At 46.0% G+C, this 288,358-nt stretch overlaps 5 protein-coding genes, 2 long non-coding RNA genes and 1 other non-coding gene across 13 annotated transcripts in view; 6 read left to right on the top strand and 2 right to left on the bottom strand.

Moving 5' to 3' along the window:
* The window catches only part of LOC135905938 (uncharacterized), a 108,370-nt gene extending 5,566 nt beyond the window's left edge, over positions 1-102,804 (top strand). Inside the window, exons 1-11 of one of the 4 annotated variants that reach the window (XM_065437104.2) lie at positions 34,507-35,197; positions 35,567-35,604; positions 41,142-41,264; positions 82,110-82,317; positions 84,161-84,270; positions 87,009-87,104; positions 89,534-89,638; positions 91,153-91,215; positions 91,752-91,824; positions 96,159-96,249; positions 99,464-102,804. In XM_065437104.2, the coding sequence (XP_065293176.1) occupies positions 82,227-82,317; positions 84,161-84,270; positions 87,009-87,104; positions 89,534-89,638; positions 91,153-91,215; positions 91,752-91,824; positions 96,159-96,249; positions 99,464-99,881 (1,047 nt within the window). In that variant the 5' untranslated portion in view covers positions 34,507-35,197; positions 35,567-35,604; positions 41,142-41,264; positions 82,110-82,226 and the 3' untranslated portion in view covers positions 99,882-102,804. Of the gene's footprint in view, positions 1-34,502; positions 35,198-35,566; positions 35,605-41,141; positions 41,265-65,773; positions 68,233-82,109; positions 82,318-84,160; positions 84,271-87,008; positions 87,105-89,533; positions 89,639-91,152; positions 91,216-91,751; positions 91,825-96,158; positions 96,250-99,463 lie in introns of those variants that run through there. The other 3 variants (XM_065437084.2, XM_065437092.2, XM_065437099.2) reach the window with 3 other exon arrangements.
* Positions 52,398-52,469, bottom strand: TRNAT-CGU (transfer RNA threonine (anticodon CGU)). The gene has a single exon. It is a non-coding gene; the product is annotated as a tRNA-Thr (tRNA).
* A 24,495-nt stretch (positions 102,805-127,299) lies between the features above and the next one.
* On the top strand, positions 127,300-148,509 carry LOC135905964 (vitellogenin receptor Yl-like). Of its 2 annotated transcripts, none has more exons than XM_070541354.1 (31): positions 127,300-127,456; positions 127,773-127,898; positions 128,367-128,759; positions 129,717-129,833; positions 130,282-130,629; positions 133,825-133,996; positions 134,113-134,510; positions 134,566-134,685; positions 136,181-136,397; positions 136,578-136,760; positions 137,183-137,383; positions 137,779-137,990; positions 138,170-138,295; positions 138,700-138,816; positions 138,873-138,989; positions 139,214-139,447; positions 140,413-140,532; positions 140,725-140,856; positions 143,555-143,707; positions 143,855-143,974; positions 144,282-144,401; positions 144,469-144,594; positions 144,650-144,810; positions 145,542-145,765; positions 145,902-146,114; positions 146,286-146,482; positions 146,606-146,728; positions 146,912-147,017; positions 147,231-147,392; positions 147,751-147,913; positions 148,214-148,509. In XM_070541354.1, the coding sequence occupies exons 1-31, from the start codon at positions 127,408-127,410 to the stop codon at positions 148,355-148,357; spliced, it is 5,394 nt and encodes a 1,797-aa protein (XP_070397455.1). In that variant the 5' UTR covers positions 127,300-127,407; the 3' UTR covers positions 148,358-148,509. The 2 variants fall into 2 exon arrangements, with proteins under 2 accessions (XP_070397455.1, XP_065293188.1); XM_065437116.1 differs by having other exon boundaries at positions 147,231-147,396; positions 147,755-147,913.
* Positions 148,510-165,343: 16,834 nt separating this feature from the next.
* On the bottom strand, positions 165,344-285,059 carry LOC139054894 (uncharacterized). 2 transcript variants are annotated; one of them, XR_011511599.1, is made up of 4 exons: positions 284,995-285,059; positions 272,116-272,166; positions 166,835-167,011; positions 165,344-165,774 (listed from the first exon to the last, which is right to left on the bottom strand). It is a non-coding gene; the product is annotated as an uncharacterized lncRNA (long non-coding RNA). The 2 variants fall into 2 exon arrangements; XR_011511597.1 differs by lacking the exons at positions 272,116-272,166; positions 284,995-285,059 and adding an exon at positions 167,336-167,485.
* Positions 178,591-182,762, top strand: LOC139054896 (uncharacterized). The gene is made up of 3 exons (XR_011511601.1): positions 178,591-178,679; positions 180,468-180,494; positions 182,629-182,762. It is a non-coding gene; the product is annotated as an uncharacterized lncRNA (long non-coding RNA).
* On the top strand, positions 219,605-223,657 carry LOC135905307 (uncharacterized). Its single transcript, XM_065436330.2, has 5 exons — positions 219,605-219,759; positions 221,271-221,332; positions 221,705-221,794; positions 222,556-222,582; positions 223,503-223,657. Exons 1-5 carry the CDS (start codon positions 219,681-219,683, stop codon positions 223,560-223,562), a joined length of 318 nt encoding a protein of 105 aa, XP_065292402.1. The 5' UTR covers positions 219,605-219,680; the 3' UTR covers positions 223,563-223,657.
* Positions 241,091-252,093, top strand: LOC135906720 (uncharacterized). Its single transcript, XM_065438310.2, has 5 exons — positions 241,091-241,232; positions 245,194-245,255; positions 247,948-248,037; positions 250,994-251,020; positions 251,966-252,093. The coding sequence occupies exons 1-5, from the start codon at positions 241,154-241,156 to the stop codon at positions 252,026-252,028; spliced, it is 321 nt and encodes a 106-aa protein (XP_065294382.2). The 5' UTR covers positions 241,091-241,153; the 3' UTR covers positions 252,029-252,093.
* Positions 268,172-277,809, top strand: LOC135905314 (uncharacterized). Its single transcript, XM_065436344.2, has 5 exons — positions 268,172-268,366; positions 272,757-272,818; positions 273,012-273,101; positions 275,582-275,608; positions 277,649-277,809. The coding sequence occupies exons 1-5, from the start codon at positions 268,177-268,179 to the stop codon at positions 277,706-277,708; spliced, it is 429 nt and encodes a 142-aa protein (XP_065292416.1). The 5' UTR covers positions 268,172-268,176; the 3' UTR covers positions 277,709-277,809.
* Positions 285,060-288,358: the final 3,299 nt, after the last annotated feature.

The raw sequence follows: 288,358 nt of genomic DNA, 5'->3' as shown, positions 1-288,358 counted from the left end.
ACAGCTTCGCTGTAAACCGGGACGTACAGATGTACCGCTTGAGCTAGTACATGCATCTCGCGTTATATTAGTGGACCAACAAGGCATGGACGTGTTTCGACAGTTCTGATAACTGAAAACGAAGGGTGGCATGCCTCGGCAACGACCCGGGGGCTCCAGGTTGCTTGAGGAATGCTCACACACATTCTAGCTAACCTTGTAGTAAGAGGACAAGACGGTTACCTTCTTTGCAAGCGCCTGCCTGACGCTCGTCGTATTCTGCTGCGTTCTGTCTTCAATTTTGAAGTTTTTTATCAGATTCGATGGTTTTTGAGATCAGTATTTCTCATGCAAAAGCGAGTACACCTGCTGTTTGCTAACATTCATTCATTCATTCATTCATTCATTCATTCATTCATTCATTCACAAGCAGTTCGACAAAGTCCGTTTAGCAAAGGTCAAGGGGAGCTCATTATGTGGTGTCGCTGAGCAGAAATACGGGCGGGAAGAAACGAAGTGGATAGGACAGGCGCCCATATTTCCGCTCAACGACACCACAGGATGCACCAACTGGCCCAACAGTCCACGCTTGGGAGCTTATTACTTCGTAAGCGGTCGTAAGAGCGCGGTCAGCACAATTACAATTATGAAAGTCGGTAGACAGCGTTGCGTAACCGTCTTCTTTTTATATGCACCATGTTCGCGCTGTTTTCTTGGTGATAGCTGGCTTTCGCTTATGCATAGTATTTCGAACACTCTGTACCCGAGCTTTATGCACCCTCTCCGCTTGTCGCAGTGCCCCATTTGTGCCGTAAGCCGAAGGCGGCGAACGCCGCCGTCTGCTAACATGAGGCTTCGCCAGCTACCACTTGCCGTGGCACCGACGCGGTCGCGAAGATTGCCATTGCGCGCGCAACTCGCACCCTTGGTCATTTGACGCCTGTTGCCTCCGGGATCCCCTCCTCTCCCGATTGCGACCCGCCTCATCTACGAGCTCCGGGCAAGGCAGCGCGCGCGGTCATCCGCATCTGGGGAATGTAGGAGAGACGACCAGTTGCTCTGGTTTTCTCGCTCGTGTACCTCAGAAGCCGTTTCGTTGTTTTCGTTCTTTCTTTTCTCACTGTTTTTGCGCACCTCCTTGCTCTGCAAAATGGGGGCAGCCGCTTCTTTATCAAGGTGATGCCACGCTGTTGAGGCGGAACATACCAAGCACAGCGTAGCATGGACTGGTAGTATAATGCTGGGTTGTTGCCGTGCGCACAGAGTTTCGAGCATGCTGCAAAAAGAAAGAGCTAAAGAGAAGGTGACAACTGTCAGGCTCGGCTCCTTCGCGCTAAAATTAATAATGGGACAGCAAAAAGTGCGCTTATGTCGCTGCATTTGCCTCGATCGGGAGTGAGGGAACGAGAGTCAGCCGCTTTCCGACGCGCTGCCTGGCCGTTCTTCCTTTGCCCGTCCTTTTATGCCTTGGTCTCAACTATTCATTTTTTTTCAGAAGGTGTAAAAGGATACGATGAGGAAAGTACGGAAGGTTTTCTAGTCGGACATAAAAGACAGACTGTCACTTAAAAGACACGCTTCTACATGGTCAAGGAAAATTAACAGGGTTGCTGAAAACATAAAAAAAAATAATGCAAGCAAGTTTGCTTTGTGAACGGCACAATTATCTCAGACACCGAATCGGACCGTGTGTCTCCCGCTTTAGACATACTTCTCGATATCGGGCTGTCTGATTACGCCTAAGGTGCATCACGTGTTTACAGTCAGAACTATCGCCTTTCTCGCTGCGACAGAGTTCTTGATCGTTCTTATTGCATTCTTCACCATAGTCGCGTTTCGTTTGGTTTTCCTTTAAAAGCCAAAGTGTATAGGGTGCCTCACTTTATCTTGTGTGCTGTATAGGGCGTGGCGTCGCTTGGGCATCGAACTTATGGGACCCAGGACGTATTTGTATATAGAAGCAACGTTTCCGGGGAGATCAGCAGGCATGGCTAAATTCGGAACTTCAAGGATCTCGGTCGAGTTGCCCCCTATCGATACATGCGCAGCGCCTGCCCCATTGTCGCGTACAACGCCTTCGGTAAGTCTCAACAAATTGCTAGTGGGGCACGCCGACACTGAAGAAATCAAGGAATGTTTTGGAGAATAGCAAAGTTTATTTACTATATCCCTGTCGTGGGGGCTAGCGCTTGGATCATTTCGTTCTGAACTGGTAGCAGTTACTATCTTTCTTCGGTTCAGGTTCAGTTCGATTGCTTTTATTCAAATGCATCTGCGCCTATAAGCGTGACAGCTGAGATTTCTTTTTCCTTTTTTTTTACATACAAACGTAAGAAGAACAAAAGCTCGAACAGTCTCTTCATATCTATAAGTCTAATATAGCTTCCCGGGTTAGGTGTCTTGTCTAACTGCCACACTAGTTTTATCATTCTATAATGTATAGCCTCTAGCTCATTTAATGTGGTCGTGTAACCTATAGTTGTACCTTCATTAACTTTTTATAAAATCATTGCCTACATGTATCGCTCCCCGCTTGCTGTTGTCATCATTTTTTTTGTTACGCGACTGTTATTCGTTCGGTTATGTTGCAGTGAAGTGCATGCAGAGACTGGGAAAGATTATACGTTTCCGCGCACTGTTGCACTTGTAGAAAACGGTCATTTATAGACCATTCGGGAAAGCGAATTGTTGGCATAGAACTCACCAGGGAAATGTGTTGAAGGTGAAGGGAGAGACTATAGACAAACATGTGCGACAGGACCATCTGTGGAACAGTCTTACCCGCAACATCATGATAAAGACGTTTAGTAATCGGCTACTTAGTTTACTGTTTTCAAGTGGTACAATGCATGGACGAGGGCGAGGATTGACACTACGGTATACTCAAAGATGTTACGAGAACATTGTTCTCGGTCTACAACAACTGCCTACTCAAAAAATAGAATCGGCGGACGTATGCTGCAGTCGACGCGTACACCGTTAATCCACACGCAGCGTATAGAACCTGAGAGGGAGAGAAGAATAATGAAATGGGATTGACCTCTGGCTTATCCTTGTGGGCTGAAGGCTTGAACCACGCGCTTGCGAAGCAATAAATATTTATATCACCTAGGTCGAAACGGAGCATGGGAATAATGGGGAGTGTCTTGTATTGCCGCTGCTAGTTTATAGTTGGCTGTGCCTGTTTTTCGGCAGGTGGACGGGTTTGTTTGCCCAGTAGTTACAGTAGAAAATAAAACAGATCGCACAGACCACGAGAATTTCTGCCAGAACGAAAAACTAGGTTGCGATACTTCTGATAGAAAAAAAAAAAAACACGACACTGTAGCCTGTGCCAGGCTTCACCTTCAATGTACAAACCTGACCTGCCGCGCAGTCACAGTTTAGTATGCCTATGTATGGGAAGGGACCACGAAATGCATGCGGGGTCGATCGTGACGCCCATATCATCGTCTCGCTACCTCGCACCAGGCACGATTTGAAGTGGCGTGGGGGCTTTTCTTCCTACGATTCAACCTGCTTATCACTATAAGACTCCCGACAGTCGCGATGGCAGGACAAAAGGTTTGTCTGCGTATACACGTACGCCGTATGTTCTGAATCCGACAGATAATGACGGGAGCGCCGCCTCTCCACGGGCCGCATATATCTACAGTTCGCATGACCGAAGGGATTCGTCGTAGATTGTTCCTCGAACGCGCGGAATTTTAGGACTGACCCCTGGGAATGCCGCGCGGACGTGAGCGGCAATCGTAACGACTTTTCCTGCTGATAGCGCTCCACGGGATGTCACCGTGATTCGTTGGAGGTCACTGGTGTGCGCGTGTATTGCACCACGCACACACTCGCGCACTTCCTAAATGCCTCCGCTGTTTGCCGCACTTACGTCCGGCATTGCTACAGCTGCGAGCCTGCAGAGGGGCTAAATTTTTGTACGCGTTGGCGCGCGCGCGTTGTTTCGCAATCCCGAACTGCGGCTGGCCGCATTGAACTTGGTCGGGCCTGGTCTCCGTTGTCACTTCCGTCTCTGCAGATCTTGGCGATTCACGCGACGAAAAAAATCGCGATCTCCGCGTTCGCGCACACGCGAGGTGTGCCTTCCGGTTTTGGCGCTTGTCGCCCGTGCGTGTCTCGAGGCCTCCTCTTCCGGGTTCGCATGCAGCTCACGTCCGAGGTGCCCGGGTTTTTCGGCTGCACGCGTGTCTGCAGTTACCCCTGTCCAATCAGTATAGGTTGGCTAAGCGCACGATGCGGTCGTAAATGTGTGTATCTTGAACCTTTGCTGCTTTGCGAAATACTTTATATTTGCCTGCTGGCACAAAAAGCGCTAAAGTTTTGTGGTAGACTCCGAAGGAACCTTCCAGCGCGCGAAAAGAAAGAAGACGAAGAAGAAGGCAAAACTAAGAAGGAGGGCAGAAACCAGTGGCTCCTGGCCCCGATGGAATCACCTCGTCCATGCTGGAAATTTTATACGAAGAATCACAAGATAATTTATTAAGCATCTTCAGTTTTTCTGTCAGAAGGGCATGGCTTCCATTGGAGTGGAAAATTGCCATTGGAGTTATGTATTAGACAACATTAAGCTCATCGCGTTAACTTTAAATTTCGTAATATGATTGAAAGAGTTATAAATAGTCGTTTGACAAACTTTCTTAATGGGTGATCAATCCTGCGCCCCAAACAACTTGGTTTCAAGTCGCCGTGCTCAATATGGCAGGCTCATATTGTCATAGAAAGTTGTATTCAATTATTGTGACGCCAAAGGCAGTACGCGGCATTAGTCGCTCTGTAGACACCTCGAAAGATTACGATGGTGTTGAGCACGTGATATTGCTCGATCAGCTTTGAAAATTTAACTTTCTAAAATACCTTCAAGCATGGATTGCAGAATTTTTAAGGAACAGAGAATTTTATTGCTTTCAAAGCGTCATTTCTTCGGCTAGGTATGTCTGCGCAGACGAGATGCGTTCCACAAGAGGCAATGCGTTCTCCAGTCTTATTCAGTATTCTAATGAGTTCTGTCCCATGTCATGAAGGCGTACATCTGTGTATGCTGATGGCATAGCGTATTTCTCGTCGACAAACGAAATCGAAGAGCATTATCAATATTACAGACATACTTTTCTGTTATAGAAAGATAGCCTCATGTGATGCATCTCCGTGTCAACGCAAACAAATGCTCGGTGCTCGCATTTCCATTAAAGGAACCCATATACATTTATCTTTTTTTATCATTTAGATATCATCCCACATGTAGAGGCTGTCAAGTATCTTGGCGTGATACATGACGATTCTCAGTCTTGGAAGGCGCACATTGACTGTATTGCAGCAAAGGGTGTTCGTGCGACATGGTTTCCTACGTAGGCTGAGCAATAGCAGATCAGGAATGCGAAGAAGAACGCTGTTGTGAATATACCTCACGTATGTTCGCCCGGTATTGGAATTTGGTTGTGTGTTGTACTCTGGAGCTCCTGGATATAAACTTCCACCTTTTGTTCTTCTAGAGAGGAAGGCCTTGCGGCAATGTTTAGGGTGACATAAATATGTAGCAACTGAAGTTTTACACCTGGAAGCTAGGATTTCTTCTCTTGTTGTACAGCTGTACAGTCATTTTAAATGCTACATTGTCGCGTAGTATAGACAGTATAGCGTCCCCCATAATCCCCTATAAGGCGTTCACAAACAGTTTTTAACTCTCCGCGGGATTTTTTGTTTATTTTGGCTTGTACTGACCTCAATTCCACACACCTTAAATTATTTTTATGCAAACTCTCCTAGATCAGGTAAACGTCCAAATTCGTGGATGTTTAACTTTTAAGCGTCCAAACGTCCAAAACGATCAGTTCGATTACATTTTTCCTGAAAATGCAAAGGCACTGTCTTACCGCATGTTAAGCTCTATCTTAAATTATTACGTTTTGCACACACCGATCAAGACAGTTATTGCCACTGACGCTTCCCAAAATGAAGAAAAGTGTGAAATTCCAATATTTTTTCCTATTCTTCATTGCTCGCTTTCTCTTCGCCTCCTGGACTACCCGATCTTTCCAGCAGAATTTTAGCTGTAAATTCTAGCCCTCCGTAAGCAAAATACATCAACACATTCCACAGGGGTCGTGACGGATTTCCTGCCTCTGTGCTCCTCCCTCAGTGCTTCTGGTGACGCCCATGGTTTGCGAGCTTTCAAATCATAAGTGCCCCCTCATTCAGCTTAGATTGGTTTCGGTACCAGGGTATAAGGGCCTTTTCCTTAAGGAAATGGCAGGTTTTTTTGGTGAAAGCGTCCCTTAATGGCCCGGTCATTCAAATCCTACCGGCATAAGCTTGCATCATAGGGGCTATATTTCGGAGACAAATGACGCTGCGTGAATCTCATGCCCCTTAATTAACAAACTCCCCAGATTTTCAGCACTTGTCGCATTACTGCTATAGTAAACTCTTGTCAAAGGCGAGGCACTTCAAGTCCCAATCTCTAGACTACGCGGCCGAATTCCGCTTCTAATTTTTTTCCTGCTAAGAGCCAGTCTGCTTCTCCCAGCGAACTGTCCCTCTTGCGGGGAACACGAAACAATATAAAGTTTTCTCATTTATTGTCAAAAATATTCTGATTTCCGAAAAAGAACTTTAGAAACACCGTTACGCCTCTTTAGATTAGACTTGAATGTTCAAAATTGACTATCCTTGGGGGGTCTCTACCCGTGGGCACAGCGACAGGAACGTTGGCGATGCCGTCCAGGATTTTATTGTAGTGACAGAGAGATTTGGACTCTAAAATCAGAACTTAAGGATCGGGTATCTTTCTGAAAAAATTATTTCGATCATCTGTATATATGCTTTGGTTTATCCCTTCTTTCTATTAAAATCATGAGCTAGAATCTATCTATTCATTCTCATAAAACTATATTGACAAATTGTGTTTACATTATTTTAAATTTCTTTTTTCTTATTGTTGTATTGAACTGCCCGCTTCTTGGCCAATCTCCCGAGTGGGTATACGCGCCGCTAACGTCTAGGCTCTACGTCTGTATCTACTAAAAGGGAAACTAGGTGGGCCGTCCCTTCCCTCCTACTCCCGCTCCCATCTTTGTAGAAATCTGTGCACGTAGGAGACACATGCGCCCTATTCACGCCCTTTCCCAGTGTGTAAGATCCCTTCCTCATAGTCTCACTCTGGTGGTGGAAGTCTCCTTTTTTTTCTAAACGGAAATTTCGGGCTGTGGCCCTTATACACCATCCATAGCCTGAACCTGGGACCCAGCACCTGAAGCCCTGTGAAGTGCTCAAAGTGTTCTGCCCCCACTCGTCTGCAGCGAATGCTTGCCCCTCTGGACTGTGTCCAGGAAAAAAGGCCACAAGAGAGAAAGCGCTTAGAGGGGCAGGGATATGGACAGACCAGCCTACAGACGACGAACAGTTAATATGTTCATTAGCCCAGAAAGCAGTTCGAGCGCTTCTTCACTACCTGAAAGCAACAGACTTGAGTGCCCGACTGTATACATGCTGCGCCTAGCTTAGTACATGTGCAAGTGCGCTATAGACTCATGTTCTCTCTCTCTCTCTCTCTCTCTCTCTCTATATATATATATATATATATATATATATATATATATATATATATATATTCTTTCACTCCCCATTCCCCTCCCCACGTATAGGGTAGCAAACTGGACTCAGTCTGGTTAACTTCCCTGCCTTTTCTTCTTCCCTTCTCTCTCTCTCTATGTGCAATAGGTTCGACAGGCCACATTGCAGCTTTTCCCTTTTTCTTTTTTTTGATATGGAGAAGGCTATACGCATTAAATTATAACATGCCATGCGGTAACCCATGGTAAAAGAAAAAAAAAATAATAATGGAAAACGGAGGAAAACAGGAGTAGGACTGCAGCCCATCACAAATGCGCCAGAGCTGTACCTGTTCGGCTATTTCGCTTCTGCTTATGTTCGCACTATTCGCGATTCACGCACGGACATGAAAGGCAATCAGTTTACGCCTTCTGACAGTTTAGAGCACCGACATTTCTACGCAAAAAAAAATAATAAAAAAATGCGCAAACTCTGCGAAGGTATCTAGGTAACAGCTTATCTGTTTCCAAATTAAGTCTTCAATCTGCAGTTATCATGGACTTAACCTGAAACCTTTTTTCCCTCCCACTTATGCATTTAAATACAGTTTTTTACTTGCACACTATCGATATGGGAAATTGTTTATCTGGCAATATCGGGTTCCTCTCATCAAAGGCATTTCTTTTTCTCGGAGCACTAGCTTGTAATGCAGCCTTATAATACTCCCCCAATTTACTCTGTAATTTCTCTTTGCGTTGCTGCAAACATGTTTCCACTTTTGCACTCAGTGGTAACACAGCCTAGTAAGCATTTCCTCTTTATTCTTGTATAACTTCCAGTTGAGTTGCTATAGAAACGTGTTTACCCTTCTGAAACTTGCACTGTAGACTTTTCCCCGCTCCTGCAGTAGCTCTTCCTTGGCGGCAGTATACTCAAATAAATAAATAAATAAATAAATAAATAAATAAATAAATAAAAGTATAACGATTCGTCGCCTCTGTCTCTCTCTACTACAACCTTGCCAATCGCTTTTTGCGCCGTCACTCTTGGCGTTTAGTGGTGCCCGCATCCACGCACTGAAACGTCGCGCACGCGTTTAAAAGGGGGACGAGAGAAATTGGTGAAGCGAAAGGAAACTTTTGGAGACGGAACTAATACAGCGCGAGAATACAAGACAACAAGGTTAGCGGACACATATGCAGCGCCGGTGCACGTGAGCCGCCTTGCTGTAACACCATTTCGGATGCGAGCTCTGCGCGCGAAATCAAATGCCCTACCAAACAGTCCAAGTCGCGCTCTCCTGTAAAAAAGGCGCGCCGACGGACATTCGTGACTGGACGTTGACACAAAGGCCGCGGCGCTGCGATCGAACCCTCCCATAAGCGACCGGAGACGGGGAGCGAGAACTAGAGCGAGTCCCCCGCCGGACAGCCGGCGCGCGCGCGCGCGGAACGAGAACTCAATATGCAAACAGGTTTCGTCCGCTTGACTTGTCCGCTCGACCCGCCCACCACATTTACGGCCCTCGACCGCGGTCGCTGCGGGTCCGCCGGAGAAGAACGAAAGGGGCAGGACCGCGGAGCCGCGCTAGCGGGCTTTTCGTTGTGCGGGCGGCCAGTGCAAACAACGGCCGCGATGAAATCTGATTGCTTCTATCCAGTTTTGACCACCGCTGCTTACTTATTAGCGCGCACCGGTGCCGACCTCAGCCGCTAACCTGGTCGCCCATTCAGTCGTATCGTCGCGTTCGTCTCGTGTACGTACACCGCGCAACCGACGGGTCCTCCGCCGGTCTCCCTGCTCGTTTCTTCGCGAAGTTCACGCGTGCGTGGAGGCGCGGTCGTTATCCACGCTCGGCGGATGCAGCGCTGCGCGCCGCCGTTGCCCGCTTGTTTCGCGGCGCCGTGTTCGGTCTCTCGCGACTCGAGCCCGCGAAGCCGAGATATCATGTGCCTCCCGCCGCGCTGATTTGCGCACCGCCCGTGCGAGGCGACCCGTCGCGGGGTATGGCGGCGACGTATGATGGGCTACTATATATAAGTTCCGTGTATATGTTCGTATGTGCGTTTGCGCGAGTGCTCTGTATACGCTGTTTCTTCGGCGGCTCGGCCACGCCTCGTGTGATATAGCAGCGTTCTCCGTATACTGCTTGTGCGCCCTGTCGGGCATGCTGCCACTCAGTGCGCATCGCTGAGAAAGCGCAGAGCCGACGTTACAGCTGTGTGCTGCTCCCGCGCGGCTCCTTGGCGCTTGACAACCGGAACACCCCTTACGTAAAAAAACTACGTAGAATCCGCGGACTCTGGTCTGAGCTAACGCCAGCCCGTATTGCTTTAAAATCACCGGAACTGTACGAACGTTCAGAGTGGTTGTCAGGCACCTTCGTCGCGTTTGGCAGGACAGATTATTTTAACATATTTCGTTCTTTTCTCCTAATCTTTTCTAGCCTGTCCACCCCCCCCGCCCCATACCCCTTCAAAATAGCTAACCGGACACTTACTCTAGTTACCCTCTCTGTCTTTCTTCTGTTATTTCTCTCTCTCTCTCCCTTCCTCCCTCTCTCTCTCTCTCTCTTGTACTCCCGGTTGCGCGCAAGTGAAAGCGGGTATTCAACGCAGAGCACTGCACAGGCCGTTTTTTTCTAGCTTGGACCCAGCCCGAAAATGACCGTAATATGCACTGGGCCGCCCGAGCCCGTTCTGTTGGTTTCAAACCTGGCCTGCAACCGGCCTAGGCTCGAAAATTTAGGCCCAGCCTGGCCTGCCGCTGCCCGGTTCCGGGCCCGTTACCATTGAGCTCAAGCAACGCGTGGTCCATCTCTCGGTAATTGTGAAGATACCGGGCCTCACAGAAACTATTTGCTAGAGACAGTCGACCATTTGACTTCAGTGGAGTTGAAATAAAGAATTCGACGGAAACCCGTCTGGTCGAGAACATACAGGACAACAAATAAAACGCACGCCACAAACACGAAAGTTTATAAAAGTAAGACGTTTCGGCTCCCGAATGGGAGCCTTGTTCACAATGAAGCTGAAGGCGAAAATGGTCCGGTTATGTTTCCTTTAAGATGTGACGTAAGCAACATGAGTACACGTGGGGAAGTTGCCGTCATTGCGATTAAGTGTGTGCTCGGTGATCTGGATTATCAGGGATTCAAGGAAAATTCCAGTGGAGTAGTTGCTGCCAAATGAACTGGTAAAAATAGAAAGGTAAAGTTACACCTTCTGTTCATTATCCCAGTAGTACGTGTTGCTGGGGTAGTCGGCTCATACCGAACAATCTCGGACCGTAAGACATATGGCCATTTATTGCAAAATGGAAATAAAGAAAGGGAGAGGGGACAAGGTGAGAGCCAACTTTCACTTGTTTATTCTGCCTACAGTTGCGTCCAACATATAAAAGCATGCACTGCGCAGCATACAAAAAAAAAGAGCTTCAAAGGCACATCATTGCACCCGCATCAGGCTCTCGATAAAACGTCTCTGCGAAGAGACGTTTATCGTTTTATTTGCTAAATAGTTCTACATCAATTTATTGCGAAGGCATAAGCGCCTAATCTTGTGCAAATCTCTAGTCATTTAATCTCACCCTTGAATCTCGACGAATGAAACATACTATGCTAGAGTTTGGCGGAATAAAATTGCCAGGAATGTAAATTTATGTACACTGTTCTCTTTGCATTCAGAATTCCGTATAAACTGCTGCTTGAAGGTCTTATAACTCCATTATCTATAAACAAGTAACACGTAAGGGTAACGCTCATGTGCGATCAAATAAAACAAGAAATCTCTATTGCTTTATTTGGCTTCATTTTAATGTAAATTCATCACGGTATATTCGGTATATCCGTGTTTCGTAATATGAGCGAATTTTGGATCTGTCTACGTTTGTTTTAGCCTGTGGAGCTTTAAGCACAGTGCACGTAAGTACAGCATAGACAATGTAGTTTTTTTTCTTCATCAATTTAACAAGAATAGGTCTTCGTTCACGCTAATTTACAACAAACCCGCGTAGGGCCAGAGAGGACGAACAATGAATACGAGGGCCGCACCATTTAGCGTGCCAAAACTTCGTTCAAAAAAATATATATATTTGCGGAGGATGTGGGTTCGGGTCCCACGGGCGGCAAGTTGCTCTTTCCGTCCACTTTCATTTTCCCTGTGTGCTGACTCTTTAACGCCATCGCAATGCAAATAACTGTCGAGCGCCATTGTCCGTCTCCTTCAGTTTCATGTTCTGTTTGCTGTCCATGACACCGGGACGAATCTAAGACGTCGCCATTTTGTTCCGGACGTCTTGTCGCTCTTGAAATTCGTCCATTGACTCCGCTCCTGAGCCGGCAAGTGCGTTCCCCCTTGTTGTTGTCACTCCCCTCGCTTCGTTCATCCGAACCCCGGGCCATCCTTCCCTCACCTGAGCGCGAAGCTCAACTCCAGGAATCCGATGTCTTAATCACCGGAAAACTATTTTGACCACAGTTTCCGAGTTTGCGAAGATGTAAAACGTGAGGCGTCGCGGGTGGGGGCCACGGGTACCGATTTGTGAGACCGAAGGGCGCCGTTAACTAACGTAAACTAACCTGTGATGAGTGTAACGATACTCTAGCGTGTCCAGACGGACCCTGCTTTTCCATAGGCCACGAGAGTCACTGACTCAGAATTCTGCAAGGGCGGCAGTGTTTAGAGCCGAGGGTTTTGCGAAGTTACAGGTATTCCATAACCGGGTCTGTTCGGGGCCCGACTTATACCCGAGCCTAGCAGGCCCGCCACTCCTAGCTAGGCCCTAGCCTGGCCCGGGCCCAGGTTAAAACTTGCTTACTCGGATCGAGCCCGTTCAGTGCACTGGTCGAACGTGTATAGTTGTCGAGGCTCCGAGAGCGGCATCGCTGTCAGTCTGCGAATGCGCGTTTGCCACCATTCCCCTTGTGGCGGTACTTCGAAATTGACTGAGCTGTTTTGGTAAGTGGTATTTAATGAGGACGTTGCCTCCGAGACAATGTCCGAAGGATGAGCTGGACAATTTGGTGGCAGGTGTCGACATCCGCCGCGGGCTGCGATCGCGCGGATGTGACAGTGGGCCACGCGTGCGCCTTCTGTCCGTCACCTCTGGGTGAATCACGTGGTACCTAAAGCATATCGGATCGTCGTGGTGAAGCAGGCTCCACGGCTCTAGAACGAGTGGTCCATACAGCGGGTCCCACGTAACTTGTGCCAAAAATTTAAAATATGTGTATTCCACGTAGCTGGACAGAACCGGAGGTAATGTTGTTTTATTTTATTTTATTTTATTTTATTTAGTACATACTGCAGACCTTTCGGTCCAAGCACAGGGGCAATAGAATGCATACAAACAAAAGAGCACAAATTTGGAACAAACAAGTGCAAATTTATGCAATTTTTAGTCACACTGTGTCTGTAAACTGTCGTTCCAGTCTAATATTGTTCTGGTAAAAAAAGAAAATTTAAGCGTGTCAGTTCGAGCATAAGAGGGTGTTAGTGAGTCCGGATGATGCTGTCTTGTGTGTCGTGTTGTTGCAGGCGTTACGTAAGTCGATGGTTTCATTTCAAGCCTGTTGTTGAGAAGAACGGAAAGGAATTGAAGCCTTAGCTGCTTTTGACGTGATTCAAGGGTGGGTATGAAATTTTCTGTCATAATTTTAGAGAGAGAGTCGTCTTCCGAATTTATTAAGTATAAACCTAACTAACTGACTGTCTGTATTTTTTCAAGACGCTCGACTGACTTAGTGTAAGGATCCCATGATATACATGCATACTCTAACTTTGGTCTAATAAATGAAAACTAACACAGTAATATTACATTAGGAGGGACATTTTTTAGTTTGTGTCTTAGGAAACAGAGTTTGCAGGAAGTAGAAGAACAAATATCATTAATGTACATGTTCCACGACAACGCGGAAAACAAAGTATCACCAAAGTATTTGTAGTTGTTAGTCTCACGCAGAGCTAAAGAACCTAGCGTATAGGAAAAAGTTAGTGTTTTTTATTACGGGTAATACGAAGAAAGACGGATTTATCAGCGTTAACAAACATACCCCATTCATTAAACCATTTCAATATGATATTTAAATTGCTTTCGAGGACAGTGTGATCATTATGACAAGTTATATCACTGTACAAAATACAATAATCGGTAAACAGTCTAATTTACACCCTGACTATCTTTCGTCAGACTATCTTTCGTATTTTCGCCTATAATTACATAATCAGTTATTATTACTTTTTCTGAAATATTATAATCAGAGTAAGCTTAAATTGTCAATCAGAAAATTGTAGGCCATCATAAAAAATTCCTGATCCATTTTTGTGTTGGTCAATACGTGCTACATAAGTTTTTTTTTTCCATGCCTGAAAGAATCCCGCAAAATCACGCGTCTTGTGGGCTTTGTTTAAAGCTTGGAAAAACTCCATATGTGAAATTCCTGTATTCGTATACATATGCACAAATATAACCGCCGAGATACCGATTGACTCGGCAGCAGACAGCAATAGAAACCACGCGAACTCGGGAAGCTAGAATATAGGAAGAAACGCAGAATGCCGACCAAAACGGGGTTGTCTAAAAATTCTTAAACGTTTCGGCTTCCACACGGAAGCCTTGTTCACTGAAAGAGAAGTCAGTGAACAAGGCTTCCGTGTGGAAGCCTTGTTCACTGACTCACATTAGATTTTTTTTCCTGTTTCATTATCTCTTCTAAACGACCATATGATGTAAGTAGATCCCTTAATAACGCTAAACTATGACACTGTCCTCAAGAAACTTTTTTGAAGCTGTTACACAGCACATTTATTGGCCTCGGTAATCTCTAAACTGAATGACTTCCGATCTAGTGCGATGATTTCAGTCTTCGTCTACGTGTCTCATTACGATGGAATTTTAAAAGAGGACATCTGTCTTCGGCCTCATGTCTGCAGCCGCTATTTACGTTCTCAGCGCGTCCAATTCTGTTCAAGAAGTGGTTGGGGGAGGTGGGGCCAAGACGGTACGTAATCGATGAATTAGTTTCTATATTTCTATTTCATGTAAGTATAATGTTAAAATCAACAAACCAACGATATTACGACCTCAAAGTTCTCCCTTTAGTCCGTACTTGTGGCAGCTGACGTATCGATGGAAGCGGCGTTGACACAGAGATTGGCTTCAAACCGTAATGCACGGCAGCAACCGCGCCAGAAAGGACAAAAAGAGCAAGAAATACCAGACCAGGATAAGCGCTCACTTCGAGCGCAGTTAGTGAGTCCAGTTAGATTAGCAAATGGTAATGAAGGTGTTCACACGACGATAGGGAGAAAAAATTGGGCCCGTTGAGCTACATAGTAATGTAGACAAGCCGGACAGTCAATTGGTGCTGATTTACGGCAATGCTGGAAGATGTTCCCGTCCTTCTTTTCGTGAATCGAAACCAGAAAAGGAGAGACACTCGTTAACGGGCGGTAGAGATGTTTGCCTCGCCATGCGCCCATAGCATGCTTCTCCGTATGACTAAGGGGACGCATGAAATGACCCACTAATACACAGGGCACGCGCATTTAACATGAACAAGTAACAAGCGAAACGAACTAACCCGTCGGCAAACGCTGGCAAAACAAGTCCATACATATTTTTATTTCACGATTTGTCTGTCACTGCGATTCCGGTCGGGAGGAACTTGGCAACAATACAAGTAACACACGCCCGAACCGTCCGGCCAGGGCGGCCGCATTTTGAGGGGGGGGGGGGGGGCGAAATGCGAACACCTGTGTACATAAATTTAGGTGCCCTTTAAAGAACTCCAGGCAGTCCAAATTTGCAGAGTCCGCCAGGACGGCGTGCCTCACAATCAAATCGTGGTTTTGGCACTTATAAAATCCCCGAATTTCATTTTAACACGCTGGAACCATTTTGCCTCTTGAACTGGGGTTTTTAATCGTCATTGTGCATACGCGCACACACACACACACAGACACATTCCCGCACGCAGGCACGCACGCACGCAGACACAAACGTACTCACGCACGCGCACAGCATTGGACACCAAATACGCGTTCCTTTAAAAGCCAGGAAGCGGATAACGCAACCCACATTTCTTTTACCGTCGATACTATCGCGCTGCGCAAAATTCAGGCGCCGGCGCTGCGGGCGTATTGATGCTATCGAGCTCCGACACGGAAGTGATAAAAGCGACAGAAGAAAATAAATACGTTTCTGGAACTGTAACCTCGAACTTGAAACTCGCCCACTAGCGCGCTTCATTTCACCACTGCAACAACCCGAAATGGCCTCGCTTCCGCGACGGGTTGCCGTTGAAAAAAAAAAAAAGAAGAAAAATGCATGCGGAAGACAGGTTTGGAGAGCAGAAATAATGCGACGTCTAACGCTGCCGATAAGCCTCGCGTGTGGCGAAACGTTCTTGCTCCCTTTTTTCTTTCTAATTTCGCAGTTTGGTCATTTCAAATGCCACATGCACGCGCTATCGACGGGTAACATGAGAGAAACATGCGCCTACTGCGATAAGCAACGAGGAATGGAGCACGGGCGAGCACATCGACCGCGTTTTGACATTTCTCGTGTCCGAAATGTTAGATGCGGAACGGGGGCCACCGATGCTTGTTTTATAGCGCGGTGCGCAGGTGTCGAGGGAAGTGCCAGATCAGGATTTTAAAGTGCTCGAATGCGAAACGCGATTGAAAAAGCTTGGTATTTGGTCGGAATCAGGAAGGGCACATCTTTCTCGTGGCTTTTATTTAGGAGGTGTTCAATAAAAGTGCACCTAGGGACTGCTTTTAATGGCGTTTAGTCATTCAGCGAGGTTACCGGCCCGGGCACTTCGCGGCAATCAGATGTGATCAATAACCCAATCACTGCCTTCGAGACCATCCCGGTGCACTGCCTGCACGAGTATACCCCATCGTGGAGTGCGATACGTGGTTGAAAAGTGTAGTGCCGAGTTTATCATGCAAGACGCAAAAACAAATTAGCCCGACTGTCACCGGTATATATATTTATTAACAGAGCCAGTTAAGTTCACCCTGAAAGTTCATTCATTCTGCATTCGTTCGCGAAAATTCATTCGTCCTGTTACGACGGCTCGTGTACGGAGGAAGATAGTACGGTGTATATATCTATTCGGACCAGTCGTCAGTGATACAGTTGAAATGAACGAGATCGTCGACACATTTCAAACGCTGTCGCATGCACTGTCCACGCAGTGTTGTCAGACCTTGGCTAATGCCAATTTTCTTCATTCGTGGGAACAGTGCAAAGAACTTCGTGTCTTTTTTTTACAGCCTTTGATAGCATCCATGTAAATGGCAGCATTTATTTACGGCGATGAAATGTTCCACTTTCGGGATGAATTCCATTTGCTGAGAAACTTTCGTTCGGCTAAACAACCGACGACTGTTCAGTGCGTTTGTGCATATACCGGATCGTGCATACCTTTCTGTCGTTTCTTTTTCAATATTTATTTCCAACTGTAATGTAGGTAAATGGGATTTCATTTTTGTAAAGGTACCCGTGACGAATGGCTGAGTGATTATGATGTTCTGGGGCGGAGCTGGAGCTTTGCATACACGCTAGGAAACCCCATGAGTGGGGCGGTCAAAACTTAATCCGAGAGCCCCCCACTACGGAATCCTGTACAGACCGTTGTGGAGCATTTTCGGGACGCTAAGCACCAATATTTAATAATAAACAAATTTTAGAAATGGTGCTCACTGTTTTCTGCACCATTTCCAGACACTATACCGGGTGTTTCTACGAATATAAGAAGTATTTAAAAATAGTCGTTCAAAAGGTCGGTTCCTTCAGAGAAATGCCACCAGTGGTGGCGACCATGAAGTGACGGTTTGTACACGATAATTAGTCGCTAAGTAATAGATATTAATTAATTATCTTAAATTAATTAGTTTTAGGGCGCTCATCGTAATTGGGAAATTGAAGCGAGCTCTCCGCACGAGCCATATCAACTTTTGGATGTGGAAAAAAAGCGAGTACCCGCGGAATTGTGGAACGACAAATTTCAGCTATGTCAGAGCGTGCGAAATCAATGCTGCGAGGCGACAGGGAGCGCAAAGCTGCGCCCTTTGAAGCGACGTTCTGCTTGCGTCACCCAGGAGCGGGCAGCCAGCGCGTGGCCGCTACGTGCTCCTAGCTGTCGCAGCGCGCATTATTTGGCCCTTGTCATCATGTTTGGATTCCTCATAAACGATATGTGGTTCTATGTAGTAATGCATTTAGCTTCTGCAACGACCACTACATTATTAACACATGCATTTGCTGACGGGCAATTCCTTTGTTCCATATCCGTCATTGTCATAGTATTGCGTTAGATATAGTCAGCGTTCGTTCGTTTCTCATATACAAGCTTTTCAACTGAGCTGAAATACAATTGATAACGGCATTAGATGTATCAAATAACGTAAGTAAGATATTTATTGCCAAACAGACCCCACTCGACCGTTATGAGTCACTTTGTTTAGAAATGAGCAAAAAAAGAAAAAAAGATCGCAGATTTGCCCGAAAGGCGAAGCAACGATTGCGGTAGCAAATTATTAGACAGCTATACGAAGTAACGATAGTAGTTTATCACCCCTATGAACGTGTAAGCATTTGCTTACAGACTAAATTAACATGCATGGTGTCACGCGCGCACAGGCAAACCATAAACAACTCACTCTATTTTTATTTATTTTATTTTTATTTTGTGATACTGAAAATCCCATCAGGGATTTTTACAGGAGTGGGTTAGAAGGGTCTGTAGACATAGTAGTACAGGCATATACATAAGAATACAAAAGGGCACTTGGCAAGAGTAGAGTTTCATGGACCTATGTTAAGAGCAATAATATAGCAAAAACATAACGCACAAAGAGCTTGTTTCAATGTCATATGATATTTTGCAAGAGACAAAAGAAGAAGGATAAGCATATGGTTATACAATTGATAGCATCATACATCATTTCACATCACACATTTCCAAAAACATTTGACAATACAATGATAAAGACAATGATAACATATCATTTAGTAGTGATTGACAATACTGTTGCGCCAACTATTTCAACAAATTTGTCAACAGTAGGCTGAGCGACCAACGTCTGGGCTAAAGCATTCCAATCGCGAACTGCTCGCGGGAAGAATGAGAAGCTGAATGTATTGTTAGTGCAAGAATATTCTTGGAGTGTTAGGTGATGCTTGTGACGGGTTTCTCTGGATGTGTTATAGGAAATATAGGTGTTAGAATCCACATGTACCTTATTATGCAGGATGAGATACAAAAATTTGAGTCGGTACAGCATCGCACGACTGCTTAGTGTGTGAAGGCCGATTTCGTATAGCATCTGAGTAGGCGAGTCGGTGCGCCGAAATCGGTTACAGATAAACCGCGCGGCTTTTCGCTGGACAGCCTCAAGAGTGGCGATTTGATTTTGGGCAAAGGGAAACCACGCCACGTTCGCATATTCTAAGATAGGACGTATGATTGTAACATAGGCCAAGAGCTTAGCCTCCTTCGTAGAGTATCGCAGGGCCCGTTTTAAGAACATAAGCTTTCGCATCGCTTTGCTTGCTACGTACTCTACATGAGCCGACCATCCTAAGTCTGATGATATGATAACACCCAAGTACTTGTACTGAGTGACAGTGTTAAGTATAGTATTATCACAGCCGTATGAAAAAGTAAGCTTGGATTTCTTTTTTGTTACTGACATTGAAACTGTTTTATCGAAGTTGATGGCCATTTGCCAGTCTTCACACCATTGCACTATCAGAGAAAAATCCTTGTTAAGACTAATGTGGTCTTGCCGGTTTAGTACTTCTCTATACAGGACGCAATCGTCTGCAAATAACCTAATTTTGGATTCAATCTGATTAGTTATGTCATTTATGAACAAAAGAAACAGGATAGGGGCCAAAACGGAACCCTGGGGTACACCAGAAAGTACTGGTACAGTTTCAGAAGCGTGGGAGCCTAACTGAACAAACTGGCGGCGGTCAGATAAGTAATTGCTAATCCAACGAAAAATTGGCCCATCTCCTAGTATATGTTTAAGCTTTAGGAGTAGTTTAGCATGGCAGACACGATCAAAGGCCTTTGAGAAGTCTAGGTAAATAACATCTATTTGTGTCTGGTCGTTAATTGCTTTGGCGAAATCGTGTAATATCTCAACGAGTTGGGTAATGGTAGACAGACCAGTCCTGAAGCCATGTTGGCATGGATGGAGGACATTGTTTGCCTCAATGAACTGTTTAACGGATTTTAAGATAATATGTTCCAAGATTTTGCAGCATGTACATGTGAGAGAAATAGGCCTATAGTTTGACTGACAAGAAATATTGCCCGATTTGTAGACGGGCACTATTTTAGCAATTTTCCATTCCGCTGGGATACATTGTTCAGAGATTGATTTATTGTAAATAAGGCATAAGTATTTGCTTACAGGCTCGGCATAACGTTTCAGGAAACTGTTCGGGATTCCGTCAGGACCGTTGCACTTTTTATCATCTAAATTTAATAATAGTGCGAACACGCCTGCTTCAGTTACGACTGGAGCGCTCAGTGTTTCGTTGTGCTTTATATTTTCTGGCCTGTAAGCATGCGTAATGCCGTTGTCGGGGGTAAATACAGAATGGAAGAATGTGTTAAACGCTTCCACTTGTTTCTTTTCTTCTGTCGGCGATAACGGTTTTGTACGGTTATCGTTTTGCCTGACATAACGCCAAAATTTTTGGGGTGAGTCTTTGATAAAGTTGCTAAGTGTTGTACTGCAGAAGCGCTGTTTTCCTACTTTTGTTGCTTCCTTTAGTAGTCTGTTTAACGAGTTTATTTTTTGGCAGAAGTCTGGAACTGGGCATAATTTGTTAGACTTCCGCAACCTTTTTATTCTACGTTTGAAATGAATTACGTCACGTGTAATCCATGGGTTGTGCTTATTGGTGTTCTTTTGTATTTGTGGGACAAATTGCCTTAAGCAGTGCATAACATGTGTTTTGAACAGCAACCAAATTTCATCGATGTTGGCCGAGCCCTTTGAGATTAGCTCGTTAAAGTCGTAGTACTCGTGTGCAAGGTAGGTCATAATGGCGTCATCGTCTGCTTTGTTAAATGCGTACACGCGCTTTCTAGTGTTATGTTGGCGGATTTGGTTTGGAATGGTGAATGTGCAAAAAACCATGTGATGATCCGATAGTCCTTCAAGAATTTCGACTTTGTTATCTTCTTTGGAAAAGAAATCGCTTATGAAAATAAGGTCTAAAATTGAGCTTGAAGTGCCCTGGACACGGGTGGGCTTGGATACTATTTGGGTCAGGTTGAAGGTAAACAGAAAGCTCAGCAAGGTGTTATTTGTTACATTGGATGGGCTCAGCGACTCCCAGTTAATCTCTGGAAGATTAAAATCTCCCATTATTATGGCGTTCCCCAGCATGTGTTGATACATGTACTCTAGAAGCTGCTCGAGATACGAGATTTCGGCTTGGGGTGGTCTGTAGACGGCGCCAGCATAGACGTGGGTCTGGCCCAGCTGAATTCTACACCAGACCGCCTCCACACCAGGGACATCTGGCATCACTGAGTAATTTATGCCTTGGCCTATGAGCAAAGCAACACCACCACCTCTAGTTGTTCGGTCTTTTCGGACAATGGATTAGCCCGGAGGGGCTACTTCATGGTTTGCGATGTCAGCGTGCAGCCATGTCTCAGTCACACAGATAATGTCAGGTTCAAGAGCGATCAGAATCGCCTCTAGCTGTTCGATTTTGTTCAAGAGGCTGTGCGCATTACCATTGAGAACAACTAGGGTCGACGGCGGTTTCGAGTTCGCGTGGCTGGACCGTTGTGCATGCTTTCGTTTTTTGCAACTTCCACTATGTCTTTCGCTTGATCATCCCAGGCGTACAGGCGATTATTTATTTTGACTTTATCGTAGGACAAAAAAAAACTTTCTCTTTCTGGTCTCGATGTACTTTCGTTCTTTCCCATAGCTTCTTTCTAATTTGTCTTACTGCAGGCGAATAATCCTCACTAATTGAATATTCAGTTCCTTTTAGCTTTCTGTAATTGCTAAGTATGGTAGCTTTATCCCGGTAGTCAAATAATTTCAAAATGACAGGTCTGTGCTTGGGATTATCAATCGTTTGTTTTCGCCCAAGACGGTGGATTCTTTCGATGCCAGCCGTTTTTATTCCTATCGTATCTTCAAAGATTGTTTTCTCAACAGCATCGAGCAGATCTTGGGGGCTCTCATTTTCGATTTCCTTAACACCGTATACGACAAGATTAGACCTGCGGCCTCTGTTATCTAATTCGTCGACTTTCTTAGTCAAGGACAGTATCAGGTGATCGAGTTTGTCAACCCTTTCCACGCATTCCAAGATCTGCTTTTCCATTTTGCCTATTTTTTCCAGCTTTTTATCTATCGCTCCAAGTTTTTGATTGGTCACCAGTTTTTCATTCTTTATCTCTTGGATGTCTTTTGCAATCATTTGAAGCTGCTCTTCAATCGTAATGTCCCCGGGCCCAGGATTAGTCTCGACGTCCCCTGCCAGCAACAACAGGAACCGCAAGGAATTCGACAGATCACAGAACCACTCAAGCAAAGCGTGTGGGCACGGCAGCAAAACAAGACAAACATTACTGCTACGAAAGGATTTGCCGAACCGCTTCCTCACCTGGACGGCAAACAAGAATGGATTTGAGCGATGCATCTCGGCACTGCTGCCGCGCCCACTGAAGGATCCCTCGCAGAAGCAGGTCCTTAAATAGCATTCCCGTGACGTCATGGTCCTGTGCTCTGGTAGAGTTGAAGTGGTCGGGGGCAAGTAGCCTCTGGCACCATCTGGTGTCCGATGATAAGGCCAGTCACGTCCGGGGATATCAGGTAGGCGGAACAGTTGCGTCGACGAATTTCCTGGTGAAGGTCCGGATACAGTGAGCAGCAAACCAAGCGTAACCTGGACGGCAAACAAGAATGGATTTGAGCGATGCATCTCGGCACTGCTGCCGCGCCCACTGAAGGATCCCTCGCAGAAGCAGGTCCTTAAATAGCATTCCCGTGACGTCATGGTCCTGTGCTCTGGTAGAGTTGAAGTGGTCGGGGGCAAGTAGCCTCTGGCACCATCTGGTGTCCGATGATAAGGCCAGTCACGTCCGGGGATATCAGGTAGGCGGAACAGTTGCGTCGACGAATTTCCTGGTGAAGGTCCGGATACAGTGAGCAGCAAACCAAGCGTAACCTGGACGGCAAACAAGAATGGATTTGAGCGATGCATCTCGGCACTGCTGCCGCGCCCACTGGCGCGGCAGCAGTGCCGCGCCAGTGGGCACTGCCAGCAGTCCGCGCCAGATTCAGCTATTGGCGCGGACACTAGCCGTCAAAACGCTGGCGTTAGGAAGGGCGGCAGCAGCAGCGCGCGAATTGACCTTCGTGCTGCTTCTCGCTTCAACGCGAACTAAGCGACGAGAACACAGTACACACGAAAATATCAGCACTCGGCAAATCTAGTCTCTGTGCCCATCGCAGATGGCTTTCAAGATAGGGCCTGCGCGGTCGCGCTCAGCCCCGCTAAAGTCCGCTTGATAATTTGAAAGTACCGCCACTGTTTGAACTCTGCCGCCACCGCGCAACCTCCTCGCCTCCTCCTCGCCCCTTGCGCGTCCCCCTCGGGGCAACCAGTTTTGTCCCCGTTTTTCTGCACGACGATTGGTCTCCCTGACGTTGCCCTTGGAAACGCGCGGATCTTGCGTTTTGTTTGTGTTTTTCTTTTTCGTTCACGCCATTTTTCTCCTCAGCTCGGCTGGCTGGGCGCTTTAGGTCGGCGTAGCGAACGGTGTAGTACGCTATGTTTCCTGCTCTGTGTGCTAGCGCTATGCCGTGCTGTTGCGCATATAATTGCATCAAGAAGCCTGAAGATGGTTATACCGCTTTTATGATGCGACAAGGAAAGCGTGACGGCTTGTGCAGGAAGCAGTGGCTGCATAACATTGGCCGAAATAACTTTGTTGCGACAAAGAACAGCTTTGTTTGCGAGCTGAGGCATCTTTGTTATTGCTCGTAGTAAAGCCATCCCGTAATGCTGCATTCTTTAATTCTTCCGGCTTCTCACCAGCGTTTTTGTTGCGGCAATTTGTACGTTGCATAAAAATACGGTTGTCCTCAGTATGCTTAATATTCTGCGGCAGCTCCATCACCTCGCACGTCAACTGTTGTTATTCAGTCGGAAACGCAGCACTATAGATTCTGCTTTCCGTTCTGAACAATTATATGCGAAGATTCAGCCTCTCGATCGAACTTTTCGAGATTGTAAGGATCCGCTGCCTGTTTTACTGAGAATTAAAATAGCGGCTTGTAGTGGAGCTATTATTTCTAGCGTTCCTCGATCTGTGCGTCAGTCAGATACAATGAATGCAAGCCCTGGAAAAATTAGTGGCAAGTATACCCGTGGTATTTCAGGTGATCAGCGCTAGCTAGGCCACATTGCGTTTTTTGCTTTAAGGCGAAAGCCTCTAGATCTCTATGCTTCAAGGTGGCGTTGTGAACAGAAAATATCACGTGACCTAAGGAAGGCTGGAGGCGACCCAAAGCATGTCCACTCCTGTATAAGAGAACGATTAGCCAAATTAACTAATGATTCATTAGTGATTTAATTAAGGTAGATTAGAGCGTATCAAGAAGGATTACAGTGCATGAATACGGACTAAGGCGTATAAACAAGGATGAGAGAGGATTAAGGTCGATTAGGGTAGATTAGATTAAGGTAAACTAGGGTTGATTGAAAACATTATATGGTTTTACGTGCCAATACCACTTTCTGATTATAAGGCAGGCCGTAGTGGAGGCCTCCGGAAATTTTGACCACCTGGGGTTCTTTAACGTGCACCTAAATCTAAGTACACGGGTGTTCTCGCATTTCGGCCCCATCGAAATGCGGTCGCCGTAGCCGGGATTTGGTCCCGCGACCTCGTGCTCAGCAGCCCAACACCATAGCCACTGAGCAACCACGGCGGGTAGGGTTGATAAAGGAGAATTAAGACCGATTAGGATGGATTAGGGTCGATTAAGGTGGATTAGGGTTTAGAGAGGTGTATCAGGGTGTATTAAGGTGGATTAAGGTGTATTAAGCAGGATTAAGGTGCATGAATAAGGATTAAAGTGGATGAAAGAGGATTGAGGTGGATGAAGGAGCATTAAGATGAATTAGGTTGGATTAAGGTGAATTAGGCTTGATGAAGGAGTATTAAGACCGATTAGAGTGGATTATGGTGCATTAAGGAGGATTACGGTGCATGAACAAGGATTGAGGAGGATTAGGGCGTATTATGGTTGGGGAAGGAGCATTAATGTTGTAGAGCCTACTGTAATAAACCTTTATCGAACTAATGCTTCATCCACCTTAATGTACCTTAATCCAACTTTATTCACCATATTCCAGCTTCATCGACCTTAATCCACCGTAATCCTCCTTAATGCACCTTAATCCTCCTTCATTAACCTTAATCCACGATAATTATCTTTAATGCACCCTAATCCACTTTCACCGACTTTAATCCACCATGACCCTCCTTAATGCACTTTAATCCTCCTTAATCCTCCCTTATCCTCCTTCATTCACCTTAATACGCGATTATCCACCCTAATCCTCCTTCATTCACCTAAATCCACGACAATTCTCCTTGATGCACCCTAATCTACCTTCATAGACTTTAATCCACCTTAATTATCCTTAATCCTCCTTAATAACCTTTATTCATGTGAATCCAATCACTAATCAGTCGTTACTTTGTTAATCAGTAATAATTTCTTATACACGGCTGCACATTCCCTGGTCCAATTCCGGCCTTTCTTCGGCCACGTGATATTTTCTGTAGCTCACAACGCGACCTTGAAACAGAGATCAAAGGCTTTCGCTTAATAAGCCACACACAAAGGGATGTGCCGCAAGCAATACTAGATCAGACGCAGAAAGTGAAGCATCTCATCATGTGGCAGAAAAATTGTCTGAAGTATAGAACTCGCCTCAAAGCTCCTTTTACATCAGTATAGCCCGTTCATATGGTTTTAGGAAAATTTCAACCTCCTCATAAACGTGGCCCTCAGCATTATCGATGACGTTATGAGCATTTCTCAAAATTTTCAACACCACTGGGGCACGCAACTGGCCCAAAATAACACGACTCCATAGAATGCTGCGGCCTGTCCGCGGGAGTCCAGGAGAAAAAGTGTGCCGTGTGCAGCCGGCGGGCGAGGGGAATTGAGGAGAAAAGCGCCGCGAGGAGAAGAGTGTCGCTACGTTCAAATTATCAAGGGGTTTTAAGCCCCGCCGCCGCTGAAGTTTAAAGCCCCACAACCCTACCCCCTCCGGGCTTTGCGTCAGCTCGTCAGCTCATCCTTGCACGCTTTCACTCGCACAACCGGACGAAAGGTTTACAGCATGAGGCCTAAACGGCCGGGGCGCGCAGCGCCGCAAGAAAGAGCCGGACTGCTTCTGTAGGGGACCAGACAAAGAATCTGTTTTATTTCTCCGAGGGGAAGCAGGAGACAACTTGCAGCGTTTGGCGCTGAGTGGCGCCCTGACGTAAACGACCCAAAACCGAAACAAGAAGCTAACACAGGATACCACAAGTATGTTGTATGTAGCGGGTTCACTTCTTTTATTGTTTTTTACAATGTCGTGCATCAGGCATAATTTTCAATTGGCTGGATAAGTGCTTTTCAAGCTTTTCAAAACGCGAAATAGTGCATGTTCTCATATTTTGTGTTCCTGTAGTGAGTTTTCGCATGGAGTCGAAATTTTGTAAACTTGACAAAACTCGCTAAACAATTGAAAATTCTTAATATTTGCTGCAGCTGTACACTTTCTACGATTCTAAGGATGCAAGAGATGTGGTGAAAGCAACTTTCAATCAACCGGATAAAGTGGTGTCTGAAAGGGTTAAGACGTATGGAAGCATACTTGTTCCTCGTTCTCACAAGCATCTTCAATAGTTCCCTAAAGTCTAGTACCTTTTCTAGCACTCGGAAGGTAGCATGAACATTGCCCATGCACAAATCGGGTGCTAGATGTGCAGTTACTAACTGCCGACCTATATCTATCCTCTTCAGTGCGTCAGGTGTTTGAATCGATATTTGGTTCCTCGCTTTCTGTTAGTGCTAAGAGCATTTTAATAAATGAACAGCATGACTTTGTGTGCCGACAACTTAAAACTATTTCAGACTGCCAACAGTGTTCACCACTGCATCAACTTCCAAAAAGACATTTTTTCACTCTCAAACTGGTGCAGAAACAATAAGTATTCTTAAATGCTTCCAACACTATGGCATTAAGTTATATGCACAAAACGCACCATGTGAAATTTTGATACACCCTACGTGATGCTCCACTCCTTAGGGTCGATGAAATGAAAGATCTTGGTGTGTACTTCGACAAAATGCTAAGTTTTTCTTCACATAGATAATTACACAAAGTGCCCTTCACGCTCTTGGAATTGCATGATTTCCACTCACCTGTTGTGTTTCTGAAATTCCGCTGTGTGCCTCCAACTACTAGAGTATGCCTCTGTAGGAGGGGGGTGCAATGAGCAAATCTAATTCTGACATAATTGAACGCATCCAGAGTAAATTGATATCTATCTTAAAGCACCACTTTTGCCATTCTGGCGACCACAGTTGAGCCTTCTCAAATATACTTCAACTCGCACCTCTAGATTCAAGTCCTAATTAATCACACTTTTTGTTCCTGTATAAGGTGGTCCATGACATTATACATTCCTTAAAGCTTCTTGATCATATGCATTTGTTTGTGCCGCAATAGTATACCAGGTAGCATTCCACATTCGTTTCCTGGGCTTGTTACAAGATTGTGCTAATAAGACTCGACTCCAAAACATACTTCAGAGTTCATTTCCTGTGCTTTTTGTATCTGTAGATAATCATGTAGGATTAACTCCCTTTTACTTTTCCGCATTTCCTTTTTTTTCCTATTTGTTTCTCTATCTTCCATTTTTTTGTCTACTACATTCATGTTTTCTGTACATTTTGTCTCACATAGTGCTCGTTAAGTGCACCTGTACAAAGGCTCTCTAGCTGTTCCTGGGCACTACAATAAAAATTTGAATGATTGATTATTATCGTAGTATAAAATTGTGCTTTTTAAGTATGTACTAGTATACTATTTCAGTGCAGTAGCTTTTGTGCAATTAAAAAAAGGGCATGAATTAAGAAGAGAGAGAGAAAATGATAAATGAACGGTAGGGAGGTTAACCAGGACTGAACCCGGTTGGCTACCCTACACTGGGGGAAGGGAAAGGGGGACGGAAAGATTAAAAGAAGAGAAAGTCCACTGGGGATATCAGTCGGTCACTCAATTTGGATCACAGACGCTGACTCGATCCGATATCTTTCAGATATCGCAGCACAGCTTTTGTGGCCTTTTGTAGCTGCGAAAAGCGAGGCCATGGTCCCAAGGTCTTGTTCAAGGTGAACGGCTTTCCATCTAGCTGATTGAGAGCTGTGCAGAGGTCTTGCCTTTCATCTTCAAAAGATGGGCAGTAGCACAGTAGGTGTTCTATGGTTTCCTCGGCACCGCAGGCATTGCACTCGGCGCTATCAGCCATTCCAATCAAAAATGCGTATGCATTGGTGAATGCGACGCCCAAACGTAAGCGGCACAGCACTGTTTCCTCATTTCGCTGAAGACCTGGTAACAGCCGCAGTTGCATAGAGGGATCGAGGGAATGCAATCGATTTTGAGTGAATTCAGGTGTGTGCCACTTTTCCAATGTCAAAAGAGTGCGCTAGCTTGCCTAAGTGTTGGGCTGCGTCGGTCCACGATAAAGGTATAGAAACAAGGGTTGCTCCTTCGTGGGCTTTCCTAGCAGCTTCGTCAGCGAGGTCGTTGCTGTGATACCGCAATGACCAGGCAGCCACTGAAACACGACGTCGTGTCCTTTCATGATAATGTGATGGTGCATTTCTCATATCTTCGACACGAGTTGTTCCCATGACCCGCGACGAAGAGATGACAAAAGACATTGTAAGGCCGCCTTTGAATCGCAGAATATTGCCCACCGATTAGCCGGTTGGTTATTAATATAATCAACGGCACCTCGGAGGGCAACAAGCTCCGAACCGGTCGATGTTGTCAAGTGAGAAATCTTGTATTGGATGCTTAGTGATCGTGATGGTATAACCACTGCGCTGGTGGAGCTGGTCTGAGTAGAAGAACCATCCGTATATATGTGAACTCGATCAATGTAGAAAGTGTCCTAACAATCCAGAGCTGCTTGCTTCAGGGCCAATGTAGGCAGGTTGGTCTTCTTTCTTATCCCTGGAACCGTAAGACGCACTTGAGGTTGTTTTAAACACCACAAAGCTGAGGTTGAACGTGCTGAGGGTGTGAAGCCCGATGGTAAGGAGGCACGATGGATGCTCACCTTGTTGGAGAAGGACGCCTGTGGTCGTCGTTCTGGCGTGAATTAGGAAAGTGCAATAATATGCTATGTGCCTGATCATATGCATTGTGCTATTAATTTCTTCTGAGTTTTAATAATGACTGGCTACTGTATGCAGTGTTGTGCAATAAAATAATATGCCACAGCAATTATTGCGTGCCTCGCAGAACAAATTGAATATATCTTTCTCAGTCAAGACATCATAGCAGGCTGAAAACAATAAACTGCAATTTTTGTTTTTGTGGTGACGAAGTGTATAAATTGTGAAAATAACCTGTTTACATATTTCTTATACTATGCAAATGAGCTGCTCCCATACATTCGAATAAGTGCTTCAATAGTACGACTTGGCAAAGGGCAACGAAAGACTCCTATTAAAACCCTCTAATTCTCAAGCTTGTATTATCTGACGGTATGTCATTTCATTAATGTAAAGAAAGGCAAACTTGATATGTGGAAACCAGTTACAATAGAACATGGCCCTTACACTGTGAGAATGTTTTGTAGCAATACACTCAATGTGAAGGCCTCCAGATGCGGTGTTGATGAATCAAAACAACCTAGAATAATGGAGGTGCTCCATGGGCTAGATTTGGCAGAATGAAGAATTGGGGGGAGACAAGATACGAATTACATACATTTTAGCTATTCTAGTTTTTTTTTATGAGTGCTACAGGTGTTTCAATTCTGTTTTGCTGATTTTCTCAGAACCCACTTTTTCACGTTTATCTCATGCACCAACAAGCATAATTATATTGACACGGATGCTTTATCTGTACCCGGTTACTGTATTTCACCGGCTAAAAAATGTTAAAACGTTATCGCTCCGTGCAGGATGAGCCTGAACGTATCGGAAGTTTCGCGAATGTTATCGATGGTTCTGTCTGTTGTCGACGAACCTTGCTAATCTGATTGCATACGAGACACGAATTGTGCTGTAGTTTCTGGAAGGCGCGCGGGCACCAGCGAATAGGCTGTAACTTTCGACGACTGACGTATGCAAACCGACGCGCTTGACCCGCGGATGAGATTTTCTACGATTGCCGACATTGCTCGCCGCTATCGTTGCGATTGAGCCGGCACTATTTATTTACCGTCACTACTACGTGGCAATATTTCCAACACAGATTTTTTTCAGTTATACATTGCACGGCTAATTCTTACATAGTTGGCTGTGCAATAAGCTACCAAAAAATGAAATGGCACAACAGTTTTTGATATATGGCATCGTCGTGCAGGTGTTTGCAAAGCGATCTTGCAGACAGACGACGCGCGAGCGCTGATGTCGATATTTTGTACACTGTTGTTACTTCAAAAATAAAAACAAACTGTTGCGGCAGGTGTATATTCATTATTCAAACGTGTTTTTTATATCTAAAAGCACATACAGATCACTAACTTATTGTTTCAAGCTTAGTTTACAGCAGGCTGTTTTAGGCCGGACTTTGACGGATGAAGACGGAATAGTCCAGCAACCGTGCGCCGCAGCCGAGGAGCGAGCTTCGGCGCGCGTCGGAGCTTGTCTCCAGTGGTTGCGCGCCCTTTCCCTCCAGCCGAAGCGAAGCGACGCGTTCGCTTGCCAGCGCGCGCCGAAGCTTTCGGCGCGTGCCAGTGGTTGAGGCATAAGGCGCGCAGCGACGATGTCTACACGGAACATCATGCCGACGCTGACGATGGCGGAAATGCGCATGGAGTGTCCATAAAATTGCTATTGCAAGAATATTCGATATTTGATTTGATACCCCGGGGTAGTTCTGGAACAGTTTACTCGCAGTGCGGGGGCCGGGAAGCGTTTCCGTTGCACACAAATTCTTGTGCCTCCGGTCTGTCCTGCGCTGTAGACCAAAGAAATGCTCAGCACTCTAACCCACCGACTAGTGTTGCGCGCAAGTACAGGTCCTATTCGAAAGTATAATGTATGAAGCAGAAGGCACATGGTGTGGCGCATCGTCCATTACAACGTGCGACGCGTCTGAAATATGCATGGATACTTCGACATCCGTTATTTTGAGGCAAGTAAAATAACAAGAATAGAAGCCTCGCTGCACAGCATATAAATATAGCAGGCGCCGCTGCTCCGGAACTTGGAACCTGTTGGAATCTGAAGGGACCTGTCGGGAACGCGCCGTTGCAGTTGTTGCCATGAGAGGTCGTGCACCGAACTGGACGTCAAATCCCACCGTGTGTCTTCTGCTTAACACCGACGAGAAAATTGAGACTGTATACAGTTCCAACTGAAAGAAGCCAAGGCCCGTGATTACCGCTATTTGAAGCAGTGTACGAGAAGGCCCGGCAAGGCGCGTGTACATTGACAGGAGACACAAGTAAGTGCTTGTAAAGTTGTGCAAGGTTGCGACCCATAATATGGGCTGCAGGGGAGGAAGCTTTGCGCGAGCATTAGCTGAACAGGACGGCCTTCAGCGTTTCTCGGTAACAGGAATAAAAAGTAAAGAAGAAAAAAAAATGCCGGCTTCACAATCAATTCAAAGGCTACCGACGAACGAATAAAAGGGCTTCACAGTCCGTGTAATGAAACATTTCGCATGAAAGGCGCCGTTCCAACTGGGTCTAAATGCAGGCTTGCGTTTTGGCCTATATTATCCCGCTGCAGAAAAGCGCCCGCGTTCTGAGTCCTTTGCGGTAACACATGTTGTTTCAATTACGTAACGCGCTACTTAGGCATGCAACTCAGTGCAACGATCTCAGTTCACGTGGTTGGCACGTTTGTTTAGCATTAGTGCTCGTTGTGGTGCATTCACGGTGGAGAGCTTTCATGCGGTGTCGTTCGCGGGCAGACTATAAAGGAGTGAATGAAATCAAAATAATAATTAATTAACTTCTGAGGTTTTGCCTGCCAAAACCACGATATGATGATGGGGTGCGCCGTAGTGTCGTACTCCGGATTAATTCTGACCGCCTAGGGTTCTTTAACGTGCAGCTAAATCTATGTACACGAGCGTGTTTGCATTTCGCCCACATAGAAATGCGGCAAGCGCAAGCGGGATCGAATGCACGACCTCGAGCTTAGCAACGCAACGCCATAGCTACTAGGCTACCGCGGCGGATGATGAACGAATGAATAATGAATGCATGAATAATGAATAATACGTGTTGATTCATGAACGATAACTTCTTTCAGCCACTACTAAAATTTCTACGGCAATTTCTTCTCCACTATTTCTTAAATACACATCTATGCCACATAGGGAAAGCTGCTTGGAAAAGACAATACGGAGGAGGGAATTATAAGTCACGTTCGTGATCAGGTTGGCAGGCACAGGATAAATGGGCTTTTTTCGGCAGTTACCTGGTTTAGCTGAGAGCTTTGATTGCTGCAGGCTTGATGCGATTGCGCTCACAGAAATTTAAGCTGCACTCCTTGTTTGTCAAATTTATGTTAACAACTGCGCAATGCGAGAAAACGCGTAGGCGATGGCTGATTGAAGATAACGATGGGAGGGATTAAGTAACGAGGTCAGGCACAAAACAAGTCCGGCCGCTTAAACCAAGAAAAGGAGGAAGCCTGCGAACGGAGAGAACGAGAGAGAAGGAAAAGAGCCAGAGGAAAAGAATAGGAAGAAAAAAAAAACTTTAAGCGTTGGGAGCACGCACGAATGCCTGCACTGTTCCACGAAAAAGCTCTCTGAGCCTGTGGCTGGGTATAACGAGGGGACAAGATTTAAGGCTCTATCAGCACGGAATGAGAGGCAACGGATCATTAGCCGCTTGTTCTTCCTCCTGCCGGGTACCATCGAGACCGTGTTGTAGACCGTTAATTGACCCAGTCTATTTTGTTTCTTTCTTTTTCCTGGTATGTTACCGAGTTCATGGCTTGTGAGTTATCTGTTATTCGAGCGGTTATTAAAGCTGTGATATTTTTGATGACCTTTATGATACGGTATATGTGTTGCGATGGAAAGCAATAACAAAACCGATTCGTCAGAAGGCATAGGGCGAGACAACCACGGATGCTTCAAGCCCTCAATGCACATAATCAAAACGTGACAGTAAACTTCCTCGACTTCGCACGAATGCTCCTTGCGCAGAAGTCACAAAATGGAGGGCAGGCAGCAAGCAAGAAAGCAATTAAAGAAAAATGGAAGCCGTTACATCACGGGAAATGCGCCGTGAACGCAACACACTTCAGCTCGATATATATATGCTTAACGTGTCCCTGACACGCTATGGGACGTGTGATGCAGCCAATAATGTACGTAGGCCTACTGGTGTAGCAGCAACTTAATAACGACCGTGCAGCCAATGAAGCCAGGGAATCGACTATACTATAATTTGCTCAGCTCCAATGGTGCACCAGGAAATCGTATCGCGAGTCAAGTAAAGAAACCCCATTACAGTTAAGAGGCCGCGGGTTCTCTATCGCTGCCTGGCATGGGGACCGTGAAAAATCGAAATATCGCAATATGTCATTCCGTGTAGCTTTTTCTGTCGATTAGGGCCTGTACAGTTGTTTTCTGCAATCAAAAGCCGCACCTAGTACCTTGTCCTGCTTCGACCACAGATTTTCTTCATCTCCTCGTAGTTCCCTGCTGACCTTGCTTTCTTCGGGCATGACGACTGACATTACGTTTCTTATTGACGGTAATGGCTGTGAATGACGACCTCTGCAAACGGCGCCCAAATCGAACCTCAGCGTGTGTGTGCCATAAGCGGACGTCCATCGCTCGCCTTTAATGGTTCGATCCATAGACGTCTGGAGCAAGATAGATGGACTGCGGAGGAATTTGAGCCTTGCGACAGACTGCTCCCAAAACAGACCCGACCCAAGCGTCACGCACGATAACGCCGTTTAAACGGTAATAACAGGACCGGCGTCGGGGGAGTGACGCACACGGGCTGTGCACGCGACGTACGCTGCGCGAAGTGCGGCGTGGCTCATTCACTTTGCTGCCCACTAGTCCATGCGGCTGCTGCGCTTTGGAAGGTGGCAGTGTGGCGATAATGCGGGGAAGCTCGCTTACGGCTCATTTTTCGTTGATCCGCGCGGCTCTTTCACTGGGTCACGGTGGTGCAGTGGCGTAAGCGGCGGCTTTCACGCATCACTGGTTGCTCCTCGCCCCTCCGGTGCCAGCTAATGCTCGCGGCATGCTCTTGAGAAGAAGCCTAGAAGCACAAAGGAAAAACGAACCCCCCCCCCCCCCCCCCCTGTTTTACAGGCACCCTCGCTTAAGCGCCGTCGGACATCGCCTAGAAAAAGAACTAAGAAGAGCTACAGGTGTTGTACCACAAAGCACTCCTGTCTCTCTCTCCCCTAACGCCGCCAAACTGCCAGACAAAAGGTCACGTGAGCCCGGCTCTACACGCGTTCGACGACTCGCGCCTGGTGGCTTCCTCGCCAGGCGGGCTGGCCCAGCTGAGGCCGCGGTGGTGAGGAGGAAAGGCCGTCGTTATCCGGCGTCTTATGCTTCTTCTTCTTCGTCTTCTGCAATCGCGCGCGCCCGCTCGAGTCCGCGTGCTTCTATTTTCCTCTTCTCTTCCCCTCTTCCTCTCTCGGCAAGATGGCCGGCGGCCGAGAGACCGACTTCCGTTAGCGCGCCGCCGCCGCCGAAAAACTAGGTCCCCCCGATTTGCGCCTCGATACGGGCGCGAAGCGTCGCCGTTCTTGCCGCAATTGACCAGATATCGGAGCCCGCGCACGCGAGAGTTGTGGCCGTCGAGAACTGTCTCTGCTGGTCGGGCCTGCATATTCTTCGTGGGGCGCGCGCATGCCGCGGTGTTCGCGCCACGGACCTTCGTTATTTCGGCAGCTCCGCTGAGCTGCACCGTCCAGTGGGCCTGTCCAGTCGCGCGCCGACGCTCCATCGGGCGCACACGTGCCGGCACCGTCGACGTCCAGCCGTTCGGGCCGCCTGCGTGCGCGACCGCTCTGGAGACTCGCGGGCCGGCCCGCTGAGCTGCTCTGCAAAGATGTCGACAGCCGCCTAAGGCGAGCTTAACGGGACGGTTCACGACGCCGAAAAGCGGGTGCCGTAGTTCCATCGGTCACTGCTCCGCGGGTGTTACCGATCATGTGTTTATAGCCGTCTCCTCACCGTCGTCGTTGTGTGTGCACGACTTTACTTGCCGGGATTCACGGACTGGTGGTTCTTTCGCTACGACGTTGTACGTCACCGAGCTATGATGTCGATGACCAGCTGCAGCGGTTTCGCCGATCTCAAGTCCGGCACCATCGTCATCTGCCACTATGCCATGGTGAGATGGCTTGTCGTGTTTGCATTGCCTGTGTTGTGGGTCAAGGGTTGCTTCTGGCAGTCAAGCTGAACTACCTGTCATGTCTGGCAGTGAATTTGCTCATGTGCGCTATTAGCAGATGCCTCTCACATGTGTGTGTGCGAGGCATATGCTACAGCGAACCAATAAGCACTGACACATGTGGAGAATGAAAACGTAATGGTCGCTTGGTTTTAGAGTCTACCAAAGGCACAAGATTGAGAAGAACTTGATCTTGCGGCAGAATGATATTTCGGTTCATCTAGTTATGTGGCGGCATCTGGTAGTATACAAAAAAATCAACTGTTTTCAGTTAGCAGATACAGAGGTGCCTCCCGGTTTCTCTTCTAGGCTTCCATATAGGATTAAGCCATTTGAAGATATGACACGTAAGTAAAATAGTGGCCAAAGATTGTTCCTGAATTAATTGAGAATTTAGCGTAACAAAAACTGAATGTGGCTGACGAGCACATTTGAGACAGCTGGCGATCATGCACCAGTAGGCATGCCTTAAAGGCAATGCGATTTGCTCGCAAAAAAATGAATGAACTCTAACTGCATTGGGTACTGTCGTTAAGTTTGTCTGAGATATACAAGGGCTTACGCAAATAAAATTTGTTTTGCTGGTTCTCTTGAAGAGTTGCCTCATAGACGAAATCATTCGAATTGTCTTCAAAGGTGCTAATAATTAAGGCTAAGACTGGTGTCCAGCTCCGCGGAAGGTGTCTATAGTGACCGCGGCTGACGTGTCAGCAAACTGAATACAATATACTTGTATTTAACCCCATTCGCATGCAGAATACCAAGGAACTTTAAAACTAATAATCCGTAATTTCCCAGCTCCATCGTACCTTCGAGATATGCCTTTGACCTTATCACTTCCCTCTTATCTTGTGTTTGATTGAGGTAACGGTGTTCGCTCATATATCGTACCGTTGGTTTCAGTGGTCGTTCAAAATTCCCGTCTCTGCGTTTCATAGTCCCTACCAAGTATGGTCATAGTCAATATAAGAAGTATAATGAGAGGTGTTCGGAAAGAGATTTATTGCCACGAAATTAATTCGGTGAGGCTAAGTCTTGCGCGCTTCTAAATTGGCAGAGGTGCTGTCAAAAGCATCGGTGACCTATAGTGCATGTCGCTGGATTTCCCTACACCCTATAGCTATCGATAATTTCTTATTGACAGGTGCGTGGAAAGGTGATGCGTCCTCTTTATTGCATTACGACGTCGTAAAGCAAACGCGAGAGGCGGCGAGCGTTTAGGAACGGACATTCGCCGCGGCACCTGTAGTCGCCGTGGCAGCTTCGGTATAAAAAGCAGGCGCCGCTCAATTCTGCGGAGGATCAGACGGTGCGAGAGAGAGAGAGAGGCTGCAAAACAAAGCGTCTCTCTCTCTCGGCGAGCACCTAACGCCCGATGAGTGGTCGAAGCAGGAGAATCTCCTGCACTCAACGTGCACCGTGAGCCTCCACGGAATCTGAATTCGCGTACCTGCTGCAGCGCGCACTATGCGCATCACGTTATAATGAACACGGCGGCTTTGCTTCGAAATCGATGGCGCGATAACAGCTTGTCTGGTGGGTTACAGTAAATTCATGTCGAAAGGAAGAGAAATATCGGCTTACGTGCGGAAGATGAAGCGTCTAATACTTGTTAACCGCACCTTTTTGCGGTCAGCGACCTTCTCTTTCTTTTGACATGACGGTTTTGTTCTGAGTTCTGGCAGCGTTTAGAAGTATACCGGGTGTTTCAGCGAACGTGTTCAGAAATTCATTAAAGATTGCCCGTGGCCGACAGCGCAATTGTAGTCCATGAGCTGGCCTTCTCGAAGAGGCGGACATTACTTGCACAAAAAATGGAAATGCGTAATCGACTAGTTAACAATTATTCACTAATGAATAACTAATTACCTTATGGCACATATTTCAATTTACAAATTCTAGCCGGGGAGTTTCCAAAGCGGATCCACTTGGAACGAATTCTCAGGCTGACACCAGTTTCCAGATATTAATTCCAGAACTTTGCGCAGAAATGCATCGGCGTTCCATTTGCTTTTGTGATTCAATGCATAAAACGACGTTTTGTTAAGAAAGTAAGAGGAACGGCAGTGCATTTTCGCCACAAGTTTGATGGCGCCTATCTCGGAAATGGTGTCATCCACACAATTCTTCAGAAACAATGAAACATAATTCTACGACCGAACAAAGATGCCAGACGAAACAAACACTGCCGGCGCCGATTTCACGGGATGAGAATCGTTAGGTGGACTCGATTCTTATTCTATTATTCCAACTTTCATATTGGGGCAACCGATTCTACACAAAGGCCAGCAAAACAATTTGCAAACCTGGGTTCGTACTCATGAAGCGGTGCGTACTTCAGAGCGGTTGAGAAGTAGCCAGCCAATTGTGGTAGCGGCTATGCTATCTTATATATCAGCGAAGGCGCTTGCCCCATGACAGTCACTGCTTTACGAGCTCTTACAAATTTGTAAGACGGAGAAATGTGAGTTCATTAAAGCTCGTAAGGAATCTTTCTCAGGACTCTGCGAGAGGAATTCCTTTGCCTGCTCACACCACGGGGTAAGCGTTCTGGAACATACCCAGTGTCTCAAACTGTCAGATCTGCAGATTTGGCCCATCGTCGAATTCTTCAGCCTCAACTGTCATCGTATACCTTTCCCGCTGTGATGTAAATTTACCGTACCGCCCCTGACTATAGGGTTGGCTTTCACTAAAGCTTGCAGATTTTTCATCGCAATGGCAGGCACATCCACGTACGACTTGTGTAGCTTTTAAGAGATAATCGAACGCGTATTATGTTTTTGTACTCGTTATACGACGTCGAGCCCGACTTTGTTCGGATTGTGTCAAACCGGCTCTTTTGTAGGCCGTTTTCAGAGGCAAATATTCTAGGACCGCGGCCTCATGCGCCACAGGCGCACAAAGCACGCAAGCAGCGCTGCAATTTCTGAAATATACTGGCATAATCGTATATTTCTAGTCGTGATGGTCATCCCACCGCGCACGCCGTACTATCACTCCATCTCTCCTCTCCTCTGCCTTTTCACCCCTCTAACATTTTCTACCTGCACAGGGTAGCAAGTATAGGACGCGCACCTGGTTGACCTCCATACAATTTTTCCTTTCTCCCTTTGTTTTCATGAGCGAAAAGGTTTGAGAATTCGAATCCTGGGCTAACGTTACAAGCGGCTCCAGAAATTCTTAAATCGTAAAGTTGTGGAGCACGGACCTTTCTGCTTGCATTGTAGATTGAAACGATCGTCCGGTTGCGGACGGGGAAGTTGTATTGGATCCATTGCTGCATGAACGGGGAACATTTAAACAACCACGACTGTCTATCGGCAGGTCGATTGTTCGTAGAGAAGCAAGCATCTACTTCTGGAACTTATAACTTGTAAGCTTAGCCAATGGTTCTGTTTATTTCATTTATCTGTAGCCGATGCAGCTTTGTTCGCAAAATACGCCGCACTACATAGTATACTATACGGGGCGGTCATTCACGGAGCGTTGCATCTTGTGCACAGGTCATCGAAGGACAGCAATTTCTGATGAGGAAACGACGCGATAAGCCGGCACACCTGTATGTACACAAACAGGCAGGGCTGTTATTCTTGACTTATTATTCTCGAAGTTGGCTTATTCACAAGAGCACAATAAATTTGCGAACATCTTTCCAGCAGTCAGCATTGATTACTTAACTATTTTGAAGCTAGACCTAGGTGCTTCTGATGGAGTTCTGTGCGACTTCATTCTTCAGTTTGCAAAGAGCAGCAGCAATGAAAGCAATTTCTGTTAAAACATGGTCTGTTTGACTCGCGCAAAACACTATCATACTCTCGGATTCGAAGCCGGCAATTAAGCAATTATATCGTGGCGTGCCTCCAAACAAGTTTTGTTGTCGGTCGCTGTTTTCACCAAAAGAAATCGCCAAAGAGATTCAAGATCGCGGTTCAGCGGATAGTAGTAGTAGTATAGTATCAGTATTATTATTATTAGTAGTAGTAGTAGTAGTAGTAGTAGTAGTAGTAGTAGTAGTAGTAGTAGTAGTAGTAGTAGTAGTAGTAGTGGTAGTAGTAGTAGTAGTAGTAGTAGTAGAAGAAAACTTTATGTATTATTTGGTAATGAAGTCTCAGAGGGTGGATCCGTCAGTCCAGAGCCCCATTTGCTACTGCTATCCGGTCGGCGCAGTCAATCAGGTATCGCTGGTCGTCCAAGGCTGTGCTGGAAAGAGCGGCTTCCCACTGTGATCGGGAGGCGTTGGGTATTGTAGGAAGGCCGAGTGGTTTGGAGCATTCCCACGTAGAATAGTAGAGGTAAGGGTGTCCTCCACAGAAAGGACATTTCTCGGGATACTGGGTAGGGTAAAAAGTGTGGCGGACAGCAAGGCTGGATAGCATCGCATGTTGATGTCACTGGTAACGAAAGAACAGATGCTTTTGCCAATGAAGCGCTTTCAAGAGAGCGAGACAAAAGGCAAGGAAAGACAGAGAGGTTAGCCAGTGTAAGTACCAGCTGGCTACGCTGTGCTGGGAAAAGGGGTACAGGGAATAAAAGAAGAAAGGAGAATAAAATGAGAAAAATTCACACACTAACGCGAGGCTACGCGCTACATCATTCAAAGACGGTCGCATAATTCACAAGTCCTTAAAAAATTGAGCAGAGCCCTTAAGGCCTTGAATGCCGAAACCCGTCTGGACCAATGTACTAGAAATTTTTCAATGCAACCAACAGTGAGGAAACAGTGAATCACCAGCCCCCTACAGAAACAATGCGCCGGCCGCCTCTTTCGTTGATTTTGGACATCGCCACACCAGCCTTGTGTTGTAAAGGGACTTGGCCGCACAGATGCGACCTTCCTGTACAAAGTGACGACAGGATCGGCTATAAACTCCTGCATAGGCGTCTAAAGTAGGCCGTGCTACTCCATCTTGCAAGTGACCCAAAGTGGCCGATATAGCGCAGTTCACCAGGTCCTGCAAGCGCTTCTGTTCCGAAAGGAAGTGGCTTCTGAACAACATGAGAAGACAGTTCTCTGACGAACTTGTAGAAACGCAATTTTTTTCCAGAAGGACCTTGGTAGTGCGTAAGGGGGTATCACGTATTCTACTCACATTTATGCGAGAAGCTGAACTAATTAACTCATGTTGGCACATACTCATGACCTGGAAAGAGACGCTCAGTCGGGGCAATTGCCGGACACGTCTGCGAATCTAATCCCGTGTAGCAACGCCATCACCACCACCGCCATATATATGTCCAGAGGTATCATCTGGGTTATTTTCGACGTAATGATTTTTAAGATATTTTCGAGAAGCCCAATGTAAGTGTACATTTACACACCTGGATATATTAATAAATTTTGGCTGCTTTGTAGCTATATGCAGACTTTGCAACTTTTTTAGGTTGTTGTGAAAATATGTAGTCTTGCAGGTGGCTTGGGTTCCATTATTATTTTTTCGGCAATGTAGCAAAAGACTACATTAATATAGCTCTCTATCAACTCCATTTCTTGCTCGAACAGCCGGCGATTGGAAAGCACATCTTTGAAATCAAGTCCATAATTGGACATCTCGTCTGGTCGGCAAGTAAGCTCAGATTAGAAACAGAAAAACAAAACGCCGACCAAACGTCAACCTTTGAAAACACCACTTTTGCAAGTGTTTTTTTCTTTCTTCTTTTTCAAATACGAAGTCAAATTTTTACACAGCATTGTAGTGACCTAAGCAGGCATAGATTATAGCGTAAGAGGCAGTTTATCATTTTCGCCGCGGAACTCGATCTTGTACGTATACCCTTCTTTTTGTGTGTTACTTGAATAAGTTTTTTTTTTGTGTGTGTGTGTTGTCAGGGAGAGCCGGAATGTGAGAACGCCCTTGTACTAACATTGTCGCCCTCTTTACAGATCCCTGCATGCAGGTTATCAAAACTAAGCCGGAGAAATCCGCTGCGGTGGACCTGGTAATCCCCAGGCGTACCTTCGAAATTTGAAAACCAGTCATTCGTTTCCTGAAGGAAGTCCGATAAGGTATATATGCATGGCTGCCACGATTGGTCTTCGTCACACGCTGACTCAAGCTTTTGAACCGCTTAGCCGACGTCTGTAATCTTCAGCGCGTCCGTTTACCTCCAGAACAACGTATACGCGAAACGGTTCTCGCAACAGCCGCGTGCCGTAATAAGTCCTTCGTCTTGCTGTCGCCTCGGGACGGCTCGCGCGACTGGGTCGCGCGCCGATTTGAACGCGCGCATGGCCATCAAAGCCCTTAAAGGGCACGCGCAAGACGTTCCCCCCCCTTCCCCCTACACACACACACTTAAGCTTCCTACAAAGACGGAGAAACGGGAGGTTGTCAGTGGCATCCGAGTCCTCGTCGTCGGCGCCATGACCTTTCTCGCGGTTTCCTTCACCGTGACCTGGGCTGGGGCCGACCTCGCCCCCTTCCTCCGGTGCGGTGCACTTAACCTTTATTCTCTCCGGCGCTCCTGTTTCGCAGCGGGGCGACACCGGAGCCGGCGCCTTCTCCGTGAACGAGAACGGCTGGTCCTCGCAGCTAGAGCGCACGTCGCGCACGACGGGTCGTGGCCGCCACGGCTGGATGGCCGGTTGCATAAGTGATCCGCTCGTCTTGCTTGATACTCTGTCGTCCGATGGAGGAACGAATATAGGGAAAGGGGGGGGGGGTTGTTTTGCAGGGGCCTGCGAGCATGTGTGCAGCGCACCGCGATGGCTGCCGCTGTGTGGCCAGCACGGCGAGAGACTTACCGGCCAACTGCTTGTCTTAGGATATGTTCGCGTGTATTTAGTAAAGGCTTGAAAGCTGCACTTCTCAGACCACCAGTGGTACTCCTCAGCTGCGAGTAGGATCACTCTTTTTCGAAAGCTCGCTGCTGCGTTGAATGGCGCCCTCAATGCCGAATGCCCTCAATGCCCTCAATGCCTTCCATGGTCACACTGCATTATTTCAAGGCCATGAGAGATAGAGAGACAGAGGAATAGAGGGAAGGAAAGAGAAAGAAAGTAGGGCTTCTATTTGCTATGGCCAAGCGCAGTCACCCTTTCGCAATAAGACTGCAGGAAAACCTCTTTGCCCTCTACTACCCCGCTCCTTTTTTATTATTTAGAAGGGCAGTGCGAATTCAAGCCACCAGTGCGCCTATATTGCCGATCATGAACTTGCAGTGACGCTCGAAAATACGCACGATAAAAGACACCTCAGCAGATTCCCCTACATTAAGTTTAATTGACTGCCGTATAAATGAGCGAGCCACGTTCTCTTGGACTTTGAGGGTATACAAGTGGTTTCAGATGTTTCGGCAATACGAGTGAACGAATTTTATCTTTCCTCGCAGCCTTAGCATGGGTCGAAAAAGCATACACACTGTAGGCTTGTGTTCCCGTCCTCTACGCAGTGCGCTTCTCAGTTCCTGAGTGTGCGTGCTGGTTGTGAAAAAAAAAAGTGTTCCGGCAGGTTCTTCGATCACGTGTGCACGCGGCTACCTGAAGGTGTTTCTACGTTCTTGTGTCAAAGCTGTAGCAAGCGCTCTGCACTCTTTTGGTGCTGCACCGATATACTCCGACGGCTACGCGGTGATTGCGGGGAGTGGACATCGGTCTGTCGCGCATCGCCGTCTCAAGTCGGTGGCGCTGGTTGCCATGCATGGGAACGGCATGTGCGCGAACCGTGCTCTTGTAGCGGGCGCTCGATAGAGTATAACGGTGTCGTTACGAGAACAAACGGCGACACGCATGTGACCCGAAAAGGCAGGCTGCTGAGGAGCCTGCCTGCCTTTTCGGGTCACATCCGTGTCGCCGGAAATCGGAAATCTGCTGAGGTGTCTTTTATTCGTGTTCCGACAACGTAGAATCTGCATTGCGTTAAACAAGGGTGTGTATACTAGGGTTAAACAAAGCCTAGACAGAAGAAAAAACAAGAAGAAAAAGAAGAAGAAAACCTCTACGTGATAACCGAGCACTACATGTTTGTGAACACCGCTGCGTTGTTATAGCTAGTCTTGTCGTCCTTGATCAATACGCGGTCGTGCACATGTCAGTGCTGTATGACGTCACGTTGTGAGATGTAGCCGTTGTCGAATGCCGACTTTGGGTTATTTAATTATTTGACTGTATCGTAGAGAGATGGGGCGCCGCGTTTAATAGTAATCGTAACGATTTGTCATAGATGTCTGTCGACATGCCTGCTGTGCGGGCGTAGGGGTCTGTAGCACGCAGTTTGCACTTCAGGGGCAGTTATGCAGGGTATCGCAAGTATTCTGCACCAAGATTTAAAAATATGCAAATGCCACGTAGCTGGACAGAACCAAAGGAATATTCTTTGCCGTCGGTCGGAGATACTCAGATTATTTTTTGCTTTCCTCATAATTACATAATTTTCTTAATTAATTAATAAACATCTCAAATATTATAATTAAATGAAAAGTGTCAATGAGAAAATTGTAGAGCGACATGATAAACTCCCGATACAGCTTTTTGTTGCTCAATACGTGCTACATAAAAGTGTCTTTCTGAGCGCGAAAGAGCCCGCGAATGCACGCAAAATTGCCGCACGACTGGCCGCTCGAGGCGTTTTTCTTGTGTTCGCAGGCTGCTTTCACACTCGGAAAAACACTTGTTTGTAGCACGTATTGGGCAACAGAAAGCTGTATCGGGAGTTTTTCTTGTCTAATGCAGTTAGGCGGAATTGAAGAAAAAAATACTCTGAGTATCTCCAAGCGACGGCAAACAACATTACCTTGACTCGGCCCACCTACGTGGCATTTGCATATTTTTAAATCTTGGTGCATGATAGTTGGGGCACCCTGTATAGGAACACCACATAAGTTACATGCAAAATGCCTACAGACGTAGCAATTGGACACAGCTAGACGTCGGTTTTCACGAATATAGTTCAGAAAAGGGGAAGAAAAGAAAGGCTGCTTAGAATTGAATGAGGTTGATTTGTTGAGGTTGAACTGCTGAATACCATGCGGTGTTATATTGGCAAGTCCGCATGCTTCAGAGATACCTATATGCGCGAACTGTATAGTATGCATGCATATATTTTGTCGTGATGTATTGTTTAAGTGGAAGAAACACACGCTGTGGGCCAGAATTTCATTCTGTATACGGCGGCTTGCATTGCATTGCCGCATATACGCATTGCACATACGCCGGTTTGACTTGCACTGTCTGAAGCGCGCCATGTAGTGGAGGTAGCGAAAAAAAAAAGCTTTTATTTTTTACTTGATGATGAAGAGGTGGCTTGACGACGCCATAATAACGTGGATAACGACAACAGTCGTCATCAGTGCAACCGAATTGACAGACGGACACAGCAACCAGAGTTAAGAGCTCTTCTGTCGTTGTACAAAGACAACTTCAAGCTGACAGTATACATGCAGCTTTTATTTCAACGTGACGGCACATATGTGAGGCTTGTGTCATCTTGTATCGTCGGCACCGATACTGTGACGTGGCACAGACGGCAGTATCTGGGGCAGCTCTATCTATGCAGATTGATGGAAGCCGTTCAACGGGAAGAAGGTACGAGGACTTGCAGGTCGGCATTCCACACGTCGGCTGGCAACTTCCTTTTGGATATACGAGTGACATGCGTAGTGCGACCTTTTTAGATTACTCTCAGAATTGCAGGGGTGTGTCCGCACAATCCATCTTGTTCGTCTGACGGGTCGTGATCTTTTGACCGCAAGCACGTCGGCGCCGTCAGTCAAGCCCATTTCTTGTGATTACAAATGGAAATCAAGGTTTTTGTACCTCGCTACTGACGTCGCGTCACGACCTTAAATATTACAAAAGGAATGAAAAGGAAGAAGTGCACGTCCTCTGCAACAGACAGCCAACTTCAAATCAGTGCTTTGAACTGGTTCGGCCGTGCTTGCGCAAAGCGCAAGATCCGCGGGTTTAGTGACAGGCGCATCGAATAGGTGGTACTTCCCCAAATTGCCAGCTACCAAATATATGGAAAGAAAACGCCTAAGCTGCAGTGCTATACGAGAAAATGGCGTTGAAGGCAGTATTTGTGGCATTGAAATTATTGAAAAATTGTCAAGACTCTGATATTCAAAGTCCAATCCGAGGGACGAGTGGGCGAAAGGCGTGAGTATCAAAGACTCTGGTGTGCGATAGATGGGCCGACTGTACGAATCGTGTGCTCCAGGCCATAATACCGCCTGACCACTGGATCTCGTGGCCTTCAGCATGCGCAACAACGTTAGTCTGAAGCATCTATCGCGCACACACTATAGGTGTCAATAAATTTCTGGGACTGCTACTGTTCCTTAGTTATTATGAGCTATAAGCGGATGAGTATGTGTTACTACTTTACATTCTTTTTAGAAGAGATACCGCGATCTCAGAACGCGAGACTCCGTGCAGCGTTGCTTTTCCGCGGTGATCATGCTGATTAAGCTGAGTGTAAGCACTCATTTAGTTGCTAGCTCCATCTTTCGCGTTTTTGGTCCAAACTAATGTGTTAAAATAATTGGTCAACGCAAAGCTTTCCGAAATCAAAAGACATACCGGGGCACGGTACAGAACGTGACACACTGAGCGAATCGTTCACGCTATTATTTATTTGCCAATATAACCACGATATGTTTTTCTGTCGGTTTGTTAAAAGGTTATCTGATATCCTTGCAGTGCAAGAACACTCGTGTATCAAGCATCGGGTGCACGTTAACGAACACCAGTTGGTCAAAATAGATCCAGAGCCTTGTACAACGGCGTATCTCAACCCCTGTGCTCCTTTGGAACCGTTAATACTATCAGTCATGATTACATACAAATAACAGGATATAAACAATAAAGAAGAGCTCGAAAGGTCGCTCGCTCGCTCGCACGCACGCACGCACCCTCACACGCGCACACTCACTCACTCACTCACTCACTCACTCACTCACTCACTCACTCACTCACTCACTCACTCACTCACTCACTCACTCACTCACTCACTCACTCACTCACTCACTCACTCACTCACTCTCTTTCCCGGACTTTTGCTCCAACTGACCTGATTTTGTTTTTCAAACTGAAACTAGCCTTCAAAGAGGGAAATTTAACAGTGTTACTGACGTCATTGAAGACGCGACTGCCAAGCCGAATACTGCTTCCTGAATGGCTTCAAAAGCAGCTTTAATCCCTTGCCGGAGCCAGTACAAGTGCCGAGAAGTGCACAGGTTAGCATATCCATGTCAAAATTTTGCCAAGCCACATCTTCCTTCCTCGTACCAGCCGAAGAACTGGAACTTAGCGGTGAGAATGCGTACAGTCGTAACGTGATGTCCGACGCCTTATTTGACGCCATGTCGCAGACAGAGCACTCGGGAACGGGCTCATTGTCTTCGTAGTATGAAGCTGCGGTAAACTGCGTAAGCCTGATGAACGACTACGCGGACGGGAGAATATCGCGACATTCTGAATATGGGTCAAACATATAAGGGAAGAGGGTAAGGGAGGGCCTCACAGTGCGCAAGTGGAAAGATGGGCGAAGGGAACCGTGGGCTAAGGCATCGTTTTATAGGAGGCGAGTGCTCCGAGTCGCCACAAATCCAGCCGCCGTTCCCTCGGTCCCGCACGTACACACGAAGCGGCACTTACGCGCTTAGCAGTGCGGCTCGCCGCGCGTCGCGATTTATTCCGCGCCCGATCGCAACTAGTTTTCGCTTTTCTTCCGCGTATCTCGAGCTCCGATGTGGCGCTAGCACCGTCAGCAGCGGCCGCTTCTGCTTCTCGTTTTCAAAGGAATCGGCGCAGCTCCAGGACCCACGGCGGCCGAAATCAAATCGCAGCCCCGGGCATCTCGCTGGCATCCTTAGCCGCTTCGCGTATATTGAGAGGACAAGTTTGCCGACGAGGTCGCGGAGTAAAGAATAACGAAACGGGGGGCCAGAAAGCGCCGCGGCCGCTTTCCTCGTGGCCGCTTGCGGTCTGCGATGCGTGGATAACTTGTATGCGCGCGCGCTCGCTGCCGTCACCAAGCGCACGGGACAAAACGAGAAAGAAAGCGCGCCCACGTAAGCGAGGAAGGGGACGGCTTCTCGCGCGGTGTTTGTGCGCGCGTGCTCGTGCGAGCGTCGTGCCGGCGTGCTTCGCGAGCGCCGTCGTTCAGCGGCTGCTCAGGAAACGCGCCGATGGAAAAAAGGGCCGTGTGGCGTGACCAACGGGAAAAGTGGACGAGTGTCCCTCTGGAAGCTGGGCAGCCTCGCGGCGGGGGGAGGGGTGGGCCGGCGGGCGCCGCGGCGTGACATGGCCGAACATGGCTACGGCGGTCGCTCCTCCCGCCACGAGCGTGCAGTGCGGCAGGACGAGGAAAAGCGCGAATCGGGGAGGCAGAAAGAGCGATAAAGATGGCGGCCGGCTCAGAGAAAGGGAGAAAATATACATTTAGAGATACGTTCTCCTCGTGTCTCTCGCGCAATGTGCATCCGCGGAGCAGATGTTTAAGGGAAATTGTCAGAGGTGAAATGGCCTTGGCCTGTTTTGGTCTCGCTGCTGGGCGGTCGGTTTCGCGTGGACATACCTCAGAATGCAGAAATTGAAAAGAAAAAGCCGTTTAGGACGAACACTCTTCAATAACGTATCTATCGGCTGCCTTGGTGTCTCTTGTGCAGGGGAGGAGGCAAACGGAAGTGGAGCGGAATGAAGAATTTCTGTTAAAATTAATTTCCTATCGCACTTCGTCACGTGAAAATCAATCAATCAATCAATCAATCAATCAATCAATCAATCAATCAATCAATCAATCAATCAATCAATCAATCAATCAATCAATCAATGCACATCTGTCTCATTACGGGCAGACCGCCCTCCTATGTTCCGTTTGCATTCACGTGTTTCGTTCATCGTAGCGCTGATGGCGAGAACTTAGTCTCGTACACACCTTTCGTGTACACGCAGAGGGCGTAAAATACCAGTCACTATTAGTGCGTGTCATCAGAAACAAAATGATATTGCGCGATTTCACTGCAGTGAAAATGGAAGAAAATACCTCCGCAGATGTGTCGCAAATCCGGGCAACTCAAGCATCAAAGACAGCGGAGCTGTGCAAAGGAGTTCCAGCACAGTTCAGAAGTACTAGGGACTTTGGTTTACCACTGCCCGAAATCCACCCAAGGTTTTACAAACGCTTCGCCATATCCGGAGCAACTCCTTCGCTATATACTGGAGTCTTTTCAAACGCTTCACTATTTCCGAGCTTAATACTTGTACGCTCTCCCCTCTATCCGATGTTTGTTCCTGTATATTCCGAGGCGTCCGGCTGTGCGTTACGATAGCCTGGTCATACGGCCACTTTAGGGCTGCGATGCTCGCTTAGAGATGGGTCATCACCCGACGCCGGCGTCCGACTGGGCGTTCTCGCAGGGGCCATGGTCACACAGTCGCTTCGGGACTCTGACGCAGGCTGTGTTTCCGCCTGTTCTCGGACTGACATTTCATACCGCGATCACGCCGCCACACGTTACCACCTCCGCCGTCATAGGAAAACCATTGTGGAAATCCCAACATCGGAGTTGAAACGAAGCGAAAGCATGGGACAAAGCAGGAAGACGCCCGACAGAGCGCTCACTTGCAGTTAAGGTTTATAGCGTGTTGCACATAGAATGCACATACGGAGCATGCGTTAGCACGCCTTCAAATGAATCTGTTTGATAGAGAGATTGAGCTCTTTGACGTTTGTTCATTTGGATTTTGGTTAATGCCAGTCGGTATGAAATCACTTCCTCAAGATTTCCTTCCCCTCCCGTTACCCCCATTTTAGTTTATTCCGCGCGCATCAGGCAAGAAACGTTAGTTGCGGGTCAGCGCGTTGCCATCCCTTGTCCCGTGCATGGTTTCGCGCTGTTTCGACAATGTACCCGCGAGCCCGTGCCAACGTTATCGCCTCACATAGAACTTCGTCGTAAAAACTGAATAAAGAGGTCCCTCACCAAACGCATACGTGGCATTGATGAGTTGCGACCTACGCGCTGTCACTTGGCGCATGTATACGTTTAGAGAGGGTGCGTTTAGAGTAAAATTCCTAATCACGTGCAAAGGCGTCCCATTTCCTCGGCCTCACTCAGAGTCCTTCTTTCATTTTCGTTGCTGGCGAAACGAAGCGTTCAACCGAAGTGGGCGCCAGGACAGTGCATGGGAAGTCTTTCGACGACCATCGATGGCTTCTGCGCATGCCGACACCGCCCTCAATCCCCTCTTCTCCATCCCTCTCTTTACCTACATGTCCAAGCAAAACAAAAAGAAAAGCCCTGAAAACTAAAACATGTGTCTTCACAGGCTGTAGCACTTCCCCTGGAGGCAGTCACCCGTACTTACGCGCATATTCAGACGTGCAGTTTTCTGTACTCGCGGAGAACCTGACTGTTCTTCTTTTTCACTATGCTGTGCTTATTTATTTATTTATTTATTTATTTATTTATTTATACTGAAAAGATGCAGCACCTCTAGGGTATTATAGGGGAGGGGGGTTAATAATACAAAGGAAATGTAAAAAAACAAAATAAGAACAAAGCAAACGCGCCTACGAAAGGAAAACATGACGACTAAATGTCCAATCCGAACACGAAGCGCCAGGCAAGAGTAAAAATAAGGTAGACGCGGGACAACATGGTTACAAGGTATTACAGGGTGACGTTTAACTTGGTACAGGGTACCAGATTCACACGATACTATCAATGTAGTATTTAAAGTTAGGCATGCGTACTGTCTGATCAGATAGCTCATTCAATTCGTGAATCAGGCGAGACAGTAATACCCAAATTTTTTGCCCTACCAAATTTTTCTTACTAGTTTGTTGTTTAGGAAGTATGATCCGTCAAGTATTTGCCTCGTGATTGTCAACTGAATGTGATGACATTTCTCAGCGTTTAAATACAATGCCCGAGTGTCACACCAGCTACAAATCTGCTTAGTTACAGCTGTTCACGTAGAATCTAACACACTATGTGATGTAAAGAGCTGCCATGTGCTGTTATCATCACGACATTTGTCCCGGCTGTAGCCTCCGGTGTTTGCGCTCTAAATTACCATCATGCAGCATGAAGCAGTAGCACACTGCCAAGGAAGCAGCCGCTCAGTTCGAATTTTCTAGAAAAGCGCAAGTGAACTCCACAGACTTAGTTGGTGTCTGACGGCTGCCGTTTAATTAATTAATTAATTAATTACACTTATTTATTTGTTCAGTAATGCAAACCGCTATGGTTCCAAGAAGGATAGGGCAGAGATATATATGAACAGCCACTGCTACAAAATGTTAATGAGCTTTGTACACAGAAGACCATTTCAAATGTTAAAAAAACTCGACGCCCTTACACTCTGTGGAGAAAGGTGACCAGCGAAACTGTGTATGTAAGCCCCTAATGGCGAACTGCACCTCCGCCGCGGGTCGGCCCGGCATTGCACCATATTCGCGATCGACCCACGTATGGGGAGTGCTTAACGCCTGCTTCACTTCCACCGCGGGTTGGTCCGATATTGTATATCTTCGGGACCGGCCCACTTTTGGGGAGTGCTTAACACCTGCGTCACATCCGCCGCGGGTCGGCCCGCCATCGCACTATCTTAGGGATTCTTTTTCTACACGCGGACATGATAGTGGGGAAAGTAGCCCTTAACAGCTTCGCTGTAAAAGAGTACAATACAACAGGATCATCAAAAAGAATAAAGGCAACCACTTGAACAAACATATTGAAGCACTCTGCTCTTGTCATAATTTAGTAAAGCTTCAATGTCTAGTGTTTGAGAGATGCCAATATCATCCTTTCTTTTTGATGTACCGCCATAATTCCTTCCGTTTAGACACGACAAGGATACACTCGACATTTATTTTTACCGAAATTGTCAATTACTCTGTTCATCCAAGGGTTATCCGCTCTATTTCTCACAGACATAGTTTTTGAAAGAATAAATTTATTTACCAAGAAAAGTTTTTCCTTAAATACATTCCACAGGCTATGTCAAGGTGAGCACTTTAGTCAGTAAACACTGGCAAGGATAGTTCTAGTTCTCTATCTGTTGCAACAGAAATAACCTTTCTATATAAATATTTTCACCGAAACAGGTTAGGTAATTTGACTTTCTTGCATGTGAAAATAGCTGACACTACCTCGTGGTCACTTATTCCTGGTATTGCTGTCGTGGTACTGCAGTCGCTAGCCCTGTTTCTGGCTGGTTCGTTTCGGTCTCACACACCTCAGCACGCACTGCAATGGTTGACTCACTAGAAATTACTCCTCCTTACGCTCGCAAGTCGCTAGAGACCTAATGTCGCAGTAGGTTCGAACATCGATTCCAAACCAGCTGCGAGGCCAGATTCGTTCAAATATATATGCTTATTTATTTACGCTCGCTACTACTACCTGATAATTACCATTACTGGGTACAACACTGTAGCTATTGCGATGCCGCGAATGTAGCTGGAAATCGCCTGTAATATAGGTATCAATTTAAAACACTACCATCGTAAGAGGAGGCAGTGGAGGCAGTGGAGGCAGGAGTTCATACGTAGCTTAGAGCTATACGCGTAGTGCGCGCAGATGGATGCGCCACTGGTGGCAACCTTGCTAAGTGTACTCGGGAAAGGAGACAGCTGTCCGCTGTAGTTTTCTGCGTCGTTGCTCGTGCTTCTCTCTTTGACTCACATTTGGCCGCGAAATAAGCAACACCCGTCGCATGTGTATGGTGGTCAAATCTTCAAAGCCTGTTGAAAACCAATTGTTCCGTAGTGGCGTGCTCAGATATACTTGCAAAAACCCGCCGGCGACATGGGCCTATTCATTCGCCGCGAGACCGTATGAGCGGCAGCAACGGCAGCAATGAATCGCTGTCATTCGGCGGGATGCTTCAGGTCCTCACGGCTTCTGTTGTCATCTGGGTGTTTGTTACACTCGATCATGTTTACACGGTTGAGCGACGAATTTGATCACCACCTAACCATGTTTTGGTTCAGTTTATCCGTAGTGCTGCATGCCGGGTTACAATGAAGGAGAAGGGGGTTTAACCGAGGAGCCCGAATTTGATTAATCCTATCATAAGAAGCCAACAAACAAAGACGCCAAGGACAACACAGGGGAAATCACTTGTGCTGACTAATTGAAATAATGAAATTATAAATTAATACAATTGAAAGTGGATGAAAAAACAACTTGCCGCAGGTGGGGAACGATCCCACGTCTCCGCATTACGCGTGCGATGCTCTGCCAATTGAGCTACCGCGGCGCCGTCTTCCCATCCACTTTCTGGGGTATTTATGTGTTACTACTAGAACTATCCCTAGGAGTTTTAGCCAGTGCCACCCCACAAACCTTGGCGGCGGATGTGGAACACCCTTACTGCCGCAGGCGTCACGACTACGTGATCTTTTTGGGTGAAGGCAGCTAGTCAATAAACCGACACTAGTCATTAAACCGACACAGCCAAAGTTTTGTCTGGCTAAGGATGAGAAAGGGGCCTGCCGATTACGACGACATCGTAAAGGAAAGAACGCCATGTGAGGGCGCAGCAAACCCAGTTTCGAGTTTTCAACCGCTGTCGCCAGTAAAGTAAGATGACTCACTCCCATTTGGCTAAGCAAGTCGTCGCTTCAGCGTTACGGTGCATTGGAATCAGGGATATAGTCGGTAGTCCGCTCAAGAACTTGGCCCACTAGCTCACTGGCCATTTTTATCTGACAACTCAGCAGCCTCGCTTTCTCCTGACCCTGAGCTCCCCTCCAAGCCCAGAAGTCAATTCTCTGACGAGATATACGTGCATTGTGACCCTGTGTGGCTGCGTCATTCTCCGCAGTGCTTACCGGCGGAACAGAGAGACAAAAATTTATTGTGTCCTTGATGTGGTCCCGCCACAAATTTGTCTTCGGAGGCTTCGGGCTGAGACAGCCGTGACACCTGCTTTAGGTTGCGCCTGGGGATCTGAAACTAACAACCCTGTAACGTGTCTTAAGTTCCCGTCTCCTGTGTCTGTGGCGGGCATTCATCGCCTTCTGTGGCTGCGCCACAGAATGATAAGGATATTAGGCACAAAATACTCAGGAAAGCCAAACTCAAGTCAAATGTTCCATGTACCAGAGGACTATACCTGTTGGATATATCACAACAAATGCTGTTAAATTATTGCTGCAGCACCTTCGTCACACAGGGCTGCATGCGTTTTTTGAGGCTCTTTCTTGGTCATTTCGAGCGCGGTCACGAGCACTTTTCTTGGCACTTTGACCACGCTCGAAAAACTGGACAATCGCCCCTATACAGAGGAAAAAGCTCTAGGACACTGGTCCAGACGGGCTTCGGCACTCAAGGCCTTAAGGGCTTTGCTGAAGTTTAAGGACATGCGAATTGTGCGACCGTCTTTGAGTGTTGTAGCGCGTAGTATCGCGTTACTGCGTGAATTTTCCGATTTCCTTTTTTCCTCTTCTTCTTCTTCTTCTTTCTCCTTTTATTCCCTTTACCCCTTTACCCAGCACAGGGTAGCCAGCCGTTACTTACAGTGGCTAACCTCCCTGTCTTTCCTTCTCTTCGTCTCCACCCCCCCCCCCCCCCAAAACCCCTTCTTGTTCATTTCTTAGCTTCCATACGCTTTGCGGGAAATCTCCTGAAAAGAAAATTACCATTTCGCGATGACGAAGCTGGGTGAGGAGGAAAGCCATATGATAGCCCACCGTTTCACGGAAACATAAGGCCATTAGGTACGCATACGTTTGCTTCGATAACGTATTGCACGGCATAGCTGGTTACGTCACTGCCTGCATAAACCAGGCGCAGTAACCGCAAGGGGAAAAAACGGCCAAACAGCGAACCGCCGTGTAGACGGAAAGCAGCGCTTCTGGTCTGCTCGCGTAGCGCTCCATAACGAACTGAAACAGCGCGTGACGCTCTTCGGTGGGAATGGGATGGGGCAAGCCGCAGTCAGCGGCGCGTTACCAAGTGTGCAACAACCACGCACCCGGGCCGCGTTGCGCCGTATGCGCAGTACTTGGGGAATCATTCGGGCGTACCGGGCCGTCTGGTTTGAGACCACGCCTTTCAAACGCTTGGTCGACTGTGATTACGACTAACAGAACACTGTCAGAGTCAAGTACGGGGTCAGCGTGCCGACCACGGGTGCGCCAGGACGAAAATATCAAGAAGCGAGTTTTGGAGTCGGCTCTTGTGCTGCCAGTCGTAGCCGTATGTAGTCGCTGTTCCTCGTCTTCCTCGTGTCGTCGCTCTTGCGGAGTGTCGTATTCGCTTGGTTATGTGTGTAGCACGCCTGTAGGGGATTTTACCCGCGGCGGCTATAAATAAATAGTGCTGCCTTAATCAGTGCTATACTGGCTCTTCATATTGTGTGATTGTGCAAGCCGCTTGCATAATTAAACCTGAAGAGCTCGTCGGCGACGCCAGTCACATTTCGGCAAAGGCCCCGCAGACACTCGTCGTTTTCGCAAGTCTCTAGCTAAAAGAACGATTCCTTTCCTATCACGATGATCACAGAGAGGTTGAAGGTATCATTTCAGGTTCGAGAGAAAGTGACTCTCGCATTCCATACTTCTTCATGTGCGAGTTCAAATGTGTCAGCGAATGGTTTGCAGGAGTTCCTGTTACTGGAGTAGCGCAGCCCTCAGGAGGATAAGATGCCTTGGCGGCGAAAACGAGGCGGGATATGTGTGAGATGATGAGCAACTTATTGTCGAATTCAGTGCTAACAGGAAAGACACTGCTTAACACTAGATCGTAGGTTTCATTCCGACGACCGAAAAGGCTCTCGCGTACCGAGCTTTAGGTACAGGTTACAGAACCATGCAGCGAGTAAAAGTGAATCCGGGACCTGCCACTATGGCGAATCTTGCAGCCGTAGCGTCGCTTCGTTATAAAGCCCACCAATCGATCATCAAAGTAAAAACTGTGATTATGATGGCCCAATGTAGATGACATGAGCTATTTATGTACAGTCGTGAGCAAAAGTAACGGACCCTTGCGAGTGCATGTTGAAAAGCATGCATGTGCCGCCTTGCGCCACGCCGCTCATGCCAGTTTCCGCGCAGCGCGCAAGTGCGTTCCTATATTATTCGTCGAAACGACATGCGCACATGTGTACTGCACCGGAAAATACGTCACAGGAGCTTGAGCGGCGAGGCGCCAAGTTTCGCTGGCATGCTTTTCGGCACGCCATCACAGGGGTCCGTTACTTTTGCTCATGACTGTACGTATACGGGCCATCCATACTCATTTAATTGTAGGCAGTAGTAATTGGTGGGCACTTAATTTGTTACATTGAAAAAAATTAATTATCGGGTTTTACGTGCCGAAACCACTTTCTGATTATGAGGCAAACCGTAGTGAGGAACTCCGGAAACTTGGACCCCCTGGGGTTCTTTAACGTGCACCGAAATCTAAGTATGCAGGTGTTTTCACCCCCATCGAAATGCGGCCATTGTTGCCGGGATTCAATCCCGCGATCTCGTGCTTAGCAGACCAACACCATAGCCACTAAGCAACCACGGCGGGTCGTTACATTGAATACACATTCTGCAGCAAACAGCGCGAATAACGGGACACAAAAGTATACTCTACTACACACGTACTTGTGTTGTAGAGTATACTTTTCTTTTGTTGTCTTCGAGGTCTTGTTTCGCCAATTTAATTTTATTAAAAAGAAACAAGGGAAAAACAACAATACAAAGCCGGCAGCAACGGTTGTGCAATTCCCCGCATTGAGAAATGCTGCGATGACAGCAACGATATATATATATATATATATATATATATATATATATATATATATATATATATATATATATATATATATATATATATATATATATATATATATATATATATATATATAATGGAACTGAAGGAGACAAAATACGACTCAATATAAAGGTAGTTACGCCATCCTAATGTCAAAGAGAGGCTGCGAGGCACTTCAATAATCAGACAGCTGGTTACGCCTGAGAATTAGCCAAACCAGCTAGGCGTATTCACTCATTGCGCAGTTTTACAGCGAAGCTGTCTAAAGCTACCCTCCGGAAAAATCATGGCGGCGAACAGAAAACGCATTGCGGCAAGGCCAACTTTCTCGCGAATGCTCTGTAGCTTTAGACCTGATGTGGGTATATTGGAAAAAATCATGCCAAAATTGGCCGCTAAGACGACTCTATCATTCCGCCAAATTTCATTTACTTGTCATGATTAGTTAGTTCACTGTGAAGTTGTAAACGTTACAGGATTCCTGTCTGCTGTCAATATATGGGTATCTACGGTGGGAGTATGGTTACAGAAAACGGGTGTAACTCTTGTTCTGTCAAAACCACCCCGATGAAAATTATAAGACAATTAGCCGCTAAGACGAGTCTAACGTTACGCCCAGTCTCATTTACTTTTCCTAATTACGTAGTTCACAGTGAAGTTGCAAATATTGTGAAATTTCCGTGTACAGTCAATACATGGACTTCTGCGGGAGGGAGACGGACAGCCCCATGTGCGTCCGATAGAATAAAACTCTAGTCCTTACAAGTTTCATTCAGCGAATTAACTAGGAAGTATATGCTCAGCCGCAAATTACAAACAAACGTGTTTTGTTTCGTGCATTCCTTTGGACTGCACCCCGGTCAACGCATATCGTCGCTCGCGTCGAGGCTAGGTTTACCGGCCACCTGCGTCTAAACGGCGATCCGTCACACTTGCGTCAACAACACTTGCGTCTTTAGAGCGTCGTCGTAAAAGAGCCATTGGCGGTAGCTCTGCGTATGTATGGCGTAGTGCGTGACTTAGTGCGCGCCTGATATTTTTTTGTATTTCGCATGAATGGCGTATACATAACTGTGTGTATAGTTACATAGCAATAAAACTCTATACTAACACAATTTCTACCACCTTGGCAGCTTCGCTGGTCAACCACTTTCACAGGGTGGAATTCCTCCTCAATTTTCTCTTGAAATCGCATTTCGATTTGCCTCGCACCTGTAAATGCATTGCAGAAATAGACGAGGATATGCACAACTTTTGTCAGATGTTTCGAATCCATTGCTTGAGTGTAAGCCATAGAGTTTCTCACTATATTACCTAGAGGGAAATCTGGCGCTGCTGCACTGTTGTGTGCATGGGAATGTCGGTATATGCTGACTTCGGATTGGCGTCGTTTTCAGAGAGCCAGGATACCTTGAAGACGCGAATGCAGCTTTTTGCGCACAAGACAAGGACGAAGAAGAGGCTGAGACGCACGAGTGCAGTCTTACAACATTGTTTTATTTTCGTGCAAGTGACCACATATATAACAGAATCTGTGACGCATCACGTGTGCGCTGCCTGCAGAAAATACCTATCTCTGCGCAAGAAAGATAGCTCCTTGCTGGTAAGGGCGATGGACGGTTTCGACGTCTAGCTGTCACCACGCCTGTCGATCAATCCCGCTTCGATGATTTCCCGGGTTAACTGATTACAATTTCTGCTGACGATTGAGCGTGCACTATATACCGGCTTACACGTGACCGTATTTATGGCGTCTGCCTGATTACGTGTACAATTTCTACAGTGGGCATCCAAAAACGCCCCTCTCATTTCTATCACATTGTAGCGATGCTCCCGTAGCCTGTCATGCGCCTGGCTAGCACCATTCCGTTTGTCACAGGTGTTCCTTTCCTACTAAAGCGGCTAGTAAAAAGCTGGTTTAACTTTATTATTACACAGAAACATGTTTGGTTTAATTATGAGAAGTTGTGATTGGATGTAAAATTATAGGAAACGTAATATGTATAAGCAGGCCACTAAAGTTGGAAAACAGACGACAAGATTCGCGCTCCCTTTGGAACAGTTTGTTATCTCGTCTTGCTTTCCTTCTTATGATTTGATTTTTGATTATGCACTGCAGGTGAGGAAACCTCACTGAAAGTTGCCATACGGGTGAATTAACACATTTGATGAAGATTTTATGAGAAGAATGCATTATCTGTGCAGCCGTATCCACGTTTTAGACGAAGCCTATAAACCACTAAACTTGGATAATCTTCGCCAGATTTCTTTGACATCATGTCTCGGAAAAACAATGGAACACATCATACCAAGGAGACTTACTACACACATTGAAAATAATGAGCAAGTGCCACATACTATGATATAATTTAGGGCAAAACTCTCGAAGCAAGACATCACGCTACCACTCTACCATCAAGTCATAGATCCGCATCAAGCTCCCAAGCTAGATACAAGAGCCATATTCGGACTGGATCTCAAGAAAGCATTTGACAACGTAAGCCATAATGCAATACTAGAAGAACTTTCTAACTTAAACGTAGGGCATAATACACACCGATATATAGCGGATTTCTTTACCGGTAGAACTGCTATCCTGAATATCGGAGGACTCAAGTCGAACATTGTAGACTTGGGTGACAAAGGCATGCCTCAAGGATCAGTGCTATCACCCATGTTATTCAACATCGCACTCATTTGGCTTCCGAGAAGACTCGAGAACATCCGGCGCCTAGACCACGGTTTATATGCGGATGATATAACGTTATGGGTGACGGGTGGCAGCGATGGCGAAATCCAGGAGACCCTGCAGGAAGCAATAAATACAGTCACAACATACGAAGAACCGAGAGGACTCTCATGTTCCCTGGAGGAATCTGAGCTCCTACTAATCAAACCAAAATACCAAAGAAAATCGCAAACCACTAACGAACGAAGAATTGCCTTGGAAATCAAAGGTATACCCGTACCCAAAGTCTCATGCCTAAGGGTACTGGAATTGTACCTACAAAGTGACAAAAAAACGAACACAACAACAATCTAACGCTTAAAGACATTCACGGCACAAGTGGGCCGGCTAAGTTCGTGTATTGCTACCAGACACACCGGAATGAAAGAGAACAATATCATTCGACTAGTACAAGCCTTCATCATCTCCCGTATAGCGTATAGCGCACCATTCTTAAAGTTCACGCATACCAAGAAGCACACGATTGACATACTGATCAGGAAAGCATTAAAACAAGCATTACACGTTCCTCCAATCACAACAAACGAAAAGTTATTAGCCCTAGGATTACGCAATATACTGAACGAAATTGTAGAAGCACACAGAACATCACACTATGAACGCCTAACACACACGAAGGCTGAACGGACAATACTAAACAAGATGACAATACAGCACCAGACGGGAATTGAAGAGAGATATTCCACCGGATGTCAGGAACACCTTCATAATACCCCCCACCCCAAAGAACATGGACCCAAACCATAATGCAGAGTGACGGAAAGCAAGAGCCCAAGGACTCAACAAAGTGCTCAAAGACGCTGAACATGTGGCTTATGTTGATGCTGCAAACTATCCGTCACAACCAGCCATGACACTTGCAGTTTTTAAGGGTACAAAAATGGATATCGCAACAACTAACTCCATACCTATAGCAAACACCCAGAAGAAGGGGAAGAGGCTGCAATAGCTTTAGCATACGCATCAAGCAATGCATCATGCATCGTCACCGATACCAAAGCAGCCGTAATTAATTACACCAAGGTACTTATATCACCTCAAGCATATCGAATTCTCATTGCAACACATCCTACCCACAGAAGAACTGTTCGACTCATCTGGATGCCAGGCCATGCAGGGGTAATTGGAAACAACGCTGCGAACGACGCTTCCCGAGGAAGTGTCCACCGGGAGAGTCACTTGCGTCGCCCCTCTCTCTCTGGACAACAAATCCCCGATGAGACCCAAACAGAACTACGGTCCCCAAAACCAGAACCAGATCAAGAAATAACAGCTTCCCAACACGAACAAATGACTACTTACGGAGAAATCCTCGAATACTACAGAAATTCTGGCTATAAATATCCTCCTCCTGACAAATTATTAAACAAACACCAAGCAACTACGTGGAGACTTCCACAAACAAGCACTTTCCCTACGCCACTACTCATGCACTGAATACACCCATAAGCATACTCATCACACGGTAAGACATGCAATACACCACATGCGGACCTCCATCACATTATATGGGCATGCCCATCAGCTCCAAACAATATCAGACACAGCATAAACCACAATGCTAAAATAAAAAAACCCTGAGCAGTGAGAGGCTATACTGCTCAGCGAATGCCCAGAAGATCAGCTCTGGACTGTCCGGCTGTCGGAGGACGCCGCTATGGTTCAAGGCTTGGCCTGCGTCTGACGGAAAGTGGAGCTTTATGGGGCTAGCCTCCAAGCCTCTCCGTTCCGCTTTCGAACCCTGCAGGGACTTTTCAATAAAGATGTTTTATCCCTCTCTTTCTCTCGTACAACACCAGCCAACACAAGCCTCGCCCACCCATATACCGTCATTCCCATGACAGCACAGCGCCCGTTAGAAAACTCCCACGTACGATGGCGCCAGATTACCCTCTACGTAAAACAGTGAGAAAAATCTACGGTGCAAGGACTTCCCTGTCATGCAGAGTGCCGGTGCTCCTGTAACACCCCTGGCAGTCGCAAGCTCTTTTGATTCAAGGCCAACGTATAAGGGCCAGACTGAGAACCTTACGTCACTTCAAGTCATACTCACAGTGGCTTCTAAACCTGTCACAAAATCTGAACGCCCACGGTGGTGGGGGGATCAAAAACCTTCTGCTGCTTTCGCATACGTCCTTTTTTTTCTGAAATTACTGTAGTGGTGTGTTACCTTCGAGGCTTCTACACATGGATGTCGTGTGTATTATGATATGCAGTTGACCTTAATGTGCACATAGCATCGAGGTTTGAACTTGCAGCAGCATAGAGCGCTCTGCCATACACGCAGATTTACATACTTCGCACGCTGAAAAGGCCCTGAAACTTCTTCACCCTTATCACAACCTACCGCGATGCTTCGGCACTACTTCTAAGGAAGCTGCATGCATGCATGCACGCATGCGTGTGTGCGCGCGCGCGCGTTTGTGTGTGTGTGTGTGTGTGCGTGCGCGCGCGTGTGTGTGTACGCGTGTGTGTGTACGCGTGTGTGTGCGTGCGCGTACCCTACCCCGCCTTTAACTTCACTTTTCGAGATCCAATAACCGCTGTTTATGAAAGCTTATTACGATTAAGGCCTGAATACTTACACGCGCTAAACAAGTGCGTGCTGACGACTCCTCGCGTGTGCCGGCGAAATATTTTTTATCTTCAAAGCTACGAAGGCGCGCCAAAAGGGGTCAGCACGCAACACAACGGCACAGACTAGGAGAAAAAAAAAGCTCGGAAGTCATCATGCTTCAATCGAGTGACTGTAATGTGATAATATAATGAGATCCTATTATTCCGTGATTATATATCGACATCCGGATGACTTCTCCTGCCTCATGGTCACCTGTGTATTATGACATCAAGATATACTGCTGCTATCTATACCTACTCCTGTCTTCGTTTCTAGATTGTCATCATCCTTTCCACATAAGCATATCATCAGAAAAATTGTTTTTTCTTTCTCCCAGACACGAAACGTGCTATACACCACAGCTATTGCTGTATGACATACCATCCAGTTACTGCTATAGAGATCAATGTATACTGGCAATACTTATCACTTGATAAGCACTGCCATAGATATCGCTTTGTTACAACCACTCCCATACAGCGCGGTGTGGAAGAGAGTTCCACGCAATACTGTGCGCTCGCTGCACACTCACGCAACCACCGCTGTTCATCCGGTCACATGCCTTCATACGTCACATCGCTCCGCTGCTCCTTCTCCTCCACGTCGTTGCTCTTACCCCGCCAGTTGCTCCGCCGAGGACATGCCCCCCTACATCGCCGAAAGCCTGTGGTGATCGTGTTGCTACAGACAGGGTTAGCTTGGTCAGGCTGTTGCTCCACCTGACCGTCTTTTTCCGCGAGTCCACGAAATTTGTCAAAGCAACGCCTAATGTGTTATAAGCGACGACGGCTCAGGCAACGTCGTATTTTGAACATAAAAGTTGATCTCTCTCTCTTTCTAGGAGAAATGTCGGCAGAATGCCTGACACTTCCTTGCGCACTATCCGTGGTCTTTTCGGGAGTATTTAGTCTCTCTTGCACTATCCGAAATTATGAATCTGTACCAAATATCCTTACCGCAGTGCTTGTTAATGTGCTTCTGGGAAGACCACATCCGCATGAGAAAACCATCTTTTCATGCTGTTCAGATGCTTCTTCAACACAGAAGCGCTGGCAGGACTAGGTGAAATGTGCTCCGTACTTCGTTGTACCCAGAGTATCTCAATTCAACGCCGAAGACCACTTTTTGATCTGCATATTATGATATCTTGTAAAAGCTCTGGCCACCTTCTCCCTCACCACGGTAGCCAACTGGAACTACCTCTGGTTAGCATATTTGCCTTATATGCAACCTCTCTCTCTCTGTCTCTGGTGAGGACGCGTATCGTGCATGGCTAATAAGATCGGCCCACCAACATTTTCGACTACTCCGAGATTGACTCGCGCTACAAACACGGACGCAACGGCCCAGTTTTGATCTGCGTAATGCTATCGCATAAACAACAATTCGACTGAACCCATCTGACGATGATGTCAACGTTAATGCGATTGCACACCGTATTGCCACCGCCGAAACGCTCCATGTACGACGCGTGTACTGCAGCCGGATCCTCTCTCGCACATCCCCCTGGACACGCTGCGCCATCTAGCAGCGCCGCCGCGAAGTCGGCGTGTGGCGCGTGTGCCAATATATATTTAGACAAGATTGTCTGAATGTACATGGTGTCCCTGCTAACTTGGACGAAGATCTTAAATGTAGCCAAGAGCTCTAGAGAAATCGTACTGACTGCATATTAGCCGTAGTCGCATGTACTTACGGCCAGTATTTTTTCATCACGAAGTATTACTTAAACAATTAATTTTAATTAGCGAACGTTTTTATTATTGCTTGAATCGCAATCATATCAATTACCAAGCTGAAAGGCACCTTAAATAACCTCCGAATCAAGCATTTATTTCATTCTGAAGTTGTCCTGGTTGTTTTATCCAAGAAAAAACAAAAGCCCGCGAAATATGTGAAATACGAAATAGATGTGCACTCGCACGCCGTTACTCAAGCGCCTACAAGCTACCATTGAAATATATACGGCTGCATTCTCTTATCGCTGCATCGTACAAGGCTCCGCTACGCTTATCAATGCGTCAGCGGCGTGTTCGCTTGATGCCGCGACCGTCACATAGCGTGAAGCCCTGTATCGAGCTGCCGCCGCTAGTAAAGCCGTGTATCCGTGGCTATTCGCTTGGGAGCCCTTGAGTAGGGGCGCGCGAGCGCGAATCTATTTCGTATTTTGGATGTTTCGCACGCTTTTGTTTTTTCTCGGAAAAACCAACGAGACAAAGCTGAGCATTAAACAAATGCTTGATTCTGAGGTTATTTGAGTTGCCCTACAACTTTGTAATTGATATGTTTGCGATTCAAGCAATAATTAAAAACTTCACTAATTAAAATAATTAAGTAATACTTCGTGATGAAAAATATCCTGGCCCTAAGTACATACGACTACGGCTACTATGCAGTCGGTACGATTTCTCTAGTGCTCTTGGGTATCTTTAAAATCTTGGTCCAAGTTAGCTGAATGGGACACCTGTACATATGACGCGGGTTCGATTCCACCCAGCATCGGATAAAATATTAAAGGATTTCTCTTGTCACTGAAAAGTGGCTCAGTGCCCCAAGTTGGCTTAAATGAGGTCCATTGAAGAGCGGCAAGTTGGTCCAACGGCTGATTTCGAGCTCGGTGCCCTCAGAACAGCGGCCCGATGCCCAACCCATTGGATCTTGAACTACTCAGCTACTCAAGTTGGCGGGAAATAGGCGCGGACAGACAGACATACTGCAAAGTTGGTGTAGTTTCCAAAGAATGCTAATCGCACTTAATGAACTCGTGGATTTCCCGAAAGACGGGCACATGGCCTCCATTGACGCCATTAAGTGAACTTAAAAAAAATTTAATCACGGGAGCTGTTTTCTGCTTCAGTTATGGGGTTGAACGTGCAGAGTTTTCAGGTACTGCGCGCGTGACCGGACATGCCGTCAGACAGTACATGTCGTCACTCGGTGTTTGTAAAAAGTATCGAAGCCACGCTGCGAGACCGTGCCGGTGTGATCAGTCGCCGGACCCTGTCGCAACTCTATTGTAGCGCAAGCCTGGCTCCTAGAACGCGCGTGTACCGTGCTTTAGGCGGCCGCGCTTTTGTAGCGATGCCTTCCGCCCGATTGTATGCCACTCTAATCATTCACCATTCACTGCCAGCTCATCGCATTCATAACATGGGCGAAGTGTCGCTCTGACCGCTTAGGAAGTGCGACAAGCGTGAAAAGTCATAGCATCGGAAAAGGCGTCGCTGGAGTATCGCCACCCAGGTGGTCAAAATTCAACCGGAGCCTTCCCCTGCGAGGTGCCTAATAGCCCACAGCGTAGCATCTCAGCGTTAGAGTGCATTAAAAAAAATAGTCCTGAGGATAGCGGCTCTGCCGTCTTTACCTTTATATCCTAAGGGCACGGTTTTCTTATTATGCTTTGCCAGTGCGACTTTGGTGACCTCTAAATGAAATAACGTGAGCCGTTAATGTATCCGCTGCCCGGAACAGAAGTATCTGATGCTGCGCGTAGAACAGCCCTGTTTATCCGTCGTTTGTTCGGAAGGAGCACGCTAACGTGTTTCATGTCGAGCCTTCTTGTCTCCTCCTCACCCCTCGTTCGTGTTACAAGCACATTAAACTTGACCTCGGCGTGCCGGAACATTTAGGTCAGACGTTCAAGACGGCGCAGTTTCGTTGAATCAGCGACGTGTCCGTGCATCCAACTTCCGAACGACGACTTGTGTTTGCCATTCCATGCGGCCCACAACGCCTTCCGAGTTTGCATTCTTCCTCCGCGTTCGTTCTTTTTCTGCCGGAACGATGGGGGGGAGAAGAATGTAAAACATGATCTTGACCTCCTGGCTTTGGCACCCGACACGTCCTCTGCGAGTGTATGCGTTAACCTCACTGCAGATGACTGGCTGGCGCCTTCAGCCCACAAGCCCTGCGTAAATTTGCATTCCTCTGCTCGGGCAGGGTTCAAATTTTCGCAGTTACTGGCAGGGAGAAAAGAGTAAACACCGGCAAGTGTCTCTGCAGAGAACCGCTCAGCAGGTAGGACAATGAAGAGAGAGAAACGAGCCCGACCTCTTCTCTCCTCCTTCCCCTGTTTCCACCGCTGGCTTTCGCGCGAAGGAAATCGCTGCTACTCGAATTCACGTTAGCCCAGGTAGCCCGTCTGCCCTCCTTACCCGATCGTTTTCTTTCTTTCTTCCTTTCTTTTTTTTTCTTTTCGCGAAAAACCTTCTCGCCTCGGCTACGTACGCCGGACGGAACCGCCGAAGTCGCTGCTGCTGCTGCTGCTGCTGCTGCAAAGTTTGCACCGGCTGGGCCAGCCCCTGCCATTCCTTCGTTCCGCACACCTAGCTGCGCACACTGAGCAGAGCGGAAGTTTTCTGCGCGTCTTCGACGGCCTCCTCCTCCCTTCCCCAGAACGCCACCGTGCGCCGGCTGCTGCTGCTTGCTGAGGTCGAACGGCCGGGCAGCCGGTCAGATGTCACGATCGGATTGCGCGCGTCCGTCCGTCTGTTGCGGGCCTCGACGGGTTCCGGGAATGTCCTCATTCCTGTCGCGAAGCGCCGGCGGGTTGGCCGACGCGTGTTCCCCAGTTTGCGCTGCTGCCGCTTAGACGCCTCCGGCGTTTCCTCGGGCCAGGACCGTGGGTCGTGTGCTGCGCGATACCGCGTTGTGCGTGCTACTCTTGCTGTGTGTGGACAAGCCGACACGTGTTTTATGTGGCAGCGAAAGGCAACCGTTGGCTGCGGACGTTTTGCCTTTCCGCAGTGAGTGGCCAGAAGGGAATGGTAGAGCGCGACGCTGTAATCTCAAGCTCCATTGTTCTTCTCGACGAAGTGCGGTGTGTATCTGGAATCCTGGAGTGATTCATCCAGCGGAGGCGGAACAAAGGCCCGGCCATAGCTTGGTATTCATCGCCATCCTGATGTGTGCAGCTCAGATCACTCGCATCAGTCGAGGTGTTCCTATGCTTTAAGTACTCGCTCGTGCAGTCCACTTGCTCAATTCGGCGGCAGGTTCCTGGGGTGGAGCCACGATCGCGGCTTTATATACAGCGCTGCATGTAGCTTTTCATGCGACATTGGCTGCAAGGAATTTGTGTTTCAAGTGCAGGTCTTTATGACGAAAATACGGGCTAGAGCGCTTGCGTATTCTCTGGGCTCTCATTGAATGTATTTATAACGTAAAACGTGCGTCTGAATTTTGTGTATGTGTGGAATAGTCAAACTGAGCCTTAACGTTTTTGATGGCAAGGATAAAGTTCAAATCTTCGCAACAATGACATTCATATCTGTGTAGACCTCATCTGTGTCGTCTCACATTGTGTTTTCTAGCAGAAGAGTTTTTCAGTTATATACGCCTTCAGCCTTCCAAACCGACTGATTCCTGTGCTTGGGACAGCGTTGCTACGTGACATAGCATTGCTCTCACGCTACTTCCAGGCTAGCTTTCTCCGTCTAGGTGCGGCTGATCCACGAAATCACTATTCTACTGTGCATTCTTCGCGCAGGTGTCGTACACTAGACGTTAAAACGTTCTGGAGTTTACTGAACATTCTAGAACGTCAGAACGTACTGTGTTACAACGTCGCAGGCTCGTCGTTGCATGCAACACCTTATAAATTTTGCAATTTTAGTGACGCAGTCTGCGCGACAATCTGACACGTGCGCCCTCTGGCTCGCTCACTGTAGTTTTGTGCATGTTGCATATTTTGTTCTCTCTTGTTCAGCGAAAGAAAGCGTTAAGCACTGTGTGACTTGGGCGTCGCTTAATTGGACCACCGAGATTATTGTTGGAAGTGGACTCCGCGCTTTTGACAATTATTGGGACTTGTAATATTTGCCGACAAGCTATATATCTGTGAGCAACTATTTTATCTTGGCACTCCTGTCCACATAATTTTTCATTTCATTCTTTAGACTCGAGTTGAACTATCGTTTCTGCTGTTAACAGGTAATTCATCTTCCTGTAGCGATGCATTCATCTTGTAATATTGCGAAGTCTGACTGTTATGTAGTATCATAAGTGACGGGTTTCTCTGCCGTTCAATATGGGCTGTTTTATTGTTCATATATCTAACATGCTTTGATGAGCAATTTTCATGAATAGTTTTACTTTCCATTCCAGGCCAATACTCTTCTTCCGTTCCTAGGCATGGGGTTTTAATTGTTGCGACAATTTTGCGGGTATTTATTCACACAGAGCAGATGGAACGAAAACTCCAACTTTGGTCTAGTAGGCGCGTCTTGATACCCTTTACGAATATTCAGTAAACATCTGCCGCGCTGCGCGTGAATTTGTCGAGACCAAATGAATGGATGAGGTGGCAATAGATCGTAACTAATCTTACTGACTTTATTGCATTGAACATTACAGCGACTCGTACTTTTTCACCAATCGTCTCAGCAGCATTCGAGCGGCTGTGGTGTTGCGCATACATGCATTGTCAGTTTTAGTGCGCAAATCTTCCACTTGGACAGAATGCCAGGAGTGTGGAGGCAAATCAGGCTCAAATGCACACGAAGGTACAGAGCTTAAACTGAAGCTGTACTACAGCGTGGATAAGTAACACCTCGAACCTGAGTATGTGGTAATTCCTAATAATATCGCTATGTTCGGTGGGCTTACCTGACTCGCATTTCCTGTCATTGTTCTCTGAGCTCCGTGTTTCACGCGTTAACCTTACTCCGTGGGTAGGGGTCGTGGTGATGCGTTGCCAACTTTGCCCGCGTACCAGCTCGAATACGGTGACCATGTTCTTTAGAAAATTCCGCATCACCGTGAGGACTAGAGACATTGACTGCGAGTGACCTTTGTGTATCCGAGTGCTCCAAAAGTTTCCGAAGAAAAACGGAGATGTACTCCACGGATCGGGAAGATCAGAAACTGCCCTGCCTCTACGTGCCACTGGTGAGACGAATGCAGCAGTGTTTTTCTTAATCTACTCTCTTACTTAGTGCATATGCTCGAAAACGTGCTGTGCTTTCGATGTGATGGCGGTCCCAGAGGTATATTTATCTGTTTTTTTTAATAGTACAGCTGAGAATACTCATATCTCACATTATTTCACTCCACTATGCGCCCCCCTCCCTCATTTCCCTTCTGCGGCACGTGTCATGTTAAAGAACCCCAGGTAGTCAAAATTACTCCGGCGACTTCCACTACAGCGTCCCTCGTGAGTCGTAACCAACTGTGCAGTTTAGGAGGGACGTTAAACCTTACAATTTAATTCTGTGGACTGTGAGAGGTCTGTCTGTCCAATCTTACAAAAGAAGGAGAAAGAAAGACAATTGAACATTTCTTATGAGTTTGGAATGCAAAAGCATTAATGACCAATTGAACGCCCCTGAGTGGTCCTTCGAGTTATGAACTTCTCGCGCACAAGCGGGTGCGTTGAGACGCTTGGCGCGTTTTGATTCGGCCTTACCGAGGCGCAGTTAGAACGCAGGCGAGAGCTTGTGCGGACGAGTAATGCGAGCGAGCGTCCTCTCCCCACAGGCAGCCCCTGGCGCACTATTGCTGCAGCAGGTGCTCCCTTTCGCCCGCTCTGCACCTTCGAGGTGCGCTCGTGACTTGGCGTCGCAGCCAACAGAGAATGAGATGCCGTTTCGCTCCTACAGATGACAAACGCGGGCTTCTCGCTCAGTAAGCCCTTTGACACTTTCGCATCAGAAAAAAACGAAAAAGAAAACCACGAAAGAAAGCAAAACAATGCGAAGAAGAAGGAAAATAAGGGTATACATTTTATCCAGGGCATCCTTTGTGGCCACAGCCTTTCTAATGCTTAAAAGAACGCGCGGTTAACAAGATCCTAGTAGCACGTGAGCGGATTTGTTGCCGCTGTAACGAACGACTATTGTTTATGTCGTAAGCATAGGGTAGCGTGCTTGAATACAAGTGGCGGAATCAGAAACTAGCGAGAAGGCAGCTCACGTTGGTCGGCATGACAACAGATCTTTAATACGCCGAGAGGCGTTTTTTTTCCTTCCACCAGCACTTTCTGAAGCAGTGGGCGTCGTTTAAGACGTCGGCAAATTTTATCTTATCGTGCTCTATGCATTTATGAACTTACATTAACTTACCTCGCTGATATGCGCGAGTTATTCCCGCGAGAATCGCCTTTGTGACGCGCTATAGCGACACTAATGAAGCGAATAAAGGCAGTTGGTGTAGTTTGCGAGATCGTCACGCTTGCTGTCCTGTAGTAAGCGTCGCATGCGACATGAAGATATCACGGAGAGAGAGAGAAAAAAAAGGATGAGTTAGCGGACATAATACAATATAGGCTTTCTGGCTAGATGGTGCTGCATCTTGAAAACGGCAGCGCTTGACACACACCGGACGAATGGAGAAGGCTAGTGTGCCTTTTCTCTTCGTCCTATATGTCTACCAAATGCCGTGGTTTTGAAAGTTAATGAACCATGTTCGTCTGAAAAAAATAAGTTCACAGAGTCATAATCATGGACGTCGGTCGATGCTGACGTAACGCTGGATATCTCGTGCCCTTTGGAGACGCACGAGATGCAGCATAGACGAAATAGCTGCCGATACCCGCCCTGAACAGGTTGACCGTGCCCACCACGGACACTGTTCGCTCACTCGCTGACTTGTCAATCAATCAATCAATCAATCAATCAATCAATCAATCAATCAATCAATCAATCAATCTACAGACAGATCTAGTACTGTGAAACAGCTTTTGTCTGGCCATGTGACTGTTTCACAGGGCTAGTATTGAAGTGCGCATGGGGAGGGGGAAAATGAGTATTTTTTACGATAACGTCAACTTTTTCTTCGTTCTTCTCTCATTTAATTAATTTATTCCCTGATTTTAATCTCACCCGCCGTGGTGGTTCAGTACTGGTCGTGGGTTTGATTAGCGGCCGTCGCATTCCCATGTGGGTGGTATGTATCTAAAGACGCTCATGTACGGTGGTGCTGTACTGTGGGTGAACACCAAAGAGCCGCAGATGGTGGTCGATACATATATATATATACATATACATACATATATATATATATATATATATATATATATATATATATATATATATATATATATATATATATATATATATATATATATCTTGTTACGGTAAGCACGGAGAAAAGGGGTTGATTTAGGCGTGCGAGAGCAGGAACGGCAGGCTACGAACAACAGGAATGGCCGCTGCACAGTCTTCGTTCTCCTCTTTCTTTCTCTTCTTGATCTCTTCTTGATAAGAAAAGCGTTTCTGCGTTTTACAAGTATTTGAATAGGCCGCGTCGGATTGGGCCCGCGCTAAAGCTTCCTCTTAAACAAGTTGTCAAGGGATCAAATCCATGAATAATAACTGCATTGTCATTGCCAAAGATGCTGCAAACGAATTCTTGAACGCTACGCACAGTCAAAACAATAAAATACGTATTTTTTCATAAAAGAATATACTCGTATGTGCCAAAAATTTTGCCCTAAGTAACTGATATCAATGCTTCCATATTTTTTGTCTATCTAAGTAAAGAAAATATCACACGAACTTTAGAACTATATCAGTTCGAAACCAGGAAAGCAGTGCATGCCACTGATATGAAAAATTAAAAGGCAATGAACTGAACAAGTTGAGGACAAATATGTTAATGAAACTTTGTCGTTCAAGAACCGTGCTTACATTCTTGTATATATGCAATGGCCAGTGAAAAATCTCAATGACGCTGTAATTTGTTTTACTGTATTACGCAAAAGCAGCTGTCACCGGTCGTGTATCGTGAGTAATTGCACCGAAATCATAGTCGCAACAGAGGGCACGTATAAAAAGCAGGAATTCTGCATGGTATACGAGGGCAAGTCAAATGAATGTGAGCCAACAATGGGGTACTTTATTTAAAAGTAGTCTGCATGAGAATTTAGACATTTGTCCCATTGTCTAACGAGTCGCGTGATTCCCGTCTTACAAAACTCCTTGGGTTGCTGCTTCAAAACGTCTGTATCTGGTTCCCTTGAGCTGTTTTTTCGGTTGCCCCAAAATGTAGAAGTCGCAAGGTGACAGGTCTGAGCTGTATGGCGGATGCTGCAGCGTTTCCCACTTGAACTTTGCCAGTTTTGTATTAACCACATAAGCGACGTGGGGACAGGAATGGTCGTGGAACAAGATGACCCCATTCGTCAATTTTCCACGTTGTTTGTTCTTGATTGCGACACACTGCCGTTCTGGCGTTTCACAATATCGGAAACTATTGATAGCCTCTCAAGATTTAGCAAATTCTGTCAGTAATGGACCCTGACGGCCGAAAGAAAAGTCAACAACACCTTTCCAGCGGAAATGATGGCCTTTGCGTTCTTTGGGTGTGGTAAATTCGAATGTTTCCACTGTAAGCTTTGCCGTCGTGTTTCAGGCTCGTAGTAGTGGCACCAAGGTTCGTCCCCGATCACAACTGCAAACAAGAAGTCGTCATCCTTATTGTGATACCCGATCAGATGAGTCAAGGCAGCGCGAAACTTCTCCGTCTTCTCGCGATGGATCAAAATCTTGGGGATCCATTGCGCACCAAAGAGCCGATAACCGAGAAGCTCATGAATTATGGCGTGAACCGAACCGTGACTGATGTTCAGACGGTCTGCCAGTTCATCGATGCTTATCCTCCGTTCTTGTTTCATCAGCTCATGAACCTTTGAAATTGTGTGGGGGGTGTTTGCACGATGGTTTTGGCCCGGTCTTGGAATGTCTTTACAACGTCCTTTAAACCGTTTACTCCAACACTTCACAGTGGTCCATTAAATGCCGTGTTCGACGTAAAAGGCAGCCATACGGCGATTAATTTCTGTTTTGGAAACACCTTTAGCTGTCAAAAACTTCGCGACACCGAGCTGTTCAACTTTTGAAGTGTCCATTATGTGACGCAACCATATTCAACCCAGTGTATGAGAGCATTAAAGAATATTTATCTTCACACCTGCGTGTCACTTTTGCAAATGAGACATGCCGTTCTCCTACGCGCATGCCTCGCAGATAATGAACCGAACCATTATTGCGCGGTTAGGGCAGGCGCACTTTCCTTTGACTCGCCCTCGTACAATGGGATATACAAATGGGAAAATACGGCTTGACAAAGGACAAAAAAGTGTCACTGGAAACAAAGTTCACTGCATGTATACACAAAACCTCGCAACAAGATCTTTAAGTATACATTCTAGACATTCTAGACAAAATCCAGAGTGATTTCCGGCTCCGGGAGTCGCTTTGGTCGGCGGTGCATGGACAGCACGAAAAAATTTCGGGGGGGGCTGAAGCCCCATAAGCCCCTCCCCCCCCCCTGGCTACGCCCCTGATGGTGTCCCAACTATCATGCACCAAGGTTTAAAAAATATACAAATCCCACGAAGCTGGACGGAACCAAGGTAAAATTGTTTGCCGTCGCTTGGAGATACTCCGATTATCGTTTGCATTCCCCCTAATTACATAATTGCACATAATCAATGAATGAACTTCCTAAATATTATAATTAGATGAAAAGTGTCGGTGAGAAAATTGTAGAGCAACATGAAAACATCCCGACACTGCTCTCTGTTGTTCCGTACATGCCACATAAAAGCGTTCATCAGAATAAAAGGTGCAGCTGGCTTCCTTCACTATGGTTACCACCAGGCAAGTAACCACAGCAATTCAATAGTGCGTACCGTAACTTGTATTGTTATGGATTACGAACACTTGGAGAACTGAAAATTCCACAAGAGCTGCCGCGTTAAAAAAATAGAAAAACTAAAACAGAAAGAAATGCGGTCCAAGATGCCGGAGTGGTCTTTCATTAAAGAAATACCCTTCACCCCCATATCCTTTGAAATAACTTTGAAAAATCCTCACCTTTATGGTGCCTGCGCAAACCTGGAATACGCCTCACCATCCCAGGAATCACGAGGAAATCTAACATGCCGTCGTTTGCCCTGAAGCCGGCCACATTAGGACTTTTACATGTGGTGCACAGTGGCCGCGTACACGTTTACATCAATAGCTCAATCACACCTGCAAGTTCAGCTGCCGCTGTGGTGATACCAACAAGACCCCTCAAAATACAGCTAAAAACGTCACATGTATCATCAACGACAGCTGCTGAACTGGTAGCCCTGCGTGCGGCTCTTCATCCATTCAGGAGGAAGCACCCCATGCATGGTCAATCTGTGATTCCAAGGCAGCCCTATTGAGTGTACTATCAGCACTGCGCCATGGATCACATGAGCAGCTTGTCGCAGAAATCAGAAAAGTCCACCATCGCATAGTTGACTAAGGACACGATGTATCAGTGGTTGCCTAGTCACTGTGGCATACATGGCAATGACCGAGCAGACGCAGCTGCCCGATCTGCCCACGACGGCGTCAACTGCGTTGCCGTCCCACTTTCGAGAGCCGACGCAGCGAGAAAACTTTCCGCACTTGCGCGTGACCTAACATTAGTTAGTGGAATTCATCCGGGTTCACAAGTGCACGCCTTCATACCCTGGGCCCTAATTTACAGCTCCGTATTCCGCCCGAGCTTCCACGACGTAACTGCAACCTTCTAGTACGCGTCTATGGCTTGGAGTAGCATTTTGAAATGCGTACTCCTTTCTTATCAGAATGGCCAACAGCCCACTTGGTGATTTCTGCGGGTGCAACAGAACAATCGCGCACCTTTTTTGTGAGTGCCCTCGTTTCAACCCGCAAAGAGCAGTTCTCTCAGCCACACTAGACAAACTGGACAAGCGCCCAATAACAGAAAACATCCTTGGAAGCTGGCCTACGCGAATATCAGCGCGATCCGCTATGAAGGCGCTGCGGTGGTACTTAAAAGACACGGGACTTTCTGACAAATTATGACTGTAGACTGTGTGACGTAGGATTGTATGGTGACACTGCGTAACACTAGGAACGCCTTTGCAGACTGCGTCACAGGGTCCACAGAAACAGTTCGTGTGTGTCGTGTTTACGTGTGTGTGCGTGTATGTTTCCCCCCCCCTTTTTTTAAACATCCTTGTCTCTCTCTCACCTACCGCATTCCCTTGACTCTCCCCCAGTGCAGGGTAGCCAACTGGAGATAATCTTTGGTTAACCTCCCTGTCTTTCATTTGCCCCTCTCTCCCTTTCTCTCTCTCTCTCTCTTGAAAAATGCAGAAACTTTGCCATGTCGCGCGTGGTTAGGCGTCGCATTTACAAATTCCAATTCATTGCTAATAGGAATGACCAACAGCGCGGCGTGTAATTTTTGCGGGTGCGAGGAGACTCTAGAGTACCTTCTCTGTCATTGCCCATCCTTCGACGCTCATCCACGTACTCTACAAGCTAAACTCAGGCTACTAGGTAATAGATTTCTCTCGGAGGAAAATATCCTGGAATCATAGCCTATGCATTCTTGCATGCGAAATGCCAGAAAAGCCCTTCTGCACTTCTTGAAGGCTACTGAACTGTACTAGCACTTGTGACAGTGGACATTCCTCTGCCACAGACACTGTGAATGACTGACTCTTTATTATTCTTCTTCTCTCGCTTCCTTATCTATTCTTCCACTCTCCCCTCCCCAAGTGTAGGGTAGCCAACCGGCACGTCCTTGGTTGACATCCGTACCTTTCCCTTTTCGTTTCTCTCATTCTCTCTTGAGAAATGCAGAGAGCGGCAAGCTCTAGTCGAATACACCAGTCGAATACTCTAGTCATTAGAGACGCCAGCAATATTGCTGGAACAAAATGAAAGTTACTGATTTTAAAGGAGGTACTGAATTCCGAAGTAGCACACGTGCATGGAACCAGCACAGAATACATACGGAGTCATTTGAGTTAGCAAAGGATGATCCGCTGGGTGCTGAATTTGTGTCGAGAACACGCACGCTTTGCCACGCCGCTCGCCATGAAACTCGCGATCGGCGTAGTTAACGGCTTCCACATTCTGTGGCGCGCCACGCGTGCGCAAATGCGGGAAGCAGCGTTCCAGTTAACGGCTCGCTGCAGCTATCCAGGTTGTCCGACGCGTGCTCCGATCGAGAAGGCTGCAGCCATACGTTGTTAGATGCTTGTACGACACAGCCCTCCTAACACGTTTTCCATGGAATCTCAGACAGGAAGCTTAGTAGTCTGTAAACGCATCAAATGGAATTGTATAAATCGGGATGAGTGGTAAGTACAGAACCTTCAGCGACGTTATATCCAGGAAAGCGCATAAACAAATGGGTATCGGCGGAGCTTCATATTCTATATGTTTAGCCAACCCTCTTTATTACAGTGTAACGTGTGAACGACAAACAGGAGTGCGGTCATTTTCCGCGCATGTGGTCGTCCAGACGTATAAAAAAAGAAAGAAGACGAAACTGTTACGGTCTACGTTAAATTTCATCGGCAGAAAGTTTAGGTGTTTGCCTTGTTGTACTAGTCTGTGCAACGTTGCAGAGTAGAGCAGAGTAGATCAGGATTCGAGTTCACACAAAAATATTCACACGTTTCACACGTGAGGGGAATTCGTAATTCATCTGCAAAACTGCGCTGGCCAATCACGATAGCTATAAATGTGCTACCGCAGTTCACGAAGGGCCCTTACGTGCGAACATCTTTGATGACTTTGCGCGAGCTCTATGGCCTCCACAAAGCCGCATGATTTCAATGGAGCAACCTGTACCCGTGACCGAAAAAGCTTTCAGAGTTAGGGATCTCCGAAAAAGAAAAACAAAAACAAACAAACAAACAAACAAAGAACATTGCGGATAACGCATCCTCCTCAGAATTGCAAGTCACAGTGAATACTTCGCCGTGCGGCCCCTACACTGAATCCGTCAAAACGAGGCTCCCTAAAGGCGGGAAGAAATGTAACCTCATGACCTCCGAGCTTCTTGCGGTTCAGAGAGCCTGTCACTACAGCGGTTGTGGGCGTAGAATGCTTCCTTCAAAAGATTATTCTTGATATAGAGCCAAAATTAAGCGCAAGGTATGCAAACTATAAAATTTCTTTCGCTTAATTACTTGAAAGTGCTGTGATGGCATGGCTATTTTGTTTACTTCCGAGACCTAGCAGACTATAGGGTTTTGTATGACGACTGCATGGGCTATCACGCTCGTAGGATATAGTTCTTCAGCGAAGTGCTTCAAATAAGGGTACGGCAGTGTCGCAGGGCCATTCCGCTCTTTAAATGGCTGGACGAAGAACGACATGTAATGGCCTGTAGTATATCAGTATACATATAGCGGACCGCTAAACATGTTGAGCCTCCGAACTCGGAGTACGAGTGGGAGTTACGCCAGTCACACTAATATTGGCGAGCGTGGAAGTATGAATACGTGTTCCACGATTTTCTTACGGCGTCTGCGGGAGGATTTGTTTTTAGAGGATCACTTTTGCGCTTCTATGAAATAATGACTCGTGTGTACGCCTCGAGGAGTCGGTCGAGAGACCCACAGCTTGCGTCGGCTCCGCTAGTATTTCGCGGTGTCCTTCCACTGGCTCCGTACGGAGACCTCCTCTTTGAGCGGCGGTTTCGCAGAATGGCCACGGCTGTGTAGGCGGTGTGTGAGCGCCTGTGTTTTCGCCAAGGCTCGGCTAAGACACTTTGGTGGTGTGACTGACCAACGTCTCAGAGGGAGCAGTGGTGGTCGTAAAATGAACTACTGCGCAGAAAAGAAGAGACTGAAGTGTATAGCGTCTTCATCGCGAAAATTGGAAAATGCAATTCACGTCATCCACTTCGAACGCTACCATTGTTTTGTACGTTAGTGAGAAGAAGCCTCGTTATTTTTTTAAAGGCAAAAGCCTTTCAAGGCTCATGGTGAAGTTTGTGTCAGCAGACCTGACCGCCGGAGTGTCCGCCGAGGCGTCATCACGCCATATGAAGACAAATTAAAGAGATATTAATAAAGGAAAAATGATTGATAGTGACAGTTAGTGAATGATAACGTTACAATAGAGATTGGTAGAGGTTAATAATGACTAGTAATGACTAGTAATGACTACTAATGACTTGTAATGACTACTAATGGCTCCGAAATAACCAATATGTCTAACGACGGCTTGTAATCACCACAATTGATTACAGATGACTAAGATGCTTAGTAGTGATCAGTTATGACTAAAAGAAAGAAGAGAAAGAGAAGAGGCAAGAGAGAAAGAGGCGAAACATAAAAAGGAAGAAGAGTAGGCTTCCGCCGTTCACCTCTTAACAGGGATCTTAAAAGACCCTGTAATTCTTTTTTTTTCTTTTTGCCGTGCGTGTTTGATTCCGGTTTGGTATAGTACTTGAAATACCCGCCATGATGGCATCGTGGCTTTGGCGTTGCGCTGCTATAGACCCGAGGGCGCAGGGATCAAATCCCGGCGGCCGCATTTCGATGGGGGCAAAACGCAAAAGCACCCGTGTACTGTGCATTGGGTGCACGTTAAAGAACCTTAGGGGGTCAAAATTAATTCGTAGTGCCCCCACTACGGCGTGCCTCATAATCATATCGTGATTTTGGCATGTAAAAAACCCGGAATTTAATTAAATTTCCTCTACTGTGTAGTACTGGGCGGTGCACTCTTACAGCGCGAACACGATAGTGGGGCTCGCGCTGTGCCCCGCGTGAGTCGCGGTCGCCGGCGGGAGCAGATTCTACGCACTGCGAAAGCGCGAATTAGCGCCGCTTGGCCCACGCCGTCTGTTGACAGAGGCGCGCGCTTAGCGGCTTGCCACGAGGGAGCTTGCTTATTCATAGCAGCGACAGCCCAACATCCCATAGCCCCTGGTCAACAATGAATTCGGCATCACTTGCCGGGCCTTCACAACTTGTCCTTGAAAAGAGCGACTGGATCTCTTCGCTGCATGTCGCGAGGCGAAGGGCTGTGCATAGCAGACGACATGGCGTGTGCTGCGCTATACTTTGCTGAATTTTCGCTTGCGCAGCCTATCGAAGCTGCGGCCGCCGGTATCCGCAGTACCCGCAGCTGGCGTGGCACGGAGCGGGGGTTGTGCTTCCGCGTGATGATGATAGTGGACTGCCGTCACACAGAAAAGGGGCACTCGTACGAAGTCTGCGGAAAGTACGTGGCTCTACGAGCGCCCAAGCTCTGTATGGTACACCTGGAGTTTCTATCGACGTCCCCAAACGCCCGAAAGCTGTTCAAGTCTTCCTTCTGGCACCATGTTAAACAGCGCCAGAGGTCCGTTCGATTTTCGCCTGACTAATGAGCTAGCGACGAGGCTGTTCTTTGCAAAAGTGTTTGTGTCCGGGGGGCATAGAGGAGTGCCTCAGTGGGGCGTTTTTTCATCTAGTTTTTGCAGACTTGCTTTGATTTTTGCTGGAATTATTTTATGTTCATCCCTATCCATTTGGAGTAGAATGTAAGGCGTTTGGATAAACTAATATCTCCAGCTCTCATTAAAGCATTTCTCGCTTTCTCATAAAAAACGTACGGGGTGATCATTTTTAAGTTTTACGGAATTTTTTAAATATCGCTTCTAGCAGATATCATAGTTATTTTTGAGCTGCGTTCTTCGAAGAGGCGGATATTACTAGCTCGAGAAATTGAAACACACATTCAACTAATTACCAGAATTTTACTAATTATCTTCCTAATTAAGTGCTTTACGGCACATATTTCAATTTACGAATAGTGGTCGGTAAACTTGTGACACGTATCGGCTTGAAATGAATTTCCAGCATGAAACCATTTTCAAGATGTTACCAAAGTGTGGGACGAAATACATGGACGTTCTAGTTTATTTGGTGCTTCAATGCATAAAAGAACGTTTTCTTAAAATAAGTGAGTAGAACAATGAATTTTTACGGCGAGTTTGACGGCGTATATCTCTTAACTGGCATCATTCTGGAAATTCATTCCAAGTAGATACGCCTTGCAAACTAACCGGCTACAATTCATAAATTGCAATGTACGTCCCAAAGTATTTAATTAAGAAGTTATTAGATGAATTTGTGTTAATTAGTCGAACATGTGTTTCTATTTCACGAGCAAGTAATGTCCGCCTCTGTTAATAATCAAGCTCAAGGACTAGAATTATGTTATCTGCAGCAAGCCATATTAAAAAAATTCGTAAAAGTTAAAAATGATCGCCCCGTATTCTGGAAGCCTTTTTTGAAGCAGGAAACGCGCATCCTTTTTCAAAAGCAACGAAACCAATATTAGCACGAGTGTTGCTGATTCCTGCATGCGTCGTGTCACGTCCATGCAACTTCTGGGCTTCGAAAGATATGCACGGTGAGGTCGAGGGTTCGCCTCTCTTTCTCGTGCTTTGGAGTAGTGCTGGTGCAACAGAAGATCGAGTAGACATTGCGGAGTCAGCGGCGGCCATGTTCGCAATGGCTTCCCTTTCCGCAAGTGCTGTACAATTCCGTACATTAGGTACGTTAGCTGACTCTGGTTAAAATGTGAGGCAAAAGCAATGTAAACGCTTAAAGACACGCACGCACACACAAACACTTTCGTGCAGACGTTGGGTAGCTTAACGGTTCAATAAGAAAGGAACCGAGTGAAAACAAAATTGCATTTCAGGTATACATGAAATTTATTTAATTTTTTCACCGGGATGCTCGTTAGCACCAAGAAGGGAGGCCGCTACACTAGACGAATTTAGGGTAAAGGGGCCGACGCTGGTGACATATTACAGACATCATGCCGAAATATTTACCAGCGTCGCATATGCTGGCACAGCGTTACTTCGCGAAGTGAAAGATCTAGGTATCCCTAGTTTAAGAAGGAAGAAGGTGGAGAGCCTGGCATCTCGAGAAGAACATACCGGCCACTTCTTTGAATGCTAAAAACACAATAGATCAAGCTTTGCTGAAGAAGCGAGCACAAGAACCCCTACACACAAGGAAAGGAGGGCATGTCACAGATAGATAGATAGATAGATAGATAGATAGATAGATAGATAGATAGATAGATAGATAGATAGATAGATAGATAGATAGATAGATAGATAGATAGATAGATAGATAGATAGATAGATAGATAGATAGATAGATAGATAGATAGATAGATAGATAGATAGATAGATAGATAGATAGATAGATAGATAGATAGATAGATAGATAGATAGATAGATAGATAGATAGATAGATAGATAGATAGATAGATAGATAGATAGATAGATAGATAGATAGATAGATAGATAGATAGATAGATAGATAGATAGATAGATAGATAGATAGATAGATAGATAGATAGATAGATAGATAGATAGATAGATAGATAGATAGATAGATAGATAGATAGATAGATAGATAGATAGATAGATAGATAGATAGATAGATAGATAGATAGATAGATAGATAGATAGATAGATAGATAGATAGATAGATAGATAGATAGATAGATAGATAGATAGATAGACAGACAGACAGACAGACAGACAGACAGACAGACAGACAGACAGACAGACAGACAGACAGACAGACAGACAGACAGACAGACAGACAGACAGACAGACAGACAGACAGACAGACAGACAGACAGACAGACAGACAGACAGACAGACAGACAGACAGACAGACAGACAGACAGACAGACAGACAGACAGACAGACAGACAGACAGACAGACAGACAGACAGACAGACAGACAGACAGACAGACAGACAGACAGACAGACAGACAGACAGACAGACAGACAGACAGACAGACAGACAGACAGACAGACAGACAGACAGACAGACAGACAGACAGACAGACAGACAGACAGACAGACAGACAGACAGACAGACAGACAGACAGACAGACAGACAGACAGACAGACAGACAGACAGACAGACAGACAGACAGACAGACAGACAGACAGACAGACAGACAGACAGACAGACAGACAGACAGACAGACAGACAGACAGACAGACAGACAGACAGACAGACAGACAGACAGACAGACAGACAGACAGACAGACAGACAGACAGACAGACAGACAGACAGACAGACAGACAGACAGACAGACAGACAGACAGACAGACAGACAGACAGACAGACAGACAGACAGACAGACAGACAGACAGACAGACAGACAGACAGACAGACAGACAGACAGACAGACAGACAGACAGACAGACAGACAGACAGACAGACAGATAGATAGATAGATAGATAGATAGATAGATAGATAGATAGGAGAAAGGAAAGGCAGAAACGGTTACACGGACGAACGTCCGGTTTGCTATCCTGCACTACAGGGGAAAGGGCGGACAAAAAGAGGAAAAAGAAGGAGAGGGAAAGAGCACTAGTTTGCGCGCACATGTGAATATGCGCAGCAAGTCTATAAATGGTCGCATAGAACTTTAGGCTGGAGGTACTGCAGTAATGCTGCCATTGCTTACTGCGGCAGCGACGCACACGACCATGGTCCAAGGATGTTCGTCTTCGAAAAAAATGTCGTTTAGGATATGGGCGGGAAGGCAGAGCGAATCTTAATTTTTGTATGGTAATGTGCGGAACTGAGCTCCAGACATGCGCCTAAAGTTGGGAAGTAGTACGGTACGGGCTATCGGCTTTCTTTATTATTATTATTATTATTATTATTATTATTATTATTATTATTATTATTATTACAATAATTGTTACAAACATATTGCGACTGCACACGATGTGCCCATGCATTTGGAAGGGTCGTGCGCACGTGCACGACTCTTCAAACATCTGACTTTAATTGCGAGCTCGTTGTGCACCTCGAAATGCTTTCACTTTGGTATACCCGTATACGCGTAGCGCTTTATAATTAGCCTGTATAATTTCACCATGTGTTTGATTTCACCGTGTGTTTGGTACCTGCGCGGGCGCTCGCTCGCTGACGCATGGCCGACCGGCGCGGTTTGCGTGCTTTGCAGGGGCTGTCCTTCCTGGCACTCATCCTGCTGTCGGGGAGGCTGTACGAGGCGAGCAAGGAGATCGCCTTCCTGCGCGTGGTGCTGGCAGCATGGATACCCTCCGAGTCGGACCTCCTGATGGGAGGCGGCGACGACCACAAGAGCCTCGTGTTGGACCGCACACGACAGACGCTGACGAACCTCAAGGGCGACCTCGAGGCCTTCCTGCGTGAGTACTGGCTGTACACTTATCGTGCTCCAACATCTGCCACGTTCATAGGGAGCTTTTTCGTGGCAGACACTGCTTGCAAACAGGTTTCGCCAGGGTCAACTTAACGACTATAGTCTGCACTGAATCGTTGATGCATATGCTGAGATATATATGGGTGAATGGATAGGCCAAATGGTTTCTTTGAATTTTGCCGCTTCGAAGGCCGCAAAGGACGCGGGTCGCACATGCTTTTGAGGTTCTTAGGTAGCAGAATAGAGAAAGGGAGAGAACGTTCGTGGGAAACAAAAAAATAGGACACGCCGGACTCAGATTTACGTGACACCAAGAAGACGAATGAAGCCATGCAGGCGCTTGCCTAGCGATCCCTCGGCTCCTTCCTGTAGTGTCTGCGTGACATCAAGTGCTTCGTTTTTTTCTTCTCCTAGTTTTCAGAGGATTTTCCTTTGCACGTGTCGTAGCTCATGAATGAGGAAAACTTTCGGGGTCTTTAGAACTACGAACTACGGTCCTGATCTATTTCAGGACTTTTTGTCACAGTGTAGGAATCGTATATATTCAACGTAACGAAGTCACAGTGGACCAGTTTCCTGAAGAAAAACCTCAGAAACTTCGCGGCGCTTTTGTTTTTCAAATTCCTTAAGCATGGATTCCACGCCATAGGTGTTTGTTTCGACATCAGGGAATGTTTACCCTCTCTCTTTGCAGCGAAACATTTGGTCTTGTTCTTTTTATTTCTTTTTCTCCCGTTATGACTGCTTAAGAGAGCTGAAAAATACATAACAAACGAACTGCCAATTTTCAAGTCTTACCATTTCCGCAAACAGCTTTGATGCCATGGTTAGGTTTCTGCAAGTTTCATTTTAACTTTTTTCATCACATACAGTGTCAACCTTATTACAGGTGCTCAGAGACATACCTAGAACAGCACTCTCCCCTCCCCATCGTTTTCCCTCTCCGAATACGTGAAAAAAAATTGATTGCCCCTCTCTCTCGCTCTCTCTCTTTTTGCTGTGCTCGCAAATTTCGGAGATCAGGCGGTAATTTGAAAGTTGCACCGCTGCAGAGACCGCGATCATTTCTCATTCTCATTTCTCATTTCTCAATTCCTCATTCGTGACTCTTTATAGGCTTAAACTAGCTGGCATATCATAATATCATATCATCATATCATAAGAGTAGCACCAGCGGCGAGCGCGAATCCCCTTTCGTGCTGGCTCTCGCCTCAACACAAACCACCAGTTTCACAGATCGGCTAGCCTTCGAACACGCCGCGGAATACCTTCAAGAATAGGACGTGCGCGGCCTCAGCCGAACCATGCGCAGCCGCGACCGGAGTAGCGATTGCGCGCTACTTACCTCTTCCTCCCCACCCCGCTCCTTACGACCGCTCGCACAAAGTCGGAGCGCACCCTCTCCACCGTCCTCCCTTGCCCTCGCGAGTAGACGCCACCACCACAAGCCACCATCCCTCTCGGCTCACTCTCCCAGCCGCGATCTTATCACACTTGCCCTTTATACGGAACAAGACGGCAACGCCGACGCCGACAGAGGAAATTCGCCTGGAGTGTCCATACACCTGCTGCAATAAAAAAAATCGGGTAGGCTGTATCAGAGACGTAGCTGCAGTGGGATACGTGAAACGTGATATGTGCGTGCTGCAGACGGCGTAATGACACTATAGGGTACAGAAATGACGTAACCAAATGCACAAGTATCTTTATCAGACCTAACACACCACGTTATCTTGCCTTCTTTGTTTGTCGTTGCTCTGTATAAAAGCATACTAAAGCGCGCCCGACTTACACGAGGCAAGTTGCAACGTGATCTCATTTCGTTGCAGTGGAACTGACGTCGGCGCGGACGACGCTCGCCCTGAGCGTGGTGTTCGTGATCATCTACATTCTCAGCTGGTGGTGGATGGCGTTCGCCCTCAAGCAGGCCAAGGATGACGTGAGTGTTGCCCTCCAACTGTGCCTATTGTGCCGCAAGTATAGGTTGTTGAAGCTGCAACGGCGCGTGGTTTCTACAAATAGGCTGCGAACCGTGTCCGCTCATTCCCTCCTCTGTACGCAAACGCACACCTGCACAGGGTTTAAAGAATTGTCAGCAGGGGGAATCGTTGGTGCTTCGCTTTAGCGGGCGAAGGAACAACAAGGACAGAGGTATAACATGCGACATGCGCAAATTTAGAATGCACGTAATGGTCATGCTTGGATTGGTAAACATTAGTTAAAATTTAGTAATTCGACAGTGTACCATGTGTACTAGTGGTATTTGACATCACAAATTAGTAAGCACTGCGGCACATTAGATGTGTGTGCATATACCAAGTGTGGTTACTATTTTATATACAAAAAAAGGATTGCATGGAGCATATAGCGCAATCTTGTTTGTCCAGGTGGATTAACTGAAAAAGCAGGCACTGCTTGCACGAGAAATCCTTAATTTCAGATGGTTAAAAAGCTGCACTTATTACCTTTGTATTTAGTCACTTTAGGATACATGTTAAAAATTTGAAATTGAAGCCAAGCAGTCGTGAAGTTATTGCTACTTTCCAAGAATCACTGCTTGGAGAGGAAGTGATTCCATATCCGTCCTTAAAATGTCCGCTCCATATAAATTTGAACCTCAAGTTTTGTCCGCCTCTAAAGTTAATCTACCCGCACAGGTGGAACAACGCTACTTATCACGGGCAATTTTTAAAGAAACCTGTTCGAGACTAGGGACGAACAAGTATGTTCAGCTGACATGGTGAAGCACGCATCAATACATGGCTCGTTTGCAAAGAGGAGTTGTTTCATGAACCTTCCTCCACCTTGCGGCCTTCCGCCGAGCTGATTTGCCATATTCAGTGTCCTGCTAATCTCTTTGTTTGCTTAGATGGTAGAGCGACTGCCACAAAGTGGCTTTGGTCCCGGATTCGATCTCCGGACCAGAACAAATTTTTCTTCAACTGCAAAGTTTTCTTTCTGAAAACCCGTATACATTTTTCTTTGTAGCTTCCTGCTATACAGTCGGGTGGACGACAATTTTCTCTTTCACTACTCTTCCTCCACCTTGCAGGCCTCTGCAGAATTGATTTTTCAGTTCTGTCGCGTGTCATCGTGTTCACAAGGAATGCTTATGCACCACTGGAGCCGCAATAGATAAAGAAAAGAAAATGTAGCCTGGGTATACTTGAAGCACACGTATATAACAGTAGTCGCAGGCTCAAGAACTGAGTATGCGTCCCAGTACCGGGGCTCACCTCTGGTCTACACTGAAAGCAATGGAGTATTGGCAATCCTTTCATGTTAGAGTTCAGGTTTGTCCAATAGTCCTAGTGTTTGTTTTGTCGTGCATACTATCAATACTGCAAGGAAATGCGTTGTACAACGCTACGGTTGACTTAATTCATAGTTATTGTAATACTGTATTGGCGTTGTGTTTTAAATATTTTTTCTAAGCCCACTTGCACTGCATGTATGTATGTGCCCTCCTTGTAAAATAAGTAAGTAAATAAATAAATAAATAAATAAATTTTCGACTGTGGTCGTATTGCCCGATGGTGTATAAGATTTCTGCCCTTTGTGGGGGTTATCTTGCCCAAAAAACTATTGTTACTTATCTTGCGTTATCTTATTTAACGCTGTGCGTCCGGTACATTCATGTCACGAAAAGAATGCGTCTACCAGCGGGAAATTGTTTCCTTTGCAGGAATGTAACTAGCGCAGAAACCTAAAAGAAGAACATGCACGCTCTGTATATGATGATCATTGTTTGGGGACAACATAATTCCCCCAACGATTGCATTTGTTCTTTTTTCTTGCTTTGCATTTTGTTTAGAGAGTACGCGTTAACTGCGCTTGAGTCTCAACCGAGTGAGCGCACTCCACTCAGAGATGTGCGAGCTGCCGAAGATGAGTTGAACAGCTAGTTACTCCTGCAAAATGAGCTAGCAGCGCTCTCTCTATTCTTTGCATGTATGGGGAAACTCAGCTTTCTTTCTTTTTTTAGCTAATCTTTACAGTCTCCACAAGGGGAGACTGCAAGTTTTAAAAGCGTTATCATATTATGATCTCACAAACTTTTGAATAAATCAGTAATATGTGCTTGCGCTCTCAGAAAGTGCATTTGTCTGGCTTGAGTTTGTGACTAGCATTTGTTAGAACTGAGCGTGTGTTTGCAGTTTCAGTTTATTTGACGTAAATACAAAGTTTTGTGAATAGAGCGTAATACACACAAAGAGGTCCCAATGTGGTACTCTCTAGAGGGATTTGTTGTGGATAAAGTATAAACATAAGACGCACAAGAAAATAACAGGAAGAAGCAATAGAAAACTAGAAATGAAACTTAAGCACTAAATTATACGTTATAAAACATCAACAATTGGAAAAAAACATTAGCAAACTAAGCACGAAGCTGATATTAAGAAAGATGAATCAAGTGGGTAGATTCGATATCTTTACAATAATCTAGCACAGGAAGAAGATATCTTTAAAAAAATACGAAAGATATGCTATATACAGCGATACCATATACGCGCAAAGCTTAGATTTGAAAGACGAAATGATGTGGTTTTTTTGAAGTGAAGTGGGTAATATGTTCCGTCCCGATTTCAACGACTTCAACGTACTTGTGAGCACGTAGGTTTGCACTTCGTGTCTGATGGCAGCTTTGCTTTTGCGATTTCTGAATCTCCCTCACAGGGTAGCGTATCCTTGCGGACGGTACTGCTTCTGTCCGTGTTTGCAGCCGTGGATATCGCTGCCAGCACCGGCTTCGTCCTACTACGAATTATTATGGTACGTATCTGTGAACTAGCGTTAATATTTCCTCTTAGACTGTTTATAAATGTTGCGCCTTGTTTGCGTACGCACTGGCCCTCTTCTCCAAAGGCCTTTTCGCACTTCTTTACTGCAGTTAGCACGATAGTGGGTTTTGGCATGAAATACAAGGGGTGTCCACAAAGAAAGCTACGACTAACTGTTAAATCAGCACATGCAGAAATAAAACAGTCTTTATACTCTCACATAGCGTGATGCAAAGGCTGTCTTTTCAGATGTTAACCATCGTTGGTTCTAGAATTAAGCACTAAGCTTCGTTTGCCGGTGTCATGCTAATCTGCCGCCAGTGACCTAAAACCGGATGCCACTTGTGCCCTTCTCTGTCTCAGCTACATTTCAAACGTAAAAAGAAAGGCAAAAGAAAGCATGAGGGACGTATGCTACACGATAAGGAGAACGAGTGTTCCAACTATTTCAACTGGTCGCATGTAGATTCGACGATATAACCGCAGTAGGATACAAAGTTCAGTCCATGAGCAGTCATGGTGAAAAAAAAATTGCGGCGTAAATAATCTCACAATGCCTGTCGATGGTAATACGTTAGCATTGAATCAGTGTAGCGTCACAGCGTATTGCCACCGTTGAAACGAGTTATCAGGCATGCACTGCAACAAGACTCTCATTTCGTGTTTCCCTAAGAACACTCTCATCGAAAGCTGCCGCCGCGAAGCGTGTGCGTAGGCTCCGAAATGCATAACGCGCGGGAGCGTGCGAACACTGAAAAACGCGTCATACTGCAACCGGACTCCTCTCTCGCGCTTCGTTCTGGACGCGTTGCGTCATCTGGCGGCACTGCCCGTAAGTCCGTGCGTGGCCTCCGAGACGAGAAGCGTGGTGCGCCGGTGCCAGCGAACGCTGAGAATTGTTCCCCTCGCTTGGCCGCAGACTCAGTGGCACATACTCAGTCACCCAGATTGGAGAGACGTTCATTGAAGAACGGCACGTACTCGGTGTATTAATGGTGCAGCTCACTCAAGTGTTGGCGTGAAAAGTGTTCATTGAAGAGTGGCACGTACCCAGTGCATTTGTGGCGCAACCTGCTAATGCGTCGGGCTGCTGTTCTTGAGGAAACCTTGCGACGCGGGCTTGTTTCCACTCAGCACCGGGCAAATTTAAGGGATATTTTTCGTCATTGTAGAGCGGCACACTCCCAGTGGCGCATAGCTAGTTACCCAAGTTGGCGTCAAAGAGGCTCATTAGAGACCAGCACAGACAGATTGGAACATGCCCACTACTCTAGGTCGGCGTCAAAGTGTTCCTTTGAACAGAAGTACTTACCAGTCCCGCATTTACAGGGACATATGGCGTGCAAGGGGTTCGTTGAAGAGCGGCACGTATGTTCACATTGCCACATACTGAGTGAGCCACGTTCGTCCGGTAGTTGTTTCGAACGCTGTCACTTTAGCACATCAGCCCGACGCACTACCCATTCGATCACCGAGTACCCAGTGGCCCAGGTGAGCGGGAAAACGGTGTGATACAAGTTACCAACAGTCAAACAACATACATTGATAGCCCCCGAAAAGTGCGTGAAGTATCCAAAGAATGCTAACGCATTAAAAAAAGAACGCTATAGCTGCGTCAATGCCTTGCTTTTTTTCTGTTCTCCCTAGTTTTTTGTCTTTCTTCATGTTGATAAAATAAACACGAATAAATTTAATAAATGTCGAAGTTGTATTACAACCGTAGGTCTCTACGAAAATAAGCTGGACAATAAAATATGCTCGGACAAAGCGGCTAGCTGATGGCATTCGCTTTTATGCGCCAGGTACAACGTTAATACCCGATACATTGTTTAAGTACGCCGTATTGCGCGTGCTTGATTGACCCCCTGCGAATACAAGCACCTAGAATTTCCTCAGAAACACTATTGCCTCGTGCGGGAGCTCACAGTATCTACACAAATTTGTTGGTATTGAAATAAACGGCTTTTCCTCTTCTGAAAAAGAAGTAAGGTCTCTAAAATTTGTCGACAACGCGCTTGCTGGTGCAGAATGTGTGGCGTTCGTACCTGTTTCGCTTCTTTTATGATAACTTTACGTGTCCGAGCTCCTTGCTTGGTGTAGGGCCCTATGGTGTGGCGCGCTCCTCTTGGTTTAAATTGTACATGCAACAATTTCTTTATCCTGACGTGTAACAAGCGCAATGGTGGCAAGATTAATAATCTATACCCCCACCTGTCGCATGTGCCTGTAGATATTCTATGAAGTAAAAAATCACGCCTTGATTCGTTCAACTTCAGTAATTTGTAAAAGCCCATTGTAAAACTTCAGTACTTCAGTAAAAGTACTTCAGTAAAAGCCCATTGTACTAACAAGGCAGTAACACCGATTTGTTCGCGTTACTTAAGAATGATGTGAATCTTCTTTTTGTCTTTCACTCCTCAGTACGTCATGCGAGACCGCCTCTACCCGATGACGATGCGAACGCCATATATCACGGAAGCGGACCAATTCGCTGCCTTCACCGCGCTACGACTGGCGACACTAAAGGTGTGTGGTATCACCGTTTTTTTCTTCCTGCGACCCAACCTTACTTTGTACGGGGGGAGAAAAGTGTAGAATGAGGCGGCGGTTGAGGCCTAATGCTGTTGAACTGATGAACGGCACGTGGGTAAAAGTATGATGAATGATGATTTATTATCGTTACATCTTTATTGTGGCTACCTGTCGTTGATATGTGCGTGTAGCTTTTGTGGCTTCTGTGCACCCCTTGTCATGTACTGCTGTGTGAGCACACTCCACTTCTGTTAACATGCTCGGGAGGTGGCACAAAATATCAACGACGATGGCATCATGCGCTCAGAGCGTTTTAGCCTTACCTAAGGCGCAAATAAGAAGCCAGTATCATGTTCACAAGTGATAGAATGACCTATGCTGCGAAGAAGGAGCCACCAGCATTCATTTCATTTATTTCATTTATTCAATACTGCCGGCCGCCTTTTGGTAGCCAGGGCAGGAGTGGGTACACGACGCTTTTTATATTAATGATCCATCAAGAAAACAACAACAGTAACAGGTACTAACATGTTCACTAATGATAGAATAATGATCTATGGTGCAAGTAAGAAGGCAATGGCATATTCACAAGTGATATAATAATGACCTGTGGCGCCAATAAGGAGCCAGTAGGATGCCAGCAAGTGATAGAATGACCTATGGTGCAAATAAGGAGCCACTAGCATCTTAAGTGAAAGAATAATGACCTGTGATGCAAATAAGGAGCTGGTAGCATGCTAAGAAGTGATAGTATAATGACCTATGGTGCAAATAAGGAGCCACTGCCATGTTCACAAATAATAGAATAATGACCTACGGTGTAGGTAAGGGGCCAGTAGCATGTTCACAAGTGATAGAATGACCTATGATGCAACTAAGGAGCCCGTAGCGTGTTTACAAGTGATAGAATTAGTGCCTGTCCGCAAAAATAAAAGCATTGGTAGAGATAGAGGCAAAAAAGCTGCACAGAAGAGGAAAGAGCCTCCTGCAGGACTTGAAACATTGTCGCGTCCTCTTCTTCACCCTGTCTCTTCGTGTTTCTTGGTAGTTTTATTGGTGTGATCAGGCAATGGAACGACACAGCTGTCGACTCTGTGGAAGCATATAGTGCCGTGCTGACCACTGCACGCATCACGATTTCCACTATATAAGTAGATATAGCACATAGGTGCGCTTGATACTCGACGCCATGTTTCTTTTGCACTTTTGTTTATACTCCAAATATATGTTCATCATGTACACGCGCCAAGGCTACAAGGTGCATGTGTGACAGCAGACGAATTACGAGGCCGTCATCGTTTAATAGAGTGCAGCCTCACACAATACAATTTTTTCGTTCTTGTTTAAACAGTCTGTGCGAAATTGCTAGTCCGTCAGAGAAAATTCCGAGGTACTGAAATGTTGCCCCGTAAAAGTAGAAAAAAAAAGTGATTTCATGTGTTGTCCTTACCCACACCTTTGTTGTCAGCCTTACATATTGCTTTTATTTCCTTTTTCACATTCTTCAGTCAAGCTGCGGGACTACGGACGTGCTCGTGTCTATCGTTGTGGGCTTCCTGACCGGGCTGCGGGTACGTAGGGACAGCCAGTCCTAGTCCTTCGAAGACAGCTTGAACTCTAACATACTGCATTTTTCGGGCCTAATTACCATTGATCTGTCTGTGTGTGTCACACTGTCGCGTCTTGTCGGGTAGTGAAAGCCCTCTTTCAGCGTCTACAGTTCTTTCGCAGCTTTAATAAAGGATTTGCTTACCGCCTGAACCCTGCTGCACCGAACTATGACACCAGTGGAAAAGCAGTTCACATTGTTTCGCAGCATTGCGGTGAGCGAAGGTAATATGCGATCAAGCTGCGATGCTAAATTTATCGTCCCTCGAACGCCCGCCGTAAGGGAAAACGCAGTCCATTTATCCTCAATGATAAACGCCTCTCTTGTGGTACGCAGTGAGGCCTAAATTATGTATAAAGGAAGCAGTTTCGCGATTCAGAGTTTAATAAATATTATTCACGGAAACTCTTCTTGCTGCAGGTCACTCCAACTTTTTCTCCATCTGAACAGGTTTCAAGGTACCGCACACCTATTTATTTCTTTATTTATTTTTTGCAGATATACAGCGTGGCTTGCGTCATCTCATTTTACAAGAAAGCCAAGAACGGTGGCTTGAGCGCCTTTCGTAAAGGTAAGAACGGCAAACCAATTTAACCGACATCATTTCCTTCTTAGTTTCTGCGGAAACAGTCGTGTATAATTTACCAGTTCTACGAACTGTAAAATTATAATATTTCATTATTGTAGCTATGCTTTAAGCCGCTTCTTGTACATGGGGACTAAACTCTACAGGCACTTAGTACGGGTAAAGTCGGGAAAACTTTTAGATGCCATGATGATCGGGAAATAATAATAAAAAAGGGATTTTCTTGCTCGAAAATGTTTCGAAAGTTATGATTACTAGTACGCACACATTTAATCTTATATATCACCGAGTAGAAAAATCAGCTCCAACTGAGACGCTCTATCAACCTGTGCTTAGACAAAAAAGTAAAGTAGAAAGAGCAGCGTTCCCAAAAAACGCGGAACTTTAACTGCAATGACAGAAACATCGACGAAAAAAAAAAAGCTATAGGACATAACCACGAATATGTACAAGTACTAGTGTATTGACAAGGCGTAGACGGCATATATGAAACGCTTAGTTGCTTCATCTCCTTCGCATGGTGTCACATTCCCAACACAAATAGCGCTAAGTGCAGCCACACGTCAGAGTTGGTCTTTCTGTGCACGTGCTTCCATGGGAGCCTGTTATGGCGTCATGTACTGCAGGAACACATAGGTCAGCTTGCTGGAACAGACTTTATAACCTGTATGTATAAGTGAGATGATATCGATATTCTCTCGGAAGCTGCTGGGAACAGTTTACAGGGAACAGCTTCCTGGGGCACTATAACGTAAACGTAATTCCAAACTTTTCTATTCCAATTCTGCAGTCAGCCCTCCGCAATTGGTCAAAAACTGTTGAACCACCCCCACTTCGCCTGTCTGTCACGCGACCTCACGAAAACCACGATAGCTCCCCATCTGATATGACTCGTACACACTGATTATGCATCATTCGGCCAAACAAAAAACAAAAAAAGGTTATTTCTGATTCGACGCCTTTTAGCCATTAACCCTCGGCTATTGGTCACAAGTTTTCGGGCTGCACCCACTTCACCTGCCTGTCACGCGACGTCACAAGATCGCGAAAACTCACCGCGTCAAAGTGACGTGTACGCGTTAAAGATGCATTAATACGCCGAACAAAATTGAATTTTTTTTTTCGAAATAGCCGCAGGCTGCCCCATTCCGAAAGGAATAAAAGATGGCTGCCGCCGATCGCTCAGGCACTGGCTACTCGCACGTGCCGGAGAGCATTGGTTTATTTGCGTACAATAAACCTTTTTGCATGGCCGTGTTACGTTTTCAAGAACTTTAGACACGTTTACGATCTCGCTCTGCCGACTCTTCTTTGCTGAGGATCCGTTTCAGCGTCATTCTTGACCTTCCGTTGCATGCCGCGGCGATTTTCGACCAGTCACCTTAAGCCAAGTAAGGGAAAGCGGACCAATCGTACACGCCGGCACCACCCTCTTCATCTGATTATCAATTTTCAGTGCACTGGCTTGGCCCCATCGAATCCCTCTCCACTTGAGCGTGCTCCTCGCCTCTTGTCAGGCAATTAGATAAGACAAGCCTCTCAGTGTAGGCAATGTTATTCGCTTTTAAAGCAAACAAAAGTGTCCTCCTATAAGCGAGGAGAGCGTTTGATTGGTTTGTTCAGACAACTCTGCGGGTCACCGCCCGATGCTTGCGTTGGCGGTTAGGCAAAATTGACGTGAGCAGGTTGAAATAAAAACATATTGGAAAATTTGTTCGTTATAGGGCCCCTGCATACTTTAGAATGGCACGAGCATAATCGGCAGCCCAGACAAACTGTCGTGCCGGCGATTCGCGATTTTCATTACTTACACGCAGGCCTGTGAGATAGCGATAGAGAAAAGATAGCAGTGGCATAGGTTGGATTTCTGAATTGCACGGATGACTCGCGATGCTTTTTTGAACCTGCATGTTTGGTATAGGTGAAGAATCTAGTTCTATAGGTGGTACGGACAACAGCAAAGAGTAGCGTCCTCCATCTGAAACTTCGGGATGAATGCGACTGCTGATTCTCGGCAAGGCAGCTCACTGCGAAGCATGCGACTGCTCGCCACCCTTTGCCAACACCCTACACTGATCCCCTCAGCCACTGAGCATTTGAGACGCCCTGCATCCATGACAACTGTGTAGCAGCAATAAATTGGCCTTTCGCCGTGCAGCCTTTTACAGTAAAGCTGTCTATGGCTAGGATCTGAAAAAAAAAAAAAAACTGTATCCGAGATGTTGACAAAACAAATCATGTGGGCCGATCCTGGCGATTGATAGTGCGGAAAGGGTCCAGCTCAATGGCACATACCCCTGTGGGCTCGGGGACTTCTAACCCTTCCTAGAACTACCCTTACCACACGTGGGACCTGAAGAGGTCCCAGCAACAGAGGGTAAGAACAGATGTTTAAAAATTTTTTTTTGTACAACTTTTTCAAAAAGGACAGTTAAACAATTTTCGGCGCCGACTGCGCGAACGCATTAGTGTCACTGCTCGCGCGTTCGTCCTCGTATTCTTCCACAGCTGGATCCGTTGCCTCTCATCATTACAGCGTAGAATTTAGCTTCTGTCGTCGTAATGGGGAGGCCGCGTTTACGGGGGTGTGCCCATCATGGACCATTGCTTAAGGGGTATGAGCCATTGATTGTCTTACGTGACGTACACATTTAATAACAGGGGTGATGCACTAATGTGTGTGCGTATCTATATGGCCACGATGACCACAGATTGGGACAACAAATATGTTCGTACCTTTGTTCAGTATTCTGGGCCACATATGTGTCGTGCGCTAAACAGCTTTGCTGGTCATCCACCTTCGCGAAGTGGAATGGCACTGAAAGCAGTGAAACGCGGTTGTTCAGACGCGCTGATTGCATAATAGGAAAATTAGAAAAAATACAATCGCACTTGGCAAGGTGTGGTTGTCTGGATGAAAACCCTGCGAGCACGTGGCCATTAACCACAGGAACGCACACGCACTTTCTTCGCCAAACTTCCACCTTTCCGTCTCGTTGCCATCCGCAAAATTGTGGAAGTGCACTTCAAGGCGCTCCCATCTTGTTGAGGGAACAACGAAGAACAAGACACTCCTTTCAATATTTAATTTTGCCACGACACTCTCGCAAGAACAACGCACGATAATGCGATATCCACTCACGGCCATGGTTTCGGATGCACCGATGGTGTCCGCGCTAGGAGGGAGGGGGCGGGGGGAAGGAGGCAAGTTAGCGCGATTCGCCTCTTCGGCCGAGGACGTGCGTGCCCTACCTTGGAGGTAATCTGCGGTGGGTGCAAAGCTGGGCAACCCGGTATAGCTGATGGCTTCGTGTGCGCTGTGTTCTCGTGCGCCTAGAGGAAGCATGAATTGGGCAATTCGCTCGCCGTTGCTGCCGCTCTTCATTACATCAGCGTTTTGACGCTGAGCGTCCGCAGTCATCGAGTGAGGTGTGTTCATGTTTGCATGTCCGCGCGTGACACCATGCTTGTTAATTTAGTAAGAGAATGTTTACGGCAAGATTACGGGCAAGAAAATTAATAGCCTTACTTTGTGTAGCTCTTTAATTAATCGCTGTCGCATTCAATCTTTTACCTTTTCGGGAGAAATTGCGACTTTCTTTTTTCGAGTCTGATTGTTCGGTTACGTAGCTTGCTCGAGAAAATTTACTCCGCAGTATGTTATTGGTATGATGTGATATTGCGAGCAAATGAGCTAGCTGTGGAGGATTTTAGCATGGACACGCGCCGCAGGTGACGGGACTGAACTTAGTGTGATTGGAATAGAACATAAGTTAATAGAACATAATAGAAATGTATTTTGCGGCGTCGTATTTGTCTTTCGTTAAGGATTTATACCAATATTTATTGTACGTTTATCAATATATAAATTATGAAATTATGAAAATTATGAAATCACATCATGAGGTAAAGCCCAATTTTGGATGAATGTATGAGCAGGGAGCAGACATGCCTACAGCACATCCCTGTCATGTTAGAGCCATTTCTTAACTTCTTTCATTTTTTTCAAAGATTGGGGAGAGGGAGGGGTATGTCGCTTGGATGCGAGGTGCCCTACCGAATTCATTCTTTTCCTTCCGTTTCACAGAAAGCTTTTCTTTTGGCGCTTTCAACAGCTTTTATTATTTGCTTTTATCAGCCAGATATTTTTTTACCCGGTAGCAGCTTGAATCTGCCTGTTTATACATATTTATAGAAAAAAGGAAAATAACCATTAAGCAATGAATGCACCATTGATGAAACCTAAAGGAAAATCAACACCTGTGAGTTTCAACACTTTTCTTTTTCTGCCCATTAACATGACACTTGCATTTTCGCAGAGTTGTCCAACAACGCGGACTACTTTTCCGAGAGGCTGGAGCGGCTGAAGGACGTCGAAGACTACGTGCCTAAGCCTATGATAGCACCTATGTAAGTATTGCTTTGATTTTAGTAATCACATTACCCTAGACGGCATTAGCCTAGAATCACATTAGCCCAGATAATTAATCGCATTACCCAGCTTGGCGTCCACCAACGGTACACGATAGCGGCCGATCTCCTGCATTAACGAAAGCAAAGCTGCAAAAACAGCAACGACAGGGTGAACTAAAGGGCTCTTCGTAGAAGCTGCGACTGAAAAGACGCAGTTGCTAGTTTAGGCCACCCTACACGCGGTGGCGCTGGTGTACGACGTGCGTGCCCATCAATTGCCACTTGACGTGCATGTTGACGAACTTGCACAGCAAGGCACAGATACCACCCGCCTTAGTGAAGCCTTCCTGTTTGCTGCACCACGGTATTGCGATGTCATCTAGCATGCACCCAGCGAACGATGGCTGTTGTCTTTGAGATATAGGTGCAAGGATTTACGTATTTTCTCGCCTCTTATTCCACGGTTAGGCATATGACACGCAAGAGGCTTCAAACAAGATGACGAGAAACAGTATACAAACACAAATTATCACATGTTATTGCAAGTAAAACGCATCTGAGCGCACATCTCGGAAGCGCATATGACACACAAGAGGCTTCATGAACCAGTGAAAATATTAAATATAACTTGCTGTCTCAAGTAAAAGAAAAATGAGTAGATTGTATGCGCAAGCTTCGCACGCAGTGAATGCCCTTCTGATGCAAGGATCTCTCGATTCGTGCTGGAACCTCTATAGTCGTTCAGTGGGTTACTAATGGTCTCGCTATATTCAACGTCTTTGTATAAACATCTGTGTGGTATACAGCACAATATAGCGGGATTTATTTCAGCTAGATTAATAGGAGTCATTTTTGCTTTAAACTGTATTCCGCCGTTAGGCTTCCCGGTGCTTCTCGGAATATACATGTCAACTGTCCCAATGCTTCGGGAGCCATAGAGAAAATGTTGGAGCTCGAGCCTCTCGAGCCATTACTGAACGAGCTGCCGCAGAGCATATTCGGTCCAGAAGGAGCAGAAAGGTAGCCTGAAGATGGTACTCAATTTACAAGCTATGAACGTACAAGTTCAAGCTTTCTATGTCTCACTTTGTCAGGTTGCAGTGTGATGCCATGTGCTATTTGGCTGAACGATGACAGCCTGGTACCGATGTAATGGTCCCTGCTTGACGCTCCCTAAATAGGAAGCATTTGTTTCAGTATAGCACAGTGTAGGTTGTCTGGTTTCTTCAGTACTCCCCTGACGCTCACGCTCACGACGCCTATCAGACGGAAACTTGTCAGCGTCAATATCCCCATTTCGAAGCTACTCGAACTATTTCCGTACGGTCCTCATGGTAGCGCTGCAACAAGGTGCCGGTCCCAAGGACAGCACGTAGGTATATCTCGAGCTGGCGCAGGCGGCCCTTCTTAACCAGTTAAATTGAAATGGAAAAAGAAACATTCGAAATATTATACAATTCATACAGTGTAGAGTGATATACATTTTCACACAACTGAAAATGCGGCTTTACATTCCAGGAGTTGCAAAGAAGTCCGACTTGTAAGCTTGTGCCCTGAATGAAGCCGCCCTACGTCTACTGCATGATTGCTACTGCAATCGAAACCACAGTTATACAGATGGCTCTTCGACTCTAACCAGCTCTACTGGTGCGGTAGTTATTCCGATGACATCATTCTGCAAGAAGTTCAAGATCAGTCACAACATCGACAGGGTCTGAACTTGGCGCCCTGCAGTCACCCTCATCAAGTCTGCGTTGCAACCCACATGAACAATTGGTAGCAGAGATACGATTACGCTACCATCGAGCGGTGAACAAAAGCCACGACATTGTATTTAAGTGGCTGCCTGGCCACGGCAACATCACTGGTAATGAATGTGCCGACAAAGCTGCCCATAAGGCACATGGAGAATGTGAAAGAAACTCGATACCATTGTCGAGAATGGATGCAGCTCGGCCCCTCAGCGGTATTGACCATACCATAAGTCTAAAAAATTGGAATACACCGAAGTTTGCCAACCTGCGCATATATGCCATGGACCCACATATGAAATTACAACTTTTACCGGGTTTTAACCGACGGGAACAAACATTACTGCGCTGCCTGCGAATAAGTGTTTGCGTGTGCGTGGAATGAGTGTGCGAACAAACGCACACTCATTCCTAATTGGTATGGCGGACAGTGCCAACCGCAGCACATGTGGTGTTGAGGAAATCACCAAACACCTCTTATGTTATGTTAATTAGATTACAGGCTCTTTACAGAGGAGAAGATCTTGGGCCCGTGGCCTCGTGTGTCTGCCATGTGCAAGGCTAGAAAGGCGCTGCTGCGTTTTTTTAAATGAACCAGCCTGTATACCCGCCTGTGACTAACTCAGTGATGAACGCTTGTCTGCCTGCGCAAAGTGTGAACTTCTCTCTTCATTCTCCTCGTTCAAATCCTTTCTCCTCTTACCTTTCCGCAGTGCAGGTTAACCTACCGGGCTCAGCCTGCTTAACCTCCCTGCCTTTCCCTTATGACTTATTTCTCTCTCTTTACCGCAAAACTCGATCACTAGCACCACGTTCGCAGCTGGATGGTTGGGGCACACGATGGAAGAGCTGAAAAGAATTGAGCCGTGAAGCACTGAGACGCGCTGCCGCAGCCGAAAATCGACACTTCATTTCAATGCCATAAAAAGGTCAATAAAAAGTTATTAGCTGCATTATGACACGTCTATGTTGACTGCCACTACTGAGAGGAAAGTATAATACAACAATACATCACAAATTTTCGCACCAATCGAATGCTCTCTGTTACGTATATGTTTGTCTGAAAACATTGCCCAGCTTAGGTGACGACAGTTACTTCCTTTCCCTTCGAACACTTAGCGTTTAAGACGCGAAATGGGACACTTGACAATACTAGCTTTCGCCAACGTGGAACGCATTGAGGTAGCTAATCTTGATGACCTGCAGATATTCGTACGTTCTCAGGGACACTCACACGTCAATACTGTAGACCTGTTTAAATGTACATCTCTGGATGAGCTGATATGAGCACAAGACTGACCCCCTTCCCTCTGCATATGGTAGCAAACCGGACTGGTGTCGGGTCGACCTTTCTTTTCGTTCACTTTACTCTCTCTCTCTCTAACACAAACACAAGAAAGGTCGCTCCTCATATGTCATCTTGTAACTGACCACGTGGTCATTCCTTCTTCTTACCGCAGGCAAAACGGACGACACAAGTCCTCGTTCTACGTGAGCAGCCGTCCCGCAGGCGGAGGCGGCTCGGAGCGGGGTGGCATCCTCGGCGCCGGAGTCGGCGGCGCGCGCCTGACATGCGTCACGCCCACCGCGTCCACGGTATGCGGTGGCGAGGAAAACCCCGAGGTGAAGATCCAGGCGGCGGACATGCCGCAGGAGATGCAGCGCGCCGCTGTCGAGTCAGCCACGCAGGCCGTCAAGCTGTACTCGACTGAGAAGCACGTTGCCGAGAGCATCAAGCAGGACTTCGACCAGATGTTCCAGCCGACGTGGCACTGCGTAGTGGGGCGCAACTGGGGAAGCTGCGTCACACACTCCAAGCAGTGCTATGTGCGAATGGCCTACCGGGACATGACTATCCTGCTCTATCGCTCTATCTAAGCGTCCGCGAATCCGGCATGGAGCTGACGAGCTACACAGACGCTTGCAATTATTTCCTGGGACAAACCCTCCGGCTAGCTCTGACGCCTAGTTAGCGCTGGGTTGTTGGGGGCCTGTGCTGGGACCGTTGAATACAATGAGAAAAGGGTATATATTACGCGTTCCTACAGTGGGCCCACATAGCCGGTCGCTCATTTTCGGCGCGTGAGCACTAGAATGCCTCGGCGTATAGCCAGTCGCCTAAATGACCACCGGTGCTCCTTGTTCTCACTAGTGCTGTGAAGTACCTGTTAAGTGAAGTACTATGCAGTTAGACGCTACTCTTATGGCCTAAAGCTACGTCAGCTTTTATGTCGGGGCTAAGTGTTTAGCTACCCAAGACAAATGGTGTCAGAATTGGCTCAAGATTTCTGGTGGGCGAATGCTATGAACAAGGCTCGCGCTCAACAGCGTCGTCGTTGTCTCCATAAACAATGCGGTGCAGAGAGCCCCAACAGCGACGCAGATCAGTGGCCGCAGCGCCACACTGAAGCCCTGTCTAAGCATTCTAGAAATATCAGAGAGGCAACAACGTATGTGCGCGCGAAAATTTTGTATGATATGACGAGCCCATTGGACCTTGCGTGCCTACCGGAACCACTTGTCTCGTAGGTATACTAATGATTCCGAAAACTGTTTACCTTGCACTAAGCGTAAAAGTGATACCCTGTACGATTTCACTTCAGTCACATTTGTGTCCTGATATGACTTTACTGGTTTCCAGGCCCTTTAGTGCCGGAAGTCTCTGAGTGGCATTCAGTGAATCTCAGTTCTTGTGGCTGATTGTATACGCTTTTATGCAGGGAACAGTTAGAGTCACGCGTTCATACCGTTTGGTGTATTTGTAGCGTGGTGAAAACCATACGGATGTTGTTTTTTTCTCTGTGTGCATGAAATACTTATTTACCAGCAAATGTACTGTGGTGTGTGTTGTGGAAGACTCCCTGCACGCACGATCACTGATGAGAACACAAAACAGAATGTAATTCTAAAGTCTCCTGACTCTGGAATGGCTTTGTGTATAGAGGCAAAGCGTTTGTCATTGCAGTGAATGCTTTCGCAGGGCTGTGTGATTTTACTCGCCGAGTGCCTGCTCATTGGTAAATAACGTGATACGACATGGCGCGGCATGCCATGTAGTTAGAGGCAAGTTCATGCATTATTTCCAACACTAATGTGTGTTGAGTTCATGGAAACGATGCAACACTATTCATGTTCTCTTCAACTGAAAGGCCACCACCACGCTCACAAAAGATGACACAACCATTCCAGACGCCTTGTTTGCATGCAAGCTTTACAATCAATGCGAAAAAGTCAATAGATTGTGTAGGCTATGTGTATATACAACTTTGGAAAGTCACTCAGGTTCAACTGAACTGCATCGTAGTAAGTGTTCCCTTCGCATTATATTCCCACATGTTAAAGGAACTGGACAGAAACTTGTGTTTGCACCTTGGTGCGATAGAAGACGCATGTCCGAAAATGATCGCACAGAAGAACTAAACCCATATTACCTCGGTTCTCGTAGGTTATTGGCGTGCTTACACGTATGCTATCGTTCACACTTTTACATGACTGCGTGCGGTTCCGCACTGTTGTGTACACAGCCACCATATTGCACATGACAGTCTTATTTGGTACAATGACCACGGGTTGAGTGTTGTGTCTGTGTGTATGACTGTTGAACTGACTGTTTAGGACCGTTATGCGATGATGATGTGGTGTTTAGTGGTGCAAGGACCATATATGGCGAAAGAGTGCCACGGACTTTTCTGTCAGGAGCTGTTGAAGTTTTTATAAGTATCTGAGTACTTCTTATTTAGCCGGAAATTGTTTGGAGCAGTATAGTTTGGAACGCGGACATGTTGAGCATGTTATGCCATAGTCGAGAATATTTAATTAGCCGCATTAAGTAGCCGAAGACCGTCCTGCATAGGTAGACGCAAGCTGTAGCTAAAAAAAGAAAAAAAAACGAAGGAAAAGAAAGGTAGGTTGTAAGGCACATACAGCAGAAGCAACCTTGACTTTTGTTGGTAACTCACGAATACATATTCACTTTTGAAGCCTGAATTTTCGATGTAATAACCTATTTATTGCTTCGGATGAGTGAGCTCCTGGAACTTCGAAATGTTTTTTCCAGTTAAAGTCTAACAAATCTATTGTTACAACATAGCGCGGACGAAAATTCCGTCATAGAGTTGTTCCCGTTTGTTTAACCACGTTGTATAACACTCATGCCATTACAGGGGCTTACTAATAAAGCGTTCCCTCCAAGCGTCGCGAAGGTGGGAATGACTTCGTAGCGTGGGGTAAATAATAAAGCAGCTTGGCTTTTTATTAACCATATTGCTAGTTTTTCACTGTGTCCGCAACGGTATGTGAAAGCGCTATTAGTTTGGCGATTCGTTGGGAACAGGTCTCACAACGTGAGCCGCGAGCGCGCCTTTCGACCTACGAACTTGCACAGGAAATGTCCTTGGTCAGCCCTGTTTAGAAGCAGCATGTCTTCACTTATTCACTACAAATGCCGCTTCTTTACTTCAAGATTTGTCTCCGGGTTAACGCGAAATTTGAAATGTCCTTGCTCATGCTATCTCTTGGTAGCATTGATTCACTTTGCGCCAAAAAAAGAAATGTGGACGTTTGTACTACGCTGGCTTGAAAATTCCGTGGTGTGTTGCTGCTGTTGCGAATGGTGCGCATGCTTCCAAAATGAAAGAAAGAAGCAGGTTGCTGTGTGCGTGAGTGCGCCAGTCTTTACACACAAAAGATTTGCGTGCATCGCCAGATCTATTTATTTTATATTAACCTTGGCTGTACAAGCGTGACTCTGTGCGTCGTCATTTGTAATTTTCCGGTAATAAACTTCCTTTTCATGCCATTAGTCGGCTGTGATTTATTTTCCTCAGCGCGAACCATCTTTTTTGAACGGCTTCCTTTCTGAGAGCGAACGGAGCCTTTGGTGGTCGAATTACAAGCTGTGTATAAAAAAGAAAAGCTCCTTGTACGAAACTGTGCTGCAATTCTCTGTCCACAAGCTTTCTAAAACATACGTTCCCTTAATAAAGAGTTTTAGAATGGGGACCCTAATAGTTTGGGGCCCCAAAGAGCTTTACGGGTGTTAGCGTTGGGGCACGCAGGAGTAGAGTTCTGGGATAGGGCTTTGCGTTTGCGGATAGCATCTTGCGCTGACAGCGCCACTACGGCGTCAAAAAAAAAAGCTATTAGAAACAATTAAATAAAATATACCATTTTATGATAGGAATAGTAATTTTACCTTGCGTGCATTCGCGTTTAATTACAGTTTAGAGGTTATTCTGTAAGCAGCAAACAATTAGTTGGCTTAGTTTTGAGCAAACTAACTTTACGTGCCTTCACCAGCCAAGCCTAGCCGTCTTAGGCCTACGAGTAATAAAATCCATAATCGAATTCAGAATCAGTGGCGTCTAATGAATCAATCTTCATAACACACGCTAGTTGAGAGAAAGCGATAAGGGCAGTCACTTCTCTTAGCTTGCGAACTTCACGCGTTACCACGAATCGAACTCAGTTTGGTGCTAGGTTAAAGCCGTCGCTTTGATGCATGGAGGAAGAAAACTGAGGAGAGGCCCTACCCCCTCCGCGAGCTAGGAGAAAAGTGTGGAGGAAATGACGTAGTAGGTTCTCCTCTTTTGCGCACATTTTTTTTATTTATTTGCCGTAGCGGCCATGCTTTTCGGGCCACAATGGCGGCTTTGTTTTGGTTCTGTGCGCTCACACGTGTTGCTTCGTAGGTTTCGTAGCGTGGCAAAGGCGCCGTGCGGGCAGGTTTGCGTTGGTCTCCGTGTTTTGTCGCACTGTGTTACCTGCACCATGCTCTCCCAGATGTTGCTGTGGCCAGGTGGGACAGGAGGAACTAAAGTTCGTGAAATGAACGCGCATGCAACGCTGTACGCAATGAACCGTGCCACATGCAGCAATGGCAACGGACGAAAAAATATCCGCGGGAAATATTGCTCTTTTGGCGGAATCATGCTAACGTGCCATCGCAGGCCGAAACCGACGCGTTTCCGAACGTGTACAATGAACGCCTTGCAGGTCAGTGATTCCTGCTTTTGACAGCGCATATGGTGCATTTGCGGCACGTAGACATACGTTATGAATACATAGTTCGTGTTCAGTAGCAACTTGCTTTTGCGCATATTAAAACACACGTTGCTTAACTGTTGCTTGTTCCTCGCAGTACTCGCGACAGCACAAAGTCTTTTAAGCAGAGCGCGTTCGAGGTTCATGCACACCTGCACAGGTGTACCTCAATACACGTGCTGATAGAGCGTTACGCAGAATATGTGCATTTTGCTGCCCTCGGCACTGTGCGCTGGCCAGCCGACGCTTCATCCTGGAATATGGGAAACAAGCGGCTGCTTTGACTTAAGGAACGAATCCTCCCTACCGCCGGCGTATCTTATCTCTGCGCGCGAGAAGAGCAGGGAAATGAAGGTTAGCGGATGCGCTGCAAGGGTCGGCAAGGCTCTACAGAACGTACGCCTGCGAACAAATCAAACGAATGTTCCATATGTCGCGCGTCGGCCGGTTCTACGCGCGTACTGTTCTGCAGCTTGCGCAGGCTATCGCAAAACTTTGGTTACGTGATGCTTCACTTACCGTGGTAAGAAGGCACCTCAGGCCGCAGTCAATGAATTTAAACACGAAGTAAGAAATGACATTTTGCCTCCTCGCCTGCGCGCTGTCTTAGTGATGCGCGGCTACCCGAACTTTGTTCAATAAAGCATGACGATTCCTCAAGCGAGAATGTGTTAGTGCTCATAAACTCCAAATGGATCGCAAAGGGGTCGGTGTGTCGTACGTACGTGTCTCCAGTGCGTTCTTGCAGTACAGTGAGAATGCGTACATTTTTTTCGTATCGCCATACGTCTAGCTCGCAAGATCGTATGAGCGTCCCAGGAAGTCCAAGCAGAGAAAAACAAGTAGAAGCCAACGATAAAATTGACCTTTTTTAAAATCGCGCAAGAACTGGGCACCGGCCGGTAACCGCGGTTGATGAGAATAGCTCATTTGGTTGGCGTGATAAAGCGTGTTTATTTTCACAAAAGCCGGAAAAAGCAGCCGATTCAACCTCATGGCCCAATTTGCGAAGTTCATTATGAACTTCTTTCAACATGACTTCGGCAACGGTAATGCATTGAAACATCGCGATTACATAAATTTGTTTAGTATTGCTGCGGAGCGCGCGTCTGAGCAGCTCGGTTGCGCGCAGCGCGGCGTGATTTGGCGGGAAAGGTAAACAAGAGAGGTAAGCTACCTGAACTAGGAGAGCTGGCCCGAGAGGCGGAGCAACGCCATGAGCAACGCCAACTTTCGGCTTCACTTTAGCTTCACGAAGAGTGACGTCAGGGCCTCTCCTGAGTTTCCTTCCTCCGTGCTTCGATGGATGCCGCCATGTGTGCTGACGCAAAGCTTTTGGGGCTGCTATTTGGGCTTCCAAATCGGTGAAATAGCGTTGCCAACGCAAAACCCGAACGCAGTTTGTGTCTCGCGCATGCGCAGTGGCTTCTACGCTATTTCCTTGGGGCCCCAATAGTTTTGGGGCCCCTATTCTGAATCTCTCTAATGTTACAACGTACAAGGTCCTGAATATTTGGCTGCGCGTGTTCAAAAAACGATATTGCGCTCACCACTGCACTGTTCTTGCTCAAATCTTGCAGAACGACCGCATTTTGTCGTCGACTTCGTTTAGTATAACACTTGGCACGATTAGTCGCCTGTTTTTTAGGACAAATGTGAGAAGCTGTTTTCGCCTATGAGAAAAATGGTGTCTGATGAGCCAGCCCTGGCACAGACTTGTGTCGCCGCCTGCCTGCAGCAGCAGGAAGGAGCTGCTGCCGCGGAAGCGGCCGATTTCAAGATGTCGTTTCATCTGCTAAGCACCGTGGCTAAGCAGCTCCTTCCTGCTGCTGCCGGCAGGCGGCGACATAAGTCTTTGTCAGGGCCGGCGTTTAAGACGCCATTTTTCCCATAGGCGAAAACAGATTCTCATTTTTGTCTTAAAAAACAAGCGACTAATCGTGCCAAGTGATAAACTAAACGAAGTCGACGACAAAATGCGATCGCTCTGCAAGAGTTGACAAAGAACAGTGCAGCGGTGAGCGCAAAATCGTTTTTTCAACACGCGCGGTCAAATATTCAGGACCCAGTACAATGAAAACATCGCGTGGTCAAAGCCGATCACACAGACCAGTATATCTTTAAAAAAATAAATAAGAAACACAATAACATCTCCAGAACCTTCGACGAATGATGAAGTCGGTACTCCAGTATGTCATATGCAGACAATGACCAATCGTCCAATACTGCTAATGTGACGAGGGGCAATTCTCTCTGCATCAGATGAAGGCCGTCACGTAAAATGTAATATATATTATTGTCGCGATTGCAGACACTACACGCAGTGCTATCAGCCATTCAGGTGAACAGGGACTATCATTTCGCGAATGCAACTCCTACAATCACTTGCTACACTCAGGAGGTGAGTTGGTTCGTGTCGATCATGTTTACATGGAGGTCACTGAGGCAGTAGTACTTTGCTGTGAAAGGTGGCACGGAGGCTAACAAACGAATTGCAGACGTGTAGGTTCGTTTAACCGGTCATACCAGATGGAAAAGTTGGAATCGATACGCTTCTGTCTCCTGCATTTCCCGCGAGGGAAAGAGGTGTTGTCGCGTATCTATCGCTGGTGCATCTAAAGAGTACAAAAGGTAACACATAAAAGTATATGAATGAATATATGCATAACATACTGACATGATCTGTGACAAACCATTTCAGCGGGCAATGGAGCCGATAAAACGACACAGGTACCGCGATAGACGGTACCTATGCATATGAAAGACGGCGTTGATGCTTCCTTTTAGCGCCCGGCACAAACCTACTTACTGGGTGTTTTAGCCAACACTTTCAAAAATTTTCAAAAGGTGCCTGTGGCGGATGTCGCAATTCCAGTCGATGAACCGGCTACTCGAAGAGATGCACATTACTTGCACAAAAAATTAACATTTATAATCGACTAATAAACTTCAGACTTCCCATGTGATATGACGTGTGTACACACTGATTATGCATCATTCGGCCAAACAAACAAAAAAAATATTTCTGATTCAGCGCTTTTTCGCCATTAGCCCTCTGCTATCGGTCAAAAGCTTTCGGGTTGCGCCCACTTCGCCTTTCTGTCACGCGACGTCACAAAACTGCAACAACTCACCACGTCAAAATGATGTGTACGCGTTAAGGATGCATTAATATGCCGAACAACACATATTTTTTTTTCTTGAATAGCCCGAGACTGTTCCGTTCCGAAAAGAATAGAAGATGGCTGCCCACCGATCGCTCAGGCACTGGCTATTCGCACCTGCCTGAGGGCACGGATTTATTTGCGTGTAATGAACTATTTTCATGGCAGTATATAGTTATCGAGCCTTTTCGGCACGTATACCACATCACTTATCCAATTCTGCTTTAATGAAGATCCATTTTAACGGCATTCTTGACCTTCCGTTGCACGCCGCCGCGATTTTCGACCAGCCACCGCAAGCTAAGTAAGGGGAAGCGGGCCAATCGCAGACACCGTCACCACCCTCCGCATCCGGTTACCTATTTTGACTGCGCTCCCTCGGCCTCATTGAAACCTTCTCCACTTGAGCGTGCTCCTTGCCGTTTGTCAGGCAATTAGATAAGAAAAACCGCTCAATGTAGGCGATGATATCCGTTATTAAAGCAAACAAAAGCGACCTCCTATTAACGAGGAGAGAGTTTTCTTGGGCTGTTCAGACAATTCTGCGGGTCACCGCCCGACGCTTGCGCTGGCGGTTACGTAAGTTTGACGTCAGGAGATTGGAATAAAGACAAATAAAGACAAAAGAAAACCAACTAGCCCATACCATCACTCTTCTAAATTGGAACAGTTTTACGTTATGCCAGAGTCTTTCAATGCTTTTATGGTCATGAAAGTTCTCCGTAACGCTACGGGAGAGCTTCATATGTTGACCGCGCCTTCCGTGAGGCGGCGCTAGGGGTCCTATGGGGGCAACAACATAGAGTTAGTATTGGCCTCGAGCTCCACCACTGGAAAAGCTGGCGCCACCGTCGGCGTGACGTGCTAGGAGGGATCACGTGGACATTGCGGCCGCGTCGGCTGCTTCGGGCGCGCCGAAGCGAGCTGAAAACGAGTTTAAATTCCCTCGTACGCTGCGGTTTTCATTGAGTGGCGAAATTTTCCCGCTTCGAGTGTCTCCTTTACAACGCTTGAAAGCACTACAATAGGTAGTGGCTGCCTTTGAAGGCGCGCAACATGGTAGGCTACTGCTCGGTGCCGCAGGGCCGGACGCACGTAACGGAGGCCGGTGTCGGCCTTATTCACACGTAGCCGCAGGACAAGAAGCTGTGTGAAGCTTGGCTCGCGAAACATAAAACCGTCAGTCATCGGCTACAACTCGGGTATGCAGCAAGCACAGACGCGAGGAGGATTTCTGCTACGGCGCCCGGTCTGCGATGTTCTGAAAACGCGCACTGAGACGCTGGCCTGAGTCCGCTGCCCGACTAATGTCATGACGGTTTGGTCGATGAACTTCTCGTTACTATAGATACTGCCAAGTTCAGTGGAGTGGAAAGGCAGCGGTAAGAAGCACATTTAAAGAAAGCATGGCATATGGTCATGTTTGTGTTATGAATTAATGCACTGGATTACAAAAAAAAGGAGCAGCGGGAAATTTCACGCTGAGAACGCCGATAAACATACAGTGCGACGCAACTCGAAGGTCGAAGGTCAAAGGTAAAAGAATTTAGAAGAAAAAAAAGATTGCATCGTCGCGACGGCACATCACAGTCCCCGTAGGCGTCGAAGTCTCTACAATGAAATTATTTTTGAACAGCTCTGATAGCGCCCACGCAACAATGGTTGCCTGTATACTGTCAAATGCTTATATTCTGCGGCCTAAAGCTCATGGCACGGTGCGAAAACGCGCGCGCGCAGAAAGCGAAACAGTGCGCGGACAAGCATGCAGACGCGCAGTCGGTCGCTGCGAATCTGCGCGATCGCTGCATTGAGGCTTCATTCTATTACGCTCCATTTAGTTATACAAACACTATAAGAACATATTTCACATAGTTTGCTCTCAGCGTTTACCTACCTTTCACGCAAGTAGCCGGTTCGGCAGACTCCATCGCGGCGACCGCGCGCAGTGGCGTTCACTGTACGTATTCGGTAAAGAGATAGCGACTGTAAACGATTGTGTGCTTTCAGTTGGCCCAAGATTATTATTTAGACAGTAAGAAGCTTCTCTCGTTTCGAAAGTACTTACAGAAATGTCCGGGAAAGCTCGCGCGTGGTGTTTTCAGTGAGCGCTGACAGCAAAACCTATGAGGAGCGCGCCACGTGATTCCTCATACTACGCCAGCGAGGCGCTTCCGATAGAGGGCGACTCCGCAACTCCTCGCCGCCAATACCAACTTTAGAGGAAAAGCTGGCTGGAAAACTGAACACCTAGGGCGCCGCCATGTTGCTACTGGTTACAGTGAACTAGAATATGTTCTAGTGGCACGAACGGCTCCGCGCAGGCGGCCCGTTTTCGCATTGATGCCACGAGATGGCGCCACTGCAACTTTTCATACTGCTTTGGCGCGGCGGCCTACAGTTTCTGGGGCTTTTCCGCACGCAATAATTGCAGATTTCGAAATGATCGGTGCTGTTACCTAAACACACTCATCTTACACGTGCGATTACTTATTATTTGCACATTTCAGGTAGTGAAATGCCGATAAATAATTTATGCCCGAACATCGCGTTCCGCATTTTCAACCGAGTACAAGGCAATCGCCGGCTGCGGGTAGAAAAATTTTCATTCGATCGCCTTTCCACATCAGTGTGAATTGGACACAATTACACTGTGCTGAACTAATACAAGCTGTCCACAGACATGATCGGGCAATGAATGATCGATTTTGCGAAACTTACATCTTCGTCCTTGTAACGACGTCGTAGCGAAAAGCAGCAAACATTCTTGATGGGCAGTTTCTCAACACTCTTGATGGCACGCAAATTCATTCAGTGTTGAGCTGCTCCAAGGGTGGTCCGGAGACCCTAGCTAGGGGGTTGCCCACCCTCGACTCACTTACGCCCACCTTCACCCTCCAGATAAATTCTTGATCGTCCAGTAAATTTTTCGCATGCAGTTCAGTATAAACGCAACGCTCTACACGTGGCAGGCAGCTGCATGCTGAAGAAATCAAAGCGATAAACGCAGGGCTGAAGTATGATTTATTCAAAGAGCACTGAGTAATGTTTAGCACCTGCTCAATTTAAGGTGCTTCGCACCTTCACGCCTTTTCATGCTAGCCTGGTTTAGGCTCTTTGTGAAAAAATGTAGGCGCGCTGTGATATAAAATGCTGTAACCTCAGCTGCAACTTGCTCACAATGATCTTGGCATCCAAGCTGAATCTTCTGCTTTCGCTTGATGTGGTCCAGAACATCAAGTACACTGTCAGAATGTAATTCCAAAAGACTAAAGCATTCAGTAAAGGCATTCTCCAAATTTACAACGAACGTATAAAGCACACTTGACGGGTAGAGGAGGCCGCCATTATCTCTCATTCGTGTGAATGAAGCCAAGTTCAAGCATTCTGCAGCCTCTTTAGTCATCAAGAGACGAGTGAGGCATGCCTCACACCCTGATTTCACGATGCACTTTCGGGCAACATACCCGGCAATGTAGAAAATAAGCCTGTATTAACTGGAAGCAACAACACAGGATGAATGGTCTGAGGCATTGTCCATAAGCAGGTCTTCTGCTACACTCAAGTTTCCCGAGTCAAGCAGTTTGTCAACAAGTTGTTGCTTAGTGCTTGGACTTGCTTGGAGACCAGCGTCTGCAGGCAGAAGAGCGCTGGTCTCCAAGCAGGCAGAAGAACAAATGTCTATCCGTGCCCCACGCAAGCCCAGCCGTCCGCGCCGCAATATGAAAGAGAGCGGCAGCGCCTCTAGCGGCTTTCCGGAGCGTAACGGGCCGCCGGAAAAGCAGGCGCGCCATTCCGGTCGTGTCACAATAATGTATTCTAGTTCACTGTACTACTGGTCAATGTGGTCAGCGCCGTTACTACTGAAAGAGCTGAAAACAAGTACAGCTCACCTTATGCTTTGTAATTTAAAAACGCATACCTGATGGCTTATGAAGGTGATGCGTTAATATTAAGTTTACAGAAAGCGCTTGCGAAGTGCGTGACTTATGTAAATCACGATGTACGCATTCATGCAATAAAGAATGACACGAATTTCGGTTTCAAATCTGTTTTTTTTTTGGATGCGTAGTAGTTTCATACAGTTTAGGTTTGACATGTGATCGCGCATCAACATCGGACGCTATGGCACACTCGTGCCTTTTGTGCCACCCAAGCCCCGAAGTGCTCTGGCATATACCTTCACATGTAAGTAAACGAATGTATCTTCTTGTTCAGAACATCCCACGAGTAGACAGCTCTTGTGATGCATCACAAACGTTTGAGAAGCGTCACAGTAGAGCATTTTTTTTTTTACATGCGGAGCGGTGTTTTTGTTTGCAGGTTTCCCTTCAGTAGGAAATTGCTGGACAGGCGGACCAGCGCACCGGAATTGTACTGGCGAATCCACAAGCAAGTCATAGAATCTGTATAATTGTTGCACGTTGAACAATCATGCTTTTACAAAGGCCACAGCAGAAAAACAGCCGGATGCCGAGTATTTCTGCGCACGAAGCAATCAAGAGGCGCGTGCCTAATACGGACGAAATCGAGTGCATGAACCCACATATTAATAGCGTAGGCGTTTTATTACCTGTGCAATATTTTCAACAATTCCTTGCATGCCATTTCATGTGGCATATCTTTTCTGGTCACAAATTTGTGCAGCGAATCTATTTGCACGATCGACTCCGGGCATGTGGGACCGTTCACTTGCACTTGATGCTGAGTCTTTTACATGTATCCATAAACTGCAGATATGCGCATCAGATCCCCACGAGCATTTTCAAAATTCAATTATTTTTGGCAACACGCACATATGCGATACTGACATAATCTCGAATACCACTAAGCAGCTGGGACACATTTTTGTTGAGTATACTCGCAGGTAAAATAAGTGGATCATGTGGACAGCTACAGCTCATTTTCCCTAAATCAGTGTGTTCAAGGGGTATGCAAAATTTTTTTCTCGCGCACCGATTATTTTGCTGTATAAGCAAAAAAAAGAACCCACCACGTGAGTGTAACATGTGTTGTACATCACATTATTATGTGCTTTAATTTACCAAGTGAGATGAGTTATTTTTATGGCTCATTCAGTCAAATCACACTGCAAGCTGCTTTCATCAATCTTCTATTGGATTTTACGAGTGTTAATGAAACATGTTTCCTTTTTATGCAGATGTGCAATGACAAGCCCTTCCGTGTGTTCCAAAGGTAAAATTTAAGCTCTAAATTAAAGAAAACATTTCTAGTCAGAAACAAGCAAAAATGGTGAATGCAGAGTATCAGAAGCCCAAGGTACAGAAATTATGAGAAGTGTCGAATGATATTAAGGAAAGAGTTGTATTTGAAAATGCAAGACTCTTTAGTGGAGGTCAAGCAAGTCAATTTAGGTAGAATACTCTGCAAAATTATGCGAGTGAGGGGATGTCAAACAATGGGTCAGGAAATGCATTGTTTTTCTGCAAAACAAAAGCTGATTGCGATTACATAAGTCACTTTAGCATAATGAGACTGCTGCTTGACAAATTCAGAAATAAACAAAAAACAAGACAAGCAAAAATAAAAAACAATTTAATGATGCTCTCTCCACACTGGGATAAATATAAACAAACACATCACATCTAATGTGGACATATTAGACGCCTTGTGAAACACTAAAGGAAAAATTCAGTTTCGAGCTATGGCACTTGCCGCATAGATATGGGGAGCCTTGCACTAATAGTGATAGTTACCACTGCATTTAGAAATTGAAAGCATTCACGCAGACAAGGATGATTCTTTGTATTTTTGGCTACCACTTTAAATGCCTCCACCAAGTGTTACAATGCTGCATGTAGCCGTACTAAGGATCTCGCAGCAACACCTGCAGGTAAAAAGCAGAAGCAGTCAAAGCTGGTGTGTACTGGACACTATGTTTCAAAACTTTTAGGCAAGAAGAGTGCAAGAAGCAGACATAAGAACTGCATTTATTTCCATAATTCCCCATTTGAATGGCATTTTCTTTTTGCTTAGACAATGCCTACGCCTAGCCACAGCAGCTCCCTCGTACAGACTCCGCAAGCCAAGAGGAATGTGACAGGCAATGTGAACAGCCACTTCTCCATGTAAACTATACTTTATGCAAAAAAGAGGTGAGGCGTGCAGACAGGACACGAGTAGAGAAGTGGACAACACGAACGCCGTTACGATACTCTTTCTTTCGGATGACTCCTACACCTCGCCACGCCAGCTCATCTGTGCAGACTCCCCCAACAAAGATGCCGCAGAGGCACATGCAGGTTAGAGGCAAGAAGCAGTGGCACTGGTGTTGACATTCATCCAATTTTTTTCTTTTTCTTACACTGAGGCAACCAGCACACATCGAACAGCCACCTTGACTGCGGGTGTGTCAGCAGATTCCTGTTGTACATATGCTCATAATAAACTTCAGTAAACTTGAACTTGATAATAAAGTTGAAGGCAAATGGGACATTGATGCATTGCTTTTTTGAACATTTAGTGTACACGTACAATATATGTTATACTTTGCAGTGCTACAGAGCGTATTTTGAAGCTTCCCTCTATATTTTGCACCTTTATTTACGTATGTGTTGTGTGGCCTTCAATGCAGTTCATGTTGTAGCAGCTGCTTTGTCTGTGTATTGCACATTGGATTAAGCTTGTGACATCCACATGTGCAAAAGGCCTATACTTCTCTCATATATACAAAATAAGGTTCTATGTAGTTCTCAGTGTTACAATAAAAAATAAAAGTAAACAATCCGATCCTGGAATTGTGTTTACTACAGTAATTGTTATGACAGTTATTGACAAGTTGACAACTTGAACTGGTCAATCCATCATGGGAAGGAATAGTATGTATACGTATAGGAAAAAAAAGGGGGGGGGGTTATAGGATTAGGCCGGTACGAAAAAACGTACCTACACCGTCCTCTATACCTATTCCTTTAAGGTACCGTCACAAAGCGTACTATGCATAAAGCTCGTACAACTCACTCTGATATTACTACACACACCAGGCGACGCGAGCCACATTTGCCATGACGCATTCGCGACTGCACCGGATGCCCTCCATATTATTCTCGTTAATCGTGCTCACTGCACCGAGGCAAAAGAAAGATCATGGGCGCAGTCGCCTTTAAAGTATCTCGACCTTGCGAGGCACTGCTGCGCGTGCCAGGGGAGCTGTCCGTGCGAACACTCCCTGGCACACACCTGCCTCAGCGGCACCAACCTATGTAACGTTCTGCTCAGAGCTTTGATCCCCCCACTGTCCCTTGGGTGTCCTGGAGTTCCTGCGCCACCTGCTTTATTATAATCTCAGGTGCTCTCATGAGACTTCCGTTTGTCGGTTACATGTGCCCTACAGCTGGATCAGTACTTGTAATAATAATTTAAAAAAACGATCTATCGTCGCAACGATAGATCGCGACAGCGGCTTCTGCAACATACCGTGCCCGAGCGAAAAGAATTACGGAAAGCCAACGAGGAATCTGACCACAGCTTCGAGCTCTTAACTCGTAACCTCGTCGAGTGACACTCCTGCAACAGGCGTGACCGCTGCAAACCGCATGCCGCCGGAAACTTCAACAGGATCATCCTTCGGTTGCATAACTGCCGGCCAACATGGACGACACCCACACCATTCCGCAACATAGAATAAAGAACCAACTTATAAAGCCCAAACACACGGCTGCACGCACACCACTTCACGACACTACAAGCGAGAGGCCATGCTGCAACGCTGCTACTGTTGCCAGATTAAAACTGACTACTGTCACCAAGTCTATCAAGCGTCTCAGGAACTGGCAACCTCGGCGCGTAGCAACATGGCGGCGCTCTTGCGGTTCCCGATTTCAATGCATGGGCCCTATGGCTAGCTTGTCCTCTTGAGTCAGTATAGTAACTCTATGGGCAACGAAGAAGGCGCGCGAGCGTCCGGCGTGTGTGCAGCCGCAAGACTACAGGCGGAACGCGACGGCGGTGGTGTGGCAGCTGCTCTTTTCTTTCGTGATTTTGCCTTCAATCACGAGCAAGTGCAGAGCATGTGACGCGCTAACCTGAGATACCGAAGACTTGCTGTGTGACTGGTTGCCGCTCTAACTATAGAGGTACGCACGAAAAAGCGTCGCTGTTCTGTCTGTCTAGCGACGCCGAGCAGCGTGAAATATGGAAGCGGGCGATACCACGAGAGGAAACTGATTGTTTTAACTTCGACTCCAAGCATCTCCGCGTCTGCGAGAAGCATTTTGACCCTACGGATATTATTCGGACTGACGAGTTTGTGGGTATTTAATATACTGTCACATATTAAACACACTATGTTTCTCAGTGTAATTTATATTTTATCATACTACCATTACATATTGCAGGATCCTGACCATTTGTGAGTTTCTGTTGCTTTTTAGAAAGGTCTACTCTTCTGTGTCCCAACTGCTTTTTTGTGCACGTTGCTCCAGGCTTCCGATCACTGCACACATTTTGTTCAATGTGTGGTCACTGACAGCTTGTCTTATATTGCTAGTTAGAGAACAGCCAGCATGTGAGCACTGAATAAAAAGTTTTCATATATTTTCTCGTACTCACCAGCGTCTTCGTCGTCACTGCGTGTCAAAGCACAAATAAATGGCCGATGTAGCAAGAGTCTTAAGCAGTACTTTGTCATCTCCACAAGTGTCAGTAAAAAGGGCTTCTCAAACTACCGGTGTTTTCGTCATGTGATCGCTTCTGTAGCGCACACTAGTTCTTCAAAGTTTTTCAAATGCCACGAAAACGTATGATTTTCAGCGTCAGTGAGCTTGCAGTATTTGTTGCCGGGTAAGCGACAGTCATAAGCTTATGTAAATAATCTTTGACAAATGACAAATGCAAATATGTAAATAATCTTTGGCACTTTGACAAACAAGGACTCAGCCGACACGGCCGCAATCAGAACACAATATGCTACTGACTGCCACGCTAGACCTTCCAGTGTGATATGGCAGACAAGTTGCGGTGAAAATAATGGCAAAGTAATGCGCAGGCTGGGCGCATGTACAAAAAAAATCCTGTTTATAACAAGCAGCGAGAGAAAGTAAGCGCGCTGTTGATCAGAAAACAGCCGCCACCAAGGTTTACTAGCGGCCGGTGTCAATCACGCGGGGTTATTAGTGTCTGGATCTTGCAGCCAAGCTTTCCGGTAACAACAAATGGACAGTCAGCGGTGCGCGGCAGCTAACACTGCAAAACGCTTGACCACAAGATTGACTTCAACGAGACTGTTGTGCTGGAAACCGAGCCAAATCCGTGCAGGAGGCTGTTTCGTGAGTCGTGGCACATTCAGAAAAAACACAGCAATGTTAATCGCTCCCGGGGGAACCTTCCTTCGTCTTACTCCCATGGCGTGCGTTCACTGATCCAGCGGTTGTCGCGAGACGTTCATCTGAAGGATCACCAGCCGTTTGTCCGCACGCGCGAGTAAGAGGGGCGAGAGAAAGAAAATCTGGGGGCTTTTGCTCCTTGAATATATAGAGAGGTTTAGTTTAGGGGACGCAAGCGGCTTGCGTGCTTTAAACTAAAGCTCTCTTATGACTCCGCCTAGGGCACTACTGAGGAGGTTTGTTAGCGCGTGTCGTAGGCGTTTGTCCCTATGCCGGCATTGCGGAGTGGGGTCGAGTTTACACTCGGACGCTGGCTGCCGGCGCGGTAAAATTAAAGTAAAATAGGTGAAGCAGCGGGCACTTGACGCCCGATTTGGCGACCGCTGTGTCGGACAGACTGTCTCGCACCTGCGGCGCTCGTGCCAAGTCAGTCGTGGCGGATCATAGCTTTCTCGCGCCTTACGGCGATATACCTTGTAAAGAACATCAGAGATGTTTCTACATGTGGGAGCATGCAGTAGCGATCGTACTAGAGCCTGGGCCGCATATACTGAAAATCTAGAAGGCAGAGCGTCTTAGGAACCGCGGTTGATCACAAGCGGCTGAAAGGCTGCCGGTGACGATGACTAACTCAGCACCAGCGCCGCGGGCGCAACGAAGCCTGTCCGCCGTACCTTCAGAGGCAAAGCTCTGAATGGTGTTGCAGAATTCGCGGGGCGTGGTAGTGCGGGACTTAGCGTCACAAGTTGGCGGCTGGACGTAATCAAATTTACTCAATCAAGCTTTTTACTAATTGTAACAACGTGTCATTTTCCATTATTGGTGGCGCCTCCAGGACACCAAAGCGGCAACGGGGACACCAAAGCCAGAACCCGGACTGCACATTGGCTTATTGCTCTCATGATCGCGACCAATGTGGAACGTTTCGCTAATCACAGGCGGTGTGCATTTTCATGCGCGCCAGCCGCGTCCCCAGCTCCTTAGGGTCAAAATGAGAAGCACAATCAGCCACAACAAACTTTCTGAAATCGAAGCCCAAGCAGGTCGGCACGAAATTTTATGCGTACGAGACGTACCCGATAACCTGCTTTTTCATGTCTTGTGATGACACAACGCCAACTCATCAATGTCGCCGGTGGGCGACGTGATCGCTGCGAGCAGGGATCCTCGAGATATCGCTTTCGAGTACACAATCACTTACGCGCGATCTCGCGTCTTGTCATGCGCCGCGTCGGTGGCCATCTGTTGCGCTGCGCAAGGCGAGGTTGGCCCAGTGCGCGTCCTGCGCCGAGTCGCGCGAAATGCAACTATATATTTTCAAGCTGGCAACGCATAAATGGGCCGACTACGCCGAGCTCGCGCCGGCCTCGCAGGGCGTTGCCACGCTGGTAGCATGTTTACATGCGGCCAGCTGTTCCGGCGTTCGATTTTGCAAACTTCGGGCAGGTTCGGGTTGTCTTGGGATCCAAGCCCACGTGGCTTCCTATCAGAACCGGAACTAGCTGGCTGCCATCTGGCTGTCAGCGGCTGCCAGAACGCCGAAAATCGAAGAGGCCCCAAATCGAAGGAGCAAAAGCCCCCAGATTTTCTCTCTCTTGCTCCCGCTCTTACTCGCGCCTGCGCACAAACGGCTGGCGACCCCTCAAATGAACGTCTCGTGCGGTTGTCCACAGATGGGTTTAAAAAGCCGCGCTGCGCCTCGCCCGCAGTCACACCGTGAAGGAACCGAGCCGGTTTCGAAACGTCGGTGTGTATGTTGCCGGCAAACGGTATGTTGTTGCAGGGCCATAAAAAGCGTCACAAACTTGTCCCACTAAAATTCAGTAGATGCAAAACTAACTCACCACGGCCGGCTTGCTTTTTTGCTAAAAGCTTCACAACCTCAAGCGCGGCAAGCATGCCTCAGAAGTACCCCAAAAAGTTACGAAATGAATTACAATAATTTTTGGGGTCAGAGAGTGCGTCACGAACTTCTCCCAGTAAGATTCACTACACCCGAAACTAACCGCGGCATACAGCCGAACTGCTTTTAGCTAACTGCGCCACTACGCCGAGCGGGGCCACTGTGCTTGAAAAGTACCCCAAAAAGTAACAAAATTAGTTACAATAAGGTCTGGGGTCAGAGGAAGCGCCAAAACTTGTCCCGGTAAGATTCAGTACACGCGAAACTGCGTCACACAGCCGAGGTGCTTTTCGTCACAAAGCCAGGTGCGGCGAGCGTGACCAAAAGCTGCCGAATTCAGTTATAATAATACTTGGGCTTATAGAAAGCGTCGCAAACACCTCCCAGTACGAGTAATGAACTCAAATTAACTAGGCCTGGATGGCGGAGCTGTTTTTCGATAACTGCGTCACTATGTAGGTTCAGTTTTGTGCAGTAAGCCTAAATGTGCCGAAGTGCGTCGCAGACTGACAAACAAAGTTCCTTACCTTGCTGTAGTTTAGTAGTGCAGCGGTGCAGTGTCGAAATGCAGACGGTACGCAAGAAAACGCCGGGAGCCCGACGAACGGGCTACATCCAAAAGAGACGGGTCGCCGAGCAGGCCAGCCTCACATGCGCAGCCGGCCTCGCTCTCTTCGGCGGCGCGTCTGGCGTGCCGCTAGCTTGTTGCTAGGTGACGCAAGAAAAATAAGCCGAGAAGTATAAGTTCATTTATACGCAAAACTTTTTAGTTTTAGCGGGAAAGAATAACAAAAATGTAAAATGTTGTATGTAAGTTCATTTCATATTCTTTTTTTTTTCGATGCTCGCGTCAACTAACGGATGGAGTTGACACTAGGCGTGACGTGTTTCCTGTTGCCAGTTTTTGCCGAGTGCCCCCTCTTGTTCAATTTCTTTCTCTATGACAGAATTGTTTCGGAAGTCGGTGCGCTTAATGGCTGGCGCCGTGTCTGCCGCCTCTGCTTATAGGAGATCGGGAATTGCACAGTCACTGCCACCCCGAAATCACTAGAGCAGCGTCTTGAAGCGGTCACGTCGAAGGCACCAGCGCTGTGCAGGCGTCCAAACGTGAAACTCAAGAGCGCGCGAACTCAGCTGAGCTGTGTTGAACCGAGCGAAGTAGACAAAGCCGATAACGCCAGTGAAGCACGCAACAACATAAATTTGATCACGCCTCGGCGCCGTTCGCATAGACCGAATAGCGATCACGTTTGATCCACGCGGTAATTGCGGGCGAGAAGTCAAGGGAAAGGAAAAAAATATAACCTTTTTTTTCTAGTGCTCCTAAGTAGAAAAATACGCGTGTGAAAAAAAAAATGGCTGTGGCTTAGGTAAGGTTAAGCCCAGGATGCGAAGCATACTAGCCTTTATTTTAGTTGTTGAACCACTGTTTAGCCTGGTGAACTGCTGTTGCTTGGCTATATTTGGTTCGGCTAGACGAAGAAACAACTCATGCGTTAACTCTGCTTCGCCTTCAAGAGTGGAACGCGACAGCGTTCCCGTCGACCCGCTACGGCGCAGCGACTACGCGCCCCGCATTGGACGCGGTGAGCGTCGAGCAACGCAGCGTTCGGCGCGGCAACGAAATGTGCGCCTAAGCAAGCGACGCACGCCTGAGCCTAATTTAGAAACAGCTCGTTCCTAAGGCAACACCGCATTCACTAGAGGCGCTTTTGTACCGCTTTGAAGCATCGTACCCGTGGCTCAGTGGTAGCGTCTCCGTCTCACACTCCGGAAACCCTGGTTCGATTCCCACCCAGCCCATCTTGCAAGAGTTGAGCCAAAGCCACCTCTCCTCTGTCGTGACGTCACGGTGTCACGTTGTATTGAAGGCGACACCGCCGCGCCTGAGGAGCTGGGTTGAGCTCTCGTAATATGCTTCGCATAAAAAGCGGCAGCAATAATATATCTAGACATATTTAGAAAACGTTTTTTCAATGCTTGCTATGCAGCGGGTGGCATGACTCTCGAAAATGAAACTAGCGAGGGATTCCGCGCTGGGTCCTGGTGCCCACAGCTCAGTTGCATATGCGCCATGAACTTGCCGTGAAGGAATAACGTTTCTTGCAGATGGCGGTGACAATGGCGTTCCGCACGCAGGCAAGTAAGCGAGCACTCGCGCTCGCACGCACGCACACATAGCATCAGTAGCTACACGGTCTGCTCTGCACTACTTGAAGATTGCCAGACTAGACGGAGGCTTTAAGGGAACTACTGTGTTAGTGTAGATATGCATCCATTCTTCCACGCACTCCTGAATAATCGTACTTTACTTGATAGCATGCTTTAATTTTGTTTCATTTTAAGAGACAGTCTGGAAATCAAGTATGCCCGCTACAGAGAAACGGGACTTCCTGATGACCGCTTACCGTGTCTGATGACAGAGCCGCATTCTCGACTGATATCGTTAGGTGCGCGTTGATTTGGCCAAGCCAATACCATGATGCCCGTCGCTTCGACGAGGCATCGCTGGACGCATTACGTCGCGCGATAATAATAATATGTGCACCACCGAAAGTGATCGACCGAGCACCCCGCTGTATTAAAGCGGGGTACTCCTCAGGCACGTGGAGCATAATAAATTATTTTGAGGACATGAGATTCGTGGGACGACGTACCGTAATAGTGAGGCCGTTCTATGGTTAGTTGTAAATGTGTTCCAGGGCTCCTTTCAGGGATTGTTTATTGACGGCAGTTCGCGGCTGGTGCACCGCGAATCTTTATGTTGCTTCAATTATCCGCTCCAGCTATTTAGCCAACATTAGTCGTTGACCTTTCGCGCGCTAGCATCAGCTAAAGAAACTTCCATGCGTTGCTGCACATCTTGTTCCGACGTAATGCTCAGTGTTTGGTGTGCTGGGTTTTGGCCGTTGTGCGAGGCGTTCTATAGTTCTGCCCGATTACGCGCGAGAGGCACGCGTCGGCTCAGCGCTTGCTCTGGTTCGCCACGTATGTCACGCTAGCGCTTCGCCGCCGGCGTAGCGTTCATGCTTGCCATCACGGCTGATATGCCGTGAATGGTGACCACTCTTCAGCTGCTGAAAATGGGAACGCCTGCCAACCTGCCACCACGCCGGGAAGACAGCAAAGAAGGATGAAGCAGAGTGAAAGCTACTTGGAAGCCAGGCGCATGAAATAAACACGGCGTTAACTTTAAACGCATTCTGCGACATACCATAGGACATACATTGACATAGACGGCGCTTTGGCCTGTGTTACCCCTCAGCGCTTCATATCACTTCAACTGCTTCCACGCACGAGCTGGAAGCATTTATGTAAAGACTAGGACGAGATGGAACGTTTCCCCTTATTTTGCTGCTCGAAATAAGAACATGAGGAGGGGAGGGTTGCTTTATTTCAGAATCGCAGTGTCGTGTAATCTTATCACCGGCGTCACCGCCGTGAGGGGGACGCTCAAACCTAAACTGAAATTAAATTACGATGTTTTACGTGCCAAAACCCTGATTTTATGATGAGGCACGCCATAGTGGCATACTTGAGACCACCAGGGGTCCTTTACCGTGAACTTAACTACACGAGTGTTTTCGCATTTCACCGCATTCGATCCCGCGACCTCGTGCCTAGCTGCTCCGGGGGGTAGACGCTCCGTTAAGTGGTGCTGAACGAATGTACTCTTCTATGATTACGCGGGAATTGACCAGACTACCGTGGTCGACGCACCGACAGCCATATATCGGTACATATGGCAGCTACCCGATTAGCTGAGAGAGATTTCGTGGACCTACTCCGAACAAACCCCCAACCCCAACGCACATCAACGAAGGGTTGACTCTGGAAGGCATTTCACTTGCTTAGTACTTGTATCCGAGCTGTACAAATACTCGCATGCAATGACAAGAGCTTAATCTCGGGAGCGCTCGTTAATTAGCCGTTTCTATAGGTAAAAAAAAATTAAATTATGGGGTTTTACGTGCCAAAACCACTTTCTGATTATGAGGCACGCCGTAGTAGAGGACTCCGGAAATTTCGACCACCTGGGGTTCTTTAACGTGCACCTAAATCTAAGTACACGGGTGTTTTCGCATTTCGACCCCATCGAAATGCGGCCGACGTGGCCGGGATTCGATCCCGCGACCTCGTGCTCAGCAGCGTTTCTATGGGTAGAGCAAAATTCAAAAAAAAAGAAACACTAGGGACCAACATCACGAGCGCTAAAGATAATCGTGTTTATGTCAAAGGTTATGTAATGTTTATAATTACGCTAATTGGTGAGTCTCTCACGTGCCATTAAGTTCTACACATGTCTGTAGCTATATATCCGCATGAACTAGCCCGATCGCAGCAAACATTTCTATAAGCGACAGACAGACAACGGTGTTTGGCACGTATGAAAAGAACTAGCCCTGTATCGACGTTCGTTATTGGAAGCAAGTGTAAAGAAATATTTCAGGAAAATTATATTGCGGCATTTTCATTAGGTAAATGGCATGAAGAGAGCATTGGGAATCGATAACCTAAATATCAACACTAATCAAACTGCAGTGTTTGGCAAGTGCTTTCATGCGCCATAGCAAAACAGTGTTTCGCTGTGTGACACTCTTGTTTCTTGCGCAGCACTTCTGGTTGATTGCCTGAGACGACCGTGGAGGAAATTCAAAATAAATAAGAAAAATAAAGAAAGAAATAGTACAGTACAAAATTCATGGGTTTCACTATAGATATGGTATCAGATCATGGTTATATTGCGCTTAGTGTTACACAGACGAACGATAGGGACAGCACGCGCACGTCCGCGTGCTGTCCCTATCGTTCGTCTGTGTAACACTAAGCGAAATATAACCATGAACATCCACCAACTAGCAACGTTGATTGCTTTACTAAATGGCATCAGAGCATAAGTTTAGCTACAAGTTGAGTTATTGAAGTATGTGGAATAATTGGAATTAACGAGAAATCACTGATTACCGCACACCAAAGCACAGAATCGTAGACTTTAGGGACCCGCCACGTGAGCACGACTTAGGGGTAATTGCGGGAAACCTGGAAGTAGAAAGTAGGAGTAATGACGTCACTAATGACGTCACACACAAGAAAGTGGCATAAAATTTAACGGGCTAACTAATGGAAAACAGTTGCCTCCGAGTTCGGTTCGTGCGTTGCGTTCGCCTACAGTTAACCTAAGGAACACTACTGTTGTTAACACTACTAAGTAACTAAGTAGTCCAACACTACTGTTGTACTACTTAGTTACCCTAAGGAACACTACGGTTAAAATAAGCCTCGTGGTTTCGAGGATATATCCAGCAAATTGCGCGCAGTTTCGCAAAAACAACAATGACGTGCTATTAAAAAATGCAGCGCTTTGCATCGATTAAGTTTTAGGACTTTTCTTTTTTCTTCTGCTGTCATCAGTGATCAAATTCACGGGTGAGCTGATGTAAAACACGTTGTGGGGTTAGTTGGTGCATAGCTTGCAATAGGTGAAGCGCCAATAGTGACGGCACACAAGAAGAATCTATTTCTTCTTGTGTGCCGTCACTGTTGGCGCTTCACCTATTGAAAGGTGAGCTGATGGTGGTCAATAATAAGAGTTCGGTTTCGGCAAACTAAATTGAAAGAACTCAGTGAATCCAAAATGCGAGCATCACAGTTTAGTTCACAAACCTTTGTTTTGTCAGCACTCTAAAAGAAGAAAAAAAAATTCTGGGGCTTTACATGTCAAATTCACAATCACGAGGCAAGCCGTAGTGGGGCGGCTCCTGGAACTCTGTAACGTGCACCCAACGCGCGGCGTACACGAGCGCGTTTTTGCATTCGGCCCCACCGGAATGCGGCCGCCGCGCACAGGATCGAACCCGCGCAAAGCCGTAGCCACCGGTTCGGCTACCACGGTGGGTCTGTGCGCATTTTACGATGTATTTGAGGCGACTGCAAGCGCATGTGTTATGTATGTTTTAAACTAAAACAAGCTTAGCTCTATGCTCGCGGTGCCCAATATGTGTTGTTATTCTCAGCGGATGTGCTCGTCACGTGACTTATCCGGTAAAGAGAAACACCCATTGCTAATTGTCGATGCGGCGAAAAATCTTCTTAGCTGGATCACTAACTTTTCATAAAAAGCAAGATTTTGCGCCGCAGCAAGCAGATAACTCGCTTCAATCTCAATCGACTCGCAGCAATATGCGCGCAATCGCCTGGAAAAAATGCCGGCATGTATACGGCGTCCACGCATTCGACTGAAAGCGGGAATGACGAAGTGAAAGCCGCGCGCTTCGCCTTCGAATGAGGTGCTCAAGATCATAAAATTTCATAGCGTATCAAAGTCTACAAGGACGCTCACCTCTGTTGGGCGGGATACGTAATAGCTGGATGCACTGCGCTCAGCTATGCAGAATTACTGCGGTGCGGACCACCGCTTATTGAACGCATTTCAACTAAATCGACACGTCATCGTTCACCTCGTTCACTGGTAAAAGAAGTTGTAGCACCCAAGAAACAGTGTAGCAGAAGTATTAAAATAAGCCGTAGTTAACACGAGTGTCGCCAAACTCATACACTATGTCATTTTTTTTTTTGCGACAAGCACCACGCAGGAACTTTGGGAACATAAACGTTGGTGAGCACGCTATTCCTGGATTTTGCAAAAGCATTTGACACAGTTCCCCATAAACGTTTGCTGCTAAAATTGTCTCAGTTAAATTTACACCCCGACGTACTAAAATGGATAGAAGCATTCTTGATTAACCGCTCTCAGTTTGTTTGTGTTAATAACCATTATTCTAGCAGACTCCCCGTAACATCAGGCGTCCCCCAGGGATCCGTCTTGGGACTTCTTTTTTTAATTTACATTAACGATCTACCAACGCATGTATTATGTAACATTCGGATGTTTGCAGATGATTGCGTAATATACCGCAATGTTACTAACACATCTGACCACACACTCATCCAGAACGATCTCAATACTGTACAAGAACGGTGTAATCGCTGGCTGATGAACCTAAATCCTAACAAATATAAACTCGTGTCCTTCACTCGCAGCCGTAACCCCCACACATTTACCTATTGAATTGCTGATGTTCCAATAGAATCAGTCCAATCATTCAAATACCTCGGTGTCATCCTACCTTGTGATCTGTCCTGGCGCTTGCACTAACATCATCTCAGCTGCTAATAGATCACTGGGATTTCTTAGACGACATCTGCGTCATACCCCACAACAAGTAAAAGTGTTGGCCTATAAATCATTTGTAAGATCGAAACTTGAATATGCATCTCCCATCTGGAATCCGCATCAGATTTATATCATAAATGCACTTGAGGCTGTGCAAAATCGCGCTACGATAGGTTCATTCAATCTTCATACGATATCAGCATTTCATCGATGAAAGCGCAATCTGGCTTGGAAACGCTTTCTTTCCGTCGACAGGTTGCCACCCTCTCTCTCTTCCGCTCATTTTTTTTCAGCTCCCTAAATCACCCACCGTACATCACGCCCCCTTCATACATATCTCATCGCACCGGTCATCCGCTTCAAGTTGCACGCGCACGTGCCCGGACCACCACTTTTCAAGCATCATTTTTTATTCGAGCATCAAGGGACTGGAACGGCCTTCCACACGACATCGCAGCCATTACAAGCCCATCTGCCTTTACTGAAGCTGTTGTCACCCATATCTCAAAATGAACGCCTGTTTCTAATGTTTATTTTATTAACCACCCCTTATGTAATACCCCTCTAATGGGGTTTTTAAGGTAATAAAGTGAAGTGAAGTTGCGTCTCTAATGTCTGTACATGACAGCACAAAATAATAAGTTAACGAAACTCTCATGAGTCTCGCTTTCTTTTATTGACATAAGTGTGGAAGCAAGCGTTAGCGACAGAAAATGATGCCGTCTGGTTTTGGTCGCACGAGCAAGACGCGATACAGAATTGGTAAATGAACACCCGCCGCGCTATATAGCTCGTGCAGTGGCTTTGGCGTTGTGCTGACAGACTCAAAGTAGCGGCTTCGATTCCGGTCGCGACGGCTGCATTTCGACGGGAGCCAAATGCAAAAACGGGCATGCACTTAGATTAAGGTGCACGCTAAAGAACCCTCGGAGTTCTATTCTGCGGCGCGCCTCAGAATCAGATTGTGGTTTTGGAACGCAAAACCCCCGAATATAATAATTTTTTGTCGAACTGGTAAATGAACTCACGCTATAGTAAATGAACTGCTATCAACAAAGATAGCAAATCGGCGGTGAAGGTATACTCTCTTCTGCCTTATCGACAACGAAGTTTACACAATTAAGCGTCTCAAATGGCATATTATGACTGGCGGGCACATACGACACCCTGTATATAAGTCTGAACGCCAGTATATGGTCAATTACTCAGGGCTCAAAAAAGCGCATCTAAACGAACCTATCACATCCGTAAGACCCCCAAGAGGCACACAACAAACAGCGCCAAATAAAAGCCCCATAAAATGCCAAGAAGATTTACATGCACGGTTTCCGGTTCATATATGTAGACATTAGCAGCCATTAGCTGCGCGGCATGACGTTAACCCGTATACGGATAGCTGTAGCTTACTCGGCAAGAATCGTGTCTCAGAGATTTTGGTTGGGATCACAGGTCAGAAAACAAGCAAAGAAAAACAGATAGAAAAAAAGGAGGAAGGATGCATACGGTCGCGACGACTGATTCTTCCATAGATAATTGGTTATCTAGGACGAAGCCTGCAGTATTGAATGAAGCATTTTGTTCCGAACGCCACGTGTACTTGAACAATGATGTCACTTAAATATGGTACTGTGATTGGCGAGTGATTACGGTGGAAGTGTTATAAGTATAAAGCTTGAGCGAGCAACCGCTCAGTTGGCCGCCGGCGTCGTGACCGGCGTGCTTCGCCATTGAATTCGTAGTTTGTAGCTCAGCGTTACGGCGCACTTGGTCCGGTAGCAGTATGAAGTCTGTCGCGTGCGTTGTGCTGGCAGCAGTTGCTTTGTATCTGGGTGAGAGCCACTGTTTTATTCTCCAGTATACTGTACTATGTCTAGCATTCCGTTTTGGTTCTTCCGCAGTGTATTTCACCGTTATTTAACGCAGCTTTCGAGCTAAACATGTATTCCTAGAACGTAGAGGGACATATTTTGGCTGGTGATCGTGTAATCGTATGTGTGCGAGTATCGGTGATGTCGAACTTTGCGAAGGAAATGCATATTGGTGTAATTCGGGAATGGTTTCTGCTGCACGTTCCAGCACGACGTCATTACTAGTTCGCGTGCCTCATTCGTTGTGCTCCTCCTAAGTGTCGTACTGTTGCTGCAGTGGGCGACGCAGCCTGCGAGTGCCAGCAAGGCTGGTTTGACTGCGGCAACGACCGGTGTATCACCATGTTCTGGAGGTGTGATGGCCAGAACGACTGCGGTAACCACAAGGACGAGACCGGATGCAGTAAGCTGTGTTGCATTGCATCGTATTTTTCTGGTTGTTTTTTATTTTTATTTTAATATCGCGAAACATATCCCGCAACTTCGGCATGAATTTGTTCGTAAATGCTCATGCCCTCCCGAAGGGAGACTGCTCGTTCCGGCGCCATGCCATCCAGCTAAGGGCTTGCACTTTCCTTCTTTCGTCTGAAAATTTTTCAGCACAATTCTGGATGTCGCGTTTTCTCGCTTGTTGCATGTCTGCGCGGCCGTATTCGGGCCATTGTTTCGGTCTCCATGTGTTACCGCTCGTATCTTAAAAGACTGCCGCGCTTCACTACCACGCTCTGCCTTTACCTTCTCCGCCTTTCTTTCTGCATGCACAGAAACTGGTATTTTCTGCTCTCGGCTGCTACGCAGTAAATTAGTCAAAGCTGATGCCCCTGTGGTTCCACACGCCCAACTTCTTCCTACTCTCTTTCACGTCGTATAGGTGACCACGCCCACCGATGTCCCTCGGACAAATTCGCCTGCCGCGACGGCAGCTACTGCGTCCCAGAAATATGGGTGTGCGACGGGGAAGCAGACTGCCACGACTCTTCCGACGAGGTGGACTGCCACTCGAGCAACTGCACCGGCTACCGCTGTCACAATAATGAGTGTATCCCTAACCATTGGCACTGCGATGAAACGGAAGACTGTGCAGATGCTTCCGATGAATTGAACTGTCATGCTGCTACAAACTCCTCCACCACCACGGCAGCGCCTCGTTGCGACGTCGACCAGGGTCGCTTCCCGTGCCTGGACGGACAGTGCCTTCTTCCTTCTAAGGTGTGCGACGGCCGGAAGGATTGTGGCGACGGCGCTGACGAAGGGGCGTTCTGCAGTGAGTAAAAACAATCGGCACACAAAACTGCTAACGTGTGGCAATACGAAATCTTGATAGCCCCCTCTTGCTGACAATTCTGCCAGTTTGTCCGCGCAAGCTCTCGTCTAAGTCTCAACTGCGCCTCGGTAAGGCCAAATGAACTCGCGCCAAGCGTCTCAACGCGCTCGCTTGCCCTCGAGTTCATAATTGGAAGGATCGCTCAGCGGCGTTCAATTGGTCGTCAAATGGTTATTTTACAGACATGACGTGGCGTTACTCCTAACAATTGCGACGCGAAGTGCGTAATGCAGCGCGCATGAGGCGTACTTAGTCGATCGGAGCCGCCGTGGCGTCGGGAAGCGTGCTCGTCTTGCACCCCGGATGTCTCGGTTCGATTTCCACCCAGATCTAAATTTACCCAATGTTCTATTCAACGGCATTCGTTTCTTCTACAAAAAGTGCGGGGAAATTGCATAGGTGCGCTAGACAGAAATAACACGTACGCTCGTGTTTGCCGCGTTTGTCGTTTCTCCAGCTCGTCATTTTCACGCAGATTTGCTAGGTGGAACCACGCCAAATCGCCGAGCTAATCTGATGCATTAGTTTACTTCGTTTATGGGAACCTGCCGGAGACGCGTCAAATTCTCTCCTTGACCTGTTCTCACCTGCCGTCGGCTATTTTTCGCACCATTATTCGGTTACGTCGCGTTCTACGCCGCATTTTCGTATCATGGGGCCTGTAATGACTTTCGCATTAAACAAGACAAAACCAAACTGGCCAGCACTACGCTTTCGGCCTTCTGCCGTGAAACGCGTCTCGCAAGCCGGTGAATTTCTTTGACATGATACTGTAGCCGTGGGCTTCCTCTGGCTCAAATCAAGCTGCTATCATGTCTTCCTCATGCTTGTAACGGTGTTTGACATTCCTGCTGCAAGTGACACTGACTTCATGGATTTCCTTTCGTACCTTTGCAGAGGTCAACGAGTGCAGCCAGAAAAAATGCAGCCAAGGGTGCTTCGTCGCCACCAACGGTTCTACGTGTTACTGCAACACTGGTTTCCGCCTCATGGCAGACCACATCTCTTGTGCAGGTACTTCAATCATTAGACCTATGTACTTTTGCTAATTCGCTGCGTGGTGAACTCGCAACTTTGCCGTGATGGCACTTCTCGCTATTCACGGTCGCGCGCAATGATCGGTGTGCATGGGCCTTCGTTCCACGCCGCTATGGCGACTGCTTAGAGGTTCGTTCCCTACGAATGCACCATTCCCAACTGTGTACGCGCCACGTTTTGTGGACTACCGTCGCGGCCTATGTTCGCCCCCAGAGTCTTCCAACGGACTACATTGAACTTGCTTTCCTTGATTGTCTTTTAATTCCGCTAAAAGACCATCGCGCACTCATGGACGTCCACTAGTTTCCGCATCTTGTTAATGCTTTTAAAGACGTGTTCTCGCGCGACTCCTACGCTCCCCGTTGCGAGCATCGGTTACTATTCCACCGCCAGCAATTATTGAATCTTTACCCACTGCTTCCAGATGTCGACGAATGCGCTGAAGAACCGTACGTCTGCAGTCACGGTTGCACGAACTCTCCTGGGTCTTACTCCTGTCACTGTCTCGAGGGCTACCAGCTCGCCGACAAAAGCTTCTGCAAGGCACGGGATCCTGAGCCGCTTCTCCTCTACTCAAACACAAAGGAAATTCGTGGCCTCTGGCTTCGATCCAACCGTTATTTCGAAATCCACCCGGCTGAGGCTCAGGCCGTCGGCGTGGAGTTTGACAGCGACCAGCGTCGTGTGTATTGGACCGATGTCTCTACACAGAAGTCGTCCATTTATTCCTGCCGCCTTGATGGTTCGGGCTTAAAAACTCTCTTCAGTGCCGGTAAGTCGATTTACCATCTGTAGCACTCTTGGTCATTAGCGCCCCGTGATACTGTCTCCCTCCTTGCTAGTTCACATACTCTATTTTCAACCGCTTCATAGGCGCACCTAACGTTAAGGGCCCCGTACCCCTTTGTCTCCTTAAGCTTCGCAGTACGCTGCGGGTATGCGTTCTGGGTCTAAAAGCGAAGCTACCACCGTAGCTCGTAAGTAACGTAATCGTCAATCGTAATCGTCGCACTAAGTTTCCGATGTATATAGTGCGTGCATAAATTTTCTCCCCGTTTCCATTGTACTTAAAACTTGCCGCGGGGCATTCGCGCAATACTCTTGTCTACGAATCAAACTGAGCAGCACTTCATCTTCAGTCATGCTTAAAAACCGACGTCATTCCTCCGAATGCTATTATCATAGTTGCCTATTAGAATGACTAAAGGTTAACTCTACGATCGTTCAACCACCCGCCGTGGTTGCTCAGTGCCTATGGTGTTGGGCTGCCGAGCACGAGGTCCCGGGATCGAATCCCGGCCATGGCGGCCGTATTTCGATGGGGGTGAAATGCGAAAACACCCGTGTACTTAGATTTAGGTGCACATTAAAGATCCCCAGGTGGGCGAAATTTCCGGAGTCCCCCACTACGGCGTGCCTCATAATCAAAGTGGTTTGGACAATGACAATGATTATTTGCATCAGTACATGACGCGAGGAGCATGCAGAAAAAGCTGCCACATGGACAGCTTGACGAAGCCGCAGGCCCCCGCATTGGCGTTTGCGCGGCGTTAGCGAGCACAAAGGTAGTACATCATTGTTTAGATATGTCCTTTACACAATAGTGCGCATCGCGAACCATGCGAAGCAAATGAAGAAAAAGATGTGCTCTAACAGGTCATAGTAGAAATCATCTCTAACCAATAAGGATAAAAAAACAATGATAGGCACAACGGTATCGCAACTGTTCAAAAAAAAAAGAAACACGGGGGTGAGAAAGACATAATCATAACACAAGGTGTAACAATAACATTTCTCATCCAAAATAAACAAATGAAAAAACCAAGAATATAGGCCATATTCTTGGTTTGGCACGTAAAACCCCATAACGTTTTTACGATCGTCCAACCATGGGAATAGGAATTGCAGGCTACGGATTGGCATTCTATTGACTGTTAAATTAATCTAAACATATTTTTTGGCAGCTTTGGTTTCATTTTAAGCGCAATAGCTATAACCTGCAGTGCGACGGTGCACCGCGAAGCACTCCGCCTTTGTTCTGTTGCCCAGCGCGCTATCGCCACTTCGAGCAAGCGGCTGGGACGCTGTTCATGTCGCGGTGTGGTGTCGATGCCCTGACGAGAAAGCGACGGAATCGTAAACGTTGAAGCAAGTTTTGACCCTTTGGACCTTGGTTTTAAGTGTTATGTTGGCGCTGTAGCGTTATGTGCTTTATGGAACTTCAGAATAGGAGAAAGAAGGCACTACTTATTCAGCACATAAACAGTTGTACTTCTAGTGGCTTGACAATCAAATTTTTGAGGGCTTCATTGTGCATTGCTTGTTTATGAGGTCATTCAAATGCGTGTTTTAGGGCTTTGAGAACAAACTCGTGGTAGGAAAGGTTGCTGTAGTCTAGTGTCTCAATATGGGCAAGTGCAAAGCCACACCGTAACGCTTCGGTAGCGGTACGTCAACTTCAAATAAATTCGAGCATAATCATAGGCGACCTCCAGCATCCCTGCTAGCAGTGCAGATGTGTTTATACGTACTTGACGACGTTCAGCAATTGTGACAGCCGACGCAGCTCTTTGGAAAGAGCGAGTGTTCGCAAGTGCCTGTCGTCTGCGGGAAGTCGTGCGTTCGCAGCAAGCCGGTGTCGTAGCAGGCATTTGTACCATTCCTCTCAAGGTTGCAACACTTAATGCCCCATACAAAGTTATTTCCACGAAATTAGCTTATTTTTACGAAATTGCATGCACGGTTGTTATTGCTCATATAAAAATCATTATTCTCTGGCGTTAAATTGTGAACAGGATTACACGAGGATGCACACCCTGGTGTACGCCACAGTAAACCGTGCTTCGCTCTCAAAGTCGTACAAAGTTTATGTAACGTGTTGTGCATTCCATAAGATACTGTAGAAATAAGGTTCGATTTTACGCGATCATATTTGAACATAGCTTCGTTTACTGCGCCGCAAGGAAACGCCGCGATTGCAGTAAATCCGAAGCCTGTGCTTCCCGTGTTGGTTGAAGTGACGCTCCGGAGAACCCACGTTGACACTAGCGCCACATTTCCCTCTAGGGTATTTATTTACTCTGTGGCCGTTATTCAATGACGGCCTACATCGGTTTCCTGCTGCGCAACTCGAAAAAGCGTTACTTTCCGAGAGCCGTCGGTTTGTCTGCCGCCGTATGTGTTCTTGCACAGCATTTGTGCCGGTATCCCCACAATGGCGTGGTCTACGCACTCCTAACACTGTTTGCGTTTTACGAATATGTGACGACGCTTTTTTGCCCCAAGACGTTGATTTCAACTTCGGTGGTGAAATTACCACGCCAGCTTCATGTTTCTGTCGCAGCCCCAGACCGCACTCGATACATCGGATGACGCATAGCTCTAGCATATTTCTTACGCGCGCTCATATAGCAGTGCAGAGTCTACACCGAACTCTAATAAATTACACGCTTTGGAGCTTATCTTGGCCCCAAACGTCTTCTGCCTTGTCTGCGTTTCCTCCCTTAAACTTGGTGCTCGATACTTTCCTGTCGAGAATGCTGCGTCACGCTGATAACGCGCAAGCCGTTCGTAACTAGGAACTACCGGGCTCGCAGCCTTAACGAAAGGAAATGCGGGCAAGACGGATAACGATTGTTCGGGGACAAAATCCAACCGAAAGGATGCAAGCTTTTCACAGCGGTACTCGATTCGCCCACCGCGTATGCTAACGTTACCGTCGCCTGCCTGTTTCCCTTCAGTTCGAGTGCGGAACTTCGCTTCGTAAGCTTGCTTCTAACTGCCTTATTTTCACCTTATTCCGATGTCTCGTCAGTGTCCTACCAGCCTACGAATCCAGTTACTAGCTCTTTGCTGCGTTTACCTGCTACTTACGTGAACTATGCTACTTCTTTCTAATCGCACCACCATACTCGTGTAAAATTCGGTTCTCTCGTCTTAATCGGCATTTACCTTTCCATATTTTCAGAAAAAACTCTACTGGAAGATCTTTCTTTGGACTGGGTTACAAATAACCTCTACATCACGGACTCTCTCGTCAAGCGCATCCTTGTATGCACTACAGATGGACTATCTTGCAGCGCCCTCATTACGGATTCCATAGATTCCCCTCGTGCGATCATCGTAAACCCGACGCAAAAGTATGCAATTTGTACCAAATTCTGCCCATCAGTTTCTTTCTGTTAATCACGTGGCTCAACACAACCGCTTCACCTGTTTCCATTCCTCGCCCCCTATTTTTCTGTTAATCATGCAGGACCATGTACTGGACAGACTGGGGCGCGCAGCCGGCAGTCATGCATTCGAATATGGACGGCACCAACGTCGCGCAATTGGTATCGACCGATCTTGGTTGGCCTAACGGCCTTACATTGGATCACACCACCAACCGTCTCTACTGGTGCGACGCCAAGCTCTCCAGGCTGGAATATCTCGAACTAGCCACCCTGAGACGCGCTGTCGTCATGGATGAAGATGTCTTCCACCCTTTTGCCCTTGCCATTTTCGAGGACACCGTTTACTGGAGCGACTGGGCATCCTACTCCCTCGACTCTAGCAACAAGCGCACCGGCAAGCACCACCATCGCGTTCTGCGTGAAAATGGCAACCACATCATGGGTGTTCACGTTTACCATCCAGTCCTACGCCTCCGAGGTATATACTTTATTTTTCTAGTTTCCCGCTTTATCTAACCCTTTCTCTTCCTTAGCCATCCATAATCCTTGCTGGGCCAACCCCTGTGATCACATTTGCGTGCTCTCCGGGGACTCCTACACCTGCCTGTGCCGCCTTGGATACAAGCTGTCGGCAGACAAGCGTTCTTGCACAGGTTTGCTGCTCGCTTCACCGCCGCTATTTCTCGCGCCGACGTTCCCTTTGAAATATCTAGCATTTAGCCTTTCCTGCTCTATTTGCAACTTGCAACCGTTGACGTCATTCTTTATCGGACAACGCGCACACTTGCTGATGCCACTGGTGGACCTAGCGCACTATTTCCAGACATATCTTGACTTCCCTGTGCACGGTTGAACTCCGTTGAATGGCGGCCGCGTACAATTCATGTGGCTAGTTTTTATCGTGCGACACTCCGCCTCGCTTCCCTTTCGTGTGCTGGTGAGCACCCAACTAGCAATGCACGAGAAGCGCGTGCGTTTTATTAAGTGCACTGTATCTGTTTGTTCTTGACTTGTACTTGTCTCGCATATTAACTGTCGTAGTGGCTAGAATACAAATGCACAATGTCTTTGTCTTGTGCTTTCTTACCCCCTTAACGGTCTTTCTTGCGCGATATGCGACCGCCCAGGGTCTATTTTTATCGCATATTCCAATTCTGCTTAAGATTTTATCGAAAAAAGAAACTTGCCATTCTAGGGTGACCGTAAAGGGTGAAAAAATATTTTGCGTTGGTATATGTACTTTTCATTCATGAATAGCAGTAAAACAAGGGAAAGCAAACTTGCAGGAATTGAAATTTTGATGCAGTGTTACGGTTCACGGCTTTGCGAAATATGCTCGTGTGAGCATTTGCAAGACTCAAATGTTCCCGCTCTTAGACTAATATGTACGTCCATACCGTAATCGAACTGCATAGGTGCGCGCACTCAAGAAAACTGGTTTTGTGGCCTTCAAAAAAACAGCAAAACGTGTGACAAACTTCCGTTACTCATCTTCTCGACAACCAGAGGCAATTGGTTTTCGCGAGTGAAAAAAGCAACGCACACGCATGCACGGCGGCATCGTTCCTGTGCGCACCTCCGTGAGCACTCAACGAGCGATAAACAAGCGGTTGCCCTTTGAGCGCTTATTCACTAGACAGCCATCAGTTGCAACCGCAAGAAGCCGAAACCGCCCGCGGAACAAAGCCCAAACAGCCACCCGCGCGCCAATGCGCGAGCGGTACTAGCGGGAGCGAACTAGCGCTACAACTGTCCAACGCAAACAGAGGCAGGCGCGCAAGATTCTCTGGAGTACCACGTAGTGGCAGCACATGACAGAAAAAGTGGGGAAATTGGTGCGCTTTTCAAACGAACAGATGGTGCCGTAAATATACGGCATCGGCTATTTCGGACTTCGTTCGCGGCGCCGTATATTTAAGTCCTTGACCCTCGCAGGGTTACGGCCCTTTTCTATCGGTCTAGATTATGCCTGGCCGCCATAACCGCGGCTTAGGCGTCAATCATTGGCATGCTTGACATCTATTGGGCTTGGTAACCTCACTCGCGCCGCCCTTATATCATTCCCACGACTGATGCCACACTCGCATGACTATCGCACTCCTGTCGCGATTCTTGCTCTCGCGTTAAATTGCACGCATCTCTTTTCAGTTACCAAGGACTTCCGTTTCGTCATCGTAGCTGAAGAGGACTTGCTCTACAAAATTGATCTCGACAGGGTCGGCCCTCCTCTCCCCGTAGCGTTGCCGTTTTCCAACTTGGGAATGATCAGTGCCTTGGCCTTTGACTGGTCCAACCAAACGCTCCACTACAGTGACAATCGCCACGAAATCCTGTCTGCAATCAACGTCAACACTTTCGATCAATGGTAGGCGTTAACGTGTGACGTGCTTATGCTTGTTGCATGGAGGGCACATCGTATCGGTGGACCTCAGAGGCTCGTTGCCTACTGCACGATGTTTCGGCATTAAAATCTTCGCTTCCTTTCATCAGTTCTCGCCATGGACTGCTACAGCATCTAGTTCCGCTTCATTCCTTTCATTTGCAGGACCGTGCATGATCACATTGGCTCAGTCTTCGGCATGGATTTCGACGTGGCTCATCAACTTCTCTACTGGGTGGACGCTGACAAATACACGCTCGAAGTGTGCCGTGCTAATGGTTCCGGTCATGCCATCATCCGGGACGACCTCCGCCGACCAGTTGGTGTTGCTCTTTACCCTTTCGCTGGGTAAGCCTTTGGACTCTTTAGTTTCTCACGTAGACATAACGCAATCCACCTATACAATAGCTTGCTTGTACCCATGCAACCGCCATGGTTGCTTAGTGGCTTTGGTATTGCGCTGCTAAGTGCGAGGTCGCGGGATCACATCCCGGCCACGGCGGCCACATTTAGGTGGTGGCGAAATATCATATCCGTTTACTTCCCTGTAGCTGCCCGTTAAGGAACCCCAGGCGGTCACCATTAATCCCACGTTCCTTGTAATCGGAGGGTGCCATTGGCACATCAAACACCTTAACTTAATTCCTTATACCCATTGCTGTAATAAGCAAAGGGATACACCACCGCAAGCTTGGTGCTGCTGCTACGTCTCGCCAGCACATCGCGCTCCAGGACTACACAATTCTGCATATTCACTTGTTTCTTTACAGCATACTTTTCGTGCTGAGCGCCGGCGATGCACCGACAATTACCTCGTACACGATGGATGGCCAAAGCCCCCGGATTCTTCCCCTAGCCACTCTACTTCTTCCAGTCTCCCTCAGCGTCGATCTTGTAGCTCGGAAGCTCGTCTGGGCTGACGCCACTCGTGGAACCATCGAATCCTTAGAACTTCGCAACTTGTTCTCTGCGTAAGCATTTTCAACCACTTCTTGCAGCACGTTTACGCGATGAAACTCTCGCAGTCTCAAGTGCGGCTGACACGTCAGTTCTATAACCTATTTTCGCCTTCATTCCTTAAGTCCCCCAATTCGTTACTCCTGCACGCCCAGGTGGGCTATTCGAGCTTCAAAAGCTGCAGCTAGTACGTCGCCGCTATCTATGCACTTCCATTACCTAATAGGGGAACCATTCCATTGTTTTAATGCATGCGTTGCAATCGTGAACTTAACACCTAGCTTTTTTTACAGTGCATCACCGCCACTTCCCGCATTTACCCATTTCTCCGTAATTGCCCACTTGGAGCACCTCCCATCACTAACGCATGCCTTTCGGCATTCTTAGTTGCAATTTCTTTTCATTTCAGGACCCCGTTCATCGTTCAACAAGTGAAAGCGCACATCTCTTCTGTGTCTGCCGCGCATAATGAAATCCACTGGATATCCCGTGACCACGCCTCCCTCGAGTACATGGATCTGTCTGTCCAGCCCAACCTTCGTCGTCACGTTCCGCTGCCTTCTAAGCGGAACGGCACCTATTCGAGGCGTGTGATCATCGCATCTCAAGTTCCACCGTTCGGCAAGTATTAAGACTTTGCACCCTCTTCACGCGCCTATTTGTTATCATAGCACACTTCAACTGCTCGTCATGCCCTCGCACTAGCATTCCTTGCCCCCCGCCTTTCCTGCATGCCTTCAGGTTCTCCGGTCCCTTCATGCCCGCTAAAGGTCGTTACCGTACCTTTTCTCGTCTTGCAGCGCCCGGTCCATGTGGCCAAAGCAATGGCGGTTGCTCCCACACCTGCCTACCTGTTCGCACTTCGGACCGTTCTTGCTTCTGTCCACCTGGACTGGCCCTCAACGCTGACACCACCACCTGTCGAGGTTCTTTTGAATTTCTTGCACGACAAACGCACTACACTACAAATTTGCACTGCACTAAAAAATTTCTTGCACTGCTTACTTAAAACACGTTGGCGGGCCAGTTGATTCAGATTCTATGATAGGATCTCGGCGCGATTGCATGAGGACGTAAACAGCAACGCATGAATCTTGTGCTTTCAACTGTAGATTTTATTGTCCCACGCATCCATAAATATATACCGAACGAGGGGAACAAGCCAAACATTCGGGTGTGCATGCCGATCAACCGTACAGTTACCCAAGGAATGAACGTAAACTCAAATAGTTACGACGCTAAACCGAGGACTCGCATCTTTCTCCAATAGCGACACTGATGCCTTGCTCACGTCATACCAGTTCAGTCCCCCTTTTCCCGCCTGTTTCAGTTGAAAACGGCACCTGCCGTCCGCACGAGCTCCCATGCGCTGGCCGTTGCATCGCCGCCACCTACTGGTGCGACGGTCACAAGGACTGCTCCGACAATGCGGACGAAGCATCTTGCGGTACTGCTTCAGATATTTAGGTCCTTCCCATTAGACTACCATACTCCTTCACGCAGGCCCAGCCACGTGTCCCTCCAGTGACTTCACCTGCTCCAACGGCCGCTGCATTGAAAAGGAATGGCACTGTGATGGCTACAACGACTGTGGCGATCTCTCCGACGAAAAGAACTGCAGTGAGAATCGCTTCTTTCTTCCGTGAAGCCTTAGCGCCACTGTTAAATCAAATATTATCGTATACGGAAGTCGTATGCCAGGCTTCCAGCAGCGCCACTGGTCACGCAGAATGTGACCACTGGCACCAGCGAATCAATGGCGCTAATCTTAAATAATGCAGCGCACGTCACATTTCGAACGTCAACGTGCTTGCACATATTGCAAAGCAGGCCTCTTTTCGTAGCCCGGCAGACCTGCGCTACCCACCAGTACACCTGCCGCAGCGGAGTCTGTGTCCCTCTCTACTGGCGCTGTGATGGATCTGAAGACTGCCCCGATGGTGACGACGAGCTGAACTGCAGCGGTGTCCGCTGTCCCAGCGGTCACGACCGCTGCGCCAATGGCCAGTGCATTCCGCATGACTGGACTTGCGATGGCCATGCAGACTGTACCGATTCCTCGGACGAAAAAAACTGCAGTGAGTGAATCTAATTGTGGTTGCATGTTACACCTACGGGCATTTAGCATACTAATAACCCCATGTGCGTACTTAGTCCGGTCTTCCTCGTGCGTGCGCGAGCTCACCGCGTCGTTCCTCCCCTTTAGTCTTTCTATCCCTTGCCTTGATCCATCCCTCGGCGTAAGTTTCTGATCACCATCCCTGCCTTTGGTTTTCCTCCTTCCTTCTGTCGCATCATTTTTAAACGGCGCGGAGCACAGCTCTAACTAGGCATGTTTACCGGAAGCTCAACTTACCAGTCTCAAATCGCGCTGTTCTGGTAACGCATCGACTACCTATTTCATGCACTTCGCAGTGCATATTGCAGTTCCTAAACAGAAGCCGATCCACATTGAGCATTACGACGGTGAAGATGTGCTTCAAGAATCGTACCTCTTTTGAGGTCTGCCCTTAACTCTGCCAAAAGTTTACCTTGTAGCACTGTTAAGTATTGCAAACGTATCTAGTCCTGAACCATATGCAAGTCACCAGCAGCAGGTATTGTAAATTCCATGACTTCAGTACACCATTCCTTCATTTGTGTATGTCCAACGCGTGCCCTGAATTGTCGTTTGCTACTCCGCTCATTCCGATTGAGCGTTTCCACTTGACAAAAATCGCATATACCAGGCCATTCTTTCGAACATCGGCATGTCTGGATTGCAACCGGTTCTACTGAACTCGTCCATGCCCCGCCTTCAAGTTCGTCAATCTTGTCCACCTCGCTTTTTAGATAAAACCAGCATTACCACCACCATTCGAAAGTTTCCTTCAATACCTCTCGGTGGTCGCATGTATTTCCTGGAACAATTTCCATGACAAAGTTCGTTGCGCTCGCACGTTTCTAAAGCTATTCTTCCACACCAGATTCCTACCTCCTCGCCCATGCTTCGCTCACTACTTTCATCACCTTTACCACCATTGCTGCATCACTTTCCCTGCAGCCGAAACCCTCACCTGCTTGGTGGACGATTTCCGCTGCACCAACGGCCAGTGCCTGGACAAGAGGCTTCGCTGCGATCACGACGACGACTGTGAGGACTCCTCCGACGAAGTTGGCTGTGGTGAGCCTGCCCGCTCTTTCGTTGTAATGCTCGGGACCAAATATGCATCCATGAACTTTAATCAAACGACGATGTCTCGTTGCCGTTCAAGGTAGTCCATTAGGCAGGTAATAGCATGGCGACACTGCTTTTTTTCGTGCATCATTTCACCTGCATCCTCAATGCTTCGCCCATTTGTTCTACCCATCTCAGATTACGCAAAGGTCAACCGATCGAAGTGTCCCACGGGCATGGTCGACTGTGGTGATGGCCATTGCATCTACGCCCACGACATGTGTGACGGCTACGTCGACTGCCACAACGGCAGGGACGAGCGCAACTGCTGTAAGCTTTTCCTTATGCCCCAGTTTCTCTTCTACATAACAGCGTCAACTCGAGCACGCAACATTGTCAGCAAGGTTGCGGTTACTGTGAAGTAAACTTGTTAAAAGGGACCCTGAAACGCTTTTGACGATTTTCTACAAACGTACCGAGTCGTTAGAGTAGGTCCTTCTGATCATTAATTGACACATCTAAGTGCTCTGCGTAAAGCGTGTAATTTATTATCAGGTTTTCAAAATGCACATCGCTGCCGGTCGCAGCGCACTACTCGGCGGAATTTTAAGCCGCCCCTACCCATATGACCGAAATAACCCATATGACGTCAGTGGGGCGAGCTATCCGATTGGCTGACCAGGGTGCGTGATCGATAATTTTTCCAACTTTATGGTAAACAAATGATCTTCGTAATAGTTTGAATGTTAGTTAATTTGTTCTTATAAAAAGTAGCATTAAGAGAATGCACAAGCATTTTTCAGTACACTTAAGTACTTCCGGCACTCGAAGTGTCGTCTGCTTGTGTTACAACGTACTCCATTTCGACGAGAGCTCCGCGGTCACGGCACTGATTCGAGAGAGAGACAAAGAGGAGGAAAGACAGGGAGGTTAGCCAGTGTAAGTACTGGCTGGCTACCCTGTGCTGGGGAAAGGGGTAAAGGGAATAAAAGGAGAAAGAAGAGGAGAAAAAAAATTAAGGAAATTCACGCAGTACCGCGATACTACGCGGTACAACACTCAAAGGCGATCGCACAATTCGCAAGTCCTTAGATACTTCAGCAAAGCCTTTAAGGCCTTGAATGCTGAAGCCCGTCTGGACCAGTGTCCTAGAGCCTTCTCCTCTGTAAAGGGGCGATTGTCCAGTTTTTCGAGCGCGGTTACGAGCACTGTTCTTGGCACTTTGTAGCTGGGACAGTCACAAAGGAGGTGCTGAATCGTCTCCTCGCAGTCGCAGGTGCCGCAAGTAGGGCTGTCGGCCATTCCGATGCGGAATGAATAGGAGTTCGTGAAAGCGACGCCGAGCCACAGGCGGCACAGAAGTGTTGCTTCTGCTCGTGGTAACCCTGGTGGTAGCCGGAGTTGCAGGCATGGATCCAATCTGTGGAGACGTTCGTTCGTGAACTCACTGGTGTTCCACAGATTCTGCGTAAGCTCGCGGGCGAGGGAGCGAAGACTTGTGGCTGCGTCTGTTCGTGACAGTGGTAGTGGTACAACGCGGGCACCGTCGTGGGCCGATCGGGCGGCATCATCCGCATGATGATTGCCCGCAATTCCGCAATGACCCGGTATCCACTGGTAGATGACGTTGTACCCTTTGTTGATTGCTTGATGGTGGAGTAGTCCGATGTCTGCCACTAGTTGCTTATTTGGTCCGTGGTTGAAAGGGGACACCAGACACTGGAGAGCTGCCTTCGAGTCACATAAGAGGGACCATGACTGTGACGATTTGTGACAAATAAACTCTAAAGCAGCACGGATAGCTGCGAGTTCTGCAGCCGTCGATGATGTTACGTGAGACGTCTTGAACTTGAGGGTGACAGACTCTGCGGGAATAACCACTGCTCCAGCTGAGCTATTAGCTATTATTATTATATGCACTGATTCGACATTGTTGCCTTATGGACTGCAAACGTAGCGACTGGCAATATGTCAAGCTGCGACATCGTGTCCCTCTGCAAGGCAGCGTACGGGCGAACTGGCTGCTGCGCATCGGACTGCCGCCATACGATCAGCGCCAGGATATGCGCGTTTGTGGCAGTCACTTTACACCGGAAGATTACTAACGCAATAGCGTTTCGAGAGTCCCGTATTAGGGCAAACATAAGCGCAAGGGGACAGGGTCTGGCCGCTTGACTGTGCCGTAACGGGATGAGCCGAGATGAGCACAAGGGCAAATGTGAATGGTCTGCACGGTGCAGCCACCTGGTGGCAGATAACTCAACCATACACAGTAGCAGCAACGAAGCGTATTTTTCGCAGGAGTGTAATCAACACGTTGTTTTTATAAATGTTTAAAATGTTTTACACTTGGTTAGAGCAATATTAGCGCTTTGTTTGGCTGGTTAAGCGCTGCGCCAACAAGTGTCTGGACCGTGCAGACCAATCGGGCCGCTCACGTACGTCTCCGCCAAAGTTCCTTCATCAGCTTGAGTTTATGCCTCCAGCCATTTGCCGAAATGACCAGCTTGCCTGTGGTTAACGGAATACCAGACACGTTCGGCGCTACGACAGAATGCTCGCAACGCACGCTGCTTTGCTAGCTCTCGGTCGACGGCCAAGCGGCTAGCGGCGAGGTTTCGCGCGGGCGGGCGGGGGGCAGGCTTCAAAACAACCGGAAGTGGACGATGTGACGTCGCATCGTGACGCAGGACCAGTGAAGGCGGAGCTTAGCCCCGCTCGCTCGGCGAACGGGTTGAGGAAGAAAATCGTGGCTGGGGAGGAGGGTAACGTCTATTCACTTGTAGCTCCATTAATACGTAACGCTTCACTTAAATTGTGGTGCGAATGTTCTACTTAAGCTGTACCCTACGCGTCTACAAAATTTGTCCGAACCGTTTCAGGGGCCCTTTAAGCTTCATCGGGTGGGCGCACGCGAGCCGCTTCGTCCACTCGAGTCCTAGCGAAACTTCCATTTCCCGCTCCCTCTGCGTGGCCTTGCATGCCTTCATGCACACCTTGCAGACTTCTCGGTATTGTATTTTCACAGCTGCGCCCATATGCCAATCAGCGGAGTTCTTCTGCACTGGAACGAAGCGCTGCATTCTGCAAAGCTGGCTCTGCGACGGTGACGACGACTGCGGCGACGGCATGGATGAACTCCTTCCTCGGTGTCACCCCACCACGCAAGTTGCCGCAACAAGTGAGTGCTATTCTCGCACCTCGTTTGCAATGTGAAATACTCCAAAGGTGTCGTTGTCTCTTGCTTGCCGTATTGCTACCACTCCCTCACATGAGCCTGCTACCATTCCATTCCTATGTAGTCTAACTCGTCTTGCATTTTCTACAGCTGTAGCTGCTTGCTGGGGCAACGAATTCCAGTGCGGTTCCCACGAATGCATCGCCTGGACCCGTGTCTGCGACGGACGCACAGATTGCGCCGATTTCTCGGATGAAGGCAGCCATTGCGGTACAGTTCCATTACTTCTCTCAACAGCTTTCACTTATCTGGAACACTGCTAGCTCCAGGCTCTGATACATGCCCCATTCCGCTGCGCAAGTGACTTCGTCGTTTATGTGCATTAAGCCGGAGGCCGGCGATTCGTAACGGCATGGCGCGCTCATTTCTGTAGCACCTACTGCTTTACGACTCGCTCTTCAGGCTGCAGTCGAATAGACTTGAGCATCTTGGTCAATGTTGGTTTTCTGTGTCCGCTGCTCTTCAAGTCGCCACTGCGTTCACATGCAACGCCTGCGTGCTGTGCTAATACTTGCAGTGAAACATTGCGGCACCGCTAATGGAGGCTGCGCGCACATCTGCCGGGAATCTCCATCTGGTCCGATTTGTTCCTGTCAACCCGGCTACCGCCTGAACTCGGACCAAAAATCCTGCGATGGTAGGTTAGGCGCTGTTTTTGTCCCAACGCGGCACTGACCTAATCCTCTTGGGAAACTCTCTTCCAGACATCGACGAATGTGCAACTCCAGGCCATTGCAGCCACTTCTGTCAGAACTCTAAGGGCAGCTTCAAGTGCACATGCGCGGATGGTTACGCCCTTGGTGTCGACCGCCGGTACTGCAAGGTTCAATGTACGTAACGCCTGTTGCCGCCGATTTTTATTCCTAATCGGCACTGCGCTTTCAGATGGCGAAGCGTTCCTGCTCTACATGCTTCCTAACCAGATCCGGAGCTTTTCAATGCACGGTCATGCCCAGCATTTACTAGCTGAAGATTCTCTTTCCGATATGCATGGCATGGACTACCGCGTCGCTGACAAGTCCATCTTCTGGACGGAAATGGACGAGGTACCCCCACTTCCTGTACTTCGCATGCCTTACCTGTTGGACACGTGCTTCACGTTTGTGACTTTCGATGGCAGCCTTATCACTCGCGCACTTTATCCCGTAACTGACATGACGATTCTCCGGTGCCATATCCCGGATAGCTGCTGCTAATCCAGTAACTAGCAGGGAATCTACATGTATTTGATGTCGCGAAAGCTGAACTTCAGCACTGCATTGGCATTCTTTCATTCCGTTTTCTGGTGCCAAAATTACACTGCCACCTTTCTGCCGTTGCTCCGACGCTTGGAGCACACCTGTAAGTGGCAAGACTCTCTACTATTTATACTTGGGTGACGGCACCTCTTTTCAGTGCCTTAAGTACACTTAGTTATCCAAGTACAAGCCTCCTACTGTGCGGTGACGGTATACAACAGTGCCCAACTGTGATTGTATGTATATGCCCCTTTCTTACATCCCCGCTTTACCCCCTCTGCACCCCCCCCCCAGCCTATGCTAGCAAACTGGATCTTCCCCTCTCGTTAACCTCCCTGCCTTTCCCCTTTCCTGGCTGTCCTTTTGGGTATATACCAGCGGGGCATATAGTTTAAGCATGTTTCATGCGACTCGCCACCTTGCCTTGCATGCTCAGATCTACCCTTCGCCGTATATTGACTTCTCGTTGTCCTCAGTTTGCCTGTCGCATAACTTTCATTCCTTCTGTTCGCCTGAACTGGCGCTTCACTACTTTTCAGGGTGTCATTAACGTGATGACCGTCGGTAACGGCAAGCAGTTTACACTTCTCGAAGACATCCACAAGCCCCACCATATTGCGGTCGACTGGGTCGCCGGCAACATTTACTTCACCGACGGCTGGGTTCACATCCAGGCGTGCGAGCCTACATTCAAACACTGCACCGACGTCGTAGATACGACGTACTCGCACCTTAACACGTTTGCACTTTCTGCTAACGATGGGTTAGTAAGTCTTCCTGGCCACTATTTCCTTGCTTACGCTGTACTATTTCCTACTAGACTTTACCCACATTTCAAAGTGGTGTTGCGTGTCCGATAGCTCGGGGATGGTATACTTCTACCCTCTGAATTATTTCAGGTTGATGTTCTGGGCTGTATGGCACGAAGTTGTCAACAAGGACCACGGCCTCATTGAGCGTTCAAACATGGATGGCACTGCCAGAGTTGTCTTGCTCACGGATAAGATATTGTGGCCTTGCTCCATTACCGTTGACGCCGTTCATAAGCGCATCTATTGGTCTGACGCGAACAAGAATGTCATTGAAAGTGCAACATACGATGGCAAACAGCGGTGAGGCGACAGTTCTGTAACCCTTTCTAAACCCCGTAACTTGCCCTGCTACCGTGTACATTTAAGCAGCAATGGCTATAGTGAACAGCCCACATGAACTTGTTGCCTGCAGCTCGGCCATGTCGCACAATTCTTCGCGTCGTTCCAACGTGGCTTTCCGCTTACTTACAGAAAATTGGTCCGAGGTGCTGGCCTGTCAAGCCCTTTCAGCATCGCTCTATTCGAAGACTGGCTGTACTGGTCTGACTGGGGCTCCGACTCCCTGATGGCCTGCAACAAATACACCGGCACAAACATTGGCCTTGTACATCACGGCACAGCCAAAGCCACGGTTCTCAAAGTTCTTCATGCTGTTCACCAACCAAGTGGTACAAGTTTGCCTTATTCCTATTAGCCACTAGCCTGCAACAAGAATATAACCAGCATGCTCTTATTGCGTTGTACACTTTTACAACCCGACATTTTGGTTTCCTATTGCTATATTTACCCAGGTGTAAACCGCTGCGCACGCAACCAGTGCGCACACGTCTGCCTGCTGAACCCTAGTGCGTACACTTGTGCTTGCTCTCATGGCTACTCTCTGGCACACGACGCTCACACCTGTGTAGAATCCGGTAAGATTTCGCTTGGCTTAGAAATCTTCACTTCCTAGGATTCGTTGCTACGCACTCGCCTCTCCGGCCCGAATTTAATCATCTGCGTCGTTAGCCTGCGCTGCTGCAGTGTATTTACGAATACGTTCACACCTTCTGCCGAACAAACGCGTGTAGTCACAAGTTTTCCCTGTTCTCACCCAGATGAGCACTACAATTTGACCAGCTCCGACGTCCTTGGTCAGTTCTGCAATCCTGTGTGTCTGAACGGTGGCCGCTGCATCTCCGCCAATGGTTCCTACTTCTGCAAGTAAGTTACTGGATCATGCATAACGCGACCTCTTTCGAGTAAACTTTACATGACGACTGAGCCATTCGATTAGACGTGCACCCCACGTTTGCTCCAGCATCCATGCCCGTACTATGTTCCCTTGTGTCTGCAGCTAGTCTGCAGAATTCTGGACTTTTCATCGCCATTTTGCCCCATATTTGCGCAATATACGAATAGCAAACCTTCTCGCAGGTGTATCAATGGTTTCAATGGACCTTCCTGCAAGGATGCCATGGTTATTTCAACGCTGCCTCAGCAGTCCGGCTCCCACTCTACAGCGCTTGCCTCCATCCTAGTCAGCATCCTGTGTGTGGCCTTGCTTGTCCTTGGCTACGTACTCTACCGGAGAAACAGGCAAGTCCGACAGCATGTTTCTCGTGCCAATCATTGCTCTCCTTCCGAATGCGAATTTCCGCTTGGCGCAGTTGTAACCTCGTCTACCGTCGATCTAAATCCTGTTTCAACTTCCTCAAAATTGCTGAATTTAGCGGTATCTAGTGCGTTCTTCACTTGCCAAGTGGCTTCTATCAAGAAGTAAGACATTGTTCTGGTCTTTCGTTATTGGTCTGCCGGCCATACTTTCACATCTCGTTAAGTCTTGCTTTCGTTTCCGAAAAAGTCACTGCCTTCTTCCACATGCTCGATGCTTTCGTACGCGTTAGTGAACCTGAACCCAGATTCCCTAATTCTCTGCTCTTCTGTCCTTTCTTAGGGAGAAGCTTGCGGCCTTGGACTTCTCAATCAGCTTTAAGAAACCTACCTTCAGGAAGCGGCAGGGCTTGCTAGAGGATGAGCACCCTGTTGCCGCCGATGAGGATTACCACGCCATGACCCCTGCCCCTGGCTTCGTCAATCCTGCGTTCTCCAATCGTAAAGTATGCACATGGCAGCTTGTCCATATTACGTGCTTTTAGCCTGCCCTCCTGTATCATCCTTACCTCTCAACTCAAGGTGTCTTAGGCATTGCCAAACTTGATAAACGAACCCTTCACCATTCCTCGGCATACTTGAATGAAGGCGCGCATCCGTCGCTTTTCATCCTTCCAGTGTTTTCTCGAAACGATTACATTGGGGCTACTCCCAGTGAGCCAAATTTCACGGTTTTACTTGGCACCTTGCCTGCTTCAGCACCTCTAAATGTTATGTCCATGCACTAACTTGACCGTTTCTTTCAGTCGCAGCTTCTCACCGATGGCCAGTTCAAGCGGTGGTCTTCCAGCGAATCTCTCCAGTCTTCGTCTTCAAAAGACAAATCCACGTGCTCCCTTGCCACAGCCTCGGCTGCGAAGAACGAAGTTTTCTTCTTCCGGAAGCACTAGCGGTCCCAGGCCGAACGTCACCCGTTTGTATGTTGTGTAATGAGTGCCATTTAATTTATATGTGCTCTGTATAATTACAGATAGCTTTTAAGATGTTGCTGTTCAAAATGGCTTTTATCTAACAAATAAAAAGCAGTATTTTTTACACCCACCTTCCTTTGTCTCCCCTTTTCTCCCATTGGCGGCAATCTTGTACTGCCTGTGGGATATATTCTCAACGGGTGGCTATGCGGCAGTTCAACTACCTGTTTCCGCTGCGCAATTCGGCGCATGCGTGCAGTCGTACGCTGCATCGTAGGCGGAACATGTATTAGGCCATCTTTCGATACGCCAAGCTTCGGATAGCTTTGACGTAGTTCTCATCATATGCGCTATACTGCTACGACGTGCAGTAATCTCGCCAGCTCCATATCCAACAAGCTCGCTCCCTTTCCGTAGATCGAGAGACCCTGTTGCCTTTTTTCAACAAAAGTGCCTGCGGTTCTTCGCATCTTAAGCTAGGTAGCCTACTCTCGCAGCGCGTAGGCTCTCTAACGCAGTGCCAGCAGAATGTTCAGTAAATTTTCTTCTGGAGTCCTTACGCAAATCTATCTCGCTAAAATTCTTGTCATTGGCCACAGGTATGTACCTCATGGGGGTCATATTGTTAGTGTAAATCTTTTTCGAGCGAGTGCTTATATCTATGTTTCAGACTCGAAGTGTGTCTGGAGGCTCTGTCCTGCCGTTGTGTGCCAGGTACAGAAGGAAACGCTATGTTGCAGAGGCAGTTCGCTTTTGCCTTCATTTTCTGTTCGCAGGTTTAGTCTTATCTTCACGTAAATATGTTCCCTTAAATGCACTTTTTTTTTCAACGTCCCTGAAGTTTCTTGTTTCCCAGTGTCACTTGGCAGCAATATAATGTGCGCGATGTTAGTCAGTGACTAGGCGAACCGCCACACAGCGTCACCGTACGAGGAGCGGCAAGCGACAGTCAAATTTAAGTGGTACAGGGGAGCAGGATCGCCTTGAAGGGACGAAGGTTTTGATTTGCAACGAAAGGAATTTGCACCACAATGTGATCCTCGTGAATCACTCTATGGATCCTGTAGGAATCGCGCGGGCGGTATTACTGGACGCCTGCATTTTTATTTTTGACGAGATCGCTATTATACACACTTAGTAGCTGCATTAGTGCAATCGCCATTGCTATGACGCCCCAGTAACATTCGCCATCACGTCAGAATTCAGGTTACACCGAGATTTCGCACAAACCGCCGCTACTACGGCCATGCTCTCGCCAGTCGTCTGTTGACGCCGCATTTTTCGCTAAAGTGGCTTCACGCTTCTTTCCTGCTCCTTTCTTTTTTTGCTTTTCGCGATAGTCCTGGTTTCGAACTCGAGTAGCCTGCGGAAACTCTTTAGGGAATGGCGTACTTTCATTCGCGGTGCGAAAATGGCTGCGAAAGAGAAGTGTCTCCTATATCCTCCTTGCTGCCGCCTGGCCCCGGAACTTTTTCCCGCCTGTTCAGAAGCGTTGGTGACATTAGGTTCCAACTAGGCAGCCCGTGAGCAAGCGCGCCGACAGGCAAATATTTTGATGTGCAGGCCGAGGCGTTCTTACGCATCCGGGTCTGGTTTGCGCTCGCAACGATTCTTGAATTTTATCCAGCCAGCTCATGCAGCGCGCCCCTTGCGACGTGTCCGTGACTGACGCCGACCCAGAACGCTAGCAAAAAAAAAAAAAAAAAAATCGCGGCTCTCTACTCTCCTGGGAAAGGACTGGCGTTAGTCATCGGACTCTGCTCTCACGTAAAACTGGTCATTGGTATCATTGTATGCACTGCTTCATACAACCAGCATACGGATTTGCATCTTCAAAATTATGCGCCACACTTTTGTGCGCCAAGTTTGATGGCAAGCATATATGCACCTCTTTGTTTTGGATGGAAACGCCATTTCTTGTACCACCGCACCACCAGGAAAAAACCATTCTCCGCCCCCCCCCCCCTTTTTTTTTTGAAGACGCGGTCTTCTTTCGCGAATTCAGATCAATTTGGGGTACCTGAGATCTGGGTGTCTGGACACATTGGTCTCGTCAAATTAAACAATTCGAGGCCTTCTGCAGGGTGCACGTAGGACAACAAGAGAGGCGTCAAAATGAAGCTTTGAACGAAAAAGAGACAGGTAGGTCGATCTATGTGCGGAGTGGTAATAATGCATAATTAACGCAAAAAGCCCAAATTAAAGCCCAGATGCGCTCGTTCAAAGTGCGCACACCTAAAACCGGTACCGGTAGTATGGCTTTGTACAACGATAATTCTGGGTCGATTACAGAGATAGTGAAGTCTGAAAATGTCGGCCAGTTCCGAAGGTATTGCAGCCTAAACCACAAACCACATGGTACACTAATGCGCCGAAGAAGACTGTTTCTTCGATCTCAACTACTCTTGTCTGGCCTTTATTATTTTTTTCCCCTTTTTTTGGAGGGCAGCGTCATACAGTAACGTGTTCCGTAACCGCGCACGCGTGGGCACACTTTTGCCTCGCCGTTGATGTATGCCGCGTTATATCCGCGTGCCCGATTGACGGCCTGAAGCTTCCTACCAGATAGCACGCCGACGGCCACCTCATTCGTTCCGATTGTGCCGCCTTTCATCGTTCCTTTGAGCCCCCCCTTCACGTGCGCGTATGCACCTTCAATCTCCACTCTCGCTTGTCGCCACAAACGTTTCGCCAAAGCGTCGCGCTGCCGCACCACCCAGCTTTGCGATCCCTCTCGAGGGGTGTAACTGCAGTCGCCAATGAGGAATCGCAAAACAATGCGCGGCGAATGCAGGACATCCAGGGAATTTCCCTACCTCAAAGCAACGCATGATGTGTTACCAGCAACAACGCCCCACACAAAGGGCCGTTTGTAAAATAATGTTACTCTCTCTGCCTCTCGCGGGGACCCGCCATTTGCTAGGAGCGACGTTGAACCGCCCACCTCGCACTTTGTTCTTTTCCTTGTACTGCTCTGAGCGAAAGCTAGAGCAGTACAAGGAAACCAGTGCACGCACCAGTGCACGCACTACCGGCGTCAAAGGTTTATTGGGCTTTATCGGGCTCGGGTTCCGCGAAAAAATTGAATTTCGCAACAGCATATACCTGCGTGTAGTCTCTAAAGGAGCAGAACGTTAGCCTGCATTAGCTAGTAGTAAGCAATGAGATTACCAAGCAGCGCGTGCAGGCTACGGGGGTGTTCAGCTTTTTCTTTCTTTTTTTTTCGGATCCCATAATCTTTGACGCCGCAGTACCTATTGTTGACAAGGTTCATGAAATATTTTGGACAAGATTACTCTTTGCAGAAATCATGTAAACCTCATGCTTTTGAGCGAATACCCGAAAGACAGTAGCAAGCAATTAGGTTGTGTTAATGTTATACTGTGCTATAATAATAATAATAATAATAATAATAATAATAATAATAATAATAATAATAATAATAATAAATTCATCAGTTATATAACGTGCCACGGAACAACACTAACGTCTGAGTTAGTTAGTCCCTTCACTCCCCCCCCCCCTTAAAGCGTACAATAAACTCTCAAAACGAAACTAAATAAATAGAAAAAGCTACAGGGAAATATAAGTAAACAAACACCATAAAAAGCATTATTAAAAATTCAGTGCCCTTTCACTATGGGAACATGGAAGACCAGTGAAGCTGTATTGCTCAATAGCTATACTAAGTTCTATATGGTGAGTTGAGTTGAATGCTAGTACTGTTGTCTGCATTTTCGCTTTGTTTCGTTGAAAATTCTGGGCGATTCCGCTTCCTCGTTGCGGCAATGAACGACGATACTTCCGAGGACTTTCCTGCCGCGCAGCCGTACGGTCGGCTTAAGTCCAGGACACGTGGGAGCGAGTCAAGCGACACAGACAGCGAGGCCATGGACCAGTCGAACTGCAGAAAGAAAGCTGCTGCGGGCGTCATCGCCGGCAAGTGTTTCAACCGTGAAGGACCACAGCGCTGGCCGCACACTGTTCTCTTCTTGCCCGTGGGCCCTATGACCAATTTGCGGCTACTGAACAGGCAGGTTTTTTTTCTTTGATTTCATTTGGTGCGATGCCCTCGAGTAACAAAGACGTAAAAATAAACTCATGGAAGACTGTCCTGGCTGTAGACGTTTTACATCGCAACGCACTGCAAAGCCTTCGGAATGTCACGAAAATCGAGAAAGTGCGATCAATGATCCCTACAGGCAGTAACGGCACTGTTGGCGACCTTTTTGACGACGACGCTTCCATTCTGGCCGATGACTTGTCAATATTTTTAAAGCCAACAACGGAAAACACTTTCATCACGCATCTCACCAGACTGGGAAACGGGAAACGTAGGAAACGTGGGAAGCGTGAGGCTTGTGTTTTTGGGAGACTGCCTTCCCTCTCATGTCAAAGTTGGCATTGTCCGCCATCCAGTTCGACCTTACATACCGAAGCCCCTGCAATGTCACAAGTGCTTTAAGATTGGCCATGTAAAGAGCGTCTGTGTGAACAATGCTGTGTGCCCTCGGTGTGCTGACTCTCATTCAGAAGACGCCTGCCGCGCGACTGTTCTGAAGCGCCTAATTGCCGTAGTTCCCACAAAGCCTCATCGAAGGACTGCCCGAGGGTCTGGAAGCAATTATAAAGCGCATGGTTAGGGATAATTCGACACACAGCGAGGCTGCCGCACTTAGGCGACGACGGTGTCGCGGCCGAAAAGCGCAACGAAACGCCGCAACAAACAACACGCCGTCTTCCTCCAAGGCGGCTGCTGCATCAACGACGAGCGCCACCACGAAAGATACCACGAAAACGAAGAAAGTGGCAAGACTCGATCATCCTGCAGAGTGGCCCGCAGTTCCAAGCGCACAACCTGCCGTGGAGACGTCTCGAATACCGCCGTAATCGTAACCCTCACAAACCGCTGATGCAACGGCGCCTGATGGTCACCAGGTTATAATAATGTAGCGCTCACTGATAAATGCTATGCGTAATTTACTAAGCAACATGAAAACAACGTCGGCGCAGAGCGCGCTGCAGGTCCTGGACACCCTTGGTCCAGTGCTTGCGGCTTTAGGGTAAAGCAATGGCCCACCAGATACCATCGTTCCGAGAGGATGTACAGAATGCATGTCTTTCAATAGAACGCCAGAGGACTTAAGTCGCGTATGTCCGACTTTCGACAGTTTGTATTCGTGAATCAGTTTCCCACTATTGTCATTTGTAAGCCAAACCTGTCATCTTCCATCAGACTGTCCGGGTGCGAGTGCATTATGTCCTCCACTCAAGGCACTGCAACAAGATGATTGTTTTCATACGCCATGACTTGACATATGTTCGTCACCCAGTGTCACCTGACAATGAAAACCAGTACGTGTGCTTGAATGTGAAGAAGAGCAAGGTCACTTTCACAATTCTGGGAGCCTACTTATCACCATCCAGTCGTCTAAACTGCGAGCGCTTACGGGAAACTTTGACAACGACTACACAGCCATGGATTATCACTGGAGATTTCCATGCCTACCACTATCTCAGGGGAAGCTCCAAGATGAACTCGAGAGTAAGAAGATTGGTGTCCATTGCCTCTGAACGAGAACTTTGTTTGTTAAATGATGGAAGCCCCACCTATCTGCAAGGAACAGCGTATAGTAGCTGTCTCGACCTTAGCTTTGTTTCGCGATCCTTTAGCAAAAGGGTTCGATGGTTCTCGGACTTGGAAACGCGGAGAAGTGACCACATCCAAACTTATCTCACGATTGAGGGGCTGACTAGCTCCAAGTTCTCCGGAGCCGTCCAATGCATCGACTGGAAGAAATTTAAATCGATCCTGGTGACTGCTGTCGAGAGGACATACCATCCAGCCTAGGGGACGCAATGGAACGTATCTTACAGGTTGCCACACATTAGATTTTGAGAGGCTACGCACGCACCAAATTCGACATCGAATAAGAGAAACTTGGGGCAATTCGATGCCGTGCGGAATGAATATATAGGAGCACAAAGTCCATTCTTCATTCGAGATTGGCCAGACGCACGCAGAAGAAAACACAACGCCGTATGAATAACCTGGCTTCTCAACGATGGATGTCTTTCTGCGAGTCTGGATCCCCTAAAGCCTTTGTCTCTTATATGGAGAATTGTTCGTGGCCTCCGTGCAACTCCTGGACAGCGCCACCCATTTAATTCCCCTGACTCTTTACCTACAATGCAAAGATATTGAAGTCGCAGAATATTTCTGTTGGGGGATTGCCGGTGAAGCAAGTTGCCTGTATGGAGTGCCCTTTTTCTCTGGACGAGCTAGAGGCTGCGCTTGCTTTATGCAGGCGTTCCTCAACGCCAGGGCCAGCTGGCGTTATGTACCGCGCTCTGTGTAACCTTGGTGAACAAACTCGAAAGACAGTCCTGCACCAGTACAACGACTCGTGGCAGACTGGTACGGTTCCTCAAGAATGGAAGACAAGTCGCCGGATTCCACTTCTCAAAGCTGGCAAGTCGCCTTAGGACATTGCGTCATACCGTCCAATCGCGCTTGCTAGTTGTGTATGAAAAGTAATGGAACGGATGGTTCTTACGCGTCTGGAGTGGTACCTAGAGCACTATGAAATTTATTCAGACACGGTGACAGGATTCAGGCGCGGCCGTTCATCTATAGACAACATTGTAGACTTGGTAACGTACGTCGAATTCCAGAAGTCCTGTAAACGCTTGTCTACTGACTTGTTTCTAGACGTTAAAAAGGCTTAAGGTAATGTTACCCATGAAGCCATCCTTAAAGCATTAGAAGCAATAGGACTTGGTGTCAAGATATATCTCTGGGCTCGTAGCTACCTAGAGATGCGATCATTCAACGCCTGCAACAGGGATGGCCCGACACATCCAATATTAAATTATAGGGCTCGCAGTCCCTCAGGGCAGAGTACTAAGCCCAAGGATTTTTAATCTATCCCTCATTGGACTACTCGAGGACCTGTCAAGCACATTTCGACTCTCTATCTACGCTGACGACATCTGTATCTGGACCTCGGGGGTGACACGGCTTCAGCTTCGCGTTCGGCTTCAGAAGGCGGCCTCATCGACATAAAGCTACCTTCGTAAACAAGGCCTAGAGGTGAGGTGGGAAAAGTGCGCATTGAGAGCATTTACCCTGTAGCCGATGTCTGCATACGGCATATCAATGAACGGACAAGTGATATCGTCCAGCAGAAATCTCAGGTTCTTAGGGGTTGGGATTGACAGAGACCTGTGCTAGGCTCCTCACGTGAACCACGTGAAAAAGCGACTGATCGCTATTTGTCATCTGTTCAGGTTCCTTGCAGGAAGGAACAGGGGGGTGTTCGTACAATCCACTTTGCAGCTGTACAGGGTGTTGTTTGTTGGTTTCCTCCGGTACAGCCTACATGTTATGTCCAACACATGCAAAACCAATTTGCGAACAATTCAGAGCATTCAAACCCAAGCTCGGAGCAGGGTGAGGATACTGTATCAATAACAAAGTTATTATTATTGTTGCTAAAACTTCCAAGGGTGCAAGTTGACCGCATTTACTGTTACCTCGGCCAAGCTTTCGATGTAGCCAGCGACTCACTGCTTCTGATCAAACTTACGCATTTTGGTATTGGCTTGTCAATTGTCAAAATCTTGCGCAGTTATCTTCTTGATAGATCACGTTATGTTAACGTCAATGGTCAAACGTGTTCTTTTTAAATGGCAGCTAGCGGCGTCTCTCAAGAATCAATATTAGGACCACTCCTCTATTCGGGATTCTTCTTCCCTTCTGTATGCCGAGGACATCAAGATTTTTAAGGAAATTCATACTGTTGATGACTGCCGCATCCTGTAGTCTAACCTGCTTTCTCTTTCATAAGTGGTGCAAGGACAACTTCACCTTCAATACTCCTAAGAACAAAGTCATGACCTTCACACGAAAAACAGCAAGCATTTCTTTTCCTTATTCTGTACATTCTGTACCACTGTTTAAAGTCTGTGCACTCAATGATCTCGGTGCTCTTTCTAATACAACCTTATACTTTTCTACTCACATTGAACGCGTTGTAATGCAGGGTTTGCGCTCCCTTGGTTCTGTTTGCAGACTTTCGAGAGAATTCAATTCTCCTATATACGGTTTCACAAGTTGTACACAACAATCTGGCTTCGTCAACTAGAATGCGCATCGGTTGTCTGGAATAGCATTCCTAGATGCAAAATGGACATTACAGTTCGGGTACAGAAAAAATTTCTAAGCATATATCATCCCCTCTTTGGTAACACGGACATTTGACCATGTTTTAGCACAGTTGTATAATTGTCATTGCCATTGCTTCGTAGCCGAAGTACCCTACGCTGACCTGTTTGTTTTCGAACTCTGTCCCGGTATCCTCACCTGCCCCGAACTCCTCAGTTGTATCACGTTTTGCATCACGTTTTTATCACGCGCAAGATCAGCAGAGAACACAGAACTTTTCATATTCGTGCCCGTAACCACCTATACTCTGCCGTCCAAAGAATACAGAGTCTTTATAACGCTTACTTTCATGATCTCAATATTTTTCGTAAATCGCTGCCACTTTTATTTTCCAAGCGTTGCGTTGTTGTGTCATAGTTTCACACATTGTTCAACTGCCCTTCGCCTCCTTGTTCTTTTATATTCGCCTTGCGTTTTGTTCTATGTACAGTCTTCTTTTCAAACTTGCTATTCTTATTAATTATTGTTTTACGTATATTTGCATGTTTTTACTTGTATTGTTTTTAATGTATACGTGCTCGAGCACTCAGACCTTAGGGTTGTCTCTTGGCACGGCAAGTTTACTATTATTACTATTATTACCATTTTTGTATGTTGTTACGGTTAACGCTCATTCTCATTTTTCATATAAGTTTAATGGGATTGAGTGATTATTCGTACAATCAGTAGCACGTGTTTTACGTGCTTGAAGTCTGCCATGATCATTGGTTTAAAATTGATTTGTATAATTTTATAACTACTTGTCCGATTACTATACTTCGAGCCATCTTGAAATGTCTGCCGTTACGGTAAAATCAATCCTGAGGAAATCGCGTAACTATATAGCTTATCTTTTCTATTTTGAGAAACCTCTAACACATATCCTGAAGTAAAAGAAGCTACAGCTTAGATTTTTTAGTGCTTGTTCAGTTGGCAACGCTGTATTTTACTTCTCTTCTTCGCATTGTGCTGCGCAGCGTCTTGTTTTATACGCATATACGTAGAGTTTAGCAATCTTCCGTTTTTTGTACAATTCTTGGAAACTGCAGAAGCATGCGTATTTGTTTTTTGTCTTTTGGTAGTAACTACTGCGCAGGCACCAGCCCTGTAACGAAGCCGCTACTCCTGCAAGCCTCAAAATGACGTTTCGATTGTGTCCCCAGGAATCACTTACGTTTAGAGACATGTGATTTTGCTTTGTTTCCGCACCGTTTGATTGCGCTTCGCAGCGTCCACCGTTTCCAAATGCCATTATGGCACAGTCCTGCTGGCGCACTTTTTTCATTTCCGCGCGCGAGAAAGGATATGGGCTTAGGCCAACTTTCAGAAAGGCAGCTGCTGCACCGCACGCAATACCGGCGTCACAATACTCGCGCAACAGAGCACAGTCTCAGCTTGTTCGGGCAAGCGCGCATCCTATATTCGCATGCAACACGGAGCCCGTGTGCCTCGTTCACTGGTTCCCGTCGTACACCTTGAGAGAACCATTTCATCCAGAGAAACATCCTACATCACAATGCAACTCATGCAACTTCTTTCGAAGAAAACAGTTTGGAACGCTCGCCGAGGCCCTATCAATTTTTTTCCAGCACCAGAATACGTGATGACTGAAGGAGATTGTGGGGCGATTATCTTGTAACGGACGCGTGTACTAGAACTTCTGCTGACCAGTAAGACGTCACTGATGCTCGGCTTGAATTTCACAACGGCAAATGTAAAGTCAATAAATGATAAGTTAATTAATAAATTCGGTTCACTAGCTACCGGGCCATTATTATTTCTCTTGCAGATAATGATAATATCTCCCACCAATCCATGAGAAAGGGCGTAACCGCTCTATACCTCTCAGGTGATGTTTAAGTGATGTATTGCAATTCTCAAAAACAAGACAAAACACAGGTGGTGTTTCCACTACGCCTAACATTTACTAGCCAACGTTGGTAATGGTGATCAGTAAACGGCAATTCTTTTGTCCAATATCATTCGTAAATGTCAAAGACAAACTTGATATGTTCATTTGTCAACGTCTTCAAACATTCGTAATAATTAATGATGACGAATCCCGCCATTGAGCATAAAATACGCCACGAAGAAGTGCTATTCTCACGTAATACGGTGATAGTTTTAAAATAAATTTGTCATTCCTATAGCTTCTATACATTTCAATGCGGAATAAAGCTGTAAATACACTCATAAAAAACAAAAGAAAGAAAATTATCTAACACACAATGCGAACATATGTGGATGAGCACAATTACTTCTTGAATTAATTAACTAACGAATTATTTCGAGCGTGAATGACGACAACAGCTTTACGTACGCTCTCTTTAAATCTCTTGCTTTTAATCTACATCATCAGATCAGGGAACCCAAAAGGCGAAAAGTCTTGCAATTGAAAATGCACAATTTCTTAAGTGTAAGAAAGTGCAGCTCTTATATTTTTAGTCGTCGTGGCTGCTCTTTCACGTGTGGAGACGTGCTTGACGGTAGCTTCTGTACTCTAATAACGCAAGTCTGTTGGAATTTTCCTTCGTCGGGAAGGGCGTTACCTATCAACAACTGGTCTATGAAGAGAAACCTAGAGTATCGGCGTGCCCAGCAAGAAAAAGTGAGCGAAATCACAGCCGGTTCCTGACATGTGCCAAAACGTCTCCACAGCCTCGGATAGAACAGTTTTTATCACTAATATCAAACTTACAACCTCGTTGCCACCTCTTGAAATCATTTGTCTTGTTCGCTGAACATCTCGGTTCAAGACTATCGATTATTGCGTGGCAACATTGACCCAAATGACAGAATTAAAATAAAGGGGCCGGAGGCACACGAAGGGGTAAAAATTGGCTTGTCTGTGTCTCCGACTCGGGCCTCTTGCACTTTTTCGATGCAACCTCATCTGCAAAACAGAGAATCGCGTTCAGAAAAGAAAACGTTATGCAGCCGGGCGATGAGCGCGCTACGTAATCTTTGGGGCGCCGAATGCGATTTCCATGGGAAAGAAAAGTTTCACTCCGGCTTGCAATCATTTTTCATGGTGCGCTGGGTGCACTTGCGGAAAACGACAGGGATGGCACTTGTGGTGAAAATAATATGAAAGAAAAAAAAGGTGATCTAGTAACGAATAATAGAGGTAGGTTCGTGGTCTGATTACTGTTATGAAGTCATGAAATGTTGCCCTTCATTACCTAATCACTTTGCCAGCGTAATGCAGACGATATGAAACACAGCTTAACTCAGAAGCGTATCAATAAAAAGAAGGCGGAAAGATAACTAAGCATTGCAAAGAGCCGAGTTACAAAACTATGGCCTGTGTCTCTTATAGGCGCTCTAATTTGCTGGCATACTTCTTGAACAAAAAACGCATAGAATTGTGATTCCTTTAGCGTGAAAGGGCTCTACATGCTGAAGTGCAGTAAAGAGATGACTTGATCTTTCTCCGATTTTCTAACTCGCTACAGTGAGTGGTAGAAAAAATACATAAGTGACCGCCCGCCCTTGAGTATACAGGTTCACAATCGCGGCTGAACGACGCGTGTTGTTGCTAACCTTAGGGGCGGCGATGATTCACATCGAGTTTGTCAAGAAATGCTTGAGACACGCTTTAATAAATTTCAAAGTTCCTATCTGCAAGTTGGAAGTACAATATCAAACGGGCAGTGACAACTGTGCAGTTTTTGTTCAAGACAAACTTCTGCGTAGTAACCCGTGCAGCAGTCGTAGCTTTACTTTCAAAGGTATAGGCTCGATTGTTTTGGTTGCATAGCGACAGCTTTAAGAATACCTCTGCCAAATGTTGTGGGTATGTCGAAGGACACCACGATCGCATTTTTCAGCATACTGTTTTCACGGCAGAAGCAGCCACGTGTGAGCTGCAGTCCTTGCAGGCGAGGCGACTTGAAGCGGGCTGATGCATTGCCCAGACGGAATAGTGTAGAACTTCGCGCATTGTCCTTGTGCGGAGGACTTTTCAGACACTTATGCGCTATAAACCAGCCGGGTAGTCACGATGTCCACCTAAGAAAACTTAGGGGGTCCGTTCGACATCTCTTTCAAGGGTTTTGTAAGATGATTATTCAGACGACACACAGTCTGGGAATCGGGGTTATGGAAACCATTTTGCAGGTACCTGGCTATCCAGCATCATGCTGGGTTCAGCAAACTATTACCAGATGGACCATGACGTATGCGTAAGGACAACAGTTGTGTGTGTGACAATAGTGTGTGCGCGGTGACCGCAGCAAGGCGACGGCGGCGGCAACGGCATGACGACCGGTTCCTTAATCTCCGGCGGAGAGAAGTTAGGGTGCTGTGCCGCAGAGTTCCCCCACAACGTTAATATCCAGTTCAGTACTATGCTGTGCCGCAGAGTTCCCTGACAACGTTAATATCCCGTTCAGTACTTACGTTTATGCAGTACGCCGTTTACAAGCTACACCAAAATGCTAATACCAATTTGGACGGATGCCGTGTGAGATGTCCACGTTGAAACGTCACGGGAACGAACGCAGTGTATGATGCGTATCGAGTGAAGAATGCTGGTCAGAGTAGTACGCTCAGAGAAGTACGACACATATGTAAATACATTTAAAGGGACACTAAAGGCAAGCGGTGAAGCCCCAGTGACATATTTATGCGCCAAAGCTACTAAGGCCTCCGTGTTACCGAGGAGAGAGCTCAGTAAGCCAGCAATTGAGATAAGTGTAGAACACGATTTGCAACTCGACAAGGACATTTCAGCACTGGCCCAATGACGCCAAGCTGCCGCGTTATAATTTTGTCACTAGTATAGTCTACCACTATTAATGAACAGGTTATTACATTGCCTTTTAACCTGGCAGAAAATGTTATTTGTCCCGTTTTATTATTTTCTCAACAAGAGAAACTCATTCGCCTTACCTTGGACAACGTTGTGGGCGTTCGAAAAGATTCGTTTTAGCTCTGACGTTTCGGTAACTTCGGTATCGCCTTGTACTGTGGTGGTTCTGCGGGCGCGCCAGGCTCGTGCTGGCCGCAAAACAGCACAAAATGTCGCGCCCGTGTTAGGTCACGAGTTGACATCGCTGGGAAAGGAGTCCGTCATCACGAGCCGTACATCGTTATCGCGGAACTCAATGAGGTGCATATCCACGGGCTTGCTTATCGTAATGACGAGCCTTTGAATATGATCGGCAGATCTTGTTTACGATATAGGATCGTGATTTGTTTTGGATCGCGTTAACACAGTTAACCGCGTGGTGATTACTCTGTTTCTAAGCCGCTGTTTCGAGATTTACAAAATATAATAAAGAAAAATAAAATAAAAAGCAGAGCTTTGGCGGCGCCATTTTACTCGCCAACGGTGCCAAATGGTGATGATGACGTATTCGGCGTGATGCTGTCTCACTCGTCGCGAATTGTTCGAATTGCGGTGGTAATTTTCTCTGCAACTGAGTCGTTTTTGGACAAAAACATACGTTGCGAAGTTTCTAGAAGGCAATTCTAACATTGTACGTTGACTGAATTTTTACCTTTAGCGTTCCGTTAAGTACCCTTTGTGCCACAGGAGGACTGACCAACAATGGCCATATGAACAGAGAAACATGCCCAGTGGCACATACCCGTTGTCACAAGAAGGCGGCAGTCGTAATAGAAGAAATTTATTAAAATAGGAATAATCGTTCAAGATCGTGCACTACTATACGTAAAGGAGGTCTGTGTGCTTTAGATATACCTATAAACTGACATTGTGTTGAAAGGTTTATGTAGCGATTCATTGTATTATTAACCACAACAGATATGTTCTTGCTAGCACCAATTTGTCGGTCGAAATTTCGCCTTACATAAGCATGAGCGCCGGATGACACCGACACTTGCTTCCCGAAGAATAGGAGCCGAATTTTGAGAAACTCAAAAAGGGCTAAATATCATGCACTATAAAATTAAGAAGTATGTGTGCTTTTGAGGTAGCTGTGAGCCGACATTACATGTGCATGTTTCATATCATGTTTTTTTTTTCTTTTTTGATTACGCGGAACCATATTGCGCTCATTGGCTCGACTTCGGTGAATATCAGACCACACTAGCTAGCGGAACCGACGTACACGGAAACGCCGTTGTCCATCCTAATAAACGTTTTGCAGCATGTTGCACTCCTGTAACACGTGAAGGCGATAGCCTGCTGCACACTTGGTAATGCGCCGTCTCGCATAGTCGAGTTGCTGCTTTCGCAGTTCGGCCACGGCTAGGTCAGCTAGTATAATACACTCCAGGTAAACGGGAATTGCTTCACGAGCGCTAATTCCTCCCGTGGTGCTTGGTAGGTTAAACTCCGAAAAGAAAAAAACAAAGAAAAAATGAAGCCTGCTTCCATGGCAACGGTTTTGTTGGTGCGCAAGGGGGAAACGCCATCCCGCTTGTCGTCTGCTGTGCGCTCGACGAGCACACGACTTTCTCTGCAGGCGTCAACGGAAACCCACACCGCTTGCATTAATTTTTTGTCACATTGTTTTCCTCTCTCAAATTTCGTTTTCAGCACCCTTCGGCTTCTAATTCTCTTGTCTTGCTCACAACACATGTGCAACGCACCTGTGTGATAACTTATCTTTTTCTGTTCAATATGCGCGATCCGGTATGTCATGCCACGCGGCTATTCTGCTTCGGCAAAACATAAGGAGGCAACAAAATATGGTTTATTCACTGTTTTTAATAGCAACATATCGACCAGTAAGGCAGTTAATACATAATAGAATAATGTAGAGCTGAGTATCTCATTACTCAGTAAAAATTGGCACATTCTGTACTACGATATTATACATACATAAGACAGCTTCGTACAATTTCTCTTAGAAAAATGCTACGGAGGCCATGTTTGTTTGCTGTGCACAACTCTACCGAAGAAATGTTTCTCGAAACAGTCATTTGTGAATAATAAAAAGATTACCAAAAGCAGCAGATCCACATTTTTCGCATACCACTAACAAAAACTTCTTTGAATTTTATACAGTGGGTGTACTTGCTAGTCCAAACAACATGCCATACCATTATCAATTTCCTTCATAGCTCTTCTTATGATAATGTGCCCATACATATCCAGCAAATTATACTGAAAATGTGTATAGTCTTTTTTCATATGCGGTTTTGTTTCGCAATACAACATATAAGGCCACTAGAGCTTCATTCAGATCCGTAACATTGCGAACAAGGTATCAATACAAATAACTCGCGAGCATATTGCAGATGTTTCTTAAAATTGGTAATGCACTTCGTTTGTTCTATCGTCATCTAGGTATAAATGACACAGTTCTACGACAATAACAACAAATAGTGTTCTCTTTGTTGAGAAACAGTAAATGGAGGAGAAGCATGTGTCAATCGGTGGTTGATCGTCAGTAGAGGTTCGGCAAGGACAGAGTAATGCACAAATGTATTATTGAACGCGTAGCTTTGGCACATGGAGAATTCCTTTTTTTAAAAGCAGCACAAGTCTGACTGCATTCAATCCATCGGGGCAACCTGCTCAGAACAATTGTCGTTCGAATAGTTTTCAAGACCTTCCCCTAATACGCTGAATGTACGTTGCGCACTTTCTTTAAAAGAGCCTATAGGCTCAATTTCGTGCGACTTGTTCGAAGCATAGGACAGGTGTCAGAGCTATTTTACGAGTTTGATCAGTGGCTGAAGAGACTCTCCGAACTGGACCTGGGAAGCCAACTGGCGGCCCTCGACCAGGCCCGGCGAGCCGCGATCGCCAGTGGAGCCCTGTCAGAGGGAACCACCCAGGAATAAGCCGCGCGACGGTTTCTGCAATAATAAAGTTCCTCCTCCTCCACCTCCTCCTCCGTTATGATAATTTCGGCGTCGCCACAATAAGGATGTGAAAGCATTTAAACTTTACTAGAACACTCGTTTCTGGTACAGCATGCTTTGTTTGCTAATTAAGATTATTCGGGAATTTGCGGAAAGCAGCACCTACCCGCCCCCCCCCCCCCGTCCTACTTTTGCCATAGTAGTGAAACCATTGAAGTCAAGAGTGCTGAGCAAGATTAGTACTTGCACAACTTTGCTGAAGTACGGTCAAGAAGATTAAACTGAATTATGCGGTTTTACGTGCCAAATAAATTTCTTATTATGAGGCACGCCGTGGTGGGCTCTCCGGAAATTTCGACCACCTGGGGTTCTTTAACGTGCACCTAAATCTAAGTACATGAGTGTTTTCGCACTTCACCCCCACCGAAATGCCGCTGGCGTGGCCGGGATTCGATCCCACGGTCTGGTGCTTAGGAGCCCAAACCATACCGACTAACAACCACGGCGAGTACTCAAGAAGATTGTAGCATCACAACACCTGATTATGATAGCTATGTAATAATTTTTTAAGAGGAGGGTGCAAGTGTGAAAGCAATCCCTTTATGCACAAAGAATACTTGCACGATGTTTATGCAAATATTGAAATATGCCGAAATATTTTCTATAGATAGGCGAATCAGGAGACCTTCCTAAGAGCTATCTGAATTACAATAAGAATAAAATATCAGTAAGAAAGTTTTTGTTAATTTTCAAGCATTTGGAGCTTTTTCTTGCGGTGGGTTTTCTTACACCCATGGTAGTGTGTATAAGCGCGACTGGACGAGGACGTAGAAAGAAACAGATACACAGACACAGCGCTGTGTCTGTGTATGTTTCTTTCTTCGTCCTGGTCCAGTCGCGCTTATACACACTACCATGGATTCTAACCAACTAGCTCACCAACATGTTTTAACCAAGTTTTCTTACACGCTGTTTTTTGAGATCCAGATTGATGACATTTATGTGCAGCGTAAGCCGCGAATAACAGAACTACTGCAGCAGGTCTATGCTACACTTATTAGAGCAAAATATTTATTATAGTACACTGCTGTTTAGCTTATCTTTTAGTACAGTGGACTCAAGGCACAACTCCGCGAACACACCAACGTGCTCCAGAAAACATTTCTCCATGTCCTTCCCGTCCTGTTGCGGTAATGGAGCGTCACCTGGCACTGCAAGAGTTGGCAGAACTCTCGGCTCACATGATACATCAGCTTCTTCAGTGCTTCCCACGTGGTAATCTTTTGACAGCTCTTTAACTTCGCTGGCTTGCTATACCTTTGTGTATCACCTTTCAGTCGGTTGATGACACCTGCGGTCTCTGGTGAGCATATTTTCCGCTTTTGGCCTCGCTGGGGTGGTGTAGTACCTGTAAAGACAGAAATGTCGTCAGAACATCTTGTCAGGCTAGTTGTCAAATTCGCACCGACGTTGTACGTTGTGTCAAGGAACACTGCACACAGGCACACAGGACAAGTGCAGCGCCCTGGCTATGCTTGAGCATATTGTTCCACTGTAAAGCGAATTCCACTGGCAACACATGCGTGCCATATGACATCGCTTCACGTTTAAGGAAACACGACATGAAAAGCCCCTTCATTATCAAATTTCTAGTGCACGGAACAAAAAAATGGAACTGTGTTCGCAAAACAGTAATTTTAATCCATGAGGGTTAGTTCTGATTATATTTGGTTGCAGGATTTCAAGCAGAAATGCGCCCCCAAAATCTAATACGCAGAATTCCAAGTTTTAGTGCAGCTATAAATTCATGTAACACGTTAAGCATTACTGGTGTCTCCATAGCTAACTGAGAATACTAGGCATCAGTTCTAAGAGCTATTTTTCTTGATCGATGAAAGTTTTGATTCATCTTGTTAAGGATTAGGTAATTGAGCGTTTTATTTACTTTGGTCCGCTTCTTCAGCAAAATATTCACAAGAGAAAACCTTCCAATAGTTTAAAGCTGCTGGGCAACTGATCATTGAATTTCTTTTTGCTCCGGACGAATTTCTGCTATAAAGCGGCAAAACAATCTTAGGGAGAAGACGGCAGCGCGCGGGGCAAGAACTGGCTTCGCCGAGTCGTATGCTGTAGCGCCAAGCCAGGCGTGACATTTTGCGAACGTGAATTCGCTCATTGTGAGCGAAAACTATTCGGCTTTTTAGTTTATCCTATAATCGGGAACACTGTCCACCGCAGACGAACAAGCGACAACGAGAAACTGACAAGCACGCGCTTTCTTGGTGCACGCGGAGCAAATTTTCCTGCGTAACGTCACAGGCCACTCGACGCTGCAGCAAACGACGACGAAAGGACAGCGCTCGCCTGGATCATGGCACTTGCGCCGCGCACTGTCAAGTGGCTTCTGTACGAAAATAATGAACTACAGAAGCACAGATTGACAACCACTAATAACTTGTTTTCCTTGCCTTCATCGATCAAGGACCGCTCTTCCACTCCAACAGTCGGCACAGACGACCACGACTGGATCGGCGTAGTCTCTTCTTCTGAAGTGGTTCGAGCAGAGGCCGTAGCCGTTATACATCTGCTCCCATGTCAGCCTCGCCAGGCCTTCCCATTTAGCGTAAATTCGCCGTATGTCACATCTGAAAAATGGGTAAAATACCGCGTGGTGATGATCAAAGAACACTTAAAAGCGAAACCAAAGTTGAGAGTACCAAGAAGCGACTAAAAAACGCTGCCCTTCTGGGCACAGGTTGAAAACTGAAGCGAACCAATGTCGTCACATAGTTAACTCGAACTTTTTTTAATTCCAAACGCAAATGGTGAACTGCCGCGTAATAGCTTTTTTTGCTTCTGCCGTGTTCATGATCATTCAAAGGTGGTAGTGTAGTAAAAAAAAAACTGGTCACCGGAATGCTCTCCAGCGTAACCGGTCTGTGCAGCAAGCGTTGAAAAACCTTGCTCACACATAAGTGCAACAGTCGGCACAGACGACCACGACTGGATCGGCGTAGTCTCTTCTGCTGAAGTGGTTCGAGCAGAGGCCGTAGCCGTTATACATCTGCTCCCATGTCAGCCTCGCCAGGACTTCCCATTTAACGTAATTTCGCCGTATGTCACATCTGAAAAATCGGCAAAATACCGCGTGGTGATGGTCAAAGAACACTTAAAAGCGAAACCAAAGTTGAGAGTACGAAGAAGCGACTAAAGAACGCTGATCTTCTAGGCACAGGTTGAAAACTGAAGCGAACCAATGTCGTCACATAGTTAACTCGGACTTCTTGTAATTCAATATGCAAACGGTGAACTGCTGCGTAATAGCTTTTTTTTTTGCTTCTGCCGTGTTCATGACCATTCAAAGGGGGTAATGTAATAAAAAAAACTGGTCACCGGAATGCTCTCTAGCGTAACCGGTATGGGCAGCAAGCGTTGAAAAACCTTCGGCACACATAAGTGCAAGTTTTCTACTCGTGCAAAAAAATGAAGAGTACCCGCTAACGTATACCGAAGCGAAATTTCCGTCTGCGCGTCATCTAGCATCAATCGGCCAAGTAACTTCAGTTTCTTACAAGACCGCAGAAAAATACGCCGCGCCAAACCAAACAGGATATTCACTTGAAAACAAGCGCGGAAGACTTTTCGTTTCGTCCTATGCCTGTTTTGATAAGCACAGCGCTTGTTTCTTCATAGCGACTGCAGATAAAGAATGTTTACCTCTCGTCCGCTGCGAAACGGCAAAATTTCGCCCTTGTGTTGCTCCCCGAGTTGCCACATCATACAGCCGCACAGCAAGCCTTGTTTGCTTTGCTCAGTTTTTCTAGCATTGCCGGAACATTCCCAGGCACAAAGAAAGTTTTATATTGCATACTATACGAAAGAACGTGCGCGTGCATAGAAAGCGGCAGGAGCAGACGAAGAGAATGGCAGCCGAAGGATGCATGGATGAATGGATGGATGTTATGAGCGTCCTCCTTGGAACGGGGCGATGGGTTGCGCCACCAAGGACTTGCTATTATACTACCTAATGTCCTACCTAGGTTAAAAAAGGAAAAAAAGAAGGAGAAAATAAACACGATGAATTTCCATAACCAAATTTTCTGACCCCCTATTGTGAACTTTGTTTTTGTACGTCTCCGTTTTTTGCTGTTTCCCTACCTTTCTTCCACCAATCTTGCAATCGCCTCTTACTAATACCTATTGCGGACATGTTTACCTTCCCCGTGCTCTCGCTGAACCCAAGGGATTCAAGGAGACCAGTGGTGCCTAAATCGACCACTGGGCAGATATCTTTACATTCTAATAAAACATGCTTCAACGTTTCCCTAGGTTTACCGCAGCAAGCACATGCGTCTTCATTCTTATATCTGGCTTTATAGGTGCGTGTTCTAAGGCATCCTGATCTCGCTTTGAAAAGTAATGAGCTTCCCTTTGAGTTATCATAAATGATTTCTTTCCTGGTTTCGTTTTTTTTTCGTCTTAAGTAGTTAGTCATGACAGGTTTATTTTCCATTGCCGCCACCCATGAGATTATTTCAGCCTCTCTGACTTTCCGCTTGACGTTCCATGTTTCTGTATTGCTCACCCTACATTCCACGTACTTGCTGGTAAGCTTCCTAGTTCTTTTCCTCCACTGTGAATTAATGTTTTTTCAGTACAGATACCTAAACACTCTCCCAGTCCATTACTTTCTTCCATAATCCGCAGGCGTTCTTCATACTAAATTTTACTGCAAGCTTCCCTCACTTCAAAACTAGTCCAGCCCATATCACCCTGCACAGCTTCATTTGTAGTCTTCCCGTTAGCGCCCAATCCGAGGCGACCCACTGACCTTTGGTTCCCATCGGGTCCATATTGTACCCCTGATTTAGAGCAAACAACCACCTTTCCAAAAGTAAGTCCTGGAACAATTACACCTTTCCACATACCTCGGAGGACCTCGTACCTATTTTAACCCCATAGCGCTGTGTACTTCATTATGGCTACATATCTCTTCCCCTTCAGTTTTATTGTTTTTTCCTGTGCTTCCATATATCTATTGCCTTCGTTTATCCATATACCAAGATATTTATATTCTGTTACCCTAGTTATTTCCTGGCCCTGTATTGCCACTGTCTGTTCACTGTTTTCATTGAATACCAGAACACCTGATTTTCTAACGCTAAATTTCAGACACCCGCCGTGGTTGCTCAGTGGCTATGGTGTTAGGCTGCTGAGCACGAGGTCGCGGGATAAAATCCCGGCCACGGCGGCCGCATTTCGAGGAGGGCGAAATGCGAAAACACCCGTGTACTTAGATTTAAGTTCACGTTAAAGAACCCCAGGTGGTCGAAATTTCCGGAGTCCCTCACTACGGCGTGCCTCATAATCAGATAGTGGTTTTGGCACGTAAAACCCCATAATTTAATTAAATTTTTTTTAATTTCAGACCTAAATTCTTTTCTTCCTGTCCACAGATATTAGCCAGACGTTGCAAGTCACTTTGCTAGTTAGCTAGCAACACAATGTCGGCCGCATAAACTAAACCTGGAAGCTGCTGCTGCTCTACTACTGCACCCGCCCGTTTGTAAGGAATAAGCTCGAAAGCGCTGCCCGCTGGCGCAACAAATGAAGCGACCAAATAAAGAAGTAAGCTGCTGAAAAAGAACATAGGCAAAAGCATATTTTATTTGTACTCATAATTGCATCTATTTATTTATTTCAGGAGTACTGCTGACCTCTCATATGGGGCCTTAGGCAGGAGTGGGTTATAAAACAAAGAGAAACAATCCTAAAAGCGCAGCAGGAAAATTTGCCAAAGCAAGTCCAATGCAGGTACTAGGGAGAACATGATTCATGCACAGGTACAAGAAACTGAAACGCTAGAAACTCGAACACTAGAAATTAAACAAGGACAGAATAACGGCAACAGACATCTCTTGTCAAACATCTCTGCAATGAGTGAACATACCATAATCAGCGCAAGATAAACTTGTAAAACATTACGCCTTGCGAACACCGAAAGATACACATGACGCCAAGCAAATATTTTTAGCACACTGAGAAAGTACTAGAAAATGAAACGTAAATTGAAGCGTAGTGCGCGTGCGTTGAGCGAGGCCAGATAGGGGAAGGGGGGGGGGGGAGGCATGTACGACGAGGTAAGGTCAAGTGGATTGTTGCCGCAGCTTTGCCATGAACGACTCAACAGTACTGCAGTTTATTGTATCGGCAGAAAGAGCATTCCATTAAGTGACGGTGCACACACAAAAAAAAAAAGAATTGTTAAAAGCTCGTGTCTTGCAAGAATACTCCCTCACTTTTTTGGGGCGCTCGGATAGCGCAGATCGCCGATTAACGGATTCTATGTACGTGTCCATTGTTTATGCACGGCTTGCCACGATAAAGTAAAAACATGTATTTCAAACGATCATGCTGTCTTCTTGTCTGCAGTGTATCGAGGTTAGCGTTATTTAGAAGTGTGGCGGGGGATGTAAATGAACTGTAGCGATTGTAAATAAATCTAATTGCTTTCCTTTGAATCATTTCAAGCTTTTTAATGTTTTCTTGGCTATGCGGATCCCAAACCACGGAAGAGTTCTCGAAGATTGGACGGATGTAAGCTTTGTACGCAATTAGTTTTAATTTAGGGGTGGATTTGCGCGGATACCTTCTTAGAAATCCCAATTTCTGCATAGCTTTCGTTTCGATGTAGGCAACATGCTCGTTCCACCTAAATTAAGCGCTAAGTATAACGCCCAAATACTTGTAAGTATCAACAAAAGACAGTTTCTGGCCAATAATAAAATAATCGTATTTTAAGGCAGACCATTTACGCGTTATACGCTCATAGCCACCGTCTTCTTTTCTTTGACTTTCATTTGCCAGACTTCACACCAAGAAGATATTTTGATTAAAGCTGTGTTTAAGAGAGCCTGGTCGCGTGGACTGCGTATTTCCTGATAAAGGATGCAGTCATCTGCAAATACCTTAATAGTAACCGGAATGCCAAGGGTGATGTCATCTATGAATAATAAAAAGAACAGTGTCCCAATCACTGAACCTTGAGAGATTCCTGTCTTCACCGGCCGTGAATCGGAGCACACGTTGTCGATAATGACAGTTTGATTTCGATACGAGAGGTAGGCATCGATTGAAAAGATAGAGCCATATATGCAAGAGTTATTGAATTTTCCTTTGGCTACCAGTGCCATGGCGACCCTTTATTGCCAATACCGAAACTAGCCGCACTGTCCACCCAGTGGTTCGGTTCTGCTCCTTCGGCTCGTTTTCGACGCTCAGCTGTGGCTTCGCGTGCTCATATAGCGGGGTCAGACTCGCGGCGACGACGTTACTCTTCGACTTAATGTTGCCTCCTCTCAGAAGGGGATGGAAACGTATGCTGTTGTGTGTGTTGTATGGGTGATTTCAATGACTGCACTGCTGGCTTCACTTTGCAGAGCGCTTGTAGCCTCAGCATTACGGGGATATGATCCATTTCATTTTTTGCTTGCTTACAGTGGTATGAGCCATTGCTTACGGGGATATGAGCCACTGAAAAGGTCACGTGTTTTTTTTTGTACAACTCAACTAGACGCCGCGTTTTTGTACGTTGTATGCGTAATTCCAATGAATGTATGCACTGTACGCTTCACTTTACCGAGTGACTGTAGCCTCTGTACTACGAGAGAGACGCGCCATTGCATTTTTGCTTGCTTATGGGATATGCGCCATTGCTGATGATGATAGTTCTTGTACCACTGAACCGGACGAAGCGTTTTTTTTTTTTCAAGGTCATCGGGGGTATGAGCCACTTTAGGCTTTCACCTTAATATGTGGCATTAAACTTGTTTAGTGGGATATGAGGGACGCTTGCCAGATGCCTGGCCAGAAAATACGATTTTCAATACCGAATCCCTTTGAAGCTTCAAGAAATAGAATACAATGAACTTCATTGTTGTCTATAGTAGAACTTATCAGCTGCCACATTTGTTCCAAAGCACGTCGAGAACCCCGAGAATCAGCAGCCTATTTCGCGTCGAAGCTTTGGCGGGCATGTTAAGTGTAATCTTGTACGTAATGTTAGGAGGAATAATGCGTTGTAGCAGGTTCGTATAGTAGTATTCCTCGCTGTGATCGTTGAACTATACGAAGCACCTTGTTTTTGTTGTTTTTGGAATTGGAACATGGAAAATAGAACATTGGCTACACATTTATTTTCTATTGGTAAATATGTAGGCAATGTTCTAAGTTTGTGGCTCAGTAAGGGCTTTTGCGGTAAATTATACGTATTCAAGCACTTGGGAGCGTTTTAAGTGAGTTTTACAAGCAGCTACGAATTTATCTTGCGGCTTTTAGAGAATTATAAATGCCACCAAAATTAAAGTTAGTAAGAACTGGGGATTGAATGTGATTGGATGAATCACAGCTGTTGTAAAGAATTCATTCAGCAACTACTTGAAAATGGCTCTCTTACCCGCTATGCTTGCAAGTGTCGAAGAATAACCGTATGTACGTGTCACCAAATTAACAGCAGTGTAAACGAGGATTCTTTTTAGAGGTGATGTGTGGGGAACGTTTAATGTTTGTGGCTTAATTATTAACATTACGAATAATTGCTGAATACTCGTTTCCTGCCTATTACCACATGTTCCACGAGGCACGTAGTAGGCTATAATGATGATATCGGTGACCTACCATAGTACCTTGTATATATTTGGTGTAAGTAAGGAGCAGATTCAAGGTAAGATGCACGTAAAGCTCTAAGTGTGCGAGTCAGTTGTGGCCTTTCAAGTAATTTCATTTGAAATAAATTACATCAAGTAAACGTGAGTGCATAAATTACAGCTTTTGTAAAAATTATTCTTCATCAAATGCTCTAAATCGTTAAATGGCCGTTATTCGCAAGGTTTTCCAATCTCTCAAGAGAACCATGTTCTCCTGAGACATGGGAGACAACCACGTTCATATTTGTTGAAAATTTAGGGTGTGCTAAAGGTAATGTTATGCGCAAAACTTCAAGGCCTTGAAATTAATTGGGAGCTTTGCAAATAATTACTGAACCTTCAATTTCTGCCCCTATTTTACGCCTTATTTTGGGCGCCATGAATCTGGTAGGCAAACTGGGCCGGTCACCTTGTTTTTATTTCGTGGCAATACGGGACATATTATGAGTGATGTGTAGGTAATGTTTGGAGTGTCTACGTTAATTACTGTTTTTGTAAATTACGTATGCAAGCGCTCCGGAACGTTATAAATGATTTTTACAAGCGGTGCAGAATTTAGCCCCTTATCCTGGTAGCACAAAAATTGTGACCCACATCAAGTTTTAGAAGAAAGAGAGAGTGTAAACTTTATTTTCAAATCAATGAGATCCGTCTTTTTAGTGGGTCTGGGCGGGACTGGGATCGCGGAAAGGGGAGCATTATCGCGGATGTGTATACGAGTGGATAAATTACAGGCTATGGAAAAAAATATCAAGTGCTCGAAGGCGTTATACGACCGTACGTCATCCTGAATGTTTCCCAGTGTCCTATGATGACTAGAGTTGTCATTGGGTCGAAATAGGCGTATTGTTAGGGGTGATATGTCGGGAAAAATTGAACGTTTCTGACATGCTTATGATCATTAATTTATTGGTAGTTCATGGGCTATACCAGAGTCCGGCTCCATACGACTAACCCGTGGTGTACTGGGTGAATTAAACGAGCCATCTTGTACATATTTCACAGAAATATGGGGCACGTTCTCAGTGACATCTGGCTAAGTGGTGCAATTCCAGTGCAGAATTTAACTCGCTATCCTAGGAGGACTATTACCGCAACCGAGATCACGTTTGCTGAAACTGGGAAAACCTGATGGCTGACGCGCATGCGAAGTTAAATATATGTGGGTAAAGTATATTCGGTACATATTTGGTAAACAAATTCCCGAAAGCGCTTACATGCTGGCAACGTGTTAAAGTGTGTGGTTTAGTTACAGGCAACTGAAATTCTTAATGCAACTGTCCGAAAGAAATAGGGCCAGTCTATATGAAAAACTTCTTACGCTAGCATTGTTAGTAAACGCAAAGATGATCCAGTCCTGATGTTGGACATATTATTTTCGATGACGGCCGGCCAATGGCAAAGAGCACTTACGAACGAAGGGCTTTGTGAATTCAGGCCTAGCTTCACTGGATATTAAGCCGCTATTGTGCAAGGGCGCACACGTGTGCTGTATTGTTCGCATTGGAGTTCGCAATGTTTCTTTCGCGTTGTCGGTTGGGCTGTCTGATGTCGTTGGAGCGGCGTCTCGGCAATCGGTAGCTGATGGAAACACGCAGGATTGGTCGCCGCTGATATCGCTTGAACTAAATCCATGGTCAGCAACATGAAACACCAACACATTACGCTGATCACACATATGACAGGGCTCATTTTCAGCCTCTCGGAAGAGTTGACATTCTGCTTTTTCGATCGGCAGAAAAGTGTAGTGACTTGCTTTAGAAGGAATATGTGATGATAATTCATTAAAAGGTTCTTGTGCGCGCCACACGGGAGTGCATGGCCAATGTGTTCCCGACTGCAGTGCAGTATCCTGGTTTGAGTCACTTTGCAGTTCTTATCGAATGATAGAGAGCGGCGCAAGATGACCGGGACAACACAAACTGGCGAACGTCCTGTCGGTTTGTCCTGTCCTTGTGGTCTGGCGCCGCTTCTTATTGGTCGATTAGTATGCCTTAAGGATCAGTTCACTGCAGCGCACATTGACGGCACTCACTTCAGAAAGCTTTCAATACGAAACCTAAGCTTACAATACGCTTTCCCAAAACGCATTTACGTAATGATCCCTTTCTTGAATACCATATAAGATCCACCACGCTAATGGCCAATGCCGGCAGACAGGAGCGAGAACACACTAGAAAGAGGTTTGAGGTGTGCGGTGGGGTCGGGCGTTTCAGGTGCGCGCAAGCGACTTCGGAGCGGATATACGTGATCAGACTGAAACATGCATGAAACAGCAAAACAAAGAAGGCAAAGTGCTCTGTCTTATGAAAAAGTGTGATGCGTAACCACGCAGTATGCAACTCTTCCGTGCAAGTTTGTAACAACCCTTTGCTTTAAATTTGGTGGGGAACACTGGTTCCCTCTCGTGATTCCACCCATCAGCGCCTCTTTACATTGTGATCACACATTCGTGAGAAAGACGTGATGGCATGGTTAGAGCACCGATTATGGCGGAAAAAGCTGGAAAGAAAGAAAATATGCAGCAGAGTAATAAAATGTTGCAAGGCCGGCTCGATGTTTCGCCTTTTGGGGAAGGTCACTGGGAGAGAGTGCGTGCATATATAACAGAAACCCACGGTGTCAGTGCAATAGAGCACGCAGTACACCTGTCGTTCGGCTGAATTTTCGGAAGGGAGTATTTCAAGACCATTGACTATGAAGGTGCTGCTGTTCTGCGGACTCATCCTTGCCGGAGCTTTCTTCGCGGAGGCTGCTGGTGGCAGCGAAATATGCTGTAAGATTTTCTGCGCTCAACTTACGCCTACTTCCACTGCTACTATTGTTACTTTTGTACGCCTTGGAAATGCAGTTTATTTCTGCAAGTAGACCTCATCAGGCATGCTTTAGTTTACAGCGCGAAAGGAAAGAGCATGACACGCGGCACCGCGTATCATGGAGTTTCTCCGTGGCCGCCTTTTCGCACCGTATAATCAAGAAGCACCCGGATAACCCACACGCCCTAACGTTCTTTAGATAAATATATGCAGCGGAAAGGATAAAACGTAAACGTGATGACATACAATCTCTGAGCATCGATCTTTCAGCTGGGTTATATATTGTATGTGATCTTGAGGCTGCAGAGGTATCTCTAGTAAAAGTTTGCTTGCTTATATCTCCGGAGCAGGAGACATGGCTCCAGAACAGGAGCCTCTCTTTCTGTGTGAGGTCCACGTACGGGATGTGATAGAGCGCCGAGACCTAGCATAGGAGAAGCCAATCTGCAGAAACATTTTCAAATTACATACTCTCAATCATTAAAGAATGAATTGAAGTATATCCGTAGCAGCTACTACTGGCTTTTGAAACAAACCACCTCTGTCGAATAAGCCAAGTAGAAGACACGTCTGTCACGAATGATCTGTCCGCCCCGACGCTATGGAAGATTGTGTTTGCCGACGCGTTTGAGCAGTCGTACATCTTGGCTTTAGCGCGATGAGCAACAGGCGCCTTTCATTATGGCAGGCTGTGCAGTCTCCGCGAAAACAACGAACGTCCTCCCAAAGGTACGTTCGACTACTTGCTTTCGGACGCTTTACAGCGCTACCGCAGGTCAGTTTTTATTAGACTGGTTGAAATGGAGTTCTCGACATTATTTCACCTGGTTCATCCGATGAAGCGTCCTCGACCTCAAAACGCTCCGAATTCGAAGGTGGCGTAACCTAAATTAAGAATAAAAAAATACAATGAACATATAAACAATAAGTAAAAATTCTGTGCTGTTACAGTAATAAAAGTGTCCTTTAGGTAAGCCATTCTGACTTCATATTCTTTATGATGTACGCAAATTTCATTCAGTATCGTATAACAATGCACGTTGTGGAATTCGAAATACACTACCGACATCAGGACTCTCAGATTCCCCATATCTAAGTAAGCTGCTTTAATTAGTTGAAACGCACAGCTTTATGGAACCTATGTTCGCAGCTGCTGTCACAGTAAATGGGTTCATCAGCCTAGAAAGCCATTGGAGCGCTTCTTCAGTACCTGAAGGCGACAGACTTGAGTGCCCGACTGTAGAAATGCTGCACCTAGCTTAGTGCATGTGAAAGTGCGATCAAGACTCATCTCTTAAGTTCTCTCTCCATTTCTTTCAATCCCCCGTCCCCTTCCTCACATTCATGGTAACAAACTAGAATAACTCTGGTTAACCTCCCTGCCTTTCCTTCCTTCCTTCCTTCCTTCCTTCCTTCCTTCCTTCCTTCCTTCCTTCCTTCCTTCCTTCCTTCTCTCTCTCTCAAAGACGAAGGGATCGCTGAAGTATGCAACATCTTTTTTTACGAGTCGGGCCAACTTTCCCAACAACAATGGGACATTTTGTTTGTGAAACGCTTCTTACTTTTTAAGCTCGATGAGTTGTTTTAGGGGTCCTGACTTGGGATTATTCACCTCTGATTCCAAAGCTTCTTCCACGATGGATGTCATGAGCTTAGTGACGCACTGCCACTACGAGATATCAGCGAAATATTTTACCCAAGTACCTTTTTAGCGGTGCTACATCAGGCATTTTGCGGCCGTGAATCCTGTGAATTAATATTAAAAACAAAAGGAAAAAACAGCCAAACTAGGTGTCGCTGCCCTTACGCTGCCGTGGTTTCTAGCGACGCCATCGAGCCATTCGACGTTGCTTTCCATCCGGACCGCCTGACACTTGCGGCCATCCGCCATTGTGGCTATATGATCATTATTGTCAAGTGTGCCTCCTCTGTGCGTAAACGCTGTGGTCGCGAGCATGACGACAAATGAAATGCATGCCAATGCGCAGCCATCTTGTCAAGAACGACTTCCATGCGACGCATAGATTGTGCTCATACATGCACTGGGGCCGCTTTTAGAGTGCGCGTGGAGCGCGAAATATCGCACTAATTGCTGCTTGGCGCAGTTGTTGAGCGGTGGTTGTGTGTGCGTAAACCTAATGTAAATAGTGTTCGCGCCCTGAATTACTGACATTATTTTTGGCCAATTGAGGAGAAATAAGTGTTGCGTAATAGCGCAGTGGTTAGCGTGCCCGACTCCGAAGTGTACATTACTGCAGTGACATGGCGTCGATTCCTGGCGGTTGCGGACAACGTGTTCTTTTTCGTCGCCTTGTGCCGACGGTGAAGCTAGGGATGACGAGGAGGACCAATGACGACAGAACAACGCGGATGACGACGACGGTAGTCGCCAGTGTAACGGAATAGACGGACGGAGAAGGCAAACCCAGTTTCGATCACTCAACAAAAAGAAAACAAACTTAAAATGCAATCGTACAAATACACCTTTGGAACCCTGCTTTCACAGCGCGAAATGTTATGAACGGTCTATATTTACTTTCGTATTCTTTTGCAGCGCTGAGCAATGACAAAATCAAGGAAGTGCTGAAGTGCATGGCGGGACACGCTCCAGCTCTGGTACAAGTCTATAACTCCTTTCTATTATTGCTATTCTCTAAATTATCAATCGATCAATCACCTTCTTTCGTGTACCATCCACGCAGGTGAAAACAAAGGCGCTGGAGCTCATCGCCGAGAAGGGAGACAGCGCAGCCGAGCTTATTAAACAGAAGTGCGAGTCCAAAGTGGACTTTGTAAGTAACGATCTGAATGTCTCTCGTAAAGCGATCTTTTTTTACTTTTTTCTCACTTGCAAATATTTACCTAATTTTTATAAAGCAATGCTGGTGCTTTTTTACCTCAGCTCGGACAGGGCTGGTGACGCTTGCGCTGAAATGCAGATGGTAGCGGCTTCTTTAAAACATGTGTTGTTTCTATTGTTGAGATTTTCATTCAGATGAAATAATAATAATAATAATAATAATAATAATAATAATAATAATAATAATAATAATAATAATAATAATAATAATAATAATAACAATAATAAAGAAGTGAGAATGCTGATTTCTAACGATTCGCTAGGGACACCAAAGTTAAAATAACGAGCTGTATTTATAAATTGCTTTCCTATGCAGTGCCAAAAAAAGAGAAAGAAAAGCGGTGCCCATATATAGGGCGAAGCATAGCGACAGCAAGGTTTAGCGTTTCGCTTGGACTCTTTCGATTCGGCCCTCTACTCTGGGATTCAGCCTCAGGGATGTTTGCCCCGCAGCTCAGGAATTTCTGATGGAGTCCAACCGAATGTGTATCTTTTCCTCTCTTTAATTTTCTTCGCGAACATCGCCGGGTTTTTGTTACCGTAGGAGCTGCGTGGCCGTTTTATCGCCGAATAGACCAACCAATCCCAGTTCAGGAGGCATGCGTCGCCGCCGCTGGGTTCCTCACATCACCACCGGATGGCTCTGGCCTCCGCGTATCCGCGGCAGCGGAGACGCCGGCCGTGCGGGGGAAAGAATAACAAAGAACCAGAAAGCTCGCCTTCAGGCATCCACGGCTGCACGCTGATGAGGAAGTAAACACTCCTTGCAGATAGGATGAATTAGAATTGCGCTACGTCCGTATGCGCATGCAGCCTTTGAAATCACGATGTGTTCAAGGCATCCGCCGTGCTTGCTAGCAGTTAGCAACATCGCGTAATTCACAAAAGGCTCGGTATAATTTGTGCGTGCCCGCGCTTGTGTGTGTGTGCGGGTGCGCGAGCGTGCGTATTTTTTATTGTGTTCTAAAATGGGCCGGGGACAAGAGCCTAGCACATTTCCGGGAACTTTTATTCATTCACATCGGTCCAAATATGAAAGAGATACTCTGAAATCCGTCACAAAACACTGACGCACCGGCACATCCATGGGTGTGCGGCACGATTTTCAAGAAATGCAAGTTAAATCTGCGTTATTGTTTATCCGAACGCAAGCGACTTTAGGTATCTTTGGTTCGACTTTTTTTTAATGAAAATATCTGGAACCCGTTTTGAGCGACAAACGAAAACACGCTGTTATGATATTGAATGATCGGTAAACGTCCATCAAGCCTGCTTTGTTATCTGCTCTATGACCTCATGTGCGTGACATCTGTAGACTCTGAAATGCACGCCATATAATTGTGGAATGAGACTAGTTAAGGCTCTCCAAAGGGGTGTCTTTATCTCGAAATAGACCATCACCGCCTTTGACATTGAAGACAGCTGAAAATACAGAATGTGCTGTAATTTATTTATGGGTGAGAAAATAAAGAAAGCGTGTTGTACTTAGTTTTGATGTGGTAAGCCTTCCTTGAGACAAACTTACGCAAAGCATAACTAAAAACATAAGCAGAGGGACACCCGCTACCATAGCTCTATTTGTAGAGCCTTGCACATGTCATGCGGATATTGTGGGTTCGTCTTTGTTGCTACTGGCGGCAAATGTATCGCTATTTTGTACGTGTCTTTTGAATCGCTAAAGGAAAGCACAACAACCGCAACTCTTCTTTCTCCCATTTAGGACGTGCTGTTGGCGACTGTGTTCTCGGTGAGTACACACGTTCAACAGCAAAATCAGTTCCAATGCTGTGCTCATTTCTTACGTTATTCTCTCTGATAATACGTTGTCCTCTGAGTGAATAGACAGTACTAGAGCACCGTCTCCACTGATCATCAGCCCAGAAGGCAGTGACGGCACTTTTTGTGCTTTCTCAGAACGTCTGGTTTGCATGAGTCGCTTTGACTTAATGAGTGTGCGCGTCTCTGTACCCTCTTTCTCTCTCCCTTTCCTCTCGCCCCTTCTTCCTTCCCCCAGCATAGGGTAGCCAACCAGACTCTTGACTGGTTAACATCCTTGCCTTCCTTATATCCCTCTCTTCCTCCCTCTTTCTCTCTCTCTCTCTCTCTCTGATAATACGTCCACTACTAAAGAACATTATCGGGTCTATCAGAGAAAACAGAATAGTGTTCACGTTCGGGCAAAGGCGAACAAATTTTGATGAAGGTAGTAATGGCTATGATCACTATCAGGGGCCAAACAGTCAAAGCGCGCAAGCAGTAATTAATCAATAAATCAGTTTCTATTTAAGTACCCAGGAAAAGCCTATCATATCTGATACTATAGTCGGATACAACTTTAGAAAAAAGGGGAGGCCCCGCCCAGATGACCGAAGCGGCGAAGTCACCGGCCGTCCGGCGCATGACGTCGGTCCAGAGTGCGCGCCCATTGGTGGATGCTCGTGTGCACCCGCCTCGCCCCCTTTTTTCTAAAGTTGTATCCGACTATAGTACACTTAACGGAGTGGCTCAAAGTAAATAAGCCGATAACGAAACTATATGCAAGAACTATAAGAAGATAGGACAACGCTAGTGACGTCACGAAAAACTGATACGGCATACTAAATATATACAGAAAAGGGAAGTTGTGATGCAGCGTATACACATATTATGGACTAGCGCAAAACAACAAAAAATAACAAAATTGCAGAAGGAAGCAGCAAATACAGATGCTCGCAAACATACAACGACGCATACGATAAAGACAAGAGAGAATCATTATCAATTTGCAGCGAGACACACAACTTAAGAGGCAACAAAACAAACCTAACGTGAAGTATAAACTACAGTTACGATTATCAGAGAAAACAACAGGCTCAAAAAAGGATTGACTTTAGTAGCCAATAAACATAAGCTTTCCGAAAAATGGCATCAAGCCCAAGCAGCCAATTTCTGTCCTTTATTTAATAAATCATAGATGATCCTGATGCTGATATTTATTTATAGTTATAATGACAATAAGAATATCATAGCATACAACCTGTCCTTTGTCTCACAAAGGCGCCAGAATGCCCTCCCGCTCAGCGACATGACAAAACAAGGCGTAGTGAGCATTATATACGGTTTCTTTTTAACTGCACTGTTTTTGAAAATTGCCTGCGGCAGATAGCACAATTCTAACCCTTAAGTAAACTTACTCTACGAGGCGACCGTTACTTCTATGAAAAATCAGTATACACAAAATTTCTCTAAAGCTGTTTTTTACTAATTCATTTATGCACATATTGCAAAGTACGGATTGTACCCAGTGAGGTTGCAAGGATTATCGACATGGAACGAATTCTGATAATGGCACCACTTTCGAGATATTCGCCGCCAAACTTGCGGTAAAAATGCGCCATTGTTCAACTTACTTTTTTAAAAGAAAACGCTGTTTCATGCAATGAAGCACAAAAATAATTGAAACGCCATTGCCTGTCGTCGGGCACATTGAAAATTTTTATCTCGGAACTTGTGTATTCCTGAAAATTCTTTCCAAGTGGATGCGTTTTGAGAACTTACTGGCTGCAATCCGTAATTATAAATACGCGCAGTAAAGTGTTTAATTATAATGTTAATTAGTGGAATTATGCTAATTATTCAGATAGGCATTTTGAATTCTCTAAGGACTATTGGCCGTCGCATCGAGCAATTAATCTCAAGGGTTAGAATTGTGCTATCTGCTACAGGCAATCTTTCTAAAGTGTGATGCCTTTAAAAAAAAAGACTTGGTACAGAGAAAATAACGATGAATGCGAGGTCTCACTTAACGCAGAATATCGCATGCACAATACATAAAAATATGAAATAATTGCTGCAAGAGCGCTTCAGCATATGGGCATGCTCTGTTCCTTTTCTCTTTCCAGGAAAAAGTTGCGAACGCTGTTAAGGAGGCTTACAACCATTGCAAGCCGGCTTCTGGATAGCCAGTAAATGACGCATCATGCTGATCAGCGCCACTACTTTTTACACTGCGTAATGAATGCTGAAATAAAAGCGCGAGTGATCCGGCTATTTATGCTTTTGTCGTTAACTGCGAATCAGTGCCCGTATTCATGAAACTTATGGGAGAGTAATTTTTTATTCGCCAACGTCCGAGCCCCTGCTACTGATGATAGCGGTCGGTGTGATAACAGCGCGATCACTGTGGCCATGAACAATCTACAAGGCCATGTACTATCGGCGTCAAATGAAAGTTGGGGCTCTATTCTGGACACGCATGGCGGCTGCACGGCCGCCATTATCCGCCATGTTTACTCTCTGATTGGCTGTCGAAAGGTCACGTGTTTTGAAATTTGTGCCGGGAAGCGGAAGTATTGCAAAATGCAATTTTGCGTTTTCATCAAGATGACGAAACGTGACGTGGAGCTGCAAATTTTATGGACTAATACATTTTTTTGGTCCTTGGCAGATATATTGTGATGTTAGTGCTTCAAAAAGAATGTGAGCGGTAGCGTGCAGAAGCCAGTGCAATGCATCTGCAATTGCGCGAATTTGTGGTGGCGATCCAAGATATGCGCCATGGCAGCTTGCTGATTGGCTGAAGGAATATCTCGTGAGGAGCGTCACAGGAAGGGCTGTTTCGTAATCGTCATTTTGACGATGCGTGACGTTGCGCTGGGCCGCCATTGCTGAGATTTTCCGCCATAATTCTTGCTGCGACGAGCCGCGCGAATTATGCTAATGGGCAGCCATATGCAATGGCAGCCGAGAGGAATGCGTATCGCCACATTTTCCCCGCCCTTTGGCGCCACGAAAATCTTTTGTTCAGAACGCGTGCTCATAGTATTTGCATCGCTCTCGGGTGGTGTTGGCATTTGTGTTTGGGGCCATCGTTTTTTAAAAGAACGCGTTTCTACGAAATAATATTGGTTGAATATAGCAAACGTTCGGCAATGTTGTCCACTTTTCACTGCTGCATTTGTATTGTAATCAAGATTAATGCCTTTTCGCACAATCAGACGTTATGACAACGGCCTCTTTCTAATTTATAAAAAGAAATGTACGCAAGGCGGCGCCTTGAAGTTTCCTCCCGTGGTGCGAGAAACCAGCGAAATGAACAAGAGATGGCAGCGCCGGCGCTTGCGTCGCTCTAGTGGATATCTCTGGCGCGCGCAACGCTATCGGTGATATTCGGCCGTTCCTCAGCCAGCCGAGTCGGGCTGGGTCACTTGCGTTTCACGAAATAGCGATAACGTGGCCTAGAACGTGCACGCATCACCACTGGTAGGTCGCGTATGTTGTCTCAAGAAAGAAAACAAGCGCGTTGGCGCCAACATGCGATGACTCATTCCAATTTCCAGGGACACGCATACTAGCTTTTGAAGCAGACGACGGCTTGTACGCAGCAGACGACGGAAGCGAGAAGCGTTTTCGACGGAATAATCATACGCTTTGAGATACCTGCTTTATTTTTACTGCGCAGGAAAACTGTTTTGCTTTACCGATAACGCTACATTCAGTGCCTTCATTTCAGTTTCTTAGGCGAAACGTCAAGTTGGCGTCACGTTACGTAAGCAAAACGGGGTCACCAGCGCCATTTTGTTTGCGTCGCGCCTACGTCACGCATCGAAGAAAATGGCAGAATGTCCAGGGGCCGAATCTTATAACGGTTCGGAATACGAACCGTTCGCTTCGCCGCTTACGTCACTAGATGTGCCACTCCCAAGCCGGCGGTGGAAGAAGGGGAGGACGCGACCAATAGATGAGAGGGTGCCACCTCTGAAGTGTACGTCATTATATGACGAGTTAATCGAGGAATTGCAGAATGTTTCCGCTTGCTAAATAAATGTAAAATATAAATTTAATATTATACGCCAAGTTCTGAAGTATAAACGTGTGGTGCCGGGCGTTTACGCAATGCAGAAGTAATTTATTAATGTCATTCTTTTTTATTCTCAGCCGACAGGCGGTATCGCAAGCGTAAATGAGTTGGCAGAGCGCAGCGCTATGTCGTCTGCTACCAGGAGCTCGCAGGATGCACGCAACAGGAACGCACTGCCGGCACTTCTCAAGTAGCGAGCGCGACAAAACCGCGAACTGGTTCTTAGGGACACCTTTACTAGCCGACTATATCAATTTTCCATCTTTTTTCGCCCTACGTCATCGGCTCGGACATGACTCGCTCGCCGCCGCGCTGCCGCTGTTCCTGCGATAAGCCCCACGGCGCGTCGCGTGATAAAAGCAATGGAACTTGAAATCGAACATTACGATACACGGGCCCTGCATTGCCTGCGCGAAGTCAAATCGAATAGTGTGGTGCTGACGGTGCGCGCTGTGCCGTAAAATTGAGTAACAAAGTGCGGCACTCCCGAACCAGAGAAAAAAAGGCAGGCAAATAAGAGATCTCCACAATATCTTCCCGTCCTGACTGTATAGTTTTATCAGCCGAACGATGGAAGTGCTGAACCAGTCTAGGTTGAACCCTTCTGACTGCTGAACGGCGATCTGCAAGCTATATTCACGCTGGCGATAGCACTGAGAATTCGATCTCACCATGCAAATATCTCCTTAATTGGCATTGGCTTTGAAGCTGAGGTCACGGGAAAGCTGACCCAGCCCTTCAACCGGCCAACACAGTAATTGCGAGAGCAACTTTGTGGACGGTGTCGGCAGCAGAGATCTAGGTCATTCCGATGAATGCTTCACGTCCGACCGACCTCTGGGAGCTGCAGGCCAGTGGCGATGAACCGCAGCGCGCAATATTCCTTCCTCCGCGTGGACTGGCCACTCGTACGTTTGCACCTGAGTCCCCTACATTTGATAGCGTAGCCTGCAAAAGGTTTACTTAGAAAGCCAGCAAGGGCGGTGCAACTCATTATCCGTCACTTCTTCGAACGCGTATCGCGCTTCCAGCCGTGGTCGACACAGAAAGAGGAACGCCAAGCAGACGACGAAGGCAAGTAATAGCCTCCGAAGCAACCAACGCACGCGCGCGCGACGCCCGCGTGTCTCCGGGGTCGCGCGACCGGCGCGCGCGGCCAGGGTCACAAGCCAAAGCCAAGCCACAGCAACGGAACCCAAAGCGGACTACCCCTTAGCCGGTTCCTACCACCAGTTCGCTTTGAAGATGATTGACAGATGCGTGACGTATTCGAAAATTGCGATACCGCCCCGCTGCCTCTGACGACCTGTGACGTAATCAAAATTTTGGCCAATCAGGTGAGGCCAAAGAAACGGTTCCCCAACCGAACCGTTATAAGATTCGGCCCCAGAATAGCGCCCTTGAACAGCGGAGCGCGTGGCCCAAGCATAAGTGAAGATATAGTGCGCGCCGTCCAGTCATCACAATTTTACAGGCGCGCACATCCGATTTGGCCGCACTGCGCGATCCCCTCTAGTGAGATAATTTCGCTTCTGTCCTGGTTCTTACATTTGAAAGGGAGGAAATAAAAAATAAAAACGAAGCTAAAATATTGCAGTTTACGGCGAGTCTTTTCGCACAGATCGCCGAAGCCACAAGTGCTGTCAGCGCAAATAGCGGTGCGCGTGGTGCAGTTTGCACCGTCATCGCCCGCACCGTGCACCGTCATCGCAAGGTAGATTCGCCCGCGCGGTGCGGGCGATGACGGTGCAAACTGCACCACGCGCACCGCTGTTCACGCCGACAGCACTTGTGGCTGCGGCGATCTGTGCGACAAGACTCGCCGTAAACTGCAATATTTTAGCTTCGTTTTTATTTTTTATTTCCTCCCTTTCAAATGTAAGAACCAGGACAGAAGCGAAATGATCTCACTAGAGGGGGATCGCGCAGTGCGGCCAAATCGGATGTGCGCGCTTGTCAATGGTGATGACTGGACGGCGCGCACTATATATATCTTCACTTATGCTTGGGCCACGCGCTCCGCTGTTCAACTTTCATTTGACGCCGATAGTACGTAACAGAAGTCTAGGTGAATACGCGCCCAGAACTTTTTCGAAAGAAGCGTCGGGTGTGTTACGCTCATACGAGGAGGAGGAGGAGGATGTTGCAGGCAATAGGTGGATCTATAGCCTTGCATGACGTGCCGGCAATTTCTACACCCGAGCGCGCCCTTTCAGAAAAGTTCGTCACTGTCCAGAAGCGAAGCACGAGACGGGTTAAAAAGATGACGCGCACAGCGAGGTGGAACCGGGCACAAGTCCGCAGCCCGCGATCCATATGGCGCACGTTGCCGCGCTGGGCCGTCCACCGTCTCGACACAACGCCTTGGAATGGACCTGAAATTGTAACCAATCGTTGGATAAGTCCACATGACTTAAAAACTTCAGGAGGAGTTGAGACACTGCAGCATGAAAGAATAGGGGAGAGGCGGGTCCATTCAACTAAACTTCTTGCACTTGCTCTCTTTCTCGTTGTGTACGTGTGCCTGCGAGCGCATGCGCATGCGGCATGTACTCCGCTTCCTTCACTTCACTTCACCCCTGTCATTGCCTCTAGACAAGTATGATGTCTTCCTATAGTTTGTACTAATAGCACGTTGGTGGCGTCTTGCCTGCAGCCTTATAGATAAAACAAATGGCTAACGATATTAAGAAATTTTACCAAAACTACTTGCGCATATAGGTGACATTAAACAAGGTGTTGAACCGAAAAAAATACCGGTTGGGTTCGGGTTCAGTGCACTCTGGCTTTGTTCCGGTTAAGCTCCGGTTTGAGAAATAAAAAATTCATTGTGGTTCGCCAACCGCCTTACAACAATGAACCGGTTAGCGAACCTGTTGGGCGCAGTAAACTCTGCTCTATTGACGCTTTTCGCTGCGATCCCGTGGGCGCTGCCATGTTTGATTACTAGGTGACGCGTCCATCGGTTGACTCAGCTACCACCGTTGCCTGCGTGTTTACAGTGGATGTGTATGACGCCGGTGCGGCTTAGCAAACCTCTGTTTAGGGAGATGTTGTAGACCGTGACTCGGTGAACTACACTAAGCTGTGGTCACAGTTTCAGAGAACATGTCAAAGCGCTTTGGGAGTTGATTAAGCGGCGGGAGCAGCGTATATGGTGCTTGTTCTAAAAGCGGGGCTAAATATGTGTTCCAAGCTATCCAAACTACCCGATTATAAATTGACTCAGGATCAGCGCGTTTCCTCTTCATTTATTAGTTGGCAAATACTTTGAAGCAGCTGCTCGTCACGTTTTTTACTCAGTGAAGTTCCGCAGTGTGGTGGCCATCTGATTATTTTGTGCCTAATCGCTGGCGGTTGGGCTCAGTTTCGATAGAACCGTTCTTACTGTGCACAAGGCCTGAAACGTAGCTGTTGTGTGCATTGCAATACCTTGTAGCAAAATTGCATTATCGTAAGTAACTCGCTTACTTACGATGTATATTATGCGTATATTCAGAGCAACAGCATGTTCTGTTCCACCGAGAAGTTGATCTAATGGGTAGCAACTAGCTAGAAATGTTAGGACACTCGCGCAACACATTCTTATAGCGTGAAATGACTAAGGACAACAACAACAACAACAACAGAACGCCCAGTCTTCCAGCTCTACTCATTTTGTGCATTTCTTGGACTCTGCCTTGAACTGCTGTTTCCTCCTTAACTGCGACGGAGATGGACTCTCACGCGCGTCCGCCGGACTCGGCAGTGCCCGCGGCGGCTGCCTCCAGGAAGCGCAACGGCACCGAGAGCGACACTGACAGCGACGACACCATGCAGTACTATGTCAGCAGTGAAGATTCTTGTGACGACACCTTCGAGCTGGCGCGGAGTCGTAAAGCGAAGCGACGATTTCTCAGCGCATCATCGAAATCGAGTGAGTCCACCGTGAGATCTTCGCGCAATACCGAGGAGCTCACCATCCTGTTCGCGCCAGTTCTCGCCACTGACAACCTAAGACGCCTCAACAGGCAAGCCGTGTCTTCACATCTAGAGGCGCTAGTTCCGAACGAAATCAAAGACATCAGAGTGAACACCCGCAAGAACATCCTAGCGATTGACGTAGAACACGCAGCTGCGTTGGATTCTTTGCGCAATGTCACGGAACTTGACGGGATAAAAGTCCGCCCTCATATTCCGCTGGGCAAACAAGTCAGTACTGGCGTAATTTACGATGTTGACGAGACCATTGTCGACTCTGATCTGTCGATCTTAATCAAGCCGGCTACCGAAAACACCATCATCACAAACGCGTTTCGCCTCGGCACGTCATGGTGTGTTAAGATCGTATTTAAGGGCGAATCCCTCCCATCGCATGTAAAAGTGGGCCACTTTCGACACGCAGTTCGCCCGTTTATACCAAAACCGCTGCAGTGTTGGAAATGCATGAAGTTTGGACATGTCAGTAGTGTGTGCAAGAACACTACCGTCTGTTCTCGCTGCACTGGGCCACACACCACTAACACGTGCGAGGCCAATGTGCTGAAGTGCACAAACTGTAGCGGCCCTCATGATGCATCCTCGAAGGAATGCCCTTTGATACGAAAGGAAATGGCGATATTGAGAAAAATGGTTAGAGACCACTCGTCTCACCGAGAAGCAGCAGCATCTATTAAGCGACGACGATCACGTCGCCGACGTCGATCAAGAACCTCCAAAGCCTCTGCAGAACGCCAGCCGCGTACATTACCACCCGTTCTTCCGCCCCGGCCAAACACAGTCAGCTCAAAGGACACAGGTGCATCGAACAGCATGGCTGCTGACGCTTGGCCTGCACTCCCGCGGCTACATGCCCCTACTGAGCGAAACCAGAGCTCTACAGCAAAGGATACCTCATCTGTTCCTGATAAATTGTCAGACCAGGATCAACAAGTTGTTGTCATGATAAGCTCTCTGATGAGTGCTATTCGTGTTCTTCTGGACAAGCTACAGACACCAACAGCTCGAAGTGCGTTGCAAGTGCTGGATGCCATCAATCCGGTTCTTGAGAGCCTTCAGAAGTCCAGTGCTTGAGGGCTTCTACAGCAGAACCATGGCTCATCGACAGCAACAGCGATCGTTCCGGGATGATGTCAGAAGTGCCTCCATATTCCAATGGAATGCGAGAGGCCTGAGGTCACGTATTTCGGAGTTGCGGCAGTTCGTGTTTGACAACCACTTTCCTATACTGGTTATCTGCGAACCGAACTTATCAGCCTCCATAAGACTATCAGGATATGAACCTTTTGTTTCAACCACGTGTGTCCGTAGTAGTAAGGTTTTGGTTTACATCCGCAAAGACCTTACGTATTTTTCCCAACCCGTAGCGCCACACGACGGTAACCAATACGTCTGTGTTACTGTGAAAAAGAAGAGGCTGTCTTTTACTCTTATTGGCGTCTACCTATCCCCAACCAGTCAGTTTAATAGCAAACGACTAGAAGATATTATGACTGCTACTCCCGGTCCTTGGATAATAACAGGGGATTTCAACGCCCACCACCATATATGGGGAAGCTCCAGGATAAACTCGAGGGGCAGGTCACTAATATCATTTGCATCAGGCCACAACCTATGTCTTCTAAACGACGGAAGCCCGACATTTCTGCGAGGAACAACGTACAGCAGCTGCCTTGATTTGACTTTTGTGTCACGTTGCCTGACTTCGAGCGTGCAGTGGTTCACCGATATTGAAACCCATGGAAGTGATCACATTCCGACCTATGTGAGAATCGATGGACTAAACGCCGCATTACCGGTTGTATCTCGCCAAATCGACTGGTCAGTCTTTCAAGCTCGTGTAGAAGACACATGCAAGAAACGTATCGCACGCAAATTAGAAGAAATAATTGCTGACGCAATGCAAGATTGCACGCGTTGCTTCACACATTCATCAAAGCGTACAGAGAATGACATTGAGTTGGAAAGGCTTCGTGCACTTCGTCGCCGAGCTGAAAGGAGGTACAGGCGCACGAAGTCAATTCATGACCTCAGAGAAGCTCGGCGTATGCAAAAGAAGATAAAGCGGCGAATGGATAAGCTAGCGGATCAAAGATGGAAATGCTTTTGCGAGTCACTGGACCCCCGCAAGCCATTATCCCGCGTGTGGCGTACCCTACGGGGCCTTAGCTCAAGCCCCCAGCAACGACACCCTTTCAACGCCCTTGCTCTCTATGAAAATCGCCGTGAGGTAGAAATTGCGGAGGAATTTTGTGCGAAAGTCACCGGCGGCACAGTTTTAGCCTTTGACATGACTTCAGGTGACATCCCCGGTCCACGAGATACAAGTATGGACGCTCCATTCTCTATGGAAGAGTTAGAAGCTGCTATGGCGCTCTGTAGGAGTTCATCTTCACCAGGGCCCGATGGGATAACATATAGTGCTTTGCGCCACCTTGGTCAAGAAGCACGAAGACAACTCCTCAGCCTTTTTAACAGCTCATGGCGAGATGGTGTCGTCCCACAGGAATGGAAACGAAGCCGCCTGGTACCACTACTAAAAACAGGAAAGTCACCGCTCGAACTGGCATCGTATCGGCCGATAGCACTTGCCAGCTGCGTCGGGAAACTCATGGAACGTATGATCCTCATGCGTCTCGAATGGTACCTTGAACACAACAAAATTTACCCTGACTCAATGGCGGGATTTCGACGAGGCCGTTCATCGATTGATAGTGTCATCGATCTGGTATCTTCTGTAGAACAACAAAAATCTCGGAAGCGATTATCAGCCGCACTCTTTCTTGACGTGAAAGGCGCTTACGATAACGTTTCCCATCAAACCATTCTCGACGCACTTCTCACAGTTGAACTAGGAGGGCGAGTATATCGATGGATCAGAAACTACTTGACACAAAGGTCCTTGTTCGTGCGTACGGAAGATGGTCCGACTACCGACCACTACACATGCCGAGGCGTTCCCCAAGGCGGTGTTCTAAGCCCTGTTCTTTTCAACCTCGCGCTTCTGGGGCTGGCTGAATCCCTCCCGGAAACAGTGAGTGTTTCAATATACGCCGACGACATCTGCATCTGGACATCAGCGGTCACTCGCCTGCAGGTTCGCGCAAGGCTACAGCAAGCAGCAACACAGGCATCTGACTATCTTCAGACACAAGGCCTTACCATCTCAACAGAAAAATGTGCGTTAGTCGCTTTTACGCGGAAAGCAATGTCTGGTTATCCAGTATATATCAATGGCCAGCCTATCAGCTACAAGAAAAATCATCGGTTTTTGGGTGTCATTGTTGACCGGGACCTCTCTTGGAGCCCTCAGGTTGCCCACTTGAAGAAGAGGCTCACATCTATTGTTCACATCTTCAAGTTCATCGCCGGCAAAACATGGGGATCGTCAATAGGCTCCATGCTACAGTTATATCGAGCACTTTTTATCGGATTTCTACGTTATAGTTCTCCCGTGCTTGCTAAAATATGCAAGTCCAATCTTAGAGAACTTCAGAGCGTGCAAGCACAGGCACTACGTGTTTGCCTAGGCCTTCCGCGGAGCGCCTCAACAGCAGGAACCATTATAATGGCTCAAGACCATCCGATCACGACTTACATCAGCACCGACTCGCTCAGGGCCCATGTTCGTCATATTTCACGGATTCAATCAAGCTTTCTTGCCTGTCTGCCAGAACGACGACCACAGGCATCCTTCTCCAACGAGGTCAGCAAGTATCGTGCCTCCCTACCATCGGGGTTTACACCATCAGCACGTTCAACCTCAGCTTTGTGGTGTTTAAAACAACCTCAAGTGCGTCTTACGGTTCCAGGAATAAGAAAGAAGACCGACCTATCTACCTTGGCCTTGAAGCAAGCAGCTCTGGATTGTTTGCACACTTCCTACTTTGACCGAGTCCACATATATACGGATGGCTCTTCCACCCAGACCAGCTCCACCGGGGCAGTGGTTATACCATCACGATCACTAAGCATCCGATACAAGATTTCTCACATGACAACATCGACCGGTTCGGAGCTTGTTGCCCTCCGAGGTGCCGTTGATTATATTAGCAACCAACCGGCTAATCGGTGGGCAATATTCTGTGATTCAAAGGCGGCCTTACAATGTCTTCTGTCATCTCTTCGTCGCGGGTCCTGTGAACAACTCGTATCGGAGATACGAGAACTTCACCATCACATGATTGCTAAAGGGCACGACGTCGTGTTTCAGTGGCTGCCTGGCCATTGCGGTATCTCCGGCAACGACCTCGCTGACGACGCTGCTAAGAAAGCACACGAAGGAGCAACCCTTGTTTCTATACCTTTATCGCGTACTGACGCAGCCCAACACTTAGGCAAGCTAGCGCACCGTATGACATTGGAGAAGTGGCACACACCTGATTTCACTCAACATCGATTGCATTCCCTCGATCCATCTATGCAAATGCGGCTGTTACCAGGGCTTCCGCGTAATGAGGAAACAATGTTGTGCCGCTTACGCTTGGGCGTCGCATTCACGAATGCATATACGTTTTTGATTGGCATGGCTGATAGCGCCGAGTGCAATGCCTGCGGTGTCGAAGAAACTATCGACCATCTACTGTGCTACTGCCCATCATTTGAAAATGAAAGACAAGATCTCTGCACAGCTCTCAACAAGTTAGATAGCAAACCGTTCACCTTGAACAAGATCTTGGGACCATGGCCTCGTATATCGCAGCTACAAAAGGCCACAAAAGCGCTGCTGCGATATTTGAAAGATACAGGATTGAGTGAGCGTCTGTAATCCGGACTGAGTGACTAGACGATATCCCCGGTGGACTTTCTCTTCTTTCTTTAATCTTTCCGTCCCCATTTCCCTTTCCCCAGTGTAGGGTAGCCAACCGGGCTCAGTCCTGGTTAACCTCCCTACCTTTCATTTATCATTTGCTCTCTCTCTCTCTCTATAGCGTGAAATAGTCGAAGCGCCGCGGCGTCTAAGAATAAAAAATTCCACAATCTGCCTACAGATCCGAGAACACGAAGAAAATAACTTTTAACTTCAGCCTTGATGTGTTTGCGGATGAGTAATTTGGAGCAACGTGACGTCATATTGATTATGGGGCCTAATGTCCCGAAACTGCACACTGGGTTATGGGGGATGCCGTAGTAGAGGGTTATGCTGTTGAGCTTTGGCCACCTGTGGTTCTTTAACATGCACCAAAAGCACGGTCAGTGATCATTATTGCATTACGCTCCCACCGAAAAGACGCCGCCATGACCCACACTGAAACCCACGACATTTGGGCTCAGCAACAAAACGCTCAATCCACTGAACCACTATGGCGCGTCCCTAGCAAGCTTGCAAGACGTCACCGTTCGAATTCATAGAAATTGCGTTTCAGTTTGGCTGCGCTTTCAGATGAGAATACGGGCAAGAAACTATGCTGGGCTAGTCGGTATCTTGGCATAATATAACGTAGGCCATAAAAGTGAGGAAAAAAGCGGGGAGAAATGATAGTGTCCATTGGCCCTCCTTTTCTTCAATGTGTTTGGCGCATTATAGTCTGCACGGCTGCTGCGCCATAAAAATCCCAAATCATCATCCTTTTCTTCATGAGAGTACGTGTTAGCAAAAGGCTGGTCATTTTATAAACGTTGCTGCTTATGAAATGCACACGCGCTTTGGCGGTCAAGTTTTTCAGTGCCTATGTTATGAGAATAAACAACGAATAAACAACATTTAAAATTTAATTGCTCGGCAGTTTGTTCGCTCCCATATATGAACTGTTCACACCTAAGAAACTTCTGCGATTTATAAAAGCTTGCTGCGGACCTTCTGGAACAGCTGCCACTGCCTATATATCTAGAAGTCGCTTGGAAAGTGTCGCACCCGGGGGAGGGGACGGAGGGGGAAGCCCTATAACGATAGCGATCTACGGTGAGACAGAGTGCAAGACGAGTGCTGATAGGTTCGAGTGCGCGTTTGTTTTCGCCGCTTAGCTCAAGTTGAAGCGAGAGGCAGCACAAAGGTCAATGCGCTCGCTGCTGCTGCCACGCTTCCTCACTCCAGCGCTCTGACAGAGAGTTTACCCGGTTATATACAGAGATGTGTTCATGTTTGCTTGTGCACGCATGTCACCATGCTTGTTAATTTAGTTAGTAAACGAATGTTTACAAGTTTATACGGCCGACAAAACTAATATCGTTACTTAGCATAGGCGTCTATTAATTTGCTATCGGCCACCTTCTACTACATGAAAAGGTGGCCCACTAAGAAAAAAATACTTTTCCTCTCTAGTCATGCTTCTCACAGTTTTTGAAACGTGACTCTCAATGCAGGTGAAAACAAAAGAGTTGGAGATCCCCGCCGAGAATGGAGACAACGTTGCGAAGATTATTAAGGCGAAATGCCAGTCTGATGTGGACTTTGTGAGTGCAGATTCTTGAAGCTCTGGTTTACGGTAGATCACGTTTGCCGGTTTGCTGCCTGTTATATGTATACCCTGTTAAATTTGCTTCCATAAAACGTGACTTCTGGCGCTGCTGGATTTGCCTAAAATCTGAAGGAATGCCATGTGTATTCAAATAGGTGACACGGAAGTTTATACGTTATTGCGCATGTAGCTGGCTGAGCTTTTCTTTTTTGTTTTTTTTTCCCACGAAAGTGTGTTCTAATTATGTGATTAACAACTAATTCGCTGTGGGCAATTGTTCCGATGTTAAGTTGGTTCCTTATTTTTCTCTACCGTGAATTCAGAGGTTCTGTTTGAGTTTCGACTAATACAGTTGTAACCTCTATATAAGACCAGTAGTAGAACGGAGTGACAATATCAAGAGGCATGTTATATCGTCTCCTGCTCTCATGTGCATGCCATGTCCCGACCCTTGCAGATGAGTGTAGTTACTTGTGACGTAATCAGCCTAACTTTCATCCAGTGACAACTTTCCTGATGTTCCTTCTGATGTTCGTATGCAGCACGTGATTATAAGAAAGCAGACCGTACTAACTTGTCGTAGTATGGTAGTTATAAGCTGCAAAATGGAAGCTTTCTTCCATATAATCTGTTGCGCAATTCGGAATCAAGTAAATCTTTATATCCGCGCAGAGGTCAACAGTAAATTATGGGGTGTTAGAAACGTACTGGGGTATTTTAACTTAAACTGTACTTTATTTCCCTTGTGTAGGGTGCACTCATTACTACTGTTTTCTCGGTAAGTACACGTCCCTCAGTACTTCACTCCATTCTTCTTTTGTTTTGCTTTTCCTTGTTGCTCTCCGTTGAAGCATTGATTTCGTGTTCACAGACATTATGCCCATTGCCACTGGTCAGTGCGTTTTTTATGAGCGGATTTAGAATACGACTACTCTTCGTATACAGGCACTAATGCTTTAGAACACTTCTTTTGAGAACATTGGCTCAGTCATCATTCTGAAGCGAACAACAGCCTTCTCTGAAATATTATGGCCACGAAAGTTATGATTGTAGGGAGAACAATAAATAGAAACGAATAATAATGGGAATATACGGGGAATGTACTAGTGTCCTGGCGTATGAAAGCCGTTGGAATAAAATAATTGGTTGGCGAAAACTTGAGGATAATAAAGAACAAGCGTTAGGATCAGGTGTAAATCTTGAGCAAGAAAGGCAGAGAGAAAAGAAAGTCAGAAGGCAGAGATGTTAACCAGAAAGCCATCTGACTGGCTACCCTACGCTAGTGGAGGAAAACAGGGGAACGGAATGTTGAGAAGGCTAGAGGAAGTAAAGACGCGGTCAATGTAAGCGCGGAGAGGCTCCGGCAGGCTATAGTCGTTCTGAGAAAGCACAAAAGGGCCTTCACTGCCTTGTGGGTTGATATGCGGTATTCCGGCAGCGCATGCACAGATAGTGGACGAATGAGAGCGTGTTTGCATGATCGGCACAGATGCATAACTGAGACTTAGTGGTATTATCCATCTACAGCGAAGGAATAACTAAGATACGTACAAATGGCTGCTGCAAAATCGTCTCATTTTTGTCCCCCTTTGTCTTTCTTCCTTTTCAGGAGAGAACAGAAAAGGTTTTTTAGTATCTAACACTGTACACGCAAGAAGAACATTCGAGCGATGTCGATGCATTGCAAGAGTGCAGGTGTAGTCGGCCTGCGTCCGAGCTCCGCCATCTGCCTTTAAGTACTTTCAGAAAAGCTTCAGGGCATGTTACCAGACGCTCTTCCCTTGGTCCGCTAACAACAACAACAGCAACAACAACAGCAACAACAACAACAACAACAACAACAACAACAACAACAACAACAACAACAACAACAACGACGACGACGACGATGATGATGACGACGACGACAACAACAACAACAACAATGCCAGTCAGGCAGTAATGAGAGTCAGCGCTTTGCGAGTCTTCGTATATCTCCGCGGCGTTCCTTGAAGTATGCGGAATTTTTTTGCTCATTATGCGTCATCAGGTATATGAGAGCCCTTGCTGCTACACACCTGCAGGAAATTTGTCATATTTTCGAATAGTTGTGCACTTTGAAATTGATATTTAATTATGTGGAGGCGAGTTCAGAACGATTTGGGGTTCGTGGGATGGGGTTATCTAAGCCCTTTTGACTCGTAAATTATACAATTGGAGGCCTGATGTTTTGAGGTCTATATATATTAGGCCTGTATTTAGTACTCCATGTAACTTATATACTCGTTTAGTCAAGAGCATCAGCGGTAATATTATGTAAGGCCGGATCCTTTCTACAAAGAAACCGAAAGCTAGAAGGTAGATGGCATACGAGGAAATGCTTTGCCAATGCTGCGGTTATTCCGATGTACGAACAAAAAAAGAAAAAAAGAAACTATATCTGTAAAAGTTTCAAGGGCATCTTGAACTACTTCGAAGGTGGCAGAAGCTATTTATTGGGAAACTGAGGAAAGATGCCGTAGCGAATAACGAGTGCAGAAGAGATTGTTTATCAACGTATAAGACGCCGGACGGGGCCGTCGCACAGGAACAAGCCACGGCTAGGAGCGGAAACTCATTAGAACAAAGGGACATTTGCCACTTTGACCGTATCTATCTAGCCACCTATATAGGTGGCTAGATAGATGCGGTCAAAGTGGGAAATGTTCGCTAAGAAATGCTTCGCATTGAACAAAAACACATTTTAGTTGCTGTCTATTCTAATATTATATAATCAAGTTAACTCTTATTTTATAGCTGTTGAACATTGCGTTTAACAGCACATTCAAGGCTCCAATACACGTTTCGTCGCATTCACATTTGATATCTACGACGCCGTCACACGTCGGTCTTCACCGCCGCACGAAGAAGTCTTTTGTGGAACCGAACTTAACAGCTTCGCTGTGAAAGCATATCGAGAGGCAAGGCTACCGTACACAAATTAAGGTCGGCATAAAGAAAAATGGAAACAGACGAAATAAGAAAGAAGGAAAGAAAGAAAGAAAGAAAGAAAGAAAGAAAGGAAGAAAGAAAGAAAGGAAGAAAGAAAGAAAGGAAGAAAGACGGCGGAAAACCATCGAACACGTGTAAAAATGGCAGAAAAATAAAAGTCCAAGGAACAGAATACTTCGACATCACAAACAGGCTCACGTCAAAAAAAAAAGAAAAAAAAATTCGGCAGAGACACTTAAGACTGCTTACGTGTAGGAATGCGAAAGTTTTATAGTCGCTTCGGTGAAATGTTTTCGACTGACGTTTTCGACATCCATTAAAGTTCTTTCTAGTGATTCGGTGTGTGTGTGTGTGTGTGTGTGTGTGTGTGTGTGTGTGTGTGTGTGTGTGTGTGTGTGTGTGTGTGTGTGTGTGTGTGTGTGTGTGTGTGTGTGTGTGTGTGTGTGTGTGTGTGTGTGTGTGTGTGTGTGTGTGTGTGTGTGTGTGTGTGTGTTTGCGTATTCGATGGCCACAGATCGGAAACATTTCGACCATTTTGTTGCAGAGCGATGAATTTTATTGGAAGTTATGCGATCCTTTATCAGTAATGGTAGGTTGCGTCGGATTTTCGCGTAGTGGGGCCTATAATGCTTTCGCATTTAAAAGATGCGTCTTTGGACTGTAGCTGTCGCGCAATTTATGTACCTATAATATGTGAATATGAAGGAACTATTGTTTTAATATGCATCAAGTGGATTTCACTATAGGAAAAATAGTTTTGTTTCTATCGATGTTTCTCATGACAAAGTAGATTCGCCGCTCTTCAGTGAGAATAAAACGATTGCGCAGGAACCATCGACGATGATTGCCAATGTAAGCGAACAGTCCAACGCTTCAAGAAAGACATTCGCTTTATTAAATGAATGGCGTGCTTGACGGGCTATATTTGTTGCACTGAGGATATCAGAGATAGCGTTTGTCATTTGATTGCATAATTGCGTACAGAACAGTGCCGTGAACCTGCCCATCTCTCGGGCGTGTTTAAAAGAGCTATGACAGATGGCGTGCGGTACCATGCGCGCCTTACATCGCGAGTGCAGGACCCCTTTGCGTCGGCGCCTTTGTTCTGACCTCTGAACTGCAACCTGCGACCGCCATCCACCGACCACTAAAACTGCCGAGAGAGCCACAGGAAGCTGCAAACTTAAACAGCGCTAAAAGACGACAAGAAAGGACACTTACACACAGCACGAGCGCAGGTCCTCTTTGTGTGTGTTCCCGTCGTCTTTTCGCGCTTTTTAAACTTGCAATATGTCGCGGCCAACTTGGTCAAAGAAAAGTACTCCTGTGCGAAAGAAAGCTATTTGCTTTAAAAAGAAAAGAGAAATGTTACTTGAGGCGAAGAAAGTTCTGAGCGTATGCAGAGAGGCTTTATTAAAGCTTGCCTAAAAATATAACCCATATTAGAAGGCGCTTCCATTTGGTAACCACATTTTCCGACGCAAATTTTTGTGTAACAGGTATCGGTATTTTGGGCTCAAAGTGTATAAAGATAAGGTCGGATTTATCTCGGAAACCATCAGTTTATTATTATCAGCGTAGGCCGGTTGGCGCGGCAAACAGATGTCTAGAAGGGATATAAACGAAAAAGGAATTGCTTCATTATTTGTTCTGTCTCTACATTCTGAGAGATTGAACGAACTTGCTGATTATAAGCAGCAGAAACAAAGGCAAATTAGTATTAAAAATTCCGGGGCGACATAGCGCTAAATTCAAGAGAAATGCGTTAGAATTACGTCGCATCTCTTTGAGGTCCCGGATTGCAGGATTTAAACCGCGTTCAGCCCATTGCAAAGTGTGCGTCAAGATCTCACTCTACGCACATCTTGCCTCTTCAAGGAGGGATGTGCAACCACAGAACACCTACATGTATAATTTGGAGAATGGAAACTGTACCTTTCACAGTGCAACGACAATAAGAGTAGCCGTGGCGTCGTGAACTAGAGTATACGACCGAGAGATGGCGCTGTCAAAATCACAACTAATACCAGCATGGTTACGCTGTGAGAAATATGGCCGCTACGGTAGCGGCTTGTAGGGCGGGTCGCGCCGCCCAGGCACTGGCTTTGGGCGTTTTGTTACCGCTGTTGGAGCAGTATTAGTGTTTATAAGGTATTCTAACATGACTACGGATATCTTTATTATGTCTCCAGGTAACCGAGAAGCCTCCAACGGCAAAATAATAAAGAAATACTTACATTGTTTATAATTGTCAATGGTGACTCAAGCAGTACGTATCCACGCTTTTTGTACAGGTCAGGTGAACTAAATGCTGTCAGTCACTGATTTTGCAATAGACAGAAACATAGATAGCCGTCTATTCAATGAAATTGAAAGTTGCAATCAAGCGAATTTTACTCGTCTTCGACGTGCCGCTAAAGCAGGGAGAATGGAGATACGGACAACGATATTTATGCTGGGCTACCCTCGTACTGTAGTTGTGTGCAGTGTTGGTTGCCATGTTTCACACAATACGTGTATTGTCTGCGTTCGACGGTTACAGCTAGATTTAAAAAATAAACCTAAGTGCTCGACAAAGCTGTAGTGCCTGCAAGATAAGCTCGAGCTGCAATGTCCCACTCTTTTCATAACACATTGGCGAGATAGTGCAGAAAAAAAAAAAAAACGTCATGGTAAATTTTGCAGTGCACATTCTCTGCTGTTAATATTCCTGCTCCCATTTAGTGTTCAGGTGCGGCAGCAAAGAATTTGACACAACTGGAGTATTCATAGGAAAGCAAGCAACGTTATGGAGACAACAGTGCTTACAAGGACTTCTCCAAAGATTGTGCGAATAAACAAGGACACTGAATAAACATATAAGCAAGACCAATTAATGCTCGCAGGTCCTTGGGAAACGCAGTTTACAGTTTCATGTTGCAAAGAAATCTCGGTCTATGTTATAGTGCACTAGAATTCTCATTCACTATAGTTTATGCATTCAAACCAGGCAAAGAGGTTGCAAGGAGACGAACACTTGAATTGAGTATTAAAGGTGAGCAAGGGTAGCCTCAGCCTGGAGCGAACGTTTCAACTAGCAAAAATATTTGTCAGGGTCGTGACGAAGACAAGTTCCCACGCTGATGCTTCGCTTGCTTGTCCACTGTTGATTGGCTAAATATTAATCCGAACTTACTATTCTCCGAGAATGTTTCAGAACCTTTCCGGGAACACAATGTGCTCAAGTTTGTCATGTGCTGCTTGAAGAGAAAGGAAATTAGTTTTTAGGGATATGTCATGTTTGTAAAATGTGGACTAGGACGGTTGTGTGATATTGATTTTTCTAGGTATCTCTTATCTTACCGTGCAGGGCTAGCCTAGTTATTAATTTCATGCTAACTGTTCATGAACAATATAAGAGTGAGTGCCAGAGATTCAGTCACCGTGAGCCGTCATTTCCTCAAAATTGCATTGAGGGCTTTTGTTCGCCTTAAATTTCCTTGCATTTTCATGTAGCAAATCATTGTTCTCAGCGAGCATATGATACTTGGTAGTATTGCCATTGCAAAGAGCAGATGACATAGTTTGTGGATTAGCAAGTAGAAGCATGTTACCCTCTTTCTGTTCTGGTCTTCACCGTTGTAATGACTAGAAAATAAAAATGTTACTTCTCCGGTTGTCATAAAATGCCTTAAGAGCAAGTAAACTTGTATGTCAAATTTTAGCATTCCTACTTGGTATGACACAAAACTGTAGACTACTGCTTTCTGCATAAGGCTCAGACCACTCCATCTAGGAAATTTGCGTTGCCAATTTTTCATGGGGAGTGTCGGAGATCAAGATGGGACCACCCCCACTGGATTGTGGTCCACACGCTACTATTCTTGTTTCTATATCCGCGAAGCGGGTCACTATGGAATTAAGCTGCTGCTGTATTTGTTGCATGATTCTTGCGCCCATTTCCTTTATTTATGCCTCGATTCTATGCTCGACTTCTTCCTGACGTCCCGGAGGTGTACTAACCGGTTCGCTCTTTTATGCGAAGCATATTACGAGAGCTCAACCCAGCTCCTCAGGCGCGGCGGTGTCGCCTTCAATACCACGTGACACCGTGACGTCACGACAGAGGAAAAGTGGCTTTGGCTCAACTCTTGCAAGATGGGCTGGGTGGGAATCGAACCAGGGTCTCCGGAGTGTGAGACGGAGGCGCTACCACTGAGCCACGAGTACGATGCTTCAAAGGGGTACAAAAGCGCCTCTAGTGAATGCGGTGTTGCCTTAGAAACGAGCTGTTTCTAACGCTCAGGCGTGCGTCGCTTGCTCAGGCGCACATTTCGTTGCCGCGCCGAACGCTGTGTTGCTCGACGCTCACCGCGTCCAATGCGGGGCGCGTAGTCGCTGCGCCGTAGCCCATTGTAACGGCGGGTCGACGGGAACGCTGTCGCGTTCCACTCTTGAAGGCGAAGCAGAGTAACGCATGAGTTGTTTCTTCGTCTAGCTGAACCAAATATAGCCAAGCAACAGCAGTTCACCAGGCTAAACAGTGGTTCAACAACTAAAATAAAGGCTAGTATGCTTCGCATCCTGGGCTTAACCTTACCTAAGCCACAGCCATTTTTTTTCACTGTTAACACTGTATCTTCCGTGGCTTTATGTTTAGCCGAAGTAGCTACATCCTCCTCCATGTCTGTTTCCATTTCCTCTGCTACAGCTTGTGTCACTTCTCGGCTTTCTACCGTTACTTTCTCCGTATTGTGAAATTGCAAACATTTCATGGTAAGGTGAGGAGTTTAAGAGAACTTGTTGTCATTAGGGTGACCGTTGATCTTCTTATGGCTTAGCGTGCGCAGCTTGTTGACCCATAATCTCTAATTTTTTCGTTTTCCTGACAACATAAATTATGAAGTGATAACAAACATGCAAGCAAAAATTGATAAAACAAATTTTAGTCCAATAAATGAACAAACCACTCTTCTATAGGTGAAGTGTTCATAAACATGCCTTGCGACAATTCTGGCCCTTGTTACTTCCAGTTGTTACACATTCACTGTTGAATTGTACGTCCAGAGACAACAGAGTTCAAAGGGGCGAACAAATATAAGGAGAGTCTTGGAGAATGGAGTCGAAAAAAAAAAGAGCTTCAATTACTATGGCGGAAGCGCGGCTGAGTTTGTGATTCATCAGTGTGCACAATGCTCCATGACAAAAAAAGAATTTTTTAAAAATTATGTCTTTGTGTGGGCTGTGCTTAGCAAACCTCGATAATATGACAGTTGTTGCTGCCAGATATTAGTAATAAATAGTCATATAATTATGTCTCAAATGCGGTTAATCTAACTGTATCACCGGAAATGCATTTGCCACTAATGTGCAGTGAACTTATCGTGGTCGATCATTTATTCAGAAACAGCCAAAACTATTTACTATTTATGCAGCGCTCCATGTTACGAATTTTAGCAACGAGGCAATATAACAAGATCCCCGTTTGAATTGTCTTTGAAGAGCACTAACTGTACAGGGTGCTTCAGTGAACGCTTTCAAATAAAAAAAAATTGCCTGCGGCAGATAACACAATTCTAGTCCATGAGCCGGTCTACTCGAAGAGGCGGGCATTTAAAAAAAATTGAAATTCATAATCGACTAATTAACAAGCATTGATTAATTATGTTATTACTAATTACCTTATGGCACATATTCCGATTTACAAATTCTAGCGGGTGAGACTGCAAGGCATATCTGCTGGAAAAGAATTTTGTGGATGACACCATTTACAAGATGTGCGCCGTCAAACTTGCGCTAAATATGCACTTTCATTCCACATACTTTCTTAAGAAAACGTCGTTTTATGCATTGAAGCACCAAATTAACTGGAACGCCAATGCATTTCTCCGCAAAGACCAGGAATTAATATCTCGAAACTGGTGTCATCCTGAGAATTCGTTCCAAATGGATCCACCTTGCGAACTCCCAGGCTAGAGTTTCTAAAGTGCAATATGTGCCATAAAGTACTTAGTTAAAAACTTAATTTCTGAATTTTTGTTAATTAGTCGATTATGCATTTATGCACTTATTTATGCAAGTAATGTCTGCCCCTTCAAGTAGACCAGCGCATGCACTATAATTGTGTATTTGCCATAGGCGATCTTTCAAAATTTTTTAACGTGTTCGCTGAAACACCCGGTATAATTATCATTATTTTCAATTTTTAAGAACTTACCACCGGCAAATGTTTTATCCACCTCGCTCACAAAGAAATTCAAAGTTGCAAATGGGAAGCAGTGCTTTTTTACTCACCGGTGCACACGCCCTGAGGCTGCAAGGGTAAATCGCTCTTGTGGGTAGTCTCCAAGCCGACTGTGATCGGTTCCAGCGATAAATTCTCGCGCTAACTAGCACATTTATTTCAAGCACCACGTCATTACGCGGCCAGACGCGGCACACCACTAACGATGGTAGCCGTGCAGCCATCATGCCAGCGAAACGCCGCAGCTGATAAAGTTCACCGTGAATTGACCTTGCAGTTTGCATCGTTAACGCATAGCGTTAATGTAACTAACTCTAGAGGAAAAGCTCCCCATAGCGCCCATGCATCGCAATCGGTAAGTGTGAGGGCGCCGCCATGTTGCTAATCTGTGCACGCGCGCACGGGCACGCGCGCATGCAACGAGATACGATTCAGGCGAGGCACGCCATCAACACGATGCCTGGACTTTCTTATTATGGTGGCGCCATCTAGCTCAGTCGCCTGCAAACGCATCACTCCACGCACCGTAAATATTACAGCAAAATTTTATAACTAGCTACCGAATCTTACTCAAAAGTATATACGGAATAGATTTTACACATTCTCTGTGCGTACGTGCTATGCTTGTTTTTTAACCTAATTTTCAATTTTAGCGTTATAAAAAGAGGTAGCAACGTAGCGGCGGCCTCGCGGTTGCCGCTTTCTTGAGTCCAGCTTTTTCTCTCAAGTTAGTTTACGAACTGTACGGATAAACTTCCCGGACTGCAATCGATACTAATGGACTGCTGCTTGTCGCACGTCAGTGACGTCTCAAAGCCTCAAAGCCTCAAGTAATAAAGCGCAGACTTTAATAATAGACGTCCAATAAAAACAATGGCCTTCTTATTTTGTAAAAAATAAGATATGTGTGCTATGATTGTCGGTTATTACATGTACATTTATTGACCACATATTTAGCCGCGCTAAACGCCTCTAGTAGAAAAAAATGAGAATTAAAGGATACAATCAAATTACAGTACTTCCCTGACGCGGTTCTCGCATGGAACGCGCCGTGGTTGCTCTTTTCGCCCTCTGTGGCGATCGCTGGAACTTGAGAGTATTCGGGACCTGGTGCAATTGAGGTGGTCCGGAGTAGGCCACCGTCAATTGCTCTATATATAGATAGTATACACACACATGCAATACTCTTGTAAGCTCTCTCATCCCCTCTGTACCTCTACCACGAGACTGGCTTCCCACGCTTCACACACATAAACTCTCTTGCACTTTGACCCTCGTATATGAATGCATAAAAAGAAAACCTAGCTTTCAGTTTCGTTGCAATTGCTGCTGTTATTGTACAATCGCAAATCCTTAAGTGCTTTGCACAAGGCACGAATACATTGGGCGGGTAGTGTTTCTGCATCCGTACGACGGACGGAGCCAGCATGGTGGCGCTGAAGCCCCTGGATCTGCTAAAATTAGTGAAATGCTTTGATCTCGCCGCCGTGCTACGCGATTGGACGATAACTTCCGCCCGCCTCGTCGGTCCAAGAGAAACTAGCAGACTAAGACTTAGATGGGCTAGTTGGTTGCTGGCTTGATCGAGCATGGTTATAACGGCGCGTTTTGAGGACAGGACACAGAAAGAATGCACACAGGACAATCTCCGTCGTTGATCATCGTCTGTGACTGTCCGGTATGCATTCTTTCTGTGTTCTCAAAACGCGCCGTTATAACCATGCTAAACCTAACAGATGACGCGCGCTTGGCGCGCACTGTTCGCCATTCGCAGGGTGGGAGAAGTCGAAGTGTTCGAAAAGCAAGGGGGAGGCGGTTTAATTGTGATAGAGATTCAACGATTACATACTCTTGTTGGTTCTTCCGCGAAGTAGTGGTGAGAAGCACAATGAGATCTACACGTGTAAGCAGGCGTGAATTGTCAATCCGTAGTGCCTAGTTTCCCCAGAAAACGGAAACTAAGGAAATGTCCTGTTTGGACATTGGAAGAACGATCAGCAGAAAATTATAGAAAAAGAAGAAGACATCGTAAAAGAAGCATTTTTATCAAGACGCGTTTGGTTCCGAGTAAAAACGGGAAATGAAAACGAAGAGTACGAATAGGCTCGCTGTCGAAAGCTGAGGGAGAGAGAAAATTAATTGGCAGAACAATGAATAAATGAAAATAAAATAATCATAGCATAATAAGTTAATAAAGAACGGCTTTCGATAAAGAATAATAAAATAACAAAACAAGGTGGTGGTGGGATCAGCTTTGGTCAACCCAGGTGTATGACTGCAGAAAGCGCTTTGCGGTCTCGGGAAATGAGAGGCACACATCAGGTTGTCAGAGACACTGCAGTGAAGATCTTGGGCTCTTCACAGGCTTGAAGCCGGATGGTAAATCTTGCTAATTCGTCAATCAAGATTGCTAATGCAATGAAGCTCTCTTGCCTGCCTGCCAGAACGACGACCACAGGCGTCCTTCTCCAACGAGGTCAGCATCCATCGTGCCTGTCTACAATCGGGCTTCACACCCTCAGCACGTTCAACCTCAGCTTTGTGGTGTTTAGAACAACCTCAACTGTGTCTCACGGTTCCAGGGATAAGAAAGAAGACCGACCTGCCTACCTTGCCCCTGAAGCAAGCAGCTCTGGATTGTTTGAACACTTTCCACTTTGACCGAGTCCACTTATATAAGGATGGCTCTTCCACTCAGACCAGCTCCACCGGCGCAGTGGTTATACCATCACGATCAATTAGCGTCCGATACAAGATTTCTCACATGACAACATCGACCGGATCGGAGCTTGTTGCCCTCCGAGGTGCCGTTGATTACATTAACAACCAACCCGCTAATCGGTGGGCAATATTCAACGATTCGAAGGCGGCCTTACGATGTCTTCTGTCATCTCTTCATCGCGGGTCGTGTGAACAACTAGTGTCGGAGATACGAGAAATGCACCATCGTATGATAGCGAAAGGACACGACGTCGTGTTTCAGTGGCTGCCTGGCCATTGCGGTATCTCCGGCAACGACCTCGCTGACGAAGCAGCTAGGAAAGCACACGAAGGAGCAACCCTTGTTTATGTACCTTTATCGCGGACCGACGCAGTCCAACACCTAAGCAAGGTAGCACACCGTATGACATTAGAGAAGTGGCACACACCTGAATTCACCCAAGAACGATTGCATTCCCTCGACCCCTCTATGCAACTACGGCTGTTACCAGGACTTCTGCGAAATGAGGAAACAATGCTGTGCCGCTTACGCTTGGGCGTCGCATTCACCAATGCATATACGTTTTTGATTGGAATGACTGATAGCGCCGACTGTAATGCCTGCGGTGCCGAGGAAACTATAGAACATCTACTGTGCTACTGCCCATCTTTTAAAAACGAAAAACATGACTTCTGCACAGCTCTCAATCAGCTAGATAGAACACCGTTCACCTTGAAGAAGATCTTGGGACCATGGCCTCGCATATCGCAGCTACAAAAGGCCACAAAAGCTCTGCTGAGATTTTTGAAGGCTACTGGACTGAGTCAGCGTCTGTGATCCCGACTGAGTGACTGAACGATATCCCCAGTGGAATTTCTCTTCGTCTTTTAATCTTTCCGTCCCCTTTTCCCTTACCTCAGTGTAGGGTAGCCAACTGGGCTCAGTCCTGGTTAACCTCCCTTATCATTTGCTCTCTCTCTCTTTGCTAATTCGTGAGAACACCACACAATCAAATCTGGGACCATCAGCGCTGGCAGGAAAGTTAACTGGGGCCCCCGCAGCCATGGAAGGCGCCAAATATTCGGTCTGAGCGTCTCAACGGCGATTCATGTGATGACCAAGTTCCCTTGTGCAATGGCAATTGTTCGAGCTGTCAAAGAACATCGCGGCCGGCGAAAACATCCGAGAAGTGCTTGGGCTTATATGATCTCTATTGTGCAGAGGTTAGTGTTGCATGTGTTGCACAAGACAAAATGGCTGTAGCACAGAAATTCGAGAGAAAGGGCTTTTTATAGCTATAACAGAGAGAGAACAGACGGTCTTCATAGGATATCTCACAAGTGAGACCGTAGAGTCATCTGCTAAGCAGACATGTGCTTCCCTACTGCTCAGCTTCAATTTCGCTATTGTAACAGCTGCCCTGGAGTGAATAATTAAGTTAATTAGTGAGCATTTTTATCTTGCTAACTGTCTATTGCAAATAGTCGAGCGAGTAGTGTAACCTATTCAGGTAATCTATCGAGAAGACCTAATTGCACTTTATGCTCCACGTGAATGTTCGACGCGACAGCGTTGAGGTGCCCGGGTCGCAGAAAACCCGGTGTCGGCGGAGTCGTCCGTGAGCGAAAATTTTCGTATGTATTTAGGTATACATGCATATGTCGCGCCTTGCTTTATAGCATGCGGTATACACGGGTTATATTGCCGCAACATTCTGTCACTAAAGTTGCTCATAGCTTGTCTTACATTCTTGACAAAGTTAGTCATAGGAATTTTGAGAATGACAGCCTGCAAACAAGTGTCGCGTAACAAAACATCGACAGCGCATGCCTTTCATGTTGAGTCTTCTCAGTCTGAAATATTAAAAGTGCGAAACAATAAAAGAAACCTGAAAATGAAGTATTTTTTTTTTTTTGGCGCGCAGCTGTGTACTAACTCCGGGTTCGGCCTACGCAAGAGTCTACGCTTCTACCACAAAGCGTGCCTGCATGCATAGCGTTCGCCGCCAACGTTTTCCAGTAAACATTACGATTACATAAGCTGCAGTTGCCGGGAAGCGTGAGAAGCAGTCAGGGATCTTTGATTGCTAGCACGTTCCACTCTTAGAGGCAAAGCTTAAGCGTCCTCCAAATTCTTGATAACCTATTCCAATGAAAAAAAAAACTAAATATTTTAACATAAGGAAGAGGGTATACGTGTATACCTGCGCAAGAATAACGTTAACACAAGACCTTTGTTATCGTTATTTTTGCGCTGCTTTTACCAGGAAGATCAACAAACTCGCCCAGTTTTACACTGTTGCAGTTATAAACCGGAACAATTGGCAGGCCGGGGCAAAAAGAAAGAAAGAAAAAAAGACGACATGCTTACGTGGTCCAATCACAAAAATCTATCAGTATCGGGTACTCTCTAAATTGTATATAGCACTACTAAAGTTATCGGACACATCTAGACACGTACCCTTATTTGTTGGCCGTCAGGCACCCATAAGGCCAGGCAAAAATAGAGTGGAATTGGGTGATAAAAACATGGTGTCAGCTAACCAAATGCCGAGCCCACTCAATTATTTGGTTGTGAAACTACCTCGCGAGCCGCATTTCACTCGGTTATCATGAGTGACCGAAGTCATTGAACAATATAAGGGACGCTTTTATTCCTACTTTTCCCATTCGCACCTGTTCGCACACGCTCGGTGCATCCAGTTCAAAGAACGCAGTACCCGGACGCACGGAACTTAGCCAGCAGACGGGCAATCAGGCACATAACTCAAGTAAAGCACACCGGAGCCATATGAGGGGCTGAATCGTTTATTGTTCGGTACAGCAGGCACCCTCTGATATTTAGAAAATAAACGACGACGCAATCGTTTCTGCCCTGGCCGAAGCGGAGGACAGACAGGGATAACCGGAAAACGTGTGGCCTCACCTGAGCTCCTTCCAACGTCGTCGCTGCCGCTGAAATGACCCTGCCTTGCCTGTGTGCTCGCGTGCGCACCGCCACGCTCATTCAACTCGACCAACCAGCGCGCGATGCTGCATGGTCACGTGATGGTCGCAGACGGTGAAGGTCGAGATCATGCAGTTGGCCCTGCCCCGCATCCTTGATGGGACGAGTTCGGCGGCGCGATAGCCTTTGCATCACGGGGATATACAGGGTGTCCCACGTAACTGTAGCCAAACTGTAAAAATATGCAAATGCCACGTAGCTGGACAGAACAAAGGTAATGTGGTTTGCCGTTGCTTAGAGATACTCAGATTATTATTTTTAATTGCGCCTAATTACATCATTAAACTTTTTTAATTAAACAACGTCTAAAATATTATAATTAGATTAAAAGTGTCAGTGAGAAAATTGTAGAGGAACAGAAAAAATTCTCGATAGAGCTTCCTGTTGCGCAATACGTGCTACATAACAGTGTATTTCCGAGCGTGCAAAAAGCCCGCGAATACGCGCAAAATTGCAGGTTGCTCGAGGCACTTTCCGGGCTTCTTTCACGCTAGGATATACACTTTTATGTAGCACTTATTGTACAACAGGAAGCTCTGTCGAGAGTATTTCATGTTACTCTACAATTTTCTCACTGACGCTGTTAATCTAATTAAATTTGAAAATTGATTAATTGTTCAAGAATAATTACGTAATTAGGCGGCATGAAAAAAATAGTCTGAATCTCCAAGCGACAGCAAACAACATTACCCTTATTCTGTCCAGCTACGTGGCATTTGCTATATTTAAAGTTTGGCTAAAGTTACATGGGACATCCTGTATATACATCGATTTTTTCAACTGCTCATGCGTTAAGAAGCCAGTTTATGTTCCAGGTACTGCCATCCATTGTCTTCCTCCAAATAAGAGGCATGAAGACTTTACTAAACGTCTAGCTTATACTTTCCAATCCCAGTAATGGCCTTTCTAAATGCGGCATAAATGGTTTCCATGCACACAAAACAATTATCTACGTCTTATTGAGATTTAATTAAAACAAAGACAAAGACATGGGAAATGTATAAATACGTAAAAAGAGTAATTCATTCATGCACTTTGATTTTAACATCGGTATTGTATCATGATCGTACTTATCACAGGTTGGGATAACATCAATGTCATGAAATGGGACCTATAAACGCCAGCGCCGATCCTCCAGCTTACTAATGGCATTTTGGACACCTTGGAGATATAACCAGTGGCGTAGCAACAGGGGGGGCCGGGAGGCCGTGGGCCCCGGGTGCAAGGGGCCAGTGGGGGGGGGGGGGAGGGGGGGGTGTCATATACGTCTGAGGACACCCGGAACTTGTTGATATCCTCGCCTTCCTCGACTACAAACGGGGTAAGGGGGGGAGGGGGGGGAGAGAAGACCTATGGGCCCCGGGTGCCAGACGACCTAGCTACGCCACTGGATATACCACATGATTACCAAAGGAGCAATTTCTTTTGCCAGTTCCTATTGCCATATGCATGTATACTTTTGACAATAACATTGAGAAACCAAAGTATTGAACACATCTCCATGAGAAGGCATAGCACACGCGTATAGGCACACATGATTTACGTGAAAAAGAATGCTTCAAAGTGTTTACTTCTTATTTATGACTGAGGAATGAAGTTTGTGGACAACCGCCACAGGAATGTAGCTGCATAAGCGCTTAAACGCAGAAGAAACATGACTCCTTTTTGATGTCCTCGTTCTTGTTCTCAGATATAAGTTGACGCGGTTACTTCTGTCATGGAGATGCCCAACAGTAATGGCAGAAGTTACATCGTTCAAGTCGGTGAATACTGTGGGTGTAGTAGATGCCATCGGCAAGATTTGATTTCTTTGGAGTGAAAATGCGAATTATCACAAATTTAATTCAGACGGCGTGATTGTGCTTCCTTTTCTGCTGCCACGCGTCCTCTGGCTCTGCCCTCTCAAACCTACGAATGCGAAATGAAATTTTGGCTTTGTCAGTATCAGAGGAGCGAGTGGCAAGTTAGAATGTAGTCACAACGCCATCCCTAAAATAATACGTCAATTATCTGGCACGTCGAGGAAATGAAAGATGAGAAAAGATGCAACAAGTATCGTCGCGTGTGTGTACGTTGTTTTATCCTAGTATAAGTGCCCTGATGTCGTCATGAGGGCGGCACACTACGGACACTTATCGGTTAATAGGTGCCTTGCTAAATGTACTGCAGCATCTTCCAGTATACAGGGGTGGTATTCTGGGGCGATTAGTTTGGGCGATAATTTCACTTCCGGGATATTTCACCGGGCCCAGCCCACAAGAACCAATGAGAGCTTCTTTCTCGCGTTTGCTCACCCTGGTGCGCATGCGTCCAGTGCTGATTCTGTCGAAATCTAGTGAAAGTGAAACTATCTGCGGAAGTGATACCCAGAGAATACGCCCTCAGTGTGCGGTGCTAGTTTGGTAGCGTCTTATTGATTGAATCCATGTCTTGGCATTACCAAACGTAAAAGAAAAGTAGAAAAATTACGTAGGCGATTTACCTCAATTCGCAATGACTGACATCTGCTACCACAGAGTATCATCTTAGCCACCGTTTATTTTTGTGCACTTCCGACCGGCGCATCTCCTCGATGAACACCTTCTCTTAATGCTCGTACGTTATCACAGGAAACCACGTATATGCCAGTCGGCTGTTGCCGGCAACTGCCAACCGATGTTTATTATTGTTTATTTATTTATACTTATTTTGTGATAGGCTGTACGTCTAGAATAAAAATAATTTTGATATACACTGAAAGGAGGCCGGAAGATCGAACTAAATGCTCTCCTTGAAACATCATTGCACACTGTGTTGTCGTAAGCACAGTTGATTATGCGTGTTGCGAACAAGGCGGACCATGTTATTCAGTGAATGTCTTCCTTATTTGCAGACAGCAAAGGTTGTGTTGGAGGACGTCGCGTATTATCCATCTGCTCCTCTCAGGCCCATTCTGCTACTGCGGCGTAAATTAATGGGTGCGAATATTCGACTTACGATTGTTAATCATTCAAGTTAATAGTTCATCTTAGTGATTATTTTGTATTATTTTGTTTGTTTATAATTTACATTCGTATTACTTGTGCCTACTGCGTCACCCCCCCCCCCCCCCCTGTACCATCATAATGTAGTACAATCTTAGATGGCCTCAAGGGTGGTTAATGTTCACAAATGAATGAATGAACGAATGAAATTATAAATAATTATTGAACAGACAAACAAACCAACAAGTAAGTAAGCAAGCAAGTAAGTAAGTAAGTAAGTAAGTAAGTAAGTAAGTAAGTAAGTAAGTAAGTAAGTAAGTAAGTAAGTAAGTAAGTAAGTAAGTAAGTAAGTAAGTAAGTAAGTGAGTGAGTGAGCCAGTGAGTGAGTGAGTGAGTCAGTGAGTGAGTGAGTAAGTAAGTGCGCAAGCAAGTAAATAAATAAATAAATAAATAAATAAATAAATATCCCTATAACCTTCATCTAAACCAACTACACACCTGCAATTCCTGCCCAATGCCAGGGACATCATTCCGCGTTCGAAATCGGCAGAAACTTCCTGTCCAATGGTCGTGGCCAACATATCAACCCTACGGAGTTCCGTGTTTTTGGCTCAATTTGCTAGAGACCGTTGTACTTCAGACAATGCATGAGCACGTGTTTATTTTCAGAGCTCAATGGACTCTGTTCACGTCTTGAAAATTAGATGTGTGGCCCAAAATATTCATACAATGCAAAAATTCATACTGCGCAGGACATACTGTCCAGGGCGTGCTTTCCTGGCGCAGAGCACGCACTAGCGCTTACATCGCTAAAACTAAAATCGCTGTAATTCAAGCGACGATAACAGGAAAGCGGCGTATTAGGAGTTAGCTACTGCACATTAAAACGTTGCACAGCTGGAAGTGCCATGCCATGCTTTTAACTGCTACTCGAATTAGGTTCGCAAGTTCTTACCTAGCTTTACAGTGGCATTCATGTTGACACGTGTACTTGTTTATCTTTATTGGGCGACCACGTTTCTCCACCAAACAAATGTTATCGCACAGCGCAGGACACGCTTGCATGTATCGGAAGTTTCTGGAATGTTATCGATGGTTCCATCCGCTGTCTGGTGACCGAACCTTGTGTAGTCTGACTGCATGTGTGCGCGACGCGAATGGCGTGGAACTTTGTGGAAGGCACGCGGGTACCAGCGATTACTCTGGAACATGCGACGACTGATGCATAAAAGTCGACGTGCTTGACCCGTTGATCTCTTCACCCGCCGCGGTGGCTTAGCGGCTCTGGTGTTGCGCCGCTACGCACGAGGTCGCGGGATCGAATACCGGCCGCTGCGGCCACATTTCGATGGGGTAGATGCAGCAAAAGCAGCTGGAGCTCGTACTGACGTAGCTCGACGGTTGGTACGTGCAGTCTTGCAGCCACGAATTTTATATCAAGCACAATTTCAACGGCTGACTTGGGCACAGCTGGCACAGTTGGAGACGATTAATCGCGATGCTATGCGCACAATCACAGCACTGCCCCGCATCACTCCGATACCAACCTTACAGGAACATGCCCAGCTCAACACAATTGCAGAGCTAATTTTGAAACGTGAAAAAGCACGTGAAATAAAAAAAGCAACTTATTCCGGCTGTCGCTGCGTTGCATGCTCATTTTCACCGCGGCTCTCGGATTGACAATGGGCCCTACCCAATGCCTCCCTGGGAATTCACCAGCATCACAACTAATAAGCCAACGCAGTTACGACGCAGCGATACAACAGGTACTATTGACGAACACAACATCGTCGATGCATCATGCGTTAACACCTGCAAAGTCTATACGGATGCTGCCATTCTCCCAGACGGCGGAAGGACATCATTCCTGAGTATTACGCATAATTTCATCAGCGGCCACCAGCGCTATTTATCTACGGAAGCCAGCGCTCTAGTAAACGAACTTCAAGCCATCCACGTGCAAGATGCGACATCTAAGCTGCCTACCGGTAAGAAACTAGATATATTCACGGATTCTTTAGCGGCTATTCAGGAACTCAAGAAGGTTGATATAAGGCGATGGAAATCTGCGAGAGAATACACACTATGAATAGTAAGACAGCTACTTGCGTCAAGGTACACTGGATTCAAGGCCATTCAGCGAACCCTCACAACATTGCTGCTGACCAGCAGGCACACTGCCCTCATATTTCTGATCCTCCAGCTATTCCCCTCCCACCCCAACCCGGTAACTCGCTGCGAGCCCGTAAAAATGTTCTCCGGCCGGACACACGCGCTCTTATCTCACCGTGTGTCTGCTCCCTCCCCCTTCACCTTACTAGGGCGGAGGAAGTTGTGCTTAGGAGGCTTCGGGCCGGGGTGGCCCTTACACCGGCTGTTGTCTCAAGGTGGAACTGGTCGCATTTACCACTGGGTGCTACATGTCCATACTGCTCCGTTCCTGTGGTGGAATCAGATGCATACCACCTAATATGGACATGTACGGGTTTACAATCGGAACGCTCGCGTCTCCTACTGCAAGCCGGCCTCCGCTACAGTGTGACAACCAGCTATGACCGCTGGATACATGACAACAGATTTCACAAAACACTGCTTCAATTCATACACAACACAGGCCTCACAGCACACATATAATACACATATACGCTCCAAGAATTATGCCTTAAGGGCAAGCCTTCATCGCAAAAAAAAAAAGCAAAAACGTCCGTGTTCTCTGCAATGGGGGCGGTAAAGATCCCCTGGTGGTCAGAATTAATAAGGAGTGCCCCTCTAAGACATGCCTTATAATAAAATGGTGGTTTTGGCACGTAAAACCCCAGAACTTCCTTTTCCTGAGAGACATATCGTGATTTAAAGTATTAGGATACTTTTGAATTACCACTGCTCTTCAAAAAGTGACATTTTTCAATGTCAAGCTTTTATGCAGCCACATGCACTTCTCTACATATCATATATGTAATCGTGGCTCTGCCTTGTGCCTTCCAAAAGTTAAAGGCATAATTTGTAGTGTACACTGTAATTGGTTAAACTGAAAGGTACAAATTTCGGTTTTACATTGCTTATATTTTTTAAGAATAATAATATTTAACTTAAGCCTTATTATTTTGCTTGCATCAATTATATGGTGTGAAAATGTATTATTTTGCAATATTTTGTAATATTTTGCTTAAAGCTCACATAAGACATCACTTCAATGGCCCAATTTGGCCTTACCAGTAGGAATCGCCCACGTTCCAGAAGCGCCCGAAATCAAAGTGGGTGGAAGCACTTACTATTCAGCAATCGAGGAAAGCAAGAAACGGTTTAGAGCATTGATGAAAAAAAAAAATGAGGCCGGCGAAGATTGATAGAACCAGAGCCGTTCGAGGCACCATGTATTTTACAGCTTCGTTGTAAAATGTGAGCTGAGAAACGGGTAAAACACGACAAGGAGGGTGCACAAGGAGACCCTTGTTACAATCCGTAGAGTATCGGTCATCTGGCACTTTGATTTTATGTGCATATGGTAACATAAAGTCTTTATTGTTTTTCTCAAAACAAGAATTTGTCGATCTTTCTGGTCATTTATGAACTTTTCTTTAATGAAGATTTTTCTCTTTAAACTTTGCAGACTCTTTCATTACATATCAAAGCGCGTAATGAACTACGATTACTGAATTCCACTTATAATTTTTTTTATATTACGGACAGTTTTCTATAACTATCACCTGGAAAAAAGGCAGTTTTCCGTGTGTTTTAGTTTTTGATGAATAATTCCCCAAATAAGCTTCATATGTTTTTATTTGATTTTATTGCAACAGCTATGATATGGACACGCCAAGGGAATTTGTGCCGTCGGCGTCACGGTGAGGCCTTGTATGTATTTAGATATATGTGTACTATATGACATGCGGTATATGGCGGGTTACATCGACACACCATTTTATAACTAAAGTTGCTTACCATGTCTTAAGTTTTTTACAGAAATGTTCCTCATAATTTTGAGAATGCTGGCCCACAAACAAATGTCATGAAACAAAACACCGAAAGCGCATATCTTTTATCTTAAATCTTTTAGGACTTACATTTCAAAAGTGCGGAGTGATAACTGAACTCAAACCTAAGAAAGATGTAATTTTATTGGCGCGGCTGCACACTTCCTCCCAAGAAAAGGGTTTGAAATGGGCTCAAGAAAAAAACTTGAAACGTACCGGATACGTAAAAGTGGTGGTAAAGTCACTAAAAAGGACGTTGGTTTTAATTAATAAACGTAAATTGTCCGATGGCAGGATTTAAACAGAGGACCCCTAGCACAACGGCTCGTTTTTACTTAGCTTACGTTTACTTCAATTCATACTGCCACTACAACTACGAGTATTATTACGAGTATTAACTACGAGCAACTACACTCCGCGCAGTATTCTAACATGTTGCTGTCGCATTCGATGCTTCGCCCTTATGGTGGAACTGTGATATTTTTTTTTGTTTCTTGCTCAGCGACATCTCCAAAGAATTATGGGATAGAGCAATTGGTTTCAAAGGTATGAATGCTTGCGCGAGGGGCAAATGTGGCATTTTTTAAAAGAAAGACACTGCCAAAAAATGACAAATTTGTTTTTTTTCAATATTTTAATGGATCATTACCGATTAAGGAAGAAGAACGACACTAGAAAGATCCAGGTTTCAGGGCGTACCCAGCACCTACACCAAATGTGGCAAGGTTTATTGGAGCGGAAGCAACGGAAGCAACACAGCGGAAGCAACGATGACTCAGTGGACCTTCTTGTACCATCGACACAATTTTTCCATGTCATCCAGACGCTTCAGAGCGCAGTCCGGTTACTACCGCCGCTAAGCATGCCGACGAATGTCGGCAGCACGCCAGCTCACTCAGTACCGCAGAACAATCGCACCAAAAGCTTCGACGTGACGACGGCCAACTTGCTCACACCTCACCGCCTCTATCCCTCGTATGGCTCTGGGTCCCATTCACGAGTCCTGGCCTCTCCTCTAAATTAGTTTCAAAATTTGATGGTCCTTATCGCGTCCTTGCCTAAACCTTACCCGTCAACTACATCGTCGAGCCACCCCCAAGTGACCACCGTCGCCAGGAACGTGAAATTGTTCGTGTAGGCACACTCATGCCTCATTATGAGCCCATCGCTTCGTCGTCGCCGTAGGTCGCCAGTATGGCTCCTTTTTTAGCCTGAGGGCGATTGTAAGAAAGAAGAGCCGTAGGCTAGAAAGCGCCGTCACGATCGCGTATCGCGCGGCCAGTTCGCCCGCCCATCTGAGCCATCGTTGCGGCCGCTGTGTTTGTGGCTGTAGCTCGACCACTCCAATAAACCTCTCCACAAGCATTAAAGGGGTGTTGCTGACAAAGGACAGCAGCACCGTAATTTTATCTACTAACATAACATTTCTTTTTTGTCAGCAAAGTGTCCCCACACCTAAAACACCAACTCTTACTGTTGCTCGGCCACCACACTAAAAATCTTGCGGACTTTCTACCCCCACTTCCCGTGCGCATGAGCGTGCATTAAAACTTTAAAACATTGCTAGGTTTAACGTCCAACAACTGCATTGTTTGTTATGAGGCGCGCCGCGCTGAAGGGCTCTGGATTAATTTTGACCATCCGGGGTTCTTTGACGTGCACCGAAAGCGTGGTATACACGAGAGTTCTTGCGTTCCACCTCCATTGGAATGAGGTCGCAGCGGTTGCGATTGAAGCCGCTACCTCAACTTGTATTCAGGCAAGCACGTAGCAGGGTTTCTTGATGTACGGAGCCTCCATAACACCAACTGAAAGAGAGACGGCTGAGCACATGCGTAACTTGTTCCCCGATATCGAAAATTTGCACCACACGCATTCGCAGAGACATCGGCAACGTGCGCCAGTGCATCATTTTGGAGCCGATGAAAATGAAGGTTCGACATTCAGCTCGAAGCACTTCACGCGGCGGCCAAAGGAAAATGACTTAAAGGCCCAAGAACACAAGGTGTCAAATATCATAGTCTGCATTGTCATCATGTATCGCCAGTTCTAATGGTATATTGCAGTTGCGTTTTCTCACACGAGGCTAGCGTTGCGCAATATCAGTAACACAAAACAAACAAAAAGATTCCGAGAAGCAGTTTTTAAAGAAAGGGGGGGGAAAAAAAAACACGACTCTGTAGCAAGTCCAGGTATCGCCTACAGTGAGCGAGCTTTATAGAGAAGGGGTCCCGATGAAGTGCCAGAAAGAGGCATTTACGTATACGAGTGCACGTGATACGCAAAGTGTGTCGGCACGAAGCCATTCCTTCCGAGAATCGCGAGTGAGAGGAAGGATGTTTGCGATACGCTCTGTCCAGTCACCAAGTGCGTCTCTTCGAACTGGAGGCCACGGGGCAGATTCGCGTGTTAAAGTCTGATAAAGAGACAGACGCACGCACATGCAAAGAAAAGGAAAGAACAAAAAGTTCCAAAAAGTGTTGATCGAAAGACGCGATGCCTATAACAAACCTCACAGCCCCCCCCCCCCCCCCCCCCCATTAGAGTTTCCTGTTACTCAATCTCCTTTTCGTTTCAAAAGAAAGCGCCTGTACGTTTCGCATAATTTCACCTATCATTGTTTATTTCAGATGGGTAAGAATGGTGCGTCAGCGCGGCGCGGGTAGCAAATTTAGATACGCGACACGAAGAGGGAAACCCTCGGAAGCTTCGCGGTTAGCTTGAATGATAACGCTTCACGCGTTGATCAAGGACACAGGGAAGAGGACGCACGCATATATAACTGCACTTGACCACCGCTTTCTTTATCCAACTCGTTCTACCTAGTTCATTCGAGTTCTCTCAGTGTTCTCGCAGGAAGAACCTTAACTCATCCGAAATGAAGGTGCTGCTCGTCTGCGGTCTCGTCCTCGTCGGTGCTTTCCTAGCTGAGGCGGCCGGGGGCCGGGAATTGTGCGGTAAGACAATCGATATCATTACCATTCTTAGCACTTGATGACTATAGCGCAATGTTACGCGTATAAGACTCTCGGTGTTTCTTATGCTATAAGCTGCTGTTAAATGTGCACGGGTGGTCAAAAATCTGTGCGCATTCCTGCCCGTGTGATACAACTACAGACGCCAAACGGGCCACACCAAGATTGACTTGGTGTGGCCCGGTGACTTGACTTGGCCGATAGTGGACGAACAAGGGATGCCTTAGCCTAGGGTTCTTTGCCTGCAGTCAAGGTCTGCACAAGCGAGGCTCCACAAGGCTCCAAGCCTTGTTTGTGCAAATATAGTTTCGTAGCGTATCGGACCGAACAACATCTTAATGCGCATCTGACGGAACCCGCTGAACGCTCGTTGCAGACCATGGGAACGGCCACAACTTCCAACCTGGTAAAGCTGCTTTGGCAAATGTGCTTTCTTACTTGAAGGGAGTTCGCCATTGGCCGCGTAAGAAGGGTAAAGCTTTTGGGAAGGGACTGATAAACGAGTAGGTTTAGCAACTCGAAGAAAGGAGACCAAGTATAGCCCTATCTTCCTATTGCTGCCATTTTGTCTCGTCAAACCCCATTTTTGTAGTTTTTTTTCCTCATAGGAACTGTGTAAACGCGTATTTAGTATTTGTTTTTCTCCCTATTTAGTTTTTTTTATTTTGCCGCCTCTCCTTTGTCGCTGCAGTCAACAGGCTGCGTTGCGTCTGTCGACTGCAGGACTTGATGGCGTTACGTCGGCTCGCACGCACTGTGAAAATACTTTTGTGCTAGAATGTAGTAACAGAAAAAGCACCTATGGATAGCGGGGATTTTTATGACCTAAGAGCACTTGAATTCATTTGGTCATCTAAATTCGTGTGGCAGGCATAATTGCTTATACCATCTTTTCGGCGAATACTTTTAAGACACTCATAGAAAGAGTGCCGCACAGGTGGATTTTTTTTTTTTTTGATGGGACATTTGGGCAGTTGGCGTCAGCCTATTATGCAATAACTTCCAACAGCTGTTTCAATAAATAAAACTTGCTAAATAGACTTTCGGCTAATAAACATGCCGGTATTCGTGGGAGCATTCAAAGTTATTCACGCTTGTAGCACTCTCAAGCGGAAGTGGCCCGCTTGATGCTGAACCCCAAACATTCGCGTGCATGCAAACATGCACGCTAATCTCTCGTTGAGCACTGATGCAAGGGTGTCAGTTACGCGGCGTATAAGATGGTGCGTGTTCTATGTTGCTCGTACACTGCGTTCACATCCAGAACGTGACCATTTCAGTGACCTTTTGGGAGGAAAGGAAACTCACGAATCGCTTATGAATTGCCTCTTTATTAAAAGCGAAATTGAATGCAATTTTTTAGCATTGCACTCTTGCTTTTCTAGGTCGTGTGCTCCCATCATGACATATTTGGTTGCATGAATACTCATACACAGAGAAATGCAATTCCAAAAACGCGCCCGAAAAGTCTCTCATTTGTTTTTCTTTTGCAGGACTGAGCCATGGCGATATCAAGGGAGTTCTCCGCTGCATGGCAGAGCACGCGCCTCCTGAGGTCCTACTCACTCACTCACTCACTCACTCACTCACTCACTCACTCACTCACTCACTCACTCACTCACTCACTCACTCACTCACTCACTCACTCACTCACTCACTCACTCACTCACTCACTCACTCACTCACTCACTCACTCACTCACTCACTCACTCACTCACACTCACTCACTCACACTCACTCACTCACTCACTCACTCACTCACTCACTCACTCACTCACTCACTCACTCACTCACTCACTCACTCACTCACTCACTCACTCACTCACTGAATCAATAAAATTCTTTTATTACTTAAGGCAGATGCTCCAGCAGTCTTTCGGTTTGCTGCTTGCGCAGTGTTTTTTCTAAACCAGGACTTTTCGCGCAGGTGAAAACCAAGGCACTGGAGGTCCTTGGCGAGAAGGGAGACAACGTGGCCGAGATTATTAAGGCGAAATGCGAAACTGATGTGGACTTTGTAAGTGCACGTTCATAATACTATGGGGTATAGAATTTATTGTTTGTATGACTTATATTCATGTATGAAAACCACTCTGGCTTTCTTAGCAGAGAAATAAATGTTGTTTCAGCTGGATTTACTTTACCTTTGCAAAGGGAGCACGTTATTTCAGCTACAAGGGGGGGGGGAAGCAAGTTAAGGTTGCACTGGCGGCTGTAGTTGTTTGTAATCGCACGCTCGTTATCTGTCCGCGCCCGCACGCCTCTTTTACTCCTGTGATTACAAAATTGGCTTTGCATTTCGTTTATTTTCTGTCTTTCTTCTTTGTTTTCTACGGTTACCGTTACTGGAAACCTGGGGAAATACGATGGGACGACATGAGTGACTTGTAAAAAAGAAGTTCGGCACTGTTATTTGCTGTTTTAACATTTCTAACGTACGCTCTCCTGCCAGGTTGGGCACAAATGGTACTCCTGATACACGAAGTCAGGCTAAATCTAGGCAGAGGGGAACTTTGCTTTAATTGTGTACACAATTCCGAGAGAGCATAGTAGTGAAGAGTTCAGCAGGAATACGAGCTTTAGTTCCTATGGCGTTTGAAAGTTTTTATCCTGCGGGTTTTCGTATCGCCTAAAATTTAGCCACATCACATTTCCTCTAATTACCCAGCATATATTTTTTAACTGCAGTTAAGAAATAACGACTTAGAATGCACCCTAAACGACGTCAAATACCATCATTACAACTTATTAAACTGTCTTTCTTTTTTTTTCATGCAGGCCTCGCTGATTTCGACAGTGTTCTCGGTGAGTAGGGATTCCTTATCATCGATGTTTTTCGTTTCCTTATTTCATTTTTTTTACTGAGATATTCATTTCGGCTTGTTCAAGTGCAGGTGCTGGGCATACGTTTCGGTCACTAAGTTATTGTGTAACATGTTGGTTATGATGCTCACAAATAATAATAATAATAATAATAATAATAATAATAATAATAATAATAATAATAATAATAATAATAATAATAATAATAATAATAATAATAATAATGATAATAATAATAATAATAATAATAATAATAATAATAATAATAATAATAATAATAATAATAATAATAATAATAATAATAATTGTTGTTATTGTTGTTGTTGTTGTGTTAATAAAAGGTATTTCTGAGTGTGCGAGCAGCACTCACTATTTCTCACATTTGCGCGCCTCCTCATGTCAACCGTACATAACAACCTCAATGTCGCTTCGCGCTTCAGTTGTTTGGTATGCAGTGTGCAGATGCAGCGTGTTCTCCTCGCCTTTACATCTACTACATGCGCTTGTACATCTCGGCATACATCAGCACCTCCTTTACTCTTCTTAGCTCTTTTCGTGCTTGATATTCTGGACACGTAAATGTTCTTGTTATATTGCATTAGGGTAATTCATATATTTAAGCATGTCATCTGAAAGGAAGTAACTGACACGATTCTAAGGTGACTAGATGGCCTTCTCTTTTATTTTCATTTAGAAAATAAAAGAAGGAATATCACCGACAACATTTTAGCGCGCGCTGTTCCACATTAAATGCCCGAAAGCCAGTAACTGCTGGCCACTGTAACGGAACACGGAGTAGTAAAGTATGTGAAAAAAAATTCATATACACAAAAATGCCGAAGGAACTGGTGAAAGTGAGTTCAATGTTTCATTGATTGCGTTCTCCCTTTTTTTTTCTCCAGGAGCACGTGGCGGCCGCTATTAAAACAGCCTACAACCACTGCAAGCCTGCCTCTCGTTAGCCTACAATGAGGCCATGCGGAGCACCGTTCAGAAAAAAGAGTCATTGCTTTTTTTTAGATCGGTATACTGTGCGCCAAAATAAAGGCTGAAGCAAATCGAATTTGTGAGAATTCTTCGTCACTCAAGGCCCGATCTCACTAAGCCGACCCAACACGGCTGACTACAACGAGTTGTCGCAATTTGACAGGCTTTCGTGGCGCCAACGCAGAGAAAATCAGCCTGCCGAGTGGGGTTCGGCCAGACTCCGTGAAATCGGCCGCAGCTGGAGCGAAAGCACCACGCACCGACAACGTTATTGCCGCAAGAGCTGAGCTTTTATATATACTCAATTGCGCTCGAAATGGATGGAAACATGCTTGCGAAGTTGAAATGCACGAACGTCTGCCCTCGCCAGCCGAGCTAATGCCGGCGTTGATCTTGTCGAGCGGATAGACTACACCTGCAGCCGAGGTGTCTGTGCACGTGTACCCACTCTGCGCGTCTCAACTAACGGTCACGCTAGGCCGATACGGCGCTGATTTTACACCTGCATATTTCAGTGTACTTTTTTTTTTAATGCGAGGATAAATGCCTCAGGGCATACAAGGGCATGGGATTGGGGTGAAGGGTATGGGATGGGGGAACAGTTCTACTGGGGAGTGATGAGTTGTGGGTTAGCACGCCTCATGCGTGATACGTGCCACGCCCTTTTACCTTGATCCTTCAGTGTACTTCAGTTCTGGTCACAGCGATTTGAAATCGACCGCTCTTGCCTTCGTGCAGTCCGTTCACAATAAGTGGGAAGCGGTGACAAGGCAAGGAAAACGAGAAGAAAGGTGTTTGCGAAGTCTGGCCGCTCATATCAGCTCGTCTGTCTGTGATGCGACGCTGACTGCATTCGCAAATCTGTACGTTTTGAAGAATTTCGTCTATATTTCAGGTCAGCGCTGCATGGTTTCCCTTGTATTCAAGGCACGCGACGAGCGGCCGCACTTGTAAACAAATATGCCCCGTGCGCCGTTGTGAAAACTTGTGGGGGCCCATCTCTCGAGCAAGAAAACAAGCAAGCATTCGTAATGTAAGGCGACTAAGATCTGGCAGCACATCAAATCTTACAGAGAGAGAGACAGAGAGAAACGAAAATGGAAAGGTAGGGAGGTTAACCAAGGACGTTCCCGCCGAAGCTCCACCGACACGGCCGACACGGAACTGTGTCGCCTAAAGCGAAACCGCCACACTGGCGCAACATTATATTTCAGCTGCGTTTATAACAAAGGTTTCGATCCATTTCTGGTGGAAAGCGTCATCCTGGTGTCCGAAGCAATGCCTCAAGGCAGTGACAACAAATCTTAGCACGCACAATTTTTTTAATTGGAACGTTTCAAAGACACTACTTAAGTAACACGTGCAAGAAAACAACGTGAATTTACTGTCGTACAGTCTAGCATTGCAAAAGGAAAGAAAAGAAGGAAAGGCATGGAGACGTACTCTCAGCAGCGCAACAGATGGCGCTGAGCACAAGGTCACGGGATCGTATCCCGGCCACGGTGGCCGCATTTTGGTAGGGGCGAAACACGAATACACCCATGTACATTAATTTAGGTGTACGTTAGAGAATCTCAGGTGGTCCAAATCTCCAGAGTCCCCTCATAATCAGATCGTGGTTTCGGGATGCAAAACACCATAATTTATTTAAGTGGTCCTGTGCTGCCTTTGCTACGTATTAGCTGGAAAAGCAAAAGTACCTGAACATGGATGAGTATATCGCCATATCAGAACACGCTCTTGCAATGAATGAAACAGTTCTTAGTTTGCCCTTTCGTACCTCCATCTCTGTAGTCTCTTTATTTCGTTTTTCTGTGTAAAATGCAGCACAACTCAACCAAGAACTATCCATGAAGATGTAGTATGTACCTATCCTGTGCACCGGGGGTCGAGAGGGCGTGTAAGGGCAGAGATAACTGCAAAAGGGAAAAGAAGGATTAAGGAAATTCAAGCACTACGCACGCACCAGAGCACATAAAAGACACACACACACACACACACACCCACACCCACACACACACACACACACACACACACACACACACACACACACACACACAAACAAACACACCCACCCACCCACACACACACACACACACACACACACACACACACACACACACACACACACACACACACACACACACACACACACACACACACACGCACACACTGTTTGTGCTGCCCTTATCGTCTCTAACATGCCGGTGCGTTTTACGCGTGCCTTTTAATATGAAGTCATCGAAGAAAATGCCTGCTCACGTAATGCCTGCTTGCGCTCAGTTGCAATTTATTCTGCACTAGGTTCCTTTATGTCGATGGCCTTGCAACATGATGCTGCTTTGGAAGCACTCTAAGTTGTATAAGAATTATATAGTGACAAAGAAGGCCAAATGTGGGGAGAGAGAGAGAGAGAGAGAGGCTTTATTGATTCTTCAGGATGGGATAAGGGGTGGCGAAGGTTGACCAGAAGCTCCTGCTCCTTGGCGCCCGCCTCGGCCATCTTGACAGACCGGGACTGAGTATCGGCGTCCGAGCTTAGCAGTAGCGTCTCCCACTACTCCGCTGTAGTTATCATTTTTCTTGCCTTGGAGTAGGGCACAGTGGCTCCTTCCAGCATTGAATGCCTCGACCTTATTTATACTGAAATAACGTCCGCGTAACTGTTCTAAAGGCGACGAATGCCATTTGAGAAGACATGTTTCCTAGAAGTCTACTCTCGGTTCAGGCGTCTATGACATCGGTTACCACCTGTAGTAGGCTGTACTAGTCACGCATCTGTTTTCTTTTTACAGGGGGCTGTTTCAGCGCGATACTGTCGTATAAACTACTCGAAAACACCGCAAGACATTATTGTCACGTGCATTTGAGTTACTCTGTAACTCGTGTGCTTGAAAACGTTGGAAAATGTATCTTGCTTGTGTTTTGTATGCTACAACACACAGAAACAAAGCTTCTCTTGCATATTAAATAAATCTTTAGTGTTTCACCCAGAATTGGAGGCTTTCTGACTTGTAAACACATATGAGTGATGATTTAACATGGTTTCTCTTTTGTGTAAATGACGTAAAAACACTGCAGTCTATTATCACGTGTATTTGAGCTGCTCTATCAATTGTGTGCATTACAACGTTGGGAAACATTTCCTGCTTGCGGTTTTTCGTGCTAGGTAACGTGTACAAAACAACCTTCGCGTGCATATTTCATAAGTATTCAGTGTTTGACTCAGAACTAGAAGTTGAATGAATGTTTGATGTTTAATGACGGAAGGGCCAGGTATGGCCAAAGAAGTAGAAGTTTCCTGACTTGGATACACGATGTTGAAACATGATTGTTAGGGAGACAAACGCATGGCGTAGATCATGAACGAATGTTTGTTCCGTTTCACCAAAAAGAAGTATTTGCAATGTGCTTATAATCTTGAAGGAAGCCGCGCAAATTATATTCTTTGGAAGCGCAGCCATTGTATAATTTCTTGGCATGAGGAGGAACAGTATAGAGACGACTGAGTTTTACCGTTGCTTATCCTTCAAGGGGACATATGTTAAATTCCTGGGTGAAACTCTTCTTTTACTTTTTGTCAAAGCGTACCATCAAAGATATGGTACGCTTTAGTCCTTAGCACATCTTATCGAAATCTTGGTTTCAGTGCGGTTATCAATAGAACGATCACCGCATATTTATTGTAGCAACATTTTTCGATTGTTGTCATTTTGGTCACCCCTCAATAAGGAACCAAGTGGGTTGCGAAACATCGGTATCCCTTCAACATAAGGGGTTGGGTTAAAGTGCCATTACGCCGACAGTCGGTACATAAATGGAGCACCTGCAGCAATGCGAAGCATAAAAATGTTCACTCGGCCTGAGCACGTGACATTAACCATGAAAGGCGCGCCGGCTAAAGCAGGTATTAGCAGCAAGGTGGCGAAGTGTCCGTGAACGCAATGTTCTGGCGTGACAAAAATGTTTCTCAACCAACGGCAAACATGCTGGCGCTTAATCCCAGGTGACAACATGTTTCTGAACAGTTTGTGTTGGTGCGGCGTGACAGGGTCAGCAACTTGGTGTCCCCGCCATGCTGTGGGCGGGGGTGGCGAGCCTTTTGCGCAACGTGACAAGCCATTTATTGACAAAAGCCTCTATAGGATGGCTTCCAGCACAGGTAACTGACGTGATTGTACCTCAGAGCTGGGTGAGTGCCAAGCGAGAGTCGTTATCAAGCCGCCATCACGCTCGATTCATGGTCGCCCGATGATGTGACGCAAGCAGTCACGTCACTCGTGGGCGTCTACTATGGGCGCCACAGTTGCTCTCTTCGACGGTTCAGTTTCGCTTTTGTGTGTGAAATTGGCCGCAATACATTACGCTGTAAAAATTAGCAGTGCCAGCTTTTTGCATTTCTGTAAACGGTTGCGAGCGCCTCGGAACGGACGCTTCAAATCTCCCGTTGGGATTATTCGCATGGCTCTTTTGTTAAAACGTTAATTCGTCTAATTTAGATAATTACTTGTTTACTTATTTACTACATCGAGTGATTTTCAAATACATGACTCTGGTAAAGACAATTTAGAGAAAATCGTTTATTTACCTTATCTTTCTTATTTTTAGGGAATTTCGAGCGCATTTCGTGAAGCACCCGATATAAAAAAAGAATGTTCAGGCTGACTCACCAAGTAGTGCGAGTACGCACACCATTGCTGTACGAATTAAAGAAATAAGCTTTTAGATGAATTCTGAGCAATATCATGCTGGCTCATTTGTATTTTAAAGCACACCGTTTTCTTAGCGAAACAGAGCGTTATATATGATGGATTCTTTGATTTACTGGATTTTCGTTGATTTAGCCATTCGCCATGTGCCACTGGGTGCGCACCCACCTCGTCCCATCCTCGCGAACGGGCATGTGCCCCTCTGACACAAGAGGTACACAATTCTAAAATTCTGCAAGATATGGCCCTATTTCTCTGTGCATACACCTGTCATCACCATTCTTTCCTCGACAAGCATCGCACATCGTCTTCGTCCTCATGACATCCCTGGCTTCTCACACAGGGCTTGACTTTGCGTTTTGATTTCGCCATAGCTTGAGAATGGTGTTGTGCATAAACAAAAAAAAAATATATGTTAGGTTAAGGCAGGCACGTACCCAGGATTTTTTTTCGGGGGGGGCACCACCTCCATCATCATCATCATCATCATCATCATCATCATCATCATCATCATCATTAGCCTGTTTCGTCCACTGCAGGACGAAGGCCTCGCCCTACGATCTCCACTTAACTCTGTCCTGCGCCAACCGATTCCAACGAGCGCCCGCGAATTTCCTAATTTCATCGCTCCACCTAGTGTTTTGTCGCCCTCGATGCGTCTTCCTTATCTTGGTGCCTATTCTGTAACCCTAATGGTCCAACGGTTATCTAACCGGCGCATTACATGACCTGCCCAGCTACATTTTTTCCTCTTGATGTCAATTAGAATATCGTCTATACCCGTTCGCTCTCTGATCCAAACCGCTCTTTCTCTCTCTTAACATGCAGTCTTCGTTCGATCGCTCTTTGCGCGGACCTTAACTTGCTCTCAAGTCTCTGCCCCATATGTCAGCACTGGCAAAATGCACTGATTGCATGCACACCTTACTTTTCAATAATAATGGTAAGCTTCCAGTCAGGAGCTGGCAATGTCTGCCGTATGCGATCCAACTTATTTTTATTCTTTTGTGAATTTCCTCCTCATGATCAGCGTTCCCTGTGATTATTTGACCTAGGTAAACGTACTCCTTCACAGTCTCTAGTGGCCGACTGGCGATCCTGATCTCTTGTTCCTTTGCCCGGCTATTTATCATTATCTTCATTTTCTGCATATTAATATTCAACCCCACTCTTAAACTTTCGCTGTTAAGGTCTCCAATCATTTGTTGTAACTCGTCTGCATTGTTCTGAGATATTTGCCGTCGATCTTTACTCCTAAGCCTTCCCAGTTTAATAGCTTGAATTCTTCTAAGCACGCAGTGAATAGCTTTGGAGAAATTGTGTCTCCCGTTTGACCCCTTTCTCTAAAGGTATCTCCCTGCTTTTCTTGTGTAGAATTAAGGTAGCTGTAGAACCTTTGTAGATATTCTTACGCGAAGGACGAGTCAGTAACACGAGAAACTATTTACATATTATATTTACAACAACGGTAGCAGCGAAGACCGATCAGATTCACAGCGCGAGCCCAGTTCGTTCTTCCTGCTCTTTTCTGGAGTGATGGCGCCTACGCGCCTTGTTCAAACAAACAAATACCTCACGCATGTAGCAATATTTTCCAAGCTTTTTACGTAAGCGTTCTGTACTCCTTGATTACGTAGTGCCTCTACGATTGCTGGTATCTCTACTGAATCAAATGCCTTTTCGTAATCTATATAAGCCACATGGAGAGGCTTACTGTACTCTGCAGATTTCGCGATAACCTGGTTGATGACATGGATGTGATCCATTGTAAAGTATCTCTTCCTGAAGCCAGCCTATTCCCTTGGTTGACAAAATCCAGTGTTAACCTTATTCTATTGGAGATTATTTTGGTATATATATAGGCACGTACCCCAGGCCCCCCCCCCCTGGGTACGTGCCTGGGTTAAGGGTGTGACTTTTTCGTGGATAAATGGAAACATTGCGTGAGGTTTCCCGCTGTATACGATGAAAGTAAACACAATTGTACGCATCGCCGTTAGTTCTATAGGAGTTAATACACACTGCTTGACAGAAGCTTTACTTTATATGGATTCCGTCATACGCGTTGGATCTGGATAATATTTTTCTAGAGTTATAGCGCCCTCCCGACAGCATGTTACAACTTTTAGTACATAACTAAAATTTCGAACGGGGATTATAGTCCTGGGCAGTTTAAGCGAATTAAATGAATACGCACTTGGGGGTGTGGGGGAGGGGGGCTGTCAATGCTTATGCAGTCATAACTAGAGCAGTTGATGCACGGTTGTCGAAGTTAAAGAAACACATGACCTGGACATTATTTCGGCGATATCAGTGCTATTTTAGGCTCTCGAAATTTAGCCTGTCGCTTGAAGCTCTTTGCAATCTTGCTCTTTTTAGACACAGTCTATCATATTTGTGTGAGACGTCATGATATACGGCGTAAAAACATGATCAGAGTGTGGTCACGGGTATTTTATGAATGTAGAGGTAAATAAATGAAGATAGTGGCAGCATGTTCTGCCAGAAATGGTTGCAACTTGTTGGTGGGTAGGCAACGTGCTTGGTAAAGCCATGACATTTCAGAGCCTTTTTCATAACTTTATGAACATTATTCAGATACATATAGTCAAAGGCTCGACGAAAATAGGCGTTGCAAGGTATCTTATTAGAAAAAAAAACGCAAAGGCTTCTGCTCACTAAGTAAAAATGTAATCGACGTTTTGGAACCCATACAGCTTCCTTGGTCACAAAACAATAGAGATAAAGACGGCGTCAGCTTAAGTACGCAGCAGGTGTGGTAGTGATCGGGCGGAAACTTGGGGCAAGGTGCGACAGAAGGCGCCTAACATTATCAATGCACTTGTACTTTTCGTCTGAACATGTCATGTTTCATGTGCCGATGGATCTTGTGAATGCGTGTACCTTATAGTTGTTATATACGCTACTTATCAAGATTTCTTTGCTGTATGTGAATCGTAAGCAGTAAAGTATTTACAATTGAATATCATAAGGTAAAAACAAAGACAGTTTTCCATATTAACGGAGCTATACGCCATTGTCTCGTTTTTTTTTATTCTAGGGAGTGTAACTGCTTTAACTACATTATAACACGAACCCCCATTACAAGTCTGTGCTTAAAGCTTTGGGGGATATGACTGCGTACGACAGCATTCGTGTTTCAAATTTATTATGGCGATACATTTTCTTCATTTTCATATTGTTGTCTTTATTTGCCTCTTAGGATTCGGTTTGGTAACGGGCGACGAGCTTGAGGTATTTATGACTGCTGTTTATTTAAACTTAGGTGCACTCCTGGTTAACATCTCTGCAGAGACATGTTCGTCGCAATTGCACATGCTCTTCAACTACCAATAAAGGTATATAGTTATGTTTACCGGAAACTATGGAAATGTATACCCATAACACGTATACTGAATATAAGAGGCCGAACTAAATCACTCGCCATGGTGGCTATGGCTTTCTCCTGCTGCGCAAGAGGTAACGTGCGCATTGTTCAGACTTTGTTCCACTTGCAAGATACTCCGTCATGCGAAGCCGTTTCCCTTAGCACTCGTTTCGATAAAGATAAAAATAAACTCCAACTTCCTCTACTCTAAGATTTTGCTTGTTATCGAGCGGTTGTTTTGCGACAGTTCACCATGCATGTACGCTTGGGAACTTTTCCGTGCATGGTGGAGAGTACGGAGTGCTGTGACTGAAAGATAGGGAGCCATTTGTGGCTCTCGAAGGCACGCAGAGCGAGGAATGTACACGATTCAGTGGTTTAGTCCTGAATGTGAACATTAAGAGACCCCGACAAATGCGACCTATAGGACTCCTCAAATTGTTCACGGGAAGCCAGTTTACACAAATTAATTATATATAAGTATTTATATGGGGGTCCAACGTCCAAAGTCTGTCTCATTAAGAGCTGGATGCGTTGTCAAAATGCAGTTGCGGTGCCAGATAATCGGATGCTTAGCTGGCTGGTGCCTTGTCACCCTTGTTACCGAAGAAGCTAACGAGAGAAAGTCTTTTTTTGTGGTTGATGTTCGTTGTTGTTGCTGTGCTCGTGCTTGAAATTGAACTAGTGGACGATGATTAAAAGTAGACAATATTTCAGGAGCGGTAGCGATCAATAAAGTCGAGTTCCCTGTTTTTAAGTACACGAAGAATCGGCTAGTTTTAGCCAGAGATAACTGCGGCTATAGCGGCAAAAGTGAGATCTGTCGTATGGGTCAATGAAATGGAAGTAGCAGCGTTCACTGGACATTCTAGGATTCTTACGTACGTTTTGAAATAGTGCGTTATCACGGCATTGCGTAGCCACAAAGGCATTTACTAATATGTGATTTTTTTCTATAGCTGGACGAATTTTCCACACAATTTGCGCTTTGAGTGTGCTTGCGCGTAATAATATTACGGAAGAAACGTTTTATGGAATTCCCATAAGAAATTAAGCCTGCTATGGAGTTAGCGTGTCAAGGAAGCGAAATCACGCAGACACGCGTGTCTGCGTGTCTTTAATGGTTCGCATAAAGTGCAGCCTCTGGCCAGGGAAGCGACACGAAAGCGCTTATCGCTTAGCCTTGGCAAGGAACTTGAAACCTGCGTATGTATCGCAAGCGGTACGTGTGGAAAATCAACCTCTCGAATCGGTTCGTGCATCACCGAACGCAACAAAAGGCGGGCAACGAATAAATATGCAGGCAGCAGCTTGCGTCGGGCTCAACCTTGCGTTACGGCGCCTCAAGACGTCGCGTAACCAACTAGCGAACAAGCGAGGGAAACCCTTCCATAATATGTGAGCAGCTGCCCGTGGGTATAATGCGCGTTATTTAATGTCTGCGGCGCCAATGTAATGGTGATTCAGTAAAGTCGAGAACTGGGCTAGTTGGTGCCTGATAATATTGCAAAGAGTGCCAGCCCAACACAGCACAAGGATTAAAAATATAAATTCTGGGGCCTTATGTGCCGAAACCACGGTGTTATTATGAGGAACGCCGGAGTTCCGGATTGAATTGGACCACCTGGAGTTCTTTAGCGCACACCCAATGCGCAGTGCACGGCAGTTTTGGCATTTCGCCCCATTCGAAATGCGGCCGCCGTGGCCGGGATTCAACCTCGCGAGCTCAGGCTTAGCAGCGCAATGGCGAAGCCATTACGCCACCGTGGCGGCTGCAAGACAAGGATAGTGGGCGACACGAGCACAGCAACCGAGCTGTCCGCTATCTGCTTCCCTTTAAGATAAGGGTGTTTTACTTTCCACTTCTCCGAGCTTGTGCCGTGGCGTCTGAGTGGCTGCAGCACGAGGTTGCGCAATCGACCCTCGGAAAATGCTGCGGCATTCTCACAGGCGAGGAATGAACAAAAGTTTCAGTAGACATTGGCGATTCCTTCCGGTTCTAAACACTTGTGCTGCTGCAGCAGTATCGGCTTTCACAAACGACAGCGTAATCTTCTCAACTTCTCCTTTGCGACGTGCGCATAGTCGTCTTCTTCCGCTAGCTTGTGCACGGCTGTCAATTTTTTCATAACTCACTGCCATCGTTCTTTAAAGAGCTTTGCGTTGTTGTGTCATAGTTTCAAACATTGTTCAACTGCCGTTCTCTTTTTTTTTATTTACCTCACGCTTTGGTGTATATAGGTACACGCTTCTTTTCACAATTTCTCGCCGTGGTTGCTTAGGGGCTTTGGTGCTGGGGTGCTAAGCACGAGCTCACGGGATGGAATCTCGGCCATGGTGGCCGAATTTCCTTGAGGCGAAATGCGAAAACACATGTGTTCTTAGATTTAGGTGCACGTTAAACAACCTCAGGTGGTCCAAATTTCCGGAGTCCCCCACTACGGCGTGCCTCGTAATCTGATCGTGGTTTTGACGCGTAAAACTCAAAAATCTAATTTCAGTTTTCTTTCCAGAATTATTCTTGTTATTCATTGTTCATTTTTTATTTATATTTCCCTTGTTAAAATATGCGTGCTCCAGCGCTCTGATCTTAGGGTTCTTACTCGGCACGGCAAATAAATGATTGATTGGTTATTACTACAAGAGTGGATGCTGAACAGCAGGCTCACCAAATCACGGAGCTTATTCTTAATGGCATGCGGAGATATATCTCCCAGTGCGAACTCAAGTGCTCAAAGTATTCTCATTGGTTGTCATTTGAATTGATAAAAGCAATAAAGTACGAAGATCGAGCGCATTGCAAAAGATAAACACTCACAAGATAATGATTGGGGGCAGCAGTTTCGTACATTATAGCTGTTCACAAACGCCTCTAGAAGCGAGATCACGATTCGCATATAACGTTCCTGGAAAAGAGCGCCTCTAAACGGCCGGCTGACCATGTGAACTATATCCGGAATCGCTCCAATAAGCGCGCAGAATCTTTTGGCCTGCCTGACTCAAATGCATGGTGGAGAAGTCTCAGTGGTTTCTAACTGTTCTGCGGCTCATTTTTCTTCAATATACAATATTTCTGATATCAACGATAATACTTGTCAGCAGCAGGCTTCAGTTACAATGCCTAGTACAGTGTTGTTCGATGAGAAGCTCGTCTATGAATGCATGCGACGTTTGAAACCCTCATTGTCTTGTGGTCCAGATGGAATTCCCTCGGCCATTTTAAAAGGTTACGACAACATATTTGCGCCGGTATGTACCTATATGTTTAAGTGCACGCTGTCTAAATCATTCCACCTTTCCACGCATTTGGGAAACTGCTCGTGTTTTCCCTTTATTTAATTCTGGTTCCAAAACAGATGTCTTGTACTACAGGCCACTTTTATTCGTCAGTGCTAGATCCAAGATCTGTAAGCTTGCCATTCACAACATAGCTTCTAGTGTGAAGAGTTTGTTGACTCTAAACCAACGCGGATTTATCTCTGGTCGCCCAACAGTCACCAATGTTACGAGCTTCATGACACAGATATCTGCGCCAGTATTCCAGAGGGGGGCAAGTGAATGCCGTGTATTGCGACCTCAGCAAAGGTTTTGACGTGGTCGCCCGTCCAAAGCGCCTCGTAAAGCTGACGCCTCATGGTGTTGATGCTTCACTTGTTGTTCCCCTTCGCAGTTATCTTCAGGAGCGGTACAACCATGTTGGTGCCAATGAACAGTCATCTTTTGTGTAGAAGGCCACTAGCGGTGTCCCTCAATGGCTAGGTATTAGTACCACTGCTTTTCTTGGTATTTGTAAACGATGTTTATTACGTTACCGAAAGTCACCCTTATTTCAATATGCCGATGACATCAGTACTTTTAATGATATTCACACTATTGATGAGTGTCTAACTCTTCAGTCTGACCTGTTGTCCTTTGCAGAATGGTGCAAAAATAATGGTCACAGCATCAACGATTGTAATAAGAAAACTATGACCTTTTACTCGCAAAGCCGAACGTATTGCTTAGTTATTCTGTGGACTAGTTTCCGGTTAGTAGGAGTGCTGAGGTCAATGATCTCGATCTCCTCTTTAATGCCTCTTTAAGTTCTTCATCTCATACTGAACGCCATTGCTATGCTACGTCTGCACTCCCTAGATTCTGTTTGCCGCCTCTCGCGAATTAAAATCTCCCGCTCCCTTCCTAACGTTGTATCAGACGAGAAGAAAGGGGTTAAGCGTAGGGCCCGATTTTTTTTAATTAGTCATATCATAAGATGCCAACAAACACTGACACCAAGGACAACATAGGGGGAAATTACTTGTGCTTAATAAATGAGATAAAGAAATGATAAATTAATGGAAATGAAAGTGGATGAAAAAACAACTTGCCGCAGGTGGGGAACGATCCCACCTACCGAATTTGGCCTACCGAATTTTCAATCACTGCTTATGGAAAGAGTTGCCGTCAAACATATTGGGAATTCCGCACTCAAACAAAAAAAGTGCCACCACAAGGGAACTTAGAAAACACGTCTGTTATGTTCCTCGATCAGCCACAAGGTATGGTGCGGCCAGACGGTGTGCCTATGTGCCAGACATCTTTAACAAGTTACCGGATGAAATGTTTAACGCGGCATCGAAAAGCACCCTGAAGGAATTATTAAAGGAGCTATGGTGAAATTAACCTCCAGAATATCTTTGCATCAAAATATTTACTTCTTCAATTTCCTTTGTTTTAAGTAGACTAAGGAAATGTTATCTCGTTCTTTTCCATTTTTTGTCATCCATATTTTTTTCTTTGTTCTACATGTCTCATCAATTTATGTATTGTTTTTCGCCAAGTGTATCATATTCATAGGCACCATCCTACAAGCCAACTGAGTCTTAGACCAGGCTTTTCGTGTTGTATTGACTTTTTAGTGGCAATAATAATAATAATAATAATAATAATAATAATAATAATAATAATAATAATAATAATAATAAGAAGAAGAAGAAGAAGAAGAAGAAGAAGAAGAAGAAGAAGAAGAAGAAGAACTGTCTACAGGACTCGACAACGAGACACTTGTCTAAATTATACAATACAATGGGGAACTCAACGTCCAGGTCGTTGGATCACAGATTCGCGCAAAATTACACCTCAGAAAGTTTGGCCTGCAACCGGGAGTTTAAAAGCGTAGCCTTCAAGAACAATAGAAGGGCTTAGTCATGTCTAGACGCACGGCCAGTGGTAAAAAGAATGTCGTCGCCCCCTACAAGCCGTAGTTTGAGTAAAGTGCGGCCCGCTGCGCACGGAACAAGGGAAAGTTGAAGATCGAGGGCTGAGTGTTTGCAGCGTCGCGCGAAGCACAGCACCCACGTAAAGCACACCGTATCTGTCGCTGCAGCTGTTGCACCACCACGTAGCACGGTCATAAAGCACCGAGGTAGACTGGGCCTAGGAACACGTGTAGAAAATTACCTAGTGCTTGAGACTCGGTGATCAGTGTGCTGTCCAAGAAGATGGCGGCGGATCGGCTGACAAACATAATCAAAATGGCAGGAAACTTCTCGACTGCCGTACCTTCGTCCGGCAAGCCATTCGGTCAGCCTCTTCATCACCATTAATAGCTGCCTGCGACGGTGTGCCCGCTGGCCGATTAAGGGGACGCCGGGAGGTGGTGTGACCGAGGCAGCATTGGCAATGGCGACAGGCTATAGGGCGGTCATACTGTCGGTTTGCAGTATGGCGATCGAAGCCACTCAAGAGAACAACCTTGTAATCTATGAATTTCTCTTGTATGTATTTGACAGTCACGTCAATGGTTTCTAACTGCACCGCGACATGTACTGCAATCAGTAAAATAAAAAAAACAGTAAAGAAAGAAAAAGAAAAGCGGGCTGTGAACAAGTGCACCGAAATTACCTGCTGTCAGGCTCAACCATGAACCTCGTGCATCACGCAGTGTAACCTCGTCAATGAACGAATGAGCATAACGATAAAATAAAATAAAAAATAGAAAACGCAATAAAGTAGCCCTTAAAAAGAAACTTGGCGTGTCGTTCTTGCGTCACCAATACGGGGCGGATCACCAAAGAAAATTAGCCGCCGCCCCCCTTCAGCCATTCGTCGTAGCTTACGTCACATAGTTGATAGAAATGCTTGCCTTGATCGCGATTGTAGATGTTAAGATGTTATGACATAAAAATGAGCTCTATGAGGACAGGAATGAGCGCTCAGAAAGGAAAAAATTGTGACTACGTGCAGGTTAACCCTATTTCAAGAAACATTAGGCATTATCTATTGGTATGATTTGCTGTTGATACAATGTACTGCTTTGGTCGCTATGGCTGTCACGTCCTATAATGCAGGATTGCGTATGTCCAAAAATTAGGACATAAAAACGATTACATGCGCCTTTTATTAAATCAATTTTGCACATAATTACGGATCATTCTGTCTTCGTCCACTTGTCCGTAGGTGTGATAGTATGTCAAAACATTTTATTGAGTTAGCCAAAAGGAAAATCTATTTGATAGTTGCAGAGGAGCGATATATATAGGCACCCCTAAGCATCCCTAATGGGGAAAAACTACTTTGCTTTGAGGGGTCATGAACACAGGGGACCAGACACGTAATTTCTGTCAACAGGCGTACTTTCAAGGTGGGACAGGCGAATAATAGCTTTAGTTATTCGCAATAGTTTATCTTCTTAAGGCAAATCACGACTAACTTATCACGCATACAGAGCGTAACTTGCCAGCCAATCGTGACATTGGACGTATTATAAGCGAAGGTGGTCAGCCAATGAGAAACAGCACTTACGAACGAAAAGCTTTCTGAATTATGGCTCACATTGACAAAAAGTTCATGTGCTAAAGTTGTTCGTAAGAGCAAATTCCAGCCAATCCTATATTGCTGGAGATATCATCATTGGCCAAGGCCGCCGGCCAATGAGACATACCACTCACGAAAGAGAAGCTTTGTGAATTCGACTCTTGCTATTTTTTGGGGGTGGAATCCAGAACACTTTCTGTTCGTAAAGGCAAAACTACACGCACGCTAGCCGGTGCACCAAAGCTCACGCCCACATGCCTCAAGGCATACGCGGATGCTGCAGGACAGATCGTACGCGTCGAAGTGCAGCGCGAGCCCTGATACCCTCTCCAGACAAATAGATACCCCCATCTCACAAGAACCTTGCTTCACTGCCGAAGGTACGGGGGGAACACAGGCAATATCCTTGCGCAGCGATAGATAGATCTGGGCCTAACTGACTGATTATTGGCTCGCTGGAGAGTTTTATTTTTGCTCGCTACATGATACGGTACAGCGATGCGTGACATGTTGTGGCCTTTGCGCAAGCACGTCGTATACTGAGAAATTAGCGTGGCAGTTACCGCCGATAACTGTAATAGCCACCCTAAAACGTGATCGCCTATAGCAACATGGCAGTGCCCATAATTCGCCCATAATTCGCATTTGTTCGCACGACAGCGCCCATAATTCGCACTTGTTACTGGCTCTCCGCCAGTCAGCAAGAACCAAGTAGTAAAATCCGTCATCGCTATGTCTCTTCTCAAGCTGAGGTCAAAGCATTAGGTATGTTGTGCCGTAATTATTGAGATCGGCTGTTTGTTTTCACGCTGCTAGGACTACAGACACGGAGCTGAGCCTTAAAACTTGTTTGGTTTCTAATTAGCAGATGATGCCACAGCATAAGCACTGGTGATGCGTTGACGATGCGGAATGCTTTAAAGGCCTAATTCCTCACTGCATAATTAATTTAGTACACCCCATTTTAGCACAGTAAGTTATGACGGTAGCGAGTAAACGCCAAATATGGACACCGAGCAGATGCTGCGCCGCAGGTTAACATTTGCGAGGGAGTTCGTCCTTGCAGCTTGCTAAGGAGACTGCAAGGTAGATGCAGTGAAAGCGTACAGGTGAAGCGAAGGCCCCGTGTCGCACGCATGCGAACAAACCTTATGGTTATGACGTCAAAACATTTTTTTTGCGTCAATCCACCGACCATGGAGCATGCGCCTACAGCATGGCAAGCAGACGCTGAGCAGAGGCCGCGGCGCGGCTTAACACATCTCGAGGGCCAAGTGGGCGCGCGCTGGCGCGCGTCTTATGTGTTCGAACCGCCATTACTCCCGAGGCGCTGCAAACGCAAGGCGCGCGAGCGCGAGCTTTCACGCGCCGGCGCGCGTACATGTAGTTCGGCCTTAGGTACTCTTTGCCATTGGCCGGCCGCTTTCTTTAATACTATGTGGAGCAACACGAATGGCAGGCTTGGAATTTTATGCTAGAAGTATCTGTGAGAAAAAGCTCCAACCAATTAGCAATGCTAACATATTCGTAGCGAAGGCAGGCAGCCAATGACATGTTCTTACGAAAAGAAACCTTTGTGAGTTCACCCCTCTTTCGTAAGTGTCCGCGACCGACCATCGTCGCGGTGATCGTATCGTTTACATGCGGACCATTATCACAATTGATACCAGCCAAGGAGGATATGCTTTTATACAGGAGACGTTTTCGTAATTTGGGCCATGGGTCCTGCCACTCGTGATAAGATGGACGTGGTAACGACCTGATCACGGGGGCAATGACCGATTGCGGACGGCATGTATATTACATATAAAGATCTGTGAATTCGGGGCTGACAGTTGCTATCTTGAGCGGCAGGGCAGCGTCACGCAGCAAGAATAAACAGGGAAAGTAAATCCATAAAGACATAAACAATAACGCTGTAGCGAGGCTTGGCAGCCTTCAAGCGCGATCTCATACTGAGGTTGTTGTTTTGGCACATAGAGCCCCAGAATTATTTTTCTTTAACGCAAAAGACAACACGCTGCCGTTCCATCGCGGAAAAAGGTCGCATATGCACCGGCGAGTTTGAGTGTAGCTATTCTGACGGCACGAAGATATACCATTTTTTGAGTATGATGAGCAAGGACGGGGGCGTTGAGGAAGTTTGCGATATGCTGTACTCACGTGCTAGGGGCGTCTGTGCTGGCTGGCGACATCGCGGCGATAGTTGGTGACGATACAGAAGGAGATTCACACGCACACACACAAAATGAAACACGGCAGGTCGAAATGGTCGGTCAGAAGGTGGAATACCATCGTAGATTTGAGGTTGCCTGTCATTCAATATCACTTAGCCCTTGAAACAAAACAACCTGCCATCTTTTTGATTTCCCGTGTGGTTGTTTTATTATGTTCGCAGATATGTAAGAAGGAAAGCAATACAGTTACTAATAAAAAAGCAAGCCGCGAGCGCAAAGTTTTGTGACGAGAGAGAAAGAAGGAAAACTTAAGAAGCTGCATGGTTGTCTCGGTGTTTAGTTTCCTGGATCAAGGATAATGGCAAGAAAAAGCGTGCATATATAACCGTAGCCGCAGCTGTTATTCGATCGAGCTCACTGCACCACTGCTTTAGCCGAGTCTAAGTCCCTCGGTGTCCTTGTAGTTCTCTCGCTGAAAGAATTTCGAATCTTCGAAAATGAAAGTGCTGCTTCTTTGCGGACTCGTCCTTGCCGGAGCATTCCTCGCTGAAGCCGCCGGTGGTCAAGAACTGTGTGGTAAGCAAGTTTTCTCCTTCTTTCTGTCATTACTACTACTATAGCCATAACTACTACTATTAGTATTAATATGGTATAATCCGCGCCCAGGCACAGTGGAGTCGCATATGTATTCAGAGTTTTTTTGCCACAAATGAGAACCTTAACGTAAAGTTAAGGCGAGTATCAAACCCTAACACTTGAACGAAGAGAGCACGCATAATCGTTTACCAGTATATCGCAGTTGACGCAATATAGAACAGTAAATACTGCCTAGTGATGTCTTTAAGTAAGGTTGGCTTAACACGCCGCTCTATCTTGAAAGGCTGTAAGCGCTTGCTTCTGGTTACGCGCATTTTGGTAGTGAATAAACAAAAATCTGAGCAGTAGCTTATACGTCGTTTCATTGGCTTCTGAGACGGTTTTGCGCAGTATTATGCTATCAGCTCTTACGTAGGTGGAAGGATCTTTCCACCTATGTAGGACTAAGCATCTAAGTGGGTGTTTAGGTTGTAAACTGTAATCGTGTATAGTTCAGCTGTGCACTTTGCTGCATGACGTATCTGTAGTTCTCTACAGGTGTGAGTAGTACCTTCTCTCATGTCTCCCCCACCTTTATATATATATTTTTTAAATCTTCTTCCTCACGCCAGAACACAGCCCCGCATTATTCTCGTGTTCGGCGCGTTGTCGAATCCTTGAGCAAGCGTTTCCAAAACTGCATAATGACGCTTCGTTGAAAAACCGCAACAAAATTGCCGCGTAAGAAGGGCTTGAGGTGCAGTTTGAAAAAAGAAAGACCATTAATTCTTTCACGAAGCCTACCTAGTCATAATTTAAGCAAGAGAAAGGCGCCGCAGAAAGGTGGAGACTTCAAATGATAAACAATGGGCAAGCAAGGGAAGTCTCAGCACAGACGATGGCACCTGACGAAGACAAGTTGCATTTGCCGAAAGATTGGCTTCACGCTCAGGCTTCTCTTCTTCACCCACTGTTTATGACCTAATTCAAAGTGTGCTTAAGTTGCATTGCAACATAAACAGACGCAGAATGATTAATGGTACTTCTTACAGCGTCTATAGGTTCAGTTGGTGAACTGGTGCTTCGTTTCTTGACTGCATGAAAATGCTATCCGATACCGACAGTGTCGGCCCCTTTTGTTAAATGATTTGTGTGGATACCTTTGGTGCGCGAAGGTACCGGCAATGCAAACAGTAGATGGACACAGCTACAGAAAGTAAAAGAAGCAGCCACATTGAAATGGCTGAAGTTTGCTGGGTAGAGCAACCTTTCCTTCCGCGAAGTTTCCTATATAATCAGGCAACATAGCGCATATAATACCTCCGGTTAATACGGACACTTTGCTTCGCAGACAAAGCTGTCCATAGAGCTACTCGTTCATAATAACGGGATTTAGAGAAAAGCGAATAAAATTCGTTGAAATATACATGTTTGCTATTTTGGATGCGCTACTAAATCAATTAATGGCAGACGTAGTACATTCTGTCCATATGAACGAATGCAAGCGCGCATCGGCTGCTTTTCTTGGCACTGCAAACTACAAAAGCTAAACAAAAAGAAAACGCTTTTACTTGTTTGAGGTTGTTTTGCACTCGACGTATGAGGTGCCCAAAGTTAGCACTTTCGTTCATATACAGAGGATGTCCGTTTTAACGACAGCATTAAAGCGAAGCTATTTACATCTAGCCTCCGCGTGCATCCCCAGCATGTGTTCTCAAAGGGGGGTGGCGGGTGGGGGGGGAACACTGGGTGGCTTACGTCCGTATCGGGGACACGGCGCGTGGACAGAAATGGAGATCGGAAGGGGAGCGGGCGACAGAGTGTGGTTACGGCACTGCAGCAATGGAGCCGGGTAGGGGAAGAGGGGAAAGAGTGCGGCGATGGCGACTGTGCACGTGGTCTGCGCTTCTATGCTTACAGCGTCACGTGCATCGGTGGTGCTGGCGCGGCTGCAGCAGTGCTCGCGGCAGATGCATGGGATGCATGGGCGGCGCTTGTTTCGAGGTAGTGTGGTGCCGTATGAAAAAATTGCGTGATTTCATAATGTACGCAGCGCATGTATGCAGCCCATGTATGAAGCGCAAACAGCTTCGCTGGTAATCCGTCCCCATATGAATGTTGCGGCTCCACGGATTTTATACAAGGGCATCTATATTCTCATTTTGGTGTTAACAGCGCAAACGTAGAAGGGACACGAGACGAGAAGACGACACCACAAGCGCTGACTTTCACAAGCGCTGTTAATACCAGGACAGAAAACCAACAAGCCCAAGCTGATATTCTAGCGAAATATACATTATTATAGTGTCAGCTGCTTTGACGGCCTTTGAATATTTAAAAGGCATAAAGACACTGGAAAATATTTTATCCCTGCAAAATATGTACATAATTTAAACAGCAAATAAACACGTATTGCCCCTCCAAATCTAACCAGGGTCACACTAACAAGGGACGAATTTAGTTGTGGATATTTTTATGCCAAATAAAACTCAGCTGCACTTTCGCTAACCGCAAGTTCAAATTATATAAGCTTCGAGAAACCCTTCAAGGGGGGTTTGTAGCAATTTCAAAGCCGTATACAATTCATTTTTATCTAATATTGTGGGTGAACAGTTATTGTACAGCCCTGCAATTTCTTTCAAATATCACGTGAGTCAGTCAGCGCCGTATAATGCACCGAAGGAAAGAAGGAACGAAGCTGCAATAGACAGAAAGACAGGGAGGTTAGCCAGTTCTCATACTGGCTGCCTGCCCTGTGCTGGGGAAACGGGGGTAAGGGGAATAAAGGATAACAGAAAAGAGATATTACATAAAGGAAAGAAATTAAGAGCAAAAAAATACAGGCAAAAAGGAAAAGAGAATACGGCACTGCTTAAAGTCGGTCTCTAAGACCAGTTCTCCGCAAGAAGCGTAAGAAAGCTTTGAAAGCCTTCTGTGCTAAGGGCGGTCTCGGCCAGTGTCGCAGGACCTTTTCCTCCGACAAAGAGCGTTTGTCAAGACTATCTAGCCCTTTTGAAAGTTCTTTCCTGGGCGTACTGAAGCGGGGCCTCTGTGCCGCTACTTTAAAGGGGTGTGTTCCAATTTTGTTCCGCATTGAAGAAGGCCTTTTGGCAGAGAGCCGGGCTAGTTGCAATTTTGACATTTGATGGACCATCAGCACTTCACCGGAAATAGGAAATACACTGTACTGAGACAACACCTCTCTGTCCTCGTTTACTTGCTGATCTCAATACGTCCTATATCCCCATGAAGCGCCGGAGATTCATCAAATGAAGACGGCCTAATCTGACAGCAAAGAATAGAGTTTCGAGCCTAAGTAGTTGAATGCATTTGGAACGCGCTTCTGCGACTTCACGCTACTTAACTACGACAAAGAAAGCTAAAAAAAATATACCAGCTACATTTTAACGCTTTGCGCGCACGAATCCATGAAACACACATGAATGAAAGCCTGACAGCTTTCATGGCGCGAGCAAACTTTCCGCCGAACTTCCAGACAGGCTGCTCAGCCGCCATCTTGTTCGTACAGCAAAGTAGCGTGCATGTTTCTTGACTTCGATGCTGCTGTCGTGAGGCTGTCTTCCTTGGTGGCTTTGTGAATGCGGGAGTGCGACTGCCACCAACAGGCGGCAGCTCACACTCACAGATGAACATTGCGTAGACAAGCAGGTAGGCGAAGCGATTGCGGACGGCTATTGCTTGTCAAGGGGGAAAGGAAATGTGAAGGTACGGCGCTGCCGTATACGCTAAGGGAACACCAGGGAATCATTCACTGTAAGGACTTCTCGGTAAGGACGCTTTCATAATTCACTTCAGGCAGCTTAACTGCAATCAAAGGTGCCTTGCTGAGGGAAGGAACGTTTCAGAATGTGTGCCTTAACCGCTTGAATGCAGCAGCGGAGAAGTCAATTCCCATGCCGGCACATGTTGTGTACACTGTTTCCTTTTTTTTTTTTTGCAGGCATGAGCCATGATGGAATCAAGGATGTCATGAAGTGCATGGCTGAACATGCGCCACCTCAGGTACCATCTCTCTCACTCAATTAACCCATTAGGGACCGGTTTCTTTTTTTTTCTTGCTATCTTGAAATAAATCTAATATATTAACTTAACTTTATACTAATAATTCACATGCAAAAAATTAATACTCTTGCCTAATTAGTTTTTGAAATATAGCCCGTGACCATATGGTCACGCTGGGCCCTTACGCTGCCGCAAAATGCGCGCAGTGAAAAATATTTATTTCAAGCCATGAAACGCCACAAAAAACATACACAGCGAATAGTCGAGCACTTATTTAGTGTGATATGGTTTAAATCATGGAATACATATGCCGACGTCATACTTTGTGCGTTTTGGGTGCACCGCGTTGTTGCAATTATCTCATGCACACCTCCACCTCTTGCCATTAGGTATTGGCGCAACAAAGTGGGCCACTTGGTCATACCCTGTACCAGTCAGGACATCACCAGTCTTTGGGATTCTGCATTGACCAGGCCCTCTAGGCTTATTGCCCCATCGCGCATCAGGTAGCTTTGTGCAATTTGCCTGCGGAACTCCACGTGCGTGACGGTGAGCCCTGTGCTACGAATTAACGTCCAAGTGTTGCTGATAGATACATCACAAAGTCAAGTGAAAATCGGCCACCACCACTTTTTGCCACGGATTGCAAACCTGTAGGCACCTACATTTGCATCCATCTGGTCCGTACCTCCCATAAATCTTGTACTGAGCAACAGTGTTTGGAAGGGCCTCCTTGATTCGATTCTTTTGAATACGAGAGTACCTGTCTGCATATGACATTGACTCTACGCCTTGAATGGTGCCTACGATCGTTACTACAGAATTGTCCATCTAGCGGTCAACAATTATCCCATTGTCGCTCAGAACGGGCTCTTCGTGCTTGTGAGGTTGGCGCTTGACGAGTTCTGGTCCAGCGATAGGGCATTCTTTGGGAACACGGTTCTGCTTCGCTGTGCCCGTGCCTTCATAGTCCTGTGCCTTGAGATGCCTGAGTAGCTGCATGCTTGTGAATAAATTATCAAAATAGAAAAAAAAAGGAAGGTTGTGCGTCTCTGCTGCGAGCTCACCCCGCATTTGAAGAAGTGGCGCCGCTGCTTTTCCGAAGTTCTTTTCATATTTTTAGATGTTCCGAGATCCCCTGCTTGCCTTGAGAGCCTTTGAGGTTTACAAGGTATCCGTTCTTGGCATGTAGCCGCCATACTATATGCCCGAAGCGGATAGGCTTTCCGCGTATGAACTGTTTCCAGTCATGACGACCATAATATTCAATCATACTTTCGTCATAGCTCAGGTGACGCACAGGTTGAAAGTGCTCCAGAAATCTTGTTTTCAATAGTGCCATCAATGGGCGCAACTTTGCCAAATTGTCACTTAGCGTTAGGTTTGCATTTCGCTCCGTGCAGGAATCACATTATCTGTATGAAGCGATTTCTTCGCATAGCATTTTAGGTCATCGTGTTGCACATATCCGTGCCGCTGTCCCGATAGCACTTTTTCTCTGGCAAGCGGTTATAGCCGAAAAAAAACAAGTACTCCAAGAAAACTTATCTTAATTCTTCTTTGGTAACATTTGGATCAGGCATATTCAATATAACGTTTCTTGTTTGTTCGACTAACAGCTCCACGACGGCTTCGTCAAAAAAGAGTTCGAACAACTCAACAGCTGAAAAGTCCCTTTAAGCAGCAAAGTTTGGGTCGGGAAATATGCCAAGGCTTTTCTGGAGACCACCCTTCGTCCACTTAGAAGCAGTGGATAATTTCGCAGGAATGGCCGCATGAACTGCAGCAGAAGACACCTCTGATGTTCCGTCACTTTGCCCGCCGGGGTCGTTGTGGTCAGACTCGCATCCACCAATGCTGCGTCCGTCAGAGAAAACAGCTTCAGCGCCGGCTCATAGCTGCCGCCCGCTTAGATTCTCAATGAGCCTGTCTGAGTCTTCATCGGCCGTGTGTTCATCCAAATAGGTGCTAGCCTATATCGAGCTGCCAGATCTGGCAGCTCGATATAAATCACTGACACATCGTCATCTTCCTCTTCGAGTATCTTCGCTATTTCTTCCAACGTCTACCTATTCAGACAATAAAATAACAAATAACCACTGTGGGAACGCGCCAGCAGCCGTGCAAGAGATGAGAATGCAGTTTGAAAAAAACCCAAAAATTTCGGTATCCTAAAGGCCTAGCGTGACCATATGGCAACGCACAAGATAACGTACTCGTTCATGGATAAATCAAACATAATTCTTTCCCAAATGCTCATCGGAGGTCACATATTCAAAGAGCAATATGGAGGTAACGATATCCAACAATTGCTTAAGCAAATAGTGAAGAAAAAAAACACTTAACCTTTGGAGCGATGCATCGCGACGCTACTCGCATAGCAACACTTATTCACGCCTCTGCGAGGGGCTCCCACAAAACGACTGACGGCTGCTGACACTTGGTATCCATAAAGGGAACTCTAATCTGTCAATCGGCATGTCAAAGGCGATTTTGGTGCCGTTTTCTTAACCTTAATTAATTGAAATCCACTGTGCAGACTAACGTGACCATATGGTCACGCTGGTCCTTAATGGGTTAAAGAGCCACCAATCAATTATAACAAAATATAAATGTCACGTAAATGCAAGCAATTTACCTAGCATTCCTTTCGTAATTCTTTCTACCACATAATCGTTTACTTTCCACGCAGATGAAAGAAAAGGCTTTCGAGATCATTGGCGAGAAGGGAGACCACATGGCCGAGACGATCAAGAAGGAATGCGAGTCGGGTGTAGACTTCGTAAGTACCGATTATTGAAACTGTGGGGCATAAAGGATTACTATAAATTACTATAAACTATAACCTGATTTCCTTCTGGCAGAAAGACATGGGCGTTCTGAAATTTTAAGGGGCTGACAGTTAGATTATAGCACTGAAATAAATACCAGTGCTGATTAGAAACTTATAGATAGGCCAGAAAAATATAGGCCAGAAAAATACCAGCGGTCCTCTTAAGGCTATACTTCCACGAGAAAACAAAAACAAAAAAAGAACAGTGCCGCAATACACGTTGTATACGCAGTGATTATTTTTAAGTTTCCCGGAATTTTAAAGAAAATCGCCTGTTGCAGGTAACACGATTTTAGACATTGGGCTAGATTATTTTGAGAAGCGGGCATGACTTGCCCGAGAAATCGAAACATATATTCAACTAGTTAAAAACATTTACTAATTAACTTCTTAATTAAGTACTTTAGGGTACACATTACCATTTGTGAATTTTAACCGGTGAATTGGCAAGGCGTACCCACTTGGAATGAATTTCCAGAATGACACCAGCCTGGAGATATGCGCCATTAAACTCGCCGTAAAAACGCATCGTTGTTCCACTAACGTTTCTAACAAAACTCTCTTTTATGCATTGAACACACACTTAACTGGAACGCCCATGTATTCTGTCTCACACTTTGCAGTAAATATCATAAGAAGCCAACAAACACTGACACAGGACAACATAGGGGAATTTCCCCTATGTTGTCCTTGGTGTCAGTGTTTGTTGGCTTCTTATGATATGACTAATAAAAATCAGGCCCCTCGGTTAACCCCCTTCCTTCACTTTACAGTAAAATAATAGCTCGACATTGGTGTCATCCTGGAGATTCATTTCAAGCGGATACGTCTGGCGAACTCACCGGTTACAATTCGTAAATTTCAATATGTACCATAATGTAGTCAATCACGAAGAAAGTTAGTGATTTTTGTTAATTAGTTGAACAAGTACTTTAATATCTGGTACTAGTAATGCCCGCCTCTTTGAATAATCCAGCTCGAGGACAAGAGTTACGCTATCTACCTCATGGCGATTTTTTAAAATTTCGTAGAATTAAAGAATGATAACCCCTATATAGAGCTGAAGCTAGAGTTAGTATAACAATTCAGATTGATGCAAGGTAATTCCTCATATGATTTCTCAGCTTGGAGCCATTACATACATCAGAAAAGGGATCGGTCACTCAGTGCGACTCAATATAAGGAAAACTTGGAAATGAAGTGGAGCGGCACAAAATACGGGTTGCGTGCACCCTTGAAACTGGCGTTGCTTGCTACCTTTATATTTGCGTTACACGGAAGCTTCTAGCTACCGTCCAGCCCAACGGCAATTGAGAGTTTCGGCAGATGTTCTATTGGCAGTCGCAAGGCGTATTTCTAGCTAAGTACCGCTCGCTCTTCGATCATGTGATTACACTTCGAGCGCGTGTTGAGAAAAAAAAAATTATCTTGTTATTTGCTTGCTTCTGCGAACAAATGACGTTCGCGTAGCGTTTTATACATCGAATCTACCTTTTATATACGTGGCTTTATAAGAATGAACTTTCAGCGCCCACCTCACACGATTAATGGAGGCGGCCATATTGACAGGACTTTCCCCGCAGTTGAAGTCAACTGCCGTTCTGATGTCGATGGGAGTTGAAGTTGCCGGAGTCACATGCACATTCTCAAGGAGCCTTCAAACAGAAGACAATAGAAATCTGCGAGGTCAAATGGCTCTCTACTGCGAGCTTGCGCAAAAGCGCCAATCATGATTGCAAAATTTGATCTCGATCGAAAGTGACCCTGTGACTCCAGTATAGCATCTCTCAACTGCGATTGTTCTCGGCACCCAGTTGGTTCGACGGCCACTGAAAGAGTCCGTGCAACCGGGGTATTATTCTTGCCAAGATAGTGAAATATTAAACGCTAAATAAATTGTCAGGAAATTGTCAAACTACTTATTGAAGAGCAGTGTGTATTATGGTAGGCCAGAATGCGTATTTATACGAGAATTGGATAAATAATTTGTAGAACATATAATAGAAGATTTTCATTTCTTTAGATCCGTTATCTTATTTAATTTGGGGAAGTTACGAACGGTATTTTTTTTCCTCAATTACCAATTTAGGCGTAACATTGAGAAATCGACCTCGTACATTAGGCGATGAGGATTGATATATTGCCTCCGTCATAGAACTCTCTTTGCTCGTTACGTTTTGGAACCAAAAAGAATTTAAAGCCACTTTTCGCACAGTGGAAAGACGGTGTGATATCAGCAGGTAAAAATCAAATTCTGGGGTTTTACGTGCCATAAGCATGATCTTATTATGAGGGACGTCGTAGTGGGGTGATCCGTACTAATTCTGATCCCATGAGGTTCTTTCACGACGCACCCAATGCACGGTTCACGAGCGTTTTGCATTCCGTCCCCATCGGTATGCGACAGGCGTGGTCGGTTTCCCACCTGCAAACTCAAGCTCTGCGGCGGAACACCATTGTCCCTGGCCTACGCGAAGGGTGGTGTGATGTTATTAGTTGTTGGCAAGAGTTCTTTTCAGCTTGCGCCTTTTGCTTATTTTTTTGTTTGTGCAGATCTCTTTGGCACAGCTTACTTGGACGACTTGAGTCGCGTTTCATCCGAGTTTTAACAGAGCTAGACAAGATTAAATTTCTTGGGAGGGCATTCTCATTGTGTACGGAATACACGAATCACGAATATAGAGTTGTGGAGCAGAAACTACATGCGATCAGTGTTTCATTACGGCGCCTATCAATAATGTTGACGATGTAATCATATCCGTTAAGCCAGGTGACAACCACCAGTTCTAAACTATCGTTTAACGAAAATTTTTTAAAATTTTGTTTTCTTTGTGCTGAGACTGCACAGCACGGTCAAGGAAACCATTACATGTATAACCTGTGCTCCCTTTTTTTTTTCATGCAGGGCGAGATGGTTTCGGCTGTTTTCTCGGTGAGTAACCTTTCCCTATGTAGGCAGGAGTGCATTCCCCAGTGATCTTTCTATGGGCCACATAGAACTGAAGCGCATATCTTAACACTTGCTTTTCGTGAGCCTTTCCGAAGTTTGAAGCACGCAATGCATGAACTCTTTCAATGTTGCGCCTTGCAGCACCGAGCTCAGAAAGGAGAGAGAGGCCGAGAGAAAAAAATTAAGCGAGGCCCCGAAACCGAAATGTCACCACACATCGCGTTACAAATCAGCATTAATTATTTGTTTCTAACGGCATGGTCGGCCCAGTCCTGAAACAGCGATTCGCGTGATTTCCTGAACGTCAACATCAGTGTCGCAGGAAGTCGACAAAAGAATTATTTTCATACTGCTGTGTCCCCCGCGTTAGTAAATAACCAATTGCAATTGAAAGTCACGGAGAATTGTATACAGGAAGCAAAGAATCGACAACTGGGTGAATTTGTAAGCGATTGAACAAAAAAAAAAAATGAGCGCGGACGGAGCAGGGACACAAAGAAAAGACAACGACATGAGCGCTTACTCGCAGCTAGGTTTTTATTGAGGACAGTAGAAAATATATGAAATCGTAACGGGTAAAGAAAAAAAAAAGATTCCATGGTAGATACAAAGTGATTGTAAATTATTCAGGGAACGCAAGTGTTCATTTACAAGCACTCACTCTGAGAACGAATAAGCAAACACAGTCAACTCCCTGACTCCCTCTAATGAATAACAACACAGCTAAACCATTTGTGTCATATGCTTGGAAGTCACACTCCGCACATCACCGGAGGGGAACACAATAGCAAAAGTTTTATTCAAACTCATGAATAGGATTTATAATAATACCGCGTGATAATTAATAAGTAAAGCTTGTTTAGCAAGAGTACTGCTATAAATGTGTTCATGTTTTCTCACTCTTGTGCTCTTCCTCTTTTTCTCTAGGAGAGAGTTGCGGAAGGTATTAAGGCGGCTTACCGCCAGTGCGTGCCAACCGCCACGTTGTGAACAGCAGGATCCAGAAGGATGCAAGACTGCTCTTGTAGGCTCGTGCAATTCAAGCCCAAATAAATGCGGAAGTGGAACGTATTCACGAGTCCTTGCCTACCTTATTGACTCACGAAAGCAACGCAGTGTTCTTTACGTTGCCATTCAAATAACCTCAGGGACTAGAAAACACTCGTCGCATCGCATTCGAGTAGCTACACAGGGCGTCCCACATAACTTGAGCCAAGAATTAAAAAATGAAACGTGCGTCGGAAGTGGACTGAACCGTTCGCATTATATTCGCAATAGCCTACAGCAACCCACATTTTTTGTTTTCCCCATAATTCACTAATTAATTAAGTTTAATTACCCAATTTTTTAATTATTGGCTGAGAACCTTAAGTATGTGATACGCAAATTTGTAGAGCCCCTTCAGAAACCACCGATCGAGTTGTTTCCTTTACGATGCGTCTAACGTAGCCCTTTCTTCTGTGTTGCGCGCACTCTTTTCTCTAGGTATCAACTCGACTGATATCACTCTGGCTAATGCACATGTGCCAGAGGATGACGAAGCACACTTACAAGAGCAGATGTGGGAATATGAGCCGTTTTATCATTTTTGCTGCGATATGTATTTGGCTGCGTGCAGGCTGCAACAAAATAACTGCCGAGAAATTACTAGGCTTAAGTTTAAACCGGCAAATTATTGAGTTTCACGTGGCAAAATCGCCATCTGGTTATGAAGCACGCCGGAGTATCCTTGAACCCCCGGGGTTCTTTAACGTGACACCTAAATCGAAGTGCCCGAGCGTGTTCGTATTTCGACCCCACCAAACTGCGCCCACCGCGGCCAGTAATGAAACCGCGATCTATACATCTCAGCAGCGCAATGCCATAGCCACTAAGCTACTGCGGCCAGGGGTCTAAGGACCCGTATATCAGACTTTCGCCAATTCATTTTCACACATCGCTTCCCCATACTGGTTATTTGTGAACCAAATACATCAACTCCACTCAGGCTGTCTGGTTATGAATCTTTCGTCTCGTCCACATGCGGTGCGAGCACGAAAGTGATCATCTACATCCGCACGGACTTAACATACGTCGCTAACGCGATAGAGCCTCATGACGACAACCAATATGTCTGCCTAAATGTCCAAAAGAAGAATGTGTCATTTACACTAATTGGAGCCTACATATCCCCAGCGGGTCACTTTGACGGCGAACGACTAAAGAAAATATTAATACTGAACAATGGCCCCTGGGTTGTCACAGGAGACTTCAACGCGCATCACCAGCTATGGGGAAGCACTAAAATTGACTCCAAAGGCAGGAGCCTTGCCTCCTTTGCTGCTGACCATGATTTGTGCTGTGTGAATGACGACAGCCCTACATTTCTGCGAGGCACGACCTACAGTAGCTGCTTGGACTTAACTTTGGTGGCACGGCGCTTTGCCTCGAGCGTCCAATGGTTTACGGACATAGAAACACATGGAAGCGACCATATTCCAACATACATAAAGATTAGAGGAGTTGAGCAACGCTCCTCTACTGTCTTGCGTACAGTTGATTGGTCAAAATTTAAGAAGGATATGGATGACACATGTCGGGAAGGCCTCTCACACACCATCGAAGAAGCAATCGCAGAGTCATTGAAAACATCCATCTGCTCGCTTACAAGGTCAACAAGGCGAACAGACTTGGACATGGAACTTGAGAGGCTGCGTGCGGCACGCCGACAGGCGGAGAGGAGGTATCGGCGCACGAAGTCCGTCTTGGATCTGAGGGCTTCACAACGCATACAAAAGAAAGTTCAGCGTCGCATGGATAAATTAGAAGATAAGCGATGGAAAACATTCTGTCAGTCGCTTGATCCCCGAAAATCGCTCTCGCACATATAGAGAACGGTTAGGGGTCTTCGCTCATCTCCGCATCAAAGGAAGCCCTTCGCTGCTCACGCCCTCTACCAACTCCGCTCGGAACTTCAAGTGGCTGAAGAGTTCTGTGCACGGGTTGCTGGGTCCGTGGCCATCATTACTAACGCAGCATTGAATGACATCCCTGAGGCACGTGTACCAGAAATAAACGTGCTATTTTCACTCGAAGAGCTCGATGCTGCGTTGGCGACCTGCAGGCGTTCTTCGTCACCAGGGCCTGATGGCATCACGTATGCTGCCCTATGCCACCTTGGACATGACGCATGTGATGAGCTGCTCAATTACTACGATGAGTCTTGGCAGAACGGCGCCGTTCCTAAAGAATGGAAATCGAGCCGCTTGATTCCCATTCTGAAACCTGGAAAGTCTCCGCTTGAGATCTCATCATATCGTCCGATTGCGCTTTCGAGCTGCGTCGGCAAAGTGATGGAAAGAATGATTCTTGCTCGATTGGAATGGTACCTAGAACGATTCAACATATATCCGGACGCCATGACAGGCTTTCGTCGAGGTCGCACGTCCATCGACAACGTCATTGACATCGTAACATGGTTCCAAAATCAAAAAAGCCTCAAGCGCCTATCTGCGGCACTTTTTCTGGATATAAAAGGAGCATACGACAACGTCGCCCATGAGGCCATACTAAACTCACTTGAGGCTGTTGGAGTTGGTGGCCGGAAGTATCAATGGATTCGGGACTATTTGACTGAGAGACGTTTTTTCTTACAGACCGAAGACGGCCCAACTTCAGACCATTACATCTGCCGTGGTGTGCCGCAGGGTGGAGTGTTGAGCCCTATTTTGTTCAACCTCGTCCTGGTAGGACTAGCGGATTACCTACCGCAGACAGTACATGTCTCAATATACGCCGACGACATTTGCATCTGGGCCTCTGCGGTGACTCGCCCTCAGCTAAGAGCCAGGCTTCAACGGGCGGCAATCATGACGGCTTCTTATCTCCGAGAACAAGGCCTCAGTGTGTCTACTGAAAAGTTCGCATTACTTGGTTTTACGCGGAAACAAATGTCATCGTATCCTGTAACCATCAATGGTCAAGCTGTATCCTATGTTAAGACGCATCGCTTTCTGGGCGTCATCATTGACCGCAACCTCTCATGGAGCCCTCACTGCGTCTATCTGAAGAAGAAGCTAGTCGCCATTGCGCCATTGCTCAGGTCTTCAAATTTCTATGCGGGAAAAACTGGGGTACACCTATCCATTCTATGTTGCAACTGTACAGGGTTTTGTTTCTCGGACTCCTACGTTACAGCCTACCAGTATTGTCAAGTGCATGCAAGACGAACTTTCGCGCCTTGGAGAGCATACCAGGTCAAGCCCTACGCACGTGTTTAGGGCTGCCTCGGTGCACTTCAACCGCAGCAACAATCGCCATCGCAGGAGACCATACAATCCAGACTCATATAGCTGTCGACTCTCTCAGAGCGCACATTCGCCATCTGTCAAGGATCCCCCACCATCATTTGGCCTCCCTACCAGCAGAGCGATCTCAAGCGACCTTTTCACGAGTGATTAGCGCTCATCAAGAGTACATACCGGCATCTTTTACACCGCCGGCGAAGCTTTCCTCTCCCCTGTGGTGCCTGCGACCGCCTCAAGTGAATTTTGCTATTCCTGGAATTACAAAAAAGTCCAATCTTCCATCGCCGGCTCGGAAGCAACTTACGCTCCTATTACTGCACCAGACGTATCATGACCGCATACATATATATACCGATGGTTCGACCTCACCTACCAGCTCAACTGCCGCATTCGTCGTTCGAGCCAAGAACGTTACAGTTAAATTCAAATCGTCGCACACGACTACATCTACATCGGCAGAACTTGCAGCTCTCCATGCCGCTATGATGTACATCACCGAAGAGCCAACAGAGAAATGGGTCGTATTTTGTGACTCTAAGGCAGCCCTTCACAGCATCAAGTCCGCATTACGTCCCAGAACTTACGAGCAAATGAGATCTGAAATCAGGGAACTGCACCATCATGCTCTGGAAAGAGGACACCACATTATATTTCAGTGGATCCCTGCTCACTGTGGCATCGTCGGCAACAACCTAGCAGACAAGGCTGCCCGGTGTGCCCACGAGGATACCAAGACGCGTCCAACACCTTTGGCGAGGTCGGACGCTGCCAGAGAACTTCGCCAACTTGCGCGCAAGAAGTCCCAAGATCTCTGGATTTCAAGTGGCTTCAATTGCAGATTACGTAAACTGTACCCCACGCTACGGCTACAACTTCCATCTAGCCTTTCCCGCGGCGAAGCAACCTTGTTGTGTCGCTTGTGGCTGGGAGTGGCGTTTACGAACGCATACTCCTACCGTATGGGAATGGCCGAGAGCCCGATGTGCGACTCCTGTGGGTACGAGGAGACCATCGAGCACCTATTGTGTACCTGCCCTCGCTACGATGTCCAATGCCTCTCTCTGCGGGCAACTTTACGCAGACTGGACTCGAGACCGTTCACCGAGTCAAAGATACTCGGACCGTGGCCACACCCGTCACTGGCTCGAAAAGCGATTCGTGCACTAGTGCAGTACTTGAAGTGCATGGGCTTAACAGACCGTTTATAGTGTCCTTGTGTATGGTGTCCCTCCCACACGTACTCAGTGTTTACTCTCTCCCTTTCTTCCGCTTTCTATTCCCCTTTCCCCCACCCCCAGTGTAGGGTAGCAAACCGGATGCTGTTCTGGTTGACCTCCCTGCCTTTCCTACCCTTGTTTTCTCTCCCTCTACTGCGGCGGTTGATTATTAGGCTGCTTCAGCATACGCAGAGGCACTGTCCCTCGTTTAAATTTAGCTATGTTGTTTTGAACACCATTCCCAGCCCAGATATGAAATATGCGCGGTGGGGGTGTTCGCATTGATATTGGCAACCCAGCGATCTTTAACGTGCACCTGTCGTTTGGTACATGAGCGTCGCATTCCATTGGACTGCGGCTGCGGCTCTTGTGGTTCTTAGATCTTGTGCTCAATGCCAGAACGCCGTACCGTGGATAACTCTAATTTCTGGCAAGAAACAGAAGTGCGCGGGGAAGTGTGACCAAATAAAATTGGGCTGACTAGTGGATAGAGCCCTATCAATCAAAACCGCATATAGGTGGTGAGGCTTGTATAAACAAAAGAGTGCAGATAAAGCAGAGTATTACGTTTTAGAACCTTCTAGAAAATTCGGCTTCTTCGAATGCAAAAAAAAAAATGCATGTATTTTTTCTACAGCGTGTTTCTGTGCATACTTCTAAGGGGCTTAATGTATAACAAAGATTCACGATAAAAGTGGAAAAATTTGTTGTCATCGTTCATTGCAACACCGCTCTGCATGAAGCGTGGACGGTGACAGATTTTAGGTAGTGCTCCTTCTCGGTGTCAGTTGCGTGTCATATGAATGTACAATGCGTGAGTAGTTTGGAGACCTTGAAACCCTAGTGTTCCAAATGTTCAAAAAGATGGGAACATACGGCGTCAAATGGCTGTTTTTCTAAATAAAAGAAAACTAACTAAAAAGGGCGAATGCCAGCAAGACGGAAAAAGCGCGACAAGCGTTTGGAAAATTAGACAAGCAGCTCGGCGAGAACAAGACCAAATGCGATCACAGGTCACTACCGTAACGACATATCTGTGATGATATCGCTTAGAGGACGAATAAATTTTACTACTTGGTAGGATGCTATGCACAAAGCTTCAGTGTTGCCTAAAGGTTTTTTTTGCTGAGTCCCACGAAGCGTTTTATTCCCTCCTGCTCACACAAATAAGAATGCGCTGTTTCGGCGGCTATACTTAGAAGGCTGTCACAAAAGGTCAATCATGCACTCTAGTTCAGCAGTCCCTGTATTCGTTCCAGCGGAATCCACAGCGATAAAATTCAAAACATCGCACTTGGAATCAACGAAGGCTGCCGATCTTGTAGCTCTGCTTGAAGCGCTTCAATTCGTCAATCAGGAAACGCCTTACAAACGGTCCATCTTCGGCAATTCCAGGGCAGCATAACACGAATTAAACAAGACCTTTCACTTGAGCAATTAATTAGTCGTCGTGACATTGCTCTCTTATCAATATTCCACACATGCATTCACACCAGTATGACGTCCTGCGTACACCTTAATCTCTCTCATCAAACTTCCCGCAGACTGCACAACAACTTTGACTTAGCGCGCATGTACGGTGATACTGGCGCATTTAACTTATCGGCTCTTCCACGAGCTGTCCGTTCGTGGAATGGCCTTCCGGATAACCTTGCATAAGAGCAAGATCTTAAAAATTATCTATGCTCCAAAATCTGATGTTTTGAATTTGCCACTGTCACCATTGCACTTGCTCATAGAACTCTTGCCAATATGTCCGTCTTTTTTTTTCATTCTTTATTTTTTACGTGAAAACGACCTTTTTCGACGACACTGCTTTCGTTCAGTTAACTTTGCTTTTTTTGTTCATTGTTGCGTTTTTTTTTCTTTGAATGCTATTGTTACGTCCTTGCTTTTATAGCGACTCTTGTTAAGTTCTTTGGTTCAGTGGCATCTTTCTGCGCTAATCGATGTTTTACTTCGTTAAGGTGTTATTGTTTCTATTTATGCCTTTATGTATGCATTTAGTGCACTGCACCCTTTACAGAATGCCCCAGGAAGGCTCTGTAAGGCACCTTTAAATAAACAAATAAATAAATAAATAAATTATCGCGGACACAAGAGGAATTTACTACCATGTAGTGGAGAAATGACTTCACATCGTCTTTCAGTGGTTGCCAAGTCATTGTGGTGTCCTTGGAAACGAGCGAGCAGACGCATCCAGTCGATCTCCCCATGATAGTGAAAATTGCGTCACCATCCTAGTGTCAAAAACAGACACCACGGGGAAGCTGCGCTTGCTTGCTCGCGATCTTAGGGTAAAAAAACTGACTTCGACAGGCATTAAAAATAGCGCCTTTGTTCCCTGGATCCTTATCTCAAGCTCCGCCTTCGGCACGGCTTTCCACGGTGGAAGGTGACTCTCAATTGTCGCCCACGGCTTGCAGGAGCTTTTACTAATGCCTATACTCCTACCTTATCGTAATGACCACAAGTGGAGAATGTCAAGTTTTAGGGTGCAAAGAGGCGACAGCCCATCTTAAGTGCGATTGTCGTCGTTTTAATGCAAAAAGAAGTGTCCTCAGCACCACGCTCGACAAGATTGGCAACCGTCCCCTTACGGAAGACAAAATTCTTGGACCCTGACCCCAGCCGACGTTGGCTTTAACTGCTTTAAAAGCGCTGGTGTACTTCTTAAAAGAAACAGGAGTGATATAAAAATATAGTGTCAAGTCTTTATTTCAGTCTGTACATACAAACTGGGGATGGTAAGAAAAAAGCAGCCAATTATACACCGCTTAACAGGCCTCACCACCCTTTCAAGTCAGCAGTAGGCACAAGGCAAAAAAAAAAGAAAAAAAAACGACAAGTTTATATGCAGTTACAAAGAGCAAGATTGACCGAGAGAAGACGTATGTCTCGTAGTCGGCCACAATAGGCTATGCAAGTAGATGTACAGCTATCCCACAGAGTGGTACAGTGTAAGCTAACATGCAAACGCTTGACATCCCTATAGCATAGATTGCTGAATAAAGCTCTTTCTAATGGCAGACAAAGACATAGTATTTAGTTTGGCATTAGGGAATTTTGGTACAATATATAGCTTAACATAGAAAACCGTTGTTTATTCTACAGCTTAATAATATAGAAGTACTCTATTCTAATGTCATATGATGAGTGGCGACACGTAAGTGGCACAATTTGAGAAATAAATGAATTATTTTTTCTTATTATTGTTTCATAAAGGCATGCAAATCTGCAGTCAAATGACTTGTTGACAGGTACAATGTTATAATGTACAAAAACATGCCTAGTGGGCGAATCATACGACCCATTGAGAATCGTGCGGAGCATCTTCTTTCGCAGTGTTTGCAGTTTTAGAACGTTAGACATCGTTGTGTTGTCCCAGACAAGGAAACGATAGCTTATGTGGGAGTAAAAAAATTCATAATACAAAGTAATCTTAGTTTTGGCACATAAAATATGCCTGTTACACGAATTACGATGATTCTAGAAAGTGTCGACGAAATATTATTAACATGGGTATCCCATGTCATCGTACCTCTGAACGTTACCCCCAGTGATTTGCAGGTGTCCACGTACTCGATCACAGTAGCACTGAGGTATAAAGAGGGGTGGTAAAATATTTGTTTTTTTTTTAGGGAGAAAGAGTATAGCTTTAGTTTATTTCTTTGTTTATTTTGAGGGAACTAACCGATGACCATGTGACAAGTGATTAGAGCGCACAATTTGCCGCATGTGCTAAGCGTTGTAATATTATTATTTGTTTTCAACACACATATGTATTTAACAGGAAAGGGAAAGCGAGGAGCAGGCTGGCAACTGCCACCGGAAGGAGCACAACGCCTGCCTACTCTTCAGAAGGGAGGTGACAGCAACACAGTAGTGGAAGATAGGAAGGAGGGGAAGAAAGAGGAAAGAAAGCGCAACAGGACAAATCTAAAACAATAAAGTAGAATACACAGTACAGATCACACACAGTAGGGCCGGTCACTGAAGGTCACGCTACTACAGAATGTTGAATAGAAGAAATAGTTTCGACGCTACAAACGTAAACCTAAGTTAGCTAACTAGAAAAGTAAATAGAGTGCGATGAGTCTGATTGCGTAGAGACGCACAACCACTGGGGTACAATCATTCGTCGAGTGTCGCACACCGCAGGCCAAGGAGATGATAGTTTCTCACTAGCGACATGAGCTGCGCTCTGAAAGCGGGACACTCAAATATATGGTGCTGAAGTGTCTCGAAGCAGCCGCAAGACGTACGCGATGGACTGGTCACACTTCCTCGTCTGTATAAACGTTCGCGCAGCCAACCCTCAGCTTGAGTGGTTGCGCTCTAGCACGGCGAGGCAAGCCTCGACCGCGAACACGGGTCGGGAACGTTCCGTTTGTGACGCGTTGGTCTGGATGCTGCTTGAGTAGGTGGCGACGAATCAGCAGACGAGCCCCATCAAGATTGCACAAAATTTCAGGATAGTCACAGTTGTTATGAGCGCAGGTTGAAGCCAGTCGATCAACTCCTTCCTTTCCGGCGATTCCTATGTGCGAAGATATCCACTGAGCAACGAGAAATACTCATCGTGAGGAAATTTTGCTTGCGGAGTCAGTAATGCTGTGCGCAACTGGGCAAGCAATCTGACTGCGTTGAAACCTGCTAAGGGCAGCGCGGAAGTCCGTAAAAATTGCAATCTTCGATGTGGTTAACTCCTCTTGCATTTATTTCAGTGCAACATTAATCGCTGCTAGCTCCGCCGTTGTTGACGAAGTTGAATGAGGTATTTGAAAGATACGTCGCACTTGAGTCGAAGGGCAGAAAAAGCTGCAGAGGCGCCTTGACCGTCGCTATGAGCAGATGCATCTGTGAAAACTTGAAGATAATCTGGAAATTTTTCGAACGTGTGAGACTTAGCCAATTGGAATATTGCCGAAACAAGCATATCAGATTTTTGTGTATGTCAGGGATTGTGAGGTAAATGGGCAATACGTGTTCCATGATATCTTTTGGAGGCAGAGGCGTAACTGAAGCAGCATGTTCAGTACGATACCTGAAGCAGCACGATACCACTGCGCAAACGCTCCGTCACGTGACTTTTCTCATATTTCGCGGGTTTTCTTTGCAACCCGGAAAAAAAGGACTACGCGAGACGTATCGTAAAGGAAACAACTCGATCGGTGGTTTTTGAAGGTGCTCTACACATCAGCGTATCATACTTGGGGTCCTCAGCCAATAATTAAAAAGTTGGGTAATAAAATTAATTATTTAGCCAGTTATAGGAAAAACAAAGAAATTCTCTGAGTTACTATAGGCTATTGCGAATAGTATACGTTCGGTTCAATTCGCTTCCGACACGCCTTTCATTTTTATATTCTTGGCCCAAGTTATGTGGGACACCCTGCACTACAAACTTGGATGCCCCTTCGACATGCGAAGTAAAACATGATAGCAAAAGTAAGGCAAGCTGGGCTAGTTGGTGTAGTGGCATTATTGAATACAAATTTGAAGGGAAGAAGAGGCAAGGACGGAGCGATGACTGCCAACTAAAGTAAGAAAAACAACCAGCAATGTATACAACACCCTGCACTCGATCACACTTCTTGGCTATCCGTCCGGTTGTTTCTTCCTTTGGCTTCAGTATTTTTAGATGTTTTAAACATAATAAAACATGCCAGCTCACACGAGGATAGGCAGAAACGGTGGCAGGGACCTTGTGGAGCGACGACGTAAGTCTTGTGGCTCTGGTCGAAAACACCAAAGGACAGGGCGACGTCGCAAAACGATAAAGGCACCAGGTATACAAACATCTCAACTTGGATATTTCGTTTCTATCCCCTGGTGCTGAAGTTCCCACAAATTTAAGTCGAACATTGAGAAGCATGGCTGTTGCACTACTGGATAGTATTTACTCATGGATTTTAAAAAAGACGGTACCTAAATCTTTGACTTGTGTCCACGCTGACTGCTTGCAACGATGCACGATAGACTAAGCCTACATATGGCAAACACGATCGCACAAACTGGATTTATTGCACTCTATTCTTGTAGATATTAGATCGAATCCCTTTAGGCCTACCGTTTTACCCAGTAGGCCACTATTAACATTTTTACTGTTCTATTCTTGCTACTTTTATTTCTTGCGACATCACTTACCGGAGAATCATTGTTCGCCAAAGTATAATTTACTTACTTAAAGAGTGCTTTATGCTTAAGTGTGCTTGATGCTTATTTACACTTAAAGTGTGCAATATATACTTGATGCATAAATTGTGCTACATAAGCAGGGTTATACCCTACCGCACCATTACGCTTTCATTGAAACCACTACAATTTTTTTTTTTTTACGAATCCGAACTTTATATAGCAAATTTGGTTGAGAGCTGGCTCGCCGAATTTCTCCGCTGATTCAGGAATAGAAGATACAAAGATCATTATCTTCAAAATCCTATGTTTACTGTCATTAACTCGCCAGTGGGACTGCCCAGCCTCTTCGCGGTGAGCGCTTGTGGATGTAACAGAAAACTAGCTCCGCTTCAAACGCGTGACTGCTGCAGATTATAGTGGAGTGAAATTATTTAAAAATACACATTTTTCATGCTGTTGAGAACACACAGTATCACCACAACACTAAATGTTCGATTGCTTGATCAGCCTCAACGAAGGAGCTTGTGCACACATTCTGTGCACGGTATAGCATAATATCTTAAATTCTGGTTGCAATCCCTCCTCTCTCTGAGTAATTAGATGGCTCACCTCCGCCTATAGTTGGCACCTCTGCAGACCTCAAGAATATTATGAGAAACAGGGCTGAAGTACTGAGAGTTCGCCTAGCAAATCAGTCGACAACAACGCGCACTCGCTCTTGTACAAGCACGAGAACTGTGGCTTCTAATTATATATTTCGTTAGCTTATTGGGTTTGACGCTTCAAACTTCCCAGTGGGTAATGAAGGATGCCCTATAGGGGAGGACTCAAGATGAAGTTTGTCCACCTGGGGTTCGTAAACGTGAACCCAAAGCACCGTGGGCGCGCGTTTTTGCATTCTGCCCCCCCCCCCCCCCCCCCCGCCGTAATGTGGCCACGACGGCGGGGAATCGAAGCTGCGACCTCGTGTTCAATAAGCAGAACGCCATTGACACTGAGCCGTCGCGGAGGGTATTGTGCGCTTCTGGCAACCCACCTGTGTTCGCGTAATTGTCCAGCCATAATATGTCTTCACTAAAAGATCCTTTTCATTCGCTCCTCGTAACATGCTGTTTCACTGCAAACAGCAGTTATGTGCTAGGAAACAGGCTTATAATGCTTCCGTCCGTTTGCAATAATTTCGAACGATTATTATTAAAACATATAATGCACACTACTGCGAGGAAATGTGCCAACGTTCCCACGTATTCAAGCCGTGCTCTTCATAACCTCTAATCCACGTCTGTGTTTTACTGGGATCAAGCGTTAAGAGCTAGGAAGAGGGCCGAACAGAGTTTCATGCAATGATTACTGGAGGAAACTCTGGCACTTCTGTCTACGGGAGCTGCAATCAGGGTGGTTCAGCCAGTCTGGGAATGATGGTTAGTACGCGGAGTTGCCTAAACTTTCAAACGGCATCGTGGCTTTGGAAATTGATGCTTTCCAAGAAAGTGCTGCGGCATAAATAGTTAAATAAAATTAATAAAATTGTCCGACGGCAGGGTTCCAACAGTGGAGCTCTAAGCACAGGAGCCCGATATTGAAACCACAACGGCAGGGACGCGTGCGTCGACAAGCGGCATAGAACACCCTCAAAAATTTCTAGCGGGCAAGCCAGCGCGTTGAGATGCTTGGCGCTTTTCGTTTTGACCCCCCTGATAGGCGGAGCTGCGGCAGTTAGTAGCGATTATGTGTGTACGCAGAGTCTTGTTGCCTTCTGCATTTATGAAGGTATAGATGGCTTTAAAATTTAGGCCGATAAAGACAGATAAAGCGCAATAAACGAAGCCACAAGAACATCTGAAGCTACAAGCACGAAGACCGGACATATCGATGTACTACCAGTAGTTCCCACGGTGGCTGAAGGACCGCAGCAACAGAGTTCCCTCTAGTAATTATTGTAGGTGACTCTATGGGGCGAACGAGCCCGCACCTGGCTTAGCAGGGGCAATAATCACGACTTGACGCATGGGCGTGGGCGACAGCGTTCATCGCACATTGCCAAGTACCGCACCTTAATTGAGGAATTCGCGCGCCTGTAAAAGCTCAAGTGACAAGAAGCACGCCATCGGACTGCAGGACACAGGATGGAGAGCCGCGGCAGGACCCTTCTCATAGATGTTGTTCGTAGTGACTGAGTTCAGGGAATGAAACTGTCATTGGTGTCTGTTTGTTTCTCCTCCTTTTTCTTTTCTTTTTGATTACGAAGACTCTTTTTTTCAAACGCTCGGCTGACATACGGGTGTGTCATTTTAGTCCACGTGCACGAACGGCGGTCGTCCATCTCTACTTCCCCCATCCCGTGTCAAATGTACCGACACAACTTTCGCAATAAACATTCTCCGTGGCAGTAACAAGGAAGTAGCGTGAGGAAACCAAGCTGTTGCCACACATGTCCTGCCGTGAAGGTCCAGCAAGTTTTGTGATATACCGATACTTCCTTGCCATAAAATGGATGACGCATCCCCATTTCGACGTCGCACTAGGAGGGCTCACATTTGCGCATACTGAGCTTGCTAAATCTCTTGCAAACCTTTCAAGCTTTATACGCATTACTTAATGACATATCCTCCTTCGAATGTCCTTATACCTGTTACTGCATAGTCAAATGATGTATAATCAGCCACAAATAAAATATGAACAAGCACCTCTGCTTTCATATGAACCTTTGGCCTCTTGCATTATATCATGCGTCATTGTTATTGGACGAAGAAAGAAGAAAAGCAGCCATGGCCTAGTGGTGGAGCACTCGCCTCGGTTGCGGCTGTTTGTGAGCTCGATTCCAACCTCAATGTGGCCCCCACTGGTTCGTTTAATACAGGCAGAAGCGTACCCCGGCCTGGAACTCGACTTTCTTCAGAGATTATACGCTTGGGAAAGGTGCCTGCATGATAAAAATCCCCTCCAAACCCTCATGAACACAGAAAAAAAAGGAGGTTAGGGCCACTTCCCATGTGGCGTCCCCATGCAGCTATTAGGTAAGGACACAGTCGGCTTGGGGAAAAACACTACCTTTCCAAGCATTGAGGCACCATAAAAGCCGAACACCTGACCGGGAGCACGCGTGTAACTATTTTATTGTTGGTAGCTGGCGGCAGCTCTAGTCTGTCTCCCACAGCCCTTCAGATGCTGTCTGTGGTTCGCCAGGGGTGCCCAGAGACCAGCACATTATCTTCAGGGTGTACACATTCGCGCGACGCGAAAACATTGACTTAGTAGGAGGGAGTACGAATGAAAAATCCGACGTGGGTTCTAAGCACCAGGTGGCGGTATCGAATCCCGGCCACGGTGGCCGCATTTCGATGGGGACGTAATCCGAGCACACCCGTGCACTTAGATTTAGGTGCACGTTAAAGAACTCCAGGTAAACAAAATTTCCAGTCCCACACTACGGCTTGCATAGTCAGATCGTGGTTTTGGCGCGTAAAACCCCATAATTAAATTTTTTTAGGAATGAACAGAGCGAGCGCTAAGCTCTATTCCTTCCTACTAAGTCTTTTCTTTCCACGTCGCGCTGATGTGTACCCCCTAGACTTCAACCCACTCGCCCAGCAGCAACATATTCCACTCAGCCACATGATCTTTATAGATCCAGTTTTTGAGATGTGAACCTCCACAGGTATCCTAACACTAGGCCGGGAGGCATCTCAACCCATTAGGAAAACCAGTGGGCTTCCAGCCGCACCGGGATTTGAACCCAGTACATCCAGTATACGAGGCAGATTATCCACCACTAAGCCAACGCTAGGGCGTAACACACACACACACACACACGCATATATATATATATATATATATATATATATATATATATATATATATATATATATATATATATATATATATATATATATATATATATATATATATGCTTGGAACCATTGTACGGAAGTGCCACCGAAAGCTGCGGAATTCATACAAGGTGCCCAACTGACACCATCGGATCATTTGATCCGATAATGTAGTGATTGCCTTCCAGCACTCGTGGATGCGAATTCCTTCTTTGCCTATCTTATCATACAGCAGGTTATGCAGCAAAACACCAATAAGGAGAAGTCTTCGTCTTCGAAGTTTTACCCTAATAAGACATCGTCTTCTATCGAACAAAAGAAATCTTACCCCCGAAAGAGTAACACACTCGCATGGTATGTTCTAGCGATTCTTTGCACTGCTCTTTCCAAGTCGGGATTTTGAAGGTTTGCTGATTACTTCATGTGAACGTTTGAAGGGATGGCATCCTACATTTATTTTCTACACAGTTATCTTTGTTTAATACTGGCGGTGTATTAAAACTGCTAACATACTCTCTACACATTTAGTAGTGTTGGTGCACGCCATGCGCTATTTGCATCGCACGTCAAATATGCATAACTGAAAGAAATGTAACATGTGCTTTAGAAACGCAATAAATAAAAAAGCTCGCTTTACATGTTGTAGCTCCTCATTAGCACTGTGCTACTGTTATCGCGCATCGCTTACGAGGTATGCGGCCAAAAAATTTCGCAATGTTGATAAAGATAGAATCAACATGCAGGCCGGAGGGAGAACTGCTGAACTGTAAATTATATACTCGACCATTGTGTTCCGATTTTCACACGGACGAATGTTGACTCTGATTCAGTGTTGATTTCCGGGCAATAGCGTAGTCCATTTCTTTAAGTATCGGTATCAAGTACAAGGATCTCACGATGACGATGTTCAAGGTGTTAACTGTCACTAGTGTCACGATGTGTCCTTTTTTGATTACGATGAATTTTTTGTCGCCGAACAAGAGACACAACTGTTAATCACTACTGGTAATCTAAGAGAGGGAGTTTTCACGAGAAAGCAACCAAGGTGCAGCAAAATTTTCATGTCTTCGGGAAGGGAAAGTTCGCTAGGAGAAGCATGGGCCGGCTGACATTGACAGGAGCATTGCGCCAGCGCAGAGAACAGCGCGACAAGCGCTTGTGACACCACGGAGCCGTCCTCTTCAACAAGCTTCAGCGAAGACGTTAGGGGAAAGGGGGGGGGGGGGCGTGAGTTGCGACACGCAATGCCCCTGCAAACGGAACGTGGCAGTGATATTTGGACAAAGGTACGCGATCGGATTCAGACACGAACAAAAACAGAACATAAGAAGGCTGAGTCATATAGGTAAGCGTTGTGCGGAAGCTTCTAGTTACACGACTCTGCGGCTGATCTTGGCCTATAGACACATGACAGTTTTGCATTCAGCGCATTTTTTTCGGAAGGTGTGTTTATTTTCTATTTATTTGTTCTTTTTTTTTTGCTACGTGCACACGTTGGTATGGCGTGGCGTGCCGTGGCGCAAGCACTGAACTTCAGAGGCGGAAGGTAAGAAATAAAGTAAGCGTGTTCGGAAGTGTCAAGACTGACTGCGTGCTTTTCGTGCTAGCCAAGGACACCCGCGAGAGAGCGCTTGGGTATATAACCAAATTCACCAGGGCAGTCAATGCAGCTCTATTCAGCCGTCTCTCGCCCGAGCCTTTGCGCGTTTCCTAGCTATAGTCTGCCTTTCTTACCGTTTGTTTCTCGTAGAGAACAGCTTAGGTCTCCCAAGAAGATGAAGGTGTTGCTTCTGTGTGGAGTCATCCTAGCCGGAGCTTTCCTTGCTGAGGCTGCTGGTGGAAGCGAGCTGTGCTGTGAGACGCTTGCCTCTTATTATTATTCTTACTATTCTGTTTATCATTACTATTATCTTGATAACCTGTTTTTAACTAGATATTCGTGCGACTGCGCTAGAATTTGCCACGAATACCTGGAAAGGGATTTACTAAGCCTCATTGGCAGACAAACACTTCTCGTTTTGTTTTTGTCAGAGCAGCTTCATATCTTTGTTTCGGTTAATACTACATGATTAAAGATGTTTATCTTGTTTGAGGAAAATGACTGTTAACAGTTTTTTTAAAACAGTACGTCCGCTTGAATCCTGCAAGAGTAAATTTCAGCATGAGCAATAACAATGCGAACTCTTCTGCAGTGAGCTAGTTGTATGTATATATATATATATATGTATATATATATATATATGTATATATATATATATATATATATATATATATATATATATATATATATATATATATATATATATATATATATATATATATATATATATATATATCTTGTGTTCGAACGGAAAGAACAATAGTCCCTGTTCTACAGCGTAGCGTAGCATCATCATCATCGTCAGCCTATTTCTTTATGTGCACTGCAGCATGAAGGACTCTCCCAGCGATCTCCAATTACCCTTGTCCTGCGCTAGCTGTTTCGAGCTTGCCCCTGGAAGTTTTCTAATTTCACCACCCCTCTAAATTTTCTGCCGTTCACGACTGCACTTCCCTCCCCTTCATTCAGTAACTCTAATGTTCCGCCGGTTATCTACTGTACGCATTACATGGGCTGCCCAGCTCCATTTTTTTCTCCTATTGTCAGCTATAGAACGTCGGCTATCCCCATTTGCTCTCTGACATACACCGCCCTCTTCCTGTATTTTAACGTTAGGCCTAGCATTTTCTTGCGATAGAAATTATATGGACACTCCAGGCACATTTCTGCCGTCACCGTGATGATCCGTGTAAAGTTCAAGTGCGATAACAACGTCGCCGCGCGCCGTATTCCGTATGTGCAAGTGAGAGCGTGTGAGGGTGAGCTGACGACGGTGGCTCAATTTCGCGCTCGCAAGGGAGGAAAGCAGGGGGGTAGCGTGCCGTCTTCCAGCAAGGCACCGGGGTGGGTAGAGGCAAGGAGAGCACGTTCTACTACTCCGGCGGCTGCGTTTGGAGCGATCTGCGATGGGGACAGAGTGCCTCAAGTGCTGATAGCTTCGTGTACGCTCCGTACTCGCCGTTTAGTTCGCGTTGAAGCGAGAGGCAGCACAATGGTCAATTCACTCGCTGCTGCTGCTGCCACTCTTCGCATTTTGACAGCGAGGGTACGTGGTCATCGAGTGGGATGTGCTTTTGTTTGTCGGTGTGCGCATGGCACCATGCTTGTTTAGTGAGCGAATTTTTACGAGTTTATACGGCCGATAAAGCTACTATTCTTATTTCGTATAGCTGTCTGCTAATTTGCTATTGCAATCTATCCTTCGTCTTTCCGGCGAAACTGCGACTTTTTTCATTCTATCGCTCTTTGCGCGGGCCCTAGCTTGTTGTCGGGCTTCTTTCTTAACCGCTAAGATTCTCCCCCATATTTTAGCACTGGTAGCATGCAATGAGTGCACACTTTCCTTTTCAACAACAGTCGTAAGCTCCCAGTTATGAACTAGTAATGGCTATCGTATGCAATTCAACTCATTTTTATTCTTCTGTGAATTTTCTTGGCCTTGATAAACGCACTCCTGTACAAATTATAGAGGTTGACCGGCGGTCCTGAATTCTTGTTCCCTTGCCCATCTATTGAACATTATCTTTGTATCTTTGTCTTCTGCATATTAATATTCAACACCACTCTTACACTTTCTCGGTTAAGGTCCTCAATTATTTGTTGTAATTTGTTCCCAGTGTTGCTTAACAGGAAAATGTCATCTGCAAGGCGAGGGTTGCTCAGATACTTGCAGTTGATCCTCATTCCTAATCTTTTCCTGTCTAATAGCTTGAATACTGCTAAACATGCAGTGAATAGCATTGGAGAGATTGTGTCTCCTTGCTTGAGCCTTTTCTTGATAGGTAACTTTCTGATTTTCTTGTGCAGAACCAAGGTAGCTGTGGGATTTTCGCAGATATTTCCCAAAATATTCACGTATGCCTCCTGCAGTGCACTCCTTGATTACGCAATGCCTCTATGAATGCTGGTATTTATACTGAATCAAATACATTTTTATACTCTATGAAAGCCATATAGAGAAGTTGACTGTTGTCCGCAGATTTTTCTGTCACTCCAGTGATGACATGGTTGTGATCCATTGTAGAATATCCCGTCCTGAAGCCAGCCTTTTCACTTGACTGATTGAAGTCAAGGGTTGCCCTGATTCTATTGGAAATTATCCTGATGAATATTTTATACAGTACTGAAAGCAAGCTAATGGGCCTATAATTCTTCAATTCTTTAATGTCTCCCTTCTTATGGCTTAGTATGTTGTTGGCATTCTTCCAGCTCTCTGGTACACTTGGAGTCGTGAGGCATTGCGTATAAACGGCCGCACGCTCTTAAGCATATCATCTATTCCATCTTTGATTAAATTGAGTGTTATTGCATTATTGCATCTTATCCTGCCGTTTTACCCCGTTTCATATCTTGCAAAGCCCTTCTGACTTTATCGCTAGTTATAGAAGGAGCCTCTATAACCTGCTCATTACTATTTCAAATGGAAATATCGTGGCTGCTCAGGGTATTGTACAGGTTAGTATAGAATTATTGCGCCGCTTTTACTATAACTTCGAAATTGCTGATGATATTACGCGGCTTATCTTTCAGTGCATACATCTTGGCATGTCCTATGCCAAGTTTTCTTCTCACTGATTTCATGCTCCGGCCATTTTTACAGATTCCTCATTCTTTCCCACCTTACAATATCGAATATCCCTTACTTTCTTCTCGTTGATCAGTTCTGACAGTTCGGCGAATTCTATCTGATCACTTGCGTACTTGATCACTTTAGGTAGGACCAGTAGGATCACCTAGTACCAGTAGGCAACCAGTAGGATCACCTACTGGTTGCCTTTGTGTCTTACCGCTCACTTTAATTTCGGCTCCTGAAATGAGCGTATAGTTATAGTTTCATTAATTACCTGTATGTTACGTTGCTGTTTCTGTTCTAAATAGGCATATTTGTTTGCGAGCAGCAGCCTGAATTCATCTGCTTTTACCCGTACTGCGTATAGGTCGACTTGTTTCTTCTTGACTAATTTTACCCTTTCTCTCTTCAGTTTAAGAGAATTCTTAGACCTTACTAACCTATAGTAACTTCCCTTTACCCTATCAAACACTTCTACAACTACACTACCCGCCATGGTTACTCAGTGGCTATGGTGTTGGGCTGCTGAGCACGAGGTAGCGGGATGGAATCCCGGCCACGGCGGCCGCATTTCGATGGGCGCGAAAACACCCGTGTACTTAGATTTATGTGCACGTTAAAGAACCCAAGGTGGTCGAAATTTTCGGAGTCCTCCACTACGGTGTACCCCATAATCAGAAAGTGGTTTTGGCACGTAAAAGCCCATAATGTTGTTTAACTTCTCGCCTGCACACCATGCGATAAGACTACGTGCCCCACTATAGTCAGAAACGATGTCTTATTGCACGATGTGCTAAACATGTAACAAGTCCTGCTACTGTACTTGCGGCGTCAGTGTCGCCCTCACTGTGCCTCATCCTGGTGGTAGTTGCCAGGAATTGACTATATATATATATATATATATATATATGGTATGAGACAGGAAAGACGTACCCTTTTTGCAGCCAAGCTGTTTACCGCTACCCTCCAACGGCGCAGTCGTGTCTGCGGAAAGAAAAGTGCGAGCAAAAATTATCATCATCAGCAATAGCTCGTACCCCCCTAAGCAAGTAAAAGTCGTGGAACCACCGTGGCATCGGGGTAGCATGCTTGCCTCGCTCCTAGAGACCCGGGTTTGATTTCCATCCTAAACAATATGTACCGAATTAATTGACTTTGTTTACACAAATCTGCCTTACAAATTCGGCATCAATCCGAGCATTTTTAACGTGTTTTAACTCGTCGCGCCGTCCGCCAAGCCACAAAACAGGTGGTTTGTCCAGTTTGTCGACGATGAGTTTGCATTGAAGTGCTTCACCGATGTCACTCGGCCAACAACCACACATGGAACGTGCATTGATCTTACGTTGCCAAAGCACGTCTGTGCGGTTGAAACTTTAAATGTAGCCGTATATCACAGTGTCCACAATGCAGTGGTGATGATTGTTACAAAATAAAATGTTTGCCAAAGTTTACTGTTCGTCTCGTCGCCATATCGTAGGCGGTGGTCCCCCACAGCTTCGCGGTCCAACCACCTTCACAGAGTGGAAAGGGTACTGAATTTTCTCTTGCTTTTTTTTTTCATTGGTTCACAGCTTTGAGCAACGAAGGATTCAAGGTATTTTTGAAGTGCATGGGAGACCACGTCAACCCAGAGGTAAGAATGACTCATTCAGCCATTGATTAATTTTAGTGAATGGAATAATTGACAAATAAGCATACAAAAAAATTCATCAACAATTTTTGCTTTACTTTGGGTATCAGAGCCCACATTCATTGATGACAAATGCTTAAGCGACTTCTTTGACTATTAATATGCGTAGTTTTCTAAAGTGTGGCTATTTACGCAGTTCAAGGCAACAGTAAAGGAAGTCATCGGCGACAAGACGGACCGTGTGTACGACATCTTCAAGAAGCAGTGCGAGGCTGGAGTGGACTTCGTAAGTGCTTATTGCTCAAACTCGAGGAAGTGTAATATTGTTGCACGTTAAATTATATTAAGCTTCATTATAAAATACTAGGTACGCCTGGTGCTTGTTCATTTTGGCTTATGCGAAGTGCGAGTCATACCTGTGTGATAGATGCTGACAGTGGTCATCTGTTTCTAGCCCCTGGTTTGTTACCATAAACACCATGCACTGGTGCTGATGCTGACAATTCAGTTCATTATTCGCGAGAAATACAATTAAAAACAGCTTTGTTGAAGAAACTTTGTTTCCATTGAAGGTCTGTGCAGGCTGAAGCAATCATTTTTGCTGCAAGAATGAACCGTTCAAATTCGCACTAAATAATTCGTTATGTCAGAAAGCTCCTGGGAACCGAACACAAACTCGTCAACAAGATTTGGAGCTCAAGGTCATAAGCATGTGTACAATGCCAGGCACCTTTTTTTTTGCAAAGAGTGCTGAAGCTACCTTTCAATGTCATAACCTGGGGATTATTAAGTCCTCATCTTCTAGGAGGGAGAAAGAGAGAAAAACAAAGAGGGAAAGGTTGGGAAGTTAACCAAGTACGTGCCCAGTTGGCTACGTTACACTTGGGGATGGGGAAATGGGGAAGAATAAATAGAAAAGGAGGAGTAGAAAATTATCAAATAGTCGGTCATTGCGAACGCAATCGCAGAGTAATGTCCACTGTCATAAGCGTTCGTACAGTCCAGTAGCCTTCAAGAAGTGCAGAAGAGCATTTGTAGCCCTTTGCATGCAAGAATGCACAGGCCATGGTCCTAGGATCTTTACCACCGAGAGCGTTCTATTATCTAACAGGCTGAGTCTAGCTAGTAGAGCGCATTGCTGAGCGTCAAAGGACGCGCGGTGACACAGAACACAGAGTCTCATCACGCCCGTACAAATTGCACGCTGAACTATTCGCCTTTCCTATTAGGAATCAATAGACATTTGTACATGTGACACCTACCAACATGCGGCACAATAAAGTTGATTCGCGACGGGAGCGTCTGGAATGAATTCTACGCGGCAACTTCACTCACTCGCTCGCCACCGCACACTTCTACGACGGAACTCACCGGGTTTCACCAGCTCACGCTTGCACTCTCTCGACCCTAACTTGCTACTTCACCTCAACTTATAAAGCTTAAGCTTGCGGCATACCTAAGGAAACCAGTTTAACCCCGCATTTTGTTCGTCAATGCGTGAATAACTAACACTAGAGCTATGTACGGTTACTTGAACTCTGGTTAGTCATTATAAGATTTTAATGAACGAGTGCAGTGAGTATTGCATTTTATGCTAGAGCGTTGTTGTACTTGTGGTGAACGACCAAACAAATCGCAGGATGGGACGATATGGTTATAAATACATTCTGCTGCAGAAGCTTTTAAGAGCTTGAGTTCGAGAACTTCTAGCTCGTATTCACATAGTGGTTGGGCATGAATGCTCTCCGCAGTAGCCCAGAGTATATGACGTTGCGCTACTGAGCTCAAGTTCGCGGATTTGATTCCATCCTCGATGGTCGCATTTCGATGGGGGTGAAGTGCACAAACGCTCGTGTACTTAGATTTACTCACTAAAGAATTAAACCAAAGTCCCCCTCCCCCCATTATCACGTGCCTCGTAATAAGATGATGGTTTCGGTGCGTAAAACCCCATAATTTAGTTTTTAATTTTGTGCGTGAATAAGATGATGTCTTAGCGGCAGGAGAGGGGAGTGGTGTTATTCGGCCACCGAAAAAAAAAGGAGTTATAGTAAATTGTGTGGCCTACAATGGTATTGCCGCAGAATGTCTAAGCCAATGTACTAATTTCATTTGAAGTACATTTATTTAATAAAATAACAATATTTGTTTTTAACCACTGTGACCCAACTTTGTTTCGGCAAGTTTGCTCACTTTAGGGTTACTATTATGAACGCGATCTGGAGTATGCACGAGAGGGGTTACGTGTCCATAACAAATATGACCAAATTTTTATTATTTTGAGGAGAGACTGTTCCCAGGCCCTATTTTTTAGGGCATATCTTTCTAGCTCTCATTTCCTTCTCTCTTGTGACATTTTGTGCTTTGTGTATTTGTAGTGTTTCCAGCACCTTAGGTTATGTGTTTCCTCTGTTGTACCATCTTGCGCCTTCTGTGTATTTCTGTGTTTGCGACATTTTATTATGTGTTTTTATGCCTTATACTTCTACATTTCTCACGTGACAAGTAGTAGCCGACATGATATTCTGGTGGCTACGTTTCCTCGCTAATCATCTCAATAATACTAAAAAAAATCATGAAAACTGAGTGTTTTGCCATGTCCAGGACATGGATTTGTCAATGAGGCAAGAAGCGTAGGAGTTGTGATAAGGCACAGTCATTTATCGGGTAGCTTTCGTTTGAAGCGAAAGCAACTGGTATGTGTATCTTGTTTTTAAAATGACCAGTAAAAGCAATAGAATTAACGTTATGTTTTCTCTCCCTTAGGGCGCCGTGCTGACGACGGTGTTCTCGGTGAGTACGTGTTATAGCACACGCCTGCTTTGCTCTAGAAGTGACTTTGCACGGCATTAATCAATAGCTTTGAGTATTTAAGTCTTTCCTCTCTGCAACGTTTCCATCACCTCCATGCTTAAAGATCCACCACGGCAATCACAATCAATCAATCAATCAATCAATCAATCAATCAATCAATCAATCAATCAATCAATCAAGAAAGCGAATTTATTATCGTGGCCAGGAAAAACTTGTTGATCTTGGTACTGGCGCTCGCGAGAAATGGCATAAAATACGTACACAGCCGGTGAAGCGTCCGCCACATTTGGCTGAGCACAAGAAATATGTCAATTACATAACATATAACATACAAAAATAATATTGATCGACATTTAGGGACGTCAGGACACCAAGCATATGGTAAGTGTTACATGAAATAAGGCGGATATACATACATTAACTAGCAGGAAGAAAGAGTACACATGTTTTATGATCATCAAATAATAATAAAATTTGACGTAATAGTTCTGCGGAACCCTGCTAGGTGGAGAGAAGTAATTCGAGGAGCCCGTATCGGTTTCCTTTGTAGCAATTGCTACGAACGGATGGATGCCACATTTTCCCTGTATCAATGATAACATTAATAATAACGATCGGCAACATAATAATAATAATAATAATAATAATAATATGAGTGCGCTGTATTCTAAACCCAACATTTTCAAAATACGTAGAAAGACATGGTTTGACAAAAATTCCAAGACTCTTGATCTATTATATAATGATCGGCTTGTTGATTTCAGCATTCCATTAAATTTACATAGAAACGCTAATTCATCGATTATGGTCTTGGCACCGCCTACACAAAACACTTTTTGCGCAGAACTCGACCGTGGAGTTCGCCAGTGTTATTGTGGCTTTGTTGACGGAGAACCATATCACCTTCCTTTAGTATGTCTACATCATGACACACTAAGACAGAGAGTTCAGTTGTTTTTAATCACATTAGACCGTAGACCACCCAGTCTGAAGAAATTATTGGGATCTTGGCAAACAAGAGTCATGAAAAAGGACCGCTTAGATACCTTTAAATTAATTTTCTTCAAGAGAGTGGCATTGTTGGGCGTTACTAACGAATATAAAAAAAAAAGTCTTCATATAAAAGCGTTCATTATTTCTACTCTCGCTGCGTATGTGTGATTTATTGCGGTTCGCATTCTCGGTTTGACTATTTCTTTAGTGTCACTATGTTATGTCATATTGTTCCAAGTTGTGCTCCTTTGATAGTTTCTTTGTAACGTCATGGTGTTGTTTTGACTGCATGATATGTGATAACCTTGTTATGTGTGCATTAACTGTTCTTCTGGTCTTGCTACTACCAAACCATGTGCGAAACTGGACAAAAGAATATATATATATATATATATATATATATATATATATATATATATATATATATATATATATATATATATATATATATATATATATATATCACTTGTTATATCTATATATGTTATATGTTATATATATATATATATATATATATATATAAAATACGGAAACAAGTATATATATATATATATATATATATATATATATATATCACTTGTTTCCGTATTTTAGAACCGAGAAGTAGCCGGCGCCGTACTTGTGCGCCAGCACATCCTTCTATCACGTCAATAAAAAAAAATACACTTCTAATGTCAGAAAGACAGCTGCTATTTTTTATTGGACGACTTAAACACAGAAATAAATTGTATAACGCAGGCTAAGACCGAGACAAGCACTATAAAAAATACGAAAGCACAGTAGAGCATAAGAGAATGTAGGCCACGACCTAATTATACAACGTGTATAATCGACAGTGCTGTATGGAAGGTGTAAAAAATGAATCAAGAAATACATCGAGATGAACATAAAAATTATTTCATATTTGTTTAAATTAGATGGCGGGGCGATCCACTACTCCAGTACTATTGTGCAGAAAGCGTTGAATGCTGAATGACAGGTGTTTCATCTACGCAAAGTTGCACATGATTTCTTTCTTTCTTTCAGGATCAAGTAGCGAGTTCCGTGAGAAGCGCCTACGCTCAATGCAAGCCAGTTCAAAGTTGAAGCGCTTCACCATAACCAACGAACCCGAAGACAAAGAGTTCAGCAGTCCACATGGTGGAGTCACAGTGCAAATAAAACAGACACAAAGAACACAAGACAAACACCATGAGGTGCTGTGCATTTTAGCCATCATTCAACAACAATAGGAAAAAATACTAATGCTCTTTAAAATAATACTCGTCAGTATGCTTCGCCTTATGGCACTCGTAAATCACAAAGGCAACACGTTATGTTTACGCAAGGGTACTTTCATGTTTCATTTCAAACACGAAAAAAGCAAGTTCTCGGTTTCTGATGCTACCACTAGGGTGATTCTCTCCAACCATTTTGTCAATCAGGAAGCTAATGTTATCCCCCAAGTTCTTTTGTTTCTTTCTTTCTTCTTGCGCGCGCGCGCCGTGGAATGCGGCTGTGAAGTAGTACAGTGGGTCACAGCCGTGGAGTTTTTGTTCAAGCCCAACTAACGACGAGGCTTCCTTAAATTTCCTGTTATTTTATTTACGTTGCCGAGGCGTTCGAGCGTTATGTTACATTAATTCAGCTTTGGCCGACAGCACGTTATACGTATATAATGCAGCTTCGCTCCGCGTGTGGAATTAATACCTTTGAACAAGTATAGCAATTCTGCACAGCTTTTCCATAGGGGCTTCCGAGCTGCCACTGTGCAGTGCCTACTGGCACAGGGCTAACAATGTTAGTCTGAGAAGGACCATACATTACTGTCAGAATTTTGTAGCTCATTCAGAGAAAATAATGGCTTCCTTTGAGCTAATTGGCTCATTACAAGACTGTCGACCGAGCTGCGCCAACCGGGTTATGGTATACATGCATACATGTTCCCATTAGAGCAAAGTTTTGTTTTCCTCTTCCCTCGACTTTTCCACTGCTGCTGCTGCTGTCTTGCACCCTGCGTCGAGGGGGGGTTGAGAACAAGTAGAATGTACAGTACATGGTAGGGACGTGGGAGGGGTGTCTGTGAGCCCTTTCCAGCTGGAACTTCGTGGACGTCACCACAATTCCCTCTGTAGCTCTCTGGTTGTTGTCACAATGCCCTCTAGAACTCCCTGGCCCTCGACAGAATGCCCTCTGGACGGCTGTAATTACGCGTTAGCTCCCCGCAAACACTTTTGTAGAAGCCGAAGTGCTTACGTTTGTACTCACGTGCGACAGCCCAGAGAGGAGATATTGAGGTAGAAAGAGTAGGACAGAGACTGCGTAAAGCCAGCGCCCTGAAGAAATGGCTGAATAATAACCTTCCCACGAGCGAAAAGCTTGCCACGAGCTTGCATACATGGGAGGATCGCAGGAGGAGGGACAGGCGCCGTCAGAAAGCATGCTTTATTTGGTGTCTCGCGAATAAAAGAAACAGTACAACTAACACGGCAACAGTTGCGGACAAAATGTAAACATTTTAATTCAAGGTTTGATACGGCACGTTTCTGCTCTTTCTGAAAAATGAACAAACACCATGCAAGCTTGTACCTGCGGGCAACTGACGCAGTTACTAAAGCACGGCAGCGTCAAGACGACAACGCGTAATCGGCTGCCCCGCAAATCAACACTTCAGTCACGATGCGAAGTGCCGTGTGAGGGAATGACAGGGCTAACTTTCTCGCAGGCTGTGAACAATGGCTCAACAGCGCCTCGAGCAAACACGTCTCACTGTGTGTTCTGTGCACGTATAGATAAACATAAGTAGCGCAGGCTAGGTAACATTTAGCATCACACGGCGACTGTCGTAGGCCGTTAACCTCACCGCCAGATATTGTCAGAGAACGCAGACAGCACAAAAAACTTCGCTTACATCGATTCCTAGAGTGCGTGGGATTTGCATAACATGGTTTGTGTGTATTTTTGCGCAGATTCTTATGCTATCTTCACTACTTCAGTGACGTCAGCTCGGTGACAGAAATGATTTAGAGAGGACCGAAAGAAACGCTGCGGATCGATCTACCAAGCTTCTTGAAGCGAAGGTTAACTGTGAGAGAATTCCACCTACAGCCTTACGTGTACACCTTCAAATAATATATGCACAAGCGCAAGGCAAAGTTGAGGTCCATTAACGGGGAAAAATAATTACTGCAAGTGGAGCAACGTTTTACTGCATGAATGCAATTGCTGGAAGTAATGTGTGACGGCTACAATTTAAACGAAACAGTAAAAAATCAAAAGATCCCTTTAAACATAGTGCACGTGATTCACTTTAAAAGGCTGTAGCAGACAGAAGGCTTCCTGATCATATCAAGCTAATCGTCCGTGCTCAAGGCTTCGAGGACACAGATTTGCTTTCTTAAGTAATCGAAATTGCATGATCACTCGTGATGGTGGGGTGGATTTGCTCTGATCGCATCACCGTTTATCCATTCCATAATTTACGTTTTTTTGACGCACCTTAACCAGGCTCCGCACGTTAAAGGTATGTAATCGGAACCATCTCCGGCTAACCTGTCGAGCTTACCTTTTTTTCTTTCTCTGCATCAAGAAACTAACTTTATTATCCATACTATATCACCTTAACGCAATCAAATAAGCCCGAAGCCTGCATTTTACTGATCTTATAGATTGTGGTGCTCTAAAAAAGAAAACATTCAAGGTAATTTGCTTGTTGCCCGCGGGCATGTGCTCACAAGCCTGTGAAGCAAGTGGGACGCAGCGCTGAACGGTCAAGTAGCCTTCAGAACTTTTTGTTAGGAATACTTCACCGCTTTGAGTTTTTGCTACCCGCGACAATATGTACTTACTGCTAACAGCATAATAATAGACCGCTCGTCACGAGTTTGCACTCAAACAAACGAAGTCTGCTGAAGAGCCGAACACCCTCTGATTCCCTGTCAATGACGGCCAGAGGGCTGTCATTTGCAGAATTTGACATTCTGGATAGTGTACAAGCTCCTTGAGCTTTAATTCTTCAGGAACAAGTGAAGTTTTCTCTTCGCATACACCCCCCCCCCCAAAAAAAAATGTTCGTGGTATGGAGATAGAGAACAAAGAGACAGAAATGCGCCCAGCATTGCATGCTAATACGTGTGTGTTGAATGTAAAATCGCAATGTACTGACAGAATGTGAAGAGGTCAGCACTTGCCCGGTTTATTTTATTTTTCTATAAGTACCAGAAATCTGCGTAAAAAGATCCCGCATGCAAAATGCACTAGCTACTCTGCCCTTCGAAGTGTGCGAACACACGCACCTACGCATACGCACTGCAAAACAACGGTTTGCTGCCTATAGGGACGCCGTGCAAGCATATTTGCGAATGTTGTACTGAACTGGACGACAAAAGCTCGAGCATTCGCAAGGAGAAACTGCATTGGTGACTGCAAATATAGGTACCGCGCGCCCATATACTTCGATACCGGCGTATGGGCACCGCGGGTGATGGCAGGATGGCAGCGCGGCTCTTTCAGCTTCCTGCAAGACCTGCCGACGACAGCCACTTGGGCTACGAAGGCGCTACACGATGGAAACGTGGCGCTATTATGAATAGCAACCAATGCGTGCCGATGTATAGCCTTGCTTGAACGTTATGCTTACTTGAACCTGACGAGCGAAGCCTTGCCCATCGCAGGTCGGTCTGGAGCACGCGTCTGCCCAGACGCCGGACGCGTTCTTCAGACAGGCCACGATATGCGGCATGCGCAGTCATGTACCACATATGTGCAAAAATTGGAAATACTTGTACGGTAATAGGCACCGCTGTAGCGGGCATCGTGAACGCGCAACGTTTCCTACAAAATATGGTTACTCCGCTAACATGCTGTGCGATTTCGCGCTGCAGTCATTGCGAAAAAAATTTGAGCATCTGGTGCCTACAGGACATAATAGTGAGGGCGCGGGAATTATGCGCGTTAACGATGCCATGGATCGAGGATTTCTTTGCTTATCGAGTTCAGGCAAGCCAGGAAAAGGACAGGCGTCTGTTCCTATTCGTAGTGTCATGGTGTCGTCTCATTTTCGTCCGTAGATAAAGCAGTTGGCGTCGGAAACTCGTGTAACTTACACAGATGCAATGCGACACAGGTGCGCTTATAAGAATAAATCAATGCTACTTGAGTGACATCAACGCATGCAAAAAAGCTCCTCACTGCAGAACGCAGAGAGGGGGGCTCCGTATAGGTTACTAAAGGAGAGCCAGTGGCCATTGAAACGATTAAATCGTTTATTTATTTTACGTGACATTATTTCATTTTCTTCGCTTATGGTTAAAAAAAAAGAAAGAAAGGAAAAGGACACTGACAGTGAACGAACCTACCAAGTGCGCACGTCGCGTACGTTATGCACTACCATCGCTGCGGTTCCATCTCTCTTCATAGGTATCGCCGAGTCTGAATGCACAGCAAATTATGTAGACTGTATGTAACCTGGTTTCTAGCATAACACACACACACACACATATATATATATCATCAGCCTGGCTACGCCTACTGCAGGGCAAAGGCCTCTCCCATACCAACTACCCCGGTCATGTGCTAACTGTGGCCATGATGTCCCTGCAAAATTCTTAATCTCATCCTCCCACCTAACTTTCTGCCGCCCCCTCCTATGCTTCCCTTCTCTTGGAATCCAATCCGTAACCATTCATGACCATCGGTTATCTTCCCTCCTCGTTACATGCCCTGCCCATGCCCCATTTCTTTTTCTTGATTTCAACTAAGATGTCATTAACTCGCGTTTGTTCCCTCACCCAATCTCCTCTCTTCTTATCCCTTAACGTCACACCCATCATTCTTCTTTCCATCGCTCGTCGCATCGTCCTCAATTTAAGTAGAACCCTTTTCGTAAGCCTCCAGGTTTCTGCCCCGTACGTGAGTACTGGTAAGACATAGCTGTTATACACTTTTCTCTTGAGGGATAATGGCAACCTGCTGTTCATGATCTGAGAAAGCCTGCCAAACGCACTCCAGCACATTTTTATTCTTCTGAATATTTCAGTCTCATTATCTGAATCCGCGGTCACTATATACTTGCCCTAAGTAGATGTACTCCCTTACGACTTCCAGCGCCTCGCTACCTATCGTAAACTGCTGTTCTCTTCCGAGACTGTTAAACATTACTTTAGTTTTCTGCAGATTAATTTTTAGGCCCACCCTTCTTCTTTGCCTCTCTAGGTCAGTGAGCATGCTTTGCAATTGGTCCCCTGAGTTACTAAGCAAGGCAATATCAACAGCGAATCGCAAGTTACTAAGGTATTCTCCATTAACTCTTATCCCCGATTCTTCCCAATCCAGGTCTCTCAATACCTCCTGTAAACACGCTGTGAATAGCATCGGAGACATCGTATCTCCCTGCCTGACGCCTTTCTTTATTGGCATTTTGTTGCTTTCTTTATGGAGGGCTACGGTGGCTGTGGAGCCGCTATAGATATCTTTCACTATTTTTACATACGGCTCGTCTACACCCTGATTCCGTAATGCCTCCATGACTGCTCAGGTTTCGACAGAATCAAATGCTTTCTCGTAATCAATGAAAGCTATATACATAAGAGTTGGTTATATTCCGCCCATTTCTCTATCACCTGATTGATAGTGTGAATATGGTCCATTGTTCAGTAGCCTTTACGAAATGCTGCCTGGTCCTTTGGTTGAGAGAAGTTTAAGTTGTTCCTGATTCTATTGGCGGTTACCTTAGTATAGATTTGTAGATTACCTTAATGCGTAAAGACAGTGTAGGCAACGGACAGTAAGTCTTCGGCGACTCCTTTCTTGTGGATTATATATATATATATATATATATATATATATATATATATATATATATATATATATATATATATATATATATATATATATATATATATATATATATATATAACATGAAACAAGGCCGATAGGGAAGGTACTCTAAACCGTAATGGTAAGCCAGCCCCGTGCACACACGGCACCAAAACTATGACGTCTGAGAGTCCTGCCGAGCAGCGAATAAATGAGCTTGTTATGAGCTTGCGAAATCAGAAGCGTGAATGGACAACTTCCATTGAAACGAAGGAAAGTATATGTGGACTTAAGTACCAAAAAAAAAACTGTCATGCATTTTTTTTAAATATCAAAACAAGACTATTTAAAGGAAATTCTTCTTTGCGTGACAAGGAAGGAAGGAATACTCAAGAAAACTATTCTATGGAGAAATGAAAGATTCCTGTCTCAGGAATCCTGTTATCTAACTATCTCAATAGCTTCAAAGGACACAGAAAGAGAAGCCCTGTAGTGAAGTGCACTGGAAAGTGATTAAGCGCAGGGATAAAAAACGAACTCGGCAATCTATAATCGTAGCGGGAGCTCTGTGAGCTGTTGCGATTGGCTATTGGGAGTGTAAAAGCTGAAAGCAACTTGAATGATGGAAGTAAATGTGTCGCCGAAAACATGGTTGACGTCAGAGTTATGAAGACATCATGGGCAAAAGAAAGAAAGACTGGTGTCCCAGCATCGCCTAAAATGAGCAAAACGAATTCTTATGTTACCATTTGGCACTGCTTCAAAGCGTATCAATGTTTGCATGGACCGGATACCTTATGAAGCATGCCTTGTCGCACAATGAAGAAAAGTCATCGCTAATTGTGTCCTGATAGGCACAGAACCACTGCATTATAATAGAATTAGAATACATCTGCATCGGCTTCTCCACAGCTTCACAAGCATAGACGGAAAGCTGGCAGAGACGCCCTGTTTACGTCCGTGAGTGTTGCAACGTACGCTGCGAAGTATATGACTCACCTTTCCCTGTCGCAGACTTTTGCGACCACCCCGATATAGGCATGAATTATGCACCAAAGGTCTTCATGATATGCACTAAAGCAAACACATTTTAGTGCAGTAGTGTGATAGCCGACAATGTGCGTTTTATCGGATTCTAAAACCTATCAGTGCTGTAGTATATGTGAAGTTGGCGCTGGCTAATCAGGGTCGGATTCCACACCGTGGTTTGCTCGTATACAAGCAACGATTCCCGCCGATTGACCGTCGTGATCGGAGGCTGGAAAGACGGCCTTTAACGCTCAGCCTTGTAGCCTTCGCTCAAGGTACACGCGCGCACTTCTAAACGCGGCGCGCCGCCGATCAAGCTACGCGCGTGAACTAGAGACCACGTGGTCAAAGCGCGCTGCCAACCTCATCGACTCGTCATAGATCAACCGCAGGTAGCAACAACACGTGCAGTGTTGTGCGAGCCGAGAGCAAGCGTTTATGAGGCCTTCTAGGAAACGTTGGTTGGGATCTCGCCAAAGCCGGTCGGCTTGGGTCGAAGCGGGCAGCGGAGAGAAAACACGAACCGCCGAATACGGCTGGCGCCTCACCTTGAATCCGTTCGCCGCTGTCGCTGCTGCCGAAAAAAAAGGTGCTGCTTATCAGTGCGTTTCCTCCCTTAGTGCCCCCTCTCAATGAGCGCAACTAATGGGCAGACTGCGTTCAGCGACCACGTGATGGGGTGTTGCTGGCAGAGACAGAAAATAGTTTTGGATTCTTCATTAGGCTAACCGCTGTACAGAGTGGGACTTAATTATAGCACCAGTATCTCCTGCACCTCTGTAGAATCGGTAGAGACAACTGTATACTACTCTTGTTAGCTGCTTATGCGAGATGCAAAAAACGGAAAAAATAGTAATATATACATAGTATATTATATATAGTTCAGTGAGAACGAGCATACTTACGAAAAAAAACCATCTTAGGGATTGTTTTCTTTGCCTTTCATATATATATATATATATAGATGCGCGCCCATTATTGTGAGCACATACCACTGCTTACACGGATCCTATACTTCTGATGAAACGCTTCACCGAGGTGACACTAAAATTGCTCAGTGCCTGAAAGAGCACTTCTCCTTCCCGAATGTCCTATGCTCGCAGCGTTTTAGGGAAAGCAACATTGTAGGCTCTCTAACTGAGAGAAAAGAGTTGCGGTTACGAAGAAACCGAGTTATGACAGCATATCCCGAGATGGTTGCGTCGTTCATGCGCTCTCTTTTCTCTCTTTGCAAACTCTCGAGGGAATTCAAGTATTCTACAACATTTCGAAATTTGTACACAACAATGTGTTTTTCTCAACTCTAATAGCGTTGGTCGTCAGGAATGGCATTTCTAGATTCAACAGTGACTTCATAGATCGGGTCCAGAGGAACTTTCTAAGCATATGTCGACACCGCTTTGCTAACATGCACACTGGACTTCCACTTTCTACACTTTTGCTTTGTATTCTCTTCGTGTACACATTTGATGCTCTGTTAAAATCTTTATTCGGGAAATTATTATTCTTTATTTATGTGTGTGCGCGCGCGCGTGTGTGTATGCGTGCGTGAGGTTGCATTGTAAGAATGTCATGTACGTACGATGCAGACTAGCTGGCATTGTTCTTCATGTGCATTGTTTTGCCGAGTGCGCCAGCACCAAGACCCTCGAGGTTGTTCCTGCGCACTTTAATAAGCACCTTTTAATTGATTGATTGATTGATTGACTGACTGACTGACTGACTGACTGACTGACTGACTGACTGACTGACTGACTGACTGACTGACTGACTGACTGACTGATTTATTGATTGATTGATTGATTGATTGATTGATTGTGACGACAATGATGATGATGATCCTTAAGGAAGTTGCACCCATCCGCAGGAATATTGGATAAGGCCCCTGCGGCCATCTCCAATTATACCGCAGTGCGCCAGGGTAACTCAACGGGCAGCATTTTTAAAATGACACTTCAAAATGACATCCAAACTTTCAGTTAGAAACTTCTACAGGTTACGCCCTTCATGCGTATTTACGGCACTTAATAGTAACTTTCCTCCTGCGTTATAGCGGTGTTTTAATTCTGATCAAAATTCTGTCATAACGCAGCAACGACGTCACGGCCGATTGCCGTAAATTTACGTGTTAATAAAGTGGTGAAATTCGCGTGGCGTTCTAAAATATTTTTTTTTTTTTTGAAGATACTGCCCATCGAGTTACGCAGTTGCACTGCATAGAAGTTCGACAGGTAGCCGAACGGGCAATGTCCAAAATGCCTGGACATAGGTGCCAATTCAGGATGGACCTACAGTCGGCTAGCTTTCGTAAAAGTACTAATTAGAGTGATTAACTTGAAAATTATTTACATAGATGGCTCGTACAAATTTGCAGGTTCCACGTCCGCCTTCAACATAACACCTACAGAGGAACAGAGAATGCTCAAGCTAGCCCACGTCAGCACTTTCTGATAGCAGAACTAAACGCCATATAGTCCGCCTTGAGCACCCCCGCACTAACTCAAATGGGTCATCCTGTGCGACTCTCATGTGTCACTATTGAGCATTAACTGGAGGAGAACCAAAATTAGCATGCTTTAGTATATGAAGTGCACAGAAGATGCACGCGTACAGGAGAGCGACAGTGCTCCGCTGTGCTATCCACTGTGACATACATGGCAACGCACGTACATACATGGAAACGGACGAAGGAAGATAATAATAATCATCATAAAGCACAAAACACTTCCTCGCGAGTTACACACCAATCATACTAAAAATTGCTTCTCGCAACACCGTCGTGTATCATCTCCAAAGGTTGGATGGGCCGTCAATTTCGTGTTAGTAATGCGATAAGAATTCTTTGAGAACTTCACGCACTTTTCGGTATGATGTCCCCATCTAAACTCTTTCCCGCCAACTGGGGTCAGATAGATAACTTTGGCCACTGTATATGACAACTGGGCATATGACACTACCTATGTGAACATTCTGTGTGAACATGTGTCCAACCCTCCAGAATGTGCCACTGCGTATAGGCGCCCGGATGGACAAGAAGAGCAAGATGCACGAAGTGAAGAAGTCGGCATCAAAAGCAACCGAGTGTGGAGAAAAGGGTGAAGTGAACAGAATGGGACCAGAGCCTGCATTGAGCGAGCAGTGTTCATCTACAGAGAAAGTGAGGATGTCGGTAAGAGAAAATTGAAAAACTTGGCTACACAGAAGTGGACAATTTGGCCATACGGTGAGTCGCTACGTTGCTTCAATGCTAATCGCATTAACGTCGAAATTCATCATGAGATGGGTTCTTTTTTATTCAACTTGACCCTGATTATTTGTTGTGGCCTGCAATGGGGCTTACTTTGAACTTCCTTCGAACATGCATGAGAGCAATTTGAATTTGGTTTTATTCTCCTCAACTGTCTAGTCGTTTGCTCAGGCTGGCCGAACTTTCGCATGTGCTGTTTGGCTAAAGGAAAAGTAATACCTGGCATCACCCTTACCACCGAAGTGTCACACGCATAAATATATAAAAAAGTGCACATTATATTATGTCATGATTGCACCGCAATACGTGAATACGATAGAGATCGTTTTATTTAAATTATTTCCCTCTTTCTCTCATTGAGGTTTTGCACTGCCCGCAATTATGAACCAGCAACAACGGGGTGAATTATTTTATCTGCTGGTTGGGGGCCTTGAGCGGCTAGATAGAAAACGCCTGTCGCAAACGTCCGAGCAAAATATCGCCTATTTTTTTTTTCAGGCGGAACCAGGATTTGGAGTTCATATAGAAAGCCGAAGCAGACTTTGGCTGCATGGTGATGGCGTGAGAACGCAGGCATGAGGGGGCTCATGCGGTTCCATGACGTTAGCATGGACACATTATCAGGTACTTGGGTCGTGATTCTGCAAGATCGCAGAAACTTGCTG

The sequence above is a fragment of the Dermacentor albipictus genome, chromosome 1, assembly GCF_038994185.2.
Source record: "Dermacentor albipictus isolate Rhodes 1998 colony chromosome 1, USDA_Dalb.pri_finalv2, whole genome shotgun sequence".
NCBI classification, from domain to species: domain Eukaryota; kingdom Metazoa; phylum Arthropoda; class Arachnida; order Ixodida; family Ixodidae; genus Dermacentor; species Dermacentor albipictus.
Note: the sequence above shows the minus strand (reverse complement) of the source record. Positions and strands in the feature narration are given on the sequence as shown.

What these genes read in the sequence shown, in the direction of transcription:
- LOC135905964 (XM_070541354.1), top strand. Translation starts at nt 127,408, where the DNA reads ATGAAGTCTGTCGCGTGCGTTGTGCTGGCAGCAGTTGCTTTGTATCTG. An exon ending in TGCTGTTCACCAACCAAGTG is followed by an intron (nt 146,483 to 146,605) that starts GTACAAGTTTGC and finishes ATATTTACCCAG; the next exon opens with GTGTAAACCGCTGCGCACGC. An exon ending in CTGCGTTCTCCAATCGTAAA is followed by an intron (nt 147,914 to 148,213) that starts GTATGCACATGG and finishes CGTTTCTTTCAG; the next exon opens with TCGCAGCTTCTCACCGATGG.
- LOC135905307 (XM_065436330.2), top strand. Translation starts at nt 219,681, where the DNA reads ATGAAGGTGCTGCTCGTCTGCGGTCTCGTCCTCGTCGGTGCTTTCCTA. An exon ending in CAGAGCACGCGCCTCCTGAG is followed by an intron (nt 221,333 to 221,704) that starts GTCCTACTCACT and finishes CTTTTCGCGCAG; the next exon opens with GTGAAAACCAAGGCACTGGA. An exon ending in GCGAAACTGATGTGGACTTT is followed by an intron (nt 221,795 to 222,555) that starts GTAAGTGCACGT and finishes TTTTTCATGCAG; the next exon opens with GCCTCGCTGATTTCGACAGT.
- LOC135906720 (XM_065438310.2), top strand. Translation starts at nt 241,154, where the DNA reads ATGAAAGTGCTGCTTCTTTGCGGACTCGTCCTTGCCGGAGCATTCCTC. An exon ending in CGGTGGTCAAGAACTGTGTG is followed by an intron (nt 241,233 to 245,193) that starts GTAAGCAAGTTT and finishes TTTTTTTTGCAG; the next exon opens with GCATGAGCCATGATGGAATC. An exon ending in CTGAACATGCGCCACCTCAG is followed by an intron (nt 245,256 to 247,947) that starts GTACCATCTCTC and finishes CTTTCCACGCAG; the next exon opens with ATGAAAGAAAAGGCTTTCGA.
- LOC135905314 (XM_065436344.2), top strand. Translation starts at nt 268,177, where the DNA reads ATGCAGCTCTATTCAGCCGTCTCTCGCCCGAGCCTTTGCGCGTTTCCT. An exon ending in GAGACCACGTCAACCCAGAG is followed by an intron (nt 272,819 to 273,011) that starts GTAAGAATGACT and finishes CTATTTACGCAG; the next exon opens with TTCAAGGCAACAGTAAAGGA. An exon ending in GCGAGGCTGGAGTGGACTTC is followed by an intron (nt 273,102 to 275,581) that starts GTAAGTGCTTAT and finishes TCTCTCCCTTAG; the next exon opens with GGCGCCGTGCTGACGACGGT.